Genomic DNA, 288,358 nt, shown 5'->3' with positions numbered 1-288,358 from the left:
ATCTCTCACCCACACTTTGTTCTTGATGAGTCCTTGAAGTCAGACCAGCTGACTTAGGATCCTTGCTGAACACTTTCGTCCCAGTGTAACCCTGGGCATACTTCACAGCCCTCCTGAGCTTTGTGCATTTGGAAAGCTTGCTGTTTCCGAAGGTTGTTTGTAAGTTGACTGGCATAAAGGCAAGGCACCTAGCACTGAGCTGGCTACTCTGGTTGGTGTTGGGGGGAGGCATGTGCCCTGGGCATTGTCCTGCTTCCACAAAGGCGAGGGTCTTGCTCTGCAGGGGCTGAATACGTTGCTTACCCTTACTTCTCTTACTCTACTTCTTCTCCGGGCTGGGGACAGCATTTCTGTATGTTTCTCAGAAAGAGGGTTTTGGCTTTTGTTTACAGCTTTTGTCTTGTTTTTGTCGGTGACTGGTTACCTTCAGAGTAATTTTTGCTTGTTTATCCTAGTGACCAAGATTTGGGTGTATTAACTGCTTGCTGCTGATTGGTTTGTTTTTTCAGGTGAAGGAAGAGAAGCTTTTTCTCTTATTTTTCCACCTGTGCTGAATGCTATTCCTGCTTCCTGCCTTCATGACTGGGTTCTCAGCTGCCAGAGGCAGCTCCTCGCTCCTGTCTCCCATAGGCCCAGTACTGAGAAAGTCCGCTTGCTCAGTGATGATCTTGTTAGTCTCTTTGCCAGAAGCCAGATGAGGCCTTCCACTGTGCCAGGCTATGTGTTAAATGCTGATGGTTGATTGTCCAGTCCAGTCTTAAAAAGCCCGAAGTGGGAACAGGCAGTCTTGGTAGGCTGGTGCTACAGATGAACTTCCACACCTGCCAGATATCATGGCAGCTCCTGCAGCTATGCCTGCCGCTTGCCACTCCACTGTAGTCTTCTCACCTAGCTGTTTCTTGGGGGTGGGGGAGACTGTCCCAACTTGATAGCCTTTGAAATCTGTTATGGGTCCTGGCCCGAAGAGTTGCCTTTAGTGAGTGGAATGCCAGGTGGCAGAATATAAAAATAACCTGCGTTCCTGCACTGTGGTGGTATTATGCATAACACTAGATTATTCCATGCTCTGACAATAATACCATTCAGGGAGAGTTTCAGAGTTTCCACCTTTTACATACATTGTTTCAGTCAGAATTAATCAGTCTTCCATCTGTGTTCTCATAGCAATTACAGTAATTTAAGAATTATAAATGCTAAAGGATGCTCTGTGAGGTTCGGAAAGGAGAGAATGAGATGATGTGTGCACTGCAGCGGTCCCGGTTTCATCCCTTCCTTTGCAGTTGTAATGAAAGTATCTGCACCATAGGCCCGTGCTGGGCACGGTTGTGTGTGGTTCCCAGGCGGAGTGGGGGAGTTCTTGGCTATTTGTGCAGCATTCTGGTGGCCTGACTCATGGGGCGTTTTGGAAGAGAAAGCAATCTTTTGTCCCGAGCTGCTTTTCCTTCATCACCAGTAGCACTGGAGAGCCATCCGTGTGCAAGAGTATGCCAAGTGGGGTGCTTGGCAGAAGTACCCCACGTGTGCACGGTTCAGGGAGGTAGGAAATGGCCCGCATCACCCTCACAGAATGCAGTTGGCATAAGACGGATTAACAGGAGAGAGCGAGCGTGTTTATGTACACATGCACGGGGGCCCCACCAGATAAGGGAGTTGAGGAGGGGAGAGCTGACTGAAGCCCACACAGTACAGAAAAGCACAGGACTTCTGGAAGGTGGTGGAACAAGGCGTATGAGGGTAGAGAATTGTTGAGTGTATAAAACTTGCCTTGTTGCACAGGTGATAAAAGCTGTCCTGGAGCAGCCCTCTTCCCGATACAGACTTTTACTGATACTTCCCTCCTCTACTGCCACAAATTCCTCTTTTACCAAGGACGGCTTCCCAAAGCAGCTCCAGGGTGTACATTCACTTGGGATGACCAGCTCAGAATATACCAAACAGATGTGTTTTAGGGTGGTGTGTTCAGGTCTCCTACAGTCATATTTTACAGAAGTGTGTCCGGAACACCAACCACAGCGCCGCTGTAAACTGCTTAAAGGTTACATGAAAATCAGGTTGCTTGAATTTGGAAAAGCTCCTGAGTGGTTTGTGCACCGCACGCACTCGGAGTATCTGATGTACTACACACACCCAGAGTGTCTCGTGTGCCCTGTGTCACCCTGCAGGATCTCTGGAGTTCATTATACCTACTTGTCACTTTCCTGAGGAGTTTCCATTTTCTTACCTTTTTAACCTCGTGGTTTATAAGTCACAGAAGAGAATTGTTTTGTTTGTTTGTTTTAACTACGGAAGAAGAATCTGCAGGCTAGTGGCTGAGTGGGTGTTGAGGAAGGGGTGTATGAAGGACAGGAAGGGATCATTGAAGAGAATAGGACTCATATAGAATGCAAACTAGATGCCAGTCTGAGATCTTCGTGTTGCAGTAACTTGAGTTGTATTTTACCTTTGTATGTTTTCCAATTTGCAAGTTTGTAATCATTTTGATTTATTTCTGGGCATTGTTATATTCTGCTAAGTCATTAAATGCCAAACATTGCTGCATTGGAAAAAAAAATAAATAGTGTGTTACGTATTTATTGGCTATTGATTCCTAGCTGCAGTTACCTTGGCAGGGCCTGCCAAATGATTCTGTGGGCTGGGCTTTCTCTACCTCTGTCATAGAGAATACTGTTTCCAGTTATAAATATAAGTATACATTTTAGAAATAACTGAATTATGCTCACCCTTCTCATAAACGTTTTGAGTTATTTAAGTTCCCCTCTTACGGACTGAATGAGATGCATGTGGAGCTTCTACAAAGTCCCTGTGCTGCTGGCAGTTGGACAGCAATTGGCTTTCTAGTTAAGTAATAGGAGCAAATTAGGTGATGGATGTGGGACCTCTGGCAATCGGTGAAGAGCTGTGCAGACATTATGTGTCTGTATATAGCATGTATATAAAGTACAAATTTCCTCATAGAAATTGTGGTCATATTTGGCAAAATGCGGATAATACAGCTTTAGTTTGGAATGATTTTCAGCTTGTGATAGTTCTGACCTTTTAGTGGGTTATTTTCAAAGAAGCCATCTCCAAATAGTTGTTCCAGTTGGTTAGCCTGGTCAATACAAAGTACACCAAGGCCGAAAATTTCACTAGCATTTTCTTCAATGTTTATGGGGTATGAGATTAAAATAGTAGAGGAATGAAATTGTGAGGAAAAAATGACCTCCTTGTCTTCAAGAAAGAAAAATTTCAAAGAAGTGGTTTTCAGGTCAGATGCAGCTTGAGTGTCTGGAGAATGCGAAAGTTCATCTCTACAAAGGTTTATTCAGTTGCCAAGTTCTGCATTTTAACATCCTAAAATATATTTTAAATTTATAAATAGTTACAGATATGGTAGAATAAGGTAGGTATGTGTGTGATTTATAAAATTTTCTTGCTTCTAAATAATGATAGTTATATTTTTATTACCTTAAAGATTTAATGAAAAAGATTTCTAGTCAATAGAAATAACTGAAAAAAGATAATCTTTATTTTTGGATCATGAAAGCAGCAAATTAAAGACATGAATATCAAGGGAAAATTCCCTAAATAGAGTTTTGTGATTGTATATACTTGCTAACCATGCGCTGAACATTGGAATGTATGATATAAATGTTATTTTACATAGTTATCACTGTATCCTTGTGCGGTAGTGTAATCATGTCTTATAAATGTGAAAAGGCTAAAAAAATATAAATGTTATCAGACATACCTTCGACTGTCAGCTTTTCTTGCTCTGTCATCCCTGATTCTCTATTACTTTCATCTATGAATTCATGCTGTGCTCATTATCATAAATAATATCTTTCAAATCCCCGCAATTCTTTTGAGTCTTCCTTTTACTCTATTCCAACCAGATGACCCCAGTGGTGTGACTTATCTACACTGAAAAGATGCACTGCAGAAGAGAATGAGAAAGATTTAAATCGCTATAAACACTGTGTGCTTCTGTCCACATTGCTATCATTTCTGAGACACCTCATTGATTTACGTGTGAGACTGGGAAGGGAGTGGGAGAGTGCAGGCTCCCCGATTCACTCTTCCAGTGCTGGCACCTGCTGGGGATAGGACCTGGCGGCTTAACCCATGAGGATGACAGGAACCCAATGATTTGAGTATTCATCTGCAGCCTCTCAGGGTCCACATTAGCAGGAACTTGGAATCAGGAATTAAAGTTGGGTTTTTTACTACAATGCGGGAGACAGGCATTTTATCCATGTGTTAACTACTAGGCCAAATGCCTGACTTGAAATTTTATTATTTCTATTCGATTTGTGACCAACTGTCACAAATTTCTGATTAAAAATTGCACGAAATTATTAGTTCCCACGATCTATATGTGGACTGGGAGCTTGGACTCAGCATCTCCCAAAACCTGAAATCAGGGCCATTCAGATGCTGCCTTTGGTGTCTGCCACTGCAACTTTCATAAATGGGGTGCTATTCCTACGCTCATTTTCTTCAAAGGGAGGATACTTCATGTCCCCTTTTGTTTGTGTCACCAGTTGCAGATCTGACTGTTGAATCTCATTTTTGTGTCTGCTTGGCTCTAAGGAAGACCATATCAAGTAGTGTAGGCACAGAGTTCTTAGTTACCTTTAGCTTATTTAAGCCAAAAAGAATTTGGTAACTATTAGGCAGTGCTCAGAATCTTTAGAAAGATTGGAAGAACTGGCTGTGAATGCTGTATGGCCAGAAAATAAAATCAATGCTGTTTTGCATTGTAAAATTATTCTAGTGAGATGCCTTCAAAATGTCAATGTGTGTACTTCTGCCACCACGCTTATGAAAATACCTGAGCACTATGCAACTAGCATTTGCCTCGTTGTCATACATGAAAAGTTAACAGTAGAGAACCTAGACTGTACACCTGCCTAGTAGTTCCAAGAAAAGTAGGGGCAGTGTAATTTGTAGTTTTCTAGTTTCTAAAATAGAGGAAGACAATGAACCCATAAGCCTATTAAAATAGAAGTAGAGTAGCCACTCTACAGTGCTCAGCAAAGATGCAGTTAATACTTTAAGGTTTGCAGTGAAAAGTGTCTCTCACCCATACATATGAAGTACAGTATTTTCTAAAAACAGGGATAATTTTTATAGGCTAAAACCAAAATGCTAACTGGTCATCTCAGTCAAGGGAGTAAGGCATGCATCTAAGGTGTTCACTCGGAATACTTCTCAACCATAGGAAGGATGAAATCCTGCCTTTTACAGCAAACTGGAGGTAATTGAGACCCTTAAGCCTAGGCAAATGTGCAAGACCAAAAAAGGCAAATATGCTATATCTGTGATTTGTGTTTTTCTAACACAGAGAATTCAAAGCCAACGTAATGTGCATGAGCAAAATCAACATCATGTGATTTGATTTTTGTTTATAGTCCTTGTCTATATTCCTGAGGAACTATGGTCTTTCAACTTACTGTTTCTTGAATAGTTTATTTAGTGGGGTTAAACTTGTGATAATAATGTAAACTGAAAGTATGTGTTGGCAAAAATTAAAAATAGGGAAGGAAAGAGGAGGGAGGCTGGGAGCAAGAGAGGGAGCAAAGCAGGGTGGGTAATATGACTGTTTTAAAAATTTTATTTATAAAATATATGAAACCTTTTCCCTTTACTTAAATAACTTTCTAAAAGGAAGATGCACAAAAAATCAAAGTAATATTTGAAAGTTACACCGAAAAAGTTAATGAGTAGAAGGTCAGCATTTTAAACAATGGATTAATAATAGTGCCACTAAGAAGTGGTTAGTAATAGTTTTGTTGCATGAGCAGAGAAACTGAGCCACAACTTAACCTAGCACAGAGTACATATTTTTTCCTGCTTACTTCTCGTGTTAATATTGGAATTTATAATTTTAAAATATTTATTTGCTTGAAAGTCAGAAAGAGAGAGACGCTATCCATTTGCTGGTTCACCGCTCATCTGATGGCCACAATAGCTAAGGTTGGGCCAGACTTGAGCCACAACCCAGGAGCTTTGTCTGGGTCTCCCAGGTTGGGGAAAGGGACCCAAACATTTTGTACATTTTCTGCTAATTTCTCTATACCAGCAGCAGAGAGCTGGCTCAAAAGATGAAAAGCTGTGGCAGGAAGTGGATTCTATATGGGATGCTGGCATCACACATGATGGCTTTACTCACTATGTCACAATGCAGGCTCCTAATTTATAATTTTGACATTTGTTTATAAGTGTAAGGCTAAATATATTTTTGACATGTATATGCAAGGTGCAACTATCACATGAGGATAATTGACCTTTTATTTCCATAAATATCATTTGTATGAATGAGAACCTCCAGACTGTTTCTTTCACTTTAATAACTTTTTTTGCTATAGTTGTCCTCATGTGTTATTAGAATATTAGAACCAATTTCTTCCTATCTTTGTTATGGTACCCATTATCTGGTTTTCAAATATTCTACTTTTTCCTCCACAGTCTACCAACCTGCTTTCATCTGTTCTTTGACTCTCTCTATATATCCCTGATTTCAAGTTGGTCTCTCCAAATCCTGTTTCCTAAATCCTTTCCTGAAATGTCACCAACTCTTTCCTTACCCAGGGTTCCAGAACTCCCATTGAAGACAAGAAACATTTCACATCTTCAACCCTTTAGCACCCAATTTACCAATCCAGTGAGTCATATGTAGCTTTTATTGTGTGCTACATGACCTCATTCCTGCAGACACTGGTGAGATTCACTCCATTTGGAGAGCTCATGTCACACTGTAGTCTCCACTCAGAGCTTCTACAACCACTGGTTCATCTTGAGTTTTTATCATCGTTTTTGTGAAAATGCTTCTCTTTCAGTAGAAACTGTCTTAGGTGATTCAGTAGTCCCTTGCACTTATACCAGTTATAACACTTTCAAGCGTGTAATTTCCTGATATTTGTCTTCTCTCACTGTCTCCTGCAGACTCCTCTATACACACTGTATTCTCAGTGTTTCAGGACCTAGTGCTTTATAAATCTACAATGCATATCTAAACCAAGCAGTAAAATAAGACTTTTGAAATTACTGATCCTTGCCTCCAGATCCTTCATGGTCAGCTGCTAATGGAGAGGTAATTTCCTGTACACTTTTTCTGGAAAACAGGGTAATTATCTTCACAGATTCATTGCAAAAAATATTTATTTACTTTATGTTTGAGAGAAGAGGGAAGAGAGACAAGACAGAGAGACACACAGAAAGAAACATAGAGATATCCTCAATCAGTTGGTTTATTCCACAATTGTCCACAACAGCCAAAGCCGAGCCAGGCGGCAGCCAGATTCAAAGTTAAACTGCATCCTCTATGTAGGAGGCAGGAACTAAGCAATCAACCCATTAGTTGCTCCTCCCTAGAGTTCATATTAGCAGGAAAGTGAAATCAGAAGCAGAGCTGAGACTGTGAGATGGGACGCAGATATCCCAGTGCCCTATTTGCATACCACCCTCTAGTCTCATAGATTTTAAGCACAACACTAGACTAATAGACACTCCTGCCCGCTGTGGTAATGTAGTAAATGCCTATGTAATGTGGGTGGTTGTAAAGATGGGGAGGAAGAAAGTTGAGAAATGAAGATTTTTGAGACAGAATTTCAGGCACTTTGAAGAATAATTAAATGTAGGGAGGCCTAAGAAATGAAGAGTTGCTCAGTGCATTAAGGCTATGCATGCACCAACTTAATAAAGTATTGTAATAAATTTACATACTTCAACCTTTCATCAGAACACTGATATATTCTTGCAAAGCCTTCATTAACAGATTTTTTTTGTACTGCTGAATTCCTTCCAAAGACGTCCACTTTGGATTAAAATCTCTGTGAAAGTAATTGAAGATCTTTGAAAATACCATTTAACTAGCATTTTCCTAATGTTGTACTTCCTCATCCTATATCTTTTTCATAAAATATTATCAAATTTTAGTGTTACTCTAATATTGTTTCATTTAATTGAAATAATGTAATTAAATAATGTTTTTGTGAGCATGTTGATGCCAAAATATGCCTAGTTTTAATTTTATCCAGTAATTTAAACATTCTATTTCTTCACTTTTTTATATTTCTTTTTTACACTTATGTAGTGAGGAAAGGTTGCATGTATATATATCACATTAAGTTTGTATTAATCCTTTTAATCTCCCTCTTTCCCTGAGTCTTTCTGCCTTTAGTTCTGTTTTTCCATTTTTATTTTTGGGGTGACATATATTCAATTTACTTTATAATATCAGCCTTAATCCTCCAATACATAAAGTATTAGACAAGTAGGAAATACTCCTCTAGCCTGCAAGAATATCAAACAGTAATGAAATCTCAATATGCCAGTTTCACTTATATTTGTTATATTTTTTACTCAATTGATTAGATATCAAAACTCATGGAAAACATAGAGTATTTGATTTGAGGAGGGCCTGTCTGATTTCACTAAGCATAATTGGCTCCAGTTGCAGGATTTCATTTTTTTATGGCTGTGCAGTATTCTATCATGTATGTATGTCACTTACTCTTTATCTGGTCATCAGTTGGTGGACATCTGGGTGGATTCTCTATCTTACCTCTTGTTTATTGAGCTGCTTTAAGGATGAGAGTACAGATGAAATGTCTCTATGTTGATTTTATTTTGTTTGGGTAAATTCCCAGGAGTGTGAGAACTGGGTGAGGTGGTAGATGAATATTCATGTTTGTTTATTTGCATTGTAGTATTCAGACTGTCTTTGATAATCATCATCCTAGTTAACATTCCCACCAACAGTATATTTACATACTTTTTTCTCCACATGCTCACTAACATTTATTATTTTTGAGAAGTATAGATTCCCATTCCGAAAGTCATGAGGTATGTGGTGAGAATGGCAGAGTGACAGATCAGGCTAAATCTCCATTTGCAGTGCAAGAATTGCACGTGGGTTCTTGTTTGAGTTCTGGCTGCTAACTTTCCAAACTTGCTCCTTGCTTGTGCTCTGGGAAAGTAGCAGAAGCTGGTTGGGCCCCGGCATTCTCATGGGAGGCTCAAAGGCGGATGCTGGCTTTAACCTACTCAGTTCTCATCATTGCAGCCATTTGGGGAGTGAAACAGTGGATGGAAGCTCTCTCTTTTTCTCCATAATTTTGCCTTTACAATAATAAACAAACAAATAAATAAATAAGTCTTTCAAAAATTCAAGAAAGGGAACTGAGAATATTGAATGAAAAGAATCACATGAATGTTTTTTGGCCTGAAAATGTAATAATTGACATTATTTCTTAAAAGTGGCATGAAATTATCTGCTATCTGTTTTATAAGGAATGCCATTAAGTTAGTGTATTATTATTTTTGAATGTGTTCTCCTCCTAAATTGTCTGTGTTTACTTTGGAATAAGTAAGATGATCATGTTTTCATTGCCTATGTTTCAGAAAAAGAAGGGCATATCCAGCCTTCCTCCTTAACCTAGGGAGCCTGCAGTCAAGTATTTCAAGTGTTCTCCCCTCTGAACTCCTCATATTATCCTGGAGGCTGCTTATAGATTTGCAGTATGGGAATCTTAAACCACTAAAATATGTCAGAAAACCTTGAAAAATATTCTCATCCAAATATATAGTGGAATTTCTATGCTCTTAAAATCATTTTCATTCAAGCTGATACCTTGCTGGCAAGCAGAGAAGCTATATAAATATCCTCCCTAATACCATTAATCTTAAAAAGTAAACTCAGTGAATAGCATGCTATCAGTGCTATGTGCTGACAGATACCAGAGCTGGCCTATTACTTAAATTGTTTCTAACAAGTTATGAGCCCAGGGCACTTTTCTTGACTCTCCTAGAGCATCTCAGGATATGTGACTTTATAACCTGCAGTCTAATAAATACAAAAACCACAAGAATGAACAAATATCCCTTTCAAGTATTATGACTGCTGAAGGGTTGATACAGGTTTCCAAATTACTGCAGTTTCACTCCCTTTACCTTAATCTGGAGCAATGAAGATCAATATTGAAGACAGAGATACCTAACACATTAAAACGTCTCAGAATGCTTCACCTGTCATCGCTGTCCTTGGCTTAATGCTTAGTCCATGCTTATCAACTCAGTTAACCCTTCAGAGCAACATCATGCTCACAAGAGCCTGAAGAGTTAGGGATGGAGCAGCGTATGGTGCAGACCCTCATGCTGAGCTCTGTGGGATGATGTGTCTTCATGGTGAGCTCTAGGAGATGATCTGAGGAGGAGGAGGCTCCTGACAAGGAGAAAGTTCCATGACATGTTGCCTGAAGACAATACAAAGTATATTCCTATTCATCACAGCTCACCTCTTGGCAGAATGTCTTTGAAATCAGTGGTATCTTTCTTATCAAAAATGTCACTTGGAAATTGTAACTTTCCATTTTTAATAATAAATACTTTAAGTATACTCATATTTGTTATAGGTGCAAGCTGAATGACTTAAGACTTTGCACAGAGATTATTTAAAATGAGAAAGGGAAAAACAGAAAATGTGATAGTTCTGAGAAAACCATATATAAGCCTTCATGTACTAGCTCAGGTTCTATTCTAAATGATACATATGAAACATCTATAACATTGACAATCCCGTGAGGATGGATATATATCATGTAGTATAGGGAAAAAAATGATGGTTGAGGAGACAAAAGCATGCTCAAATAGTCAACAAATTGCAAACTCAGGGTTGAATCAGTGAAGTCTGACTTTTGTGCTAATGCCTCATTTTTTTGAACTAGCATATCAAAATTTCCTTTTAAGTCAAATATGTGAAAACTAGAATATCTAATTGGCTTCCTTAATTATTATGCTCTAGAGAAAATATACAATATATTTTTTACATTCCTTTCCCACAAACTACATTTTGTTGCTGCATACTGTATTTCATCTAATGGACTTTAGTCTTTTAAAACTCATGAGGTGTTTGAAACTTATGGTGCCTCTCTTCTGGTTCAAATACAAAAGAAAAAAAGAAGCAAAGTGTATTGAAAGTCATTCAAATACACTCAGTTCACAGATTCCATACAAATTACTGGATTCAAAGTGGGAAGAAAGATACCACAACTGAATATCATAGGTTATTAAAATTAATGCTATACAAGTCTTCCTTGGCATTGAATATTTTTCTGTGTCTTTCATAAAATTACTAGCAATATTAGTAAATTGACTGTCTCATATTCCATTCATATCCTAGCACTCTCCAAAGAATCCCATCCGTGATATGGGCAGTAATTGTAGCAACACCTGCATGGCTCACTTCTAGATCTACTATGAGTTCCATGAAGATCACTGCCTTTGCACTCTGTTTTAAGCTGAGAATCTGTGTATTAACATAAATCTCAGCTTGGCCAGCTAGTCCTTCTTTTTATTATGATTTTATTATGATTTCTTAAATTTTTAAGACATTTTCAAAAATTTATGTATTTTATTAGTTTATGATACAGTTTCATAGGCTCTGGGATTTCCCTTCCCCCCCTACCTCAATAGCCCTCCCCCACACACACTTATTTCCCCTATATCATTACAATAGTATAGTCTTTCATAAACATTTGTAAGTCCATCATACTGACATGGTAGGCAGAGAGTCCAGCATCCTATTGTCAAGATCTGTTTAACAATTTCACTGGGAGTCCATTTTTAATTTGAAATTAGAGATGCATACTGCATTGTATCTTCACATCTCTATGTGATAGTCTCTACTACACAGTTACTATATATCTCCTTCAGTGAAAAGCCATAAAATAAAATCAGCAACAGAAAGAAAAGCCGAAAATTTACAACAATATGAAGTTAAATAACATGCTACTGAATGTTTTGTCTCGTCTTTTCTATGCCTGAGAAGAATGTTGTTGGGATTTTGATGGGGATCACGTTGCATCTGTGTATTACTTTTGTTGGATCTTGATGATGTTGATCCTCCAGATCCAGGAACATGGGAAGTTGGGGAAATAGCATTAGGTTCTAATAACTCATGTCCTCTTCTAATCAACGTGATTTAACAATTACGAAACTTGCAACAAGGAGGTCCTGCCTCTAGTTTGTTCACAGGCCACAGCAGTCGGAACTGCTAGTGAGAGACAGTGACGGAGAAGATGACATAACACCAAGAAAAAGATAAGGTGAAACGCATTCAAAACTCATGATGTATCTGAAAATAAGATCATAAATCATTCAACTAATGGCTTACATAGAATACCGACATATAAAATAAATGTGTTTGAACGCAACATATTTATATATGTTACAAACATTCATAGAATAAATAATTAACTGTTCACATATTTATTTTTAAGTATGGCACCTTCTCATAGTATAAAGTCCCGTGTAATTTGTATATTCAAGAGAAATGTGCATTTGGTTTAAAAACAATGTGTCATGGTAAAATGAAAATATCTTCGGGAGATGGTGATGATCAGGAAATAAAACTTGAGTCTTTAAAAAGAATGTGACAGTTCTAAGTCTAGCCCAAACTATACAATGGAAATATAAAAGTAGTAATCTGAAGATATGTCATATTTCAAAGATAACCTGTCTCAAACAGAGCATGATTTTAAAAAAATGTGTCTTTTCAACTTTCCGCTACTCATATTTCCAAATAGTTCTTCCTGGTTTCAGGAAAAAAGTATTCATCTCATTACAAGAACCTGCTAATTTACAAACCGGGATATCTGTATGACAAAAGTTATCAAAATATTTACCCAGCAAAGTCAATTTTCCCAACAGAGTGACATGTTATTGAGTGTCTTTGAGACATTCCTTTCTGAAGTACTTCTTTGATGGTATAAAGTATGTAATAGACATCTATGGTAGGTGTTGATGCTGTGTGAAACTGAATTCTTCGACGTAGTGAAATAATCCCAGCATTATAAAATTAAAAATATTAGGGTCTCAATTTCTAGCTCTTGTGATTTTTTTGATTTTCATAAATAGCAATTACAGAGAGATGTAAACTGTGGGAATTTTCAAATAATACATGTAATAATGCATAATATTATAAAAGCCATACTCTGGCACACTAACGGACTATAGAATGAATACCAGCCTCACTAATTACTAGGGAGCCCTGGGCAAGCCTTCTGGTACGGGAACCTCAGTGTCATTATCTGTAGAATGGTAACAATACTACTTTTAACATATTGTGAATTTTTTTGAAAATCAAGATGTATAAAATCACTTTTGAGAATTATAAAGCCTAAGACTAATATTCAGGTTATTGTATTTTGTAGATGCAGTTCATAGACAAGGGTGAAAAACCAACAATAATCACAAATTCAAGAATTATAAAATCAGGAGGGAATTGTTGGCAGGCAAAATTCTCTTTTATCTGCACCTGGAAATATAATGAATTAAAAATAATCAGCCTTGAAAAACACTGGAAAAAGGGTCACCTTAGTACTTAGTTGATTTAATATGCTCGTACAGGCTGGTACAGGTATGAAATCTTCCTCTGAGAACTCAAAGGACAAAAATTCTGTCATAGGAAGAACATAGCAATAAAAAAAAAAGAGCCAGAATTCCCATTTCCTGTCAGAAGTGTCAGTTGTGTGGAGGAAAATACCCTAAAATTGTTATTGTTCACATTATTTTGTTGTAAGTTCTTCTGGTCGGTGTTCAGCTGAAGGATGGGAGACATATATAAAACAATAATAATAACAGAAATGTGAAATCAAGAAACTACAGTGTTTGGTAACTAAATGAACTGAGTAACACCAAGGTTCAGTAAGATGAAGAGAAACTCCGAACGTTTAATCATTACAAGAAATAAAGCAAGCTAAATTTAGGATATGTTACGTTTGTTCCTACTTACACATATTTTATGTATGCACTTTCCATAGTGCAAATTTTTTTTTCATAATGAATTTTGGCATACCAAAACAAGGACATTTTAGAAATTTAAACTTGTTTTCGTAATTATTACTGGTAGTATGTGGATATTAAGGTCACGTGTTCCAAAAAGAGATTCCTGTTTTTACTTTGTGATTTGTACTTTGTATTTTTTATCTTATAATAATCAAGCATTTTAACTATCAGAACAGTTATATATAATGAGAACATAAAAGGCTATCACTTTTCTAAGTGGGTTTCTTCCTGAATCTACTGTTTTTGATCCCCATGTTTGTAAAGAAAGTGACTTCAATGTCTGCATTTTATTTCACTATATAGATGCAGTCAATGTTTTTCTAGTCAACATTTTCTATCTGCAAGGCACTTTTTGCCCTGTTAATTTAATAAAACGTGGACCAAAATATGTATTTATGTGGGTATCGAGTTCATTTTCTTAGGGTGCTAAGTTCTTAGGAATTAACTTATTTTTATATTATTTTCAGCCTATTGGTATTGATAAAGAAGATCATGTCTCTTACGCAAGTCAGTAGATACTATGAAGAACAGATATGGAGTCATATGATAGAAGACATGATTAAATTGTTGAGTTAGCTAGAACAGAAAGACCGGAAAGACATTATTTGTAGTAGGGCAATATCTGGTGGAAGAAAGAAGACATAAAGAATTTTAAAATGTTTCCCTTCGCATTAGAAAAAAAACCAGAATTATGGACATGCAATTGATAAGCAAATTTCTAATAAAGATGGAAAACCTGTGTAAAGTTTATGGTGGGTGTGCTGCCTGTGTTGCCAGCATCCTATGTGGGTGCTTGCGTGTGTCCTAGCTGCTCTACTTCCAAACCAATTTCCTGCTGATAGCCAGGGAAAAGCAGAAGATGGTCAGTGTTTGTGTTCCTGCCAATCACGTGGAAGATCCGAATGAAACTCCTGGCTCCAGACTTTGATCTGGCCCAGCTCTGTCCATTAGGATTGTCTAGAGAGTGAATTGGCTGAATGAAGATCTCTTTATTTCTCTCTTCCGCTCTCTGTAATTTTGACCATAATAGTAGCAGGAAACATATGACACACTAAAAGTAGTTTATCCACATGGATTTTAACCACTTGATTGTTTTCACATGCTGAGCAAAACTAGGGAAATCGACAAGGGTTGAGTAAGTCCCAGGGCACTGGAAAGAGAACGTCCTACTCTAATTCAGAACATGAAGGTCCAGAGAGGAATCGGTGTCCCCAGTGTCCTATTCAGAACTATGGCTGTCAGAGTGCAGCAGTACTGTGAGGGTGGAACTGCTGCCGAGCTTGTGGAACATTGAAATAGGACTAGGAAAATATAAAAGAGGAAAAAGTAAGATCTCTTTTTCTGCTTGTTTCTTTCACTAGTAAAATGCAAAAGGAGGCTGGTGCACAGTTAATACTGTCTGTAGATTTGAGCTATCATGAGCACAGATCAGAAGGGAAAGAATTGGAAAGGGATCCCTTATGTAGGTGTTACCTCCAACTGGAGTCATGGGGCAGAATAGATTACATACAACTCATTCCATGTTCATGTTTCCAGGAATATGTTTTTGGATACAGTAACTGCTAACTATACCCTAGGAAGAAAGTTCCAAGGAACATGTTTAGAAAAAAAAGCTTAAAAAGCTGCAGGAGATACTTTTCTCAGCATTGTTGATAACTCACAGTTCACCATAGTCAGCAGAAGTTACATCAGATGAGTTGGGATATTCCATGATCCAAGAGTGAGCATCTCTTGTATACAAGAAAAGAAATTTCCAGATAGATTGAACTGAAGTCTGTATGTTGTCACCAACAGGCCTGTCTGAAATTTCTGACAGTACATTGAAGCAGGTAAAAAAACGTGGAGTAGTTGGCCTTATTTGATCAATATTAACTGATGGTTTTTGACAAATGTGCCATGGTTGTGTAAGATGTTATTATTAAGGAATCTGACAAAGGAGATTCTATAAATTGTCATTCTATACGTTTGAGGTTATTTCATAGTAACAATCTATGTAAGCTCTGTGTCAGTCAAGGAAAAAATGGAATGAAAGTGTTGTATGAGAGAAACACAGGTAAGTCTTCTATTTACAAAACAATGAAACTTAAAACTGGATTTGGAAGATCTATATATATACACACATACATGTGTATATATAAGATTGATTTATTTATTATTGGAAAGTCAGATTTACGGAGAGAAGGAGAGGCAGAGATAAAGACCCTTCATCCACTAGTTCACTCTCCAAATGGCCACAATGGCAGGAGTTGCACCAATTTGGAGATTCTTCCAGGTCTCCCATGTAGGTGTGCAGGATCCTAAGTCTTTGAGCCATCCTTGATTGCTTTTCCAGGCCACAACCAGGGAGCTGAATTAAAGTGGAGCAGCTGGGATACAAACTGGCACCCATATGAGATCATGCACATACAAGGTTAGGATTTCAGCCTCTAGGCTACACACCAGGCCACACATATACATATGTCATATACATATTTATATCTCAACTATATGTGTGTCTATTTGTATATACATATACGTGTGTGTGTGTGTGTGTGTGTGTGTGTGTGTGTATATATCACAATAATATAGCAAAGTGCACAGACTCTGAGGTCAGGTTGCCTGGGTGCAGTTGTTGTCAGATGGTAGCCAAGTCCAAATTCTGTGTCTCATTTTCCTCATTGAAGTAATGCAGACTATATTAGTGCTTTTTTTTAATGGCTATTTAAAGCATACCATAGAGTCTGATGGTAAGAGAATAATCTGTATTACCAATAGTATTGCTTTTATTATTACCCAATCATATTTTTTCTTGATCCCTGAGTCTCTTGATATGATTAAAATACTGTTAAATTTGGCATTATTGTCAGAATTTGACAAACGGGGCAGCTGAGGATGGGAAACATTGCATTTATTGTATGATCACCACTTGCACATTGAAAGAGTTTCCATATTACTTTAAGTTTTGATGCTGTTGCCATGGTCATGACATCACTTTTACAGAAAACCCACGCTATTTTAAAATACAATGTAAAAAAGAACTCATTCCCCATAACATTACTATCTAATATCTGCTTGGACTTCCCATTACTTCCAGAGATTATCTGCAAATGCTTCCCAGCTCTCTGGCTGCTACTTGGGACTGCAAAAAACACCACATCACACTCCCTTGTTAGAGCCTTCAGCAAACAAAAAAAAGCAACTTTGAGATAAAGGCTCTTTCAGTATTAAGAGGGAGAAGCTCTCCTCTCCACTATTCAATTAATACAGTGTGTGGATCAGAACACACTAAAGACCAATACCCCACTTCTCTTAGTTGTTGGATTCTAGCAGCTAGGGAAGATGTGTGGAGGGTTTTTGAGATTCAGTAATCCTGTCAGGTAATGTCAATCACACATCGCTGGCTAGCAGGAAAACTCAGAGCAGTGCAGATGGTGTGCTGTTCATCAGCTAGCAATGCTATTACTACTAAGTGAAGAACTGAGCATAGAGTGTGTTGACGCAATACTGTTTATAGTCCCTGGGAGTGTGGGAAGATCCCCAACCCTTCCTTCCACTCATCAGCCAAATGGTCTATTTATTATCCTTCATCTGGTCCCCTCACCCACCCCTGTTGCCAAGCATTTATCACTGTCACTTATAAATCTTTGATCATCCTCACAAAAAGCAATGTATTGATAGTCTTCGCTTTATGATGTGTGCTTTGTTACTTGTTGACTGTGAGATGTGGGCAGTTGCCTAGTAACCCAGGTATCAGTTCGCTCTCAGAGAAAGAGAAACTTGCTAATCAACCACTCTTTGGTACAGTATTACAAATAAGGTGGCAACTTCTTTACAGAAATTTCAGGTATTGGAATACTTTGAAATAGGACCCTTACCTTTTGAGTTAACAAAGAAATAAAATAGGAAATAAGGATATAATTAACTTCCCAGTGAGTGAGGTTTTAGTTTCAGCTCCCAGAGGCTATGATGCTGGAAGAGAGGGAAAAAACGATATTTAATGTGCTTAAGTCCCTATGCCTGAATCCATCACGCTAATGGATGCAGTCGGATCGCTTACACCCTGTGACTTCAGCTCCTCTTGGCCACTGCAGGAATCAATCAAGAACTACAAAGCACAATTTTGTGCTTATTGAATGTTTAGTATAGAATTGATATTTCAATTTCAAGTACTGGCCATCTGAGTTGTTTCCTGTGACCATGAACTGTCCTCGTAGGAACGTTTTGTACTTGCCTCTGATTTGCACTTTACACCTAGTGTCTGAATTAGTTTCTTGTTACAAATACATGCCGCAAACACTGCAGATACTAAAAATAAAAGGAATTATAAATTATTGGTAGTATGCACACATGCTCAACACAATCTTATGTTAATGCATTTAAATAAAAATGATAAATATACATATGACCACATATTATATATGATAATTATAAAATATATAATATTAAAATGGTAGAAAGGGGTGGTTTTGTTTTCTTAATTTACATTACAAAAAATCATAACATAGATGAATGCAACTCATTTTTAAATTGATTTTATAGCCTGTAATTTTTTTTATTAATTATTTTGCATTATGTGACAGTTTCATAGGCTCTGGGAATCCCCCCACCCCACCCCACGCCCCTCCCCCCTGGTGGATTCCTCCACCTCGATGCAGTATTACAGTCCAAATTCAATCAAGATTCTTTCTTTGCAAACATATACCAAGCATACAGTCCAGCTACTTATTGTCCAGATGGGTTGAACAGTTTCTTGGGGAGACTATTTCTGGTCTGAAGTTAGAGCTGGTAGAATATCATCCCAGTCAATTAAGAGTCCCAATATAACATCAACAACAATTTGCAACATTATGGAATTGACATGGTTTTGATTAACCAGTATGTTAAAAAAAGAAAAAATGCAAGTTCTTAACCACATCCTTTGATTAGCTCATTGACATTTCAATTTTAGTTTATATTACAGGACCAGCTGCTATATACCTTAAAATGTATAGCCTATAATTTTTACATTAATGTATTATTTCTTATTTCTGCACATGTAAGTGGTGTCTATAAGGTTTCCATAGAAAAGCATGTAATCTGAAAAAAAATTACATTTTTATCTGACTCCATTGATTTTTTTTGTCAGTTGGTCTGGTATGAACTGTAGTATGTTAAATAGAACTGGTGGCAGTGAACATTCTTTCTTTGTTCCAGATACTGGAAGAAAAGCTTTCAGTTTTTCATCACTGACTATAATGCTAGCTCTGGGCTTTCCCAAGATGGAATTTATGCCAAGGTAAGTTCTTTCTGTTCTTAATTTGTTGAGACCATTAATTAAGAAGGAGTGTTGTATAGTGTCTGAAGATTTTTCTCTATCAGTTAAAGATCAAGTGACTCCCATCCTTAATTCTGTTAATGTGTTACATCTTATTGACCAATGCACACCTGTTGAACCATGCCTGCCTACTAGGGTAAGTCCTGCTTGGACATACTTGGTCATGGGATATAATACTTCTCACGTGCTTTTCAGTTTTGTTTGCTAATATGTTAAAGATTTTTTTTTTTTACTCTGTGTTCTTCAGAAACATTAGCCTCGAGTTTTCATTTCTTGTGTTTCCTGGCTTTAGGATCATGGTGATGGTAGTCTTATAAAAAGTTCAGAAGTGTTTCCTTTTCCATTTTTTTGGTAGAGATTAAGAAGGATTGGTGCTGGTTTTTTTTTTTTTTTTTTTGTCAATGAAATCAAATTCATGTGCTTTTTGATTTCTCAGTATCTTTTTATCTTATTATTTTTAGACATGTAGCTTAACTTTTGATACATTATTGGTTTCTAAGATTTTAAATGTTGATGCTAAATAGCCTAGTTTGCTAGGATGTAATTGTTCTTCATGTCCATCGTATTTTTTTTCAAAATTTCAGTGACATTGATCATATGGTCTTTCTTCCATTTCTGATTTTACATGCTTCCATCATGTGTATTTTTTTACTAATTAATCTGGATAAGAATTGTTAATTTTTGTCTTTTCAATACATAAAATAATAGAATTGCTGATTTTTTCTGTTTAAAATTTCATGTTATTTATTTCTGTTTTAATATGTATTGTTTTCCTCCTTATGACTTGGGCTTAGTTCTTTTTATTTTTTCTGAGTTGAAACATCAGGTAGTGAGTGATTTTTATTGCTATAGGTTTCATTATTGGAGATGACTTCCAGGCCTCTGTGCGTGGCATGATTTTCTGATTCTTTATGCTGGTTATCTATATATTTATCATTTGTTTTGTTTTTATAAGAATATATAATTTATTAGAAATAGTGAGAGGGAGTAAGAAAGGAGGAAAAGAGATGTAAGGAGGAAGAGATAGAGACAGAGAGTTCATTGCCCAAATGACTGTAAAAGCTGGAGCTGGGTCAAAGGCACAAGCCAGGAACTCCATACAAGTTTCCCATGTGGCTGTTAGGGTTCCAGGCTCTTGGGTAGTATTCCATTGTCCCCTGTGTGTATCAGCAGGAAGCTGGATTCAAAGCAGAGCATCTGGGTCTTGAGGTGACATTCTGATAGGGTATACACTGTTACTGACAGAGGCTTAATCCACTGCACCACAACCTGGACAAATGTATAGTAATTGAAGTGATTGACTTCTTCACTTTTTCTGGTCTTTAAATATGGTAGAGTTGCTGATGCCTTCATAAATGTATAATATTTGGCTTCATTTTGTGTATGTCTTATTTTATATTTAGATTGTGTAATTTGCATAATAAATGCATAGATAAGTGACATAAAAAAGAGTGGTCATATAAAATGTTGTGGAAGAACCTCTGCAACTAGTCTAAAGATGATTGTTGATGATCTCTTAGGGAATTTTTAAGCCATTATTTCTGTTTACATGAAAGACTGTTGAGCATCTTGCTAGCTATATTGAAAAAGATACACTCCTTTCAACTTTGCACTTATGTTTAATAGAACATTAGTATATGGAAGAAGAGGATGAACAATATGAAAGACCTGTGGCCTCATGACTGAAAAATATACATATTAAATTAAAGAATCACCAGAGGTTGTTGTCAAATCACCATGAAGGGAGTTGGAATTGATAGGAGAGACTTTGATGAACACACAGTCTAAGAATTCACTAATTACACAGCGGTGGATTTTGACCCAGAGTATAATGGTATTTCTACTAGTAAATCATCTACATGTTGGCAGCAGATGTGTTTTACAGCTTTATTTATTTGTGCATTTACCCATTGTGCAAATGAACTGCAAACATAAGGTCACTGGATTCCGTGTACCCCCTGTGACTCCTAGTGGCTATAAAATTCTACCATCTGCGTCTTAAATAATCTACTCTGTATAATTATGAGAGTTTAATCCAGCCCTTAAATACAACTCTGAGATTATTTTCGAAAATAATTATAGTACCATATATCTAATCAGAGTAATCAGACACCAGCAAACCCTTGCCGACAATCTGAATCTTCTGTTTATAAAATAAGTGCCAAATGACATTTATATGATTAATTTATTTAGTGATTCAATAAGATCATTAAACCTAAGGTATACATTTGAAAATTTAGAGATTTCAAAATAGAACCAGTTCTACTTAATGATATGATCCCATAATTATTTCCAGTTTACTAAAAAACTCTATTTATGTCAGGTCTTATAAAATCATTGGAGGTGATATTTCAATGTACTTCATTTTTCATCATTAAAACATAAAAAACAGTGTAACATCCTACACAGTAGCAAGTTTAGAAAGTTGCCTTTATGGGGCCTTCCTTTCTTCATACAACTTCTACTTTTTAGTTTCTTCTGTCCTGTATCCAACATTTTCTTCCAGTAGCAGCCTATTTCAATTTCCTCAACTTACTTTGAAAGAACATACCTACCTTTAATTAACACAAATAATTTTCTTCTTAAGATATTGGTGTTTGCACTACCCATAAGTTAACAACTTAGAAATTCATTATTCTCAATGAAGACTGCTGTCAAAATTACAGACTTACATATTCAGCTGTGTATTTGATATTCTACTTAGAAATCATACATATAAGTATAGTGCTCTGAAATCCAGACTTACACTTTCCTTCATTATTCATGAAATGTGTGATAGATATGTAGATAAATTGTAGACCAACAAATACATAGATACAGAGAGAGAGAGGAGGGGGAGGGAGGAGCTGCATCTTACTAATGGGTAGGGAAACTGTACATTCCAGAAATAATAGTTGCATGTGTTATATCCTACTACAAACTGTCATCTAGTCCAAATGTTCTAAATTCCATTTCCAAGTTTGTTTGTTTTGTTTTGTTTTTTTCAAATCAAGGCCATTTATTTCTATGCCTCCTTCCACTGCCTCCCTCCATGTTTTAGGCATTATTATTTTAAATGGCCGCTAAGCCTTCTGACTCCTATTCCACCTGAGACCTACTACAGGGTTTTTGCTAAGCTCTACGTTTAGACAATGAATTCTTTTCCTTAAATGTTTCCCATTTACTAAACTGGATGATGAATGCATAGGAAGGATGGCCAGAGAAGTGATTCAGTGAAAGGAGCAGCAAACACATTTAGGCCCTTGAAAAGCATAGCTTTCATCCAAACAGGGAGGAAATTACTCAATTAATCACTTCTTGAAGTACAGAAAGTAGAACCAGTGCAATCAGATAGTGTCATGTTTTAAGAGACATCAGAAATCTGTATGCCATCTCCTGCTGTAAGCCAGTGAGGATGCTCAGATCTGCAGCAACCTTGTCAATGAAGTCCCTCAGAGGTCGTGCCTACTCCCACCAGTGCCACCCACAGGCTCCTTGCAAGCCCACACCCCTTTGTCTCCACGGGCATGCTCTGGGTAGCTCGTGGGCTTTGCCTGTATCATTGGTGACCCAGATCACTCCCTACCCATACCAGAGCTCAGGGGCCCTGCTTCCACCCTGCACACTAGCCAAAGACCCAGGCCAAATGGCTGGGTCCTTGCTGGGCCCCTTTCAGGCTTATGAGCCCAGCTCACACCATGCACGCAGGCCGAGGACCCAGGTCAGGTCCTAAAGTTCTATTTCAGTGCAAAATGTCTTCATATGTTTTTTAGAAATGTCATGGATTTTCTTATAAATTTCTTTTCAAGTTGTTATTTCTCATATTTTCTCATATATAGTATTAGATATGATTATTATATATATGCTATATGTACATTATTTTATATACATCATATGTGATATACACATTATTTTAATATACATTATATATTACATACATTACATATATTTACATGCTTATATCATTTAATATTATGTTATAGTCATTATATATAAGACATCATAGATATTTTCTCTTATCTATTATTTTCTCATATCTCACATATGCTATTCTCATAGTTATTTTCTCATAGATATTTCTCATATCTCATAGATATTTTTCCTTTCAAAATGTTTTCATGCTTTTGCAAATGTGAGGTTTATTTCTATATTATTGCCCTTAAAAACCTTTATTATTGATACTTCAACGAAAACTGTTTTCTACATTATCTTACACCCTCTCATTGTTTATGACATTCTTTCAGTTTCCTGTCCATTTGCACTTTACCTATTTTAACAATAACTTTCTACTCTTTTCATATATTTTCATATATTTTTTACCCATATTGTTTTCAGATATGATTTTGCAATGCTTTGTAATTTATTTAATATAATTGTTATACATGAGAATTTTAACTGTCAACAGAAGTAAAAAATATTATATTCGTATCTGTCAAAGCAATTTTTTTATCTTACTTCTTGCAGTAGTGTTGTTAGAAGTGAACCAGTGGTGTATTTTCATAAAAATTTAGGCGAAGTACAGCTGTAATGCCAGGACCTAGTCCCCATTGCAAAAGATGCTATGTGATAAAAAAGCCAGAAACTGATTAGTGGATGAGCTTGTTTAGTGGATGTGAGTCAAAAAGGTTCTTCAAACATGATGGAATTAAGACTAGAGACAGAGAGGAGTGGTAAGTGAGGTATCAAGGTTGAAGGAAGTGTGGCATTTTTCAGAATGGGTGGGCGCCTCTTGGAGACAAAGTCTGAAAGAGAAGGCCTGGTTTACCTTTAGATATTTCTTTTTGTTTTTAAAATTTTTTTTATTAATATTAGAAAGGCAGATTTACAGAGAGAAAGACAGAAAAATCTTCCATCTGCTGATTCACTCCCCAAATGGTTGTAATGACTGGAGCTGAGCCAGGAGCTTAGGTTTCTTCGTCCCCTCCTCCCTCTTCTGGACAAAGTATTTGCTAAGTGTGAATTGGCCAAAATTCCTCCCAAGGATTTACCATCTAATGTTATCAGACTGAGAACCTCCTGCACTGTAGGCAGAAGTATTTCTCCCAGGATGTGTTCCTTGTGAGAATGTTTTATAGTGGAATAAACTTTTGCCCAAAGAGATTCGCCTAGCCGACTTTCCTTTGGAAGAAGTCTGGGACTACTTGCAAAGCTATTAGCATTAGGACAGGACTTTATGGTGTGAAATATTGTGCTGTTTGTAAGGTGTACTTGCAAGGCCTTTTACATTCCTTATTTGAGAAGTTTTTGTTTCTTTCGTTTGGGTCTCTTGTGCACATATGTGCCAATATCAAACTTCTTACCTTGAAGTTCCAACTGTGCAAACACTCGCATGTCAGTTCTTGGAACTGGTCGGAATACAAGGATTTTACCAAGACCACGCTGCCTCCCCTTACCCTATCCTACCTGCCATGTTAGTCATTGTGCTATGTTTAGAATGTTCCTGCCACCCAGGTGCTCAAACAATGAGTAACTTGGGAAAGAAATTTCTGCTTAATAGGGATAAAGGAGTTCAATGTCTAAGGGTCAGGTCTGCTTGAACCCGCTGTTCACCACTCCTAAAACTGATATCAGAAAAGGCCTCAATTTCTGTTTCCTTTGTGTTTCTGAGTCCATAGTTTGGTAGGTAAGTGGTTTTAGATGGGCTTATTTCCTATACAAGCACACCTTACAAACAACACAGTTTTTCACACCACAAAGTCCTGTCTCAATAAGCGTCTAATCTGGACTGATACTTGTGCTATATTCCTCACAGTACTCACTGCTGTACTTTGCAATATTAGTCATTAAATAAATGCTGAATATAATCAGTTCATTAACAAATTCAAGATACATGGAGACAATTGATTTGAATGAGTGATTTGATTCCAAAAATGGAAGCAAAAAGATCTTGCCTGGTCGATGTAAGGCAACCTGATGGGGCCTTTTTCATATTAGAAAATATGGAACTAGTCTTTATGAGGAACATGTTGTAAATATTTTTTAAATGTTATTGTTTTGAAATTATGTTACAACTTTTGAATCAGTGATTTAATACGAGCTGTGAAAAAATATACATATTTAGAAGACAGAGCTGCTGGCTTTTGCAAATCTGTTTTAGCACTTTCAGATTTAGTATTTTTTGCTCCTCAATTTTATACAAAATAAGTGTAATTTTTCTAGCTCTCTGTATCCAAATCTAAGCAGGTTATTTACTTGTAAATATTCCCCATAATGGCATGGCTTCAAGAATTTTAAAACCCTCTGTAATTTGTTGAATAAAGTTGGCAAACTCAGCAACTTGAAAGCATAGTACCTTAAAGGTAAAGTACAACAGATTTGAAAAAAGCTTCGTAAATATGGCTTCTCAAATTTACCATAAAGTCAATAATGAAAGAGATGAGATGCTAATCATCTCAGTGAGATTGTATTTTATAAGGTCTATCAAAGTTTGGAAGTTTTGAAATCTTAGAGTATTAGAGTACACATCAAAATGAATCAGATTAAGAAAATTCTGCAAAATGGACTTTAAAATTGTCCTTTCCAGGGGAATGATGGAGATTCCTTCCTTCCCACAGAATGCATTGATGTGAGTACACCAGAAATACCTGGAGATATTGGTTAAATATGAAAATATTGTTTGTATTTGTGAAGCGGGTTTGGTTTCCTGCTCAGGATGGGTCTGTGAAATATGAGGAACCTTCCAAAAGTCATGAAATGCTTCTAAAAAAGTATATATAGATTTCAAAGTATTTTTGTGTGATAATACATTAATCTTTTTTTTTTCTTTAATGAGAGAGAGTTCTCATTCACTTTTCATTCCCCAAATGCTAACAGTGGCTTGGTTGAAGCAAACTCAATCCGGGTCTTCCACATGAGTGTCAGGGCCCTATTATTTGAATCCTTATCTGCTGCCTTCTAGGTTCTTGATGACAATGAAGCTGTGGTCAGGAGCCAGGCCTGGATACTGAACCAAGGTTCTCTAACACAGCACGGTGGAATCTTAATCAGCATCTTAACTGCTAGCTTTAATGCCAGCACCTAAAGTTATATTTAAATTCCATTTTTCCACAAATTTTTGAAGTGGAATATGTATATGTGTGTTTATCTATGTAGATATATCAAATGTGCATACACATACATGAACATACTTATATATTTGTGTAAAGACTAAACAAAAATTACTGCATTAAGGACATAATTATCTATAATTTTATGTGTTAGTAGCATGTGTATATGGTGTAGTTGCCTCTATGCTTGCTATATAAAATATGATCGTTGCTTTCAAGATATGTGAAGCATAATGGAAAGCAAGAAGTATGTACTAATTACAGAATAGGCCACTATAGCTGCCATTAAAATATATTTATAAGGTTACTTTTATCTTCAAATATTTTGTGTCATTTCATTATAGAATCATCAGAGAAGTTATCCAAAACTAAGTTACATTTTCAAGTACCCAAAAACATAAGGTAAAGAAGGAAATGCTCCAGACAGATGACGTTGAAGTGGAATACAGCAGATGTTTCAAATAGTTCAGTTTTACTAGGAGTGAATGGTGATTTGAAGGACTAGCATGAGATGCACTAGTTGGCTGATATTTACCTGCAAAAATTGAGTATGTGATGGAGAAATTGAACAGTATAATCATGTACAGTAGGCACTTGTTAGCCATTGAATTTTTTGCATCCTTTTTGGGACGATGCAAAATGGGAGTTTGTACTTTAAAAAAATCACCATTTTCAGTCAGTATGTAAGGCTTCAAGGAAGGAAAATGGGAGCTTTTACTCGAAAAGAAGACACGGAGTTGTCCAGATCTGAACTGACCAAATTGGACAGTGAATGTGCAGATATAAGGAAAAAGCAGGCTGTTAGATTGTGAAAAATCACATGGTTAGCATTGATATTGCAAGCTAGTGAGCACGATGTACTTCTGATCCTCATATTGTTTCTAATAGACTCGCACATTGTGCTCAGCATTGATTAGTGAAAAAGAAATCATTGCCAACACTAAAAACTGAGGGATGTATCATTTTAAAGGAAACCTATTGCCTTATGCTTCTTGGGGCCAAGATCGACATACCACATCTATGAACTTTCATCTAAAAATTTTTATTTGACTGAATTTGGAACTGCAGGTTCTCACCTTATTTTATTATTTAAAAAAATCATTTCTTATTTTCATCTTATTCAACTTCTTATTTTCATCTAATCGAAAGGCATGGCAACAGAGTGATAGCAATGGTTTCATTCACAAATTTATTTCTTGGTGTCCACAACAGCCAGGGAGAGCCCAGGCCCAGTCCTGAAGCACAAAAGTCAGTGTGACAGGGCCCCAAACATTGCAGTTCTGTTGACTGTCTATGAAGATACGTTAGCAGGAAGCCAAGATTGGAATGGGTTTTCAGTATGCACTGTGGGCATGCCATGTACCTCCTTGAGTACCCTACAAGTTCTCAATTTAGATAGATCATAAAATATTTTGCCTGAGTGTTTCTCAACTAGAGCTGCATAAAATAATTTTCTTGGACTATTTAAAATTCAGGCAGGTTTTGTAGATAACTGAGGATGCGAGTCAGGTTCCTATAATTTTAAAACTTGCCATGAATCCCTCTGTTAGGAAGGTAGAAGGCACATGCATCTGCCTATTCCTTGTGATGTGCAGCCTAAGCCTCTAGTTATCACATACAAAACAAAATACGAAAAAGCTTCTGAGAAGTAGAAAGAAGGAGGCACAGTAGTTACAGACCCTGAGATCCAAGCCATATAGGGAAGAAGCTCCGTTTGTTCTTGTTATTTTGTACTATCTCAGATTGTATGTTGAAAATGGCAATAACTTAGAAATACCAACAGACATGCACAACAAATGTTCTGTTAAAAATTCTCTAGCCTAAGGACAAAGAAAAGTGTAACCTTTCTAATACTAAATGAATGTTCAGACAATAGCCATTCTACTTTATCAATGTAGTGTAATATGAGTGTGGTGACATCAGTACATACTCTCTTAAAACACATGGGAGCCTACATATCTTCTCTTGGTAAGATGATTAAGAAGGCATCCAGAATCACTGTTGTTATTTATCAATGTTGTTATGGTGTCAGGGAAGTCCAAACAGATCTGGAACTTTATCTAGAATAGTAACAAATCTCCCTCTATTAACACAGGATCTGCGGAGCATTATAGTAGGTAACCTGGAGTTCAACTTTGGTAGTAATGGGATGGCCATTACCTTCTCCTTTCTTAGACTGCTGTCTTTATACTAAAGCATCAATCATTAAAGGAAAACTGTTAATTATATTTCATCAAAGCTAAATTTTCCCTTTGTAGATAATTACATAAAGAGGATGAAAAAGCAATCTACATTGTGGGATGAATTTACTAGTGACCTATGAGACCCAATACTAACATCTGGGACACATAAAAAAAAAAATTTCAAGACTCAGCAACAAAAAAAGCAAATACTCACTTCAGAAAATGAGCAAAATAATGAAAATATATTTTGCCAAAGTGGCAGCAAATAATCACATGGAAAGATGTTTCATTTTAGTCGCTAGGGATTATAAAATAAAATCCAAGTGACATATCACTCTAAAAGTAGCAAGCAGTTTTTAAAAACAAAAACAGACAACAGCAAACTGTAACAATTCCAACTGCCTGTAAGGATGTCAGTCAACTGGATCTTTGATATATTGCTAGTGAAAATATAAACTGTTTCAGCCCCTCCAGGAATTTTTCAGTACTTTCTTTAAGAATTAAACATGAAAATATTATTTGACCCAGAAATTACATACATGAACACTTCTTTCAAGTAAATTAAAACTCATAGTTCTGGGCCCGGCGTGGTAGGTTAGTGCCTAAAGTCCTCCCGTGCATGCACTGGCATCCCATGTGGGTGCCGGGTCATATCTCAGTGGCCATGCTTCTAATCCAGCTCCCTGCCTGTGGCCTGGAAAAAGCAGTTGAAGATGGCCCAGAGCCTTGGGATGCTGTACCCGCATTGGATATCCAGAAGAGGCTCCTGGTTCCTGGCTTTGGATCAGCTGAGCTCCGGCCTTTGAAGGCACTTAGGGAGTGAAATCAATGGGCAGAAGATCTTCCTCTTTGTCTCTCCTCCTCTCTCTATATCTGACTTTCCAATAAAAATAAATAAACCCTAAAAAAACTTACAGTTGCCAAAATTTCTATATACTTAGGCATATCCATCAATTCTACTTATGAAGCTCAAGCTGATACAATACAAATGTTCAACAGTGGGTGAAAGATTAATCAAGTTGTGTCTTTGCATATTATGGAATATAGTCTCTCTCTATATATATGCTACTGATTGATACAGAAATTATTAACTTTGATGAATCTACAGATAATCCTATAGGGGAAGGCAATTCTACAGTGTATAAAACTGAAGAAATGAAGAACAGATTCATGCTTTCTGTGAAGTGAAGAGAGGGTGGTAAACATATAAGCATAGTGCATATGATTCTATCAAGGACATGAGAAATATTCTCATGTGATAAATTTTGCCTGTGTTTTAGCTGTGTGGGTGTCAGCATCCTAGGGTGTTATTGGTCCACAGTTTGAAATATAATATTTTCTTTTGAAAAGGTAAAGTTTCTATGGGAATATGCTGTATTATTCTGTACATGCGCATACTTCTCACAATAAAAATGATTAGACATAATAAAACCTCCCTATAGAACTCCAATCAGAAGCCAAGGCAAAAAAATCAAAAAACAAAAACCAAAAAGCCCTACAAATTTGGCTTGCTCTCTCAGAATTCCAATTCTGTCCTCATCAGTGAGCAAACAGGGAGACAGTGCTGCCAGTCGCTATTGGTTATCAAACTGGAACTGATACTTAGAATAAAACTTTCAACACAGAAAGTGACCATATTCCACTTCCTCTAAAATAAATCTGGTCTTTGAATGCATTAAAATTTTAAAAGATGTATTTATTTGATAGTAGGAGTTGCAGGGAGAGAGATAGAAGCCTTGGAGTTGTTAGTTTACACCCTCCTACCCCAGATGGCTCCAGCAACCATGGCTGGTCTAACCGAAGCCAGGAACTTCTTTTAGGTCTGCTACATGGGTAGCAGGAGTCAAAGTACTTGTTTTGACATTCACTGCTTTCCAGACACAGTAAAAAGGAGGTGGATCAAAGGGGCACAGCCAGAACATGAACTGGCACCTTCATGGCATACTGGTTTTTGCAAGCAGTCGGTTAACATGCCACACGAAAAACAATGGCTCATAAAAATTTCAACTCTGATAAAAATCACTTGGTGTGTGTGTGTGTGTGTGTGTGTGTGAGAGAGAGAGAGAGAGAGAGAGAGAGAAAGATTTTTGAAGCAGACTACAAATGTTTGGAGAAAATGAATAGCTCTGAAGAATACTCCAGTTCTCCCATAAAACAGGTTAAAGTAACAAAACATTAATGTAATAAAAGAGAACACAGAGCATACAGTTTAAAGAAAACCTTTAGGCTTAGTAACCAGTGAATACATGTAAATGTTTTAATAGTGCATCATTTTTGAGGATTGTGACAAATATTATTAATCAGCATAAAGGAAAAATGCATGTGTGAATAAATATTTATAAAGCTTTAAAAGTTATGTAGAATTCATGATCATGTATGATATCTTGAGTAGTCATTCAAAATTTACATATGAAGTTAGAGCAAACTACTGACTTAATACTTGGACTAATTGTCTACAGACCTTTAATTAAGGAATGACAGATAATGTGTAAGTTGTTTGAGAATGATTTGGGGAATGACTAACTGTGAAATCAAACTTTGTGGAGTCAAAACTTTGAACTTTCCAAAACTTCACATTCTTCATCTTTCAATTAGAATATTAGGATCAATAGTGGTTTTCTCATGCAATTACTGTGATGATAGAATGAGGTAATTAATAAATATTGAGCACAATTCCCAGAATCTAATAAGCACAAGTGAACATTAGCATCCCTACCAACATTTATATCATTTGCATTGTTATCTTACATTATTTTTTGGCTTGTACAAGAAAGTTATATTTTAGACCTCTATAATTGCTTTTATTTTATCCTAGACGTGGATGAGGAATCGGAAGATAGTCTGGGAACATAGCCACTGAAATCCTAGCTTACTAGTTGGTCAGCAGCAGCTTACAGGAATAGCATCTGGAACAAGAACAGAGTGGGGCTTGCTTATGTAACAGGTAAAACTGAGGATCAGGTACAACATATCTAGACATATCCAAGAACTAGGGACATGTTTGACCTTACAACGAAGCCTCCACCTGGGCTGTCATTTGTCAGGTGAGGCTTGAGTGCGTGGCTCAGCTGTTCACTCTAGTTTCCTGCTAATGTGCAGCCTGAGAGGCGGCAAAAGATGATTCCAATGGTTGAGTTCCTGCTATCCTTGCAGAACTGGATTGGGTTTCTGACTCCTGACTTCAGCCTGGTCTGAACTCAGTTGTCTGCATACATTTCAGAAGAAAACCGACAAACGGCACATCTCTGCGCGAGTGGGCAGATCTTTTTCTTATGTTCATCTCTGTCTCCCTGTTTTTCAAATACATAGTATAAATACATTCATTTTTTTTTAAATAGGCACTTTACATTTTCATTTTATTCAGTTCCCACAGTCCCTCTGTCATAAGTAGCACCATCTTTAGGTGAAATATCTGAAGATGAGAAACATTTCCTTGGCCTCACTGTGTTAGTAACTGATGGAGGTCTGCATTTGAATCCAAGTCTCTCTAATTCAAAGTTTACTCTGTGCCACCCTTGGTTATTCAGCAGGCAGAGTATGTGCTTATATGTGATTATAACCTGAACTTTGGGAGCATTTGAACGTTGATTTTTTTTTTAACCTGGATAGTTCTAACAAAATGTGTTTTCTGTTCATTGAGAACTTCGATAGTAAATCAAACCAAAAAAAAAAAAATGACAAGATAGGCTCAAATATCTGCTTCCGTAGCATTCCATATGTATGACTAATATAGTATTTTTGTCACTGTGTGGCTACTACTATTTTTACAGCTTTGGACTGGTCTACAAGTTCTACTAGGAGAGGAATTTTGATTTATTAACTTCCTATCTCTCAGACACAACTTAATTCCTTTTACAAAAAAATGCAAAACAACTGTTATTTGCTGAATAGGTACACAAAGTCACCACGTTACTATATTTATCTAGCAAAATCAGGTTTATGGAGTTCCTCTGTGAACTCCAGAGTAGTCATTAAAAAGGCATCCCCATACTGCGCTGGCTGTTTTTGCAGATTTATTGGGATACCACCTACCTTGTTCATTTATTAACATTTTTGTATTTAATTACTATCACATTAAATTAGCAGAGTGGAAAAGCAACAAAAGACACCACTTGAATTGCAACATTGCAAGTAATTACTGTGTAAGTTTTTTCTTAGATAAAATTATGTCAACATCTGTATTAGGTGCTACTTGTTTAATGATGACAGGCTTGGTAACAGTCACTGCGTGTTGGGTAAAGCTGTGCATAGGCATGTTCTCTAACAGTGCAAGTCGAAGGCAACAACTCATTTCTGTAGAATGGCTGGAAAAGAGAGCATTTTTATTATTTCACAAATGTTTGTTCAGTGCTTATGAGGTTCTAATATCTATTTGAGTAGCCAAAGATTTTATTTACTATTTATTGAATACTTACCATGTTCAAACACCATGCTTGTTTTCTTAGAGCTCATGTGCATTATAATGAAGGGAAATGGATCTTTACAGGGAGAATTACTGAAATTGACAGTCCAGAGTGGGATTTGAAGCACTGGAAGAGTTAAAGCCATCCTACATAATTCTGTCAAATCATATAAACCATTAAACCATGATGAATTGCATCCTCATATGTGTGTGGGGCGGGGGGAGGGGGTGTGTGCATGCTCTCCAACATTTGGCCGTAAGCTCTCTGGGCACAGCTCATCTGCATGTTTGTCTTTGTTGCTCTAACTCTGGGACCATATTTGGCAAATAAGTCTTTATTCAAATGCAGTAGTGCTTTGGAAATTAGAGGGAAGCAATCATCTTTGCAGTAAAGTGTGTTTGGGATATTGATTTGGAGTAGTAAAGTAATACATCCAAAATCAAAATGCTTTCTGCATGAACGTAGAGAAGAGAAAATGATCTCTTATTTCTGATTCCCAGATATGCCCTCTGTCATTCCCATGTGTATTAACCTAGTGAGCAGTAGTGAACACAAATGCTTCTAAACACATGGAAAGTCATGTTGAATTCTCATGAGCCTAAATGATGTCATCATTAACACATGCTATTATGGGTATGGCTACAGCTTTCCTAATCCTATCATACTCCGTGCAGCCCAGTCCATCTGACCTAAATGGATCTGTCAGACTCTTGAATGGCTTGGCTTTGGTCAATGAGGGAAATAGCTGACAGTGAGGACTATCCTTGAGGAACCATCTTATTCAAAAATTATATGTGCTTCAACACTAAAATCAACATCATCACAACATACAACTTGTTAAAAGTAAGGCATCATTTCCAGTCCAGTTAATTTTTTCTGAATATCAATAGGATAACTGCTACAGCAGGATTTTTGGCCAATTAACATACATTTCTTCTGTTGGAATTCACACCATTTTTCTTAATTAATCCTGACCTTTCATCCTGCATTTTATAAGCTTCTTAAGAAGTTAGAAATAAATAATTCAGTCCACACACTTTCTGAAAAAGACAAGCTGTTTTACTCTTTCCTCAGAGAATAAATTAGATGGCTACTCAGATTAAACTCAAGAAAAATTGGATAAACAAATGCAAAAATCATAGATCTTCTGCAGGAAGCACATAGAGGGAGGATTTCCGCTCCTGAAGGAAGATGAACATTTTCCAGGGACTTTGGGAAGAGGCAGCAGGATGGGAGTTCTATTTTTATAAGAAAGAAACCCAGATTTTAGAATTTGTAAATGTTGAAGATAATAGACAGTGTTTGCAAGTTACATTGTGCCTTTGGGTTCTTTCAAAATTCTCTTTGCCACCCTTTACCTAGGAATTACAGAGGACAAGTGTCAATACATCCTTTGCTTTTTTAAAAAAATAAGGATTTTATTTTTATCGGAAAGTCACATATACAGAGAGAAGGAGAGAGAGAGGAAAATCTTCTATCCATTGATTCACTCCCCAAGTGACTCCAATGGCCCGAGTTGCGCTGATCCAAAGCCTAGAGCCTCTTCTGTGTCTCTCTTGCTAGTGCAGGGTCCCAAGGCATGGGCCGTCCTCAACTGCTTTCCTAGGCCACAGCAGGGTGGTGCATGGGAAGCGGGATGCCAGGATTAGAACTGGCGCCCATATGGGATCCTGGAGCATGCAGGATGAGGACTTTAGCCACTAGGCTATCATGCTGGGCCCAATCCTTTGCATTTTTTATTGTAGTCCTAAAATGACAGCCTTCCCCAATATGATTATACTGTTCTTTAACAATCTTTTCCAGCATCTTTTTGCTTTTAGATTAGTGTGTAAGATTCAAATTTGTCTTTGTATCATTCTAGTGATTGTAACTACTCAGTTTCCTATTGCCCTGAGGGATTCTTTCACATTTTGCTTTTTGTAACCTTATACCATAGCATCTTCCTCTCCACACTAATACATAAACACCTGCCACTTTCTATATTGCCTTACCCAAAGCGATTCCTTCTGGAAGGAATACTTTCCACAATGTACTGATCTTGCAAACATCTCTCATGCTATTCATTTTGTTAAGTCCAACTCCTTAACAAAATCACCTATAATTTCTTCAGCCAAAAGAACTCCCTTGTGGGGCAGCATTTGTCACATCGGTGAAGGTGCAGCCTTGTTTGGGACCATCCAGATTCCAACTTGGTTCCACTTCCAGATTCAGCTTCCTACTGCTGTGTAGGCAAGGAGGCAGCCTGTGTTTCTGCACCTTTCAAATAAACTTAAAATAAATACATACATAAATAAAAACTTTAAAAAAGCGTACCTTTGTGCATTATGCTTCTCAGTGACATTTGATCTGTGCTCTTACTTCATGCTTAGGCATATAAAATATACATAATATTTACTTAATGATTTGAAAGACCTTTTGAAGATCCGATTATGTTTCTCTCTAGTCAATTGCTTGTCATATTAATTGAGTTTAGTAAAAGTTTTTTCAGTGACTTATGAAATCTACTGCGCTTGCTAGAAAAGAAAAAGGAATTTTATTTATGTAAGAGATAGTATTTCAACACTTTATATAAACATTTTTCAGTAAATAAGAGAGAAAATGGAAAATGTGTATACCAGTTGCAGAGAAAAATAATAATATTTGGTCCTATATTAAATTTTTACTGTGGCTACATATTCTTCCCTTACTGTTTTGTTTCAGTAAATTTGTAATCAGAAGATTACAGAGTCACTTTAAATGACCACAAAATTCTTGTGGTGGAATTCATGTCTTTGAGGTTCTATGACTGTTGTGCCCAATAAAAATGCTAAAAGAGTTTTTTGGAGTCTGTAAGCTATTATAAGTTTTGTGACTTTGTTTGAACCTCATCTGTTTATGCTAGCAATGTAATTTGAGAATGTTTTGTATTTTTATGTAGCATCTTATAAGACTTATGAAATTATTCTTATTTTCTTTTTCTGATTTGTCTTGTACTTATCTTGGCTTACATCAACTTACATTTCATTGCACTTACAACGGAAATAATCCAATCATAAATCCTGCTTCCGTTTTTCAGATCCTATCACAGTGCCTTTTGGAATGACATTTATTTCCTATTTCCTCAAAAATTTATGATAGGAAATTGACATAAATAATCTTTCATTTAACTTTTACCTAATAAGATAGCAAATCACAGCTGTGATCTGGAAGTTGTTTAGCAATCTGAGCTCCATTTGATTTCTAGTCTTGTGTGTACATGTAGATTGATGAGATGAGCTCTGCTTAATCTCTCCACAAGTCTTAACATTAAGTGTTCTGCTCTCTAAAAATCCACCTCTTCCCTTACAGCATTGCAAATTAATTGTAGAGGTTACTTGGCAATCTCTGAATCAAAGAAAGTGGCATATGCCAGAGATATGAGTCAAAGTGCTCGAGTAATTAAAAGGCATTGGCCTAACTCCTCCTGTTCTTTTGAATACAACTCACATGTATCATACAATGCCCACAAATGTACAGATTGTTTTAGGTTGTGCTTTGTCTGGCTGGAGTGCTTGACGGAACATTTCATGGATAAGAAATCATTATTTTCCCTTTTGCGTGTGGTATCCCAAACTTTACTGTTTTCAAATCTGCTCTCTCCCAGGTACCATGTTGGTTGCCATTTGAAAGAAATGAGATCTGTTGCATTGGTTCATGCAACATCCATGTGCCTGTTCAACCATTAGATTTCTGTTACCTTGAGGACTTTAGAACAGAGATTCTCAGTTGGAACATGTTTCCGGTTCGTGAGGGATTTGGAATATATGGTACCACTGCAATAATCGGGATGTTCCTGCACTTAGAACATTTTCAATGCAAAGTAGTCATTAGTCAGCAAAATGAAGAATTTTTTTTTACGTTATGTAATACTTCTAAATGTCTCAATGACAACTCTTATAGATTGAAAACTTTTAATAACTATATGGGTCCCAATCCTACCTCATTTTACACACACATTCAAGGGGGTTTTGTCCTGATTTTTGTGTCTGATACATTTTTATGGCCTGCAACATTTGTGCAAGTGAAGGGAAGAGTGTGCTTAATTTGTATTTTTGAAAATTTATGCTATGGATTATTTTCCAGTTTGGATATTATATTTAGACTAGTGCATTTGTGAAATTCCAGTTATTAGTATCATGACTGATGACTGGCATATATATACACATATGTATTTATATATATCATGTATATGTGTGTATGCATATATATGTATATGCATACACACACAATAATCACATAAAGCATATGATTTATTTTCTGGTAGTCATATCCAAGTATTTAAACACAGCTGTTGGATGTTTAGTTGTAAATACATTTTGACTGTTCCTCTTTAGGTTGTTGTTTGAATTTTAGGTTGATTTTTATTAGAATTTATGTGTACTGGTAATCGGTTCATATTTTATGATTTTTATCCTAAAGTGATAGAAGTATTTTTAATTCTAGTGAATTTCGTTACAGAGAGCATTGGGTTTCATGAGGTTGTGAGACACTGCTTTCAAGGACTTTTCACATCTTCTTTCATGTTCATATGGCTCAGTGTAAGACTCAAACCTAAAAAAAAGACTTATTGTTTGTCTGGCTGTTGTTATTTTCTAAGGATTTATGCCTTTATTTGAAAGGCAGAATTACAGAGTGGGGAGACAGCCAGAGAGAAAGAGAGATAGAAACATTTGCTGGGTTCACTCCCCAAATGGCCATATGGGTTGGGGCTGGGCCAGACCAACACCAGAAACCAGGAGCTTCTTCCAAGGCTCCCACATGGATGCAGGGCCCCAAGCAGGTGGGCTGTGGGCTGTGCTCCACTGGTTTCCTGGACAATTATCAGAAAGTTGGATGGAAGGTGTAGCAGCCAGGACTCGATCCAGTAGCCATAGCAAATGTCGCAGTGGTACAAGCAGTGGCTTGCTATGCCACAACACTGGCTTCACCTCATTTTCTTTGAAGATAGTCTGTTATTTGTAATTGAACTGAATAAAATTTAGAGTCCATGGGCGCATTAACATGGCTCAGAGATCCCAAACTTTGTTCAATATAATTTTGGACTAACACCTAATTGCTTTCCTGTCATCAAGTGGAAATACATACTTTAACCTGCCTTGGTCAAGCTAAACTATACTTCAGGTGCCCCATGGCACTTCACCTATTCCAGATATGTGTGTGTACATGTCCGGGTGTTACTTAAACAAAATTGGCTTCTAGTGTTACAAAACAAACTGAGTGAACTACTAATATGTAAAAATCAGGAGAGGGGTCTGAGCTGCGGCACATAGGATTAGCCAGCTCTCTGGACACACTCAGCACGGTTTCTGTTCAAGTTTCCTGCTCTCGTGTCTAGGAAGGCAGCAGAATATGGCCCATACACTCAGACTGCTACTACCCACAGCGGAGACCAGGCTGGAACTCCTGGCTGCTGGGTCAGCCTGATGTAGCACTGACTGCTATAGTTACTTGTTGTTCGAACCAGCTGATAGATGATTTCTCTCTCTTTCATCCTCTCTTCCTATTGCTCTGTCTTTCAAAAAAAATAAGTGAATCTTCTTAAAAAAATAATAGGCTCACATATTAGTGGACTGCACACAGCCATCAGATGTGTGTACAATTTTAAAAGCCATGTCATGGGTTACTTTAAGGTCATAAAGTAATTATTAGATAATAGCAACATGATTTGATACAACGAGGAAAACCGAAACACAATCATAGGGTCTACAGCCATGGTCATAGTCCCATTGTTATGTATATCTCTTTGTGTTTGAGTATATAAGCATCATATTTTCTTAGTCTCCTTCTGTCCATCTTAGAAACTGAAATGGTGCAGCCTAGTGGACAGGTACACTGTTGGTGCCCTGCTCAGTTCCCTCCCAATCAGATTTTTTTTTCCTGTGTATTTTTTCTTTCTATAAATCTTTTCTAATTCTTTCCAGGTTCTGTGTACTATTGTTTCCAACAGCTAGAAAAAGATTAGCTTTGGGAGAGTGAAACATGTTTGTGCTCATAAATAGGAAGAAAGAGTTAGCTGAAAACTTGGAGCTGTGTTTCCCTTCGAGCTGCCTAGCCAGTGGCTGAAGGCAGGAGGAACATGAAAGCTGAGCGCCCTCATCTCGGGTCACTCAGTGTAGCATGACAGGCGCCCTAGACTTTCTGTGCAGACAAGACTAAAGCTGTGTGGTGTTCTTGTTTGGGGGCTGTATCAACCTCGCTTGCCCTCCTCTCCTTTCAAAACCTGGGATGGAGTCTTACTATTTTATTTTGTATACAAAACATCACCTCAGAGTGTGACTCTGGGAAAACTCAAATGAACTCTAACTACCCTTCTTAGGGTAAGCAAAAATATAGTGGATAAAAATGAAATTTTCAAAGCAGTATTTCCATGTTTCAACACAGGATTCTAACATTTTCCCCTGCCAAAAACTTGATGAAAGAACCAATGCACTAGAAAGTATTATGAAAACAAGCTATCCACATCTGTTCCATACCACCAAAGCAACGATTTGTGTTTGTGTGTTTGTGTGTGGTGTGCGTGTGTGACACTAACAGTTTTGTGATCAGTTCTGTTGGACCCTCTGTAAACAATGAGGAATGATGTGGCATTAAGGTTTCTTCTTGCTTTGCCTTCTCTTGTTTCTTATTTTTAAAAATGTATTTATTTTTACTGTGAAGTCAGATATACAAAGAGGAGGAGAGTCAGAGAGGAAGATCTTCCATTGTTGATTTACTCCCTAAAAGGCTGCAGTGGGCAGAGCTGAGCCAATCTGAAGCCAGGAGCCCAGAGCCTCTTCCGGGTATCCCACGCAGGTGCAGGGTCCCAAGGCTTTGGGCCGTCCTCGACTGCTTTCCTAGGCCATAAGCAGGGAGCTGGATCGGAAGCGGGGCTACCGGGATTAGAACTGGTGCTCATATGGAATCCCACCGCATGCCAGGAGAGGACTTTAGCCACTAGGCTATCACACCAGGCCCATTTTGGCTTTTCTTTTAATAAGCACTTTTTTCTCATATTTGTTCTGGAAACATTAACATAGCAACAGCACCAGAACTCTTAAATAGGCAATTATACCATCTTGTCCGTTCACTACATAGCCAATATTGTCTTTTTATCATATTCGTGCCATAAGTTTGCTTCATTACAAGGTTCAATCAATATCAAGGTTTGAATCTACTTGATTGGCAAAATTGTGAAACAAAACATTCAGTTCTCCAACAGATTCAAATTTAAATAGGCTGAAAAGACATGTTAGTTCTAAAACTAACATTTGCAACTATTTTGTTAATTTCATTGTTATCATGGTCAACCAGCATGTGTTTAATTTTTCAAAAACAAACAATTAAAATACAAAGCATTCAGTATATATCCTGTTTTTTGTGACACTAATTGATTTTTTTCAATCCACTGCATAAGTTGCACATTTTAGAAAGGTAATTTCAGTATAAAATTTTGGTTCAATAAATTTCCCTTCCTCTAGCTTGTCTACATCAAAAAAAAAAAAAGTAAAAAACTAAATAGTGTAGTCAGGATTAGAAATGTTTTCCTGTCACTCCTGAAGGCAATTGAATTAGCCCAAAATACCCATTTTCAATTATTTCAGAATCCAGTTTTGTCATAGATATATGTGAGAGCAACTTTCAATTATTCACATTCTTATGTAAAAACATCTTCATATTCATCTATGGAAAATTTATGTGTACAGTGATTTTGAAGTTATTGGTCATACAAACATACACTGAAAATATGAAGTTAGGACAGTCTATACATTAAGTTGTGCCATGCATTTAGATATTCAAACTAAAATTTACCAGATTTGAGGCATATGTTTATTATAAAACTAGTAAATTCTGTTCTTACCTGTATTATTTTTTAGCTGTGTGAAAATTTTGAATGCACTGTATGCAACTGTATTAAAAAAAAAACTAGGAAAGACAATATAGGCTGTATTAACTGTAAGAAGTATTTTGGATGTATTATCTATGATGAAGTATTAGATGTTTGAATGGATAAATATAGTTACTCTAATAGGATATAACCCAAGGTCTATCTGTAATAAAATATCAGGTAGTGCATAGTAAGTAGGTATAATTTGATGATTGTTAAACTGTGTGAAAAGTAATCTTTACATTTTATTAGCTTTAAACTTGCAAATATATTCAGAAATTATTGTAAGAACCATATAGCATTATTTACAACCAGAATAAAAATGAATTCACAACTAAAATGCAAGTATTTAAATCATAACTCCTGGTCTCCAGGGTGAGGTGTAGTGCTGGGCAAAGGAAAAACAAACTATAGGGCAGTGGTGCTGCAATACGCGGGATGCACTGAGAGCTGGCCTGGGAGTCAGCCATTCAGAGTTGGAATTGCAGAGGCTTTTAAAAGGGTGGCAGAAAGCATCGACGTGAAGATTTCAGGGGAGAACTTTCCCAAGACACAACAGCAGAAAATTAGAGAGGAACGTGTGTGTGTGTGTGTGTGCACGCTGGGAAGAAAGTCAGTGGAACACAAAAATGTATGAAGGATCTATTAGATAGTTATAAGAGAAAGTAGGAGGCAACTGTGTGGGTATCATTAGCCAGATCTTATTATAATCTATACTATTGTAACAACATGGGGAAAATCAGTCAGGGGGAATCTGGAGGGGGAGAATCCCAGACTCTATGGAATTGTACCATAAAATTTAAAAATTCAAAATAAATATTTAAAAAAAGCAATAGGGAGACTAGAGAATATTTTGAAGTCCTTAAGCAAGAGAGCTTACAAGGAGCGTAGACTCTAAACAGTCCCTTCTTCAGTAAGGGAGAAAAATGGCAAGTGTGACATGCGGTGGGGAATTAGAACACTTCGAATCAGCCATGAGATGATCTCATGAGTGCTAGTGGAGTGGTAGTAGTAATAGACGAGACGGAGAGTTAGGTAAGAAAAGGTGGGAGGACAAGTTGATGACTAGAATGGTGGGGATGGAAAGATACTGAGGTTTTCCATGCAAACAGACACAGGCTGAGGCTTAGCTTACTATACCACAACACCAACCCTGATCACATTTTTAAATACAAGTATTTTAAACCAAATGTCATTTTAGCATTTTGCGTGTTACTAGTATGGTTTCCTGTAAATGTACTTGTTATGTTTAAATAGGCCTTGGTAACAGAATGCAGGTTGCATTTGTATCCTGTGTGAATACTTCTAACTATGATTTCATATAAACTCTTTAACTTCTCAGAAACCACATGACTTTATCTGCTGATATCAGATAATACCAGCACATTTTTTGGAAATATTTTGAAGATTTGAAAAATTAATGTTTCTAAATGTTTAGATAAGAAAAGATTGGCACTAGCTAGTTAGCTATATTTCTACCCATCTATTCATTTATATATACCAGAATAATTGTCCCTAAGATGTTCACAACTGATTCCTCACACCTGGGTATGCTACCTTCCATGAAAAAGGAATTTTACAAATGTGATTGAAGTTTACGTCACTGAAATGGAAAGATCATTCTTGGATTTTCTGATTAGTCTCAGTGTAGTCACATAAGTCCTCAAAAGCACGGGGAATGTTCCTGTTGCAGCGAAGAGACAGATGCAGAGATAAAAGAAACATCACAGGGACCAGAGTTGTGGTGAAGTGGATTAAACCATGATCTTTGATGCCAGCATCCCACATGTGTGCCAGTCCAATTCCGGCTGTTCCACTTCCAGTCCAACTCCCTCCTGATGCACCTGGAAACACAATGAAGTTCAGTCCAGACGTTTGTGTCCCTGGAGCTATGTGGGAGACCAAGACGAAGTTCCTGGATTCTGAGTGGCCCAGCCCTGGTCATTGAATTAACTTGAGGAATGAAGCTGTATATGGAGGACTCGTTCTTTCTCCCTCTCTCCCTCTGACTCTGCCTTTAATCTTAAGGAGATTAATTAATCTTAAAAAGATATCAGAGAGAGGAAACTTTGTTGTCCTTGTAGAAAGGGGAAGGAGGCCTTAATCCCAAGAATCCGGATGGCTTCTGGAAACTGGATAAAACACTTGAGTTGAAGTCCTCAGAGAGAGTCACAGCTCTGCAAATACTCCGGTTTCCGCCCTGCTGTACAGACGTGTAAAGTAATAAATTGGTCAGTGTCTTAAGCCACTAAACTTATCACAGCAGATTGTTTTAGTAATAAAAAAGTTTATACTTATGATACGCTTTACTTATGTAAGTTATAGTTTTACACAGGCAAAAGTAAATAGCAAATTTTGAGCATAAGAAGTTATTTGGGTGTGATAGGATAAGAGACAAGAAACCACAGCTACATCAACCCTGGGATGAACTGTATGCATTCTTTGTATCTCAAGTGCTGTCTAGCCACACGTTGGTGAAAATCTGACTTTTAAGCCTTTGTAATTTGTGTTTTATGGTTATTTTCACAAGAGTGTAAAAAGACTTCTTGAGATGCTCTATATGATTCTTTGAGTTAGAAACAGTAACCTTGGTGTATGAATTCACACATAGAAAGTTTATGATAAAGCACAGTATGAAAATTCTTCACCTGTTTTTTTAACTGTTCCACACACAAACAATTTATGTTTAAGTTCCATTCCCCGTGAACTTTAAAAATACCTTCGTATGAATAGGAAGCAGCAACTGCCGTTCTTACTTGAGTAAAGGGCTGGTGAGGGGATGTGGCAGTGGTGGGTGGGGCTTAGAATGAGGTAAAAGAATGTCCAGAAGGAAATTGAGAGCTGCTCATTTGCTCCTTGCCCACTCGGTCACACCTGCCCTGTGTCTGTTGTACGTCTCCCCTTGTCACCTCTAGTCTCCGTACGGTGTCAGTCAGCCTAGCCGATTCTTTATATCTGAAAAGAGCACCGTGGAGCCAATACACACACCACCAAGTGATGGCGTACAAAGCGCTAAAAATAATTGTTGAACAAATGAATGTATAGGTTTCGCATATTTTAATTTAAAAGAGAGATCCATGAACCTAACCACTCCCCCAAAGAACAGATTTTGTTGTTAATTTTCTGAAATCACACTTCTTTTATTTGTAAGGAATCATTTTCTTCTTAGAAGGAAAAAACATAGCCAGGTTGATAATTTTTGTGATTTTAGAAATTTATTTGAAAGTGCAAAATGTTTGTGGCAGAAAAAAAGTACTGCTTTTAGGGTCTGAGACTCTAGAAAACATTGGGCATCATCTATTTCTTTTTCTCCATTAACGATCCCCATTGCTTTTCAAAAACAGCATCTTACAATCTTGATTGAAACACTGCTCAGGAGCTCTTTGAAGTCACATTAGGGTTGGGTTTCTAGTAGAACCATTATCTGCTTTATCACATCGTGGAAAATACTAATAATGGCATGTTCATAGTTTCCTGCAAGCCCATATTCTGCAATTCTTGCTTTTTTTGTTGTTTCTTGGTGACAAGTGACACTAATGCTAGTACTACATCCATTTATGAGCAAAAATATATCATTTTCTTGAAACTGATCAATGTTTGAAAAAAAGAACAATCACATTTAATAATCAACTTTCTCATAAAATTGAACTCTCCCTCCTAAATACTGCTGATAGCCTACTTTGATTCTGTCTAAAGAAAGAGGAATTTAGAAATTTGCTCTTCTATGAAATTTAGTTTGAGAATCTTAACCTTGCTTAGTAACATTATGGATTGTGATTACAGAGAAAATTATAATTTCCTGGAAAATATGACTAATGTAGAAGATAAGTTTGGTGCAAAACATCTTAAACCCCATGTGTAATTTTTTTACTCTATATTGTTAGTGAACTTTTTAAAAACCTCACAAATTTCAAATTTACATAGTCTAAGAATCAATTTGCCTGTTATTCATTATTTTTATCGTTTTTTATTATTATTCTACTTCACACTCATTTCTCTTTGTTTTTGTCATTAAGAAAAATGTTTGAGATGTGGTTCCATCCATGTATCCATCCCTGAATACCTGCACTGTATTTATATAGATGACCATTATCCTGAATTTAGTGTGTACTACTCCTGTGATGGTATTATGCAGTTTGTCCATAATCAATGAATAGAAATGTAATGAGTGTTCTCCCCATGAAATATAGAATTACTTGATGAAATTCATTCTGGAGCATACATCTTTTATTTTATTACATAATTGAAATTTACCCATGTTGAGAGATGCTTGTACAGTTCAATCATTTTCTGTTTATGTTGTAAAGCATGTAAGTTGGTACACATACCTGACTATCCATTCTTCTGGAATAAACTGTTTAGGTTTTTTTTTTTAATATTGCAATGATGTTGTTTTGCAAAATGTTCCCTTGTTTACATGTGTGAGAATTCAAAGCAGAGTGTTTATTCAAATGGAACTATGGAATAATGGGATATGCCCATCTTTAAATTGACAAGATGTCTGTAATTACTTTCCAGAGGAAGTGTGCGAATTTACACAATGACCAGCACTGCTTGAGAACTTTGATCCCTCCACAATCACATAGATTTGCTAAATTTAAATAGTTTTGAATAACATTTTATATAAAATTAAGAACTGACAGAAAGTTGACCAACTGCAGCTCAAGTCCCATTCTTGTATTTTTATAAACAGTAAACTCAGTACTGTCACTAAGATGATCAGCTACTCATCTACATTTTTGGATTTTGTTAGTGATAAAATTTAAGAAGTGAACAGAACTTTGCTGTGAATTCAGAGCTCAGCTGGAGTTTCCATTTATAGTAATCATATTTATTTGAGTGACTAATAAGGAGAAAAATACATCTATAAAAGAAAGAAGCCACTTTTAGGGATTTTACTTCAAATTTTTACTTGTGTTACTCTTCCCTCTATTCTTAGCACCTCATTAGGCAAAGAGATTTTTTAATAACAACTCAGGATTGTTATTAAAATAGATTTGACTTTATTTTTTAAAAAATGAGTGCCTGAATGTTAAATATTATTTTAATAATATATTTAAGATAATTGTCATTTTCCTGGAGCCAATCACATAAAAATATCTTACTTTTTATTTTGTAATTCATTTTATATAACATTGAACAATAGATGTCACTGTTTTGCCAATAAAAATAATGATGAAATTACTTTATTTGATTGATTTTTATATAAACAATTTTTTTTTGGCCTGAACAGATGAGTTACAAACCTCTGGATCTCATATGATGGTGGCATATTCTAAATATTAATGACTACCAGTGTTTTCTCTGAGTATCTAATTAATATACTCAATCCATTCCCTCCTAACTCATTTTAAAGAAACTAACTTAAAATTGCTAATTTTTTCCTTTATGTTAATGTTTTGACGATTAGATGTCATTTCAAGGAGAGTTAAAGTGAGATTATTTGAGAACGATGGGCCTCAGACAGTGTAAGTGCATTTTAGAGTGTAATTAATTACAGGTTTAAGTCCATGCAATGTCCAGTAGGCTGGCTTCATTGACAGAGAATCTATAAAAAATGCAAATCAGGAGTAGGAAAGCCAAGAAAAAAGAGGTTTTGCAAGTAATGTAATTGAGGTCTGCTCTCAGGAATGGTCAAGTATCAGATTGTATTCTGGAAGTCACGACTGAAGTCAAAGCCATATTCAAATGTATACCAGGATTGACAAAACAGATCAGAATTTGCCCCAAAGCTGAGATCAAGTTGTTAAGCTGTTGGAAGTAGGAAGATGACTTGAGAGAAACAAAGGTAATGCTTTATTCGGACGTTGTTCAATGGTCGTTCATTTTTAAACACTGGAGTGTGTGGTGGAGGAATGTGAGGATAAGGAACAACATTATTGTTAAGGAACATGTTTTTAAATCCTCCATTGATTATAAAATCAATGCTAAAGCCTTATCTGTGTGCTTGATGCAAAGAAAAATAATGAATTCATAAAGCTTATGGAATGAGCAGCAGCCAAACCCTGAATCTAACAAGATGTATATCCTTATTGTGTTTGTGGAGTCATTGAGATATATGAAGAACTTTAAACTTATTACACTGACTGCTTCAGATTCTTCAACCCATTTCAATCTGAAGTCCTGGACCAACTATTTCTTTCAGGCTGATGGCTCAAAGGTTGTTAATGACTTAAAAGTTTTCAAAACCACTGACCTGTTCCTGAATCTTTTTTTCTGTCTAATCACTGATTTGTCGTCTTTCTTCCAAACATGGCTTATTCCCTTTCCTTCAACTTCTCTTTCCCTTTACCTTTGGCAACCATTTTGCTTTCCAGTTTTCTCCTGTCTTTTCCTCTATATTTCTAACCTCTCCTTAATTTTTCAATCATCTTTTCTTATATAAAGAGAGCAGATTTGTTAGATACAATTTCAAGAACATGGTGGTACTTCCATCTCTCCCTTTTTTTCTCCCTCTCCCCAACCATCCCTCACTTGTATCTCCTTCCCTCCTTCCTTCCGTACTTTTCTTTAAATTTTTTGCACTGGGGCACATAAAAAGAAAGCTTTACTTTGCTTTTATTTGAGAAACAGAGTTATAGAAAGAAGAAGAAAGAGAGAGAGCAAACACCCTTCTATCCTCTGATTTGCTCCCCAAATAACCACAATGACCTGAAACAAGTTGATTGGAAGCCAGGGACCAGGAACCTCGTCCCAAACTCCTACATGGATACAGGGGTCCAAGGACTTGAGCTAGCCTCTGTTGCTTTCCCAAGCCATAAACAGGGAGCTGGATGGGAAATGGAGCAGCTGGGACATGAACCGACACCCATATGGGATGCCAGTGCTGAAGAGAGGAGCTAAGCTGGCTCAACCATAGCACCAGCCTCACAATGGCACACTTTCAATTTATTTTATAATCGCAAGCTTAACCCAAGACTAAATATGGAATTCAGAGAGTAGAAAGCGGAATCACTGCTGTCCTACAGCAGTGTAGGCAGGGTCAGTAAAAAATAATCAAAGCTCTAGATGTCAACTTCACTCTTAAATATCTTTTGTGCTCTCTATATTAGTTATCACAAATCAGAGAAAACATAATATTTGGATTTTTGGTAATGGCTTATTTTCCTAGGCTTAATGTTCTCCAACTTCATTCATTTTATTGTGAAAGACAGAATTCTGTTTTTGTTGGTGGCTGGAGAGTACTCCATGGTCTCCCCTTGTTAACCCCTTCATGGACTTTTTTTTTCCCAAATCCCATCTCTTCAGCATTTTTTCTTTTGTTCTAAGGTTTCTGCCCTCTTGACCTTTTTCTCTGAATACTCTTCAGATCATCTTTTGGTGAAGAGTGTTTGAGTCTACGTACAAGTCCTCATTCAACAAATACTCATTTTCTTCTATGTACCGAACACTCCTTCCTGTATGTGCTGAGGACACTAATGTCAGTAAGAATAGCATGATTCCATCTGTTGGTACATCAGCACTTAGGTGGGAAGGACTTGTGTGTGAATATATTGAATTATTGACTGATGTATTTACACATTTTCCTATGCTGTCCTCCCCATCAAACATAACATCTTGTGCTATTAATTCCTCCCCTAGAAGCTGTAAAATCATGTGATTATACCTTATAATACAAGACTGTGAATCTAGAAGCTAATGGGGGAAAATGGATGTGCTTTCTGTATTTTGATTGTTAGCATAGACGTTTGGAACTGACAATGGTGGCTACAGTCTTAGAGAAAAGGCTTTTAAAAATCCTAAACAATAAGTTATTGGTTCACTAAAGTAGTCTTCTGTAAGAATAATGCCAAAGGATTTATATTATTTGGATTTTCTTGCCTGACTACCAAAATAAGATTTCAAAGGTTACTGAATGTAAGAAAGTAAAAGACAGTTATTTGAAGGATATGTGTCACTTTCTGTCCTTTTCCCTTTGGGCCATGTACTAAGGTGATTGTAAAACCTTGCTTTGGTTTGCAAGTGTCCATGAAGTGAAGTCGCCTCTGCTTGGATCCTCTCCAGATGCAGAGAGCTGCATGCATGTGAGCAAAGGCTGAGGCCAAAACTACAGAGGACTAAACTATACGTGGCATGGCAGATGCTGACGGACAAGCAGGAGCCCGCAGTTAGGGCAAGGCTATCATGAACGAATTTACTGTATGAGTTTCTTGTTGGGGGTTGAGCTGGAAATCTGAGGCCAAGTGAGTGCCAGGGTAGACATAAAATCCTTTAAGACCAGCTTTATATTAGAGTAAGGAAATAGTGACAGTTGAATATCCACTTGTATCAAATGCCAACCTAACATTTTCCCTCTCTATGGCTGAAAGAATAATTCACCAAAATAGATACTTTTGTAACAAACTTATTCTTTCTCACCTGCTCGAGTTGGGTGGAATTGAAGAACATATATTGAACCCACAGTTGTTGGTTAGAACATTTATAAAATTGCAAGGATCTGTGCCAAACATTAGTATTATAAGCTAAGAACATGGTGGTTCTTTTCTTCAGGCAGCCTAAATTTTATTGAGCAAGTGACCCTGGAACCAGTCTCTGACTGGTTTTCTTGTTCTCACGTAAGGAACTCAGCTTGCTCCCTTCAATGTCCTTCCTCTCCTTTTCATTGAACAGATTTGTGCTTCACCGTTCTGGAGGTAAGGCTAGACTGTTTTGTGAAATCTCCCCCAACCTCTGCGACTGGGTTAACTGTTTTTTATTTTTCCATTATACTTTTTACATCAGAATAGCACTTTAAAAATTATTTATTTACATTTCAAAGTCAGATATACAGAGAGGAGGAGAGACAGAGAAAAAGATCTTCCGTCCGATGGTTCACTCCCCAAGTGACTGCAACGGCCGGTGCTGTGCTGATCCGAAGCCAGGAGCCAGGAACTTCCTCCAGGTCTCCCATGTAGGTGCAGGGTCCCAAGGCTTTGGGTGGTCCTCGACAGCTTTCCCAGGCTACAATCAGGGAGCTGGATGGGAAGTGAGGCTGCTGGGATTAGAACCGGCACCCATATGTGATCCCGGCACATTCAAGCTGAGAACTTTAGCCTCTAGGCCACCAGAATAGCAGTGATTGCAAGGCTTGGTCACCTCAGTTAGATTCTAAGGAACAATTATACAAGTGTTTCTGTGCTCTGTCTTTGCTACCTGGTGCATAGGAGATTATCAATCCTATCTTTTTCTCCAAAATGACTGACAGGTTACTCCCCAGAGTTACTTGCTATGCTAATCAGTTAGTATTTTTGGAATTGCTTTGACTGTCACCTACCCAGTGATAATATTCTTCGCTACCACCATTCAAATCCTCATGTTCTAGTTGTTGCTTGTAGACAGCTGCATTCATAGAATTCCTCAAACACAGAAATACAGCACACTGTCTCCGCTTGTCCTACTTTCATGTTCAATTATTGATTTGACTCCATATCTGGTCGAAGCTATTAAAATTTTTCGTCTTTTTTTTTTTTAGATCACATTAGTTTAAAATAGAAAAGGAAGTGCTTTGTAAAGGGAAAGAAATCACATTTTGGAGAAATGATGTGTTAAGGGCTGATATCAGCAAACACAAGAATAAAAAGAATTGCACAGATGCTTCATAAATGACAGGTTTGTTTTGAAGATAATATCCTACGATTTTGACTTTTTTTTCCTTAAGTGGTACAATGTTAGAAGCTGTATTTCTATTAGAATACTTTCAATCTCCAATCAGGTTTCAAACAAAAAATAAATCTTTCATTAATTTAACCAGCAAATAGTTATCAACGTCTCGCATACCATTACTGCTAAACGAATACTTTTCCTGAATCAGAAGTAATAAAACATACTTACCTATCACAGATTGTGGGTAGAAAAATTTGCAATTATGAAACTTGAAGTTTGGCTTTTTAAACGCAGTTTTACTAATTGCAAGTTCATGTAGCAACTTGAAATAAGTTTGTCCAATATAGGAATGGAGAAAATCTACTTTAATTAGTTGATAAGCATAGCATATAATTAGCATGTCAAGTTTTTGTGTGTGAAGACATGCTTTCAAAGTAGTGGAAGTATTTATTTTGCTAACTTTAGAAGCTCTGGCACTTTCTCTGCAACCTTGTTAAAGTACTAATTTACTTTGCCATCCTCTTTTTAACTTCAGGACATGTGTGCAAACTGTCAACTGTTATTTTTTTTTAGTGGACTCTAATTTGTTTTCTGAGTGTTTTAATTTATTGAGTATTTTATTTTCTGCTGTCCATATACATTTTGTGCTTTGTGTTTTTCACACCATTTGAAGGACCAATTATGGTCTCAAGAAAAATCTTAGCATCGTTGTAAATATTACACATGTACACAGGCAAAATTATAACTTAACAGAAGTAGAGATTTTAAGACTAGTTAGGAAGCAAGAAATACTGTAGTAAAGAGATAATTCAACCTATGTTCTATAGGCATAGATGCTAGAATGTTTTTGAAAACATATATGTATATACATCAGTTATGTAGATACCACATATAAACACACAGAACTAGGATTGTGCAGCTCTTTTGGAAAAAAAATTCTATAGGTGAATTTTCTTCAGCATTTTCCACCATTTTAAAATTTCTAACCTGTGAAAAACAAGTGAAAATATTTTTTAAATGACCATGAATAGCCAATACTTCTTAAAAAGTCAAATTGTATCTAGTCACGTGCTACTTCGTGATGAATATCAATAAACAATGGACTGAAAAATACAATGAGACATCCAAAAGATCATGGAAAATGGCATTGATACATATTTTATATTTCTGCATGTAAGCCTCATCTATTTTGTCCAACTCTAAAGAACCTGATGGACCCACAGAATCCTGGGAGTAGATCCTCATCAATACAGTCATTTTTCACATAATCAATTAAAGAAAAATGGAAGCCCTTTAAAGGAAATATTTCTTTTTATCTACGAACAACAAAAAAAAAATGTTGCAAGGAGATACATCAAGAGTAGCAGCTGGGTTTCTAATGATTTCCTGCTGGAAACTTTTACAAAGCTGTCACTTGTTGCGAAGCATGCGAATAGTTTTCCCAAGACATTTCTACCAAACCTTTGGCTAACCTGCTGAGAATGCTCTTAGAAAATAGACTGTGCCTCATCTCCTGTCCTGACTGGTTTGTTTTTGTGTGGGCTGGATCAGTTCGGCCTCTTGGTAACCATTGTTTCAGTTGTATTTTGTCTTCAGAAATATACAAGGACATGTTTTAAGCCATTGCAATTATTTGGGATCCTTTAGTTCCTCAAACTACTTACTGAAAATAGTCATTGAGAATCAATTGTTTTTTACAATGCATATGTGCAATAGTTTTGACACCCATCTGGTGAAAAGTTTGTTTGTTTTAGTTTTTCGATTATAGTTATTCAGATGAAACTATTAGAGAAGTACAAGGTATTAGTGATTGTTTTGATATGAAATACTGCTTTTCTTCGAGTAAGTTATGAGCAAAGGGGCTGGCAGGATGGTTCAACTGGCTGATAATCCTCCACCGGCAAGCACTGCCATTCCATGTGGGCACTTATTTTTGTCCCAGTTGTTTCATTTCCAATCCAGTTCCTGCTTGTGGCCTGAGAAACCAGTGGAAGATGGCCCAAAGCCTTGGGACCCTGTGCCTGTGTGGAAAAGACCTATGTTGGCTCCTGGCCTCAGATTGGCTCATCTCCAGCTGTTGCAGCCATTTGGGGATTGAATCAGGGGATGGAAGTTTGTCTGTCCTCTCTATAAATCTGCCTTTCCAATAAAAATAAATAGTTCTTTTAAAAAAGATATAAGCAAGACATTTTTCCCGACAAAGTGAAGAGCCTGTTGCTGCAGGCTTCATTTTCAGCATCAACTCATCCCTTTTTAAAATGGATTGCAAACTGTTTATTTACTTAGGGGCTGATTCCCATAATTTTTTCATAAATTAATTATTTTACCATTCTACCAGAGCTTTATGGTAAATTTAAAGGTTTTTTTTCTTATTGCCATTTTAGCAGGATTCCTCTTGTATCACCCCTTATACATCAAGAGTAAAAGTATAAGCCAAATGCATGTTATAAAATTATAAATTAAAAAAGGAGAAATCATAGATGATTTCTATAGAAAGAAGCAAGAAAGTTATGCAACTTTTATCTATTATATGATCCAAGTTATGTAAAAATAATGGATGCAAACTATATAATGATTTTACTCAGCATAGTACTTTTTTTTTTTTTTGATGCTTGCAATAATGACCAAATGAAGCAGGAATAAGGATTTGAGGACATTAGCTAAAATTCTGTAGCTTATACATGTGCTGGTTTCCTTGTAAATATTCAGGGAATTGTAAGGCTGCGATTTGTGCACTTCATTTTATACTCCAGTGAAATTTTAAATTAAAAATGTCTGGGGCACAGCTTGGTGGCCTAGTGGCTAAAGTTCTTACCTTGAACATGCCAGGATCCCATGTGGGAGCCTGTTCTAATCCCAGCAGTCTTGCTTCCCATCCAGCTCCTTGTTAGTGGCCTCAGAAAGCAGTTGAGGATGACCCAAGGCCTTGGGACCCTGCACCTGCATGGGAGACCCAGAAGAAGTTCCTGGCCCCTGGCTTCGGATCTGTGCAGGTCTGGCCATTGCAGCCGCTTGGGGAGTGAATCATTAGATGGAAGATCTTCCTCTCTCTCTCTCCTTCTCTCTGTATAAATGACTTTGCAATACAAAGAAATAAATCTTTTTTTTTTAAATCTAAAAATGCTCACAATGTAGAGATTGCAAGTAGAACCCAAAAAACACAGGTAGCAAAGATGATGGAAATTGCAGTAGAACAGTCAATTGCAATCACAAGATCAACTAAGGATGAATTAATTGCCATAAAACAGAAGACGGACATGTAGCTGTTTGTTCTAGAAGTTCAAATGGTACTTGGGAGGCGCACACCCCAGCTTACTGCCTGGATTCATGGTGTTCTGCTGTAATTGCTGCTGCTGATGGACATGTACCCGAACAGGAAGCTGAAGTAGCCACTTTTCTTGCTGCCCACATGTGACCAGCGTTCGGTTCCCAGCTTCCTGTTGACCCGGCTCAGACCTTGTTGGAAATTGGGATGCCAAGTGGGGAATAGGAGTGTTTCTGTCCCTCTCTTTCTCCCTCTCCCCTTCTCTCTCTTCTCCTACTACCCATTCACCTTCGAAAAACATATTAGACAAGAATGTTTTAAAAATGGGAGAGGAGGACAAAATAAAACCTTTGACATAGTTACAAATTATCCTTTCTCATAAACATCGCAGAGGTGACAATTACTGGGTTAAAATTACAAATTTCTATATAATGGGTACCAAAACTCAGGCTGTATTTTTAGCTCATACATTTTGTTTTCTCTAATGATTACAAAATATCAGTAGATATTTTTCTCTGCTGATTTACTGATTACAATTGCAATCAGTTAAGAAAAAAAGTCACATATGATTGATATCATCTTCTGCAAGAGGACTACGGATTTCTGAAGTTGTCTCAATAAAGATGTAGAATGTTGGCTGCATAGATCAGGCCACAGAGTGGGAGAAAGAAACTGAAGTATTGATTATTAAGTACTGATCAGGTATTCATGATGATCCCTGCAAAAGTCCAGTGAAGTCTTTCTTACAGGTAAATTTGAAACAATAGATCAAAACTTTTTAAATGATGATAGAATTTGGAAACTGCTTGTTTTCTGGGTTCCCACATTTACACATTCTATCATGTACTTTCTTTGGGAATCATTCCACTTGAATTCTTTGAGAATGAGTTTTGGATTGGTGATGTCTTCTGGGTCAGGCATTGTGGCACAGTGCGTTAAGCAATCCTTTGAAATGCTCACATTCCTTACAGGAGTGCTGATTCCAATTTTGGCGTCTCTGCCTTCTTTCTAGCTTCCTCTAAAACCCGCCTAGGGAGGAAGCAGGTGATGGTCAAATGCTTTTAGGCCCCTGTCACGGGCAGTGCTGATATTTCGGGTTTGGAATGGCCTTGCCTCAGCTGATATAAGCATTTTGGGAGCGAATCAGTGGATGATGAAAGATTTCATTTCTGTTTTTCTCTGCCTTTGCCTTTCCAATCAATAAATTTTTGTATGAAAGACCCATCTTTCTTTGTTGCAGCACTTAATAAGTATATTTGCTGTTAGGATAGTTGGCTACATTTGCTAGATTATATATTATAGTTATATTTGAATATCAAACTAATCTTTTTTGGGGGAAAGAACACACTTTGATCCCATAAACAGAATAATTTACTGTATACATCAATGATCTAAGATATTACACTTTCTCATTTGTTAAAAATACTTTATGGGATATTTTCCATTTTAGGGATAAAGTTTCTGCTGTTAATTTTGACTTATTCCTTGACCCGATTTGAAGTAGGAAGATTTGTGTGTGTGTGTGTGTGTGTGTGTGTGTGTGTGTGTGTGTGTGTGTGTGAGAATTGGTATAAAATGTGGTGTGAGGGGAAAACAAGTTTAAAGATTCCATACTCAACAAAACTCCTAGTTATGCAAAGCACACAGATACTTTATTAACTTACTCCCAAGTAACTAACAAGGGAGTTTGCAAGTTTAACTCAAGTATTGCGAAATAAGAGCCCTTTTAGTTCTAGGTGTTCACACATGGTCTCAGAGAAAATCCTTGTTTTTTTCTTCTCCCGGTGTAGGGGATCTTAGAAACCCTTTGAATCTCCGTAACAACACATCAGAGGAAGATTCATGTATGGGTATCAATATTGACTCTATCACATACTCCTTACAAAACACTGTGAATTAAAGGAACTGGTGTTTGCTTTCTCAGATGTAAAATTAGAGCATCTGGTTTCAGCATAACGTCTACAAACAGGTTTCCTAACATTAGTGCTATTGCTACTTCCTATACTTTGTGGTGTGAGGTTATCTCATTATTTAGTGGGTGCTTGGCAGCATCTCTATCTCTGTTCATTCATTATGCGTCAACATCCCCCCTCCACTTCCAGCTCTGACAACTGAAAAAGGCTTCCAGACATATTGCAACTGTCCCTAGGTAAGGGGAGTGGGGGAGGGGGCGTGAAAGGAAGGAAACAATCTCCTAGGTAAGAACCACTTTCCTAGAATGAAAACAAATCATAACAACACAAAGCAAGAATGAAGAGTCCGTTTCTAACGAGCACATTTCAAGATGTTTTAAGCATTCTAGGAGGATCTTTATATTTAGGTATTTTGGAATAGTTCCCTGTACAAAAGAAGTAGGCACTGCAGTAGGGTATCCATTGCTTCAGTCGCAGCATCTTCCTTTAACCTTCACTGGACTCTGTTCTTCTTTTGGAAGTCAGCACGTAGAAACTTCAGTTTCTTTTGAATCTCAGTCAGCACACCAATTTTCTGTTCCAAAATGGACAATGATTGGGCAATGCAGAAGTCAACGTCGTAATTGACGCCCTTAGCTGCCTCCTGGATGTTCTGCCACCACTCGCGAGATTCCTTCTGCGAAGGGGTTGCTCCTTTCACTAAGGTGGTGGGCAATGTTTCAGCGTCTTTACTCTGTTTATCCTCGTCGTTCTGCATGCAAGGCGTTTTCATAAATTCGTGCCTCTGGAGGGACATATCTGAATTCCTGGACTGTTTTTCCAACAACTGTGGAGCCTCGTGTCCCACGGGACAGAGGCTACGAGGACAACACCTCATATCCAAGGTGAGCGCTTTCACCCTATGTGCGTATCTCAGGGTGTTGAGGGTGTTCTCACAGGAGGTCATCCCTGGGGAGATGGTGGCGATCATGCAGGTAGAGGAGTTCTGCCCTATGAAGGAGTCCCTGAGCACCTGTGTGAGTTTGCTGGCTCTGAATGGGGTGTGAGGCTTGTTCTTCCCCAAAGCCCTGATGCACTCTTTGAGAGCTAGAAGGCTCTTATTAATCTCTGCCCCTTCCAGCTGTCTCTTCCGATTGGCCCTGGCTGTGTCTGCTCCCCTTTCATTCCCAGCCAAGTCAACCAGGGAAAACTTTCCATGCAGTTTCCCTCTTGACTTCAGGATGATCTGGAACACTGCGTGGCTCCTGGAGGACTGGGCATTGACTGAGGTCTGCCCTGAAGTCCGACAGCTGTTCCCCAGCTCCACCAGGCTCAATACTTCCTCCACGCAGCACACCTCCCGCTCCTGCAGCCCCACCACTTGGATTTGCTGATGGCCGTCTTCCAGGACCTGCAGCTTCTTCTTCCAGTTCAGCAGGTCATACACCTTGCCCCCGTAAATCTCAAAGAACGTCCCGTAGACTTTAAGGTCGAACTTCTCATAAGTCGGGTTTTTGAGCAAGAGAAAGACATCCTGTGCGACCAAGGCATAAATACCTTTGGAACAGTTCTGTGCCTTTCCAGAGAAAGCTCCTCCCATGGTGTGTGTTTTCCCACTACCTGTCTGCCCATAGGCAAAGCAGGTGGCCATGCCCTTGCGAAAGATGGACTCCACCAGCGGCTGCGCTGTGAACTGGTACACTAGTTCATTGGAGGCAGTGTCATCAAAGGCATGGTCAAAGCAGAATATCTGGTTCTCCAGGTAGCGCGTGAGGTCCACCTTTTGCTTGGACTCATGCACCATGACCACTTTGTCCGAGGGGATGGTGATGATATCCAAGTCTTTCATGGTGGTCTCCCGCTGGTTGAGGGGCCGCTTCCTCACGCAGACGCAGATTCGGTGGTCTTCTGGGGGCTCACAGCTGCACAGCACGTTTTTATCCAGGTGCCTGCGGTACTCCTCGATCATACACATGATCTCATGGTTCCGGTTTCCCCTGTTGATGTCCAGGGCACGCCTAGATCGGATTTCCAGATGGAGCTGCTGACGCTGCTCCCGCTGCTTCTGCAGTTTCTCAATTTCCCGTAAGCAGGGAGACTTTTTCTGCTTCATCAAGCAAGGGTGGCTAGGCACCCCTACAGCTGGGCTGTCCCCTGAGGGTGTTTCACTTTTCTTCGAGATCCTTGCGATCCACCGAGTGGCTGTGCGCTGGTCTCCAATGGCCGAAGAAGGCACCAGGGAAGAGAGGCTCAAGGGCGTGGGTGGTTTGGGGTGTTCTGCAGAGGCTAGAGTTGGGTTCAGAAGGAAGATGGTCTCCAGCTCAACTTTCTTGCCTTTCTTGACTCCTTTCTCCACCCACTCTACCGTGACCCATGAGTTGTCCTTGTTGATCTCAGTGACCACAGCCAGATGGATCCGCTTGTCGCTGCGCTGGATTGCGACTCGGAGGCCCACCTGGATCTCCTGAAGGTGTGACTTCAAGAGTTTCAAGGACGAGGGGTGCTGGGCAACAGGGAGGCAGAACTGGCTGGCCATGATGAGCGGTGGAGATTTCAGGGCTCGCCGCCAGGGGCCCTTAGGGTTGGAGGAGCAGGACCCGAGCCCCTCAGCCAGCTTGAGCGCAGGGAGCTTTGAGCGTGTTAGTGGTTTCCACCTGCCTTTGTGAGCTGAGCATGCTGGCACTCAGGCTACTGGCGTCACAAAAGGATGGGGCCAAGGCATGGTGGAGTCTAGGGCCACTATGTGAGAGGCAAGAAAACCTGTTGGCTGTGCTGGAGGAGGACGCAGTCAGTTGGAATAGAAACTGTTCTCTGGCAATGAAGGTGAGAAGTCGTGAGCAGCACTGGGTTGACATTTACAGAAGTCATCGGCATTGGGGCCTAAGGTTTGGAAATATTGCTTCTCCGCAGTCTTGATTGAATTGGACAGTCGCTAAGAAGTTCCCTGAAATTTCCACTTCAGCAGGAAAAGACTAGATAGAGTTGTTTACCAATCCTATGCCTCCCTATTAGAAATTCAACAGGACCCCCACAAAGTCTCCTTAAACCTGCTGTCTTTCTTTGTTCTCCCACTCTCTCGCAAACGTGTTTACCAGACACAGCTTAAAATTATTCCATCTTAATGGGATTTCTCATTACAAAATCTGAAGGAGTTGAAAAGTGGCAGGTCATCCTGTAATTTGCTAATGCAGAACTGCCTTGGTACAGCATGCGAGTTTGCAATCGCGAGGTGTTCATCTCTTTCCAAGAAGCTGTGCCAGGTATCAAGTGTGTGTTGTTGGTCTGCAGGTACCTTCAATTCTGAAATTGGTTCAGTAATTACTATCCCAAACTTCTTCAGTAATTACACTACAGCCTCATTATCCATCATTTGGAGAAGGAAGAGAGATATTTTGCTGAAAGAATTCATCTTGTATCCCCTCCCCACTCTAAAATGTGTGTGCGTGTGCACGTGTGTGCACTTGGAAAGTGGGGTGTCCCATAGAAGTATTTAAGGATGAGTTAGGGTGGGAAAGGATGAGACCATGAGAAGCAAAACTACATCTTGACAAAATTTCCACATTTTTCTATTTGATGATTTACTTGCAAGAACCAACCAAAGGAAAAACCAGTATCAACTTCAGATGGGCCAAGACAAGGATAAAATTGCCAACTTATATACAACTCTTTTTTTCCATGTCAAATATCATTTTGTCGTTTGGATTGTGAATATAATTATTTCATTTACAGCTTCAAAATAACTAGAACTAGTAAGGTGTCTTTTAAAATTTCCCTAGTGCCATGAAACGCTATGAACATTTTTTTTAAATAAATGAGCGTTTGATAGAAAAGCACCACTATACTTAGGAAGCCTTAATTTTGAAAAGTTAGAGGTGAAGAGATACTAGAGAAGCTTCAGAGGGATGCATGGTTCATCCCAGTTAGGATGTGGAGTACCTGTGGAGGGAGAGGGCTTTAGGCAATTGTATTTATGTGATTACCATTAAAAAATTGCCCAAATTAAGGTCAGTGCTGTGTTGTAGCAGGTATAGCCAGTATCATACATGGGCACATGTTCCTGTCTGAACTGCTCGACTTCCAATCCAGTTCACTCCCAGTGTGCCTGGGAAAGCAGCAAAGAATAACCTAAATCCTTGGGCCCCTGCATCCATGTGAGAGACACAGAAGAAATTCCAAACTCCTGGCTTCTGACTGGCCCAGCTCCAATCTTTGCAACCATTTGGGGAATGAACCATTGGACAGGATATTTATTTCTCTCTCTTACAATCTCTCTGTAACTCTACTTTTCTGATAAATTAATCAATCTTTTAAAATTTTTACTCAAATTATTAATATTTAAATTTATGCTTAAAATGTTTTTTAAAATCTATTTATTTTTATTGGAAAGTCAGATATACAGAGAGGAGGAGAGACAGAGAGGAAGATCTTCTTTCTAATGGTTCATTCCTCAAGCGGCCGCAATGGCTAGAGCTGAGCCAATCCGAAGCCAGGAGTCAGGAGCTTCTTCCGGGTCTCCCACGGGGGTGCAGGGTTCCAAAGCTTTGGACCATCCTCAACTGCTTTCCCATGCCACAGGCAGGGAGCTGGATGGGAAGCAGGGCCACTGTGATTAGAACAGGCACCCAATGTGGGATCTGGTGTGTTCAAGGTGTGGACTTTAGCAACTAGGCTATTGCGCCGGGCCCTACCCCCTTAGGTTTAAGTGCAATTATGACTTTCCCATCCATTTGTCATCAGGTTAGATTATGGATTTGGTTTTTTTGTTTGATTGTTTGCCTTTTAATATTTCATTCTGGAAGCTTTCCACTTGAAAAATCAGACACTTTGGGGTAGTAATAAAAAGAGATACCCCTTACTGCATTGCCTCTATTAGCATCTCTTATTACTGTCTGTCACAATTAATGAGCCATACCCAAATTCTGCTATTACTTGTTTATGCAAACATTTTTTTTATCCCTCTCATGCACCCTGGCCTCCACTAATCAGCAATCTGTGCTCTGTTGTGTTTCTTTCCCCCTAACTTTAGTTTGCACATATAAGGAAGAACATGCAGTGTTTGTATTTGTCTTCCTGTGTCTGGATTATCTCACATAATACAATTCCTCCAGCTTATCCATTTAGCTTCAAGTGACAGAATCTCATTCTTTTTTCAATAGCTTAATAGCATTTTATTGTGTGTATATATGTATACCATATATATATGAATAAATACATTTTTAGAGATTGTTTTTATTGCAAAGTCAGATATACAGAGAGGAGGAGAGATAGAGAAGAAGGTCTTCCTTCTGATGGTAAACTCTCTAAGTGGCCGCAACAGCTGGAGCTGAGCCAATCTGAAGCTAGGAGCCAGGAGCTTCTGTCTGTGTCCCCCGCGGTGCAGCGTCCAAGGCTTTGGGCCGTCCTCGACTGCTTTCCCAGGCCACAAGCAGGGAGCTGGATGGGAAGGAGGGCTACCTGGATTAGAACCTGAGACCATATGGGATCCTGGTGTGTGCAAGGCAAGGACTTTAATCACTACGCTCTCGTGCTGGGCCCAATAAATGCATTTTTAAAGTGTCTATTTAATGGTATTCCTTGGTTGACTCCATATTTTAGCTGTTGTAAACAGTATTGCTATAAGCGTGGTGGAGTAGGTATCTTGTAGATATTTGAGCACGTACCTTTTAGGCATATACCCAGTAGCATGACTGTTCTGTCATTAGACAATTCAATTTTAATTACTAGGTTTCTTTCTTGTTAAATGCATTCTCCATCTTCATATAATGGCTACACTAATTTACATTCCCACTCGCAATATGAAACAGTTCCCCTTTCTCCACATCCTTGCTGGCAGTTCCTGACTTCTACCATGTTGAAAAAAAAAATGAGATGAAGATGACACTGCTGTGTTTTTTTGCAACAATTTTGTATTTCTTGTTTTTGAAGATTTTTCCATTCAGATCCTTTGTCCCTTTCTTAGCTGCATTGAGTCGCTGTCACAGTCACTGGATATTAACCTTGGTTGGATAAAGAGCTTTCAAATCTTTTATTCCATCTAGCTCAGGCTTCTTCACTCTCTTGATTGTTTCCTGTGCTGTGCAGAAGATTCTAAGGATGCTATCGTACAACTTACATAGTTTTGCGTTTTCTGCTTGTGTTTCTTCTATGTTTTATTCTAGAAGTTTCATAGTTTTCAATCTTATATTCAAGTCTCTAATTGATTTTGAGTTTGTTGTTGTGTATGGTGGCAAGCAGAGAATTTATTTTTCTACATGAATACACTGGTTTTGCCAGCACTACTTATTGAAATGATTATCACCAAAGTATGTTCTTGCCACCTTTGTCAAAAAGCAGTTGTCTATATGTATAATATGTATATAGATTAATTTCTGTATCTTCTATTGTGTTCCAATGACCAATGTGCCAGTTTTTATGCTAGTACCATGCTGTTTTAATTACAATAGTTTGGATAATACACTTTGATATCAAATATTGTGATGCCTTCAGCTTGACTTTTTGCTTAGGATGATTTTGGCTATTCTGTGTCTTTTGTGATCCCATGTAGATTCTCAGATTGTTTCTCATTCTATAAAGAATGCCATTGGTAGTTCAACCAGAATTGCATTGAGTCTCTAGATTTATTTAGGTAATAGGACTATTTTAATGATTTTTTTCTTGATTCGTGAGTGAGAAATATTTTCCATTTTTTTTTTGTAATTTTGATGTTTTTTTCTTCCATGTTTTCTCATTCTCATTTTTTCACTCATTAGGATCTTTTTTTCACTTCTTTTGTTAAATGTATTCTGAAATACTATTTTTGTAGTTGTGAATGGCGCATTTCTTTTCTGACTTTTCTCTCAGCCAGATAATTGTTAACACTGCTTTTCTAAATGTTTTTTGTGCTTTTCTAATTGTTTACCTCTGAAAAAATTCAATATCTCACGAAATTATGCAATCCCTAGCTTTTCTAGGTAAACATGTCTTTTGCATTAAGAGAATGATTTTTGTGGGTAGACAATAGATATCCAGACCCATAATGTTGGGGAAAAGATTGGAAACTAAAATCTCCTTTGACTCATATTTTTGTCATCTTAGTATCCCTGCATGGATTTTTATACAGTATTTCAGGGATTTTTTTCAGATGCCTTTAATTCAGTTTTTGACCCCTACAGTTTATTTTCACATATTACTAACAAGATGGCTAAATGAAAGGATTGTTACTGACTACAATTCTGATGCCTCAAACAGAGTGTCAACTATGCCAAAACTGATTTATTTTCTACCTAAAATGACACTACTACATGCATTTTTAATTGCTTTCATGGGTTCAGCATCTGTACCTTGTCAGAAATGTCATGTAGATCTCTCTCAGTCAGTCCCTAACATAGAAAGTCCTTTACTGGCTCCCAGTATTCTTCTGTCACCATTATGACATTTCATCACCCAATCAAATATAATCCAATCAGAAAACTGGACCTTGGTTCTTTGTCTTCATGACTATTTCAACAAGTGCTTCCCTATTAATTATCTGTGCTTAAGTTATTTCCTCTCAGGCTGATAGAACTCAAAATCCACCATGAAGGCATATGTGGCATATGCTTATTATTTTTTATTATTAACATCGCCATTATCTGTTTTTTAGTCTATGGTTGAGCAATAAATACAAAAGTGTATTTAAACACATGATTGCTTTTCATATTTCCATTTATAGTTCAGATATTTTAATTTTTAAGGTACATAAAAATCACTAGCAGAGAGGTCAGAGCTGTGGTTAAACTACCACGTGCAGTACCAGCATCCCGCCTGGAACCAGTTCAAGTCTTGGCTGTTTCATTCCTGGTACAGCTTGCTAATGCATCAGGGGAAGCAGAAAAAGATGGTCTAAATGCTTGGGCCCGTGCACCCACCTGGGAGACCCAGATGCAGCTGTGGACTTCAGCTTGGTCCAGCCCTGTTTCCATGGCCATTTGTGGAGAGAAACAGTACTTGGAAAGTATTCTCTCCCTCTCTCTCCTTCAAATAAATAAGTAAATCTTTTTTTTTTTTAAGTCACTTGCTGAGCTTGTTAAAATATAGATTACTAGAACCCAGCCTACGGTTTCTGACTTGGATGGTGCTGGTGGTGTAGGATGAAACAGTGCTTGTAGATTTACTATTTTTGCTTCGGACCCGAATAGTCTCTTTTCTCGCCATTTTCTTGGCCTGTTTAATGCCTACCTCAAGTGTCATTACTCCTGTCCTAGTTTCTTTGAACTTATTGATCATGACCAGGCAAAATAGCATCAAGTGGAGGCATGCCTTAGGAGGAGGTGGTATCTGTTACTGGTTTAATTTGGTTGCTCAGAGTGACTCAAAACCTAACTGTGGTCTCATATTTGAAGGCAACCAGACTTGTTCTACAGAGATATTTGGGTGTTCCTCCAATTTTAAAAATCAGAAATTTTGTTTGCTGCCATGCTTCTTAATATCTACTAATAAGTATTCACAATTCAGAAAATATCTGCCTCTTTTGATTAATGAAATTTATTTATTTAATGGGCATGTCCACCTAAGAAAACACCATAAATCTTCACTATTGAGATAAATACAGCATTTGTTGAACGGCACATGCCTAGATACAAGTTAAGGTATCATCTTTGCCCATAATGTGGATAGCTATTTGGAAGACAAAAAATTCCTTCAGAGATCAAAGGCACCAACACACTTTCCTAATGAATGTAGCAAAGCAATAAGCAAATGCAAGTGTATGCATGATGCTTATCATGTGCTGGTTCCTATGTCAAAGGAATCCTGTACTGCAGGAGTTTACCAATTACCTATTTTGTTCTGTATAACTACTGAAAAAGTTCATGTCTTGGCAAATAACTGAGTGATAGTCCTTCCTTATTACAGATCTCTTTTTCCCAAATCCTAAGTAGTATGAGACACATAGCCATGAAGAAGAGAGTAGAAATAAGCATGGGAAATATGCTTAGTAATTTTCCCTTATTAAGTGCAGATTGTATCTGCAGTAGGAGCTTGGGAGTGTTGCTTCCTAGCAGAAAATGTGATTGGTAGTCTCATTTTAGAGACACATCCATCTGGAGAAATCCATCAAAAACTCACCTTTCTAGCACTGTGTCAATGGACACATAGTAGGTTGGCTTGTTTAATCCCTTTGGGAGTCTGCACGCCTCTGGTGCATGGCTGCACCCTGAGGTCCATCTAGTTCTTTTAGGCATCAGTAGATTTTCCCAAATCCTTTTAAAGAAATGGAATGTATCATCTCAAGTTAAAAACTTTTTTGAACAGTGGAGAGGTATCTTTTCAAGTGAATACCTTTAGAAAACAAGAGAAAATCAATTTAGAATGAAAATAACATTCTATCCAATAAGGCTGTTGTTATTGCATTAGGGCTGACAATATAGATGGAAATTTCGGAGGCTGAATTCAATCCAAACTAACAAGACCCTCATTCAGCAAAGGTTAATCATTGTCTAGTTAATAGCTACCTTCCTAAAACTTACAGTGTCATTTTCAGAAATAGTTATTAAGAGAATAATATGTCTATGTATACACAGAGAGATCCGTTCATAATCAGAGATGATATCCTAGCTCTCTGAGTGTCAGGATCCTTATTAGACACTAAACATCTGTTTGTTAAGGTGGTAAAGCACATAGGTACATTACAGGTTCAGAAGGTGGTCTAGGTTTGTGTTCCCGATCCTGGATAGATGTCTAAAATATATATATATATATATATATATATATATATATATATATATATATATATATATATATATAAAGTATGGGTTGCCAGAGTGTTTCTACACCTGCTGAATCAATCTCTAGGGGTAGATGTCTGGGAAATTATACCACGATATAAGCATCTGGGCTGGTTCTTAGGTTGCTAGGAAGCTGGAAGGTATTGGACTGGATGCCCTCCAGGTCTCTTTCAGCTCAGAGATTTTTATGATTCTGTAGCTCAGCAAATAAAAAGATGATCCTTTGATACACCTGGGGCTACTGAAATACCTATTTTTAGTGTTTTGAATGTTTGGAGATACTCCTGCTTCAACAAGTGAGATACAAAGCAATTTTCCTTGGAAAGTTGTTTGCACATTTTTTAAGAAGGTCTGTTTTAAATATAATCTTTTGTGTTATTGTCTAACAACACAAAATATGATTGCATGATATCTAGGCATTATGCCATGAAAAAACCTTTTTAATCACGGGAGTATATAATTTGTATGCTATGTAGGAGATATATCTCCTACCGTGCTTTCAAATAGCATGTCCCATATAACATGTATTTTATAAATGTTTATGTGATTGAACTGTTGGGTAGTATCAGATAAGTATATGCTCTTTCAAAGTACCTATATTTTTGGTTGATCTTGCTTATTTTCTTAATGTGTAAGATGAAAGTTACACCAACACTGAAAATTCTCAGCTTTATTATGTCTCAGTATGATCTCAGTTGGTAATATTATGCAAACTATTTATGATTGTCAGCATCTGATCTCTGCCTGTCAGAGTAACACAGACTTACTATTTTACTTCTATTTTTATGTTCTTACCTGGAAACATTTGAAGGAGGAAGGCTAAAATTCTAAAAAATAAGGCATGATGACGCAGTAACTAGTTTATTCTCAGAAGAAAAATTTGTTGATAACTAGATTAAACTAATGGAGATAAACAGTTGACTATTTTGTATTTTAGCTATGCTCACTTAGTATTGTACAAGCTCAGTGGTGGTGTCAGTGTGATAACTGGCATGATATTTAAAAGTACTTTCTGCTTACATAGTGTCATGTTTCATTTTGTTTAAAAGCTACCTTAAGAGTTTGGATCATGATATAAGTATGTAAAATTACATCTTCTTGTTTTATATACAATTTGATTGTATACTAAATAATTAGAATATTCTCCATTTTAAAACTTGTATAATCAGAATATGATATCCATTGTGTCAGATATTACAATCCTTGTACTTCAAGTATTATTATTTCTGCATTTTTAAATTTTTATTTATTTATTCTTCAATGTGAAATGTGAGAGATGAGATATATTCCTTTATTTCTAGCTTTTCTAAGTATTTTATTTGAAAGGCAGTTAGACATACACACACACACATACACACACATACACAGATTCTCCAGCTGCTGATTCACTCTCCAAATGGCTGCAATGGCCAGAGCTGGTAGGTGTGAAGCCAGAAGCCAGGAGTTCCTTCTGGGTCTCCCACAGGGGTACAGAGGCCCAACCATCTGGAGCATTTTTTATGGCCTTCCCGGGCATGTTACCATGGAGCTACATTGGGAGTGGACCAGCCAGGGACTTGAACCAGTGCCCTTGTGGGACACTGGAGCCTCAGGAGTGACCACAGCACAAACCCCTATTTCTGCCTCTTAAATTTTAGGCTCACTGTGTCTAGAGATTATTAATTTATGTTGGCTTACTGTAATGAGTTTAGTTGGCCTAAAAGTACATTAATGAAACTCTGTGGCACTCGAATATAAATGTGTGTGTGTGTGTGTGTGTGTGTGTGTGCAGCCACATCAGTTTACTCTCAGTTTTTCTGATTTTTTTTTTTTTGGACTGGGTCCTTACCATCCGGTGTATAGCTATATGTCTTGTCATTTTGTGGGTTGAATCCTGACCTTACTGTTTCCCAGTTTTGTGGACTCTTAACAAGCTACTCGGTCTTGCTGTGTTATGCTTTTCATGACTGAAACACACAAGCAGAATATAGCTCTTTGGAGTACATGAGAGATATGTTTCAAAATGTGTGAAACTACTTAGAATAGTGCCTGATACATAAGAAGCACTTGGTATATATTGCTTTTTATTGTCATATTTATTTGTTTTTATTTTATTTCTCTGCTTCTCCTGTTACGTAAACAGAAGAAAGATGCAAACATTTGGTACAGTGATTAAGACAATGTCAGCCTCTGTTTTTGCTCAGCTTTCTACTAGTGGGTATCCTGGAAGATAGTAGGTGATGGCTCAAGTATCTGCTTCTGTCATCCGTGTGAGAACCCTGCATTGTGCTCCAGGATGTGGTGGGCCTCTGGGGAGTGAACCAGCGGATGAAAGACCTCTCTGTAGCATTCTGCATGTCTTTTACATCCAACAGCTGAATAAAAGCAGCAATGTTACACACAGAGAAAAAAGGCTGAGGTTTATAACATTAACCAGTGATTTGCCTTTCATCTTTAGAAAGCAGTGTCACTTTTCTGAAATCTCTTCTTTTGCTGCGCACACACACACACACACACACACAAGATTTTACCAAGTCTCACAATTGTTGTCACTTAGGTATGAGTCTTTAATTAATAAAGAAGTTAAGCATCATAGGAAATGTGAAAGATTCTTGAAAAACAGATTTTGGTTTACCTGATGAGTATTAAAATTTTTGGTTGATTTATTAGGAAATTATGGTACAGGATTGACAAGACACATGGATTTAATGCATTATTAATAGATACTTACATATGGTTAAAGTTTCAAAGAAGCTTTGAGGATGACTTTGTGGTGTGGTAATACATAACCCTCCGACAAATGGGTAGTTTTTATTTCACTATGCATTTGGGTCTGTGATCTGTTTCTTATTCCTCCAGTATGAGAGTGTTGGATTTCTCTGTAAGATTGATGTTTCTTGAGTCTACATGTGCGGAAGTGGGTTTCATCCCTGTTTGTTGTAGTGCACAGTGTCAGTCTACCCTTGCAGTTTTCTTCTGTACACTGTGAGTAACACCTTGTGGTCTAAACTGCTAGACAAATGCTAGACACACATCATTAAACGTCTCAAGTAAATTACGTTTTCCATTTTGTTGAGCATTTTTCTCCTTGGAAAGAGAATACTCAGAAGTTGAAAATACATGGAACGGTGTGATACTGTCTTAAATATTTCTGTGTTGTAAAATGGGCACTTCAACTGACTTTGTTTTTTATTGCGTCAGTCAGTGGGATTATAAAAAAAGAGAAATTATAAAAAGAACTGTCTCAAATAGGAGAAAAAATTTCATTTTGTTCTGAGTTATAATTACCAGTCTCATTAATTTAATAGGTTAAATTATCAATCCAATAAAATTTATCCATTATACTAATTTACTCACACCTGAAAGTAGTATATTATCTATTTGATGCTTTCATGAGTTATAATTCATTTTTATTAATTCTATATGTAAAAATTAAATATTACAAGGCAAAAACCTGCATTTAACATTATCCCTATTAATTACTAATCATGCAGATTCTATTAATTCAGACTACAATTTACTGTTCACTTAATCTGTAAGGGATAACACTAGCATAGTTTCTTATATGTGTGATTATCTTTCTGCTGTTAATAGACCTCATACACGTAGCTATTATTTTTAATTTCTTCTCAATCCATTGAAATAAACAGTGTAGATATTAATGATCACATCTTACTAATAAAAAAACCTAAAACTAATAGGGAACATTTTTGACTAACATTCTAACCTATCAGTTATGTACATGCACAGAGAGAAAAACCTTTCATCCATGCGCTTCAAGAATCATAGCAGTGAAATAGGAACTTTGGACAAGTTACTGTCACTTTTATTGTATGATTATTTTATATATATAAAAATATGGATGGTTACTGATGTTTGCCATGTTGTGGCAAGGGCAATGCATAATCAGAGATATTGCAGTTTTATCCCAGGACTTGTCAAACACAATGCACATATCTTAAAAAGATAAAAGAAATGGGAGATGTTCCAGAGTAATAAAAAATGATCTTGACACAGGAGATGTGAGCTGTTGAGACATCTATAAACTTCAACTATAACATGTTTTGATAGGGTCTCATTTTCTGGATTCATCGTAAAAAAAAAAAAAAAAACAAAAACGGTCTGAAATCCCACACCGTTCTTACTAGTTCTCTTAGTAAAGTCAATGGAATTTTGACCTTAAGAAGACCTCCTAATTAATATTATTTATCATTTTATCATGCTTTGGAATATGCATCAGACAAATAGTGTGTCTATCAGATTTTGTCTTAGGTTTAAGATGGAGAATAAATGAAGTTTTGGAACTTCTCTGATTAGTGGAACTGAGGAGTGATTGTTCATCGGTATGCTTTGATGGAGTGTTTGTTACGTACCAATCACAATATCTGTCATACCTTGAAAGCTATAATCTTGCAAGTCACATGCATTTATTCTAAAAGATGTTTGCTTCATAGATGTGTTTTTAAATTATAATATCTCTTGTAAGTACAATGCATATAAACAAATAGACCTTGATTAACCCTGTCACTTCAGTGGTTGGTTTAAAGAATCTTTATGATCTGGGGTTGTGGAGAGGAGTGGGAAAGAATCACAATCTTGATTTAAATGTTTGTTTGATTATGTATTGACTCATGGAAGTAGAACCAATATTTACATTTGAGAAAGAGAGATGGGTTTGGAGGAGAGACCATATATTGAAAGGCTTTCTATATCTGTCAGAAAATTTCCTCAGGAACTCTTGCATATGTGTGTGTGTGTGTGTGTGTGTGTGTGTGTGAGAGAGAGAGAGAGAGAGAGAGAGAGAGAGAGATAGAGAGAGAGAGAGAGAGAGAGAGACTGTGGAATGCTCTATTTGAAAGGTGATAATTTATTCTTTACCTTTATGTAGAACTCCATATCTTCCTATCTCTGTTGCTAGGTTACTCCTTTTCTAGGTTTCATGTATTTATTAATTGACACAAATGGCATTTCATGTAAGAAATTTTACTTACCTCTTAAGATTGTTCAAAATAGGGCCCAGTGTGATGACACAGTGGATAAATCCTCGACTTGCACATGCCAGGATCCCATACAGGCACCGGTTTGTGTCCAGGCTGCTCCACTTCCCATCCAACTCACTGTTTGTGGTCTGGGAAGGCTGAAGAGGACAGCCCAAAGCCTTGGGTCTCCCTGTACCCACATGGGAGACCCGGAGGAGGCTCCTGACCCCTGGCTTCAGATGGGCTCAGCCCTGACTGTTCTGACTGCTTGAGGAGTGAAGCAGCAGACGGAGAATCTTTCTCTCTGTCTTTTCCTTCTCTGTAAATCTGCCTTTCCAATAATAATAAATCTTTAAAATAAACCATTCAAAATAATTTTTTTCTGTATTTTGCTTTTTATCCATTGTGGTGCTCTTCTGAATATGCCTCTTGTATGTTCCCTAACTTATACAATGAACCATTTGAACATAGTGAACACATCTGTATCTTAGTTCATCATACAGGGGACACTCAGCAATATTCATGAATGAATAATAAATAAATACATATTTGGATAGATGGTAGCAACACTGTTTATGGATAATCTATGTACCAATCTATGTAATAAACGCTCAGGCATCTTTCTTTCTGTGTCTATTTCTCCCTCTCTCTGTTTCTGTCTCTTCTCTAAACACACAAGTAATGTTAAAACAATATACATATTTTATATAAAATTGTATGTAATTCTGTATTATATGTGTATATGTATACACATATACTAGTTATACTAGATATTACATGCATCTTTAATTCTGTTTAAATGTTTACATATCTATAATTTTGTGAGACATTGCTGTCTTTATTTAGTTGATGGGATGTATGAGGATCAGAAATAGTAACTCTGGGGCTGGCATTGCGGTATAGCACTTTAAGCCTCCTCCCGCAATGTCATCAACCTCTATGGGTACCAATTCGAATCCCGATTGCTCCACTTCAGATCCAGTTCCCTGCTAATGTGTCTGGAAAAGCAGTAGAGCATGGTACGTGTGCTTGGGTCCCTGCACCACATTGGAGACCCAAAAGAAATTCCTGATTCCTGACTTTGCACTGAACCAGCTCTGTCCATGGCACCTGTTTAAATGTATAAGCTCTCTCTCTCTGCCTCTCTCTCTCTCTCTGCCTCTCTTTCTCTCTCTCTCTCCTAGTTTTCTGCCTCTCCCCCCTTCTCTCTAACTTTACCTGACTGTATTGTCACCAGTTTGTGGCCTAAATGCTGTCACGGTAAACTATTCTGCAATGAAAAAGTATGAGAGAAAGCAGAATATTGCATACCCTGAGATGATAATCTTACAACAGGACAATATTTCGCTGGGGTCACACAACTCTCCAAAACTGTCAGCAGCTAGCATTTCAGCATATTATAAATGAGAGAGAATTTATAAATGTGGGCTGAAACTGCGTTTTAGGTTCAAAAGTCCTGAGAAAAGATGAGACAGGACAATAGCTCTCCTTGACCTTTGTTTTCATGTATCCTTGGTGGGTCCCTATAGTTTTCAGCCTTTCTGTGTTGGTAGCTAATGTGTTTCATGCATGCATCCTCAGAGTATGTTTTGAAGATTCTGAGCAAAGCATAGCTGAAGAACGCATTCACTGGTCTCCGAAATGTGTTCTCTGTCTGTGCAACTGTTTCAGCTCTCGCAGCTTGTATCCAGCTCTCATTTTCAAGCTTGAAGTGTGACTCTGGATAGAGTTAAGGGTACAGAACATTCTCTGACGATGTCCGGATTTTGATTTTTCTCCCTCCTGAATTTGTAAACAAAACCTTCTCTCTTGGCTTAGAAATTCTTATAGTAAGTATCTGGCTAAAAGAAAATGATTCAAAGTGTTGGGGAAATGCTGGCCAGATTTGAGAGTGCTTTGGATTCGAAGTGGCAACCATGTGCCAAAACCAGAAAGAACAGGCACATTCCTTATGCTTCTGCTCATTTGCATGTGAATTACAGTTTGTGTGGCTGCAAGTCAAAGTTGTTTGGGAAAAGTAATGCCACTTTTGTTTAGCACTTTGTATAGTTGCTCACTTTGCCATGAGAAGATTTTATGTACATATGCATGTATGTATATATATAGCATATGGTAGTACATATGTTATAGATAATTTATAAATGTGATACACAATATGTAAAGATATATGACAGACTAAACTAATTTGTATATGCATTTTTATATGTATGTATATAATATACATAAAGAATTTCATGTTTTGTAGCTCAAGAGCCTATTTAAGAAGAGTCTACATAATTATCTCTACAGCTAGGTTAAATGGCAGCATTTCAGTTTTGACATAGCTTCTGTGCATTAATAAGATGAAATGATGAGTAGTTTGATGAAACAGTATTGAGAATCTAAAAACAATTCTACTAAGCAAAAATCATCCTATTAAACTTTTATGTTACAACCCAACAGTGCTTTTCTGTTTATGAAATACATTTACATGTATTAGCTCTATTTGAAGATTTGAATTCAACCACAGGTCAAGAGTCAGACAAAGCTCAGACAGATGTTTCCAAGCCAAACTCCATGTCAGAGCTGTTGAACCTAAAGCAGAGCTGTGCGAGGCCTGTCTATACCTCTGTTTAGTAATCATTGGGATACCTCAGTTAATCTTCACTACAGTTATGTACGGCAGCCTGTGTTATTTCTGGTTCTAAAGTGAAACCCAGGAAAATTAAATTTTATGACCAAGGTTACAGACAGCTAATCATTGTTACAGGCCTTGAACATCTTTTTATTCCAAATCTAATTCCCTAAGGTAGCATTTTACAGTTATTCTACAACTAGAGGTCACTCTCTTAGGAATTCATGCCTATCTTAGCTACAGTCAAATTATTTACTAACAGTGCAGAAAATAATCAGTCCTTAGGAGATCTAAGAATTTCTCAAAATAAACTGAGCAATTTTATTCCTAACGACTATATATTAAGCAATAAAAGAAATTACTTTCTTGTATTTCCCTCCTTTTTGTTGGTATACTTTCTCAGAAAAATCGTCTCATACATAATGTAGGGTAATAAACTACAGCTTGCAATGAATCAAGGCCTTGCCCATGTGGAAATAAGACTGGAAATCCATTACTAGTGTTGTACCCTTCAAATGCAATTCAAGTTTGACAAATATTAGACACTTTAGCCAGGTACCTGTGATCATTATTTCCTCTGAATGCTTTTTTGTTAGCTCATCATCATGTTATTATTTTAAAATACTAGGAAGAATTAATGATTTCCTTCTGGTAAATCGCTTTGGGTTGAAATGTCACACAGAAGTTAACCATTGCCTATATCTTGTGGGAAAGATGAAACTCTCTCTCTCCACAAATTGTTGTCTTTTAAATGCCAGTGCTTTTGAAATTTTATTTGCTTTGCGGCTTCCAAAAAATATGTTGCCATTTTATAAGAATCTCAAATAAAATTGATGTTTTCTCTGCAAAATAAGCAAATTCTCATTCACTTATGAAAACATGAATAGAATCCATCAGCAGTTCTGTTTCCTTTGGCTTATGCAACAAAATGGTTAGCAGTTGCCAAAGAATTAGAGATTTTGTTTACCCAGGAAATCTCACCTAAGCAAAGTTCCCTGTTTGCATGAACTGCTTCTTCATCATTATTATACACAAGCATACACTGGGAAAGTTAAACTTCTGGATTTAAATCGCATGGGGAAAGATATTCATGTTCCCCCACTGTCTAATCAAAATGAGCCACATTTTTTGACCTTTGAATAACACATAAATTAGAGGAATTAAACAAAAAACCACTTCCTCAAAAGCAACCCCTTCTTAACTACATTAAATCCTGTTTATAATAAAATGAATAAAAATAAAATATCAAGTATTTCTTCTCGAGTTTGCTTATGGACAACTGAAATAGCTCAAGGAATGGGAATTTCTATACTCTTCCTTTTAACTTATGATTCTAAAAATATATTAAATACTTCTTATTTTAATCTCAAGTATTTGTAGATATTTATGTAAGATAATGTTATTTGAAAACCACAACCATATGATTATTATGTTAACAAATTAACAGTATTTACCATCATTAATTAAGCAGTTGTTTAAATTTTGCTGTGTAGTTTAATGCTTTCTATTTGAGTTGTTCTAATTATTATGTAAAGTAATTACACATTACATTTCTCTAACATATCTATTAATATATTTTAATCTGTAGGTTGTCTTCTGTCTTTTATTTATCAACAACGTATTTTAAAGTAAAAAAAAAAGAGAGAGAGAGAAAATGACACAAAAATCCACTGCTCTAAATGCCTGTATGTTGTCTACATTCTACTCTGAGATAATCTCTATAAATTTAAGTCACTTTTGAAAAATTTGTTTCACTTTCCTTCATTTGCAAATTTTAATAGTGAGTAAATTTTCTAGCAGTCCACACCTGACTAGTCAAATTTTATTTTAAGTATTATTCACTCATGGGTTTTCATCCTTGTTAAAAGGAGTGGATATTATTTGCACTTCCCACAATTGCTGATATTATTCACTTAGATACTCATATTGACTACTTTTAACATATTATTCCTAGTTAAAACCGATATTAATAAATCTGAAACAGTAGGCCTGGGACCGTTCATTTTATTTTTCTAAAAGAGCTCCATCTTCTTTCTCTAAAACTTTAGAATCATGACTGTGGTTGAAGAAGGCAAGGGAATCACTGATATTAAAATATCTTAGTGAATTAAGTTAAAGACAGTAGTTGTTCAAACTTGGGAAATCAATGTTCTCGCTTAAGATTTAGAGGCCTTAAGAAGTTTGATTGGGAAGATATACATGAACTAAAGATGATATCCCAGTTAAGTGATTTCCTATGAATGACAAATAAAGGATTAACTTCTGTAAGGATTATCCCATTAACTCGGCATTTATAACCATTCAAGTTATTAGCTTTTTAATTAACACTGAGAGGTCTGAAAGCACATAATTGTATTGCATTCTAATTATATCAGCAGATTTTATACATGAAAATTAGAATTCAGATTTTTTCTAATATTCTCCTAAAGAATGTGCAAATAGAGTTGGTGTTTTCCTAATAAATGTCTCGCAACTGTTAAGTTTCTAAACAGAACAGGAAAAGTGCAAGTTAACAGTGTTCATTTAGGAATGTTGCATTCTTATTATAGAATTAAAACAGGATTTTAGAATTTAAACAGGATTTACATGAGGGTATTAGGGATACATTACATCCATTTCTTTAATTCATTATAATAGTAATCTGCTCATTGAATTATTTCACACATCTTTTTATCAAGAGCTTTGTCAGTGTATTTAAATTTGAATGTGAACAGTTTAGATTGTCAGATTTCTTTAAGACAAAATCCACTGGAAGAGCTATTTCAGTCTTTAGCAATAAAATAAAGGAAAGCACACACAAATTTGAGAGAGAGAGAGAAAAAAAAAAAGATCTGCTTCTGATTCCTTGATTGTTACTTAGACTCATCTTTAATGATGTTGGTTTAGGAAATCATAGTAAGTGAAGTCTCTAATTCTGATATTTCTCAATTCTTTCATTAAAACATCAAATAGCTTCCTTTTCCCACTGCATTTCACTTACATGTGCTGATAATATAATCTATTGGCTCTTTGTTATCATGATTAGAATATAGGGTCAACTCGGGTATATAAGAATTAGGGAAAACAGTAGGTGAGTAGGGTTGTCACTTCAGAACTGTGTGGTCCAACATTTGCCTGATTTGAAGAGGTGTGGCAGAAAGACAGGCAAGATGTTAATGATGTTTCTTTGCCTCCCCAGGCTTACAGTGTTCACTTTTTTTCATCTCCAACTGAGCCATGATATGGAGTCAGCACTAGAGTTGTACAGGACTAGGTAATCCATGAATAGCATTCAGAATCTTCATTCTGTTAAAAGATAAATGCCTTGGGATGATCATCACTGAGGAAGCCACAGTCTCGCCTGTTTTCACTTACCAATACCTCTTCAAAGCTAAGACAGGAAGTGGGACTGCAAAAATTTCATCATCCTGAATGTTCTTTAAGGAGTTATAAAAATTGTCATCAATTTTACCTTATTTTTGAGACAGAGAGATATCAATACCATTCCCAACAGATAATTAACTCACTGAATGCCCACGACTGCTGTGTTAGGCCAGGCTAAGGGCACAAGCCAGCAACTCTATCCTGGTCTCCCACATTGGTGGCAGGGACTCAACTACTTGACCCATCACTTGCTGCCACTCCACATATGCTCCAGGAGGAAGCTACAATTGGAAGCTACAATTGGGAGCAAAGCCAGAACTGAATTCCGGCTGAATGTGAATCTCCTCAACAGCATTTTGGGTATTAGGCCAGAAACTTGGATAATGTAAAATAGCAGTTTGAAAAGTTTTAAGTATCTGCTGCTTTACTACAATTCATTTATAAGCTAAACAACAAAATGTGACAACCAACTCATCATGTCTCATTATTTCTCAAGATTCTATGTGTTGAGTAGGTTTGGTTGGGTAGCTCTGTCTGCTGCATGTTGTACCTGCAGGTTCAACTGGATACGGTGTCCAGGGTGGTTCATTCACTTGACTGTTGCAGTTTTGAAAATAAGGCTGGGCCCAGATAGGCCAAGTCACTAGGATAGAAAAGTCTTCCTCCAACTCTTCTTACCCTGCATGTTCTCTTATACTTACTTTCACATGTTTTCTGGATTTCTACCATGGAAATACAAGACTTCCAAGAGGACAAGGGGAATAGCTCTCCAACCTTGTTAGGTGTTAGCTCTTAAACTGGAAAAATGAGAGTTTGACTGCATTCGGTGCAAAAATTCAGTTTTACAGGGGACGTCCATATGAGCACAGATGTGATGCACTGGGGCCAACTTTGAAAAGTAGATACCCAGAAGAAATAAATTTTCTTTAACTTTGGAAACTTAGAGAGTGTGCCGTACGGCTTTTCCTTGTCCTTTGAGGTGGTAGTTTCTAATTCTTTCCAGCAGTTCTATATACCCTGAGAATGAACAACATTGCTTCTGGGGTTTCCTGACAGGATCCTCAGGGTAGTCTGAGTTTTGCCTCAAAAGGAATCTGTGAGTGAGGAGAGGTTTGCTGTCTTATTGAAGAAAACTGAATGTTGCCCCTGGCTTAAAAAATTGTTGCAGGGAAGTTCTTTGTGCCTTTGTGGGAAACCAACAGATTATAAAGGTCCATAGAGAGAACCTGTGCTCCATCTCTGTGGAAATGGAAACAATGTTATCATTGGTATTTGAAAACTTGGTATTAGTTAACTTGATTTAGAAGGTAATAAGTGTCTAGGTAATAGCTTGTTTTCTATTTCCACATAGAAAATAAAGCAACTTCAAGAAGAAAATATAACCACTAAGGTGGTTTTCTATCAAACATTTATTTATTCAAAAATATGACAGATCTTTAAAGCATGTAATGCATGATATTAAAAAATTAAAACAGTGCAGAAAGTCTAGTGTATATGTGTGGGTAATATGCACAACATTATGGATAGGAGGGTGTGCTTTATAGAGAGGATGACAATAAATACTTACTAGGGAGGTGTGAGAGAGTCATGCATTCATCCAAAAGAAGAATATTTCAATTAGCAGAAACACATGCAAGGATGCTAAGGTGAGAACATATAGTTTATTTGTGGAATTGTAAGAAAAACCTTTAAAAAATTAGCAAGGAACAGAAAAATAGGAGATGATGAGGTGGAGAGAAGCGTAGTGAATAAGTGAAGATTCTGGCATCCATTCGCAGATCTAGGAAAGTCAAGTTTTAATAACAATAAAAAAATCTGAGTGCAGTGGTCAGGGTCCTCGCCTTGCACAAGCCGGGATCCCATGTGGTCTCAGTGGTCGCCGTTTCTGATCTCGCTGGCGCTGCTTCCCATCCAGCTCCCTGCTTGTGGCCTGGGGAAGCTGTCAAGGATGGCCCAAAGCCTTGGAACCCTGCACCCGCATGGGAGACCCAGGAGAGCTCCTAGCTCCTGGCTCCCTGTTCCTGGCTCCTGGCTTCGGATTGGCTCAGCTCTAGTCGTTGTGGTCACTTCGCGGGTGAACCATCGGATGGAAGATCTTCTTCTCTGTCTCTCCTCCTCTCTGTATATCTGCCTTTCCAATAAAAAATAAATAAATCTTTAAAAAATGGATCTGATAACTTGAGCCTAGTGTTTGACATATCATATCTGTGTTTGGGGTCAATTCCCAGGTCCAGTTTCTGATTCCAGCTGCTTACGCATTCAGACCCTGGGAAGCAGGGGAATGGCTCAAACAATCGGATGTCTGCCACCCACATGGAAAAGTGGATTTCATTCTCAGCTACTGATTCTGTTCCACCCCAACACTAGCTGTTAGAGAATGTGGGAGCTTCATGTCTGTCTATGCGTCTCTATCACTCTCTTTGTTTAATTGCCCATCAAAAACAATTTCAGTAGGTATTCTTGTCAGTTATACTGATAATACTGAATCTGTGTGCTCCACAATCATGGATTACACCATCCCAGGGTGAAAATATTTAGGGGAAAATAACATCTGAATATATGCAGATTATTATTCTTGCCATTATTCCCAGAATAATACATTATTGCAATTATTAATCCCTACCTTGCTTTCAGTATTACAGAGAATGTAGAAGTGGTTTATAAGACTGGACTATAAGATGTTGGACTCTATACTTGGCATATGCTTGCTAAGAGGGAATCTCAACTGAACTTGAACTATGGTTACGCAACAAGGTGGAGGAACCCACCATGGGGGGAGGGTGTGGGGAAGTGTGGGGAGAATCCCAGTTCCTATGCAATTACAACACAATGTAATTAATGAATAAATTTAATAAAAAAAGATAAAAAAGAGTACATGAGAATCCTTAAACCTGAAACTAACTGTGCAGATGACATAGGGAGTTCCCATGATTCCCTCTTCCAATTAACTCAGTTGCTAGAATGTTTCATATACCTTAAGTAAACATTTCCTGACATTTATTGGTTTATTGTAGATGATTCAGCTCAGGAAGAGCCAGATGGAAGAGATGCATTGAGCGAGGACTGGGGGAGTCTGGTGTGTCCATGGCTGTTCTGAGTGCCACGTTCCCAGTGCTGCAGTGAGTTCAGCTACCAGGAGCTCTCCAGATCCCCCTAAGGAAGAAAGGGTTTTCTAAACAGAGGATGGAATAATAATGTACTAGAATATCGGGTGCTAGTGATTAACTCAGTCTCTAGTCTTTCTCTCTCTGGAGGTTGGACAGTGGGGCCAGAATTCCAACTCTGTTTTAAAATGCTTGGGATTCATCTTGCAACCAGCTCTCTGTCTTTAGGGCCTTTCCAAAAGCCATCCCCTAACTTAAGTATGATTGAAAGAGGGGTATAAATAACAAAAGCTGATTCTTTTCCATCTTGGACATAGATAATTGCATGGGGTTTAGGAGCTCTGACCAGGAACTGGGGACCAAGATCAAACATGTATATATTACATCACAACTATCACACTTAACATGTCTTTTAGTAGGTTATTTTTTTTCTACATAATAAGTATCTTAAGACAATGCTGGTTACAACCTTTCCTTTCATAGAGTCCCATGATACATGATAATCCATTTGCCATACCGGGACAATTCAAAAGAGTTAACAGAATATGTTATTATCTTCAACCCGTTCATTCTAAAAGCAAGCTGAGCCACCAGCTAGCTAATTGATTTTGTCTTGCCATAAATTGCCATCAATTGCCCATTTTATTTCTCTCTTCTCCAGACAGAAATTTTTCAGTCGATTCCAAATGATGTTTGCTGAGTTCTTCTCCATCTTAAGTGCCTTCTAATTATTTCAGCAGCAATCACCTGCCAGGCCCATGATAACTTTTCTTCGTAAGGAAGGAGAAAACTTTTAAATTATTCACAGTGTATAGAGAAAAGTGTCCTCTGAATACACAGAATACTGAATACTTGTCTGTTTTTTACTTGGGGGGCGGTGTGGGGGCAGAGGGTGATTTTTGCCTGGCTTATGATTAAGTAGAAAGAATGTTGTACTTCTAAGCTTCTTACAATTTCTGAATATCCTTAAGGCTTGAGTCAGGTGATTTTCCCAAAGACTAGCTTATCAAAAGGAACTTCAACTATTCAATATATATCTTACTGGAATAGCATACACCTATAGAAATATAGAGAAATTGTATGTATATAGTTTGATGAGCTTTCACAAGTAAACACGATTATGTAGCCAGCACATACATCAAGTTATAGAACCTTAGCAAAACATTGAACCCCCCTCCATTTTCCCTCCTAGCCTTTAAAGCATTCCAATCCTTTCCCATAACAAGAACAAGGTTTTCCCATAACAAGAACTTTCCTTGTTTAATATGAAGACATATTCTTTTTACATCTAGCTGGTCAATAAGAAATCCAAGAGATGCATACAAGTTATTTCCTGGCAAAAAAAAATCACTTGTTTATTTGTATTGTTGTAAGATATACAATTGCAGAGATATACTGATGAGGGTTCTGGTTTAAGCTAATGACACCAGGGCCCGGCACAGTAGCCTAGTGACTAAAGTCCTTGCCTTGCATGCACTGGGATCCCATATGACCATCAGTTCGTGTCCTAGCTGCTCCACTTCCCATCCAGCTTCCTGTTTTTGTGCTGGGAAAACAGTAGAAGACGGTTCAAAACCTTGGAACTCTGAACTTGTGAGGGAGCTCCAGAAGAGACTCCAATCTCCTGGCTTCAGATTGGCTCAGCTCCAGTGCTGCAGCCACTTGAGGAGTGAATCAGCAGATGGAGGATCTTTAGCTCTGTCTCTCCCCTCTATAATTCTCACTTTCCAATAAAAATAAATATGTTTTTCAAAAATTTAAAAACTGGCACTGACTATGAACAGTGCACTTGATGTCAATGAATGAAAACAACGAGGAACTGATTCTTCATTGACATTTGCCTCCCCTAAAAGCAGCCTCTGATATGGCAATAGCAGTACAGATAACCCTAACCTACAATTTGAATTACAGTTCTTCAGCTTTGCAATGATGCAAAATGAAATTCAGCTGAAACCATGCTCCCAGTTTTGAAATCTGATCCTTTCCAAGGCTAGGAATATGCAACATGATACTCTCTTTCTATGCCAGGCAGCAGCAAACAGCTGCTTTGAGTAGCTATTTCCAAGGCTTAACAACTGATATCCTACTGTGTTTTATGTCACTAAACTGTGAAGTTGTGTCGGAGGATTTAGTATATTTTGACTAACAATACTTTCAGCTTACCATGATTTTATATGATGTAACACCATTGGAAGTTGAGGAACATCTCTATTGGGAGATTAATGGATTGTGTTGTTTCCCACAATACCTGTTGAGAGGAAGAAAAAGCAGCATGAAGCAGAGGAGAACTTGAGCCCAGATGCAGTCATGGCCTGGCCTCCACTAGCCCCACCTAGGATGGGTTTCCATCTACAGAACAATGCCTTCACATTGACCAGTCATTGGATTCATGATGCCCACAACTATATGTTTGATCTGAGCCCAGTGGCTCTCTACAACCCAAAACACACTATACTTCTTGTAAGATCTATATATATTTTAAAATTATGTTAAAAGGTTTATTTATTTTCAATGAAGGGCAGATCTTACAGAAAGAGAGAAGGACAGACAGAGAAAATGATCTTCTGTCTGCTGGTTCACTCTCCACATGGCCACAATGGTCAGAAATATGCTGATCCAAAGCCAGGAGCTAGGAGCTTCCACTGGGTCTCACACAGAGTTGCAGGGATCCGAGGCTTTGGGCCATTCTCTACTGCTTTCTCAGGCCACAAGCAGGGAGCTGGATGAGAAGTATAGCAGCTGGGACATGAGCTGGCACCCATATGGGATCCTGGTGCATGCAAGGCAAGCATTTAGCCACTAGGCAATCACACTGGTTCCAAAATATATTTTCTTAATCATCAACATTTTGCAGGTACCATCCTGTCTTTCCTAGGGTACCAGGTCTTCCAGTGATCCACTTTGGTAATGCCATAAAGCATGCAGACATGAGCAAATTTAGAGCTCTTCAAAGTGGAAAACAAACAAAAACCTTTAACCTAAGGGGGGAAAACCTCTTGAAAAAAATACCTTAAAAATAATCAATTTGTTGCTTGCTTTTGTGCCTCCTGTGTACTTTATGATCTGTACATTTTGATGGGGGAAAAAAGAACATTAAATCACCCTGCCTTCAATGCTTAGTATTATCCATCTGCCTGCCTTTTATGGTGGCAAGGGAGAATAAAGGAACAAAGAGGAAAGGCTAAGATAAATGAGAAGCAATATTTATTAACCACCTACTATACAAGACACTCTACATAAGTTGTCTCATTAAATCCTCATCACTGTGTAGAGTATCTATTATTATCCCCACTTACAGGAAGAGGGCAATTGAGTACTGGATCAACAGCTATTAAATGTTAAAACAAAATTAAAACTCAAGTTCATCTAATTCCACTTAATTTTTTTTTCAACCACAATGTACTTTCTCTCCGTAAGATGTGATGATACGAGCATAAAACATAGAAGCAGAATGCGTGGATATCATTACAACTCTGCATAATATAACCTAAAAGTCAGGAGTTCTTTACAGCACATCTTTCCCCACCCCCGCATTGACATTGATGCCATGTGCGATGAAGCACAACTAGTGCACCTGCCCACTAAAAGGTAGTTCCTATAATGGCAGGTCCTTGGCCAGTTCTGTATTCATAGTCTTTAATAGGTGAATAAAGAGAACTTAGTAAATATGTAGATCAAATGAATGGAAGGATCGGCCTTTACAGGTCTGTGGTCATTAAATATTAGTTTAATAAGCATCTGATTAAGAGAGTCAGTTGCTGATAGATGAAGCACCAAATTTGTTTACTTAAGAACAGGAAGTAACTAAAAATCTATTAATTATATTAATATTTTTAACCTATTGGATCTATTAATTTTATTAATTTATGCAAAACTAATAGGACCTCATCCAAAGGAATACACTTGTATGAATTCAACATTAAAAAAAATTCTCTTAAAGTTGATAATGACTCAAACTTTTCTCTCTTCCTTTTTCTTTCTCCTCCTTTTCCCTTCATTAATTTTATGAAAAGAATATGGTGGAAATAACTTGAGAAAGGAGAAAACACCATGGGTGTCAGAAACAGGCGATCTGAAGCTAAAGAGGAAAGCAGCTGCTGCGGTAATATTTTCAGAGTTGGCAGCAAAGAAGTTGTAGCAAGCAAAGAGTTTATTTATAGTTAAAGTAGACTGAACAAAAGGCTTCTTCTGAAGATGTTGGCTGTGAATTTTTGCTTTAAAGAAGTGGAATAAATAGTATATATATATATATGTATATATATACATGTATATACATGTATATATATACATATATATATATATATATATCCCATCCAGGACAGAACTGAACATCTCTTTGAAGACAGAAAAAAAAAGGTTGTGAATTTGCATTGCCTGATACTTTGCTATTGTGAGTTTCCTTTTCAGTGGATGAGTAATTGAATCCAAAGCTCTTGTCTCAACACTTTGGGATATCTACCAAGACCTCACAAATATTAAATTCATACGGCTGTAGGCACTGCCATGCACAAAAGAAAACCAATGTCACTGATTCTCCACTACCAAGTCATCAAAAAAGACAGAAAATCTGACCATTTCTAAAAAGGGTTTAATTTACTTTCCTTCTTTAAGGTTTAAGGCCAAGTTCAATGACTAGCTAGTCACTGTAGCTGCTACATTTTCTCATGCCTGGAAGCTAGCGATAACCTAGCTCATCACATTACTCCCACCAAGTGCCTCACCGGGTCAGAGTTGGAACTTGGTTGCCTTTTCAGACATCTCTTACTGCAGCTCTACCCTCTATTTATCTGAAATCCACTTTCTTGCAAGTAATTTGATTTATGGTTCTAGTTCTCTCTAGAAAATTTGTAAGAAGATTCAATTACATATTCATTTTAATTATTTGTGGCCATGCCCCCACAATCAGTTCTTCTGTAGTCAGGATGGCTAACTACTTCCGGGGCTTTAGTGATTGCAGGAATGACAGGGCTACTGTGTTGTAAAAAGGCACCTGTTGGCCGTTTTGAATGGTGAATTTCACATCTAAATACAGCTAGAGGATGAAGTTAAGGATAGGGAAAAGGAGATTGGCAAAAGTGTAGAATTTCAGTTACAAGGATCTGCCAGAAGGTCAACAAAGACTTTTACACAGCATGGTGGTGGCTAAAAATTATAATTCAAAATAACCAAAATAATGACTGACATTTGAATGTTGTCATCACAAAAAAATCATAAGTATTCAAGATGATGAGTACACAAGGTAGCCCGATTTGACCACTGTTTAGTGTATACATGTTTTGACACATCACATACTACTTCATATTGTTAATTAAAACAAAATGAAACAGAAACAATCGTAGTGTCAGAGTAGGTGTAAACAAGATGTCTACTTATTTTTGCTTGTAAACTATATAAACTCTTTTTAAGTTTTCTTCCCATATGCAAATTTATGGTTGAATATTATTGTATTTCACTCCCAACATAACCCTTATACTTGCTCTGTACATTTTTAAAAAAGATTTATTCATTTTTATTGGAAAGGCAGATGTACAGAGAGGAGGAGAGACAGCCATTGACTCACTACCCAAGTGGCTGCAATGGCTGGAGCTGAGCTGACCTGAAGCCAGGAGTCAGGAGCTTCTTCTGGGTCTTCCATGCTGGTGCAGGGTCCCAAGGCTTTGGGCTGTCCTTGACTGCTTTCCCAGGTCACAAGCAGGGAGCTAGCTGGATGGGAAGAAGCAAGGCTGCCGGGATTAGAACCGGCACCCATATGGGATCCTGGTGAGTGCAAGTCAAAGATTTTAGCTGGTAGGGTACCACGCCAGGCCCTGTTCTATAGATTTTTATCAAAGCTTGAAATAATATCTTTTTCTCATTTAGTTTGTGGAAAATATTCAGTATATGGGAAGTATTCACCATAGAAAAAGCTATACTTACACACTCAATTCTAGGATTAGGCAAAGCTAGCCCTACAGTTTGCCAGAAGTTTTCACATTTGCTTTTATTTCTTTATTGTTGTTATTGTTTTAACATGTTGGAAGAATTTCTTGAAGGAATATTTACCTGGATTTATTTTATTTCTCTTGGGTGCAAATTTCTTTCTAGTGTGTGTAGTCTTGAGATGCCATTTTATTTGGGGCATGGAGATTTCAAATCCCAGGGTCATGCCCCATGGTAAAGTTCTAGCTGGATGAAGAAATGATTTTCTACTCCAGAGTGTGTCTTATGTGTGGCATGCAGGATGGCTATGTGGAAAGTCCTTCAGATTTTGTGGTGAACAATTCTTTAGGGCATCTACTTGATTCAATGAAAGCATGAGTCCTCATGAAGAACAAAAGTTTATTTGTATTCCTACATGTATCATGTACAATATGGACAGTGATATTCAACTATCATAAAATTCATAGCAATTGATATTTCTGTGGCCAGCTGCGGCACATGCCTTCCTGATGCCAATGGGTCCTGGGAATATGTAAGTGACCATGTGTGCGCTTCATCTGAAGCACAGCAAACTGCCATGCAAGCTGCTTGGGAAAAAAGGTGCAGAAGTACATCTTCATCTGGGAGGCTATCAGTTCTTTATTTCTAGAACAACTTCTTATATCTCCATCTCTGTTTGAGATTGTTGGCAACTAGAATTGCTTTTGGAGGTAGGGGAGTAATGTACTCAAACAAAATGGTTCAGGGAAATGAACCCAGTGTTCTCCCATGTCTTTTCAGTCTAGTCCAGGCTCTGCCCAACATGTAAGTCAGTGTGGAGCCTGGGGAAGGGTGCCTTGGGGAATTGATGTTATGAGATACATCACCTGTTTGTCTCTCTCTAGTGCCAGGCACCTTTCTACGATTAGAGAAATGTGTGTAACAGGAAGGGTTCCAACAGGTGGCTTCACTGCTTTCCTTATTTAATGTCTTGTTTCTCCCACTTTACGACACATCAGACAGGCATTTCCCTAGTCGTCTCATCACATTTAAACCCCCTTATCCTGATGAACTATATCTAGCTGCTATTCAAATGAATATTTATTCCAACAACTGCTTAAACATATGTCTGATAGAATAGAAAAAGAACAATGATTTGCTGATTTGGCACTTGATGAACAACGGAAAAAGGAGTTCCATTGATGTTGTTTGGTTTAATAAAATCTCAACAGGTAAGATTCTAATCCTTCCTTACCCACCCCCCTGAAATCCAAAACTATTAATTTTTCTGATCTCTGGAGATTATAATTACTAAAACATATTTTTACTTTCTATTGGTACTTTATTTTCATTATTGTATCTGAAATAATTGAATAAAAGACCATACTCACATGAATTGTTGGTCTCTTCTAAAATTCAGTGTGGGTTGTGAAATGTGCCTTCTGCTGCCTTCTTCCTTCTCTCCATTTTGTCCTCCTTTTATTCTTCCTATAGCTCAACATTTAAGATTCAAGTACCTTTTCATTTAAGGAGCATTTCTCAAAACACCTCTTTAGACAAGTTTTATCAACCTCTCTTGACTTTTGAGGAATCCATCAGTGCACAGCATCCCTCCAGATCTTAAATATGTGAGCCAAACTCTGAGATTTAGCATAGAATTTTTTAGTCTGTGACACCTTTGACTAATATGATGGCAAAGCAATGTGCATGGCCTCATTTCATTCAAACTATGTAACCTTTTAAATGTCTCCTAGAATTCTTAAAGTTATAGGAATTGAATGGCTCAGCCTTATCTACTGAGGTGAATAAGATAAAGTTCACTTGACACACAAAATTTATGGTAATTTATATATTTTTTGAGTTCATTAAAATGTAGCAGTTTAAGTACACCACCAATGCAAATATGTGACATTTATATCGACTTTGTGGTTTACCTCTTGTTTTAGATTTTATAAGTTGATAGTAGCTATAGATTCTTCTTATGGTATAAAGGTATATAATGTTTACCACATATAGGATATGTTATATATATATAAATATGAATATATATACACATTACATATAAACACTTGTATAATATAACACTAAGTAAATTGTGCTAGATATGTTTTTAATAGGCTGAGTGAAACCAATTAATAGTGGCATAGGACAGTGAATGAAAGACTGGTTTCTGGAAACAGAAGTAATATGTTTCTGTACATTCCCTTCCGTGTTTCTACTATGAGTAAAGTTAAATAGTTCTGATAGTGAAGTATTTAGTTCGAGTATAAATTCTACTAACACTGGGCAACACGACTCTATTTTCAGTAAAAGGACAGAGAAATGGAGATCTTCTATTCTTTGGTTTGTTCTCCAAATGCCCATAGCAACTAAGGTTAGTCTGGACCAAAGGCAGTAGCTAGAACTCAGTTCAGGTCTCTGCTAGGGATGGCAAGAACCCACTTACTAAAGCCATTGTTGCTGCCTTGCAGTCTGTGTGTTAGGAGACAGAGACAGGAGCCAAAACCAGGTTTTAAACCCAGGGTACTCTGATATGAAATTCAAGAATCTGCACACAGGTATCTCAACTGATAAGCTAAATGTCCACATTTAGTTTCTTCATCTGTATGTCAATAAGCATCAAAATAGTTACTACATATATAGTATATATTAGATATAGTAGATAGTGTATATATGCTATACACACACCATATATACTATACAGTATATATACTGTACATATACTATATAAGCACTATATAGTATATATATGGTTATATAACACATATACACTATATACTATATAATACTATCTACACTATAGTGTATATATAATATATAGTAGATATAGTATATAGTGTATATATATACACAAATACACTATATATAATACATATCTATTATAAGTAGATATATAAAATATATACTATATACTACTATATACGAATACACTATATGTATGTTATGCAATAGATATATAGTATAATTAGAAGTATTGAATTAAATATATTACTAGCCTATGATAAACAGCAAAATGTTAGCTGTTTAGCAATTGAGAAGTTTCCTAGTATATAAGATACTCAATGTACTATGTAAACATTATGATCTGGCATTGATTCTTATTAGTTATAATGTTCTAAGTGTTTTACATGTAGTAACTGATTCAATTAATATTTTTATTATGTTACTAATCTGTCATTCCTGAAACCTCAGCAATTGAGCAGTGATTTTTCAAGAAAGCTACCAACTCCTGGAGTCCATAAATTTTTAAATCACTTTTGTCTCTATCCATTTTCCTTTTGTAAGAAAAAACGGAGGTGAAACAACCCAATTTTCAAGAAAGTTTTGCAAGCCTTATGGTGTGGAACATTCACTGATATAGATTGTTGGCTTCACAGCTTCTGCCAACTTTGTGAGATAACATCAATAAAGTTCAGAACATAGTTAACACATTTACACTAACATTATGACTTCTGCGAACAACACAACTTTTCACTGAAGATTTCTCTCTCAATGCTAGTAGGTTAGTATTTAACCAAGAGTTTATTTCCCACATCTACTTCTAGTGTCTGTAAACTGAGGGCTATTTTCAAAAAAGAACAAGAAATCTTCCCTTTTTCTTGCATGTGCATTGAAGATGAATATTTCATTAAATACTTTGATATATAAATTTTATGGATTATATAAAATGAAAAATTTTTGTGACCCTCACTTTAAGGAGCAGTTGGGGAAAGACCATGTTGACTGTTCATACTGGCTTATATCTCTGTAAATCTGAAAGTAGTTCCACAGAAGCTGGTTGAGAAATATTCATTAAATGAATGAATGTCATAAGGAGTTCTTAAAGTTCATCTCTGACTGCCAGCATGTATCATACCACGTGGGAAATAGGTCAAGGATTTGTATACTTCTGTGCTTTGTGTATTCTTGAAACTAGTCAATAGCACCTGATGTTAACTGGAATTGTCATCTTTCACTCTTTTATGCCATGTATAGTATTGGTCAGATATCTACATTGGAAACGTTGAGTGTCCTGATTTATACTTAGTGTACTCCAAATTAAAATGTTTATGTCGTTAATTTCTGATTATGACTGTTATAAATAAATGATCTGTGGAGATATTTTTTAAAGTAATACAAAAATCTGTTAAAGCCCAATGTTCCTGTTACAGCCCTAGTAATTTTTTTGTTATTAGTTGTAATTATATCTTAAACACAGAGAAGCTTAGCCCTTTAAGTATACAACTTGGTGTTTTTCTTTTTTTTTCAGTGCATTCATAAGAATAGGCAGCACTGATTTCTCTGTAATTCCACAACGTTTTCTTGGCATGCCCCACCCCCCATCCTACTTCCCAAATCCCTGTATACATTAGATGTCACTTTTCATCCCTAATACGCTCTCTTCCTCCAGACTCTTACAAACATTATATAACTTATTCATTCTGTGGATTTGCCCATTTTGGACATTTCACATAACTCAGATCTGACAGCATATGGCTTTTTGTGTTTTGCTTCTTTCTGATATAATAATGCTTGAAGGTACATCCATGTTGTATTAGTTTGTCCATACTGATAAATTTTTAAAATATTTACTTATTTATTTAAAATCAGAGTCACAGGAATGGAGAGAGGTGAGAGAGAGAGAGAGAGAGAGAGAGAGAGAGAGAGAGAGAGAGAGAGAGAGAGACTTTCCATTTGTTGCTTTACTTCCCAGATGGTTGGAATGGTCAGTATAGAGTCAAATAGAAGCCCAAAGCAAGGAGATTCATTCAAGTCTCCCACATGAATGGTAGATGTTCCAAGACTTAGACCATATTTCCCTACCTTTCCCAGGTAATTAGCAGGGATTCAGAGCGAAAGTAAAGCAGTCAGGACATCAGCCAGATGCCCACATGGGATACCAGTGTCTCAGGTGGCAGCCTAACCTGCTAGCCACAACACAGCCGCTTAAGTAATAAATTTAAAAGGAATGTCTCTAAGTTTAGATGTATTTTTTGTTTTAGAGAGACAGCTAGCAAGCAAAGTTGTGTAACTTTGCCCTTTGTTAGGCAAGACAAAACAAGATATCGTAAACATGAATTAATGAAATATCGTCTTTGACCATCTTATCCTGGCAACTCACAGAAGTGAAAAAGTGAATCCTGTTCATCAAAATGGAATATGTGGTGTACATGTTGGCAGATTTATCAAGTTGGTCTTTAAGATATTTTGGCTCATAAATCAAATTGTGTCTTTCCATAAGTAGTAGACTTACTTCTCAGACAAATATTTACGTTAAGCTGAGTTCATCAGATGACCCTGTAAAGATGTAATAAAAACACATACATTGAAGTGGGTAAAAAAGATGTTCAAAGTTCAGAAGCATTTTGGTCATGTCATTTTCTCATTCTCTCACTGTAGACACTATAAAATGAATTATGTTGAAATAGTCATTAAAGGCAATCAAATATTTTAATAACTTTAATAGCTTACTATGCTCATCTCACTAAAAATGTCTTGGGCTTTCATTAGTTCAGGCTGCTATAACGAATTATGACGTACCTGGCAGTTTGCTAAATGACACAGAGTTATTTATAATAGTTCTGAGTTCTAAGAATTCTAAGCTCAAAATGCCAACATGTCAGGTTCCTGGTGAGGGCTCCCTTCCTGGCTTATAAGTAGCCATGTTCTCATTGTGTTGTCTCATGGAAGAGAGCAGAGAGAGATTCCTTTACTTCTTCTCTTTTATGGGTATATATCCCAATATATCCCATTTATGAAGATCCATACTAACAACTTCATTACCACCCAACGTCCCTTAAATGTCCCATGGAACCAGACATGAATTTTTCCTGGGTAGAGGAGGACACAGACATTCAGCTTGTTACATTTACTGACCGAAGACCTATCCTGTCCTGGATACATCTACTACAGACAATAGCATCTTTATATTATTTCCTTTAAGGTAAACTAGTCTTCATTTTTTTTTTTGGAAAATATAATGAATGCAATCCATCAGATTATTGGGGAATCCCTTTCATAAGTTTTTTGTTTGTTTAAATTTTATTTGTATTTCTTTAACAGAGTATCATGTTTTAATTCTTGACAGGATCTCTGCCTATGGATTTCAAGTACTGTGTCTACAGCATATACCTCTGCTTAGAGAGGAATAACTCAAAACTTAAGCACAAAGTATATTTATTTCAATGACAATATTGCTGTGCGGCTGCTTGAAATAAAAAGCGCATGTCTTAGCAAAAGTGCAGAACACGTGGAAGAAGCACTTGCCGTGGTGCTGGTGCCACTGTTGCATTTAAACCTTATGAAAAAATTTCATTTTTCTCTGTAACTGTCCCAGAACAGAGTTGGCTGAGAGTATATTTTTAAAGCCTTTTATTTGTTTAAGAGGCAGAAAGAGAATAAGCAAGCTTCTATCCATTAGTTTACTCTCTACATGTTCATAATGGATAAGACCAAGATGAGCAAAATCCAGAAGTAGGAAATTCAATCCAGACTCACATATGAGTGAAATGAATCAAATGACATGAACCATTCCTGGATGCTTTCCAGTGTGTCCTTGCTGGTAACAAGCTAGTCAGTGTAATTTCCGTATGGTGTGTGGTTATCTTACCCGGTGTCTTAATCACCAGATCAAGCATCCATCCTTTTTAACTTGGTTTTTATGTGTATTTTTAATAATAGATGATAAATTAGTTAGGACCATCAAACTCCATCAAATCTTGCTTGCTATCATGGATTAGATTTCTTTTTTCTTGGATTAGATTTCTAATAAAACTTTGCTTACAGTAAAAAGAAAGGGAGAAAGTGGAGAGGGAGAGATATTTTCCCACCCGTGTTTTCTCTTACCAAATGGCTTCAACCAGCAAGCAGCCAGGACTGGGCCAGAAGACAGCCAGAAAGCAGGTTCTTCATCAGAGTCTCCCACCCAAGAGTCAGGACCTAGAGTAAATTGAAATCCTTTGCTGTTTTTTTCCCAGGCCTTTGTTAGGGACCTGGATTAGAAGCAGAGGAACAGGGAAATGAACTAAGTCTGATGATGCCAGCACAGCAGATGGAGGCTTTACATGCTGTGCTATAATGCCAGCCTTGATTGCCACCAGTCTTAAGTGCTGTGTTTGTGTTCCTAAAGTTGGCTTGCACACAGAGTAGCCAGTGTCGAATCACTGTCCCGGGTGAAGGATGTGGTTAGGTTCCTGAGCATTTTGGCCATGACATTTTCAACAATGCACTGATTTATATTCTTGTTTTGTGTGTTTCTGGTTAAGAATACTTTATTTAATATTACATTAATATACATTATAATATATAATACATAATATATTTTTTTCTTCTGACTGGAACTATGAAGCCACTCTCCAGGTTTCTGTTTACGAATAGCAGGCAGCTCTTAAGCACAATGCTTGTAGATTAGCTGAAACAGTGAGATCACAGGATATAAGAAAAAACTGAGAAAATATGGCAGTAAATTTCTAAGAGGATATTAGCTTACCATGTGGTTGATAAAAAACACAGCTTTTCCTCATGTGAGCCATGCTGGGAGCTTGAATCTCAGGTAGCATGAATGCTGTAGTTTTTCCATTTCATATGTCAGGGAACCAGCCTGTTGACATTAGGATCACAAATTTTGAAAAGCTGGAAATATCAAACTCCCAAATAATGAGGTTTGACTGGACTTAGACTCACAACCAGATATCTGTGAAAGGTTACATTGTGAATATTTTTTACTTTCTAAACCTATGTCAAGATGATAAATTTTAAGTAAATAAGTATTTTAATGTACATAATTTAAGTTGTGAATTTATAGGACTATATTGTAATTGAATATTTCTAAAAACCTATCCAAGGGGATTGTAAAAGGTTTGGAAAAGGTGGAATTCAAAGACAACTTTGCACTGGTACAATTTTTTTGGTAAATTATGCAGAAGTTTCTTTGATATGCTGACACAAATTATGCATGAATTGCCATACATTCTTATATCATATACTTGTGTGTGGCCACTAGATGGGAAGGAGTAAAATTCAAGAAAGTTAAATGGACCAAGTTTTCTGAGAAGAGGGGAGATTTGGAAGGGAGTGAGTAAAAGCTCCCGTAATTATAGAAATAATTCTATAAAAATTTAAATGCATCATTACTGGAATTCAGAAGGAAACACCTTCAGAAGCTCTACTCCAGTTGCAGGGATTTGTATTGATAGTGCCCTGTTTAGGGGTGTCGGAATGCAGAGCTTGTTTTTGTCAAATGCTGATGAATAATGATTGCTGTGAAACTTAACACTGCTTTTCAAAGTTGTGTAGTATAATACCTCTTTATCACATCTATTTAAGACAGTGGTGGACAAAATATAGAGAGAAACTATTTTAGAGGCAGAAAAACATACATACGCCTTTTAAGGGAGCTATGATAAAACTGACAGAAACAAAACGCAGCAGTAGGGTTGTGCGGGTAGATGCACCTGGCATCAGATCTGAAGAATGCCATTTACTAAGCAAAAAAAGTTTCTTTCTTTTCTTTTCTTTTCATTTTGGGGAGAGACACCAGAGAAAGTTTCCATCCTCCACTCCTTTCCTAAATGCCCATCAGTCAGGGTTTCATATCAGGTTTCCCATGTGGATAAGCCACTCAAATCATCTTGTGCTGCCTTTTAAGTGCTTACCTTAGCAAGATGTATGCGCAGAGATCCCACATAGGCACTGGTTTTAATCCTTGCAGCCCTGCTTCCCATCCAGCTCCCAGCTTGTGACCTGGGAAAGCAGTCGAGGACAGCCCAAAGCCTTGGCAGACCAGTGAAATTCTGTACCCTATAGAATATTGAACATTATTGTAAATGAAACAAAGAAATTTACCTTGGTGTCAACATCAAGCTACAGTGTTAGAGCCTGTGTTTGAAAATCTGAATGGTTGGAATCTTTGTAAGTCATTGAGTATGTAGGTAATTATATTAGCTTTGATTTTTGCCTATAAGTAGTCTTTCAACTCACAGGGGAGGAAAAAAAAAAGCATAAGGAATATTTATGTTACCAAGTATTCCTTTTTGGAATTTTCATTCAAAAGCTTCTAATATATAAAAATTACTTTTTAATATATTGTTTTTTGAAAAATACTTGTTTTTTTGTAATCGAAAGACATCTTTTGCAGAATAGAAAAGACATAGAGGTCTTCCACTTACTGGTTCTTTCCTTGAATGGACACAATAGCTAGAGCTGAGCCAATCTGAGCCAAAACCAGAGTCAGGAGCTTCTTCTGGGCCCCCTATACATAGACCCATGGTCCCAAGAACTTGATTCATTCACCACTGCTTTCCCAGGTCATTAGCAGGGAGCTGGGTTGGAAGTGGAGCAGCTGGGCTGCAAACCGGCACACATATGGGATGCTGGTATTTGCAGTTGAAGGATTTGCTTATTATACACTGTGCCAGTCCCTAGGTTTGTATGTTCTAAGTGACAAATTTATCATTTTTCTTTTGAAAGTTATAGACAGAATCTCTTGCCATTATTCCATGGAAGAAAGAGTTTATCATACACATAGACATTACTATTACTCATACACAGAAATTTCCCTTCCTGCATTTCATCAATATTCTTGACAGCTCATGGCTTAATCCATACTCACTTTAGTAAGAAGACATTATATACAGTTGGCTTTTAGTATGTATTAAAAATTACCTGTTTATTGCCTTTTTATTGTGTAGTTTCTAATTATGTATCATTAATTGTTCTTTAAATTCTTTACTAAAAATATAAGACTCATCCTGATGGTCAAAAGCATCCAATAGTATGTTGATGCTACTGTTTTCAGCCTAGGATTTTTATTCATAGAGTATTCCATTTGTTTTTAATTGGATGAAGCTAATTATTTTTGAAGAGACACAATAATAAAAGTTAAAAAAACTAAATTACTTCAAAGGTTAAAATGGGTGTTAAGTTTGGAAATGTTAATAAAAAGTTAATAAAATGTTTTTCTTTTTTGCAGTACTCTTTAGGATTATATTGGTCATTGTCAACATCATATGTTCAATGATGTAGGATAGGCTTCACTCCAATTTGTTTTCTCAGAGAAATATCTTTGGGGATCTGTTTTTCTACAGAACCCAGTTTGGCAAAGTGTTACTTGGCTCGTTATAACCATGATGATGGCATTACACTTTTCCTTTCTTTTTTTTTGTATTCATACAAAGAGAATAAATTTTATACATTCCATGGATGCAATTCCAACAAGACAGTCCTACAAACCTCACTCGCCTTTTGCCTTCTACTCTTCAACAATATTTGTACAGACATAATTTAAGGATAACACCATGTTCTTAAAGTAGTTTCTGTTAGCCTGGAAGACCTGGGGGCAGGTGGGAAATCCCTAGATGGAACCAAAAGTTCCCGCCCAGAACAGCTGCTGCCCCAGACCCATTTAATTAGAGCTGACCAATCAGAAGACAACACATACCTTTACATCTAGCCCTGCCATCACCACTTCTTAAGGAGTGCAGCTCAGTGCAGACAGGATTTCAGCAGCCAGTTGACCTTAGCTACCTTCCAGACCTATGATCCTTGCCCAGGAGCACATTTCAATAAACTTGGTTTTACCTTCATTCTGGTCTTGGTGGTCCCTCTGTTTTGGTGTGATTTTGTATCGAACAGTTTCAAAAAAAAAAAAAAAGCCATTGCTCAATTAATTACTATGAGCTTGGTGGATATAAATTATTAGATTTCTTTGCCATTTTGTATTATCTTTGCCATTTTTATAATTTAATAACATCCCTGTGAATAGTTGGGAGAATCAAGCTAACAGTTAACTTGGAGAAAGAATGTACATGACTGATGGGTGCTTGAGCATACGCAAAATGCCATCTTTTGTATAGCTATTCTGAACGCTTCAGGGGAGATACACTAAATGCCATGACTCTCCTACCTCAGCACTGCTTTATATTTGACAGTTTCAGACACTTCTAAGGATTTATAGCTCTTTCTACTTCCAGTATTTTTTTTTGCAACACAGCCACTTCACCAGACCCATCTAAATATTTTTCACAGTAGTTACTTAAGCTGACTTTTTCTATTTTCCTCTTAGTAGTTTCCAAGTACTTAGTGATACAGTCTTTAACTTATAAAATCCTTTCAAAAAGTAATAGGTTTCAAGAGAGCTAGTAGCCCATCAAATAGTGGTAAGAAACAGCTCTAGCGAATACAAACTACGTGAAATACAGAACGTGGGGATAACACTTCAGCAATTTTCTCAACTATAGTTTATGTTAGAAAAAGAAAGAAAAATACATTGTATGCACTTCAGGAAACGGGCAAACAAATGCTTATTGATTTCACTACTCTGATTCAATCACGGATACTGCTGTGTGATTTACTGTTTTTTTCACCCTGCTTATTTTATGAGTTCCTATCTAGTATTGTATTCTGATTTTTCACTTTGGAATGAATAAACCTTTTATCTGTGATGTTTAATAATCCACATGGCCACAATTTGAATATTTCAACAATTTATTTCAATACTCTTTATGAAGTATATTTATATTATTTTCTATTTTCTCTATAATTTTTAATGATAAACATATGGTATGCTATGTGATGCGTTTCTGAATTTTCAGCTTTTATTGACATTATTGAAATTAGGGGATGATTAAAATCTTAGTCAACATATCTCATAAATCCACCTGAAATCTCAATATTTAATTTCTAAGTTCAGCACATTCTTTTACATATAGTGGAATTATGCATGGTGTGGTACAGTTGAAATGCTTGGGGATCCCTATGGAGTCCACCCTCATTCTCTGTGTGCTGCTGGATGGGTTTGACAAGGTGTTTTATTATTTGGCATTCTCCCCAGTGGGAGATTGAGAGAATAGATTGGCATCTGGCCCAGTCACATTCCTTTTACATCACCTTGAACTAGGAGATTCAAAATGTTAGTGCAGGTTCACATTTTCTTTAGAGGTAAAAGTTTATGATGGTCATCTTTTAGTTCCCAGTATGCCAATGGCCAACAGAAAGAGTTTTCAAAAACAAAACAGTCAATAGACACATTGGGAAAGAGAGGATGAAGGATATTTCCATTCCTGTTGGCTTTCTCATCTCCAGATTCAGTCCGTGGTGTGATCAAGCTATTATTCCTATCCAGTATTTTATGACATACTCTGATATTGGTTTAATGAATTCCTATTTGCTTAAACCAGCTTGAGGTGTTCTCTTATGTGTGACAGAATGATCCTTGATTCAAGCAGGCAGATAATCAACTGTGAAATAGACAGTGTACTTCTGCCTCCTGCTGAATCACACACTCCCCCACAGGACTAGAACTGCTGCCAGCAGCCAATGACTAATGTGTGTTCCTACGCCTCCTGGGGTTACACATGTTGAGATGTAATATATGCCCATAGTTCCCCGGAGGTTCCTGCTGAGGCTGAAACTGTGAAATTCCATTCTTCCCTAGCTTATTTCTGCTTTCCATCCCACAGTCTGCTACTCCCTGACCAGTTTCTTCTACGGTTATTTATCTTGTAAACCTTAAACACTCACAGCCTTGGCTCCTGGTCTACATCTTGGATAATTCAACCTAAGACTGTTTTACAAAGGTTTCAGGCAGAGACGATACCTTTACCTAATAAAGTAAATGAACTGTGCATTACCATTCTGTGTAAATTGGAAACCAAATTTAATCTCATAAGGTTTTTGAATTATTTTTGAAATAGGTACCAATGTCTTTTCATGAGACATATATTTATTTTGATATTTCAAATAAGGTGACACATCTTATGCTCTGTTTTACCCTGTTTTATTCTCATTTTAATAGTATTTATAATCTGACTAGGAATATATATATATATATCCAATTTATATATAAATATATATTTATACATCCAATTTCTCTATATATTTATATTTAATTTTAATATATCCAATTATATATATATATATATCTGTGTGTGTATATATATATATATCTCCAAGTAACACAGATCCTACTAAGTTATTTAACCAGATATTAAACTATTCATAATCCAGTGGTATAATTTGGCTATACTTTTAAAAATATTCATCACAATTCTGTATTGTATTTTGCTTTTCTAGAGTCAGTGCTAACAAATGGTAGCCAGTAGGAGCTACATAGTTTGAATTCAAGCACCTAGGTTGGTTTTCTATGTTATAATACAAATTAATGAAAGATAGTCTATATTGTTATAGTTGTTGAACCAAAAAAAAAATGGATTCACCTTTTTTCGAAGATCTCAGGGTGAAAGTGATGTCAGAAGAAAAAGAGGACGTATTGCATATATTCAAACAACTTACACTGTAATAAACAAAAAATTCTTATTTTTGTTTTTCTGTATTTATACATTGATTTATAACCCCATGAATCATTCTTTGGTCAGCTTTTATTTTTAAGAAGTAACTATATAGTAGAAAGAATTAGTAAACATATTTTTGATTTGCCACTACTAAAATAATTGGTATTTGGTTTTTAAGGGTTACCACTCTCCTCCTTGATAACTAGACACAGTTGTATTTTGAGTATTTCATTCTGTCTTAATCTCATAAACAGTTATTGTAACACTATCACTAACCTCAGACACACTGACTAAACCTCGACTAAATACCTTTGCAATCTTGTATATACTCAGTCCAGAAAACTCCTTGAGAAATCAGAATTTTATTAAGTTTTCAAACTTTTTAGCTGAGTCCTTACTTTCCAAGCTTTAAGAACTGTGAATAAATGTACGGTTTCAGGAAAATTCTGCTCTGGTGAAAAGTGCCAGTCCTTACCCATGTTAAGAAATGATGATACTTAAGCCAACAACCCATTTCCTCTTCAAATCTCTCTCTGCTTTATTCTTTTAAATGCAGATGCAGCCTCCCTCTCAATGCATCTTCTTCTACTTAATCTCTATTCCACCTCTGGGCCATCATTTTGAAATATACACTACCTGGAAAAAAGGCCTCTAGAGAAGACATGATTTCTCAACATATTTTATGGGTGAGTGTACAGGAGAAAGAAATAAAATTTTTTAAAAGCTAAAGATTTAATGAAAATGGGAACAAATCATGGTGGAATGCAATTCCAAGTATGAGCTACAGGCACATTAAGAAACATTGAAGTTGAGTGTGTTTTATATTCATAATGTCTGGAGCACACCGTGATTTAAAATGGCCATTAAAGATTATGCAAAATGTGCAAAATTATTGTGAAATGATTCTCTCTGATGAATCTCCATTTATATTTTACTCTTCTCTTGCATTTGGCCTTTACTAATCTACCCTGTTAACCTGAGTTCAGAAATGGCAAAGTCCGCTTATTTGATATTTTCATGATTAAGTTTAATTTGCATGGCAAGGTGACAAGAGACATTTTGAAAACGTAGAGAAAGTAGGTCAAATTCTAACTTGCCACGTGCTATTTTTCCATATATAAATTGTCTGACTCTTATTTCCACTGGTCTTCATAGAAAAGCATGTATAATTTGTGGTTGCTTGATTGCAATTATTGTGAGGTTTACATAATGCATATAGAAGATAAAGAATACCTTACAAAATAACAAAAATACGTAGTACAAATGACCCTTTTAACAAAATCACAGAATTTTAAGCAATCTTTGTCCTTCAATTGCAGATAATAATAAGTGAAATGTTTAGTTTTGAAAATACATCCATAGTGAGAGATCTAAGTTCTGACACATAGAAAGGATATCATTAAGGTCTACCTCAATTCAGATGACGATTTAATCTCCAAGTTTTAACAAAGGGTTAAAATATACCATTTCCCAAAAGGCAGTAAAAAAAGAAATTATATCTGTGAGACCTGGTGTTGGACATCACATGTCAGCATTTTATATCTAAGTGTTAGCTATTTTGCATCTGGTCCAGCTCCCTGTTACTGCATGTGGAAAGGTAGCAAAGGATGTTTCAACTACTTGGACTTCTGACACCCATGTAGGAGGACAGGGTGGATTTCTCAAATTTGTCCTCAGCCTGGCCTAGCCTTGTCTATTCTGGCCAGTTGGAGAATGAGCCAGCAGATGCAAGATTTGTCCGTATTCATTTTTCTCTTCCCTTCTCTCTCTCTCACTCTTTGAAATTAAAAAAAAAAGAATATTTTGAAGGAGTTTTTTTTTCTTCAAAAGGCATCATTTGCAGAGAGGAAGAGACACATACATACATACAGAGAGAGAGAGAGAGAGAGAGAGAGAGAATCTTACATCTGCTGATTCACTTCCCGAAGGGCTACAAAGGCCAGAGTTGGGTCAGTCCAAAGCCAGGAGCTTCCTCCAGGTCTCCCAGGTGGGTGCAGGTTTCCAGAACTTGGGCCATCTCCTATGTAGAGAATCATGTCATCTGTAAACAGGGATAGTTTTAATACCTCTGTTCCAATGTGAATTTCTTTGTTTTTCTTGCCTAATAGCTCTGGCAAAGATTTCCAATACTGTATTGAATAGCAATAGTGGAAATTGACATGCTTGTCTAGTTACAGATCTTAGTGGAAAAACTTCCAGTCTTTCCCCTTTTAAGATGTTGGCATTGGGTTTTTCATATATTGTTTTGATTGTGTTATAGAATATTCTTTTTATGCCTATCTTGCCTATGATTTTTAGCATAAAACTGGCATTGGTTTTTATCAAATGCCTTCTCTGCATTTATTGAGATGATCATATTTTTTTCAATTTGTTGATGTGGTGAATCACATTTATTGACTTGTGAATGTTAAACCATCCCTGTATGAGAGGGATAAAACCCACTTGGTCTGGGTGAATAATCAGCCTGATGCACTGCTGAATTTTGTTGGCTTGTATTTTGTTGAGGATTTTTGCATCTAGTTCATCAGGGATATTGGTCTGTCCTCTTTTTCTGTTGTGCCTCTATCTGACTTTGGTATTAAGGTGATATTGGCTTCCTAGAAAGAGTTTGGAAGGATTGCCTCCCTTTCTGTTATTTGGAATAGTTTGTGGAGAATTGGGGTAAGTTGTTCTTGAAACATTAGGTAGAATTCTGCCATGAAGTTATCTGGTCCAGGACTCTTCTCAGTTGGGACTGATTTAATCACTGATTCAATCTCAGTCCTTATCATAGGTCTATTTAGATTATTAATTGCCTCAGGACTAAGTTTTGATAGATTGTATGTGTCCAAAAATGTATCTATTTCTTCTAAGCTTTCTAATCTGTTGGCATATAGTTGCTTCTAAAAGTTGCTAATACTACATACGTCCAAGGTATTTGTTGCTATATTTCCTTTTTCGTTTTGGGTGTTTTGACTTATTGGTCTTCAGTTTTACTCCATGATGGGTCTGAGAAGATGCTTGGTATAATCTTTATTTTAAAAAATTTGCTGAGGCTTGTTTTGTGGCCTGTAACATGGTCAATCTGGAAAATGTTCCATGTATTGTTGACAAAAATATGTGTTCTCACTCTGTATGATGAAAGGTTCTGTGGATATCAATTAAGTATTTGCTGTAGTGTCTGGGTGAGCTCTGTTGTTTCCTTGTTGAATATCTGTCCTGTCAATCTGTCCATTAATGTTAATGGGATATTAAGGTCCCTCACTATTCTTGTACTAGAGTCTGTTTCTCCCCTTAAAGTAATTAATATTTTTTGACATAGCTAGGTAACCTGGCATTTGGTAGGTGCATATACATTTATTATGGTGATCTCTTCTTGCTGAATAGATCCTTTGGTATTATGTGGTGTCCTTCTTCACTTATCTTAATTTTTTCACATTAAAATCTATATTATATAAAAATAGCTGTGCCAGCTCATTTTTCCTTTCCGTTAGCCTGGAATATCTTTTTACATCTTTTCACTTCCATTTTCTGTGTATCTATATGGGTGAGATGTGTCTCCTGTAAGTAACAGATAGATAAGTTTTATTTTTGTATCCGGTTTTCTAATCTCTGATATATGATTGATGAATTTAAGCCTTTTACATTCAGGGGTAATATGGATAGGTAGTAACTTGGTCCTGTCATTTTAGGAAAGGGTTGTTCATTGTTTGATTTAATCTTGTTTTGTTCTTGTACTGAGATGTTCTCCAGCTTTGCCTTCTTAGTTTTTGTTTTTTCTGTTTCTTTTAGTGTGTTTAATGCCTTTTCAGGGATGTACCATCTTTTATGAAGTGTCATGTCTGTTTCATGGATTTTTTTTTTATTTTCTGAACCAAATTAAAATGTGAGAATTACTTGGTGAATAAAGGGTGATTTCTGTCAGTTATTTTTTGTCATTTGCCACTTAATTAATGATTTAATATACATTTCTCTGTGTATCTTTTAGTATCCATGTGAAATTTTCCGTAAAATGAATTTCTGGAAATGCAATTGCTAGATTTAAGAGGATATGGTCTTTGTATTTTGGTAAGGAATTAATAATCATCCTTGGATTTTTTGATGTTTAAGAAAGATATTTTTATACTTTAAATTGAATTTGTAATTTTTTATGATAATGGAGAGGCATAGTAGCTTGGGTAATCCAAACGTGGTTAATTCACAAATAATTTACTTGGACTTGAGACATTTTTGGCTCAAATATATGGATGTGTCTGTTGCTTTGTAGCAGTTTAGTCAAAGATAAATCTTACTTCAGTGAATTCTCACTACAGGAAACATAGTCTTCTCCCAATTTTCTCCTCTGTAGTCATATGAAGTAGATAGGTAGATATGTTCCTACATAAAGATCCAACACCAGACTTAATCATGTTGTAAGCTGGCTGTTCTATGACAAAAATGAATCTTCATTCACTGGTTAATGGAATGGTTATCCCCAAACGGTCACTGTTGGGGGTTTTAAGCTCAAACTGGCATGGAAAACTATCCAATCAAGTAAACATTCGTATGTGTACAGAAGACTATCTGATCAACTAGACTCACATTGGCACGGTGTGACAAAAGGGAATTTTTCCTGCCAGGAATTCTTCTCAAGGCCAGGAAGGGTTGCTCTTGGAGGCTTAGCAGATTCATGGGAACACCACTCTCTGAATTGGCTGGTAAAGGAGGTGATAAAATACGCAAAAGGCCTGTACTTTGGCCTGGAAGGTCAGGGGAAACTTTGTAGCTGAGTGTTAGTCTGAAGATAAGAGACAGGTCTTCATCTGCAGGCGCCATTAGGAGAAACAGTAAGACTGTTCATTATGCTGCTGTGTCTCTGTAATCTCTCCTTCTCTGGGAAGCCTGTGTCAAACAGGGTGTGACTTACAAAGCCTATGCTAGACAAAAAGTAAGATCCCATCCTGGAAATGAGGTATTTTCTTGAGATATACATTAACCTTTGTAAACACCCTTCCCTGCCCCCAAATTTGAGGTCATGGCAAGGGTCAAGGTATGGACACGTCAGCATATTTAAGGGGCCGAGCTTGGCCATTGCCATTTTCTGTTGCTTGGGTTGCCACCCTCAGAGGGAAGATGCTTCATTTACTCACTTTTTTTTTTCTCTTAGATGTTGTTTAACCTCATAGCCAAGCCTATGGAATTTGGAGAGGCCAAAACTGAGATGGAATCTGGTTTTTATCAGGTGACAATGTGACCATAGATGTTACTGTATTGCCCTGAACTCAGCCTAGCTTGCTTCATCTTGAGGATAAGCATGCTATAGTTTATAGTTTTAATATAAGGAGTAATAGAAAATGTACGTATAGCATGGAAATGCTTGAAAAAGTTCATAGACGGTGAAGATATAATTCATTTTGATAACAAAAGGTTTTTAAACTGATGCATAGTTTATTCATAATATATATTTGTTTAAAGTGTTTAAAGTACCAATGTGTGGATATATATACACACATACACCTACCTGTATAGTGGCTGCTAGAAGCACTGAGTTTATGATCGGTGCTTAGGAAAGACTATTGGTTTTGAGCATTTACAGGTCTTTAATACACTACAATTAATAGTAATCCTGTGAGGATTTTATTTACATTTCTTGACTTCTGCTCCATCTCCTCATTCCTCACTGAATTTCACTGCATCCGTACCCGACTACTGACACAAGTAGGAAGAAATGTGCATGATCCAGGAATCCAAGCACCTGGGTTTTCCAGGCTCGGGGGAATTTCATCCCTGAATACTTTTTTTTAGAACTGCAATCTCCTCCTCCCAAACCACTCCCATTCTCCTTTCCTATTTTTTTATATCACTGATATTTATTTTGCTTATTAGTTATTTTTTAAACAAAATGCCCCATGAAACTAACTTTCAAGGAAATTAGGTTTATTTCAATTCATTGTTTTGGAGGTTCCAGTTTAAGCCTGAATGGCATCTCATTACTTTCCAAAAGCACATCCCTAAACATCATAATTGGATTCAGTTCTCACCCCGCCTAGTAACATTAACATAAGACTTTAGAAATCAAGCCCTTTAATACATCAATTTCGGTGGGATTCCCAAAGGAACATCCCAACTGTAGCTGTTACCTACTTATTTGCTGGTTGACCTAACCCTGCCAGAAGTTGAACTCCATATACGTCAAGGTTTTCTTGATTCTTCACCTCTGTAACAGCACCTTCAGCTTCCCTGCAAAACTCTTGTTTATTACGTCTTTGAATAAAATAACTCACTGGCTGTTCACCCCCTAGACACAGTCAGTCCCACGTGATAGCCCACTCTTCTCTGAAGCCATCCAGACACTCTCTGATGTGTCCCTGGAGTGGCCCCTGCATTCCTCACCAGGACTGTAACAAAGCTGTAGCTCTTTGGCTTCCTTCCCAGAACAGTCAACATTGTGGTCTCTGTTTTTCCTGTTAATCGAAAAACTGAAAAATCAAACTTCAAGTTTGCTCAGTGAGTCAATCTTAGGATTGGATCTCAGGCACAATATCTTAGTTGACTCTGAGCTGGCAGTTCCACAAGTCTAATTTTGCTTGTGGATTTTTCATTTTCTAGCAAGGTTCAAACGATATAGATTGGCTTGTGGTTGCCAACCACATTGAAAGTCAAAGGACACTTGATCAGAATTGAAGAACACCTGGTAATAGTCCGCAGATTTAATTGTCCATTAAAAGACAGTGTGTCAGACATTCTCATATTTGATATTATACATGTATATGGAAAGGCAAACAGTGATGCCGCTATTACTTTTCCTTATGGACTTAAAACTCATTTGCTTCTTCCCTGTCATAGATTTTTGTTTGTTTGCCTATGGATGAGATTTCCTAGTTTGAGGTCATGGGTCGCTGGAGAAGTAATATTGCCTGGGACACTGGTGGAGATCACCTTTACCGTCCAGACAACATCTTGGCTCACTCTGGTCTCTGTAGCATTTAACTGCACACTACTATACCTACTGAATGAGCCAGCAAGCAGTAATAGTTAAACAATTTTACAAATTATTGAAATACTTAATGAAGATAAAGCATCATCAAATGGTTTCAGTATAACTTGAGTCCTCTCCAAAGCCTGAGATTCCTCCATTAGCCTGCTTGACTCCTACTCTGGTTGGCTGGACGCTCCTTAGTGGCACTTGCAGCTCCTCTCAGTGGAATTTCTTTTCATGGGATAAAATGGTGAATGGAGGATGCATGTTATTAAAGTCCCCTCCTAAATCCCTCAGATATTATTTCCTTTAAGCAAGACTTGGAGGGGTCTCTAAGGTGTGTCCTTACTCAACATAGCACGAAGAAAGCGACTGATTCAGTGGGACTATTATATTTGTCTCATTTGATTTTTACAAATAATTTAGAAGATAGTCATTACCATTTCCTTTTTCTTTTCAGATTTCTGAGGTTTCCGAGAATTTGTAAATTTGAAAATGAAAGCAGTAGTAACGATAGGATTTAGTCACAGGTTTATCTAATTCCACATTTCTCACTCTCTATTATTGCAACCCTCTGCCTCCCAGAAAATATCCCAGAGACAACAATTTTACTTTTGTTTTGTCTCAGAATCTAATTTTTAGACTTTGATGCTTTGGGGTCCTTGCCATTTGTGTTGAGAAATAATAGTTGAGGATGAACTGTAATTCAGCACCTGGTTTGAGTTTGTGATTATAAAGGACTGAGGGCAGATGATGGCAAAAAGTGAAATTTGAAAAAAAAAAAAAACAGCACAGAGAGGAGGAGGGTGAATGGGAAGTAACATTTTGCAATCTTAAAATCATATATATAATATATATGAAGTACAAAATCTGTGGACAGCATGGGATAGGTAAGTTTGCAGTAGCAACTCCTCTGAAGATTTTAAAGACAAATGGACTTTCTTAATTGTCAGCATTAGGAATAATAAAGGGAGAAATAAAATAGAACGGGTAATTTATCTTTTCATTGAAAATTGTATTTAATGAGAAACCTTTGCATTCACTTAAAAATTATTTGATTCCTGTACTCTGGGAGAAATTTGCCCTCCAGTTCTTATGCTGGAAGCACTCTGTGGATGGAAATTTGATTCAACTGTGTTGAGGAGGTGGGGCTAGGAGGTGGTCCTTGTGTGACTGAAGACCCTCAGAGGGCAGGTCTCACAGGACCACTGTTTATATAAGCTAAGTTGCCTTGAGCGGCTCCCTCAGTTTCCTGGCTCAGCCCGTGGCTTCCACAGGGAAGTCTGGCGAGCAATACCCTCTTCCCTCAGCCGAGCGCCTGACATTGAGCTGTGAATCCGAATAACTGTGAGCCAAAACCAACCCTTGTTCCTCCTAAGTAGCTTTTGGTAAGCCTTGCAACAATCAAAGTTTCATTAAGACAGCTATCTTCTTTTTTTTTTTTGAAATGTAGACTTTCTAGTAAGAAGGACATGAATTGCAATTAAAAAACAACAAACAACAATGAGATGGAACCATAATGCTCCTTTCTTCCAGCAAGAATTAATTTCCCTTATACATATTATACCATATTTAATTGCTTATGTTTTCACTAATTATCCTAAATTAGCATATAGAGGAGTATATTTTCTCCCAACACAATGCAGAAATGCCAGTATGAACAATATTGGGAAGAAACATGAGTCTCTTGAAAAATTCCTTTGACAAGTTTTTGGCTCATAAATAATTGAATGGATTGTTTGCAGAGCCTTAACTCGTTCACCATGGATGCCTGATAAAGACCTAAGTTATTTAATGAAGCTGTATTCGAATCTTTTGAGGTAACCTTGAACTATTAGCCTTGTATTACCCTTTTCTGAAGAGTAAGAGGTTATCCTATTCTATATAGTTTCAAAGCTTGCTTTGAAAGAAGAATGAATTCTGTAGCCATAATCTGAAAACTAGTTTAAAAGAGTGAGTTAGGGGCCCGGTGCAATAGCATAATGGTTAAGGTCCTCACCTTGAACGCACCAGGATCCCATATGGTTGCCGGTTCTAATCCTTGCAGCCCTGCTTCCCATCCAGCTCTCTGCTTGTGGCCTGAGACGGCCCAAACCCTTAGGACTTTGTAAACGCGTGGGAGACCTGCAAGAGCTCCTGGCTTCTGGCTTTGGATTGGCTCAACTCCAGCCGTTGTGGTTACTTGGGGAGTGAACCATCGGATGGAAGATCTTCCTCTCTGTCTCTCCTGCTCTCTGTATATCTGCCTTTCCAATAAAATAAATAAATTTTAAAAAAAAGAATGAGTTAGTTATATGTTTAACTTGAAGATACATAGAGAAACTGGGCATCACTATGCATTTTTTTCTTTCTATCCTTATGTCTATTCTAAGATAGCCAAAATACAGAAAGTTAACGTACGGATTTTGAGCCTCTTAATACTGCGCCAACACTATGCAACCCAGGCCAGGTGCCTGTAATTTCAGTAACAACACCTTGAAACACATGCCTCAGAAAACTTCTCTGCAGCACACCAGAGATGCTTTAAAGTTGATTGCCTTCCCATTGCCTTCTGATGGATTATTTTTATCAGATCCTCAATTTTGATGGTGAGCTTTCCTTTTCATCTTTCCAAGGTTTTACGGTTAAACTCTGAATGCCCTCACTGCTTCAGAACTGTTTCTGTTGGGACATCAGCTTCAACCCCTTTCAGTGATGTGTTCCCCTAGCTGCTGTGCCACACTGAGCTCTTCACCCTTTAAAACAAGCTCTCAGATATCGACAATCAGGGAGAAGGACATTTTGACAATGTACATTTGACCTTGCAGTCCCTTATGTGTCTTTCACACCTGTAACCTGTGTCTGGGGACTAATCATTCCCCCCTTGACACTTTGTGGAGAGCCTGGAAAAGAAAAAATAGACCCTGATAATTACTGATAATGCACTTGTATGTTCCCAAGCATTAACTGATGCCATTTTTATAACAATTCTAACTAATACATAAATGAGCAGAATATGGGGTAAACAATGTATTTGTGATGTTGCGTAGTTAAGGTGTAGTAACTGGAATCACAGGCTACATAATTCTCATTCCCCAGGCCAAGAGCTGATGCATTCCTCTGCCAACACTACTTTTAGAAAAATGCTACTTTTTGAATATATGTGTGTTCTTCTCTACAAACAGTTAACAAATAGTTTAAAGTTTTGATAGTTGTATTTAATGTATTGATTCAACAAACACTATTTGATTATCATAGCAAGCCACTGTGATTGGTGGAGGAACTCAGTAGTGGACAAGATGCTAAAAATTTTAAATAGTGTGAACTATTGAAGATATACAGTGGAAACTGTTTTTTAAAAAGGCACAAAAGGGGGAAAATTCAGGTAAGGCAAAATGCTGTAAGATGAAATTTTCACTTGACTCAATGGGCAAAGAATGCTATTTTGAGGAAGTTATATTTAGGCTGTGAATCAAAGGAGTTGTAAATGCTTCTTAGGCTAAGGAAGGTGTGAAAGTTGGAGAGCATGGCAAGGTTTGGAGGAGGGCCTGTTGAAATATGAATATCAGCTTGTATCACTCCTTTTTGCCGTATGTCTAGGTTAATCAGTCCTTCCTGTGGACAGAGGCACTTCCATCCACATCAAACTAACAGCCATCTGTCAAAAGTGGAGAATGCAAGTCACCATCTGTTGAGGAACTGGACTAACTTTTAGATGTAAAGACGTGAACAGGTCAAAGAGTAGGGCATTACACCTCGAGGTACATACAGAATTCAAACTGGAATGCTAGGAATTGGACACTGGTCCGTAAACCTCAGGTGCAAATCCACAAAATGAGCAATATGACAAGTTAGTAAAGTGGGTCTGTGATTTTTTTTTCAAGAATTTGCTGCAGTCACATAAATGAATAAAGAATGATCTTCACTTGAAATCTCCAGTTCTACCAACAGAAATAGCCACTTAGTTTGGGAGCTTTTCTTTGAGAAGCAGTGCAAACAAAGCAAAGAAGGCAGGACAAGGAGACTGGAGCATGGAGGATAACGAATATTATTCAAGGAATGCAAAAAGCAGTATATGGGCAAAGTGAATATTTTAGGAATGGTCACCTTATGCATAAATTTGGAATTTAAGTTGGCCATGGGCTCAGGTGGTTGTGTGTGATACTGACCTGTACTGAAGAGATATTTGTAAACCCTGAGCTTCACATCAGAGAATAATGTCATCAGGTTCTCTTTGGCATCAACTAGACTTAAGGTTTCTGGAGTTTCAGATTTATACTGTACAGTTAGTTGTGTTACGTGCCTTAATCTCTTTTTGCCAGCATTGTGCTTTCCACTTAAATGATTGCAAGCAAGAGCTTTGTTCTGTTTTCATTCCCACATTCCCCTTACTTCTGAACTCAAATGATAAACACTTCTGCCACCCCAGATTTAACTTTTCATGCTTGGTAACTTAGCAGATAATGTTATTTCTTTGTAATAAATGAAAGATCATTTCTATGAGTTCAGTTCTCTGATACCAACCAGTTATTCCCAGATGAAATTCTGTACAGTACCTAAGACCAGGAATCCCCCATGGCTCTGCCTCTACAGATCCAACAAAGGGACCCACATCCCTTTTATTCAATGCCATGGGGACTTTCCCAGACTGACACATCTCTATTGAGGGCCAGGAATACAGTAACCACCTTCTCTGATGCTGTCGATCATGAACAGTGGAATTGGACAGCAAACCCCTTCTACAAGCAGAGTGAGCAGATCCTGTTCATGGATTTTGGCACGGTGTGTGACCACCAGAGTCACTAAATATGACAAAGCATCTGAGCTGTTTCAGTTAAAGGGAAGAAAAATCTACCCATGTGAATAACCCATGTTTCTCTCCTCTCAGCTGCAGAGAGTTTGCTAATTTCCTAAGCACAAAGCAAGTTTAATTAAAGCCAATGAAGCAAGGGAATGCCACAGACGAATGCATTTTAATGTGATTCACATAGTTGGAGTGAAGCAAAATATGAAATGTGATAGTATAAGCTTTGTTGGGTAAACAGTCTCATACCCTCCAGGCACTTCTCTCAATCCCTGGACACTTTAAAGTATTTACTGAGTAGTGCTCCAGCTCTTCCTCCTCTTTGTAGTCCCCAGTCTTTCTGATGAATTAGCAACAACACTCTGCTTCTGCGAAGCATAACGCAGAAGCGGAACACAACAGGAAAAATGCGTTTGCAGTTGCCGTTGGCGGGACTCTGGGCTACGCCTGTTCTAGCAGTGCCTGCTTTCTGGTTCCAGCATAGAGGTGATAGAAAAAAATTGATGTGGGGTTCCCAGCTCTATTTTAGTGCCTGAACTATATACTTGAATATTTTGAAAAGTCTCTGTCCTTTCTTGAATGTATTCTTTGGGAGAGAAAAATCTATTTAAACGTGAGGCTATAATAACTGCAATCCGTATTTACCTTTATAGAAATCCATATAAAATTAACTTGTAAAGAGGAAATGTAGTACTAATTTTCATTTGTCACTGTTTTATTACTATTCATTTCTACCTTTAAGCTCATTCATTTTCTATCTATTGTTCTATGTAAATTCAGACTCTTATTAGTAATCATTAAAAAGAATTGGGCCAGATGAGCAGGCAACTGGTATAGTGATGAAGATGCTGTATGAGATGCCCATATTTCATAACAAAGTGGTTGGTTTCCAGTCTGTTTGCTTCTAATTCCCATTTCTCATCAATGTACACGGATGGAGGCAGCAAGGAATCACTGAACTACTTAGGTCCCGGTCACCCATGTGGAAGGCTCAGGTGGACTTCTGCTTTTGGCCTTAACCAGCCATACTATTGTAGACCTTCAGTTTGGGAACCAGCAAATGAGACATCTTTGTCTTTTTGCCTTTCTAATATATGAGGAAGAGGGAGAACTCTGATCTTCTGGCTTACTCCCTTTTAATAGGAAGTCCAAAGTTGAGGACTAGAAGCTCAATGAACTTCTCTCTGAATGGCAGGAATCCAGTAACTTGAGTTATCTTTCTTGCTTCCCATGTAGCAGGAAGCTGGAGTCACTAACAAAATGGGGTATCAAACCTAGGTGTGATGATATGAGGAACGCTGATACCTTAACTGCTAGGAATGCTGATGCTTAACTACACATCAACAGTGTTTCTTTCACTGGATTTGAACATGAATGATTTTTCTCCAAAGAGGTAATATTCATAAAAACTTTTTGGACACTGATTAATTCTTAACAAATACTTTCTGAATGCTTACTATATACTATCTATGTGCAATGATAGACCCTTGAGACTCAGCAATTCAAGGATCTCATGATCCAACTAGATGCCTGTACTCCAGTTGCAGGAGACAAAAAAAAAAAGTCTTGTATATAGATAAAAAAATACGGGATGGTGACAGATGTGTTGGGCTCAAGGCATGCAATTTTAGGTATACTGGGAAATCAAATTCTTACTGGGAAGGTGGCATATTGATTAAGTTTTAGTAATGGGAAAGTAGAACCTTGGAGGCTTGAGGGACTATTGTTCATGTAAAAATCACCTGTGAGTTCTGGACCTGAGGCAGGGATGCTTTGGCTAGGCTTATGCTGCAGTATGTGTATGCAGAATGGCTGAAATGTGGCCCTCCCAAATTAATTCATTGATGCTATTGCTCACTACCTCTAAATGCCACTATATTTGGAGTTAAGATCTGCAAGGGGTGAGCCAATTAAAATGAGGTCATAATCCTTATGGCTACCCACCTGTGGTCCTTGTAAAAGGAAATTTAAACACAACTACAGAGCAAAGAATGACCACGTGATGGTGGGGAGTCAGTGGGCCTCTATAAGCCAGAGAGAGAGAGAGAGAGGCTGCTGTACAAATAGGCCCAGGGAAACTCAGACTGCAGGCTTTTAGCTCACAAAACTGCAAGAAGATAATTTTTTGTTGTTGAAGCTTCCCAACCTGTGCCTCTTTATTATAACACCCCAGCAGACTAATACAGTGGGGAAAGGGTTATGTGGCAGAAAGTGAAGTTAAAGAACAAAAATGATGGGTACTAGTTGGGCCCCAGGATGTGATTCGTTCTCTATCTGATATTTCTCAATAAGATGAGTCATACTGGAGTGTTGAGGTGGAGAAAGTATAATAGATAGATATCAGAATTTTACTGTGATATAAAAACTAGTGTGTGACTCCAATGTAAGCAACTGGTTAGCTTGCTTTGTAACACTGCTGGGGAGCGGGGCGGGGGGTGGGGGAAGCAGTCATTGGTGGTGGACATTGGGCCTAATTAATGCTGAATTTGTGTCGGTTTTACCAATGTGGCAGCATAGTTTCTTATTCATCGTTTTTAAGATAAGTGGGGAAGGTGGTGAACTCTGAGCCAGGACATGCCACCCAACCCAACCTTCAGGCTGGGGTGTTGCAGATTGCCCAGGGAAAGGGATATGGGGATGTATTGGAGTGGGAACAGCTGAGGGAATGATTTGCAGGGGAGGAATGACTTCTGGGGCCTTCTACAGACTGGACCACTGCACTTATAGGTAGGCAAGCGAGCTGAGACAGTGGTTTAGAGGTGGGGAAACTGGTGGGCATGTCTGGATCAGGACAAGGCACACGTCCACATGGAAGTCTTGGGCTGGGCTAAATAGAATCACCTGCTGCCTACTGATGCTCACAAACCTGGAGCTGAAGGCTTGCCTAGCTGGGCTAGACCACATTACTTGCCCAAGAGTATCAGAGTAGGGAGTGGACCACATCATGCTTAGCTCTAGAACCCACCAGAATGCAAGAGAATCAAATCTGGGGGCAGATTTTGTACAGGAATTATGGGCTTGCCTCTGGGCAACTGCAGCACCTGCTGGTTTAAGGGGAGAGCTGGTGGTGGTGATGGGCTGAACTGGATGGGATGAAGACACTCACCTGATTGGAACCCACCTGTTATTCGCAGGAGTGAGGGCTGGGAGAAGGCCAGGGGAGGCCAGGCTGCAGTAACCATAGAATTCTATAAGGTAGTGGCCTAGATACAAGATGAAAAAATGTGTAAAGTTGTCAAGAGGCCCAAGAGACAAAATTGGGGTCACTCCATACTAAAAGATCAGGAAGATAAAAAGAAAATTGACTGTGGAGACAGAAAATAAATAGCCAATGATGTAGTAAGCGAATAGGAGGAATGTGAGGTACAGAGGGCAGGAGAAGAAAATGTTGATCAATGTTATGGGAAATGAAGGCCTGTAATTGTCCTTGACGTTTTGCAAAGGGTGTCACAGGTGACCTTGACTAGGGCACTATCAGTGACTGGTTGGCACACCTCACTAGAGACTTTAAGAGATAATGACAGCAGGCACTTCAAGACATAGAATGAACACTAAATCGTCTATGCAGGAATTTTCTCCAAAGGGGAAGTGAAAAACAAGTTGACAGCTGCTGGGGAAGTACAGTTGAGGTGTCTGGTGTGTTATGGCATGTCCATACCCATGCTCAGGGGAGGAAGAAAAAAGGGTTGATGATTGAGAAGAGGAATCTTTCTGGAGGGATCACATTAGCACATGGAGACACACCAGCATTCTCTCCATGGCACCGAGGTGCTTCTCTAGAGAGGGAATCAAAGAAGTGCTTTCACTTAGATGAGCTGAGGCGAAGGAAGAGGGTGAACATCAGAGGCTTTGGACTCCTCTCAACGAACAAGCGTGCTTTGAAAGAAAGAAGCATAATGATTACAATAGCAAGAGTTCAACATGCATTTGTCAAAGTACATGAATTCACAGCTAGGATCATTGTTCAGCGATAGCTCAGTTAAAAAAAAATCCTAGCACTTTACCTTGTAATTTGACTTTAAGAAAGGTCTATACACTATGCCTCAGTTTTCATGCCTATCAAATGGAGAAAACTACCTTCTAGGTGAAAATCACTTAGAACAGAGATGGAGCCATAGAAAACTCTCTTTCATATTTTATTTTAGAAATTTCAAATTTGGGGGTAGGCCAGGTACGTGGATGAAAGTAGATGGAAGAATTCAAGGTGGCAGCTTAAGCCACAACTTAAAACAGTGGCACAGAGAAGGAATATTCTGAGTCAAATTCTGGCTTCTCAGGCCCCGAAGATATCCTTCTGAGGTCGAGAGCACTGATCCAGGTTTACTCAACTCTATTACTCCAGACTTAAATGTGTTGAATGGAAATAAGGACTGTAGTTGAAGCATGTTCATGAGGCAGAGCCCTGGGAAGATGATCCTTGACCTGCTGTGGAATCTCTCAAAACTTCCCTAGTTCTTGTACTCCCAAAAGGCAGCTCAGCTTTTGCTTGGGTCTTAGATTACCTCATTATCTTTTCATGAGGTATGATTTTCTTTAAATAAGCAAAGCCCATTTCTATTTACAATCAAAAGTCCTTCACTGACAAACTAAAAATAGCATGTTATGATATCTGGCCTGTGCTAAAATAAATGCTTAAGGACAATTCTAAATCTCATTTAATCCCAACTTAACCTTAAATGAGAGAAAGGTGCTAGCTTGGAGATATTCAAAAAGCTCATTGCTGAATTCATGAAGCTCTCCGGTATCATTTCCTATGTGAGAACTTTTTTGGAGTCTATTAAAACTGTGAACATGAATGGGATGTTGGTTTTAACAATCCTGCTCCAAGGATGGTGTTATGGTGCAGTTTTTCTCTAATATGATGTCTTTAAATAATTTTCCTGTTGACTTTAAAACACATTAAAATGCCATCATAGTAATGTTTGTGACACTTGGGAAAATAATTACAAATGAGTCCCAGTTCTTTCCCTTACTTTCTGCACTAACAAATTTATAAAATGTATGAAAGTGTAGCTTCTGCTGCATAAACACTTTCTAGTTTTATTTATATGCCATGATTATTTCAAACTTCTTCCAAAATACTGAAATGATACACTGAAAAATGGACACAAAAATGGCAGGTTTACTCATACACATTACATCTTTAGTACTCTTAATATTAGCACAATCAAAAAATCAGTTCATTTTTTGAGGGGCAGTTTATTTCACTAAACACACTATTATTTATTTCATTAAGCATACTATTGTTGATATATTGGATAATGGCAGATTCTACTCACAGTGATTTCTGCTTTCTGTATACTTCAATCTTCCATGAAGATGAGGTATGGAGAAGGCCACTGCTATTGGAGAATCGTACTGCTTACTCGTTATAATCATGAAAAAGCAGAAGCCACATGGCATAGCTGAGGCAAAATGAATTCTCCCTGAAATTCAGATAATATAGCGCCATTTGTTTTGTCCTAATCTCAAGTGCTATCATTCAGTTGAGGAGCTGTAAAGTGAGATGATGTTCCCAGATTTTTAAAAACAAAAGAGCTTTGATAAATGCTTATATTCCTTGGATCAAAGAGATGGAAAGAAAAGACTCATGTAATGTATGCCATTGTGATCATAGAACCAATTTATGAAAGAGAAATGAGCTGGGGAGAAGCGTGGGAATCTGGGCTGTGTTTTGCTGCCTTTCCAGGCTGTTCGCAGGGAGCTGTACCAGAAATGGAACAGCTGGGACTCAACCTGGCACCTGGATGGGATGGCAGAACCAAAGAGAGGCCAAACCTATGCCACAGCACTCATCCCATCCCAATGTTTCTGCAAATATACAAGACAATGCTGGTGATGCAGTGTATCTCTATAGGGATTGGGGTGATGGTGATGGAAGGCTTTTTGCTGCAACTTTCCTAGTAACATTGGAATGTTCAATCAATGTTTAAAAATAAAAGATCTCAGACTTTAATTTAGCTTATAAATAACCAATTCTGTAAAATAATTTTATGCAGTCAGTATTTTGCTAGCTACAACTTAAAAATATGTTAGGGCTACCATTATGAAGAGGACTTTGCATGAAGGAGTCTAAATTTAAGTGCCTGGTCTTTGGCCTCTGGTCCCTTTTCAGGTACATATAGAAAGCAATTGGTCCATTATTGTACTCTTAGTTGTGCTCTGCACATGGTCAGAGAGAACTGCAGAGCAGACCATGGATAGTACTAGTGGAGTAACTTCGCTGTTTTCTGAGACCTTCTTCATGATAGCCTATTTCTACACAATTACCTGACATTCGTCATGAATCAAACTGGATACGTTTGTCATTTTACTTTTTATAGGATTTGTGGTAGTTGAAAAAGCACTTCGATTTCCACCTACTACTTTTCTCCCTACTATGAAGTTGGTAATTCTGGCGGGAAAAAAGTGAAGCTCATAGACACTGATTCTACCGAAAAGCAGTAAGTGTCTTTAAACGCCTGCAGAAATTTCTCCAAGTCTCCATTTAACAGCCTCATACCATCTTAATCAGGAAGCGTGCATGCAAATCACTCTTTTTAAAGATAGTTAGAATTCCAAATTCATGCTGTGAAATAATCAGTCTCTAAAATTGTCTTGCCAAAATAAGACTTCAATAATTGAAAATAGTTGGACTGGTCAAAACAGTGAGAAAACAAGGAATACCATTGCAATCTGAATTGCAGAATTTGTGTAGTAGTTCCAGTAAGAGGAAAAGCTTGATATGAGACAGCCCTGGCCTCTTCGTTTAGTGACTGCTTGATTTTGTTGTTGTAGTACAAGGCTATGAGCATAGACATTTAAACATATAATATGCTTGTTTGATGCAACAGGAAGGGGGGGGATAGAACACAGTGTTAGGAAAAGGAGCTGCTTTTATTTTGCTGCTGCTCCACCTTCATTGGGTGAAGATTCTTATGACTGATAAAATTACTGGGGAATATGCTAACCCATATGTAGTATTAAAAAAAAAAAACTTTTTCAGAAGACTCTTAAAGTAACTTTTGCTTTATCCTTCCTTCAGTGGGCTATGTGATGACCACATCTTTCACTGTCCCAAGTTCCAAGTTCCCAAGTGTTGTTTATCTGCAAAAATGTGTTTTCTTCCCATCCCAATCACTTCTGTTCCATTGTGTCTCTTGAGCTATGAAACTCAGATTTGGATTTTTTTAAAGATGCATTTATTTTTATTGGGAAGTCAGATTTACAGAGAGAAGGAGAGTCAAAGATCTTCCATCTGCTGGTTCACTCCCCAGGTGGCTGCATTGGCTAGAGCTGAGCTGACCCAAAGCCAGGAGCCAGGAGTTTCTTCTGGGTCTCCGACGTGTGGGTACAGTGTTCCACACATGGCTTTGGGCCATCTTTTACTGCTTTCCCAGGCCACATGCAGGGAGCTGAATGGGAAATGGAGCACCCAGGATATGAACCATTGCCCATATGGGTTCCTGGGTTCCTGGCACGTGAGGTGAGGATTTTAGCCACTAGGTTATTGCGTCATGGGCTCAAAACTTGGATTTTTAAATCCACTTTTATTCCCATGCTGTATAGAATTAACAGTAAGTTAAAGGTAATACTAGTTCACATTTTGACTCACTTTGGTTAAAATCTCTGGATGTTTTTCTCACTGAATGGAGAACGACATTCAACTTTATGTAGTAGAAACTAATGAGAAGCCATCTGTCCATGCAGTGCCCCACCTACCCTGCTGTAGTAGGTCCTCTTTCTGTTACCTGTCTATACCGATTACTTACTGCATTAGAGTTCTTACTGTTAGAAGATTACCCCAGATCTTTTCAAAGGTGCCTCCTCTTGCCATAAAGGCTTCTACTTTTTTAAAAAAGAACTTGAGGAACGTCTCCATGGCTGCTGTGCCTGCAGCAGATCCTACACGCTTGATATTTTCTCTCCTTGTGTTTTTTTTTCTTTGCAATAATTGCTAGTGCCTGCTATCTTCTTTTTTATATATATGTTAGTTACATTCTGTCTTCCCCTGTTAGAAAGGATGTTTTAAGAGGGACGGACCATGTCTGTACTGCTCTCAGATGGATTATAAGAACCTTCAATGTTATCTGGCTTAGAGAAATCACTCAATGTATATCTATTGAACAGATAATTTAATGAATGAACACTTGAATGGCTTTTCAGTGCCAGAATAACTGGCACTAAGGACTGCTAAGTGACCATGACACCATCATAGATTTTTCTCCACTGCTGAGGCAAAAAACAGTTTTCGTAAAGTGCATTACTAATGTTCTTATATCTTGTAAATTTTGCATGTTTTAAAATTTGTTTTCAGGCATTGAAGCAAAGCCAAAAAAATGACTTTCTATTTCCCTGTAAGGCAAATATAAATGTATCCACCTGAAACTCATTTTATTATAGAGTTAATGAATTACATTGAAATTTTCCTGGTGGAACTGAGTAAAATTAGCTGTGTACTGCATGTCACACACACACACAATGAGTGAAATGGAGGGGAAACATACAGAATATAAGATATTGCACTTGCATGTTTGATATGAAAGAAAAACTAGAGTATGAAACACTAATGCTGTTAGAAAAAAATCAGACATTGTTTAACTATATTCTGACTTTAGACAACGATTTAGTTTCTTAAAAATTGTGCTCTAATTTTTGAGTCTGTTTCTTACTTACCAAAATAAACTGAAAGTGCGTTAGATACTTCTTTTGCTAAGCAACAGGGAGTTCTAGAATTCCTTTCACTGGCTTAAGGGATGCCAAATCCTCTTTAGTGTGTGCTTTCTTTCCTAGGCTCCCTTTCTTAGCCTGACCATTGTGCTTGTGGGCAGACTGGAACATGCAACCTACCATCTCAAAGTCTGACAACAAAATGCCATTCTGTCACACGAAATCCACTACAATCGTGCCTGGGCATTTTGAATTTCTGAAATGATTTTCAATGTAGAATTTAACTTGGTAAATTTACCAGTAAAATATTGGCAGTATTGCAAAAACAGAAACAGGATATCATAACTATTGAAAGGATAGCAGGGGAATTAAGGCTTTTCACAGAGTATCTCCAATTGATGATGCTGACCATGAATTTGGAACAGTATCTTCCCAAAGGAAGAAGCTTGACATGAAAATTGAAAGGATGACTAGTGTGTTGCTGAAGAAATGCAAAAGAAAAGAATCTTCTTGAAGAAAATGATGCTACTGCATGATCTATGAGTTATTGAAGAATTTAATGAGAAGAAAGTAGTTTAAAGAGATGAAACTAACAAAAAAATTAAAATCCATGTGATACAGTTTTCGCTGATCTTTGTTGGTAAAATGTGTCTCCTGTGGGCGAAAAACAGATGGGTTTTCAACTTCATGGTGCTGTTAATTTCTTTTTTTTTCTTCCTGTTGTTTTTGTTTTGTGGCTTTTTATTTAAGGGGATGTATAGTAACTGTGTAATGGAGACTATCCTATCCAGAGATGAGGATACACTGCAGTATACATCTCTACTTCCAGACAAAGATGGACTCCCAATGAAACTGTTTACTCTATGTTAACAACAGGATGCTGGACTCTGCCATTGTCCATACCCATGATGACGGACATATGACTCTGTATTGTTGTGCCGGATTTTGAAATCCCCAGATAATCATCAAGTCTGAAGTCGGTGCTAAGGCATAAAGGTGGTTTATTCAGCTTAACCTAGGTCTCCCAGTCACCTCCCCCAGCCCAGCATGACTGGGCAGGGAAGGGACAGCCGCAGGGAGAGCAAAAAGGAGCGTGTGAGCCAGAGAGAGCAAGCGCCCGTGCCCCCTAGTTCTTATACATTTCAGGCTACTAATTATACAGTCATGATTTAGCAGGCTTCTATTTGGTGGGTTTGAAACAAGCAACTTTCAAAAAGTACAAATCGATGAGCTATAGGGTGGTGAATCTTATCAAACACCAGGTACCTCCTCCTTCCTGAGGAGTGGTCTGCCTACGTGACCTGCCAGGTGTCCTGCCGGGTGTCACATAGACTATCAGGCCTGGAGTTCACACAGCCCCCAGCCAAGCCATTAGGGCAGGAATTATAAAAGGCAGAAAACACCTAGGTTCTTCAGTATAAAGAACTATACTATAGTAATGTAATAGGGGAACTCAGGGAGAGGGCAGGAAGTTGGGGAGAGAATAAGGGAAATGCCAGGAGCCTATGGAACTGTATCATAAAATAATAATAATAAACAGAAGTACAATTAAAAAAATAAAATCATGACTGAAATAAACCACACTTGTTTGGAAGCCCCTCCCCCCAAAAAATACTTTGCTTCTGTGTTCCAATAAAATAGGACTGAGCAGCCAGTCTCTGATGACTAGATGCACAGGCCGTCTCGATCTCTACTGTTTAGATTTTTATTTAGTGTTCCTTAAAAATGCTTAAAAATTTGACAGTCAGTCCCCCATCTCCATATTCCCTCACTCTTTTTGTATTCTTAATTTTTAAGCCTCTATTTTCTCTGTAAAATGTTACACATTCTTCAAGGTTCAATCTAATTTCTATTTGGATTCCTAAGTAAGGGATACGCTTAAATTTTCTCTATCAAAACTTTCCTGGTGTTTCTGGGTATGTATCAGTGGCTATCATTATTTGGCTTTACATTTCTGTACACAATTCATTCTTAACTAGCTTAGATTACTTGAAAAAAAGGACTCTGAACCCAGAACTGTATTGCTGCACTTAGCAGTGCCTTAATATTTCTTTATGTAGTATTACTATATATAATATAGATAAGCATAATTAATGTTATCATCACATTACTTTATAATGTATTATGTCTATACTATTAAAAATAATAATAATATAGTTCACTAATATATTATTATCTCAATGTACCATTACTATAACAAAACTTAAAAATTATCAAGGATGTATCAGGCAATATTACTATTGCCATTATTTCCTTGGCATACAGTAGGCATGACTTCTAAATAAATGGATTTTTTTAAAGAAAATTATCAAGGAGTGAAGGCAGAAAGAGATAAAGTAGAAAGAATAACTCAACAAATCAATTAAGAACAGGTTAGGTACTTGATAAGCTTGTTTTAGAATAAGCCCAGTGTTTTAAAAAAATAAACATAACATCTTTGGGTTTATGATTTGACTATTTAGAACAAACGTCTCATAAAAGAGTATGCCTGCCATAACTCCTCTTAGTTTCATTCTGTGGTATACATTACATTGCAAAATAGTCATGAAAATACCAAGGTCTTCATAAATACTAGTTATGGAACATCTGCAAGCTAATATACTTGCATCCAGTATATTTTTAACATGAGGTTGCCCTGTGGTCCTGTCAGTGAGAAATCATGAGAAATTGTGAAGTCTGTTTGAGGATAATAGGGAGCTGTTATGCTGACTGTGGAGCCAAAAAACTACCGAGACTCAGTGAAATCAGCCTGTAGTTAAGTCACTTGATCTTGGTGTTTGGTATCTGAGGTTAGTTCTGGCTGGAAAATATCAACTGACCACATCATCTCCTAACAGCAGGTTGAAGCAGCTCATAGCTGTCACTTCTGTCATGTCACTGAATGATTTTGCCTCAGAAAAAAAATACTCATAAATTAAATAAGTATGCCCTGATTCAGATTTGGAGAAATGAGTTAGATTAAGAAACAGCACAAAGACTTGTTCTACTTAACAAATTGGCCATCAGTAGGCTGGAGGGCAGAACATTTATCTCAATCATTTCCAACTCTATTAATTGCTTGAGTAGTGTTTTGGCTATGACCTATGAACCATCATTTCCAGGCAAGGGCTGAGCACCTGGTCTTTGTTTAAAGAGGCTTCATCACTTCATTCCTAATCATAATTCACATCTCTACACCCATATTATCAGGAAAAATTAGAAATAAGACTAATTTAAGGAAACGGTAGAAATCTACTGAGGAACTGTTCATGTTCCAGTGACCTAAATGTTTAAGGTTTTGTTGCCTTAAAAAAACCTAACCATCAAGATGTTTTTGTTGTTCTTTTGCTTTTTTTCTCAAGAATTTTAAAGTAACTTACCAAATCTGCAGCCAAGAAGCTCTTCACTGATTAGGTTAAATTTCAGCCTCTGATCTTTTAACAGTGACAATGAGAATTACATGAAGCTCCAGGTCCCTGGGCATTTTATTCTGTTATAGAAAATGATCTGATATCAGGTGGATGGTTGATTTATTACCCTCTCGGAAGTGTGAGATATATCTGGTACTTTGGAAAAGGTCTCTAAATTGAGGACGTTACCAAACATCATTAACTTCAAATGATCTGAATTCTCAGATATTTTAACTTAGTAGTGGTGCCTTAGAAAATGCCAGGATAAAAGTGGCTCTGTAACTTTTTTTTCTCAACATTACATGGATTGGGTTAATGCATGATAAACTGGTTTATAAAACAAGACTTGCACTTAGGCTTACCCAGCTGTCTTTATGTTGAGGCTGGGGGGAGGGTAGAGTGAATTTGAAGGGTAGATGCTGAATCTTAAGTGGTGATTGCAATGAAAACAAAATGAGCCTAAATTAAACAAAAATACTCTGCATGGAGCATTTTATAAAGAAAGGCACTAGGAGACAAAAATGGATGAGAGGTATCCAGAAAGGAGAGATGGAAAGGACATTTGACCAGACATTGGGATGTCACTTGTCATCCCAACACTTACAAGGCTGACTTGGTTTCTGCTTCCAAATCCCTCCTCTAACCCCCAGGAATGCCTGAAGTATTTGCTTCCCTGTAACTCATGAAGGAGATCAGGTTTAGTTACCACATCCTGACTTAAGCTTCTTTTTGATAAGATTAAAGAAGACACTTATTCATCACTTAGAATGTGCTAGGCATTGTGCTTGGTGCTAATAAAAATAATTGAATTTCTCTCTCAATACCACTACCGGACAGCCAGTGTCAAATTCTTTTTCAGATAAAGAATATGTAATCCATATAGATGAATGCTAAAGATCACATAGGAGTTCAATGTAAGAAAATGAAACAATCCCAATGATATCCTGAACCCTAAATCTGTAGCTGTTATTTCATCTTGTCCCCTTACTTGGCTATTAATACCACCATTTTTTTGAGGCAGACTTTTATCCCCATAATCTAGCCCTGAAGAAATGATGATAAAGTGCATCCATAAAAGACATTGACCTAGGGAACTATCTATTGTCTTTCACTCATCTTTTGGACAGCTGTGTGCCGCATGTTGGAGCTTCATCAGCAGCTTCTCTGCCTCGTGTTGAATAATGATCTCGTCTTGCCCCTTTTTAAAATGTTTAACCTTAAATTCTATTTGAAGCTTATCCTACTTGGTGCGTTTTCATTTATTCCCTCAACAGAGAAATAATTCACACAGGATTAATTTTGTAAGGATATTTAACATTATGTGCTAGTATCTATTCAGTTGATGTACTGTTTTAAATTTATTTCTCTCCTAAAAAAGGAGTAACTTCTTTGTCCCTCGGCCTTCGACATCTCTCCTGTCTCAGACACAAGTGATTGGCTTGAAAATCACAGTTCTGAAATAGAGCAGGCCTATCCATAACGCCCATTAATGTAGTGTCCTCCAGCCAGACAGCATCATTTATAACCTGAGAGTGAAGCTGGGACAGCTCCATAAGTGCAGCTTCAGCTCACCCATTTATGCAGCCAGAGCAAATGATTCTGGCAGTCAGAAATCTCCCAAGGAGCAGTAAACACACAAAAGGAAGAAATAGATGTGAATAGAGGTGTTCATATAAGGAAAATCAGACCAATGAGGGTACAGACAACTGGAAAAAAAAAACTAGATAAAACAATCAGGTCAAGTGATGAATTGATGTCTATAGAATCAGAGAGAAACAAGTGCCCCATATGGTTTAGATGACAGCATTCTAAAGTGGCTTAGACTCTCTCACACTGCTTGGAATTCATGGTGGACTTACTTCTAAACCAACAAGGGGTTTGTACCAAACAAGTGCTTGGTGAATTTTATGAATTAATGAAGGTGATGGATTGAGTCGTAGACAGGCTACTTACTAGTGAGTTTTGAGTAGGGAACCACACGGAAAGGAGAGTTTAGAATGAGAGAAGCTATCACTCATCTGACAAGGGAAAGAATCCTGTGGAAATGAAGAAACATAAAAACCAATGCTTTCTTTGGCTTCATGGTACAATACACTGGCACAAGCCAGAAAAGTCATGAGTAACTGCAGCATTTGCTAGAATGCAAAGTGAAGGGGAATGTTAAGGAGATTTTCACTACAAACAACTAGGTGTCTGCTAATGTTTTGAGGGAAAATGTTTAGATTTCTGGCCTCTTCAGATGATGCAGGCTCTTGGTGAAGGCTTCAGTTTTCATAGTAAATGCACCCACCTACTGAGCCCGAGCAAGAAAAGCAAAACAGATAAACATATGAAAATGTAATTAGGAGAAACCTTTGCATCTCAATTTTGCAATAAAGTTCCTGTGGAATTTCATTAGAAATGAATAAAAAGAAAAACATTTTACCTGCAGTGAAATGGGACATCCCAACTTTGCAATTTTATTCATGACATACAGTAAGTAAAAATACTGCAACGTCTGAAAAGATAAGGGGTGTTGGATATATATTGATACATTGTTTTACATTGACATTCATATTAGAGAAGAAAGTTAATATAGTTTTCAGACATGTAATGTGTTAAAAATTGATTTAGGAGGAAAAAAAATGTAATCCCAAAGGCAAGGAAGTTATTGTCAAAAACCAAATGACAGAGAGATTAATAGTCCTCAAGTTTTAAAAACAGAAAAAATTGGATAGTAAATGCAAATGGATTAAAGCTTTTGTCTTGTTTCAGAGTTCTGATAAGTTTGAAAAATGTGTTTATTTTCAATTTAAGAGAAACCAGCAGACATGGCAAAGATTATGTAATTTTCAAAATAGTAAAGAAAAATAATTGTTTTCAAACCAGTGAAATACTGAATTAGAAAGTTAAAGCAAAGTTGAATGGACAACCAAAAAATCATTAATCCCAGGAAACATACTCAGATTATATTTTTCCACAAAAATACTAGCTGAGTTTTGAATGACATATTTGCCAATAAGCACTGCAAAGAAAATTATGCAAAAATTTATGCAAGAAAAAAAAAAAAAGACAAAATCCCAGCAGGAAACAGTGTAAAAAAATTGAAGGAGTGGAGAAGAAAGACTTTGGAAGAAAATTCTATATATTCATTACTTTTTATAAGATTTGTTACTGTTTTTTTGAGCAGGATACCTATTATGATTGCATAATAGTTTGGATGCCTTCGCCCCTTCCCCAATGTTCATGTTCTGGATTCTTTGTATCCAAAGTAATGTGTTATTGCTTAATGTGTTTATGTTAATGGGATAAGGATGGATATTTGATTGATGTGTGTTATCCAGGAGGTTCACCCGATTCCTCAAGACAGCTGGGAATCTTGCCTTTGGAAGGTAGCTTTTTATACAAGCTTAGCTAGCTTGTTGTCTCTTTGCCACAGCCTCATCTTGTGTTTCTCCTTCTGCCGTTCTCTAGCCTCCCTGGATGCCTAAAACAATCAGCCAACAGAGCTTTCTGGACCTCCAAACTGTGAGTTGAAATTTACTCTTTTTTCTTTCTTAAAAAGGTCCTTTCAAATAGTTTAGTCATTGTGACAATACATTAACCAATACAGAAAACTGACACCAAAGAATTGAGTCATTACTTCCAACCATGTTTGCAGATGTGGAAAAGTCTGGAATGGGTAAAAAACAGGCTTAATATTAAAGGTTGGAAGAGTCTGGTGGGCCAAGCTAGATATAGCCTGGAAGACTATTAGAAAATTGTGTGAGTGGTTCTGAGGAGAACTCTCAAGATCCAAATGAGAGTATAAATGGACAGCAAAGATCATGCTGGTGAAGTTGTAAATGGCTCATTTTATTGTGAATAGGGTTGAAGGTCACCCCTGTTTACATGTGGTAAATAAAAACTGACTCTGTTTCTATTCCTGTGTTGAGTGTTTCTGAGAGGCTGGGATGGAATGTGTTGGACTGGTTTCATTCATGGTGGAAATGTCAGTACAGCAAAGCGTTCAGTTTGCACCATGGATGTGCAGTGGCTGTTTTCCCTAAGTGTTGCAGCAAACACCAGGAGGGGAAAACAAGTGCAGAGGGGAAATTGTGCAAAATTTACAGCCTAGCCTGGGAAAGAAGGAAGAGAAAGCTTCTTTGGGGAAAGAAAATGAGATTGAGAATTCAAAAAACAAGACCGTATGTTGATGAACAATGTAGTGGAGAAACATCCTGAGTGGCATTTCCGTGATCTTCAAAACTGCTCTTCCCATCAACACGCAGAAGCCTGCAAAGGCACAATCGTGTCCTGAGTCCACAGGGTGCTGTAAGTGAGCCAGCACGTGACCACTCAGGATTGCCTCTGAAATGCACTCTGTGGGTTTAAACAGGACCCAGCAAGGTCCCTGCTGGCAACAGTGCTTGGGGTGTTTCTGTGATGCTGGTGTGGCAGGTCTGTGTCATGTAGAAGCTTGGGAGTCATGAAATCTGGTCAGGAAAAGCCTGAACGGCCAGGCGGAGTTGAGCCACTGCATTGGAGCCTATATGTGAAGCCACAGGTGGGACAATGCCCCATAAATCTGTGGGAATGAAACCAGAATGGAAGCCCTAGAAAGGTAGTAATAGCAGCCACATGAGATACATTCTGAGGAAAACGGCAGATAGGAGGTCAGGAAAGCCGTAGAGACCAATGCAGAGTCCATAAACCAACAAAGACATGAGCTGATTCACCTAGATTTCAAAGAGTCTGTTGTTACTGAAGCTGTGCACATGAGTGACTGTGAGAAATGAAGCTTTAGCTGCAGCAGCAGGCTGTAGATACGGTTAGATATCAAAGCTTTGGGGTAGTCCAGTGCCTGACACAATGTACCCAGGATGCCATACTTAGATCTTTAGGGATGAATGTTTGCCTTTCTGTTTTTTGTTTGTTTGTTTGTTTTAGTCTGGCTTTGGCTTGCTTAGTTCTTTATTTTCTTACCTTCCCTGTTTGGAATGACAATGCGTTTTTTGTGGCAGTCCTGCTATTGTATCTTGGAAGAATGCCATTTGATTTCGATTGTCTTGATTGCCTTGACTCTAACATGAGACTTTGCACTTTTGAAAAATGCTGCAACATTAAGACATCGGGATTCTTGGAAATAGAAGGAAAGCATATTGCATTGTAAGAAGGACATGAATGTTTGGGTGCCATGAGGGAAATGTTATGGTTTGGATGATAATTGGATGCCTTCCAAAAGCCACGGATAGGTGATTAATTTCTAAAGTTAATGATTAACAGTGAAGGTGAACTGATTATAATATGCATGAGGTAGGCTTAGTGAGAGATTTTTAAGTCACTGGTGATGAGACTTTAGAAGGCACTTCTCATGAGAGCTTCAGACGGATAAGCAAATTCTGTCTAGTTTTGTGTCTCTATTTCCTGGATTTCTATTCAATCCTCCATTTACATACCTTTTACCATCACTCATTCAGTGATTGCTGTGAGAATTGTAATGAAATGATGCTCCGAATATAGGCTTTAAGCAGAAGGGAAAGGACCTCAGGACTGGCTGGCAGCTTGCAATGAGGAAGGGATCTAGGCAGTCTCCCAGGTTTCCAGTTCCGATGATCCAGAATAGAAAACAGTGAAGGGATCTAAGAGTGGTGATCGTATTTCTAGGTATGGCAGATGAGAGGTGCCTAGAGATGGTATAATGAGGCTCACGTTGGATTTGCTTAGTCAGTTCCATGTACATCTGGAAAGCAGTTGAGAGACTCAGGTAACAGCTTTTTAGGATGTTTTTGCCATAGGCAAAGTAATTGGAGCTCAGCCTTTACTGATACCCAAAGAGATCCTGAAGTCATGGACCCAGCTAAACTGCAATGGGACACAAACTTTGACATAATGCATGGTGCTTAAAATGTGGAAATTTGCCACACACAGAGGCTGACGAGTGCAAGGCAGTGAGATATTACAGAGAAATCAGGCAGTACAAAAATGGCGGGAAAGAGTGACATCCAAATGGATTATTGTAAAATGTCTGAAAATGTTGCAGGTGGTCCTTAAAACTGGTTTGCTATTGGTGTTTGGGGGCTATAGGAACTGAACTGCTACATGACCTGCAAGTATGAAACAGTCATACCTGGTAATTGTTCTGGGAAAAATGATAGCAGCACTCCAATGGGGAGACACAGAATGATGTCTTTGCTCAGGAGGGGTCCAGGACAGTGAATGGCAGGTGCATTGGGTGTGATTATAACAGCGATAGAGGGATGGGCCAGAAAGGTGCTGAAATTCATGGCTGGTATATTAAACTCCATAATATTAAAATTAAATTAAGAGTATATGACTGATAATGGATAGAATTTATTTCAGACAGCCTCCTCAGGCTAAGCCATTGTGGAGTAATATTGAAAGGACTAGGGCTATTTAAAGAGAAGGGGAAAAAGTAAAGAATAGGAATGACAAACTTCAATAAACATGATATTCTCTTTAATAGTAAAAATGTTTTGTCACCATTTAACATTTATAAGCTATGTGTTAGCCATTGTGCAATTTGTATGTCCACATTTGACCCATTTTTCTCTTTCATCTTAATTTTCTAAGGCACTGCTATTTTTGCCATATGAAAACCTTGGGATTATTTGCCATCTTTAATTTGCTGTGAGCACCTGAAATAAACATGTACTGATATTTTTGGCATTCTGCATACAATAGCACTGTATGAATCTTCAAACAGAAAGGTGAAGGCTGTCCATAACCTGTCCAGTACAGGATAATGCCTTCAAAGTGATGCGTCCTTTATGCTTGTTTAGACCTGATGAAAATGCTGTGCTAGCTGAAGCTGATAGCCAGGAAAATGGCCTGTGTTCTGAAGTAAAAATCTATATAGACATGAAGTCGAAAGCAGTTATGAAGGGATGACAGGTCAGTAATTAATATAGTTTGTTTCTTTTTCTTAAAAATATAGCTGCCTTCTCTTCCTCTCTTTGTAAAACATGTCAGTTTTAAAGAAACCTGCACTAAACAGGTTTTGATTCTGAGCTGTCACAATCAGATTGTTTGTGAATGTAAGCTATTGATCTCTGTGTAATAAAAAGGTCTTTTGCCAAGTAAAATAGCAACCCAAAGCAGGGTCTCTTGGTATTTACAGACATCACAGTTGGGCTGCTGAGCAGAAATTTCCCTCTTTGTCTTTTCCCAGCAGCAAACGTATCTGAACGCTAGATGGGATTTCTTGTAGTTGAGCCATAAAGATGCTGGTTGGCCCAAGTACAGTGAACTCTACTACAAAACACTGCATGACAAATGCTTTCTCTGATTCCTACAAGAGTTATCCCAATTATATGTAGCTGTACTGTAGGGAAGAGAAAGAAAGGATAAGGTCAGATTCTCATACCCGCAAGCAGAAACCTTTGCTCATAATTTACTCTTCAACTTCACTCACTATCTCAAAGATCTTGATTATTTTTATGAGAAAAAAATTCTTCCACGCATTCAAATTGACCACTAGATTGAAATGGCACGTGAAGAAGACCATGGAATTAAAGAACTGCAAAGCATATACTGGATGAAACAACATCTTACTGCCTTTGTAGTTGGTATTTTTTTTAATTTGGTAGTACATTTACCTAGTGACAAGAGATCCTAAAAGTACACAATTGAGTGATTGGTTAATAATGAGGCTGTTGACAATCTGATCATTCATTCTGCCATGTAACACTGAATTTTTTTTTCTGGGTTGACTTGGCTAATTACTGAATTGAAGAGTCAAACCAAGATGTCATTTACCTGATTTTTACATAGTCACAGACAATGCATTGTGACAGAGAACTTACTGTTGGGGGAGTCCACTGCAACTGAAAAATTTTAACTTTTAATGTCCTGAAGATTTTATTTGAATGGATTCTGTAGGGGTGAGGGTGGATAAAGCTAAGCCAGTAAAGATAATTGGTAAGTGTCAACAGGAGAAAGCATAGCTGAGAAGCAGGTATTGCAAATTAATTACGTGTATTTCTTCACCAAGATCAAGTGTCATGTTGAGAGGTTGATTTGAAAGGTGGCTGTTGGATATATGAAGGGAAATTGCTAAGCTTTTATCCTTTGACTCTGTGGAATTTTGTAGGCATATCTGCTAGCTTTCAGGAAGGTACTCATGTTTTGTGATGGCTCTTGTGGCTTATGATTGCACACTTTGTATGGCAATAATAATGATGGTAAAATGACTATGTAGTAAGCACTTTACATACAAGAACTCATCTAATTTTCCAAACCCTCTGAGGCAGGTTTTAGCATCACTCTCAGCAAAGATGCTGTTCTCTCAAGGTTGCATAGCTGTTTATGAAATAGATCAGCTAGTTTCTGGGACACTTACAATAAAAAAAGGAAAGATATAAGTAAATCCAATAAGAGGTTATAAACCAGAAGGATAATTGGGCTTTAGGGAATGGATGAAGTCAGTGAAGCCAAGAAGCAGAACCATAGCAATACAGCAATAAGTATGCAGAAAGAATGTCTCAAAAACAAACCAACCATTCTAGGCGCCGATGCCACTGTGCAATTATACAAGCCTCCATCTGAGGAGTTAAACATCATGCATTGGCATGGTTTCGTATTACAACTGCTCTGCTTCTGATCTAGCATCTTTGGTTTAAGAAGATGATGTTTAAATGTAAATGCATATGTCATATACTTGCATTTTTCCTAGAAAAAGCAGCTCTAATATGGTGGGGCATGAATGTGCGAACTTGGATGATAGACTATTAATAAGCAGGTAAAAGTGATTTATAATGCCAGATGTCGGCTGTCACAATGCCAAGATACTGTAGAACAGCAAGTCTGTTACTCTCAATTTTTCAATTCTTTCCTCAAAATCATATTACGCATGTTGTACTAAACACAATATAGCCTAGAGTATTATGTCTTCTCTCCTAATGCTATCGAAGTTAATTCCCTGAACATCTTGATTTTAATTACCTCTTCAATGCCTGCTGTTGAACTTTTTACTAAAGTAGGAAATCAGGGAAATTAGATTATAATTTTTATGAATTCCTTTTTTTTTTTCTATCTGAGTGTAGAGGTGACTCAAGCATCTTGCAGGGTAGAATTTTAAACCACTGAGAAGAAGGGTGCTTCTACCCCAACTATATGTCACTGAAACTCTTTCATACTCTCTATTTCTCATACTCTCTATTATAGCTCCACTATGTGGATTCTGTGCATATACAACAAGCAAAATACCCCTCTGCTGGCTGGTCATTCTTAATTTCAAAGCTCATATTTTCCTGAGTAGCCTTATCACACTTCCACTTGCAATTAAATTGGAAAAGACATGATATTTATTTGATGGTTCCAATCCAGAGACCACCAAATTTTAAGAAGTGTCATTAACAGTAAAACATGGGGAAAAGTGAAACTAGTTTGTGTTAAACTGTCCAGTTAAAGCAGCAATTTTGTAAGAATATGGGTTTTTATGTCTCCAGGAGGGGGTTAAATGGGAGATAAAACTAATCATATTGATGGATTAATGTGTAAATACGGAATTGTTAAAAAAGATAAGCACATGTTATTTATTTGAAGAAATAAATTGTTTTGCATTAAACAATTCTCCCATTACAAAATAAAGCTGTGGAATATGCCTTTGGCTACATGGTTGTAAGTTGTTGACATTACTAAGTATCCTTCTGCTACAGTCTTTTTCTTAAAACTCACCAACAGTTTTTTTTTTCCTAAGATTTATTTTCATTTGAAATGATGACTGACAGAATAGACAGAGAAGGATCTTACATTCACTGGTTCACTCTCCAAATGGTTCTAACGGCTAGAGCTGAGCCGATCCAAAGCTGGGAGCTGGGAGCTTCTTCTGGGTCTCCCACATCAGTGCAGGGGTCCAAGGACTCATGCCATCCTCTGCTACTGTCCAAGGCCATTACCAGGGAGCTGGATAGGAAGTGGAGCAGCTGGGACTCAAACCAGGACCAGTATGTGATATGGAATGCCAAGGCTTGAAGGTGGAGGATTAACCTGTGGGGCCACAGTGCCAGCCCCAACAGGGTTTAAGAGTTAGGATCAGATTATAATCATAATTCAGTTTTGCTTCCAGAATGACTGGGTACTTTTCCTACCCTAAACTATTTTCACTGACTCTCTTATGCTTACTGGGTTTTTTTTTCCCACCCTCATCACACTGTACCTTACACTGTTGTTTAGACTTATTTTAGCTTTTCAAATTGTTTCATTTGTGTAAGTCCTTTCACAAATTATCCTCCTTTTAAGTTTCATACTTATTTGTCTTCTAGTTCCTAAAATATAACAGCTTTTTTAAGTTAAAAAAAATTTAATGACTAAAACTGTCACCCCGTTTAGACTGTTTCTTAGCCCTCCACTTTAATTTTTCTACACTTTATTTAACTGTGCTTTTTCTTTTACTATTTTTTGATTATACTTTTAAAAATTATTTTTATGATTATGCTAATCTTAATGGTTTGCTTGTTTTGTGACACAGCAACAAACAGAATCCTTAGGACGTTTCTGGTCATGTTTTTCAGAAATCATTTCTGTCACTAACAGATTGCCTACCTATTCCAGTATCAATTCTTCAAAAACCTTTGTTGCATATCACTTTGCAGATATTCTAGCTAACTTCAGTCACACTGAGACATTTTTGTTGCCTATTTCAAGTCCCAAATTCAGGTTCACTTCCATGTTATGTATTAGGTTCCCTAGTTGCCTTCAGTACACGCTTCCATGGCCACTGACGTTTTCATAGTTGGACATTTACTAAATTACAAATACGTCTGTCTTGATTACTGAAGCAGTCACAGCATTTAGCACAGTCTCTGTGGGAAGCCGTGCAGTGGGAACTGATGGAGCAAGGGTGTGACTAGCACCACTCCTCAGGAAGGCTACGAGGGGTTTCTGGCTGCGTGGCAAAGCCCAGCAGAATGTCTCAGGTCACCTCATTGCTGCCTCACCCCATTGTATGGACGCTCAATCACCTCTTCGATGTTTCATAAAATTCTCCTCAGGGGAGTGTTGTTGTTTTTCTGCAAATGTAAGATGATTCCTGTAACTGAAATAACACCTCAAACTGATGAATCATGTTATGGTAAAAGCGTCTTTAGCAACGTAAGGCAATGACACACAGCTGAAAGCATACAATGGTACAATTGAGCCCACAATGTCTCCAAACATCCTGTTCTGTGTCCAGCTTTGTCCTTGAGCTTGCCCTAATATAAGTAATGTTTTCCTTAAGAAATGGCTTGATAATATCTTGGAACAGATGGCAATCAAAGAGGTACAAAGAGTTTGTTTACCATGCAGCCTCAAACTGTTACAACACATGAAATGACACATTTTGGTTTCTTACCACCGAAAGCAGAAAGTATAGGGGGAATCTTTTAAGGGAAACAAAATATTGTGACCCCCCCCAAAAAATGGCTTAAAACTTCTACCTTATATTGGTACTTTTATTTAGGGAAATAAAACAGTTTATAAAAACTTCTACCTTATATTGACACTCATATTTAGGGAAAGAGAACAGTTTATAAAGATAAAAAGAAGTTTCTTGCAAAGGCCCTCTGTTTGTAGAAAGGCTGAGTTGCCCTGATCCCTTGCACTGCCCTTTAACAAAAGAACAAAAAACAATTGAATCAGCACTAGGTGAAGGTGATGGTAATTAATGCATGATTGATTATAAGATTTAATAAAGAATCTATGACATATGCCTTTATAGATTCCTTTCATTTATGAGCTTTCCCTTTAATTCTGTACTCTTGAGAATTTAAGTAATGTTAGTTTATGTTTAGTGAAAATTGGTTTTGGGTATAAGTAAACCACTTGTCACTATGTAACTGCATGTACTGCCAACCGTGGAGTTCCTGGCTTCAGCCAGGTCACTGCAGGTTTGAATGAGTAATAACTTGCTGAAAATATTTTCTCTGAAGTAAAACAATAACAATGTTTTTTAGGATTGTTTTTGTAATCATTCTTTTATAATGAAGTGAAAATGAAACAATTGGATGTTGTGCAAAAGCTTGCGATGATTTGTGTATACATAAAAAAGACAACTTTTCTGAGTTGTCCATTATGAGCATCATGCCGTAGTGGTCCACGTCTTGTTGCTTTCCTTCTGATCTTCTCACCGAGCCATGTGTGCTTTGCAAGCTCTCGAGTCAGCCGCAGCTGGTCTCCAGCAGTCTCAGTTCATAGTAGAATGGTTAGTGACTTAAAAAAAAAAAAAAAGAGTGGGACAGACATACCTGATTAATTTGGATATTGCTGTTTCATTTCAAAGTATGATTTTCAGTTGTTACTTAAGGGACACAAGATTTTTAACATTTGTCACGGATTTGAAAATTGGATAACCATGCTGAGTATCAATGATTTCTGGTGAGAAAGAACTTTAGCTGTGTTCTGCTTGACACATGTACCAGAAATCGTGACTTCACACCTCTAGATAAGTTGCTGTTGCAGAGCAAGTGATTTAAACCTGTGCGCTGTTTCATTGTGACAAATAATAAGAAAAATAAGCAGCAAGAACCACCTTCTTAAAGATGAAGAAGCACTGAGATGCTCTGAAGATTAAAACAGCTCTTCCAGTGAACTGTAAATTGGCAGAATTTAATTTTGTAATTTTTTATGCATGATTAAAAACTATAACAGAATTAAGCTCTGTACTATATGTATGGAAAGTAGTGAATGACGGCCCGAGTATTTGATGTCTTGATGCCTCGGTGGGAGCTCAGAATGGAGTTCCAGAAGCTGGGCTGACCTGGCTCTGTTTGTTGGGGCCATTTCAAAATTTCATTCTTTAGCAGTATGCCTTTCAAACAAGAAGAAAAACAAAACCCTTAAATGTAAAAGAGCCCAGTAGCTGATTTCATGCTGGTATTTTATGATATGCTTAGAAGAGAATGGGTTTCAGAATATGTATTTCTCCATATCAATGACAGAAATAGACTGTCCATGAGAATTTGTTATTCAAAGAACATATGTGGATTATACTTTTTTTGGCTGTTTTGAAGTCATTATGAAGTATCCCACATTTCAATCCATAATACAAACTTTTCCCTCTTCTTGGCTCTGCTTTGCTATTTTGGAAAGCTATAGGACATTTGTGTTAACCCTTGAAACCAAAAGATCAAATATTCATTGCCTACTGAACCAGACAGCAAAGTATTTGACCAAAAGCGTAGAAATATCTTCAATTCTCCTCTTTCCGAGAACAAAGCTATCTAAAAATTCACCTAAGTCAGATTACTTGTTCAGTTGCAAGCATGTCTTTTTACAAATAAGTATCTCACACTAGGAGCAAATGGTTTGTGCTTAGCTTACAGATAATTGATAACTTCCTATAATGATGTTGATATGTTAAGAACAACATCATCGCTCTTGTAAACATTATACTCTTTTTAGTCATAGTTCCTAACTTTCGTAATACTGAACTCAGTAGACAGGAATAATTTAAAAGTGAAGTTGTCTGTAATAGAATAAAAGCCATCCAAAGTCTTGTAATGAGTAATAACATGGCCATTAAACTTTAACATGCTTTCTTTTAAATTTATTTTTACTAGAATTAATGTAAAAATTTTAGAGAAGATACTGTATGTATATTGCAAGTTTTGCATATTTCTTGAAAATTTTGTTTAATATAGAAAAATTATGTATGTTGGGACCAGTGCAGTGGATTGAGTGCTAATCATCTACCCGAGGTGCTGGCATTCCATATGGGTGTCAGTTGATGTCTTGGCTGCTCCATTTCCAGTCTGAAGATGGCCCAAGCCCTTGGACTGCTGTACCCACGTAGGGGACCTGGAAGAAGCTCCTGGATTCCAGTCAGCTCAGTTCTGGCTGTTGTGACCCTCTGGGAAGTAAATTAGCATATCAAAAATCCCTCTCTCTTTCCATAAATCTTTCAAATGAAGACACATCTTTTTTTTTTTTTTAAGATTTATTCGGTTTATTACAAAGTCAGATATACAGAGAGGAGGAGAGACAGAGAGGAAGATCTTCCGTCCGATGATTCACTCCCCAAGTGAGCCACAACGGCTGGTGAGCACCAATCCGAAGCCGGGAACCTGGAACCTCTTCCGGGTCTCCCACGCGGGTGCAGTGTCCCAATGCATTGGGCCGTCCTCAACTGCTTTCCCAGGCCACAAGCAGGGAGCTGGATGGGAAGTGGAGCTGCCGGGATTAGAACCGGCGCCCATATGGGATCCTGGGGCATTCAAGGCGAGGACTTTAGCCACTAGGCCATGCCGCCGGGCCCAAGACACATCTTTTTTAAAAGGATGCGTATAAATGAGGTATTGCATGATGTTTGTATACATGATATACTTTGTAATGTCTAGTTAAGGAAAACATGCATTTACTGAAACATTTAGTATTTCTGTTGAAACAATCAAAATACCTTTCTTCTAGTATTTTTGGAAAAGCTTACATTGCGTTAACAATATCAGCAGTGTTCCTGCTCTTTGTAGAGGCCAGAATTTCTTAACATCTAAATATAAATTAGTGCATATAAATTACATTTCCACTTTGCTCCTTTCCTCTCTTTCGTTTCTGATAAACACTGTAAATCTCTTCATTTTTATGAATTTAACTTTTTTTTTAAAAGAGAGGAATATATTTGAAGGGCAGAGTCACACAGAGAGACCCAGGGAAATAGGGAAAGAATGTTCGTCACCTGACTTCCCAAATGGTCCCAACTGCAAGACTGGTGCAGGCCAAAGCCGGGAGCTCAGTGAGATCTCCTATTCCAGTGACAGGGGCCATCAGACTGGAAAATCCAGAGGTTTTTTTTTAGGCACTTCATCAGGGAGCCGGATCAGAAGTGAGCAAACCAGAACGTGAACCAGCACCTGTATGGCATGCTGGTGTCTCTGGCAGTGGCTTAACTCTATGCCAAAATGCTGGCTGCAAGTCCAACTTACTCATATGTGTTGTGCCTATAAATGAGATCATTTATCATATCTGTGTGTCTGTGCTTGGCCTATTTCACTCACCACAGCGGCTTCAAATCCACCTGCTTTATCTTTTAAAATTGTGGATAGTGTTCCAGTGTGTGTGTGTGTGCTGGTGGGGGGAGTAACAACAATCTCTACTTTCTTCATAAATTCTTCATTGTGTGGACAATTAGCCTCCTGATTGTAAAGTGAATTGAAAGTTATCACAAAGCTAGAAAGCAAAAAATGTGAAATAAGTGTCATTTTCTTAGAATTGTATACATAAAATCTATTCTTTTTTTTTTAAATCTACTTATTTTTGTTGGAAAGTGAGATTTATATATAGAGAGGAAGATCTTCCATCCATGGGTTCACTTCCCAAGTGGCTACAATGGCTAGAGCTGAGCTAATCTGAAGCCAGGAGCCAGGAGCTCCTGGGTCTCCCACATGAGTGCAAGTCCCGAGGCTTTGGAGCATTTTCTACTACTTTCCCAGGCCATAAACAGGGAACTGGATGGGAAGTAGGGCAGCTGGGACACAAACTGACACCTATCTGGGATCCCATCATTTGCTAGGCGAGGACTTTAGCCACTAGGCTACCACATAGGGCCAGAAATCTATTCTTTTATGTGTATTATATACAATTTCTCTACCTACTCATCAATTGATTAGAAATCAGGTTATTTTGATCTTCTGGTTATATACTATTATGCCAAAATAACATGGAAGTACAGATGTTTTCTCAACAGGGTAATTTCATTTCCCTTACATAAATACCCATGAATGAATAACATGGGAGTTCTAGTCTTAGCTTTTCAAGGAATCTTAATGCTGTTTTCCTAAAGGGCTAGTAATAGTTTATACCACCACTAAAGCTGTGCAAGTCCTCTCCTGTCTCTGCATCCTACTGCCACTTGTGTCCTTTCATCTTTTTGTTGGTAGTCACTATAGGCTTATAGAAGCAGGTGACCATCCACTGGGCTTTGAGACTTTATTTTCTGATGATTGGTGAGGCCTGTGCTTGCTGACCTCTTTGTATCTTCCCTTCTAATCTATCATATTATTTTCTTATTTTAAAGGCAAAAGAATGAGACAGACAGATGTCCTATCTGCTGACTGAGTTCCCAAAAGTTTGCAATAGCCAGGATTTAACTACACTGAAGGCAGAAGCTGGAAACAACCTGAGTCTCCTGTGTGAGTGGCAGGGACTGAAAAATTTGAACGGTTACCTGCCATCAGTAGGAAACTGGAATCAGGAGCAAACTAGCTCTCAACACTAGGCACTTGGCGACGTGGATATAGTTCTTAATTGCTGTGCAAAATATCTGCCTTCCCTTATTTCCAAACTGAGGTTGGTTTGGTTTATTGTTGCTAAGTTGTTTGGTTTCCTTGTATAGTCCTAGTATTAACCTATTGTCTGAAACACAAATTGTAAATCTTACCTTCATTCTGTTTTCCACACCAGTCTCATCATTTTCCAATTCACCGAAGGTGTAAAAATTACAAATTCTCCATGTCTTTGTCTCTTGTTTCAAAATATGTGGGGTGTGTGTGTGTGCGTGTTGTCAATATCAACTGTGACAAGTGTTGAGCCATGGTCTTTTTGTGGTTTTGTTAATTTCTATGATAATTACCAATATTTCTACAAAAGCAAAACCAAGAATTCTTCTAAGATGAATAAGTTCTAAAAATTGGAAATTCATTTTTTGGTAAGAGACTGATCTTCAGGCTCAGGAATGTGATTGTCCCTCCTCCTGGAACTCAGGAGTCCACCTGACACCCTAGGCTCGTGGCCTTTGGGCCTTTGACTTGAGAAGCCCAGCTAGCCTGTAAACACTTTTGGGAATCACCCTTTTCTTCAAAACTCAATAACTCTCTTGGCTCCTTACTGCATGGAAAATCCTGTACATGAGATATGCCTCCTTAGCTCCTTTCTTACTCTGCTTCATGCCAAGATCAGGCATGTTGGCCGAGAAAGGTGATTGGATCCATACACCATCAGCCTACCGCACAGGCCTTGAAACTCATAAATTTCTCCTACTGATAAGGAGAATAACAGTGTCTGTCGCACTAATGAGTTGACTCATGGCTGACTCACTGAAGGCTTTACAGTGGGTACTGGTTACTAGAAAGAGTAAGCTTTGATCAGAGATTTGAAATTTTAAAGCCCTACTCTTCCACCTCCAGGGAGAGGACAGGAGTTGGAGATAGTTTATTTAGAAATGGCTACTATTATTCCTATGTACTAGCAACTCCATAAAGCCCTCAAACAAGGAAAATTGTGGTGTTTCTGAATTGGCCATCACATCCTTGAATGTTATGAGGGGCTTGGCTCACAGACCACAGGTTCCTGTGCTCAGGTTCCAATAAGATAAGGTCCTGTGGAGTTTTCCACCTGAAAGACCACTTGTAGCCTTTATAATGTAGCGTGAAACTAAGTGAGACTTTTTGTTTGTTTGTTTTGTGTCTTTCTAGAAAGGTAACTACATTGCTTTAGGGGGCTTGTGGAATCCCCATATTTGTGGCCCAAATGCATATGGGGACATGATGCTTTGGGGTGACATCCTATAGATCTGAACCCTTGAATCTGGGATATCTGAATGTAAATTATGGTGTTAGTGGAAGAATCAATTGATTTATAGCTTCCTCGTTGTTATTGGAGAATCAGAGAATTGGCTAGAAAAAGTGCATTTCATTATATGAGATGAAATATCAGGTTTACTTTTATTGCCTTTACCCTAAGCAATTACTTGAGATATCTTCGCACATTGCTAAAAAAGCATAGATTCTTTTTCTACTATTTGAAACACTGGTGATATGTTTTAAGCATATCATCTTCCAGATTTATGAAACAAAGTCGCCGCCAATACATGAGCATATGAGGCCTACATGTAAAAATGGGATAAAAAGTAAAACTTTCCATCAGATACTTATTTGTAAGGCTATTATGATGGAAAATCAGTTGTAAAATATATAGTCTCATTTATTCATGCAAACTGTTGTCCTTTAAACAAACTTATCCTCATGTATAACAGAATGAGCAGAAGCAAATGCCAGAGACTATTTTAGAGAGGCTAATTGAAAAAATGTTGAGAGTTACAGTGTGTCCATATCAAACCAGCATTCGGAGCATCCAAGGAGGACATGATGAGCTCTTATAAGGGAACAAAATGAACTTGTGTTTAGGTGCATTCTGTTTTCCTGACAGGTCATAACTGTCACATTCAGGGCAAGTGAGCCCTGTCAACCAGCTTCTTTAGGGGGGTTTCTCAGACTGCTCATCATCAAAGGTTAACTTAAAAACTGCCTGATGTCTAAATGTTTATCACGGCAACATCTTAAAGTCAGGGTATGGACACAGATGCATGATGCTGGCTCAGACACAGGTATGAGTAACCTGGAGAATCTCACTGTAGATGAGCTTAGCTTAGCCATTTCGTATGCCTTGGGTCTAGTCCACAGCAGTTACCACATGTCTGTTTATAAGGAGGTCTAAACTTTACTCTTGCATAATTGCACCCATGCTGGTGCAATCTTGAATCTAGGGCCAGCAGGGTATTTAGGATCTTGCCTTCATAGGTAGCCGGTATGCCTCAGACCAGGTTGCATTGTAGTCCTAACACAAGGTATAGTTCCTGGGAGATACTGGAGAATTGTGGCTGTTGTTAGAGTTATCAACATGAAATAATTCTTGTTATACAAAATACAAATGACTGCAAAGATCTCAATTCCAGACCTGAACAATGTAGGAGTGGTAATAGTGTGATAATTTTTGATTTAACTACTAGAGTACTTGCTGATTTTCGTCTCTAAAGGTTTTTTTTTTCCATGCATGCATCCATATAATATTGGAAGGGAATCATGAAAGTATTGTTGGGTTTTTAGAAGTTTAATACTAAAGTGCTTTCTATACTTAGAATTAATTGGTAATAATATAGAGAAAGTTTGAAGCTAGTTTATAATGAAAATAGAGCGTATAAAAGTATGTTAATTAAACATTACAAATCCCATATAGCCCACTTTTGATCATCTGTAATACTAGAAATACAACTAAGTATAATATCATTTCCATTTGATTTCATAAGGCAAAGGATAAAATGTAAAAATCGCTATTTAATGTCTCTATTGATTGAAGCCTTGGCACTCCTGAAATCCCAAAGCAGGAGAAAAAGCAAAGTGCCACATTGGTTTTTAAAATAGAAATAAATATTAATGGTTAAAGTAATAAGTTCAATGTTAAAACGAAAAGAATGACAGCATGGGAATATTCAAATACACCACAGCAATTTGATTTTTCAATCAATTGTCTCTAGAGAAGCAATACAAATTATCCTATACAAGTGTATTTAAGAATTGTCTTTGAACAAAATCTGATAATGATACATTTATATTACCGTTTTCTCATAGTACATGTTTTTGAAACTATTGTTAGTTTCATCTCAGGTGTAAGAACATAGTCTCATTAAAAAGCCTACATAGGGCCCAGCACAGTAGCCTAGCGGCTTAAGTCCTCAGCTTGCAGCACCAGGATCCCATATAGGCACCAGTTCTAATCCCGGCAGACCCGCTTCTCATCCAGCTCCCTGCTTGTGGCCTGGGAAAGCAGTCGAGGACAGCCCAAAGCCTTGGGACCCTGCACCCGCATGGGAGATCCGGAAGAGGCTCCTGGCTCCTGGCTTTGGATGAGCACAGCTCTGACTGATCTGGCTGCTTGGGGAGTGAATCACCCTCTTCTCTGTCTCTCTTCCTCTCTGTATATCTCACCTTCCAATAAAAATAAAATAAATAAATAAACCTTCTTTAAAAAGACAGCCTAATAACAGTCTATTTTCAGATACACATTTCGTAGAAATTATAACAACGATGAAGAAGCTGTCATCTTTCTATTTTTAAAAAATATTTCTTGTTTGAGTGGCAGAAATGTGGAAGAGCATTCTCATTTGCTGGTTCATTCGCCAGGTGCCCATATTGGCTGGATCTGGGGCTGCCAGGTCAAAGCTTGTAAACAGAAACAGAAACCCAGCTAGCCAAGCCATCACTCCCTGCCTCCCAGGTCCTCAGGACCCGGTAGACTGCATCAGGCGTAGGAGCCGGTTAATGAGCCTGGTGCCCCAGGGGGAGCCCTGGTTGTCCTCCTCGGGACAAACTTTTGCTCCAGACTGCATCGGCTCTGACAGAAAGACAACAAAGTTCTAGAAACACTGATGTCTTTCGATTAAGTCTTCCAGAGTGTGTCTAGTATGTCCCTAAGCTGTATGGTTTTGTTTCTCATTTCTGAGAAACGAAAGAAAGAAACCATGCTAATATTTACTGATCATTCTTATTGTAAGGCAGGTATAGCAATTCATAAATGTAACTAACATGTATAACTCTACAGAATAAGCACTGCTTGCATTCCAGGAATTTACAAACTCTAGATAGAAATGTTTATGTTTGCATCCTATTTTTGGCTCTCTTATTTTCCTGAAATATGTAAAGGTTGGAATCCATGTTCTCATTTCACTATTCTTATTGCTTGTCAATAAATGACAGTGTTTCTAGTCTCCACAAATACACTTTAACTTCATAAATTCCATCATCTTTAAGTCCATGGCCTGTATTTAAGGAAGATGTCTCATTAGCTGCTTTACTAAAATGTGATTTAAATAGCAAAGTGTACCTCCCTACAAAATGATATAATTTTTGCTTTTATCTTTGGGAGATTTAGGATTATACAGCAAATTTTATCTTCTTTATGAAAGTTTCTTTTGTATTTTATGTATCACAATAATCCAGCATTATTTCCAGAGAAAGCCATCAATCTCATTACAGAAGCTTTCAGAAACCAAAACGCAACCAAAGAAGCTGATTTATTGGTTGCCTTTTCTTACACCATTTGTAATTCTTACAGGAATTTTCTATAAAATGCATGCCTCGCTTTTATACCATTTTTCAGAATTATATTCCCTCATTGGATTTACCCTATTTTGCATTTTTATCCATTTTTTATGGAGAGAGGTTGTTGAAATGTAGCGTTCAAGAAAGGTTTCCAATTTAAATTCTTCACCAAAGTACTAAATATCACTGAGTTTGATATTTTTATGAATTTCTCTGCTAGAATTTGAGCAAAAGTCGTACATTTAAGTGATTAGCATCTCTTTATGTAGGGAAAGGATGGCTCATTCATCCATGTGAGACTGATTATAACAGTCAGACCTTTTCCCCATCCTTAGAACTCTCTGCTCTGCCAGGCTACTCTTCTGAAATGGCAAAGTGTCTTTGAGGAATGAGCATTCCTTTCTAAAAATGTGTCTTACAAATCCAGTAGAGATATCAGTGGAAAAAGCAAATTTCATCCGATTAATTTGATTTAAAGAGGGGACTTACACTACGTGATTATAGTTACACTATGTCGCATCTTGTAATAGAGTGTGAACATGGTGTATTTGAGTACCAGAGAGTTGAAGATATCCCAGATTTCAGTGCAGTGTGTCATTTTAATCTTAGAACAGACTTTTAACAGGTGTTTTCAATCTTATTTAAATTTAAAAAATATTGCAGTTTATTGTTAGTGAAGAATAAATCTATTAAAGAGAATAGGAGAAAATGGGTGAGGTCTGTGGAAATTTCAGTGCAAAGTTTGAAAATCTCTGCCAGCCCCTGGGTGCTTTAGAGCGCATGTTGTATGGTAAAAGAATCCCAAGGTAAAAGAAAATATTAGGGCAGAACAACTTGCTTAGAAATTAGCTGGCAGATGGCTCTGTGGTAGCTTTCCCTCAGCTACCACTGGCAGGTGGTTGATCCCAAGAGTATGAACGTAGATGTAAAGCTAAGACAGACCCCCCCAAAACTCACAGTAATGGCTCCCTTGTAACTGCTTTCCTCTCATTGGGCAGTAAATCTTTCTTTGAGGGGACTTTTGAGGAGTTCTATAATTACTACTGTACACAAACAAAAGGAGAGGTGAAAGTTTCTTTTTTTATTTTTAAAGATATATATATATTTATTTATTTATATTGGAAATTCAGATCTACAGAGAGGAGGAGAGACAGAGAGGAAGATCTTCCATCCGGTGATTCACTCCCCAAGTGGCCACAATGGCCAGTGCTATGCCGATCCAAAGCCAGGAATCAGGAACCTCTTCCAGGTCTCCCACGTGGGTGCAGGGTCCCAAGGCTTTGGGCCGTCCTCAGCTTCTTTCCCAGGCCACAAGCAGGGAGCTGGATGGGAAGCAGTGCTGCCAGGATTAGAACTGGTGCCCATATGGGATCCCGGCGCGTGCAAGCTGAGAACTTTAGCCGCTAGGCTATTGTGCCTAGCCCAGGAAAGGTGAAAGTTTTCCACTAACCACCCCCCCATCATTCTAGTTAATTCGGTAAATATATTAATGAAAACGTTGTCTGGTATAATGTGAACTATCCTTTATTTGATTAGCCTTAACTAGTCAGTGTTTGTGGATTTGTCTGTTTGAGATTAACTTGTTTTCAGTAATACACTGATTTTATTGTGCATTTTCAAAAAGCAGATTAATTCACCTTGAGTCCAGACAAGAAATAAGATATAGAAATGGAGGTAATTTGAATTCTACTGAAAAAATAAGAAAACTGTGTTAGGGCCTTTGCCAACAAGATGACAATATCTCTACCAGTTAGCTGATTTTTTTTTTGATTGGTGAACTCCTATGGTATCCTTCCCTTACCCTTGACTGGTTGCAGTTAGATGGTGCAATAAGAGCTGTGTAATGTATGTGGTCCTTTCTTCATTTTCATTTTTTCATGTTTTATGAGAGCCAATGATTCACCTTCTGACGTCCAATATTTTGGAAAGCACTGTTTTGAAAAAGTTTCAATTGTACTTCTTTTGAGAATTTTCTGAATCACAGAATGTGACTAGAATGATCAAAATTGTGAGTTGATAATACTGTAATTCAGGTGGGGTATAAATCAAACACAAATATATGGCAAGCTACTTTAATTTTAAATTTTGCCCTTGATTAGATTGATTAAACTTGGATTGCTAAATTTTAAATTCCTCAGAATTCAAAACACAAATTGTGTGCCCATGTGTCCCATTTCTGCAGCAACATTCTGTAGAATGTTCCCCTGGTTGGACTGTGGAGATCAACTTTCAAATTTGGAGCTTGTCTCACCAAATTTATTCTGCCTCATCTGAATTTCCTACATCCAATAGAAACTGAAAGCTACTTTTCAGAATTATTCTCCAATGTCCAGATGGATAAAAATGATGGCAAGAATAATTTATAATTTTTTCCAATCCCTTTGTACCCATTTCCTTCTTAAAATTTGTCCATGAGACATCTGGGGTTAGTAACATGTGAACTTCATAAAACAGTCTGCTTTCCTGAAAGCTTCCTATTTGTTTGTACATGAAATGCTGTATAGATGTGGCTCTCAAAATATATGCAGGCACGAAAAGTCTTAAATTGAAGAAACATTACCATCACTTTCCCTTCCTAATTACTCTTATATTTTTACCTTAGCTCTCAAGACGAGTCTGAAATCTGCTTGGTATTGACAGACATTGCAGCTGATTGTTATATGGATGTTCATGTTTGCTTAAATGTATCGTACTGCTTTAGGTGATTGAACGTTTACCCACGCAATTAGGGACTTTCCCCTCCTGCTCTGCGTTTCTGTCTTCTTCTTCTGCATCTTGTTTTCTTAATTGTTCTCTTTCCTTCTAGACAGTCTTATTAATACCTTTTGGAAGCCAAGTGGCATGTAGTTTGACATTCACTCTCATCTCTGAATCTTTCCTTTGAATGTTGCCAAGACTTTCCCAAGTGCTTTGGGTCCAGGTATGGTTGCTAGGATACATGTTATTAATCTTCTAATGAAAAGTACAGAGGTCAGTGTATGAAGAAGAGTAGATTAGCAGTAGATTTTGTCTTGGATTTGGAGACATTCATGTAGTTGGAAAATATTTTAAATTTTTAAGTTTGTCTTATTTATGTAATAAGATATCTCAACTTAAAATGACAATGTTGCTTATTTTTGTAAGTTGCAGGATACCATTTTTAAATAATGCATTTTATACAATAGCAATTGGTATCATATGATAGGCTTATTCAGAAAAATTGACATGACTTTAATAAACCATGTGATGAAATGCCAAATGACCATATTAATACATTTTAAATTTAAAAAATTGATTATGAAAAATCAGGCCACAGTACTGGCCTCGGTCTGGTCTAGACCCCAGGCCGTTGCAGACTTTTGGGGAGTAACTTGCTGAGGACTACATAGCTTGTATTTTTAGTAATTATTTTCAGTACTTTGCATTGTTTATTCACACAATTTTTAGAGTTGATTACTAGTTGGGAAAAGAGGAATGGGAGAATCATACATCTTTTGTAGTCTGTGGTCCGTCAAAGAAATAAGAAATGTTAATGAGCATATGTACTGCGTCCCCACTTGTGAAATCTTTTATAATGTGACCATACAAAGAATCTTTTGCATTTTAAAGATTTAGGTAAGTATGTAATTGTGTGAAAGCACATATGTGTGGTCAGGGACTTGCTTCTCTGTGCCTATACTTGACAGCTAATAAGATAGTTGAAATGACTGCTAAAGATCTCTACAGAATGATAAATATTACCCAGCCAATATAAAATTGCATTATTTTCTGCAACCACTGACCGCGCCCTTACATTAAAATTACACCTCACTGCCCACCATCATGTGATTTTCATGCACATCATGGATGCATTCCCAGCTCCCTGCCTTTGGTTTGGTTATAGGACACATTGTGATCAGTGGAAGCTGCTATGCTGTCGTCTTTACGAGTGTAGGCTCTTCCCATTCTTGACCACTGGCACAAAAGCAACACATTCATTAGGCAGGAGCTTTTCAGTGAAAAAATGCATGCAGCTTTATCAAGTAGAGGCAAATAGAGCCGTAGTTCATGAAAAAGAAATATTTGTTGTTGTCAACCACGGGTTAGTGGTATTTCTTTCTGCAGAAAGGAGTCTGAAGTGACTAGTGTGTGCTGCTTACATTTATTAATTAGGATGCAGTGATAATCATGTATAATTATAATGCTGAAATCCAGGGTGCAGTGCAGAGAAAACCCACATACTTTTTTCGGCCTTAAGTTGTACAGACTTACCATATGAGGGGGAGGAGGTAAAAGAGAAAGCAAACTCTAAAGGAACTCAGCAAAGTGTTTCATCCTCCTGGGTTGTTCAGGCTTCTTCCCTAGCAGGAGCAGATGAGAGAAATGGAGACAAGAACGAGTCTTTCTGTCTGCCTTGATGCTGGCACAGCAGCATTTTCAGCTTGAAGGAACCCCGTGGACTAGGATAATACATAGTGCTTTAACGATGACCAAGAGGATTCAATTATATTATGAAAACTGAGGTCAAAATATGTACATTTTTATGAGGCAAATAACCTTTCTTGAAGTAAAACATATCCTACCTATTATATGAAAGCCTATTTTTAAACTTTTGTTTTCTTAAACAAATTTTGTGCCATGTTTTTGAAAACAGGAAATTATGTGGAACGTTTGTGATGGATGATATTTATAGGTATTCATACTTTCTAAGTAATTTTCACATGTATGATTGCGTTTCTCACAATATCCTTGAAAATATGTATGTTCCAATGACAATAATTATGGTTTTAAATGTGAAGAAAGGAGAGTTAGGGACGGAAGAGGGTACAACGTGTATTGTGAAGCGAAAAGTTTCTGAGTGACATCTATAATTTCCCTACATTTTGTGTCTTATTCAGTGTTTCCTGTGTATTGGCCTTTATTCTACTGCTTTAAAGGTCTCATACAAATCTCATCTGCACTCCAACCACCTAAATGCAAAAGAAATAGTGCACATTTCTGAGAAGTAGAATATTGATCATGTTGCATTATGGTTTTTCCCTGGGTTTTCAAAGAGATTCTCTAATATTTTTTCAGACTACCAACTACGCTCTATTCTTTTGTAGTCATTTGCCCCAGTACAGATCCTTATTCTACCTTTTAAATCAACTACTATAAAGTAGACATATTAATAAATGTAAGATATTTTAGGTGCCAGTGCAGTGGCAGAGCCGGTAAAGCTGTTGCCAGTGACAGTGCGTCTCCCATGGTTTTCATTCATGCTCAAGCTCCCTGTAAATGGCCTAGGAAAAGCTCTGAGAGACGTCCCACGTGTTGGTGCGTCTACCATTTATGTGTAAGGCTTGAATATGAAGTTGCTGTCTCCTAACTTCAGTCTGCCCTTGTCCCGGCCAATGTGGCAACCTGGATTGTGAAGAACACATGGCATTTTTTTTTCTGTGTGTCTCTGTGTCTCTTTCTCAGACTTTCGAATAAATAAATTCTTAAAAAAGTATTTTAATGATTTCAATGTAGCATTCTTCTTGGAGGATAAGAGTGAAGTTCAAATTGGTGATAGTGTATTGCAACCCATGGGTGAAAATGATTGTGGACTTGTCTCATACAGTCTTCACACATTGTAGCCCCAACAGTTGACAAAGTGAGTCTTGTTTAGGTGTACTAACCTACTTTGGATACTTTATCTGCAGTAGGTACCCTGAATACTTACACTCCCCTTTCTATACTACTTGATTGCATCACTTTATTATACTGCTTAAGAATGTAAAAGCAATATTAAGGATGTAGAATCATTTTTAACCTTGGCTACAATTAAAATCACCAGAAGAATTTTCACATGGCAATGTCATAAGTGTTCCGTGTTAATCTTGGCTGAGACTGGGGCATCAAGTGAAAGTCAAACATGCTTGACCTTTAATATATAGCTAGATTTTGCAATCTGAGCCTCTAAAAATTACACTTTCCCAGAAGATAGTAAGTTTTGTTTTTTAAAGATTTATTTATTTTATTACAAAGTCAGATATACAGAGAGGAGGAGAGACAGAGAGGAAGATCTTCCGTCCGATGATTCACTCCCCAAGTGAGCCGCAACGGCCGGTGTGCGCCAATCCCAAGCCGGGAACCAGGAACCTCTTGCAGGTCTCCCACACGGGTGCAGTGTCCCAATGCATTGGGCCGTCCTCGACTGCTTTCCCAGGCCACAAGCAGGGAACTGGATGGGAAGTAGAGCTGCCGGGATTAGAACAGGCGCCCATATGGGATCCTGGGGCGTTCAAGGCGAGGACTTTAGCCGCTAGGCCACGCCGCCGGGCCCCGATAGTAAGTTTTAAACTCCCAAATTGGAACAGGAAAGCCACTGGGTGGTAGCACTGCAGTGCTGATTCTCATTTGAGAACTGCCTACATTGGTATAAGTAAAGGTGGTGGTGGTGGGGACAGTGTGCAGCTGCAGCATTGTGTCACTGATCAGTGTACCAAGAAGAGAAAAAAATCTGGGTTCCTGTTAAATTTCACTGTCACTCAAAAGTTAGTCATAAATAAATTTTAGCTCACACTGACTCTTCTGTATTAGTTTTTTTTTTTCTGCATATATGTTATATATCTGGGCTGTTCTCCTCCAGCCCATACAATTTCCACTTTAACAAGGATTACGTATTGGGAGGTCATAAGGCAGTTACTGTGATCCTATATGGGAGGACACAGAAGTACAGCAGGTGTTGTAGTCAGAGGCATGTCCAGCGGCTCAGAGGGTATTGTAAGGAAAGGGAAGTTCATGGGAATTCCAAAGGAGAGTAAGTATGAGAATTAGGGAGGCTGACTTCACATCAATGAATCTCATCAACAGAACAATGATTTTAAAAAAAAGCTGTGGAAAGGAGAAATTATTTGTTTTGTCAGTGAACGCTGTTTCCTGGTTTCTCACCACAGTGCAACTGACTCTATAATTCTTCCTTTCAAGTTAACCTTTGAAACTGGCAATTTTCTTTTGTGCAGAAATTATTTGAACAGATAATTACAAATATTTGATTCCATTCTAGTTAAAAATATACTACCTATTGAAAATTAACAGGTAAGGAAGAAAATGCTTTCTTTTAAGTAATTGAAGAAAAAGAAAAGCAATATTGAAAGCACACAGACTGAAGAGGTATATAGTTACAAAGTAGAACAATGAAAGCATAAAAAGAAACAAGTCATGTGGTATCAGATGCAGAAAGGCTCAACCTAAGAATAATCTTAAATAATAGAAACTGTTGCTCAGTAAGAAACATTGAAGAAAATAAGTAACCCATTGACTACTGCAGGAGGAAAGCAAGAAGGCAATCGATTAAAAAAGATCAAGAAATTTTCACTTATAAATAAAAGGGAAGATGGGGGGAGGAAGTGAACATGGAAATAAAATTGGATAACGCAGTGTATGTCATTAATTAGATTAAAACAGTAGCAGTGAACATTCTGAGTGCAAATTTTGCATTGTACACTGACAAAAGACAAGCTAACATATCGTAATGATTAACATATTTCTTTGTCCTTAAAGAAGGCACTTCATGTCTGAACAATATTGAGAGCTGTTTACGTTATATCAGGTATTGGTCTTCACCTTTCTACTTTAATATGCTTTTCCTTGGACACAATTTTTTTCCCAGAAAACTGAATATGATTATCTGAATACATAATCTCTATATAAACAAAAGAATAAATACCACAATAAGATCAAAGAAAAAGATTGTATTGGCACTGCATGACAAAATGTGCTTAATCGTAAATGACTAAGAGACTAGCATTATGAAGAAAGTGGCAAGGGAAACAGAGGGAAGGTAATGAATTAACACCTTAATTAGGCTACCTGACAACAGTCTTACTTAATATTTACAGAAAACAGAAGCAAATGTGTTATAATACAGTCTCAATTATTAGAAATGCTGAACTCAAATGTCTCTTTTAGGAAGTGATAAATTATCTTTCCAACCCTGTGAATACCTTCTCCAATTAGTTGCAATCAATTAAAAGGTAGATTTTTGTGTATCTTTAGCCTTGTTAGTTATAACTCCTCTGAAGTAAGAATTGAGCTTACCCCAAACATGAATTGTATCTATTTGCTCATAAATTAAACACCCTAATGTGATACATAAAATAATAATGGTTGGTTGATAAGTTGAGTAATAAAATTAGAAAACAAATACATTGTAAACAGTAGAAATATTGAATTCTAGAAAATTCTGTCACCTTTAAATGTACCCAATGTTAAATGATCCACTTCATACCCACAGGAACACTTGTATGAAATTTATGTAATTACATCATCCAGACATCTATGGTTTAATTATTCACAGAAGAGTAGAAAGGAAAAACATTGCCATGAATAGCAGACCCTGTGAATTAAAATAGAATAAGTGCGTTTAGGCATATCTTTCTGAGATCTTAACTTTGATGAAAAATGTAAAATTTCTAAATCAGGCATACAGATACGAACCATGGGGTTTAATATAGAGAAAAGATGTGTTGTCATCAGGTTATGCAGAGTATATATATTTTAAAAGTGGTACTGATGCCTATTAGCCTATTAGGAGAGAGACAGAACAGAGAGGGGGAAGAGATGAGATAGGAATTTACAGCCAAATCAAATTTCTTAGAAATAAATCTGAAGAGGGTGGTCAAATGCTGGCATGTAGCTGGAGGAAACAAACGGCAGTGGTCCAGTCTTTCAGAAAATTTGGCCTTTTATAGCTTTGTGTCTTGAGGTGTTTGGAGTGGGGGAGGTTGGGAGAGATGGGTAAGTGAGCATTTCAAAACTCAGTGGGTCGGCCCATCACATAAGCCAGTTCACATTCCAGCAGAGACTGGGGACTAGCTGGGTTGGGCTAGGATGTAGCACTCACCAGCATGAGCTGGAACTAGGACAAACCAGACCAGCCTATAGCACCTGCCAGCAAATGCCAACATGAGGTCGTCCATGCCACACTGGATTGTAGTACCAGCACACATGAGACCTGGGTGGGCGAGTATGCAAAACCAGTGGGTGGGTTGTGGGGATCTCACCTGCTGAGCCACTGCTCCCACTGGCAGCATGAGAACTGTGACAGGGTGGATCAAGGTGAGCAGGGCTACTACACTAGTTGCCAGGCATGTGAACTGGGTTATGGGGAGAGCTAGATTTGGTAGACCAACTATACCATCTGGTGTTTGCATGAGCCAGAGTAAGCTCAGGCTGGTTGAGCTTTGCTGCAGCATCAGCTGGAGAGGGCTGAGACTAGGGGACAAATCTTGTCAAGTTAGACTGCAGAACCACCTAGAGAGTGGAAGATCTGGAGTAGAAGTGGATCCAGTAGGGAAACTGTGGGCACCTATCTGATGGGTTGCAACTTCCAATGGTTAGCATGAGAACCAGGGCTGCAGGCAGGCTTGGCTAGACAGGTGGTGGCACCTGCTGGCATGAGTCTGGGCTGGATAGTGAGGTCAGTTGGGTTAAGTGAGGATCCAACACAAATTGACATGTACAAGAGCTGACTGAGATGTGGGACGGATTGGACCAGTCTGCTGCTCATACTGGCAAACACAGGAACCAGGACTGGGGACAGGCCAGATGGGAGTTATTAGGGGGTTGCTCCAATTAGGCTTCAATTCCCACAAGTGTATAATGGTATGGGTTGGTCTGAACTGCAGCATCCATTTGTTTGCATAAGAGGTGTAGCTGGAGACAGAACTGACCTAGCAATTGCAGCTACCTGTGTGTGTGTGTAGGCTGATGTGGGTCAAAAACACCTGAACCCCGTACTGACAAGCACACATAAAAGAGTCAAGTTTGGGATCACCTCAGATGAGGTTTCTTTGGAGACCCCTAACTGACCCCTAACAGAACTCCAACCATGGGAGAATTGCAGGATTAGTGTACTGACCATGGAGTACATGTGTCAGAATCCAGCCTCTTCAGTGGAAAAGACAAAGCAGTGGACCTTATGGACAGGTGTACATGGAGGGAAAGGCAGTCCATTGGAGCCTGTAGCGGACATCTGGTACCATAGAAGAGGAAGGAAGGCAGAATAAATTGGTCAACTATCCCAGCCAAGTGTATCACAGCAAATATCTGGATGAATGGTCGACAGTCAGCCAATGAACCTTGGAAGGATTTCCCCATCCTTGGATCGGCAAGATTGTTAGCATTTCAGAACTATTGAAACCTCTTGAGCAGACCTCTCAGAGCATGCTCCACGTCGGGAACCCTGGGATGACACTGGGTGGCTTTCCCCATCCCTGGTACTTAGGCAGTTGGAAGGCTGGATGTGGCTTCTCCCCTTAACTACCCCCTTTGCCTGATACAGGAAGGAGGAAAAGAAAATTTGGGGACAATGGTCTCACCCACTTTCCCCTAATCCTTGACACTTTCCATCCTAATCAATTAAGCACAAATCATCAAAAATAAAATTACAAAAATAATACAATACAGTACAATCACAAAAGGAAAAATGTTCATTATTCACGGGACATGCCAAATAAGGTGGGGATGGTAAAAAAAAAAAAGTATACCTGATGACTGACGGGCAGTGCAGTTATGCATTATCACTGGAACACTTTTGGGCAATATGAGCAGACTACGACAGGTGCAGGGAATATAGAAATAAAGTGAATTTACTTGGTTGCAAAACTATTTTTTAACCTGTGGATAGTGGATATCCATCTAAAAGCTAGTGGAGCAACTACTCGCTGCTCAAATGAAAGAAGGTTTCAACTCCCTGCATTCTGTCCTGGAGGCCCTGCTCCTGTTACCTCTCTATGCCTTACACCCATCTGTCCTCCCTAAACTAAAGCTTTCTCTTTAGCCATTAGGTCTTCTCTCTTTCTTTGAACCCTAGAATTCTAAAACCAAGCACATAAGCCTAAAACCCTCCCTATAGTTTCCATATTGCTATGATAAGCATATTTTGCCTTTTTAAAAAAATGGTTCTTTACAAAATATCATAAAATGTTAATTCACCTAATTTTTACCCACAAGAAAAAAAAGTGAAAGACTGAGACTAAGTAATGAGTACTTGAAGACTTTAAGATTGGAAATATTGATTCAAATTATATAACCATATTATAAGCAATTAATTACATGCTTTCAAATCTTATCGTTTTCAGTTAAATCATTTGGTTGCTTCTAATTTATTGTATATTTTCTATTACATTTTTGTGTCTATTTTAAAAAGATTTATAGAGAGATTTCAGATTATTTCTTACATTGGAAATGTACAAGAAGTAATGTGAAAAAAGCTTCATGAAAATTATAGTATGTATTGGTCATACATGTAACTTGTGTCCTTTGAAACATAAGAGAAAGAGAAAAATTATGTCTATTTTCCAATGGAAAACCTAAAGAGTTAGAAATGTGTTGAATGAGGTATTTTGGTGGCAAAGCAAAGATAGGTAGATGCAGAGGTTACCCTCCTAGAATTAACAGGGACAGAGAATGTGTGTTTGTGTGAACAGATTGCAGCCACACTCACGCACAGGGTTGTCTTGGCTCCTATCCAAATAGATCACCCTTGGAGGAGGTAAAAGATAATGAGCAGAGATCAAATGAAGTGAAATATCCGATTGAAAGGACAGTGTGGGGAGGCATTTGGTGTGGCACTTAAGATAGTGCTTGAGGTACACTGCCATCTTAGAGCTTGGGCACATCCCAGTTCTGCTCCTGAGTCTGGTTTCCTGGTAGCATACACCTGGGAGACAGATTTGGGCTCATGTATTGTATCTTGTTGCCCACCTGTGGGAACCTGGATTGACTTCCTTGTTGCTGGGCATTTAGGACTGCATCAGCTGATGAGGTCCCATTGCGCATCTGTCTCATTCTCTCAGTCTCTCCCCCTTTCATCTGTTTGTGTATGTGTTTTTCTGCTTTCACATAAATAAAATTAAGAAAAAAAATACAAAAATAAAATTATTTTAGGATCACATGCTTAGCTGGTACTTCCTCAGGATAAACATTGTTAGTGGGCAGGGAATAGAGTTGTGACATAAAATGCAGAAACTCCAGCTAAATTTATGTTTCATATAAACAGTGTAATTTTTATGTATGACTGAATATTTCACAGGATATTAGTATGTTAAAATAGTTAATGTTTACCTGAGACTCAAGATTATATTTGCTATATCCTGCAGTGCTTTGTTGTGATACTTGATGCATTTTAGATTGTAGATATTGCTTGTTGTCAGAAGTGTAATCCTTACATTTCATTGCATTTTTCTGGTACATATTCTCATCTTCTTTGTTTTGGTATTTTGTATCCTAAATCACAGATTTTTAGATGTGATGAAGAATTAACTTTTGGTTCCTTGTCATGAATCAGTCTCCAGTGAGTTAAATCCATTTGGACTTGCAATATGGCTTATGTTTTTGGTATCAATTCAGACAAATCATGTGATTATTTATTCTATGATGTGACAAAATTATTCCATGCTGTTTGTCAGCTTGCTGTTTTTTCTCTTTTTATTGAAGCTTACATTTTTATCCTGTAAGACCACATGCTGCTTGTACCGTGGCGCTCTTCCTGAGGGGTTGCTGTGGGCTTTCTGCTGCTCTTAGTAACATCAGGAGCCACTCGGTGTGTTTGTCAGGTTTGGTAACTGGTGCTTTATTCCAAGCCTAGAGTTACAAGCCTTCTTCTCCTATTAGCATTACCTTCACAATCCACACACTCCCTCACAAGCTCTATATCAATAAGTAATCCCTTTCATAATGTTCCTAATTATATTAGATCTGAGAATATAGTTCACTTCCCGAACCCCTCTCCTGATGGTATGCTTAGTCTTTGATGATCAGAAACGTTAAAAAAGTGATCATAAGTGAATGTCAACAATGGCATAGAATATTGAATAAAGATAATTCTGACAGGGTTTTCTAAAATCATAAAACACTATATATTTCTTTTTAAAAAGGTAAAGTAGATGGTTTACTTGTGCATTGAGATCTATGAAATATATAATCTGTTTTCTAAAGAAGAAGAAATATATATTTAAATATATCAAAAAATATATAAATGCTACCAGACAAATAGTCGGGCTTTTGCAGCTTACCCCTTCAGAGTCAATTCACCGGAAATGAATCCTGTTAGGAGCAATTTATTCCAAAAAGTTTGCAACTTAGGAAAAGACATTTTTTGATCCAAAATGTACTCTTGCTGACTTCACAGGCAATCAGGAGGGGGATTTAAAAGACTGGGGTAGCATTAGAGGGAGGTTGGAAAACAAAGTGATAATTATGCATATGTTCAGGGTTTGTCCTGCCAAGGGTCTATATTAGGCTGGTCCCTGTCCATGGTATCAGCCAAGTAGAGACCTCTTTTTAAGGAAGCTCAATATCATCGTTGGGGTCTGCACCAAAAGTCTACCATTCTAAAGCTTGTCCCCTTGGTAGTCTCCTTAGATATTTTTTTAAATAATTATTTTCCATGATCTATTTTGATAGGTATAGAGATCCCCCCCATTGTCTTCCTTTTGGTGCCTCTCTATTTCTCCTCCCATTATTTCACCCTATATTATTACAGTAGAATTGTCCTTTAACAGCAGCTATGAGTTTAATATTCTTCCATTTAAATACATCATGGAATTGTAGGTATAGACAATGATAGAAAATCCAGTATCATACTGTCAAGATACATTCAACTCTTTCACTGCCAGTCCTCCTTTTATTCAGGAGGAGAAATGGCTCCTGTGAAATGTGTCACCTTCATAGGGTCCTTCAATTCTTATGTATCACAGTGGACACACAGTATCAGTGATTGGCTTTGTTATATAAAGTATCAAAAGAAGGGAAAGGAAAGGAAGATGGCTTTTCTGGGGTTACAGAAAGGAAATAATCATGTAGAAAAAAATAACCTGAAAAATCAAACGGATGATTGTGATTCAGTAAAAATATCCAGATCTTTCTGTAAGTGTGACTTGGAAATAATCAGAAGGCATGAGAGAGACAGTAACATGGGACTGTTTCCTAAAGGGCTAACATCAATCTCAAGGTAATTGTAGAGATGACCAGCATTAGCAGTTCGTTAGATTTAGAAGTCTGGATGACATCTGCTTGTTATTCCAGAATTTAACATAAAATTTAAGACTTGAAAAATCAAAAACAAAATTTCTTCAAGCATTGAAAAGATGGTAGCTATCTAAAATGGTAGAATCTGGGACCCAAAGATCTGTATACTTGATGGCCTAGTCATCTTTGAAGACTGTTCTGGCTGCTAGCATGAGCATCCAGGGATTCTCAATGAAGGGACACAAGCACTAAATATTCCTCAGCTTTTAACTAATTACCCCTGAGCTTTATAGAAACATTCTAAAAAAATCATTAAAATGTACAGCCATACAAACAGAAATGTTTTAGAGTAATGATGAGTGTCAGCTCCTAGGATTATGGTGTGATGTGGTAGTCACTGATTAGTAAGAAAAAAACACATTTTTAAGAGAATAGCTGGTGGTAAGCATGAATTTCAAGGAAACCATATTTAATAGATTAAAAAAAGAGGCCTCATGAATAAAGTATGGTAGACTGGTATAGTAGATAAATGTGAGGTCATTAAAATAATATTTTCAAAGGCTATTTAGTGGCTTATGAAAAATGTAAAGTGTGATGCTAAATGACAGTAGAGAATATCATCATCATAATAATGATAATAATAATAATAAACAGGGTAAATATTCAGATTCTATGCAATCTGCAGACATCACTTAACATTTCAGCAATTCCAAATTACTCAAGGTTTTACATTTTAACATGCCAAAAAAAATCCATCCTGTATTTGATGGAATCTTAGAATCATTTCTATATACAATTATTATATTTGTTCATTGAAGATTGGTACAAGGTGCAATCAAAAGAAATAATGAAGAGAGTCCAGCTGACAGACCACACAAGCATCCCAACAAAGAACTGGCAACTTAGTCTGCAAGAAGTTTAGATTGATATGTGGGCCCTCCACTTTCCTGGGTCTGAGATTCTTGAAATTCCTTCCATAGTGTAATAATGGGTTGATATGACAACTTGGTGTAGAGTGGGAAAGATTCCCCTCTCAGCTTCATAAAGGGCTAGGGACACTCACCATACCAGGTTGTTGAGCAATGTCAAGACACTTGGTATGGAACCCTGGCTTGCTTCTGCCACTCTCGCCTCATTCAGCCATGCACACACAAAAACCCACCTTGGCATTTTTATACAAAGCTACATTTTAAAAACTGATTTAAAATCTGGAGTATTGTTACACTACAATGTTTTAGAAAATGTTATATGTTATTTAAATATGTAAATCATTAGAATCCTTGAGAGGAATGAGAATAGGGAAATTGTAGGTTAAGGAAGGTATTCTCAGATAATGGTCTTTTCATTGGACTTCTATGTATTTGTAGTATATGGATATTGAAATTTGCCACCAGCACCGTAAGTAATTTCTGTAATAAATAAAACAATATGTATGCTTGATGGCATTTGGATTAGTTTATGGAAAATGAAACTGGAAGAGTTTATTTTGGTTCAATACATTTTTTAAATCTGACACTGTTTTCCATATATATTGCATGTAATTTTTAAAGACTTTTTGATTTTTAAGATGAAAGAAAAAAATTCACATTGCATTGAAAAACCTGAAAGAATGCATAAAAATATAATTATCTCTAAACCGTATTAGGGGGATTTTCAACTTCAAGACCTTGTCTAAACTTTCTTGAGAACAATATTGATATAACCTGTGTTGCTGCTTTACCCAGTTATGGTGGAGGTTTGGAAGATATATTGATACTGAAATATTGTAATGTTATGGTAATTTCGTATGAAGTACTTACAATTGATCGAAAGAAAAGATTCTTGGGTTTTAGCATATTAGGTATATATTTGGGGAGAAAAATATTGCCATTTTGTGGAATTCAAAATAGGGCAGATAGGATTTTTTATCTTCATTTTATAGAACTAGAATCGATAATAGCCTATGTAAATTAAGTCAATTCTGTAGCAAAAGCCATAATCAAGGTGACATTTATGCGCTTCTTAGAGTTCCAGTTTCCAAATTTTCTCACTATGCATAATGTTCTTATCAACAAATGAGAGTTCTGTACATTTCATTGATTAGGTTGCATTATAAGGAAATAGAACATTTCATACTGTCAATTGTTCTAATGTAACTTAAAACGACTATACTGAATATTTTCCATGATCAGTAATTATTTTAAACTCTGTATTATGAATCTCCAACACAAGCTTTATGAGTTGGTCTGCTCATATACCTTGATGATTCAGGTAGTAACTAAAGCTGTTATGAATGGAACTGATAATATTCTCTGAAAAACATTACTTCTGCCTTTTACATCAACTGGGCAACACACAAGGCAGTTAAAACTGTATTCAGTTTACTTATTATCCCATTACTTACTAATTTACATAATTTAATAGATTTATACATCTCCCCCAGCTCATTATAATAAAGACAACATTTGACTATCTATTGGGTAATTAAACTTACTGTAGATAGCTCAGCTTGTGAATTGTTATCTTTATGATAAGGACTGAAAAAGCTTGTAATTAGGTTGGAGGGGGACAATTTTTGCTCAAAATTATGAAAATATAATTATTATAAAAGATGGAAAAATTGGCTATGTAGTTTTGACTAGATACTTTGGGGGGCAGTTTCTTGGAGGAATAATTGTATAAATGAGATGACGTTTTAAGAAGGGAAAAACAGGATTGCACTGCCAATGAAAAACACATGTTTGAGAAATAGAAAGAGGCTGAATCTTCCATCTTATAAAGGAGCCAGTATCAGAGAGACGAGACTGCTACTGACAAGTCAGATTTCTCTAGAGGGTAAGACTTGGTATTATTTTTATGAGCAAAGACAAGGTAATATAACCCTCTATACTGGTGAAGCGTTTCTAGAAAATCTCTTGGGTACATACTGCTTCCCCATGATTAAGTTGAGCACAGTGGGTTATGTGAATAATTCTCTACCATCCTTCTCAAGTATCTAACCCGGGGTAGGTTTTTGGCATGTTAAGACGTCATTCAGTGTCTTAGTGTGTGGGTTCAAGTGCCACCTATATTCCTGACTCCAGATACCTGCAGATACACACTCTGGCAGGCAACAGGGGTAGTTCAGCTCTCTGTCCCTGCTCCTCATGGGAGAAAATTGAATTGAGGTTCTGGATTCTGGCTTCTATCCAGCCTAGCCTTAGTTGTTAATGACATTTTGGAGATTTAACTAAAGAATATGGAATGCAAGCTGATTGTCTCTAAGCCTTTCAAATAAAAAAATAAAATTTAAAATATTTCCAACAACATAGTTATCTAAAGATCAGTCAAGTGACCAGGAAATTGTCAGTATAACCAACAGAGTTAAAAATAAATGCCAGGTACAGAACATCAAGGAAGATGTGAGAAATCCTGGGGAGAGCAGATTGGTGGTGTCACATCATTTAAGGTAATAAGGCAGCAGTTATCCTAAAGGAGGGAATGAATACAAAGCAGAAATTTTGTGTAAATTTTCTGTGGTTGTTAGAAAGACTTTACAAAACAAAGCATAAAACTGATTATTCCAAGTTTTATTGCTATGCTCAAAGAAGTAAAGTATTAGTCCCCTCATTCAGATCTTGTTTGCCAGGCTATCAATCTATGTATATGTCTATCTATTATCTATCTATCATCTATCTATCTATCTATCTATCTATCTATCTATTCCATTCTCCACACTTGCTCACACTTTTAAGTGAATTAATCTAACCATAGCATATATAGTATGTCATATTTTTGATACTTACTAAATAAGCGCTTCTGGTATCACTCAGATTGAATATACCTGTCACTTATTTCAACGTCCGAAGTGAAGTTTCACATAATAATCAGTAGTCATTTAATGCTGACTTGCACTATAATATGTATTAAGGTCTTGATAATTTAAATTAATATTTCCCATTAAAAACCATTATAGACAAAAAACAATCATTCTTCTCTTTTCAGTTCTAACATGCATAAGTGTAAAATAAATACCACAAGACAACTATTAGATGTGGATTAGATTATTTTAGATGTAACTGAAGTGCTGAAGAAACATTTGATCTTGTAATTCCTTCAATTTCATGGCTCACAGAATGTTTTCATCATGTGTAGCCAGTCACAATTTATATTTCCAAGTAATTATTTTCTAGTTGTAGTTCTAATCCTTCCCAAGTACGGAAAGTTAGAATTATGGCTATGAATATTCACATGTGAAAATGAAAGTTCTCTTTTATTATGTGTGTTCATTAAGTCTGATGAGCTAGGAACATATGGAAGTTTAGTTGAATGAAGAATTTCCCAGTATTTCTGGCTTAAAGAAAAAAAAATTTGCTTTAGTTACCAAGCAGGTGATATAATTTTATATTGTTTATAAAAAAACTCAATGATTATTTTCTCTGTAATGTCTTATTACTCTGTGCATCCTTGTACAATGCTATTTATCCGTTAAAATGCCTATAGATATTACATCTGTTGGTAATATGAATTTGAAGGCAAGATTATTATTATAAATACTTTTTCTATAAATGAAGAACGTAGACTTAGGAGACAAGAAAACAGATGTGGACAAATGTGATCTAAAAACAGAAGAGATAAGAAAGAAACCTTGTATGGAAATGAAATTTGCAGCTTGCCAGCTGAATCAATGGTGACAATACTTACCAGAACAGGGACATGCTACATTGAATGGAGAGAAGAGCCTTTGTGGTAGAAATGTAGTGAGTTGTTAGGAATTTGGGCTCAGAAAAGAGAACATATTAACAATGAAAATATGGTAATCTTACATTTGGAGCTAGACCGGAAGCGGAGCAACCTGGAGTAGCCCATATGAGAAGCAGAGGCCTTGAGTGATGTCAATAGGTTGGTAGTTCACAGGAAAGGAGAAAAGACTAATACAGGTTGTAATTAACCTTGCAAGCATAAATAACTACAGTGTGGCAGAAACTATATTGGAGAGAAACTTCTAAATGTGTATAACAGATAATATGAAATCATTCTTCGCTAACACATAAAATTATTACTTAAACATTGTAAATATTATTTAAAATCTAAATAATGAATTTCAAGAAAATTTAGCACAGTAAGTATTCTAAGAAGCCTGGTGGCAGAATAGGTCTGTGTGTGGGTGTGTGTGTGGTTGGAAGGGATTGTGGCTAACCACAGAGTTTTGAGTTTTGGTGTAGGAATTAAGAGCTCTCATAGATAGCCAGAAATGATCTTTCAACAGCAAAGAGAGTAACTTCTTATACCTTTGTCTCAGGAGAGTTACTGCACCCACAGGCCTAAGCTCTGAAAACTCTGTATTTCAAATTCACTAGCATACATTCCAGTAACAAAAAGAACATGAATTTAGTGACTAAATTTTAACTCGGTTAAGATAAATAAGTTTATAAAAAACTACCAATGACAAAACTATAGCTAACAACTGTAACAGAAAATAGAGAAAGATAACACAAGAGAATGTTGGGAGAATAGTAGAACAATAAAATGGAAAAAATTTTTAAAATTAAATAGAGTGCATAATAAATCAGGAATGAGAAAAGAAAGATAAAAACACAAGACTAAGGTAACTACACAATAGATGCTAATTAAAAAGCCTAAATTCTCAAGCTATATTAAAACAAACAAGATCTAATGCATGCTGCTTGGAATAGATCATTTTAAAACTTACAGAAATGAAAAATGAAATAGGTAAATAGATAGCAAAATAATAAAAATAAACCCAGTGCTAGCTGCTTAAAAATTAAATAATCTTCATTCCTAATTTGTAATTTAAGTACTTATTTTACTAAATGAAATATATTACATTGGCAAGAATTTTAAAAGATTGAGTGAATTTGAATCCTATGATAATGAATCCAAATAGTTAAATACCATCTGACGATACTGTAACAGGTATCAAGAGCTGAAGGTATTCAAGGTATTCAACAGCTGAAGTCCATGCCTTCAAGAGAAGCTCAGGTGGAGGTGTTTGATCCTGGCCTCAGGCTGGTTCAGTCACGAGTCTTATGGCTTGTGTGGAGTTGTTGAGTAGATGAACGACCCCTCTTGGCATGTCTATGTGTGTGAGGTTTGTATGCACATGTTTGTGTACATGTATATATACATATATTTGCTCTGCATAATTCTTTGCTTTACAAATGAAAATAAAAGGCTCGGAAGATACGAGATTAAATATTTATAACTGAACAATCTGAGATACTCATGTATTAGGAAGATGTGGTACATGTAGAGAAATTTTTAACTGATATAATGGAAAGACTGAGAGGTGGAAATTTTATAATGAGCTTACTCCTTAATAAGAAAATTAGAGAAAATCAGAGGTAAATTAGAAATAGTGGAGCAAATATTGGATATTCAGAAAATGGAATGAATGAAATTATATTGTCGAGTAAAGCAAAATCTGATTATTTAAATAGATATAAAATAGCCAAATATCTGTTAAGATTGTTAAGGAATACAGCCCAGTGCGAGAGCGTAACGGCTAAGGATCTTGCCTTGAATGCACTGGGATTCTTTATGGACGCTGGTTCTAATCCTAGCAGCCCTCTCCCCCATCTAGCTCCCTGCCTGTGGCCTGGGAAAGCAGTCAAGGATGGCCCAAAGCCTTGGGACCCTGCATCCACATGGGAGACCCTGACAGTGTTAAATTACAGACTTACTAATTAGCAGGATAGCGATAAGAAATTGACTTTGCATAGTGGTTCACATCCATGGAGGAGAATAAAGAAGGGCAAGCCCCTCTCTCTTCTGGAAGGAATATGACAATCAGAGGAATTAGTAGACTTTGGGAAAAGTTGCTACTAACTTGCCTTTCAGTAGCCATTTGTCCAGGCAGGCATCCGCAGAGTACAGTTGTCTGACTCTGTAAGGCTCCGTGTGGTCTTGTCTCAAGAACATTGTTGTATCAGTGTTGAGGCTTGTGATACAATCGGATACTCCAAAATCCAAGAACTAGAGTCGTACTCAACTAGAGTTGTATTCAGCTTTAAAAAGGTTATATTACATAGAGTTTACTCTTTAATAAAAGCTTAAACAATTACTGTCACAAAATTTATTATGTGATTTTCTTTTCTTAGTATATGAAAGATTTAAATTTTCTAGGATATGTGATCACATTGACTAAGACTAGTCTGCAACTCTAGGCTTTGAAGAATTGTAATATGACACAAAATTGTAATGTTGATATAAAGTGAGTAGAATTAAGTCCTGACACGCACAAGTAAAAGCTAACAATAGCACGTATGTTTTTGGATTAAATGAAATTTATGGCTACCTAAAGATTAAACTGGGGATTAATGTGACCAAAAAAAAAAAAAGTTAACACAGGTACAAAGTAGGGAACTTAAATTATACTGTAGAGAGTGAAGTATCGTGGCATATTTATAAATGAGTTGCTTGTGTTGAGTGGTAATAATCAAACCACAAGGGGCTGTTAAGCTTGGAAGAAAAATCAATTCTTAGCATCTGTGAAAAGTCATTGAGTAGATCTGTTATAGAAGGAATTCAAGTGACCTGAGAGTATCCTGTTTCAGTAAGCGAAAGGAAACCCTATCAATGCTTTTCATTTAGACTACATATTTATACTGATATGAAATGGGTTTATGGTATATTTAATAAAATTCTAAGTGACATTTGTTCCATTTAGAAAAGTTAGCATTAAAAGCAAGCATCTGCCATGACCCATTTCTGTGATGCTTAGGAACAATAATGTCCTGTGTGACTTTTTTCCCTTAAAGAGGAATGTCCAGCAATGTCTATTTTATCATCCTCTGAAATAATATCTGAAACACTGGTTTTAAAATCCTGTAGTCTACATAATATTATGATTTAAAAAAAACCCTAAAAATGTTAGGTCTGATTACACATCATTAACCCCCAATTATATTATTTAATACAAAATGGCTCAATTGTCAAACAAACGCAGAAGAGTCCACAAAGATCTAGTATGTCTTAGTTCAGAACATTTATGTATTTGTGTGAAATAGTAAATATCTGAGTATTTTCAAAATGTAGGTTTCCTTAATTTCACATTAAATGATCCGGCTAAGGCAATAAAGCAAATTATTAAGCAGCTAATTTATCAACATCCTCTGGAAATTGTTTACATTATAGTAAGAGACTTAAATTCATTATTTTCTTGGTATATATTATATGTTAATATATATTGGGGTCTGGGTTTGTGAGTCCCAGGGACAGCGGTTCACCTGCATGATGGGGGCCGGGTTCCTGAACCCTTGGGATGGGGTAGCCAGTGGGGCTTGGGTCACCTGGCCCAGATCCTGGCCTGCACCCTGTATGTAGTATCTTAACCTGAAACCATTAATGACATCTAGATGTGTTTGTAACACATTGTTCAAAAGTTCATACTTGCCTCTCAACTTTATCTTTTTCACCTGGAAGGTTTTAATAGTTATATCCTGCTTTTACTATTTCATTCTAACATACTTGTATAGAAAGCACATATAAGTAAACCTAAGCACATAAAGGGATACGAAAAGCGAAATTTCTCTGTTGGAATTTAGACTTAGAAGTGAGGGAGCGTGATACTAACAAGAGAGGGATGTGAAACAGGGTATCCAGACAGATGTTAGTCTTCAGTTTTAGCTAGAGACGAAAGAAACATCTACAGCTGAAGAACAGTTCACTCTTTAATGCATGGGAGAAGCTTCACCTCTGCATGTTCAAGGGCTGTGGGCCTGGATCTCAGAAATTCAGGGTGCAAAATATGTAAGGAAGCAGACTAACACTGCCCACATTCTATCAAGAAAGTTCCTGCTTATTCTAATGACAATACTGATATTTTCTCTTCTGAAGGCATTGTAACCCTGTAATTGAAGGCAAATGACTTAGATCCCTATGTCTTTATCCTGTTGGATGTTGCGGAGTGCAAGAGAGATCACATTGGACCCAAACGTAGGATGTTAGGAGGAGTCTATTTTCCAAGCTTGGTGACAACAGCTCCTGCTACACTCCAAGAGCCACTGCACAGAGTTGTGAAAAGGCAGGGGGTTTTAAACTCTCATCCTCCAATCAGATTGAGAGCCACACAGTACAAAGCTTCAGGTAGGCAGGGAGTTACCAGAGCCCAAAGTTTTCCTATAGTTAACTAACTTAATGTAACACAACAGGAGGCGGGAGGGAACAGATGCACAGAACTTAGCCCTTTTAGCAACTGTCCCTTTAGGAAAACCTTTTGTATATGGTTTAAGTATGATTAACAGCCACAGGATAGATAAATAACCCAGAAATGGAGGTAAGAGTTTTCCATGCAAATGACTAATACATTTGATCTGAGAATGGCCAAAGGTTGAAAGTTCTATCATTGGAAATTTTAGAATCCTAATAAATAAAGCCATTTTCCCCTGTAAATTTTAAAGTAGACGAGAGACTTGATGTAAGATCATTGTTTTGTTGATTTGTCTGATTCCATGAAAGAAAATAATGTGCATGCCAGGAATTTTAACAGCTTTTGGTCATACTCAGCTGTCGTACTTTTGTCAAGAAATGTGAAGGTGTAAACATGTGCCTTTGAAAAACAGATCTTAATTTGGATTTTACAAGATGAGCAGACATCAGAGTTAGGTGCCCATTGATTACATAGATGCTGTAAAGTGCTGATACGGCCTTTTTAATCAGGCGAAGGAGTCAGTTGAAGAAGACACTGGGGAATTGTTCCCTGAAATGAAGTCACAAAAGTGATGCATTTTAAAGATACCATGCATTGAAGTTCATTTTTAATCCAGTATTCATGAATATTGCTGGTAGTTCTTGAACAAGTAACTGGGGGCATGTGTGGAAAGAGGGAGCCATTGTTTCCTGAACAGCGATTCACCGATTCTCATTTCAATGCATAAGTAATCATGCCAGTGTCAGTTAAGTAAATCATCTCAGTGCCAAAGAAGTTACTTGGTGAACATGGGAGAAGGCATCCATCAAAGTGAGCAGTGAAGGATTGTTCTGTTGTTGCAATATATTCGTTATTTAGACATTTTTTTAAAAAAAATGTTTCAAATAGTGAATGCTACCTGATATACAAGCTATGTCACAGGATGACAATATTGAGAAGGAGCCACCAGCTTCAGTGCATCCTAAGATGTGTGGTGAAACACCATTAAATTTTTGAGCTGGTGTAGGGTTTTACTTTCGTTTCTCAAGTCTGTTGTCACGGTTAAGGTGTGATTGTCTAAAAGGACAAGCATCGTCATGTAAGGAAAAGATGAGAGGACTGGAAGGTGGAAGATTTTTTTTCTGTACCATTGCTTCTAATTTTTATGATCATCTTCATTATATTTACTGTACAATGTGATATTAAGTCTAAGATGCCTCTTGATTTTATGCTTTTGCTTCACTCCATAAGGTTCGAACCTAAAAATGATCACATTGTGTTATCAAAACATAAGCTATTTCAAATGTATGGCAGAATTTCAGTGATCATGAAATGAAAATAACTACCCGTCACCATTCTTTTCTATAACTCTTGCTATGCCTTCAGGAGACTTGTCTGTTTTGCATTTGAGTGGCAGAGATAGACATGCTGTAGCTCCAGTCCACAACTTCATCACCAAATAACTGCGTCATCCTAGATCAGACTTGGCTGAAGCCAAGAACAGAAATGAATCCAGGTCTTCCAGTGGGTGTCAGGGGCACAATCACTTATACCCATCAGTACTATTTCCTTTGGTCTACCTTGATGGGAAGCTAGAATTTGGAGCTAGGTTTGTGTATCAGACCCAAACACTTGGATATGGAATGCAGGTGTCTTCACTGTTTCACCAAACACCTGCTCCAGGACAAGAGTAACTGGGTTTTTCAAAATTATGGTTTATGTAGCTACATATATGAATAAGTATGTGTATATATATATATACATACATATATAGGCACATATATTAAGTCCAGTATGTATATACATATATGTACATATATGCACACATCGACATATATATGTGTATGCATTCTATAAAATACTTATTTTCTTCTGTGGTCAGTCTAATTGTTTTTTCCCTTGCATTTTTCACAGGTTTCTTCTGTTTGTCTTTTGCCTCCATAGGGAGTTTATCTGTTTTAATCTGTTTTGATAAGTGTGTCTTTTCCTCTGTAAGAACACTTGATAATATTCCTCATGTTTTGGATGGTATTTAGTAGGAGATGTTACTATTGTCCATAATTATTTGCTACTGCTTGTAGAGCAGCTTTATTTCTTCTCCTACAAAGAGCTGATTTAAAATGATCTCCTGTTGGAGGGGAACATGCTGCTTTTCTTCCACTGGCCAGAAATTTTCCATGAGATTTCCTTCAGCAGTAGCCCATGGCTCTTGAATTTTTAAAGGCATCATTTCTCCTAAATTAAATTCCCACATTCCCTTTTCCCCTCACTTCCCAATTCTCTTCTCCCATGGTTATGAGAGATTGTGTAAGTGAAATTTTCTAACTTGTGTATTGAGTTTTGTTTCAGATTTTTTCTATCTGCAAGCATTTTGCCTGTAGCACAAGCTTGCTAGTCACAGTTGCAAGAACTGAGTAAAGAGTAATTCTGGGATTCTCAATAATATGATCTACTTCACTCAGATGCCATTTCAGTTTTGTATTTGGATCATCTGCTATTCTTGTTTTGCTACAGTAGAGAGATGCGTTGTTCCACACTCTGAAGAAAATTACCCCGGGTGATATCCAACATGATACATTGTGTATTCAATTACTTTGCTACATTCTCTACTGAGTCAATTATACTCTATTGTTTTCTCAATTTAAAGGTATGATTTTGTTTTTCATCATCTTGCAACTGATTTACAGTGCAATATTTGTATGCAGCAGTGGAAAGCGGTAAAGGTAAAGGGTTAGATCTGCCATTGAAAACTAACTTGTTTAGTTGAAGTAATTACAACACAATGTAATTAGTGAATAAATTTAATAAAAAAAAAAGGAAAAAAAACTAACTTGTTGCCCTCAATATTTTAACACATACACTTCATTTAGGTTATCCTCAAAAATAGAGGCTGAGAAAACAGCCTTGTAAAGGAAGTCTACGGAAAAGAGAGTCAAAATATCAACATTTGTTAAAGGAATTATGGAGAAGGAAGGAGATATCAGTGTTGGGACACTAGAGGTTTCCATAGCAATATACTGGAGTGATGGAGACACATTCATGTTACTTTTGTCAAATCCCATAGAGTATACCATTAGAACAAGGAACCCTGAAGCAAGCTACGCCCTTTAGTAGCCAATCCTAACAATTTTGACTCATTGATTATGCAAAGTATTATACACCCATGCAGTTGTCAATAACTAGGGAAACTGTGTCTCTAGAAGAGGTCATCCTGAGGCATATATGAGAACTCTGTGTAACTTCCTATTCATTTTTCCTTTAAAAATTTCTGGAAAATGCAGTTGATCAGTTGATAAAGAACATAGGTCTATATTCTGACAACTTGCTACATAACTCGTAGATCATTTTAGATCTTTGGAGACTTGTTCTCTCCCTTGTGTTAAGACTGACAGCTATTGCTCTGGTCCGGGGCCTTTCAATGGTCTCCATGGAATGCGGCAGGTTTTTCCTGGATCTTCCCATCTGGTTGTTGAGAAATAGAAGCTTCAGCTGTATCCAAAACTGTGGTAGCTATTTCACTGACAGCTTACTGATAGATATTTCCTGTGTAATATACATCATCTGGTGTCATTGAGTCTGAATATGCTCATATATAATATGTAGCCAAACTATTTCTAAAGCTCTGTTTCTTGCCATTACTTTTCACAAATCATGTCATCTGAGCTTCTTTACACATTTCTCAGGACCTCTGTCTTTTTTTTCCTGTCTGGTTAGTTACCCCTTCTTGTGGTATAAAATAATAATAATAATGAAATAAGTGTCTTTTGGTGGCAATGCAGAAAATTCACATGCTTATTTTCCATCTCTAATACTAACTTCAGTGGTTTTTGTTGAAGTATGTCCCGTGTGACTTTTCCTTGTTTGTATGTGATATCAAGAAGTTTTGCATGACATGCCTATTGAAGATTTTTTAAGTCAAGTCCCAAAATGTGAGTTAAATTTAAGAATCCCATTGTGGTTTTAATTTCTGGTATTGAAGATACATTTTGTTTGTTATCCACCACTTTTTTAATTACTCCTTTATTTTGTAATTAACTTTCATTCCACTTAAAATTGTATTCATTGATTTTTTGAGTGTGCTAAACACTTGCTATCATTTCACTTTATCACATTAAATAGATTGAAATAGTCTGCTTGTCCACCAGTTTTCTAACTATCAGTGTGTTCACGAGTTTTGATTTTCAGTCTTCGTATTTTGACGTGATTGTGTTTCTCATTGAGCTTTTAATGTAAGTAATGTTTATTTTCCCCTTTGTGATTTGTTCCTGTACTTGGTGTGTTTATGATCTTGCACTCTCTTCACCAACACACATCTGCTGCCTCAAACTAGCTGTGTGAAGTTGCTTGCCCCATACAGATTTTGTTTGACTTGATTGAAGGGGAATGTTGGCACAGTGAAAGACAGACTAAAGATTTCAGCAATTTAGTCATTACGTTTTGGGGCATTTTGTTTCATTCCTTCAGTAAAGGCTATGCTTGCTTCTTCTTGCTTAACAAAGAAAGGAGTGTTTTTCTGTGTCTGTCTGTCACAAATGGGAAGGTCAGATCTCAGCTCCTCTTAACCGGCTTCTTCCAAAAGTTAAATTATGTCCATTTTATTCTCTAGTAGTCAAACTTTGAATCATTTTTTTCTGCTAAAAGCGTAAAAGACTTGGAGCACAGCTCTACTTTTTTTTTCCTTCCTGTTTAGCTTCTTTTTTCTGTTCCACATATAGTTGCAGAAGTCTTGGTTTATTTACTGTATCATCTACCTTGTCCTTACAACATGAATGTACAGAGCCATCTTGGGGAAATTTCAGTTTTCCTTAATATTTGAAGACCATTTTATCTTGCAAGAATAAACCCAGAGCTTCAGTTATGTTTAAATTTAGCTGTTTGCCAACAAGAGTTCAGTGTCATCAAAGGCAGTCCTATGTGATATGCACCTTAACTCCTGACATAGTGACTTAAACTGTCCTTTTGCAACTGTTAGCCCTCACAGATTAAGATTTACTAATCTCTATTTAATCTGTTTTATATATTGTATTGACTTGTTTCATCTGTATCCACTTAGTGTTCATGAATAATCGACAAGAAACTATTCATCCTTTCAAGAGGCCTTTCTCAGGGAGTTGATTCTTTGCTAGCCAGGATGAGTGTTACAAGAACTGAACTATGCTTAAGAAAAAAAAAAAACACCAAAAAATAATCTATGAGACTCAACACAAAGAAACATACTTAAGCCACAAAGTTACAATAATGTCAAGAGTATCATTATTGTTGGTAGAAATATCATGCTATCAGTCATTATTTTCTGAGTTCACCTCCCTTACTGAGGAAAATAAAGTAAATCTGTTTGACTTGACAGTTGCATGTTTGGCTAGGAGTTCTCCATGATAAAGCCAAACATTTAATTTAATTAATCCAAGGCTTGTAAGTAAGTCATCAATTACACATTGTACTTATTTTTCCACAAGCAAATATAGCATAGATATAGAAAGGACAGATTTAATTTGCATTCTAAAGATATTCAGTTAGTGGTATGTACTCATAAGTGTACATACCATTCAGAAGACTTCTCAATAAAACAGATTTAATCAGGCAACAAGAAAAAGGGAGTGGACAGAAATTATGCCATGTTCTTTCAGAAAAGATCAGTTAAGGAAGTTACATTCTGGACATAAAGAAGTTGAGGGAAAGAGTATTTGTGTGTCATAATTTCAGTTAAACATTGTGCTTCTCATTTATGCTTGGTCATCTAAGAACACCTCAGGTTTCCTTGGTGTATTATCAAAATTAATCATTGCTTTCATTCTAACCTAAGGACCAAATAAAATTTCATTGCTTGAATATTATGTTTCTGTAATATGCTATATTTGTATTTGCATATGTAATATTTGCATGTCATTGCTGCTCCCTACTTAAGATATAATCCCTCCCAAACACTTTTGAGAAATAATGTACAAATGTCTTTTTCTTCATGTTTGCCATAGGCTGCAACACAGCTCAGTCATATGGGATCTCAATCCACAGTACAAGTATAAGGGCTGTTAGGAATGGCTAGCTACCATACAGTTAGAAGTAGATTATTTAAATATATACATTTGAAAATACCTCTATATATTTGAATATTAGATCAAAACATTTTAGAATGTTAAGTAAATCGCAAGATGTGTTTTTCAGTTTCATGCATCAAATTTGTTCTAAAGAGACATTTGTTTGTGTTTTACTTATCACAGAGCACAGGAATTACCATTTTTAGACTCCCTTTATGATAATGTGTTTCTAAAGATTTATTTGTTTGAAACGCAGTGTTACAAATAGAGAAATATTTTCCATCTATTTGTCCATTCCTCAAAAAGCAGCAATGGGTAGGTAGAGCCAGTCTGAAGCCATAGCTTCTCCGAGGTCTCTCGTGTAGGTGCAGGGGCCTAAGTCCTTGGGTAATTCCTCACTGCTTTCCTCGGTGCGTTAGCAGGGTGTTGAATTGAATTTGAAACAGCCGGAACTTGAACTAGAGTTCATATGGGCTCTGCTGTTACAAATGTTGATTTAATTCAAGGCACCACAGCGCCATTCCATGTAAGAGTCTAAGGAATGTATTTTGATTAACTCCTCAAGTGTATAAATGGACATAAGTTTTGTGCTTCCTCATGGTAAAATTACAGAAACAGAATTGATATAGGGTTTATGATTGAGGTTAGATATTAAAAGGAGATGGAGAAGTTAAATAATACAAGGTATCAACAGCTTTCACGAAGTACTCATAGATTTGTTGGTATAAAATTTTTGTTTTAGATTTATTTATTATTTTTATTACGAAGTCAGATATACAGAGAGGAGGAGAGATCCTCCGTCTGAGAGGAAGATCTTCCGTCCGATGATTCACTCCCTAAGTGACCGCAATGGCTGGAGCTGAGCCAATCCGAAGGCAGGAGCCAGGAACCTCCTCCAGGTCTCCCACACGGGTGCAGGGTCCCAAGGCTTTGGGCCGTCCTCAACTGCTTTCCCAGGCCACAAGCAGGGAGCTGGATGGGAAGTGGAGCTACCGGGATTAGAACCAGCACCCATATGGGATCCTGGCACGTTCAAGGCGAGGACTTTAGCCACTAGGCCACGCCGCCGGGCTGTTGGTATAAAATTTTATGGAGATATGTATTTTGTGGATTTTAATTTCCTTTTAAAGACCTTCTTACCAGATTTGAACACATGTGTAGTATTAGTTCCTACAGAGAAATAAAAATCATTATAGACCACACAAATTATATCATTTTATAGTAGCCTGGTATGTTGGTATCCTATCATTCTTTTGCCTAATTCTGCCTTTAAAGAAAGCAAATTATCTTGCCTGCTGAAGTATTTGATCAAGGCTAAATTTGTTCTGGCTCCATAAACTATGTGATATGTAACCATGGCCAGAGCCAAATGTGTGTGCATTGGAACTGAAAACAGCAGATCAAAAATATTTAGATGAAGGAATATGACAAGCTTTTTAGAGATGTGTTGTCAATTCAGTGAACACTTCAGAGTTGTTAGGTCTATCACAGAATGAAAATAACTTGCCATCAGAATGACTTTGATCTGTCACTGATACGAAGCCTTTGAATCATGACACAACATTCAGCTGCTTTTAGAATGTCCTTAGAGCTAAAAATATCAAGTAAGAATGTCTCACAAAACACCCATTCTAATCACTATTTTATGAAGCAAATATTACCATGTTTCTAATATGAATGCATCAATGGCATTTTATTAGCAGCATTCAGTATAAAAGAAAAAGAACAGACCAACCCCTGATCATTTTCTTTATTCATTATTTCAATATTCATTCATTCTAGGATCCTGGAGTTAAAAGCTTTAAAATATTTATAAATTATTTTTTATTATTAAATATTAGAAATAGTTTTGAACTACAAGAAAACTAACGAGCCCCTATCACGTGAGGCATGAATAAGAGATACCTCTGGGCCATTTAATTTTTCAAGATGCGTATTTACTTAAACCATTTAAATTGGCCAGAATTTAATTTTTGCCTTAGACACAGTAGATTGATATGGAATACTTCTTTTTATATAAATAATATAGGCTCTGAAATTACAGGTTGTAATGTAAAAGGAAGTATAAATTGTCTATATACAATGATTTACTCTACGAGTTTGCTGAATGATTATAATGATTTCTAAGTTGAGGATAAGAGCCACTCCTAGTCATATGATTACTGATGCTAAAATGGATGAGATCCCAATTAATCTGTTGTGCATCACATTTCTGTTGGTAACTGTTCATGATAGTCCACCCCAGATCACAAGAGACATTTCTGAATCCATTACACTGCCAGTGCCTATGAATAATACAGGCTTACAGGTATTTGAGATCGAAAATGTACAGATCCACCTAATATTTTGCACTTACAGAATAAACCAAATAATTCATAGAATTTTTATAGAAAAGTGTGCCTTCTGAACTCAATAAAACATAGAATTTGGTTTGAATGAAAAGCCTTATGGTATGCAGTAAATCAAGAAAGTAATTGTACTAGTTGTTGTATAGATTTCCAAGTGTTTTAGGTTTTGTAGAGAGAAATTTCCATATATATATTTATAGCATGTCTGTATATATATGTGTATGTGTATATAAAGCACATAAGATATACATATGTGTATCTCTCTGTGTGTAAACATATTTCTAAGCATAAAACCTGAACTGTTTAAACATATTTTGTTCATGTTTAGGGATCATAGTAGGGGATTCTGATTTCCTGGGCCCACTAACTGGTTACAGATTTTGAGAATTCTAGCCCTTTTCTATTCCTCCTCAAATGGTTTTAGCATTGAAGTTGAAAGGTTCCAGCCATGTCTGCTATTGGTAGTATCTGTGGGCTGACATTTCCCAAACCTAGAACATAGAGAAAAGTCATTGTTCCCCAATTGGAATTTGCAAGGCTGTATTTCTTGCCACCTAAGTTTACTCTGACTTTGTGAGAAAATCCTTAATTGCATCCGTGAACAATTGCTAAGAGGCTGAAGTTTTTGGATACTTTTAGATTAAACAATTTCTTTTTTTTTCCCTCGATGTTTATTCTACTCCTGTTTTTGATGTTTTTTTAATGCTTAGATAAAAGTTTGCTTTTACATGTCATCAGTGGATCCTGGTTTATATCCTGGCTTGGTATGACTTAGGGCAATGGGTTCTGCCTCCAGGAGATCAAGGTCCTTTATGTAAAAGAAACCCAGGAACGTCAGAATGAGACTAGTTTAATTGTTTCATATTTTGGTCTTTAATGTTTTAGTCAATGAAGTTCTGTTATTTCCATTTCGCCTTATACACATGTTGTTTTCCAGCTCTCAAGAAAATAAGACACATGTCAAATACACAGTTTTAAACTTACCTCAGCAATGTCTATACAACATGCAATTAATGAATCATTTTAGTAAATGCACTTGATTCAACCTGACAAAGATGTATTTTCTAAATATTTCTATACTTTTACAGCTTTTACTTTAGAGAAAGTTTTCACTGCCTTTTTTTACATCTACTGTTTTTATCTTTTTGAGTCATTGACAAAATGTGTCCCCTCTCTCATCAAGAACTGATAGCAAGAACTGAAGCAAATATAACAGAGTTTGGTATTCACCTTTGAGCTGGAGTTCTCCTCGTATTTTATTACTCTCATATAATATGTTAGATAGTATATAATGTAGTGGTATGAAATATGTCTACTGCTTATGACAAAACAGTAATTAGGAATGCATCTTTATTGAAATTTGCTTACTTAAAACACGATCAAAACTGTTGGACGTGTGTAGACAATGGGATGATGGACTGTCTGACATTGTCTGTACCAACAATGTCGGGGTACACTTACGTAAGAGACTGACAGAATTATGATTCCTTATGAAGGACTACACTATTGTAACAAAATGGGAAAAATCTGACAGGTGGGGGAATCCCAGCCTATACAAAATTGTACAACGTAATTCAAAATTCAAAATGAAAATATATTGTTATTAAAAAAAGAACACAGTCTCTTGTATCTGATGTGTCTGGTGATGTTTAAATACAGCATATTCATTAGCATTTTCATTAGTTTTCTAACAGCACTTAACATGTTTTCTAAATAAGCATTAATTACAAATTCTCACCGATTGTGAGATAGCCTAGTTTTGCCAATGTTAAGGAGATTTAGAAAGGTTTAGCATGATGAAAAGGAGAACACTTCAAAACCTGCAAAGTCTAAAAATGAGTTCAGCAGTATCTTTATATACACAGGGTTGTCATCATTTATACATTTTATTAAAATGCGCTACAATGCTTATTTGAAACCTTCATATAGAATTAAAATACATCAAGTTTATTTGAAGATTAATCTAGCAGGGAATATTGTCATTGTGAAAGATGAGTAGAACTAAGACCTGTTTTAATGTTTTATGAAAACATTATTAAAAAATCCATCATTAGTTGCATTCTCCCTCAAGTCGCTAAACTCAGCTAAAATACATTAAGCTTACTTTAAAATCAATAAAGTATTTTAAAAGGTTTTTTTTCCCTGATACAAACCAAAAGTAGGATATATTTATTTTAAACCCCCATAACATCAATGCCTAATCTATCATTCAGATTCATGTACTCCCCCTAAATATTATCTTGTTGAATAAAGCAACTTTTCAAAGTATGTTTCAATGTTCTTTTGGATCAGTGTTACTTGTTTTTTATTTATATATTGTTAATTTATTTTTCAAGAGTGATCATTTATTCCTTTCCATCTTATAAGAATCCACATGGACCCACATTGAATCAGACATAGCAAAATAAAAGCGTTCAAGAAATGTGGAGGGACAAAAAGTACAGATACTATACAGTTGCACTCATAGAAAACGTCTGAACAGAATTACAGAGTTGGGATGCTGGTGCAGTGGCATTGGAAGATAATTCTTTACCTGCAAGCAACAGCATCTCACATGGACACCAATTTGTGTCCTGGCTGATCCGCTTCCAATCCAGCTCCCTGCCTATGTCCTGGAAAAGCAGTAGAGGATGGCTCAAGTCCTTGGGACTGTGCACCCATGCAGGAAACCCAGAAACAGCTCCTGACTTGTAGCTTGAACTCAACTCAGCTCTGGCCGTTGTGGCCATTTGGGAGGGTGAACCAGTGGCTGCTCGAGAAAAAGAAAGAGTGGAAAGGCCACCATCAAGGACTAGGACAGATGAAGGAGGGACGAATTAGTGCCTAGTAGATGTAGGGTGTCAGTAGTGCAAGTTGTGCAATACAACAGTACAACAGTGTTTGTTCAGATAACAGAACTGAAATAAGCATTTAAAAGCAGTTCATATAGTAAATGTGGTGTGTATTTAGCAATAGCCTTTAACATAAGAAAAAACTGTAGTGATCAATTATTTACAATTAGGCTTTTTTTTTTTTTTGCACAGATCTCATATTTTCTTGTTGTTGATGTTTTCTTTCCTCCAGTCTGTTGACTTATCCTTGGTTTACTCTGTAGGTGTTGTGTTTGCTTCATGGTGTTTATACCTTCATTGCTTTGATTTATAACAAATGCTCATAATCCCAAGTCTTTCCTTAAAAAAATATTTAATATCAAAGTAAATCAATCTTAAGGAGAGTTAGAGATCTTCGATTCTGTGGTTTACTCTCTAACTGGCCACAGAAATCAGCCTGAAAGCCGAAGACAGGAGTTGGGGAACTTCATCTGGGTCTCCCCTGTTGGTGACCGGAGTCCAAACTCATGAATAGTTTTCCACTGCTTTTCCCAGAAGGGAGATGAACCAGAAGTATAGCAACAGAGACATGAACTGATGACCATATAGTAGACTAACATTTCAGATGGCATTTTATTCTGTTACATTTTTATTTTGAATTCAATTTTATGGTACAGTTGTGTAGAGACTGGGATTCCCCCACCCATGAACTCCTACCTGCTGACAGAGTTTCCCCATGCTGCTACAATAGTTTAGTCCTTCATAAGGAGTTGCGATTCCATCAGTCTTTTAGGTGTGCCCCAACATTGCTGGTACGGACAATATCAGATGGTCCAGCATCCCATTGTCTACTCATTTCCACCAGTTTCATTGGAAATCCATCTTTGATTTGGGAGCAGGGCTGCATATTGCACTGTATCCCCACATCTAGATATGGTAGTCTCTATTACTCCATCAGTATACATTCCATAAATGAGAATCCACAAACAACACCAGTCCCCAAGCCTGGCTCTTTTCTGTTTGCTATCTTTTTTGGAGTTTTCAGTTCTCTTACTAGGATTTTTTTTTCTGTTTTGTTCATTATTACTCTAGAGAGGGAATAGTGTCTGAACTCATTGTTCACTATGGGTGTGTATCAGGTATGGTTACTTCAAGAAGTTTATGGGCAAAAGAAACATAATCTTATTTCAGGTAAAATTGTTTCAAAGCATATGCACAGGTTTTGATTATATGCAACCTTCATGATCTTGTGCAAAATTTTAGCTTTTGGAGTAACTAAACTTGACTCAGATGTCAAAGTAGAACTCACTGAGGATATTCAGATGAAAAGATTTTAGTAATCACTGAATGGTTGCCTGGTAAGCAGGGAACAGCAGTGTTTCTTTTGCAGGACATGGTGGTTACAATGGATTTTATTGTTGATAAAACAAGTCCACCTGATTTTGTCTCCTTGTTTTTTGGAGTATCCCTTCTCATTGTGCTGCATTTGTTTTAATCTTGTACTAATAATTTTTTATGACCTGGCACTTCTCATAAATACTCTCCTGTTCAACCATCCATTATTATACTTGCAAAGGAGGATTATATATATTCCATAGCTTCCAAATTTGTCAAGATGGCTTCTGGATTTTACTCATTGTATTTTGACAGAAGAATTCACAAAAGAGCTGTGATAAGCTGGCTTGCGTATTTCATATGTCACAACGGATACTCTTGGTTGTTTCATCATGAATTCATAATTCTCCTTTAAATATGTCTTTCATTTCCATTGTTAAGGATTTTTGCCCAATCTTTTAATCTCTTGAGGATTGGTGAACTGTTTGTGACTTCTCTCTTTTGTTTTATTTAATCTCTATGGGATCGAAAAGTCCTTTTTAGAAACAAAGAGTGTACTTTTTTTGCGAATAAGGATTAACAACATAAATATACCCACCTGTAGTTTTGAAGTCTATTTTTGCTAATCAAGGAAAATGAGAAAATTTTCTACCATCATTTTAGCCTTAAAGCCAGTTTGCTAGCGTTCATGCTCTTCTTAATTAGGCAAATAGTCTTTTTGTGTGGATCTCCTAGTTAAATCTCATATAAATTTATTCTTTCTGAACTTATACAAGTATTGCCAAAGTTTAATCAATCAATCAAGAAAAAGCTGATTGTAGTATTTCTACCATAGTCAGATACATTACCACTAGCAGAGCAATTAACTTCTTTGTATCATTTCATTTGTTTTTAAAAATTGATCTGATTCATTTTTTTCCAGTAAAAGAAAAGACTGAAAACCAGTTCTGATTGCAGATTATGAATTTCTCAACACCTCATAAAATCATTGATTTTCAATCTTGGTCTAAAGAGTGATATAGATAGATAGATTAGATAGGTCAACATCTGTATCTATCTAAATGAATGATATGCAATTAAGTAGAAAATATTAGGAAATTCAACTAAGTCCTTTATTATTTTGTATATGTTCATACTAACATAAGCTTCAAACTTATAGACCAAAAACCAATCTTCTTTAAGATTTAATCCAAATCGGGTCCAGCAGCGTGGTCTAGCGGCTGAAGTTCTCTCCTTGAACGCCCCGGGATCCCATATGGGCGCCGGTTCTAATCCCGGCAGCTCCACTTCCCATCCAGCTCCCTGCTTGTGATGTGGGAAAGCAGTCGAGGATGGCCCAAAGCTTTGGGACCCTGCACCCGCGTGGGAGACCTGGAAGAGGTTCCAGGTTCCCGGCTTCGGATCGGCGCGCACCGGCCGGTTGCGGCTCACTTGGGGAGTGAATCATCGGACGGAAGATCTTCCTCTCTGTCTCTCCTCCTCTCTGTATACCCGGCTTTCCAATAATAATAAAATCTTTAAAAAAAAAAGATTTAATCCAAATCACCTCCTCGGGGAAGTGGATCCTGAGAATCTAACTGTGTACTACTCAACACGCATGGATTGGACAGGATGTCCAGTCGGTTTTCTGTTAGGTATTAATTGTTCACTTAACAGACTTACCTTGCTTTAAATGTCTTCAACACACTTCCTCTTTCAAGAGACTGATTCCTTACACAAATAAAGCAAACACTAAGAAGCATAATAAAATATATGCTTTGCTTACTAACAGACTCTTGCAATTGAGTAAGTGCATTTACCTGGAGGAGCTAAATGCATTTTTTAAGTTCTGTGACAACCTGTCATTCTAAATAGTGTGTTTTGGTGGCTCTCATCCATAGTGCTTCCTCGCTTTCTCTCTAAATGAGGTTCACATTTCAATGTGATCTCAAAAGCAATTTCACAGGTTTTTTTTGCAGACCCCCAAGCTGCAAACATTATTAAGATTTTTTCATATACATTATAAAACCCCTCTGAAGCACAACAGTGAATCATCATAATTTTGTTATGGCAATTCCACAGGTGATAGAAACAATAAAAGTGAAACCAAGAAAAGGCTCACAATGCATTTTAGTAAATGATTTCTGACCAGTTTGACAACTCTATCAAGCTTTAAGAAATGTGCACAGTCTCTCCTCAAATGCTTTTACCATTACCTTTAATCTAAGCTAGTGAGTGAATAAGTCACCTAAACCCCTATGAACATTCTATACATATACATGGCAACCTTATCAATTATAGAGCAAAATTTTAAAAGCGCTTGCAAATAGGAGCTGAGATTTGCACATGACACCACGGTCCTAACACAGCCAGTATCTATATTTTATACCTCCCTTGTAGACCTTTTTCTTAGATCACTATTAAGACACAATCATACATAGCCATGTTTACTTGTGGCTTCTCTACTCAAGATAGCATTGCATATATACTTGCTATATGATATTCAGCAATGTATTTTATAATCATTTTTTACTGTCTTTGCTTGTATCTTAGACATAGTCCCTATGATCAAAGCAGATGACTTAAATGATGGCTTTTGAAATGGATTTAAATTTTACTTTATAAAGTTATACAAGTTTGTGTTGCTTGTTAAACTGTATGACAACACTAAATTCATATAATCAGTCTATAAGGAATAATTGGATTTTTTAGAATAAATAGGAATAAATTTTGTGTCTTTGATTTTAAAAAGCTAATGGTGTATAGATACAATGTAAGGGTGTTGAAACTACTCTTATCACTGAATGTAGCCTTTTTTGTTCTAAATCACTTATTAATATTCTATGAAGTTTAAGATGGTTAAAATATTTTCAATTAGGGCCAGAGTTCTTGAAACACCTTTTTGAGACTATTGTTAGCTTTATTTGTCTGTTATCATAGTAATATTTTATGTGACGTAGTCAGTTGTTTGAAATAATATGTGACTTTTAGAAACATTTTGTCTATTTTTGTTAAATCTAACAAACTTTAAGACTAATAGCAAAGACGAAGGGAATCTCAATTTTTTAATCAATAGGTTTTAATGGCTAAGATATATGTTGCAGTTAATGATTCAAGTTATTCCTTTAATTTCTTCCTGTTTGGAACTACTATTTGATGATAGTACTTTAGATGTGGTTCACTGAAGACATTATTACTTTCTTACTCTGATTCAACAAGTAATTTATATAAACCGATATTTGCATGAGCTTGTGCTAATTAAAATTGTTGCTTTAAACCAGGTTTCCGCCTAATGAGTGCCACTGTTTGCGACAGCATTTGTATCTTCACAGTAAACCTACATAGAAAAACTTATGTCATTACAAAATGGTATACATTTCTGTTTTTTTTTAAATACCTGTCCAAAAGTCAGGCTTTGTGTCTTAAAATCCTTTTCTTATTGATAAATATTTCAAAACTAAAACACCAAGTTCTGGTCTAAATCCTCTTGGAAGAATTTTTAGGGAAGAGCATGTCATGATTTTTTTTTAATTGGAAGGAAGTTATTTTTCAATTTATTTTGATAACAGGGCAATATCCTAATGAATTAGAATCTTCAGAATGGAGGTCAAGTCCTGCTTGTTTTAAACAATGATATTTAGGAGATCTTGATGGGAAGTTCTGGTAAAGAAAATTGATGACAGAATAAAGTAAGATGAGATTACTGATTAGAACTGTAATTATTTGCTGGACTCCCATACGTCTGTGACTCAGTCTGTCTCTGTACTCACCTAGAAGGTGATGCTATATTGTACCATTTGAAGCTTTTTTTTTTCTTTTTGGTGGAAAAGGGTATCAGGGACAGAGGAAAGGAGAGGCAGAGGTACAATGGCCCTTGGCTAGGCTGACACAGAGTGTCCCTGGTTCGGTCCTGAATGGAGGACTCAGCTGCTTGGAGCCATCAATTGTGAAGTTCTGAGATGGCAGGAATTTGGAGTCAGGAGCTTGAACCCCAGCTACAAATTGAACTCAGATTTCTGATGTGACTTAGGCACCTTGGCTGTTAGAGGTTTCAGATCTGAGGGTGAGAATTTTGGTATTGTTCAAGTAGCCAGAATCCGTGTGTGTGTGTGTGTGTGTGTGTGTGTTTATCAAGTCATCAATCTGTTGAGGATGAGGTTAATGTTAGCACATTTGAATTACCTAAATTTCTGTGGCTTGCTTAATATATTAAAGCTAAAAGCTGTCTTAAACATCTGTGGTTTTTTTGTCTGAATAAATAAAGGAGAAGTAAATGACTTTTCCAAGGTTACATTTGAAATTGAGCCTAGCTTTTTGGATTCCTGGTCCATCCAGTTCTCTATATCTTTTATTTTTAGTTAACTTTTCCTTGCCTTAATTTTAACTACCTTTATTTTCTTTAAATGTAATAAAAATAACAATGTATGTTATTGAAACTATGAAAAATATAAGCAATAAAAATCAACTAAAATTTTTATTTTCTCAACAGAGAGAAATGGTAACAATTTTCTGATCACGTTTAGTTGGAGATTAAAAGCTTAAAGCAATAGCCTCAGTAGATTTTTCAGTCATAAGAAGGACAATTTCTCTCATGTTCTAGAAATTGTGTGTAAGCCTGATTTATTTTTCCCCTAGAGTAAGACATTGTGTTATGTTTACATGTAGCTATTTTAAAACCATATGACAAATATTTTTTTTATTTAAGAGGTAATTATATAAATTCAAGGAGAACTGAGAGAGATATGATGTATCAACCTTTGTTTCTCTTGGTTAGTTCAGGCTAGTCTTTTTTATTTTCTCTTTTAAAAGAAGGTAGGACACCTTCAGACCAGAGATGATCTCCCCAAGAAACCGTTGAACTTGTCTGGACAATAAGATGCTGGACTTTATGCTTGGGAGATGCTTGCAATGAAAGAATCTCAACTGAATTTGAACTGTGGTAATGCAACAAGGTGGAGGAATCCACCATGGGAGGAGGGTTTAGGGAGGGGAGGGGGGAATCCCAGTGCCTATAAAACTGTGTCACATAATGCAGTGTAATCAATTAAAAAACACACACACATTAAAAAATATATATGTAAAGGGAACAAATTTTACTTATTTTAAATATAGAGGTTTTTTCCTTTGTTAAAAAAAAAAGATAGGACAAGTGCCACTCTAATAGGATGGAAGAAAGGTAATTAACTCTTTGATTTATCTGAAAAAATGAATATTCATTGTTTTTATTATGTTTATATATGGAAAATAGCTGTAAGCAAATTGCTTTGAAGTTGAAAAATGCTATCATTTAAAACTTAAAACCATTCATGGGTTTATTCACATCTAGAAGAGAATATAAATAAGCATACCCTCCCCTCCTTCAATTTATGAAGCCTGGAAGAATGTTATTAATTCTAGCACTGCAGATGTCAGACATCTGTGTGGAAATTATTCTGCTTTAGGTTAGTATTCACAGGTATTAGAGACTTGCCTGCAAGCAATTGTGAGTTTCACTGTTTACAGATAAGCTGTATTGTCATCAGAATGATTTTTAATATGCATTGATTAGTTTTTGGCTTTAAATTTAGCTGTTTTAAACATTTTGCCACATAGGTCATATGCACACATTGTGTATATATTCATACATACTCATACATACTAGTTTTTTCTTGAAAAGCAGTATTAATATAACAAAGTGCAGGGCTTAAGACCATGGTCATAATGTGGGATAGAATCACTGGTTATCATGTACATAGTGTGACTCAGTACTTACAACCACATATCAAATGATATGATATGCTAAATATTTTTATACTCTAATTGACAAAAAAAATTTGGTATTTGTTTCTCTGAGTCGGCTTTACTTAGCATAATATTCTTTCCATTTTTGTCACATGTTGGATTGCATTCCTACTCAGGACTCAGTACTATTCCATCATGTATGTACACCACACTACATACACAGCACACAGCAAGACATGCAGAGAAGTGTACAGAGAAGCCATTGTTCTCCGATCACATTCATAACCAACACCCAAATGAAGAACAAAATATAACTGGCGCCCCAGGTGCCTTCTCTATTCTCCTATTTCTTGTTTTAAAAGTGTAAAACAGAAGGACGTATTGTCATTCCAGTGAAGCAGTACTTAGTTACTGAGTGCTAGGGAATCTACACCGTTTTGCTATTCTCTCCGTATATAACTATCAGAATTAAACACAACATGCAATACCTGTATGCTGGAGTCTGCTTTATTTCCTTTAGTATAAGGATCTCTAGTTGTATCGATTTTGCTGTGAATGTTGGAATCTAATGTTTCCTTATCCAGTCATCACACCATGGACATCTGAATTTGATCCCACTTTTGTGTCATGTGCCAGCATGCAAAAATCCTGCAAGGTATAAAGCTGAGAGAGGGGCACTGGAAGAATTCATTAGAAACAGGAAGAATTAAGAATGAATAACACAAACTAAAGAAACAGCGGGGAATTAGGGTTGACTCTTGGCCAATGAGCCCATCACTAAAGCCCAGAGCAACTCATTGAATCTGTTTTTATTCTATGTGTATATATTAAACATTCCGTAAATCTGAGGATGTGAGATTACTTGCAGCTTACAATGATTATTAGTGGACACATTAATTAATCATTCTAGTTGCTGTTTTCCTAGATGCCAGGAAGCCTGGTGCTAGAGAACGACCCTCGTTAACACAGACCTGTGATCCCCTATCTCATAGTCTTTGTGGCAATCAGGCCTATCTGAAGGCATTCCAAATATCTGTCCGCACCCATGGCAGAGGCCTAACCAGAGGGAAGCATGATCCAAGGATGAACTTGTTCCCAAAAGTGACCATAAGAGAGTATAAGACTTGGACTCTGTCAATAAGGTGTGGTCACCTACTGGGATGCCAGTGCTGGAGAGAGACTTTACTCACTATGCCACAGAGAAGGCCCAGAAAATAGACATTCTACAGAGAGAGGTGGTACCTCATTGCCTTTTTTTTTTTTTTTTTTTTTGTAATTTTATTGGAAAGGCGGATATAGGGAGAGGAGGAGAGGCAGAGAGGAAGATCTTTCGTCCAATGGTTCACACCCCAAGTGGCCGCAATGGCTGGAGCTCAGCCAAATCTGAAGCCAGGAGCCAGGAGCCAGGAGCTCTTCTGGGTCTCCCACGCAGGTGCAGAGTCCCAAGACTTTGGGCCATCTTTGACTGCTTTCCCAGGTCACAAGCAGGGAGCTGGATGGGAAGTGGGGCTGCCGGGATTAGAACCGTGATCCATTTGGGATCCCGGTGTTCGTGCAAGGCGAGGACTTTAACCATTATACCATTTATCGTGCTGGGCCCACTTCATTGCTTTTATTTAAATTTTACTGATGGCTAGTAATTCCAAGTTGGGTTTTTTTGTTTGTTTTTCTTGTATCTTTGGTTATTTGTATTTCTTCCTTTGGAAAAAAAAAAGAAATGCCTATTTATATCCTCTATTTCTTAACACAGTTGTTTATTTTCTCACACAGGTTCTTGAGTGCTTTATATGTTTTGGATATTAATCATTTATTAAATTATTACTTTGCAAATATTTTCTATTTTGTCACTTCACTTTTTAATTATTTCCTGTCCAGTGCAGACGCTTCTTAGCTAGATATATCCCAGTTATCTGTTTTTGCTTCTGTTGCCTGAGTTTTGGGGTTTTGCCCAAGAAGTCTGTAATGGGCAATGGCTTGCTCCATATCCCCTAGCAGTTATGGTTTCATGTCTAATGTTTAGATTATTGATCCATCTTGATTTTTTTTGTATAGGGTATATGTAAGATAGAGGTCATGTTTCAAACTTCTGCATGTAGATATTCAGTTTTCTCATTGACATGTATTGAAGAGAGGCATCCCTCTCCAGGGAGGGATTTGAGCTCATTTGTCAAAGATTTAGTTGTTATAAATGTGTGGATCAATTTTTGGAGTCTCTACTTCATTCCAATGATCTGCATTTTCATATTTATTCTAGTACCAGACAGATTTACGTAAGTCATGTGTTGAATTTGGGTATTATAATTCCTCCAGCTTTGTTTTTATTGTTTATAGTCATTTCCATATGAATTTTAGGATTATTTTTAGTTTTTTAAGGATGTCTTTGGAATTTTGTTTTGGGTCACATTGATCTGTAAAGTGCTTTGATATACTGTAGGCATTTTGATGATATGGTTAGGATCCAGGAACATGGAATATTTGTTCATTTCTTATATCTTTTTTCTTTCATTATTGCTTTTAATTTCAGTGTATAGATCTTTCACATCCATGTTCATTTTTTTCCAAGGCATTTCACTCTTTGTAGTTACTTTGAATGCAACTAATACGTTCTTTCTCAAGCAGAACATTGCAGGTATGTACGAAAGATACGGATTTTTGTGTGTTGAATTTATGTTCTGAAACATTTCTAAACTGTCCCATCCATTCTACTGGTGTCTTCCTGGAGTTTTTTTCATTGTTCCTACAAAAAATCAGGTTATTTGTAAACAGGAATAATTTGACTTCCTGTTTTTCAAAATTTATCCTCTGCTTTTCTTTTCTTGCTTTTTTCCCCTCTGCTTTAGCTTCAAAACTATATTGAAATGCAGTGTTAACAATGGACATCCTTTTCTGTTTTTGAATCTTGAAAAAATGCTTCTAGCTCTTCTCCACTTAGTATGAGACTGCTTGTAGGTTTGTAATGTATTACCTTTGTTGTGTTCAAGTATGTTATCATGAAAGATAAAAATTTTATCATGAAAGAATGCAGTGTCTTGTCAAACCTTTTTCCTGCATCTAAAACACAAACACATGGCTCTTGGTCTTTATTGTGTTCATGTGCTGTATCAACAATAATTGATGTTATTGTTCTGTGTATATTGAAACAACCTTGTGTGACTTTGATAAATCTTTTCGATCTTTGGATTTTCTTTGCTAGTGTTTCTGCTGAGAGCCTCTGCACTTATGTGCATCAGAGTTACTGATCTAAGGTCGTCCTTTTTAGTTGTCTTACGTGATTTTAGAATAGGGGCAGTGCATTTTCTTTCTTCCACCTGCTGTGTATAGTTTGAGAAGAATGGATGTGTGTTGTTCCTTAAAAGTTTGGTATAATTTGGCAATGAGTTCATCTTGTCCATGGCTTTTCTTTGCTGGGAGACACTTTATCACTGATCAACTTTGGTTTTGATGTATTAAGAGTTTCTCTGTTTGTGCCTCAATTTTGGCAAATTATGTGTCAGGAATATATCCAAATTAGATTTTGCAATGTGTTTACATGAAGTTGTTCATAGTAATTACTAATGATTGCACTTCTATGCTCTCAACTGTAACACCATTTTCGGCTCTGATTTTATTGAGCCTTCTGACTTTATTTTGATTTAACTGGATCAGTCAATGGTTTGTCAATTTGGCTTATATTTCTTTTTTATATTTTATTTTTTTAATTAATTGATTACATTGTATTATGTGATACAGTTTCATTGGAAATGGGAATCACCCCACCCCTCCTCCCGCCCTCCCCCCATGTGGAATATTCCACCTTGTTGCATATCCACCGATCAAGTACAGTTGAGATTCCCTCTTTGCAAGCATAAACTAAACATAGAGTCCAACATCTTATAGTCCAATCTAGTTCCTCAGCTTCCTGGGGAGACCCTGTCCGGTCCAAGGGCAGAACCATCCGATTATCAACCCGATCAATTAAAGGCTCCAACATACCCTCAGCAACAATTAACTTCGTTATGTAACTAATAGTTATACTATTGAGTAACCAGTATGTTAAAAACAATTGCAATTTCTTAACCATCTACTGTGATCACCTCATTGTCAATTCAGTTTTAGTTTATACACAACATATAACATAATATACATAAAATAACATGTTTTACATACCATCATATCCTCTTAAATTAACGCAAGCATGTGGTATCTGACCTTTTGGGATTGGCTCATTTCCCTTAGCATTATGGTTTCCAGTTTGGCCCATTTGGCCACAAAGAACTGCATTTTGTTTTTTTAATAGCTGAGTAGTATTCCATGGAGTAGATGAACCATAGCTTTCTTATCCAATCCTCTGCTGATGGGCATTTCGGTTGCTTCCATGGTTTTGCAATTACTGATTGTGCTGCTATGAACATTGGGGTGCATGTTGGCTTCTCATAAAACAGGTGTTTTGGGTATATTCCTAGGAGTGCTATTGCTGGATCATACGGTATGTCGATTTTGAGTTGTTTGAATGTTCTCCATACTGATTTCCATAGAGGCTGTACCAACCTGCAGCCCCACCAGCAGTGGAGTAGGGATCCCTTTTCCCCGCAGCCTCGCCAACAAGTGTTGTTGGTGCTTTTATTCATGTGGGCCAGTCTTACTGGCGTTAGGTGGTACCTCATTGATGTTTTAATTTGGATTTCCCTTATTGCCAGGGAACTTGAGCATTTTTTCATATGTTTATTTGCCATTTGGGTTTGTTCTTTTGTGAAGTGTTTGCCCATTTCCCATGCCCATTTCTTGAGTGGCTTGTTTGTTTTGACCTTTTGGTTGTTTTGTAGCTCTTTGTATATTCTGGAGATCAGCCCTCTGTCACCTATGTCATGCACGAAGATCTTCTCTCACTCTTGATTTTGCTTATGATTTATGTAGGTTTCCAAAAACAAAAAATTCTCTCTTGCTTGGTTTTTCACTAATTTTTGTTGTGTTTGTCCTTATACTTTGCTTTTTTTTAATATATATACTTTGCTTTTTTAGGCGCTTGTTCAATTGCCTGCTTGGCACATTTCCACTCTTTAGTTTTATTTTTGAGGTAGAAATTTCCTGCTTGCCTCTTAACATCCTTTGCTGTATCGCAGGATTTGATACATTGTGTTCTCAAATTTTTAAGGAATTTGTAAATATTTCTTTTGAATTATTTCATGACTCACCGTTCATTCAGGAGCATGTTGTTTGCTCTTTAGTTGTTTGCATAATTTCTGGCATGTTTTAGCAAAATTCCAGCTTTGTGTTTAAAAAAACCAAGATTTTGGTTTTTTTTTTAATTAAGCATTTGCTTTTATTGGAAAGGCAGATTTACAGAAAGAAGGAAAGACAGAAAAATCTTCTGTCTGCGGGTTTACTCCCCAAGTGGCTGTAACAGTTGGAACTGAGTAGATCAGAAGACAGGAGCCAGAAGCTACTTCTGAGTCTCCCGCATGGGTGCAGGGTCCCATGGTTTTGGACCATCCTCCACTGCTTTCCCAGGCCACAAGCAAGGAGGTGGCTGGGAGGTGGAGCTGCCACAACACAAACAGGCAACACTATGGGATCCTGGTGCCAGCAGAGAGAGGGTTTTAGCCCCTGAGCCATCGTGTCAAGCTCTCCAGCCATCTCTTGAAGGCAGGACAGGTGTGATGACTCTCGAAGGAGCTGATAGCAAGCCTTACTTGTGTTGTGCAGGAGCCTGGAACAAGACTCTCACCAAGTATGGGAAACAAGGGCTGGAGTTTGTGAACAGTATTGATTGTAGGAGCTTGGTGGGCTTACAGACTCCTGGCTTTGCCCCAGAGTTTCAAGAATTCGTTACTGCTTGTTAGAGCAAAAGGGACTCACAGAAGCTGTCTGAAAGAGTCGCTGGCTACAGCAGAATGACTTAGGCTACATAATAGCAGGGTAAGCTGTCATGTGCTACTCTTTGTTGCGCTGGTTCAGGATTCCAAGGCCCTGGGCCATCCTCTGCTACTTTCTCATGCACAAACTAATGCCTATATAGTTTCCCCAGCATGAGCAAGGTGAGGTTTAGGCCACTGAGCCTTCACACTGGGCCAACAACCTATACTTTTTAAGTGGCTGGGAAAGGTGATGCAGTGCACAAGAGTTTTGCTTTGAAATCTTACATGGTAGTGCTTGTTTTATTCACACACTGAGAGCTGCCTATCCCAGCTACACTGTCCCCATTGTCCACTTTGCCATAGCCACAGGGGTATGGGCATCAACTTTAGGACTGCTACATCTAGCAGCACCTATGTGGTTCAGTCAATCATGCTGGAAGACTGGGTGTGTTTCCAGGTGGGACTTCAAGCCAGCCATGACTGAGGAATTTTCCTGCATCCAGATCTGCTTGGAGTCACAGTACCTGCTTCCCTTTGTTTGCTTCTTCCTGGTAAGATGTTGGTCCTGGCCAGGAGCAGGTGAGGTAAGATCTATTGTTGCTGGTGCCAGAGGACATGGTAGCATGTCTGTCCTAGTCTTCCACTGGTTTATGACATTTATGAGCTCTTCACTCACTACTGGCTTCCTTAGTTCTTGGAAAGGTGGCTTGGTGTATTAATAGTCATTCTAACCCATGTCTCCAGAAAGACAGTCCCTGGAACATTCTCAGCTGCCATCCTGCTGTGCCACCCCACCCCCAAATCATTATTATTAAGGGTAGCTTGTTGGTCTCAATGCATTTGAAGGAAAGGTGAAGTTCAAACTCTGCATGATATGACTGTGACTTAAATTGACTTTCTAGAGCTGATTTCTCACTCTCTCACACATCTATAGCTTCTACAGTGTTTGACTTACTAAAGTAACAGGTCCTGAGGATCTTTGCAATCTCCAATCTTTTCATGATTAACATGTTCTCACTCATTATTTCATAAAAATGACATTTTTTGAGATACTTTATGCTACTCAATCTGAAACAGACACTCAGGAATTCATCTATGTAACATCTTTAAACCCCTAGATATTTTCATGAGTATGTATTTGTTGAGTTTGTTAATTTGTTCCTATCCCCATGGCCCACCAACTATAACTGAGTTATTTTGAGAATAGAGACTTTTTTTGGCATCATTCATGCAATTTCTGTCTAACACTAAAAGTGTCTGTCATGTAATAAACTATAAAATCGTATATTGAAACTATGCTTCAGTAACACCTAACACTAGAAAACACCAGCAGAACATATGAGATTAGCAGCCACAGAATGAGAAAGCTGGAAGGACCTGCTGAATTCATAGTGTGACTTGTACATCCAGGGAGAAAAGAACCCTGAAAAGTTAGGCTACTGCTTGAGGTTACACACCCTACAGGCAGAAAGCAATAGTATCTTACCACTCAATTGCTCTTGCTGCCCACTCTTCCAGCATGGCTGCTGGTCAACTCCTGCCCTGGACAAATTGTATGCCTACTTTTATGGATTGGAAAAGACTTGGCTCCTCAAACTCACACAGATGTTTAAACCCAAAAATCTCATGTTAACTAACAGGCAATGGATTCATACTAGTGACTGTTGAATTGGGATGGAGACATGATGTGACTGTGCTGGCTGGGAGGGGAGCCCAGAGGGAGACCATAGATTGTCCTTTGTTGGAGCTCCAGCAAGATTGTGGTTTACTTAGGCTCAGTTGGGTCTGCTTTCTCTCTTGACTTCCTAGGTCTTAACATGTTTGTTGCACCAATATTGCCAGCCTTCACAAGGCAACCGACTAAGGCGGCTCCCTCAGTTATTGAACTGGCAACTTCTAAAATGTAGGCTAAATAAGTTTTTTTTTTGTTTTTTTTTTTTTTTTTTTTACCTTCTGAAGAAACTCACTTAGGTATTTTAGTTAAAGAAAGAAAAGTCTGGCTAGTTTCATTGACTAGAAAAGTGGACAAGAATTTAGAAGTTCATCAAATGAATTCATTATGTTTTTTTACTGAGAGGAAGGATTTGAAAATTACTGGGAGGGTTACTTAACGTTTTTCAGGATGATTATAGCTGTGATAAGAATGAGTCCATGGGAAAAGTCCTTTAGACAAGCAATAAGAAACAGTGTCAACCAAAGCTGACTCAGGCATTTTGAAAGTGTATATTTCCATTGCTTAAATTTAATCTGATATTGGGAGAATTGAGGGGAACTAAAATGCTAGCTATTTGTTGAGATGATAGTGTCATTGAAGCAAAAGCAGTTGTATCCTTTCATTGTGTTGCAGTGCTTCTCCAACTGTTGTGGGGCCTTACAACTTAGTCGTGGGCATCCACATAGATATAACCACTTGAGTCTCTAGTGAGTACAGCAGGAATTTAGAAAAGCTTCTCAGGCAGATTTTGATAACCTCTTAACCTTTCCTGCATTTAAAAAATGTCTGTATCAAATGTGTTTTCCTTCAAGCACATGAAGTCACATTTTACTAGTTGCTACTATTGTTAGCATTAACACAGTGTGCACCATGCTTACGTTATTTAATTTAAAAAGAGGTTAGGTATTCAAAAAAAAAAATAAAACTTTTTAAACAAGTTAAAAACCTGAACAGAGATGTTTGTTAATGCTTTCTTATTTTGTGAAAACAAAGTTAAGCTCAATGTTGAAAAATATTCACGTGTGTTTGGAGATACTAATGATGAAGTTCACCTTACAATTGTTACAGATAATCAGGTGTGGTTCAGATGAAGAATAACAATATGCATAAAAGAAAAAGTTAAATTTCTCTTTCATTCTTGCCTTTGGTCTTATGGGTAGTTTTTCTCATAGTAATACATCCTATCTAGGTAATAGTTTTTGCAAAATATCTTACCACTCTGTTGCTCTTGCTGCTCTTGTTATATGTAAATATAACCACCCATAGTAGATTTCTTAATACATCTCATAAAAATCAACAATGCAAAGTGTTTTCTGCTAATTATCAAAGTCTTTCTTCTGATGTGTTTTTAGATGGATGTTTTTCATTGTGTCCTTATGGTCTTTAGAAGCGGCAGGAAAAAATTGCTAACATTGAAATGTATTCAACAAGAAGAAATATAAACTATACAACTTCTTACAGCAGTCATTACCTGAATAACCTAGTTGTGGTAACATATCCCACATTCACCCCTTACCATTGTGCCACGCAAACATGAGAGAGGGAGAGGAAAGTGTGATCTTTTCGGCTCGGGTGACAGCAGCCCTCTGCAGCATGGCAGCTTGCGGAGAGTACTTGAGCCAGGTAAGACCCAATGCTTGGGACTCGGCCCATGGACACCGTCACCACATGGTGAGTGAGTCTTGGCTGTTGGGCCAGGAGCAAGCTCTAGGATGTTTTGGATATGTAATTGCTGCTAAAGACATCAATGGATAAAGCCAATGTAAGTGTAGGTGAGGGATGAATCCTGTGTGACTCCCAATGACGGGGTCACCGAACTTGCTGGCAAGCGTGGGGACTAAGACCTGGTTATTCGGAGGGGAGAGTCAGTATGATCTGTTTGGGTCAGATTGACTCATGAGCCCACTTAGGAGTCCTGAGATGGGCTTTTAGCATAGAGCATCACTGACTGCCGCACACCAATCCACACAAAAGCTATAGCTGAGGGCCTGTCTGGCAGGGTTGGATCCCAGTACCTGACTCAGTTGTCGGAACAGGGGTGAGTCACATTAGGAAGGGTCATGACACCAACCAGCACATGAGAGAACCAGGGCCAGTGGGTAGATTCTGTGGAGGATAAATGGCCCAACCCTGTGGAAATACAAGTCCCGCTGATTAGCTTAAGAGTCAGGGTGGTGTTGGGCTGAGCTAGGAATGACTACGAAACCTATCAACACTCATGGGTGCTGGGGCTCGTGACAGAATGGGCAGGTCCAGGCTGCAGCACCTGCACGTGCATCCTACCGCAGAATGTGAGGTTGGCCAGGACACTATATCCTCCAGCTCATACAAAAGCTAAGATGGAGTAACAGGCTATGCTGGGCAAGGACCTAGCACCTGCTGGAGCATGTGAGCTCTGGGTTGGGGAGTAGACTGAATCGGGAAACCTGGGAACTCAGAGAATCTATTGGGGCCACACCTCCCACTGGTGAACATGTGTTTTAGGCCTGGGTGTTGGGCAGTCCAAGCAGGATATCTCCAACTGTTGGCTAATGTGTGGGCTGGCTTTGGAGTGGGATGACCAGGCAGGGCTGAGCCAACCTTGCCTCACTGGCAACGACAGAAACCAGGCTGTAACACAGGTCAAGTTCAACTAGGCTGTCACACATACCAGATTGCATGAGACTGGTAGGGGAGCAGATGTAGCAGGGTCAGGTTCCAGCACCTGCCAGTGAGTGGTGGGTCTTGATTTAGATTGGGTCAGGACAGGATATAGCATCCAAATGCAAACGTAATGACAGGTGAAGGGCTAGGCCAAACTGGGTTGGAGCAACGATAGCCATGTGCAAGATTCATAGCTGGGAACACAACTAGTTGGGGAGCTAAGGGCATACCCTGGCTGGGTTGTGGTTCCCACTGGTAAGCATGGGACTGGAGTGGGAGCTCAAAAGACCCACCAATAGTAAACAAATTAGTCTGAGGTTTTAATACACAGTATTGTGAATGTATTTCACAGTGTTACATTGCATGCTTGAAATTTGCTAAGAGGGTAAATCTTGCATGTTCTTGTAAGAGAAAAAAATGGTAAATATGTGAAATATTTTATATGTTCATTGGATTCACAGTTATAATTACTCCATAATGTTTACCTATATTAGAGCCAAAGTTTTATGCCTTAAATATGTATATTTCTATTTGTCATTTGTAGTTATTTTTAGTATCTATATTACATTTTATCTCATGTAATAGCTAATATTTCACTACATAAATGTTTTGCTGAACTATTTTCATGAACTTTCTTACTGAAATTTGTATCTATTCCATGGAAAGCACATTTAGTGTCACCCATTTTTTCAGATACTTGTTTTCAAAGTTTGAATAGATGAATTATCCTACCAAATGATAACACTAAAGCACAGTTTCCAACAGCATAGCTAAATTCTTAATGAATACCACTTTGAGGCCAGTAGGGATGTTAAAAAGACATCAGCTATAGACATTCTTTGATCCTAGTTTTGATTTGCAGCATTCATTTTGAAAAGCAGCATGTCGTAATCATATCTCAGTGACTAAGTACAGCTATACTTCAGAAGAAAGACATGGAGAAGTTATTAGAGAAGTGACTAACTTGTCTACTTAAGACTAAAAATAGTGCTGTTACGTGTATCTAAGATTGAATTTTTTCTATGGTGTATTTTTGAAATATCAAACTATTTCATCACTTTAATCATCCTTCAACGTGGATAGCATGATATATCATTTATTTTAAATAGTTAAGATATTTAAATAATAAATAGTTCACCTTGGGTGCTTACTGTTGTTAAGTTTGTTCATTTATATTCTTTTAAGTTATTTTAACACAGTTGCACTCATGCTCATGACTTCTATAACTCTTTTACTCTTTGACAAAGTGGGAATGGTGCTCTTGAAGTTATAAATTTTGTTTGGAAGGTGATTTTTATAGAGCAACCATAACAAATCGGTGAACACCTATATTGTTTCTTGTGCTTCACTAATAAAACGGTTAACTCATTTAATTCTCCCAGTGATGTTATATATTTATCATTGATCGAAAAATTTTTTAAAGATTTAGTTTTATTTATTTGGAATGCTGAGTTAGATAACAGGAGAGACAGAGATCTTTCATCTAATAGTGCAGTTACTAAATGTTTGCAATGGGCTAGGGCTCGGTCAGGCCAAGGTCGGTGCATAAACCGGGTTTCTCATGTGTGTGACAAGGGTCCAGGCACTCTAGTCATCTTATGCTGTTTTCCCAGGCACATTAGCAGGGAGCTGAATCAAAACTGGAGGAACCATGACACAAACCGGCACCCATGTGGAATGCTGCTGCTATAGGTGGCAGCTTATATGCCTCACCTCAAGGTTGTCTTCATAGCCTAGAATTTGAAGAGAAATACCTTCATTGCCTGCAAACCCAATTCCTAAGATGTCTGCTTAATTTGGTAATTCACACGGAATAAATTTCTCCACATTAGGAATATAGTAGAAAAGGGAAAAATTCCACATCATGTTAACAACTATATTATATCATATTTGGAAATACTGCTAATTTTTTTTAATTTTAACAATCAAAAATTAAAATTTAAAAATGCAATAGCACTTTACCACCAACATTAATGAGAAGGACAGGCCTTATGATGCCTGTGATGATTCCCATTGAGTTAAAACATTGTTTGTTATAGTGCCTAGACTCCTAACTCTGGTGCTGATGCTGACTTCAGGCTATTACTCTTTCTGGAAGGCCAGAGAGGAAGATTCAAGTACTGAGTCCCTGTTACTCATGTAGTAGGTCCTGGCTGAATTCTGACCTTGCCCTTCACTCCATCCAAGGGTGAACTGTTAGGGCAACTGGCAACTGATTCAGATGCCAGGTATCTTCCTTTAGAGTAAGATTCAAAAATCAGTTAAAATGCAGAAAATAGAGGGTTAAAATATTAAGCAATAACAGATTGCTATTGTTAAAGATAAAAACATGATCCAACATTATATTGTTATAATGCTGTTATATATAGATGTGATATATCAAAATATAGAAGTGAAAGCAATTTGTAATAAAAAATTTAGTCTTTTGCTTGTGACATTAAATAGGATTTATTTTGCTTTTAAATTTTTCTTTAATGTACTTAATTAGAAAAAGATGAGCACTCCAATTGAAAAATAGGCAAAGGAAATGAAAAGCTAGTTCATAAAAGAATAAATTTAAATAACCAATTAGCAAGAATAAATAATACTTCAGGGAAAATTGCACTCAGCTCCTGATTAGGTTAAGCCACTATTCTATATACTTTTTAATGCTGTGCAGCAGTTACTATTTTTGTAATTATAACACCATTTGGTGCCATTTTCATCTTTAATTTTCTTGCTATATTAGATTATAAATTTCTAGGGAGTAGGCTTTATGTCTGTTCTGTCCCCTCATCACTGAATTTTAAGTTCTTAAGCAGCATCAGAAACATTGTAAGCCATATGTAATCGTTGGTTGAAAGAAATGATTAAAAATATGGCATTTAAATTAAGTGAATTAATTCAAATTAAAACAGTATATCACTTTTCCTCATCAATTACTTGATAAGAGCTGAATTTGTAATAGATTGATTTTCATTATTTGCATATAAATAAATTGGTGAAATTTTTTTAAAAATTGCAAAACATTACAAGAGCTTTCAGAAAGTTTGTTTCACTCAAAACATTTGTCCAAAGAAAATAATAAAATGTGTGCCCAAAATTCACTTGAGACTATTTATTACACAATACTTATAATTCATAGACTAGTCATTTTGTGGTAAAATTGTGCGTTGCATTTTTTTCCATGTGACTCCTCCTGATATACACTATTGCTACACTTTTTTCGTCAATCTGTGAGACATTTAACAGATTGAAGGTTGGTATTTTGGATCTGAGATTTTAGTATCACCGTATTCGTATTGATTTGGAGGCTATTACCAAAAACGGAGAATTGACAGCAAGCAATGAGTATAAATCTTCTCAGAGAGCTATGAGTTTGTTAGTTGCAGTGGCTCTTCAGAGTTGCAGGAGCTCAGAGGCGCATAGCCAGAACACTGCAGAGGATTTTATCAGAATTCAAAGGGAATCTTTCTTAAAAATAAAAAATGTTTTTACAAATACTTCATTTTACACAGAGAAGCAGTCACCTTCTGTCCTCTGATTCACTTCCCAAATGCACGCAGTAGCAGAAACTGAGCCAGGCTGAAGCTGGGGGATGGAAAATCAGCCAGGGTCTCTGACATGGGGGGCAGGAACCCAAGAACTTGGAGCATCCTCTGCTGCCTGTCAAAGTGCAGAGTTGCAACAGAGCAACATGAGAAGCAGAGCTCAGACTCCAGTGCTGCACTCTCACATGGTATGTGAGTATCCCCAGCAGTGGTTTCTTAATCATTGTACCCAACATAATCCCTCACAGGGAATATTAAAAACTTAGAGTACCCACTTGACACATGGGGATGGAATAAATAGGTTCAGAAGTCTCAAGAATAGTTGAGATTTAGGGGTGAATGCAGGGACACAGAATAAAAGCATTCCAAATTTACTCTTGCTTGGGCACAGGATAAGGAAAATAAACACAGAGGTCAACATTTGGAAAGAAAATGTGAAGGCTATTTGGGCTTTGTCCAAAAGAGAGGACATTATCTGAGAGAAGTTATCTTTTCTTAATGAGCAGTGGTCTTCAGAAATATAATATCCCAAAGTGTCTTTTATATATATGTTTGAAATGGAAACTAATGCTTACAGAACTTCTGACAGCTAAAAGGTACTTCATCCCAGAAGTCACTAAGGAATTAGTGCTTTCTCACAGACTGACAGAAGAGCTGTTAGCAAGTATTGGGATAGGACCAAGTCCGTGATTACCAGCCAAATGGAGGGTGAAAATCAAACCTAGGGTCGGGAAATGCAGCCCTCCTTGGTGGAGGCTTGCTCCTAGAAGAAAGATGCTATTGCTGTTGTTGCTTTGATTGTTGGAAAGTCAACAGGCTGTAGGTAAAACCATGGTGAGAGGACATTTAGGTAAAGCCAACCTGCACGGAAGTGTTGGCTGATATCAAAAAGAAGTAATATTTAAACCATAGGATTAATCTTGAAATCAATCTGTAATACATTAGATCGTTAAAAACACAGGCAGAAAATTGGGTCTCTTGACCATATTAGCATACCCATGCTATTCTAATTAATTTTAAGTGTATTTAGTCAGCAAGAGCTTTCTAAGATCAAAGTCTGAAATACTTTCAGTAACATATAAATGAAAAATAAATAAACATATACAAAGTTTCTACTTTTCATTTACTCTTACCAGCTTTTCTTGTACGAGGAAATCAACTTTGAGAAATTTTTAAATCTTTGCATCAAAGTGACAGGAGATATTTTAACTATCTAAAACATTATCTGGCACTACTACTCAGATAAGGTTACAACAAAGCTGTTACTTCCAATCCAGCGTCCACTGCAACATTTTCTTTATAGAGAATGTAGCCTAAACTATAAGCAGCACAGTCAATCTAAAAGACTAGTTAATATCACTATTTTATATATGAGGGGTGCTACATATCACAGATGCTAATATTCTGTAAACTACAAATAAAGTCACTTTAAATGAGGCATAAAAGTTAGAAGGAAGTGACTTGATGATTTGTGTGTTGGGAAGGGAATATTTAACACTCTCATATTTATTTCAGCGTACATCACCCATGGGACATTTAATGAGTACATAAGATATCAGCAAGTCAAGAAGTCACCTTTCTTGTATACATTAATATAAGAATAAAACAGGATGACGGCAGAGCACGATGTTAGGCAAATTCCTATTGCATATCTATGGAGACCCTTAGATATTACCACATGATGTTGGGGAGACCACCATGTGCAAATATGTCCTACTAATGCAATACTCCAGTCTGTCAAATGACTACCTTTACACTATGGAAAATGTTTCATTTTATTTGTTAATTTTGTTAAGAAGAAAATTATGAAGCTGTCATTTATGCTGGTAGATAATGTTGTGTTTCAGAACTCTGAAATGACTAATTCTTACTTTATTCAGACAGAACAAATTTAAGAAACAGAAGTCTTATTTTGGGAAGAAGGCCAAAGATAAACAAATGTCTATGTAAATTTTAGTGAAGTTCCAGATGAATCCTTTAGGATTGGATGAAAGCTATTTTGTTACATGATTTTTTAAACCTTCATATTTTCCTGTTTTTCTTTTCAAATTGGAAGTTTTGTCTCACTTTTATTTCGGTTGCTGCCTTTTGGGAAATCAAAATTGGTCCTTTCCATTTTTTGAGTAATCACATGCATTGCAGAATTTAAGTATATGAGGTTAGAGAAGACACAAAGATGAAACAGAGAAAGTGGAAATAACTTCCTCTGTTTCTGAATTGAGGGAAAATAACTTGGGCTAAGCAGAGGAAAGAAAAAAATGTCCTCATAACGTCAAATACTGAAGCCCTTCTAAATAATGAGTAAATGTCAAGAAACTGCGTGGTGCATCATGGAATGAACTCACAAAAGAGCTTGCTTTTATTCATAGGTATGAGATAAGAGAATTAGGGAGTAATTGAAAAACAAAGAATGCTGTATAAAAGGATAATTGGTGCCTCAATTATGTCCTCTATAGACATGGACTGTAAGAAAACTGTTCATGCCACTGAAATCTTGGTTCTCTATCTCCCAGAATATTTGTATGACTCTCGGCTAGGATTATGGAACAAAATCTCAGGAATAAACATTTCTTTCAGCCTAGATAGAAGACAATAGGACTTGATTTGAAACAAAGTTGTTTGAATTTGATTCATATTGAATTCAAAGAGCTATTTCTGCTCAAATGACTTTGTGGTTCCGGTTGGTATTTCCCTATGAAAGATCTAACAATAACCAGTAAAAAAGGAAACAATCTTTTAGTCAACTGTAATAAGCGTTTTTATTCATTAATGGGATAAATCCACTTTTTAAGAGTTTAAAATCTGAAGAGGGGAATGTCACTGTGTTCTTAGGACTGTATTGAATATCTTAAGCATACAAATTCATACAAGATAGGAACATTAAAAAAAATTGACCCCAAGTCTGTAAACAACTTCCTTTAATACATTTTGTGAACTCAACAAGCCAACACTAGACAGAAAGAAGCTCTTTGTAAAAAACCACATAGTGTTCCGTTCTGCGTACATACCACATTTTCTTCGTCATTCATCTGTTGACAGACGCTAATACTCATCCAGGTATTAGCTATTATTATCAGATGTAAAGTTCTTCCCAATCAGTGTCTTTAAGTAAACAACCATTTCTTGTCTACATATAAACATTTAAAAATTACTCATTTCATTGCTTCTCAGCCTTTTGGCTAAGATCAAGTGTAAAAATTACTCATTTCTTTCAATCTCTAAAGGCAATTGAAGGTCACATAACTACTTCCGGTATGCAAAGGTTATATGCATAGTGGTAGAATTCCATCCTTCAACATTTTCTCAGTCAGCTGCCTATGTTGTGCAATCATAAAAAAATGTTTTGAATTGGTTGCATAATTAAAACTATTTTAGTAATCCTGTAGATTCAAGAAATGCAAAGAATTCTAAGGTAATGAAGTTACAAAAGGCATATTCTACTAAAAGAAGTATTCTGCTAACAATCTAATTTGCTTTTTTACATCAATAGCTTTCGGAATTAATAATCAATAATATATTATCAGCTATTCATATCTGGTTTAGGTAAAGATTAATGGCAGGTTATACCCAGAAATGGAGTTAGACCTGTGAGTCGAAAGAGTCTAAGTCAAAGCTTTTTATCACCCTACCACTGTTATTTTCAGAAATTAGGGAATCACTTTCACCTCAATCTCAAACTACACTGGTCTCATACGAGGCATACAATACATTCTCTCTGAAGTGTGGGCCATTTTCACTGGAGCTAGGTGAAACATCAATGTGTTTTTATTTGAATTTCTCTAATAGGTAAGGAACCTGAGCATTCTTTCATAGATCAGCCATTTACATTTGTTCTTTTGTTGAAAAATACCTGCTAATTTCTTAGCAGGGCTATTTATTTTTGCTGTTGATGAGTTTCTGAAGCTCTTTGTAAATCCTGGGTATTAGCCCCCTGTCTGTTGTATAGTGTGCAAAGATTTTCTCCTGTTCTGTTGGTTTGTTGATCATTTCCTTTGCTGTACAGAAATATTTTAGATTTCTGTAGACCCATTTGTTCTGTTTGTGTTTGTTGACCTGTGCATTTGGTGATTTTTCGAAGAAGTCTTTGCCTAAGCAAAATATCTAGGTATCTTGTAGAATGCTTCCCATGTTTTCCTCTAATGGTTTTATGTTTATTGGGTTCAGATTTAGGTCCCTGATCCATTTAGGTCTGATTTATGTATATATTGAAAGGTATGTGTTGTATTTCTTAATTCTGCAAGTGGATATCCAGTTCCAACAGCATTGTATCATACTAGTTGAAAGACTGGAAGCTTTCCCACTAAGTTCTCCAACTATGCAAGGATGTCCACTTTCACCATTGCTATTCAGCATAGCATTGGAATTCCTAACTATAGCTATTAGCCAAAAACAATTAAAGGAATTCAAATTGGAAATGTGGGAGTCAAATATTTGTTTATGCAAATTGCATGATGTTATACATAGGAGAAGCAGCAGAATTGCCACTCATAAGCGAGTTTGGCAAGGTAGTAGGTACAAAATCAATTAAGATAAACCTTTGGCCTTATATCCAAACATCTCCATGGTTGATAAAGAACTTGTAAGAACAGTCAAACTAGTGGAAAAAATTCTTACATACCTTGGAATAAACCTAACCAAAGATGTGAAAGACCTCTATAATGAAAATTATTGAAACATTAAAAAAGACGTTAAATGATAGAGAAATTTACCATGTTTCAGGATCAGTAGAATCAACTTCATCAACATGACCATACTGCCGAAAGCAATCTACAGATTCAATACAATCCCAATCAAAATCCCAAAACTTTCTTTTCAGAGCTAGGAAAGATGACACAAGAGACTACTAATAGCCAAAGATATCTTGAAGAATAAAAATAAAGCTGAAGGACTCACAATTCCACATTTCAAGACAGGTCAATGATAAAGAAAACAGTCTGCCACTGGTACAAAAGTAAGAAGCTCAATGGAACAGAATAGAAACCCCAGAAATGAGCCCATGCAGGTACAGTCAACAGTATTTCAATAGAAGTACTGAAAATAACCCATAGCAAAAGATTGCTCTCTTCAACAAGTTGTATGTTTCCTATAGATACTTGGAACTTCTATTTTTTTTTTTTTTTTTTTTTTTTGCAAGGAGTCTTACTATTTGTTAATCACCAGGTGGTTTTTTTTTCCCTCCATTGGCTTTTATACACTGTTATCAAATTAAGCTGTTGTCGGCATTTTGGTTAACTTTTTGCATGAGCAACATACTTATGCAAAAAAAAATAATACATGTCTATTTTGTAGTGATAGTATGACTTACAAAATTATCATTGAAAGTGTGGTTGAGGGAGACTTGTTATAGTTCATATAAAATTTGTGGAGGTGTTTTGTTATTGGGTTGCCTGAAAGTTCATTTCATTTGATTTATTGCCAATTACTGTTTTTGCAGTAGTGATATCAGAATGACTATAAATTAGAAGAGGCCTAATAGTCACCAAAAATATGAAGGAAAATAGGGTTTTCTCCTCTTCTTTTTCTTATTTTAATTATAAAGCAGATTGTTTCTCTCCGTGAGTTCTCTTGAAAACCTGATAGGCCTTATGAGTTACACATGCGAGATCAATGTTGGCATTTAATAGACATTTGTCTACTAGATACATTTATTACTTATTGTAACATGCATTAAAACTTTCAAAGGTTTTGATGAAAGACAGGTAAAACATTATTAAATGCACAGATTTTTAAATTTATGGATACATGCATCCATTTTAAAAATTAGTTTTGTGGCCATCATGAAACATCATCAGTGTTACAGGAAACTGACTCTTGTTTAATAATGAAATTATGTTCAAGTATGAATATTTTAATTCAGCAGTTGCTTTTTGATTCTATTTAGCTTTTCTACTCTGTAACAGATAGAATGAGCATTTTTAGCTACGATTGTTCCACAGCTTTTGTATTATCTTCCTCAATGAACATTCTCATCGTAGGTCCCCTAAAATTGATTGGAAGGAAAGCAATTTTCATCCGGCTCATTCGGTTCTATTGAATGTGTCCCACACATGTCCGATGCTGTCCTGGAGACGGAGGGAACAATAGGGAGCAAAATCAGCAATACTGGAGGGAGGAAAAGTGAGGCAGCTTAGAGCAAACTATTGTACTCTGGAGAAAAGGCCACAACAGTGAAGTATTCTGACAAATGAACAATCGGAAAAGGAATTCCACAGATGACTGCCAAGGGAAGTGGCAAAGAACTTTGAATTCTGTTTGGAGGTCCGTGAGCCTAAAGGCATAGAGATATTGTGCTTACCTTTCATTCTGTCAAGATTCAAGAATCTGCCACCTGTATTAAAAGCAGTGTGGAGACTTTGCCTCAGGAGAAGAAAAGACTTGGAAGCATTTCTCAATATGTTTTAAATGATTAGAACTGTTTCAGATAGAATGAGATCTCTGAATATCTTGGTAAGAGTTTGTATACACAGTCTGAGAAAACAGTACATATAGAGTACAGTCTATGTTTTATAAAAGAAGAAATGTCATATAACTAAAATAGAATAGTAACATTTAGCAATGTGGAAGGATACTAGAACTGATGAATTGGGGACCTGCTGCATCAGCTGGAGCCGAGCTAGGCCTGAAAGAGAAAGTCTAGAACACAATCTTGGCCTCTTATATGTGTGACCCGAACACTCAAGCTGTGATGCTCTGTCTCCAAACCTGTGGCTGAGCTGGTTTGAGATTCTCTGCTATCGCTGCAGGCGTCACAGCAGCAACTTACCCTGGTGTCACACTCATCCCTGCATTCTGAAGGAAAGTTTCCACATATGGGTCTGGGCATAATCAAAGATTGTGTATTTGGAACGATACTGGTTGTAGCGATAGACATGGAAACCACAGCTAAGGGCAAGGAAGACGGGTGTGCGGAGAGGGAGAGAGGACTTTAGCACTACATCAGAACCTACACGATGTAAACCTATTGTTAACTCAGAGCCAGGGTAAGTAGGAGAATCCACCCTGGCAGTTGTCTGAATAAAGATACAAGTTTATAAGTAGAGCGGTACTGGTGTTACTTCTATGAAATTATGCTAAAAAGCAACACTTATCACTTTGTACATTTCAGATATTCTGTTGAATGCTATAAATAGGTTACCTCATTTAATATTATATAAATGATAGAGGAAGTGTTGTGCCCGGACCTACCGGGGCAGCGACCGGTAGCTGCCATTCACTGCCAGCTGCCGGAGAAGCAGCTCAGGAACACCTGCAACAACCCACCGCTGCCTCCGTGCGGCAGCTTAGTGGCGGCTTGTCGAAAACAGCTGCAAGCCATCACGGTGGAGACTGCTGGCCACGCAACCGGGCTTCTATGCATCCCGATTCTGTTGGGGCAGTGTCAGCCACCATGATAGTGTTATAGCCCTTTTCGCAGCTTGGCGGCAGGCCTGGAGCTCAATGGCAGGCTCAGCAGCAGGCTCCCGACAGCAGGCTCTCGTCTCTCAGGCTCCGGCCTTCCCCAAAGGAACTAGCAGGAGTCAGACTTTGATGCAAGCGCATAAGGGAGATTTATGCAAGCTTGGCATGTCCGAGCCTGGGCTTCCAACCGTCACTGATGCACCAGTTCCTGGTTGAGAGCCCCGAGGTAGAAAATCACAGGGTTCTTATTCAGTTCAGGGGGATTCCGCACAGTCACACTTATGATTGGTTAGCTATATTTCAGCCAATCAGAATTGCAACTGCCACTCCCTCATCTATATAAAGTCTTATCTCTATGAGGCATACACTTGGTCAGCTATCAATCCCTCATTTACATAAAGTCATCTCTATGAGCATACTATCGGTCAACTATCACTCCCTCATTTACATAGGGTCTTATCTCTAAAGGGGACTACTTGAAGAATGTCCTGTCATCATGACTCAGCACGTGTGCAACTTCAGATTAGAGTGATGGGAGTCACCTAGGCTAAAGTGGGAGTTGGTTAGGCTAAGCAAATGAAGTCACCTAAGCTAATTAGGATTCTGAGATCTTTCAGAAGCTTTTATTTTCCTCTGTTTAGAGAAACTCAAACACATGTTACTTTATGTAGATACCACAGAACCGGTTCTAGAGCCAGAAATAGAACTCAGGTAACCTGGTTTGAAAATCGTTGGTTCTCTCCTCTCCCTTCTCTCACCTCTTCTTTAGCCTCCACCTCATCACCACCATCTATCCTTTAAAACTAGTATCACTAGATCATAAAAATAATATCTGTGAAAAATCTTGGCCTTTGAGAAAAATTATGTTTATAAGAGAATCTCATCTTTGTATTATAACATTAGCATTTGGTGAATTCACTGAAGTGTTTAATCTGGCTATAAAGTAAAAGTTGTTTATGTTTCTGTAATCTTGAATGGCAAAAATAGACAATGTGATAGCAGTTAAAAAATGTGATAGCAGTAAGTTTTAAAAAAAAGTCCCATCATTGTATATTCCTGAGACGTTTCTTGGATTACCTGCAAAGCTACTTCTACATATGCTTTCCGCTTCCTTAAATATTTGTCTTGCAATTATAATCTACTAAAATAATATTTTTCAAAGACAGTGTTGTAGCATAGCATGTAAAGCTGCTTCACTTCCAGTCCTTCTCACTATTAATTAGCACCTGAGAAAACAGCAGCAGAAAGTGCCAGGGCCCCTTGTAAGCATCTGGGTGGCCAGGGAATCTCCTAGCTTCTGCCTTCCTTCTGGCCTACTCCTGAACATGTGATCATTTGAGAAATAAGGCAGTGGATGGAAGTCCCCCCCACTCCATCTCTTTCTCTGCCTCCCTCTCTATTTCTTTCCCTCACCCCTCTCTCTCCCCCACCAGCTCTCTTTTTCCTTCTCTCTCCTGCTCTGTAAGTATGTCATTCAAATAAATTGTTCCAAAAAATCCATCAGGATGGAACGGGGCTCTCAAAGGAGGCTATTGAATTGCAGTGTGGAATCTGAAGGGAGGTTAGTTGATCCCATTCTGGCCTTGGATAACTGAGGTGATTCAGTGGCTCGCAGTTGTGTTTGCCTGGATTCATTTTATTTCCAATTTGCAGACTTGTTCACAGCTCCTGGTAACCTCCATAGTACAGGATCCTCCCCCTCTTTCCCCTCAGCTCTTAGAGTGAAGAGCCGTTGCCTTCCTTTACTACACCTTATTAAGAACTTGTTTTGCTGGGAATACTATCTCAAAATATCGCATGCTGGATGTGTTAAGCAGCACACATGCATGTTCTCACAGTTTTGGAGATGTAGAGTTCATGATCAGAATGCCTATGGTTTCGATTTCTCTGAGGCAGTTGCTTCCTTGCTCTTGTTTCAGTGGCTTTTCCTGTGTGTTGGTAAATCCTGGTTATTCCCCTGTGTATCTGCATCTCTTCTTTCCATAGTCATCCATCAGCATTGGGTTACGGTAAGGTTTCATTCCTGTGTAATTACCGTGTTAAATGTATAGTCCAAATACGGCTGTATCTGAACATAGAGTGGTGATGATGATTTCAACCTATGAATTTGGGCAGGTATACTTCAGCTTGCTTCCACCTCAAATGTCATGTGTTGTAAGTCAATATTTATATAGGAAACACTTATAGTTTTGAAAAGTCATATAAACTTAAGTGTGTTATTTATGAAATGTCTGTTTCATTGAAGATATCTTCCCTTTTTGTTATTTGAAGACTAGAATGACGGAAAGGTGGGAGGAGGAGAGATATGTCTTCTATCTGCTGGGTCAGTCCCCAAATGAATGCAACAGCTGGGGTACAACCAAACCAATTGTGTGTCTCTCACCTGGGTGGCTGGGATACAACCAAACCAATTGGTATGTCTCTCACCTGGGTGGCAGGTACCAAATTACTTGTGCCATCTTTTGCTCCTTTCTCAGGCACGTTGGAAAGAACTGGATTGGAAGTGTGGCATTTCAAACTTGGACCAGTGCTCTAATGTGGGAAATGGGTATCTCGGGGTGGCTTACTCTACCATGCCACAACCCTGGCCCCAAGAACCTTGTGCATTCTAAAATATATATTATTTGAGAGAGAATGAGAATGGGACAAAGGACAGAGCTGGATATCTAACCCAGGCATTGTTTTCTGGAGTCCTAACCAGAATCTCACTCAAGGCTAAATGCTGACCCACATGAACATATAGTTTTAATTTATTTGAGACAAATGCAGAGATTTTATACTGAATATGGACACTCATAAACTATTCATAAAATTATTGTGGCTATCAAAGAAATTGTTAAAAAAAGTGAGTATCATGAAGGAAAAAAATGTGTAAATATTTTACAATGGCAACAACCTACAGCATAAATGTATACATACGTATGTATTTTTTAAGATAATAAGCATTCTGCCCACTCCACTTAGCCTCCACAGAGGAGTATCTGTGTTTTTGTGTACTGTTTTTAGCACAGGAATTTTTACATGTAAGACTTATGGGAGGTGGCATAGTGGGAAGCAGATTACAGTAAATCCTCTTGTGTTGTGTGCACTCTGGCTTTTAAGGTTACAAACGAATGGAGTTTGCCTTGTAAAAAATGTGTACTATAACCTAACCTATCCCAGAATTATGTGTTAGTTCCCTACTGTTCAGCCCTTAGCCTAATATGAGATGTGCAGAAAGTTCCATGGTGTTGCCAACTTCAACTGAGTAGCAGGTGCATCATATTAATAAATTGGAAGTGGAAATCTAGTGTTTGCACTTAATTCCCTTTGCCTGTCATTAGGTGGAAATAATGGAAGCATATGTTTCAAAGTTCATTGTTCAATATATTCATACAGTGAAGTTAAAATGTTTGGTTAAGAAATCAATATTGTTGGAGTAAACATCAAATACAGTAAACTAGAAGAATTGTAAGAAGCTGTGGACTTGGTGAAAATCAATGTGTATTCAAACCAGGGAGTAACAAAACTGTTAAAACCACAACTTTAAATAGTAACCTAGGGAGAGTTAACCAGCATCCCAGCTCTTGCTACTGCAATCAATGAAACATAGAAACAAATAATAAAAGCAATACAATATGTGAAGTAGCACTAGGATTCATCTGTAGTAAATTTGAGGACAATGAATACTATACAGTATTGACAACTATATTAAGAATCCTGTGTGCAATGAATACAATAAGAAACACAGAAAATAAATGAGAACATAAATTTGGAACTCTGCTTTGAAAGAGTAGTAGTATTTGAAAAAGCAGGAAAATATACTAGTTTATGTTGGAATGGCTTCTCTTAAAGTATCAGAAATAAGACATGTAAGAGTATCTTCCAACATTTGAAATTCAAAGTAAGCCACACCAGTGTTTGTAACATAAATAAACTAAACTACTTGAGTCTTAGTTTGGGCTTTAACCCAACATAATTTATTATAGGAATATGTTAGTTAGACGTAAAAATGTTAATCATGGTAAACAAGAAGTTAGAGAATACTCATCTGAACCCCATTGCTTGAACACAATGTAAGACTCGTCCAAATCCTTCGCACTGGGGAGAGATGCCCTCTATGAGTCAAATTAGCTAGGTTCAAATAATAATTCAGCCACCATTTAGTACTCTGGGATATTGGGAAATTACTGATCCTTATTGGTCATTAATACCTTCTGTTGTAGAGTTCCAGTGAGAATTGAATCATATTATCTGTGTGGTTATTATGGACTGTCATATTGATAGTCATTACAATTGGTATTGTCATTAGTGAAAAGATGATTTCCAGTTAAAAGTATTTGCAATGTTTTACCTTGTAATTTCCTTGGAGAGAATCTATACAACCAGACTCCAAATGGCCCCTTCAGATTTTTATATTCCTATTAGCCTGTTACCCAATTTCTTCAAAGCGTTTATTCAATTTCTCCTTTAGTTTATTTGTACTTCTCTTTGGGGGCACCAGGAGTACCTACCCCCTTTTCTTCCTCCACCTCTCCCTCTTTCTCCCAGTTCCCTCCCCCTTCCTTCTTCCTTTTCTGCTTGCCTTCCCTCTCACCATGAACTTTTTTACTTCTTTTCTTCCCCTCTTCTCTTCCTTTCTTCTTTCCTGTCCCATTTTTAGTTCTGTCTACCCTTTACCTCCTGTCCTAGAAAACAAATGCCTTAGGGGCTGCATTGTGGCACAATCACTTAGCATTCAGTTCGACACCCTGGCATCTCATATGAGCATTGGTTCGAATCCCGACTGTTCAATCTTCAGTTCAGCTCTATGTGCCTGGAGAACAGCATGAGATGATGCAAGTACCTGGGACTTTTCCACACAAATAGAAAACTCAGATGGAATGCAGGGCAGCTTTGGCCTGGCTCAGTCCTAGTAATGGGGAAACCCCAGCAGATAGAATCTGTTTATGATTCTGCCTTTCAACTGAATAATCTTTAAAAAACAAAACAAAAAATGTAGATATCAATAAAATGAGAATAATAAATGGGATGCATATGAAGCTTCTGGTTCCTTGCTTTGGATGGGCTTAGCTTTGGCTGTTGCAGCCAGTTGGGGAGTGGAACCATCTTGGCGTTCTCATGCAACCAGAGAGGAGTGAGGCAACGGTGTTCTTCAGCCACCGGGGCAGTCTGTTCGAGTGTGTCTGTTTATTGTGAAGACAGCCCAATTTATATAGACTAGGAAAGGGGAAGGCAGAAGGGGCAGTCCTTCCACCCAACAATGACATTGTATCTGGCTAGAAGACATGTCTATCTTCCTGGATCCTCAAACCAAGTCACAAGTCACATTCCTCATGCACGGCTGGAAGCTGTGCCTCAGGTCCCAGGCATGTAGACCTTATCACATTAGCACATAAACTGGAGGCTATACCGAGGGTTGTATTTACCATCTGCCCCTGGCAAATAGAATGTGGGTAAATTTGGCCTGTTAGAGTTGCTTATCAAGAAGTCCCAGCACAACTTGTCCAAGGACTGAGAAGAGAAGACTGGGGTGCAGTCCACCGCTCTCGTTGTATGTCCACAGGTCAGGTTGAAGTCTCAGTTAGCTGAAACTATTGTCAGGCAGTTCCCCTGGGGACACAATATGACTCCATGTGCCTATGACCTCCCACATAGGCAGTGATCCATGGGCAATCTCCCATAACCCAGCGGATCGAAGATCTTTCTGTCTCTCCTTCTTTCTGCATATCTGCCTTTCCAATAAAAGTAAAAATAAATCTTTTTAAGAAAGAGTCTTTCAGATCAGTAATCTGACACTGTAATGTAAGATTTTATTCATTCATTTAAAGAAATGGAGTACTGACAATGTTGTAAGCTGTTGTAGCGTGATCGGTGTAAAAACACCTTGTTTCTTGTCTCACACAAAAGAAGAATTTTCATGTGGACAAACTCTAGTTTGCAGAGTAAAATTTATTTAAGGAGAGGGAAAGAGGCTCCTGCCCCAGTGTTAGAAGGGGGCTCCAAAGGAGGAAAGACCCAAGGAAATGGTGAAGATGGGGTCTTTTATACACCATCTCAGGGAGGCAGCTCACATGAATCATCCCAAGGGCAGGAAAAAAAAACGTATACACAATGGACAGTAATTTCTACCCCCTTGCCCCAAAGCAAAAGGTGAGACTGGTGGCTTCCTTTCCCCATCTTGAAGATAAACTGAGGCACCATTTCTTTGACAGTGACCCAAGTGGGCCAGTCTCCTTGTGCTAAGGGATTGTTACGTTGATTCTGTCTCCTTGTTCCTTCTTCAAGTAACTAAACCAGAGACCCTAACTGTCTTCTCTCCATCTACCTCCTGCAATATCTGTTGCAGCATACAATGGACTTTAAAGGCAGAACCAAAGAGTTGAGGGCAAGTCTCTGTATTTCAAGATTCCATGCATGGGAAGCACCTGGAAGAAGGGAGTCTGTAGCCGGGGGCATGCTGGGGGTTGTCAGCAGCAGGAGAGAAGGCCAATGGAGATGGCTGCTTCACAGACACAAGGTTTTCTTGGGAACAGTGAAAATATTTTGGGCTTGAGAGAAGAATTCACAATCAATAACAGAAGGAAAAAGGTCTGCTTTGTAAGAGTCATACAGACCACTGTACGTCTTAAAAAGTGGTCAACTTTATGTCATACGAATTTCTCATGAGGAGATTCACCATAACAACTCAACAGTGAGTAAAGCTTATTTCTTAGGCTTAGTTTGTTGAATCTTGGCTTGCATCACACACACACACACACACACACACACACACACACACACACACACACACCCCACACCAGTACTTCACAGGAAATGGAATAAAACATTAAGTTTATTTTGGTAAAAATGTCTGAAGTGTGTGTATAGTTTTATGTAGCATGAATTTCCCCCATTTTGAAGACCCTTGCGTTTCTATTTCTTTTCTTCTCTTTATTTTTGTCTCTCTTATCCCTTTTCTTCACTCTACCACTCCTTTTCTCCCTCCACCACATTGAGCAGATCCCCAAACCAGATTATTTTGGAATACAATTTTTTAAACTGTTTTTGCTTCTGTTCAAGAAACATTTGGTGTTGTCCCTAAATGTTAATGATAAATGCTAAGTATGAATTCTAAATGCTATGGGTTTAATATTGTTCAGTGAATAGCTGTGATCTTAAACTCTCATACTGCTAGATACTTAGGTTATAATTGGGGATAGCTTTAAATTCAGGTTTAAATTTATTTCCTTGTGGAGTCCAGCGCAGTAGCCTAGCTGCTAAAGTTCTTGATTTGCACACACCAGGATCCCATATGGTTCCAGTTCTAATCCAGACAGCCGTGTTTCCCATCCAGCTCTCTGCTTGTGGCCTGGGAAAGTAGTCAAGAATGGCCCTAAGTCTTGAGACCACACACCTACATAGGAGACCTGGAAGAAGTTCCTGGTTCCTGGCTTCGGATTGGCTCAGCTCCAGCTGTTGTGGCCACTTGGGGAGTGAATCATTGGACAGGAGATCTTCCTCTCTGTCTCTCCTCCTCACTGTATATCTGACTTTGCAATAAAAAATATTAAAATATTTTCTGTGAAGGAAGATATAATATTCTGACACTGGAGTGTGTTCCAACCTCATTCTGTATATTTTTTCTGAAGTTTATGACTATAATGCTTGGTGTGTTTAAAAAAATTAAAATGTATTAATACATCATAGTTACTCATTTTGTATGAAACTGTGCCATCAATAATACATCTATAAGCTAATCAGATCAGACTTTTTTTTCCTTGATGTTTGGAACATATAAGTTCTCTAGTCTATATGATATATAATACATTATTGTGAACTGCTCTCACCACAAGACAACCAGAACCTATTATTTCTTAAGTATGCTTTAAGACTTATTACCTAGCTGCCCTCTGTCCCTGTCCCCACTCCACCACATCAGTTTGGCTTCTCAGCCACCAGTAATCACTGTTCTAAGTTCAGATCATGTTTTAAACTTACAAATGGCTAAGAACTCCAAAGATTATTTGCCTTTTGATGTCTAGCCATTTTATTTAATGTAACTTTAACAATTTTGAATACAAGTAAGAGAACAGAGATTACTAGAAACACAATAAATACCAACCTATACCTGTTGTTCCTAATTAGACTTAACATTTAAATCAGAGAGAAACTGTAATAATATATTTAAATATTAATATGTTTGAGAAACATTTTGAAGCATAATAAAACTTGGACATTTCTCTTAGATTTCTTTCTAGTTAGTTTGCGCAAAATAGAAATAGACACAGATTTGGAGGTAACAGAAATTAAAGCAACATAATTCCTTTCTTCTTTAAACAAGTAAAATGTTAGTCATATTAAATCTGCAGGAGTACAAAGTTAGCAAAATGTTTGGAAACTTACCCATAATATATATTTATATTTCTTAAAGCAAGCATATAAATGCACAAAGAAAACAAAGTAATTCATATTATATATGTCAGTGCCAAGAAATGAGCAAATATTTAGGGTTCCATATTCCTGTTACTGAAAAAGACCGAAGTGTGAGTTTTATTCTTATTTTTGGTATTTTGAGTTCAGTATATTTAAGTTGAAGGCAATAAAGAAATACTTTGTACTACTCTGCAATGAAGCTGAGGGGCAAGGAACCTCCTCCCAGTCTTCATGTAGGTACAGGGGCCCTGTGATCTCGACTGTCTCCTGCTGCCTTCTCAGGCACACCAGCAGAGAGTTGGATCAGAAGTGCAGTAGCCAGGACTGGAACTGGCACCTACATGGTTTGCTAACACTGTGGGCATAGCTCCAACTCACTACACCATGGCACTAGTTCCCCCCACTGATAACTTTTATGGTCCTTATGGAATTAGGAGTCTATTTGGTGCCATTTAAACTTCGCTTTCATGGCTTCCATGGTCTTGACTCAACCTCACAGACTCCACTACAATCTGTTTTTTAAAAGGCTTATATTATTTTTATTGATAAGGCAGCTCAGACTACCGGGGAGAAGGAGAAAGAAAAAGATCTTCCATCCACTGGTACACTCCCCAAGTGGCCAGAATGCCTGCAACTGAGCTAATCTGAAGGTAGGAGCCAGCATATTCTTCTGGGTCTCCCATATGGGTGCAGGGTACCAAGGCTTTGGGCCATCCTCTACTGTTTTCCCAGACCATAGGCAGGCAGGCAACTGGATGGGAAGTGGAGCAGCCGAGTCACTAACTGGCTCCCATATAGGATATGGGTGCTTGGAAGGTAAAGATTTAGCCAATTGAGCCATCATGCTGGTTCCTCCACTATAATGTTATAAAGAATTTTACAGGACTTCATTTTTTAAAGATATGTGTATGTTTATGTGAAAAACAGATTTTGCAGAGAGAGAAACAAAAATAGAGAGGGAAGGTCTTACATCTGCTGGCTTCCTTTCCAAACTACTACAATAGCCAGACTGAACTGATATGAAGCTGGATCCAGGTGCTTTCCCTGGGTCTCTCATGTGAATTCAGGGTCCCAAGGCCTTGTGCCATCCTCTGCTTGTTTCTCAGGTCATAGGAAGCTGCATATAAGATGCCAGTACCATAGGGTAGAAGATTAGCCTGATGTACCCCTGTGCTGGTCCCAGGACTCATTTTCTTTTTCTTTTTTTTTTTTAATTGGAAAATCAGATCAGATTTACAAAGAGAAGGAGAGACAGAAATATCTTCCATCCACTGGTTCATCACCCAAATGGCCACAATGGCTGGAGCTGAGCTGATACAAAGCCAAGGGCCTCTGGGTCTCCTAGGAAACTGCAGTGTCCCAAGGTTTGGGCCATCCTCCACTGATTTCTCAGGCCATAAGCAGGGAACTGGATGGCAAATGGAGCAGCCAGAACACTAACTGGCATCCACTTGGGATTTTGTAGCTTACAAGGTAGGGATTTAGCAATTGAGCCATTGTTCGGGGCCCTACAGGACTTCATTTTTAAGATGACAAAATATCCTCTCATTTTGCAGTCATGCTTCTAGACATTGATGATTTTGATCAATAAAATACAAAGCTAGGGGATGTTGCTCGTTCAGACTAGAACAAGTTTAATTAAAATTTTGAGACTGTTTTTGTACAAGTGACTGATGAATATATGAACTAAACACAGATTATACCACTTCCCTTACTTCATCCTGTTACAAGTGACTGTAATTCTATAACAGGAATTGTGTCATTTCAACACTAGTTTTATTCCAAAGATTGAGTGTAAGTTGGAAAAAATAAGCCTTATATTAAGAAATGATTGATTATTCATGACAAGGCTTCCAGATATGGTGAAAATTCTGTTCATTATTAACATATTGAAGAATTGATATCTGCTGGGCACTCAGCAAGGCACCACGGGTGTAATTAACCAGGGAAAACCTTAACACCCAGAACTTCAGTTCTACTGGAGTGAGAGGGATAGTGAATAAGTACGCACAACAGAAAGTACCTCGCCTGACAAATGAAGTATAAACAGTAATAGGGCAGCAAGCCATCTAGGAAAACACATGAGTTTACACGTAAAGACTCAAGACTAAAATGTGCAGTTGGATTAAATATGAGGCTTCCAATGAATATGCTAGAGAAGAGCTAACTCAGCTCATGAGGAATTTTGTGTCTGCCCCAGAACCGTTTCAAAATCCTGAAATGTACTCTTGGAATCCTGAAAGCCTGTTCATTTGTTTGTGTTACTCTATTTCTTTTGCACATCTCTGTGTTTTCTATATCTCTGTAAAACCACATAATGTTGGCTGTGTTCCTCATTAATATAATAACTGCTGGTCCACAGCCCAAGAGCTCAGTTTATTCCAATTTTTCATTTACTAATGCATTTGGATGTTCTATCATTTGTATTCTGTGCTTCATTAATCCTGATTTTCCTGTACTGTTTTTCATTGTTTAGGTCTGTATCTCTGTAATTTGTAATTATTCTATCTTTTTTTCTGCTGGTTATGGAGCATATATATATATATGTATGTATATATAGTCTCTTCTTTTAATATTGTTCTTAAAAATTTAATATGCATAGTTAAAAGTTTATTATCTTTTCCAGAAAAGAACTGAAACTATTTTATGTGTGATCCTTTTTCCTCTATTTTGGTTTATTACTGACTAGTGTTTTCATTCTATATTGATTTCATCTCTGTGAATCAAAGTCACATTAGTATAATATGGGTGCAACAAGTGTCCACTTGGATTTGCTGACATATTTGCCTGTATCTGCCTCCGTTATTCTTCTGGCACAGTTGTTTTTCCTCTGGGCTCTTTTTTGTTACCTTGGAGAAGCTTTTTAAAAATTATTTGAACCTTGCAGTAGTTAAAGACTCAGCTCGTTTGGCAGATAATGTCTTTACCTCTTTGACTTTTTGACAGAAATAGAAGTAGAGTTTCTGTTCGTTGATACATTCCTGAAGTTCACCACCACACAAATCCAGATTTCTAAACCACGATGCCAGGGACCCAACTACGTGGGCCATCAGCCAATGCCTCCACAACGTGGAATTAGCAGGAAGCTGGGCTTAAAACTCAGGCATTTGGTATGGGATGCATTTATCCCAAGGGGCTTCTTAAGCATTAGGCTGGAACTACCCCTCATCATCACTTAAAATGATTGTATAGTTGCTTGTGAAGAGGGAATGTGACAATTATTTTCTCCTAGTATTTTGAATATAGTATCGTGCTGTGCTCCGGCTTCTGTGAAAATCACTTACGAAACGATCTTCTCTTGTAGGTTGGATGTTTTCTGTAATGAATTTTGGTGTCTTATAATTGTTTTTGTCCCTAATAGCAACCCCTATTTGGATTTACTTCTTCTGCTTTAACGCCCTGGAATCAGAGGAGTGATCTCATTACTTACAGATATTCCCAGCCATTATCTTCTAAAATACAATTTCTCTCCTCTCACTCACTGTTTCTTTTGACTTCTGAAAAAAAATGATCATTTATCAGCTTCTCCTTTAGCTCATTTTTTCATTTTTGCTGCATTTCTTTCTTTAGAAGCTACATTCTTATTTTTTTTTAAAACTTTACTTACTATTTAATGATACAGTTCTATAGACTCTGGATTTCCCCCTCTCCCCTCCCTGACACAGGTTTTCCCTGTATTATTACAATAGTATAGTCCTTCCTGAACAGTCATAAGTCCATAATTCTGGTATTTAAGCATATCCTTACATTGTAGGCATGAACAATGCCAAAGAGTCTGTCACTGGGTGTCAAGCAATGCTTTGGAAGTAAAGATGCTTACTGCATTGTATCTTCACATGTAATTATGGTAATCACTATGATACAGTTACTGTACATCCCCTTGCATGAAAAGTCATACAACAAAATCAGCAACAGGAAGAAAAATAGAAAGTTTATGACAGCATGAAGTCAAATAGCATACTACTCAATGACCAATGTATTGCTGAAGAAATGAAAAAGAAAACAAAAACCTTCTTGAAAGAAACAATGCTACCGTATGATGTATGAGTAAGTGAAGAAATTAATCAAAACTATTTGCACGAAATGCAAATAAAACCAAAAATATCAAGACCCATGAGATGTAGCAAAAATGTAATTATGTTTTACATGCATCTTCCAATTCAGTAATTCTGTTTTAGCAATGTCTAATCTGCTAATTGAATAATTCACTGTTTCTTAATTCCACTGAGTTTATATTTCATGTTTAAATTTTTTATTTGCTTTTTCAGCTATTATAATTTTATAACGCTACACTCTATATTCTTAACGTGTACCTGATTGTATTACAATCCTTTTGATGCACTGTGTCAAGTTGTGTTATTGTTTCTGATGACATTTGTAAGGCAAGTAAAGGTATAATTTTTAGATTTCATGGATAAATTCTGTTTAATAGGGGATGACGTAGGAAGTCATCCTGTACCAATTTGTAGTTTTATGTAACTTATATCATCTGATTAGGACATTTTGTAGAGCAAGAAGATCCAAGGAAACCCCTACAAAAAGCAGGAGTGTTTTGCCAGGCACAATGGTTTGGAGCTGGATTGGGAGCTCAGCAGTTTGAACTCCATCCAGCACTCACACAGGGTGAGAGCTTTGTTAGTGACAGCTTAACCTGACATGTCACAGCACCAGAACCAGTGTCTGTTCAATCCTGGACATATAACCTTCAAAAACAATGAGCTTAATACACCTCTTTCCTTGCTTCATTTCTCATCCTCAGATATTTTGTTGCAGTAGCAGAATAAAGACTAAGTAAGATACAATGCCTGTGATTGTTCATCACAGAATTGTTAATCCAACCACCCAATCCTTGAATGAGGCAATGTACTAGAACTATGTAATGGTGATAAAATATAGTATGAAAATAGTCTTGGCCATTTCCTTTATTTTTCAGTGCTTTTTGAAAAATAGATACAAGTTAACAAATCATAAAAAATGATATATATTGAAAAAAAGTGATTGTTTTGATTACCTGCTATAAGAAATAGAAATCTAAGTATTTGTATTCTTTGCATCAGGGTATTAATACCAAAGGGAGACAACACAGTCATGTTTGAAGGGAATAATTCATTACTTACACCGCGTTGGGACGAGGTAAGGTCAGCTTTATTAGTGCACAGTGATTCTTTGAAGCAAGTGTATGTAACTGACACTCATGGGGCATCTGACTGCCCTGTGTAGGAGACAGATACAGTAGAGTTAGCCAGATTCTCCTGCTTATATAACACAAAGGGATATATATATGTAAGTAATGATGGCCCCATAATTGTCATAAACAAAGATATTAGATTTTCATTACTAAAATAGGAAAAATAAGCTGCTTAAGAAGACGGAAGCGAATTTTGGTTTGGAGGCTCAGAGTTCACAATTGAACAGTCCCATTGGTTTGGGATCCAGAATGGTCTTTCTTCTGGCAGAGTCTGAGGACAGCAAAATATCATGTGAAGTGAGAGCATGTTTGTGTACCACTGCCACCTCTTAAGAGACAACTAAGTTTAGATCATGGGAGCTTCACTCTAACAGCTTATTCCAACCTGTTACTTCTAAATGTCATCACTTCCAAACACCATAATTGAGTTAAGATCCTATTCTCTTAGCCCAATTAGCATAAACTTTAAGACGTGAACCTCGAGGGATTCCCAACCTATTATCTAAACCTTAGAGACTGGGCAATAATCCTGCCATGCTTTTGTGGAGAATCATTTTAACATGGCTTTAGAAACCGTACGCAGAGATGCATACAAAATGAAAAAGGGTTTATTGCATGCACAGTTCCTGGACATAGGAGGTATACCATGTAGGCTCACATAAAAAGGCAGAAGACAGAAGCAAGGGGAAAATTTAAGACCCTACTTTCACTGGGGTTTCCACAGGAAAGGCAAGCTAAGTGTTGGCTAGTATGAATATTTTGGTTTGCTTTGGGCTGTATGGATGGTTGGTATTTGCCTGATTTGTGCCGCTCACCATTAAGTCAGGGAATACTGTCTATTGGAATACATGGGCCAGGTGGAGGAGGTTTGATTCTGGACTGGTTAGTTTGTGTATCACAGCTTTACCCCAGGATAGACACTTTACTATCTTCAAGAATTAGCTAAATCTAAGAGTGACAGTGTTATCCCATTCAGAAAGTATTTAAGTTACACAGAAAATATAATATACAGAAAATGGACAGAACACTTGCAGTAAACTGTATGGGTAGTAAGTACAAAACAGAGTTATTTTTACTTCTTGTTAAGAAAATATACCAGGTCTATGTTTTATTCTTTTGTGGCAAAGATGTCCAAAAACTATATACATGAGATTACTTTTCTAAAAAATGAATAACTATAATTGTCATAAATAATACAGTGGTGAGGATTTTTCTGCCAAAATGATATTTTTTGAAAAGGAATTCGTAGAGAAGTTATGGCACTGTGGTTCAGTTTTTCTTATCTATAAAATGGGGCTGGTAGTAGTATTAACCATCTGGCATTGTCAACAACATTAGTTAAGGAAATACCAAGGAGTATTTGAATACCTCCAGGTACTCAGTAAATGCAGATCTAGTACTGAGTAGCAGCATGACTATAAGTATTGTTACTATTAGTATTATAATTCAAGGAAGGTTTCTTATTGATTATGTGTAGCTATGGAACATATGTAGTTGAATATTCTTTACTTTTATGTAATGATAAACATTTCACTTTTCAAAAAAACAACCAATCAGGAAATAAAAAAGAAAAAGCTTATCAGTACTGCTGCAAATGCAGTTTTGCAAAACTATGCTGTGTAGCTTTGTCAAGCCAGTGGTTAAGACTGTGAAGCTGTTACACACTGAATAATTTGTGGTTAATTTAAAACTTAGTTTATACAGGAGGAATGATCATTTTCAATTCAGTTTTTGTTTATGACCATGCATTCCCACTAAACTAGGGTCTTTCTCTTTTTTAGAAATTACTTGCTTAAGTATTGAGCCTCTTTGCTATAATGTAACCATAAGAGAAATCATCTAAAAATATAAGCACAGCAAGAAAAAGGAAGCTGGGAAAGCAAGAGGAAGAGGTAGGATGGCATATCGTTGTATTCACACACACACACACACACACACACACACACACATTTAATTTTTACTGATTTTTAAGGCAGTTCGAGGGAGAGGCAGGAGAGAGAACAAATCCATCTTCCGTACAATGGTTTGTGTCCCAGATGTCTGCATTAGGTAGGCTGGGCCAGGCCAAAGCAGGAGTCAGGAGCCAGGAACCTCATCAGTGTCCAAATAGTTGAACTATCTTCTGCTGCTTTCCTAGGTATATTAGTGAGGAGTTGCATTTGGAAGCTGAGTTGCTGGAACTCAAATTGGAATCAAGCTGGTTTGCTGGTGCTGCAGGCAGGGCAGGGCGCTTAGCTGTCTGTACCACAGTGTCAGCCCCTGTGTCGTTATGTTTTTGAATTGTATATACAAACTATGTTCAATCAGCTGAAACTATTTAAAATTTTTTTTAAAAATTGAAAAAAAAATGTTTTTCATAATTTTGCATGTCAACGAATCTTACCTGTGGAGTTCGTTCCACTTGATTTTTGGGGATGATTGTATTTAAATTGCATTCAGCTGTGATTGTGGTTAGCTGGTCTGAGGAGCCTTCAGTCATCAGGTTTATTCATGTAACTTCTCTCATGCTGAGATTTTATCATTCAGTAAAATATCCTATGCTTTTCATTTATTTATTTATTTTTTAACACAGTGATGGTTAGTTACTTGAAAGAACATACCAAAAAAGACACTGTAGGGTTAGCATTTGACATAGTGGTTGAAATGTGATTTGGAATGCCTGGATTTGAATCTGAGCTCTGCTTCCAATTTCATTTTCTGCTGTTGCACACACTGGGAAGCCACAGTGATGGCTCCCATACTTGGGTCCCTGTGATGCATAGACTCAGAGTAACCTTTCTTTCTCTCTGTCTCTCTGTCTCTCTCTCTCTCTCTCTCTTTTAAATTAATTGCATTGCATTATGTGACACAGTTTTATAGTCAATGGGATTCCCCCCACCCCTCCCCAAACCCTCCCCTCATGGTGGATTCCTCCACTTTGTTGCATTACCACAGCTCAAATTCAGTTGAGATTTTTTTCATTGCAAGCATATACTAAGCATAAAGTCCAGCATCTTATTGTTCAGATAAGTTCAACAGTTTCTTGGGGAGACCATCTCTGGTCTGAAGGTAGAGCCGGCAGAGTATCGTCCCAATCAATTAAAAGCCCCGACATAACATCAGCAACAATTTATAACGTTATGGAATTAATTGACATGTTATTGAGTAACCAGTATGTTAAAAAAAAAAGTAAGTTCTTAACCACATCCTGTGACTTCTTCATTGACATTTCAATTTTAGTTTATGTACAGCTGGGTTCTATATGCCTTAAAATGGCTATAGATCACTATTCAGCTGTCTCGTGTCTATTTCCATTTTAGTGTTTAGCAGCTATAGTGTTAAAGCATGATTTTGCTGAACCTGGCTGTTTTTCGAGTAGTCTAAACTGGCTTATAACTCTAATAAGACATGTCAACAGTTTAGGTGTAGAACAGTTTTAGGAGGGGTGTGCAGAGAAATCTTCAATACCCTAGTGAGGAGTAACTAATCTTTTTGTCCCACCTAGTGAGGTATAAGTGAATCCATGCTGACCATTTCCTGCCTGATTCTAAGCTCTCCTTGTTGTTTTCTGTCTATTCTAGAATTTTGTTTGTTTGTTTGTTTTGAGATCATGTGCATGGAGGGGGGGGACCCCAGAGTGGAGCGGGGGGACAGGAGGAGGCTTGTATCCCAACCCTGAAGACTCCCAGATCCTCACCAAGGGCTATCAGTACGGGCACCAAGGACTACATCCCAACTGCCAAGGAGACCACGGGGAATTGGAGTGCCTTCGGAGGCCGAGAACTCTGAGGTCACCCAACCCCATCTGGGTCTACCACATGGGATGGAACAAGTCCAAATCCTGCTTTGCAGGATCCAAGGTTATTGGAACAACAGCCAGGAGCCCTGAGCGGTCCACAGAAACAAAACAGTAAACTTCCTTCGGGACTAAGGAGGGGAGCTTTCTCTGGTCCTTGCTTGGTCCCCACCCTCTCTTGCAGTGACCATCAGGATCGCTCCAGAAACCCCTCAAAAACAAACAAGCAAAGTAAACTTTCAATTCATGCTTTAACCTGGTCCAGCCATGACGTTTGAGAGCATTTGGGGATTTAGCCAGCAGAAGGATGATCTGTCTCTTGTTTCTCTACCATTCAAATTGAAAAAAGAAGGAAATAAATAAAGTATAATCATTAATGAGAAAGTACTATGCAATAGCCTGCCAGGCCTTATGATTTTATTGTCCCATTGTCCAAAGCAAATGTAGGGATTCTAAGTTCAACATGTGGAGGGGCTACTCATACATATGATTTTCTGTATTATGATTTTTAAGAGACCATAATGTAAATATCTACTACAGTGAAGCTTGTGAAAGAATGTTTTAGGTACTTAGAAACTCATGTACTAGGAATAAGATAGCATAAAGGTCTATGTATATGAAAATAGCCAACATAGTATTTGAAAAAATTCAGACTATGCATTTTATACATTGAAGCCATAAAATTAAGAAGGAGGTAGATTATGCAAAACCCAAAGCACATGAAAGAAATTTGTCTTCATGCTGAAACTGATGGGAAATAACTGCTGTTTCTGTGACAAAACATTGTATTCTCTGTCATGTTTAACAGACTGATGGAAGACAAGAGTGGAAGCAGACTGACTTGTTTATAAGCTGTTGCGATGCCTTAGGCAGGAGTTATAGTTGGCCCGATAGAGAGGCATAAATCTGAGATAAATATAAAAGTAACATTGACTTTTATTCAAAACACACAAGTAACTTTCACAGCTCAGCAATAACACAACAACCCAATTAAAAAATGAACTGGAAATTTAAAAAGAGACCCTTTAAGCATTGGAGATATACAGATTAGTTACAAAAAGACACTTAGCATGATACACCAAAAGATAAATGAAAAATGAGCCACCAAGCATATCCTGTACGTACTAGAATGCCTTAAATCTAGATCATTGATACAGCAAATGCTGGTGAGAATGTAACACACCAGCTACTCTAATTCACTGCTGAGATCAATCACAAATAGCACAGCTATTTTGAAGACAGTTTATGTGTTTCTACAAAACTATATGTACTCATACTATATGATCCAGCTATCTGTTTTTTAAGACATTTTCTCAACAGAGTTGAACGCTTACTTTCATATTAAAGTCTGCGCATGCATGTTTATAATACTTTGACTCATTAGGCCAAATGCTGAAAGCAACTAATATTTTCTGTAAGTAAGTGAATGAATGAATGAATGAATCTATTGGAACATCCTGGCAGCGAGAAATGAGCAAGGAACCCACAAAATAATACAGCAGACACTGAATAAGGCCAACTTTTAAGTTTATACATGGTATAATTAGAACTGTGTGAAATTCCAGAAAAGTTAAAACTTCTGATATTATAAATAATTTTGATTTCCAGAGATTAGTAGGGAGGGAGGAGTAAAGAGGAGAAACACGCAGTATTTAAGGTAGAAAAGCTATTTTGCATGATACTTAACAAACTGTGGACTTAAGGTCGTGATGATGAGCCAAACAAGGTCATGAGTTAACAAATGTACTGCTTTCATGTGGAATGTTAATCATATGAGTGGTTATGTGTGTATGAAAGAAAAGCAACATGTGGGAATTTTCAGCAGCCTCCTCTAAATTTTGCAATAAACCAAAAACTTTTAAAAACCAAAATTCACAAATTGAGAGGAAAAAGATTTTCAGAAAAACAAAGATCTAGTAATGATTCCGAAGTTTCTGTTTGAAATAACTAGATGTTCAATGCTACCTTTCAATAAAATAATAAATTTTTGGAACAGACCAAGTTTTGCATATAGCAATATGGTTTAAGGTACTGTGAAAACATTTGTGTAAAGATGCTAAATAATGTTTAAACTGTAGAGAAGTCTAAATATGTTAAACAGCTCTGAATAATTTGCATATAGATATTCAAAATAAAGAGGATCTAGGTAAAACAGAAGAGGCCAACATCATAGCATAGTGGATTAAACGTCATTTTCTTTGCATTTTCACCAAATTCCATGTCTCTCAGTAAGCTATATCTAACACTCTATTATGTCATAACCACTGCTCATCTTTATTTACCCATATTTAGCATTAACATGTCATACTTATGTCTTCTTTATTCCATGTTTCCCTTTTTATTTATGAACATAAACTTTTGTCTGCTTTGCTCACATTTTGTTATCCACAACAATGGTGTGGATCGAGCTGCTATCTCTCAAGTATTTCTTGAGTAATTCATTATGAGTATACTGAATGCTATGAAGGAAATTTTTTTATCATCCTAGAACTACAGTTATTGTATCTGTGTGTTTTTCCTTGTTCTTATTTTAGCATTCTCAGAGACAAATTTAGCCCAGGTACTGTGAAGTATTCTCATATTTGTTATAACTTAATAATTTCTTTCAATACATTGCTGACAGTTTCTAATTTTTTTCTAGTGAATGTCTTCTCAGATCTCTTGAGTTCTGTTAGTACTTTATTGGTTGATTGATTGATTATATACAAGAGGATTTTTGATAAGGCATATTCCCAGAGCTAAGCAGGGGAATTTTATAAGGAAAGGTGTGTCAATTCACGCAGAAAGTGTAACAGTTACAAACATATATGCACCAAATAATTGTACAAAACCCGTTGCAGCAAAAGCAATCAGAACTAGAGGTAGAAACAGCATGTACCAGGAAGAGTGGGAGCTGTCAGCACCCCACTCTGCATAATGGATGGAAGATGGGGGTGGAACATCCATAGACGATGGCAAACATCATGGGGAAGCTGCACCGGCAACCTGCTGAGCCTGCAGACAGCCAAGAATGAGCAGCCCGCACGTTCTTAGTGCACATGACTCAATTTAGTACTCAGATAAGGCATATAGGAAAGTAATTATTGTGTTTGCTAGTAAGGATGATATGCAACTTACCATTTTTTTTGATAGTGCAAAATCAATAATCATTGAATATAAAGGATACTTCAAAAATGCAAAAGACACAATTTTCATTTTTGCATGTAACAATCATTTAGCTGGAAAATTCATTCACAGCTTACTTTTTACTAAGTTATTGATCATGATTGTCATGTAAAAATGAAACTCTTTATGACATAAAAAATGCCACACATTCATTTCTAGGTTATTCAACTTTATCCCAGCTAGCTCAAGTGGGCTTTCCCTTCTTCATGAGAGATAATTCTAGCTTTCTCATCATAATAAATGTTCTACAGTGGCACGCCATTTCTTTATTTCAAAATATTTTGAGCCACTGATGTAATTTCTATACTCTCATTGTCTCGCATAGTCTTGTGGTGGTTTTTCTCCTGTATTCTTATGATTGACATGTAGTCACCCAGCAACAGACTTTTCTACCATATTGAGTATATGGGTTTCAATCATTCTGGCACTTTCATTTATTCAAATTGCGTACCCAAGGGTAATTGACTTCCTCTTCCCTTCATTTACTCTGAGTTAAAAGTTTCTTTAAAATACAGATTTTACGATATATCTCCACCTCCTTGTTACATTTTCTAATACACGAAGGCCCCAAGATACAGCTAAATAATTTGAGCAGAAGCTGAAGAGTCCCCTTGTGTGAGGCTTACATGAAGTTCTGTGAAGCATTTTAAGCTGAGCGTTCCTGAAAGCATCTCCCTTGGCTTTAATTTCAGTGGTATTATTAAGAAAGAAATAAGAATTAATTACTTCTGGTTGTTGTTTTTTTATTAAGCGATAATCTGAAGAGAGAAAATGGTGCTGATTTTTAACATCTCTTTGAAATGCTTTTCATGAAAATGGATAGAAAATACAAGTTAAACTTTTTGATAACAAAAATAGTATGTTAAGGCAAGAGACAATGAAATGAAATTGTTTTAGAACTGTGTAAAGCTGTGTTTGAATGTCTGTATATAATCTTGGTTCATTTTTTTAATGTCTGAGATTCAATGATACGTGTGTGTGCCAGGAGGGATGGGGTTGTGTGTATGTGTCTGTGTGCATGGTGTGAGGGGACTCATAGTAAATTGTGAGCCGGCTCCAAAACTTTCAGTTATCTTGCTGCAGTTGCAACATCCATGTGAATGCCTTCTTCCTAAAGCATTTCTTGTTAGTCCATTCTGTTGGTAGCACTACTAGTTTGGGGCTTGGTGCGTGAAGATTCCTCAAATATTTGTCTATCTGCTTTTTTTTCCCTGACATGTTTACTATTGATTCACTATGTTAGTTTATCTCCAAGACAGTTGCTACAAATACACTGAGCAAGGTATTATATAAAAGTTAGATTCGGTACCTCTTTGAGATAGATCCCCTCAGGAAACTGTATCACCTCAGTGTAAAAGAAATAAAGATAATAAAAAACGGCTCCTATTTGAACTCCTTCTCTGTACTGAGTATTCATGTTATCTTATTTGGCAAGAAAAATATACAGCTCTTATTGTTTACAACACTTAACGCTAATACTTTGGTTGTTATTTAAAAGCGTTCAGGACACAGGCTGTAACACAATTTCAACGAACCAAATGCTACTGAACTGTACACTAAAAATGATTAATATGTTAAATTTTATGTTATGCAGATTTATTTCAACTAAACATAGGAAAAACTCAGAAACTGTTAAGTATTCACCTCAACTTCACAACTTAATATTGTGAAAAAAATCCTGGTTTAAAACTTAGCTCATATTTGTGTCCATTTCCACTGTACTTTATGACTGAATGAGATTATTGCTATGAAAGGGATATTGGCAACCTTCTTAGAGGGCTCAAATAAATAATGAATAACATGCTTCCTGTAATTCTACTCCTAGAATCACCACTTCCTGTTGAAATTATCACTGATCTCTTCAAAACAATTTTTTGTTATTTTGGTTGATTTCATTCTTCAAAACACTTTCTTCTGATTAAATTCTCCAATGATTCATAGATCATACAGAAGCATCATTTTTTTTCAAGAAGGTTCTTTATTTTCTTTTTCATTTTTTCAACAACACATTAGTCATTCGGTAGCATGTTATTTAACTTCATGGTTTGTTAATTTCTTTTTTTTTTTCCTTACTGTTGTTGATTTTGTTTTGTGGCTTTTCAATTAAGGGTATGTATAGTAACTGTGTAATGGAGACTATCATATCCAGATGTGAGAATACAATGCAGTATGCATCTCTACTTCCAGACAAAGATGGGCTCCCAATGAAACTGTTTACTATGTCTTGACAATAGGATGGTGGACTCTCTGCCATTGTCCATGCCCGCATGAAGGACATATGACTGTGTATGAAGAACTATATTGTAGTAATGATATAGGGGAACTAGGTTGGGGGGAGGGAAATCCCAGGGCATATGGAACTGTATTGTAAAATGATAATGATGGGCCCGGCGGTGTGGCCTAGCGGCTAAAGTCCTCGCCTTGGAAGCCCCGGGATCCCATATGGGCGCCGGTTCTAATCCTGGCAGCTCCACTTCCCATCCAGCTCCCTGCTTGTGGCCTGGGAAAGCAGTTGAGGACGGCCCAATGCATTGGGACACTGCACCCGCGTGGGAGACCTGGAAGAGGTTCCAGGTTCCCGGCATCGGATCGGCGCGCATCGGCCCGTTGCGGCTCACTTGGGGAGTGAATCATCGGACGGAAGATCTTCCTCTCTGTCTCTCCTCCTCTCTGTATATCTGTCTGTAATAAAATGAATAAATCTTTTAAAAAAATGATAATGATAAAAATAAATGAAAAAACATAAGTAACTATTACATAAGAAATAGACACTGTCATATCTCAATCCTTTAAAATCTTATACTCCATACTTGATAATCGAGGAAAACATACTGACCCGAATCTTTGTTCATTCTGATAGCTTTGTGCGTCAAAGTTGCTGAACGTGAAGACTCCATTGGATACCTGCATGTGTGGATATAAGATCCTAAACAGAACAATGCATTCTAAATTATCTCTTGGTTCTTAGCTTTGTAATCATACCTGTCTTTTCTTGCCTGGGTAATATTTGTTTCTCAGTTTCATGTTGCTGTGGGAATCCATGCATATCATCCACCGCATGTTCAAGACTGAGGTATGTAGTCATGATACAGGGATAACAGAACTGGTTACATCTCTATCTCCCTCAATGCTGGTAGATGAAACATAAACAGACACTGTGATGTGTTAGTAACGTGATAGAACAGTGACCATTCTCAAGGTGCGATTGAGGCTCTGCATTCCTTCCAAGAGTGTGATTTAATCTGGCTCTTCTCACTTCACTGCTTCAATGCTCAGAAACTGGTTTCATCATTTCTTTGCAAATGTGTAATACCTTATCTCACATCAGTTATTTTCTAATAAAACTATAACTATAAAAGCATTAAAATGATCTGAATGATAAGATTTGGACTGTAATTAATGAGATAAATTCAATCCATATTGGATTGTATATGAAAGGCTTATAGGGAAGTGTGGAAATTCAGATAGAATTTAAATGAAATACTGAGAGAATTTTGAGAAACTAGGGAGACCAAATGGATTTTACATGAACAAACTATCAAGTTGCTGATGAGGGTATCTCATAGACACTGTGGCAGGTATTTGCTGCTCAATTAATACCCACACATTCTGCTACACAATTTAGCTGTCATTTAGTCACATAGAGACAAGAAGCTAGTCCTGACTAGAGGTCTATGGACAGAAGTGACAGGTGTCATTTATGTCAATTTCCTATTGCCTATGTTATTTTGCTGCAAGTCCCAAAGAAACAATGTTTCTAAATCTACCACAGCTGTGTCAGCGAAGGACTGATTTACCCTTGATGACCAAGTGACTGATCAGCAGAGCCAAGAACTGACCTCTATGAACACAGTACAGTAAATGTAAAACACATGATGAGATGTTCATAGAGTTAGCTACTGAACTTCAAAGTTGTTATCTCAGTACAGTATAACCTAATCGGGTCGGAGAACAAACTGTCGCAGAAAGTAGAAAAATGCAATAACAAAGTCTGAAATTTACAACACGGGCCTGGTGAAATAATTTATCTTAAAGGCTGAAAAATAATTATCATTTATGTCACCAGAACAGAACGATAGGTGAAGCTCTGCCTGTGGTGACCTGGAAGGTAGGAAATGCTTTTTCTACTAATAAGATTGAAGAATGGGCCCAGCGCAGTAGCCTAGCAGCTAAAGTCCTCGCCTTGCCTGCTCCAGGATCCCACATGGGTGCCAGTTCTAGTCCTGGCGATCCCACTACACACCCAGCTCTCTGCTTGTGGCCTGGGGAAGCAGTCGAGGACGACCCAAAGCCTTGGGTTCCTGTACCTACGTGGGAGATCCGGAGGAGGCTCTTGGCTCTTGGTTTCGAATCTTCTCAGCCCCGGCTGTTGCAGAAACATGGGGAGTGAATCATCAGATGTAAGATCTTCCTCTCTGTCTCTCCTCCTCTCTGCACATCTGCCTTTCCAATAAAAATTAAATAAATATTTTTGAAAAAAAAAGATTGAAGGCTGAAAAACCAAACCTTAGAAATATGAGGTGTTTGGTATTAGCTATCCTTATTAAAGCATTTACACAAAAGAGGTAAACAAATAACCAAAAATGAGATACGCTTGGTGATGATGGCCAAGGGGCATGCGGAAATTCAAAGAAACACTTGAGCCTACAATTCAGACCCCTGGATTGCTGGGCAAAGCAAGTGTTTTCAGGACTGAAAGGGTGAAATACTGTCTTGGGGAAAAAACTTCTTTAGGAGTGTGATAATCCCAATTGATTGCCATGGCATTGAGAGGGCAGCTTGTGGGGGGAAAGCAAACCTATGAACTGTAGCATGAAAGGAACATAACATATAATTAGTAGCATCCAAAAATAGCTGAATAAAGTTAATAGGTCGATGACTAAGATTTTGAAAGTGATAGCTGTTACTGAAACAAATTCATAGGAAAAGGGAAGAAGTTTATCATGAACTGCTTTCAAAGGTTTTGATCACCGGAACAGCACCAACTGAATGTGTCTATCATTGGAAATCATACTTCTAATTGCTCTCTTCAAAGGAAGTCAAGTCAGTACCTGAAGTGAATAACTATGAGATGGTATGAGATAGATGTTATGATTATTTGAAACATGAAAAAATCATAAAAAGAACATCACTTACTTAAGTATGCATGTGATCACTTTATTATCTGTCATCTGACTCAAACCCTTTCTATAACACACACAATAACATATGGTTGGACAGAAAAAGAATTGAAAGCATGTTAATGCTTGCTTCAGGTTAGTCACACAAGTATTCGATTAGTTTTATAAAGTGAAGCCATTCGGCTTGAAGTTCAGTCTTTTGTAGCTCATCTTTGCAAATGAAGAGGGAAGTGAGAAAAGTTGGAAGCCAATTCTAGTGATATGGTAGAAGATTCAAATGACTTACCAATTTATTTTCACTTTCTTTTTATATAATTATGCAAATTATGTTGAGTAAATGATGCAAAGGCTTGCTGATGAATTAATGCTTAGTGTGATTTTTTTGAAAATTTACATTATTAGAACTTAACATTTATTAATTTTTTATTGAAAAGTTAGATAAGGTGTTTGGAGAGAAGGAGAGAGAGAAAGATCTTCCATCCACTGATCCACTCCCAAAAGGCTGCAATGGCTAGAGTTGAACCAATCAGAACCTGAGCGCCAGGAACTTCTGGTTTTCCCACTCGGATGCTGGGTCCCAGGGCTTTGGGCCATCCTCAGCTGCTTTCCCAGGCCACAGGCAGGGAGCTGGAGGGGAGGAGGAGTAGCTGGGACATGAGCCAGCACTCAAATGGAATCCTAGCACTTGCAAGGCAAGGATATGGCCATTAAGCCATCGACTGGGACCAGACTGATATTTTCTGAATAGAAAAAAAAAAATCCTTAAAAGTTTAAAAGATACGGGAAAAATTGAAGCTTTTAACAAAATTAATGTTTCTGCCATTTCACAAGGACATTTTTTTCTTCTATTCTCTTCAAATTAAACACAATATGATACCTTGTTATAAGGTGACATACCTCATAACTTGAAGTTACCAGTGACATAGAACTCATGGTTTCTTTTTTTTTTTTTTTTTTTTTTTTTTTTTTTTTAAAGATTTATTTTATTTCCATTACAAAGTCAGATATACTGAGAGGAGGAGAGATGGAGAGAGGAGGAGAGATGGAGAGATAGAGAGGAAGTGGAGCTGCCGGGATTAGAACCAGCAGCCATATGGGATCAAGGCGAGGACCTTAGCCACTAGGCCACGCTGCCAAGCCCGAACTCATGGTTTCTTATAATCATGTATTTTGTACAGCACTCAAAATAGCACTGCTCAGCAAATGTTCTCACTCCAAGCTGTTGTTTGCACTCTCAGAAACTGCTGCCAGACTCTGAGAGCTGTCATATGTCTCCAGTAACTGGTTAGATCGTTAAGACCGTCAGCCACTGTACGTATGGCTGTCACAGAAACAAAGCTCTCAAAATGGAATTTCTTCCCTGAGTAAGCCTCATACTTTCTCTTTTAGCATTAGATCTAAGATGCTTGAAGATTTCCCTGAACTTAGCTCTAGATTTCAGAGAAACTCCACTTTGTCCCAAAGTCACTGGGTTCAGGACTTTAGTTATCTTCACAGGGAAAACGACTTTAGCCACTTGTGGAATTCCTAAGTGTGCTTTAATGGCCTCCATTTTAGAGTAACAATACTGGTATATAACATGTGTTAATACAAACCTCCATGTGAATACTATATGAGCAATAACTCTGTGTTGAGAGGAAAAAACTAAGACTCAGAGACACTGTGTTGAAGTATTACTTCAAAATTTTTTATTCATAAGTTCCAGAGCTGGGATTTAACTTGGAGCTTGTTCTCTGAGATATACAAGCATCCATGTTGACTTCTATAGTGTATGCACAACTGTATATTTTATCTGCTGAGAGTTAATCTTCTATGGCAAATTAAGAGCTGTATCAGTTCAGAAATTAACTACACAGATGTTTAAAGAAGGAGGATGATTTTCTTCTATCTTTCTTCATTTTTCATTCTATCAAGTTTTTTGCTCTTACATGATTTCTGTTAGTTCCAGTCACAGAAAACATTGCAAATGTATGTTCAACATTTATGTTCTCATTTACTGGAAGTGACAAGTATTTGCCCTTCAAAAATCATGCCAGATTCTTTTCTTCTTTTTTTTTCTTCTCGCTTTCTTTTTTTAATCCCTCCCCCTTCTTCTCCCCACTGTTTTCCCCTGTATTATAACAGTTTAGTCCTTCAGCAACAATCACAAGTTCATCATTCTCTTATGTATTGGGGTGGTGGGGAGGTACTCTGATAACTGACACATTGTCAAAAACCCTTGGTTTGATCTCTCATAAGAGCAACTAGTGAAATGCTTTTTGCACTTTTTCAAAGAGCACAGCTTTTTTTTCAAGTTGAAGTTAATTTAAAATGATTGTGATGTAAATAATCAAAATACTATGATGTTAGTATTTTAAGATTTACTCCAGTCCTGTCTTATTTTTTTTTTCATTCTGTTGAACTTTGCTCACAGTTCTCTAGAGTAATCATTTTTAGCTACATGTAAACATTCATTTTTCCTTTGTGTACATAATAAGGGAAAGATGCCTATATTTGAATTTTCTCTCCTTATGTACACAAAGGCAGAAAACTACATATTGTTTCTCATTAATATAATTCTTACGCTTATTTTACCTGCATTTGAATTACTTGTGATTCTTCCTGAATTTCTACATTTGGTTGTATCTTAACAAGATATCATTTGGGATACCCCCCCATCCCATTTCAGAGTACCAGAATTTAATACCTGCCTGGGCTCCTGACTCTAGCTCATGTAGACTTTGGAGGCGGCAAGTGGTAGATAGAGAAGTTAGTTCCTGTCACCCACATGAGAGATTTACATTGGGTTCTGGAGTCCTAGCTTTGGCCTGGCCCAGCCTAGGTTGTTGTAGTTTAGAGGGGAAAAAAAAGAACAGGTTGGAGGCTGTCTTTTTATTTGTGTTTGTGTCTTGCTGTCTCTACTTCTATTTCTCAAATAAGTAAAAACAAGAAAAGATGAATTAAAAACAACTATAAAACTTCATTGCGAGTCAATAGTATGAAGATCTTAATATGCACCATTCCATGAACATATGGCATAAATTATGGCATTATGAACTGATCAATCTGCCCAAGAACTGGTGCTGTTTGAAACAGTTTAGAGAAGCATGTGCTGTCTCAGGACAATGTGTAGGCTCCAGGCTGGTCTTGTGGTATAGCGGTGTAAACCTCTGCTTGTAATCCTGTGTCATTGCTGGTTAGAATCTTAGCTGTTTCACTCCCAGTTCCTTGATGATGTGCCTGAGTAGGCAGCAGGTGATGCTCCGAGTGCTCAGGTCCCTGCAAGCCACCTGGGAGACCAAGATATGGAGTTCAGAGCCCAGCTTTCACCTGGCTGTGTCCCAGGCATTGTGGTCGTTTGGTGAGTGAACCAGCAGACGGAAGATCTCTGTTTCCCTTTATCCATGTAACTCTGTTTTTCAAATAAACAAGTATTTAAAATACATCTAGAAGTCTAAAAAAAAGGATGATCTCAGGATAACAAGCAGTCATGAATCTATTTAAAATCCCACAATACCTGTCAATATTTCAGGCTCTGTGCATCACCACATGGTGACTTCAGTTGCTGATTGGCGTCTAGGGAGAAACAATCTCAGGGGAATGTCCCTTCCTCAATGGATTTTCTGAAAAAATCTGAACTTAGAAAATCCAAAGTATCATCATGATAAGAGATTATCACAGACACATTAATGTTGTATCATTAACAAATTGCAATTAATTGAGGGACTACGGACTCCCCCTACTTAGCAAAACCCTATCATAGCAAAAGTGACTAGCTACACAACCTATCTATCGGCAACAGTCAAAAATCTAGGATATAAATTCTGCCACTGAAGATTAAAAAGTCTTAAAAGTCTTAAAAGTCTTTTATAGTACTCCAATTAAGGAAGCCACCTTAGAAGACAGAAACGTCAGAGCTAGTAGCTGAGTTTTATAAAGGATTTTTGTCTTTGTGTAGCATGTTAGGAGATTAATTTTAAATGTGGAAATGCTTTGTTGGAAAATTGATTTTTAAAAGTGAGGCAAATCCCTGTTGATTTTTAGAAAATTTGACATTTCCAAGTATAAATTTCAAATGATTCATTTATGTTTGTCTTGATAGTCAAGGATGAGATTACAGATAAGTAAAGCAAGGTCCATGCAAAATCTCACTTTTAAAAAACCATCCTAATAATGGAAGTGACATTTCTTTGGCCCTGTCTAGAATTGCACCTATATTTAATCCTCTCTTAAGCCCACTGGGCTATTTAAAGATGGCTTTTCTGTCTTTGAGAAAGAATTCAAGTGCTTTGTTTATGCCTTTGTGCTGGTTATATGACTTTCCCATCTCATCCTGCACAGTGAGAATCCCTGTGTCTCAAGCTCTCTTCGTTGTTCTTTCATAAAGCCTTTCTTTAAGAAAAAAAATTCTATTTATTTAAAAGGCAGAGGGAAAGGGAGAATTTCCATCTGTGTGTTCACTCCACAGATGGCCACATGGCTATGGCTGGGCCACGCTGGAGTTGGAAGCCAGGAGATTCTTCGAGGGGCCCACACATCTGCTGCTTCTCTGGGTGCATTGGCAGGGCCAGTGTGGGGAGTGAAGCAGCCAGGACTCACAGCAGCCTTTGTGGGATTCTGGCAGTGCAGGTGCTGCTTTAACTCCCAACACCAGCCCCATAAAGGCTTTCTTAATGTCTTCTGAACGAACGTAATTCCTAACTCTTCTGAATTACCAGAGAACTGTATCTGCATACCTCTTAGGACATTGGGTGTACTCTAATGTGTATTTTTTTCTGTCTCCCTCTGTTAGCTGTGCCATTCAGTTTTGTATATAGCTTTGCACTCAACATAATAACTTACAGCTCTGAGGAGTGCACAAAGGGGCCAGTGCATCAGTTGACTTGGGCATCATTCAACACAGATGCGGCCAAGATAAGGCGGATGCTTTCTGTCTGTCAGTCTTGCATACTACACAATTGGTAATAAAACCCAATGTTCCTTTACATGATTCACTTTCCATTATAGGTGTGTGTGTGTGTGTGTGTGTGTGCATTTAACACACTAAATAAGAGAATTGGTGATTAGTTCAATACTTCTTAAAATAAGTAACAATTAATAAAAAAGATGCATAAATTTCTAACTGTGTCATTAAAGTGAACAGCATTGGGGAAAATTCTGACCTACCTGACCACCTTCTGTTGATGAAATTTATCATGGGTGACTGAACATAGGACGTTCGGCCAAGTTTATTGAATATATGCCTTATGCTCAGCTTGTTCTAGTTGAAGGAAATACTTTAAGTCCATATATCTAGAAACACTGTCACTTTTAGGTAGATATATAAATATCCCAAATCCAGGATCTGTGATACAAAGTAATAATAATAATAATAATAATAATAATAATAATAGATGAGGTTTAACAAGGCTCTGCTTTTAAGGTACAGGAAGATGTGAAAGTACCTGCAGTGCTATTCGTCTCACTTTCTTACCTCAGCTCTACAATGCCATTATCTTCCTATAATCTATTTTCCTTGTTTTATGTTTATGGACATCTTATATGACTTGTGTGTGATTTCATTTTTTCTTTCATAAAGCAGATTCATTTCTGTCATAATGACTATGACTGAATGGAGCTACTCATGTAGGAAAAAACTGATATTATATGCAACAGAAGATTCTTCTGATAAACTTTATTGCTATCCCTCACATATTGAAACTATAAAGTTTTGGATCAGGCACAGATTGCTTTATGTTCATCTGTATAAAGAAATATTTTTGAAAGTGTTAGTGATCTCATAATGATCAGCTGACAATAGAAAACAATGCCATCTTTATTGCATCAGAGGAAAGCTAAAAAAGCAATGGCCTCATTATTTTTGTACTGTTCTTGTTGAGATTAAGTCAAATGTTACATGCAGTAGAAGAATCAGCTTTTATTGCTGTTGCACAGTAAGATATGTTGCACGTGTTTTCCACAAAGTCAAAACCAGATATGTGTTTTTCTTGTCTGCTATTTTAATGTGCCAGTCATATTAGCATTTTAACAAAAAATACGTTTTGGTACAATTGGTTTACCTGTTCATGAGATTCTGGAAATGATGGATTCCTGCTACTTCTATTCCATTCCTAAGTGCTTTAAGATTTTGATTGCCATTAGAAATAAAACTAAGTCCCAAGGAAGAGTATGCTATGCCTGTGATGCAGGGCTCGGAAGTCTAACAGCAAAAATCTAGTAAGTGACCACATAGCATCACTGTTATGACAGTTGAAGCAGCGATAATCATGTTGTGTCATATAGATACTTGATTCCACAAAACAAAGAGTACACACTCAATTTTAAATTATCACTCTGCTTTCTACGATGGAGTCAGTAATTGCAAGGCTTGGCCCTCAGTTCTACACATGATGTAGTGAGGTATGACAAATTAGATGCAAAATTGAGTTCGAGTTTTCAGATTAAGGATCATTCTCATACTGCAATGCGATAATAATTTTTGCTCAGTTGGTTTTATTTTCCTTTTCATGGAGTAGTTCGAATTCAGTATCATTAATCCTTGTGGTAAGGAGCATAACGAAAGTGATATAAATTTTAATCTTTATACATTGACATGATGACTTTATTATGGATAGATGGTTTAGGAAGGTACCTTTGAGAGAAATGCTTCTGAATAAAGAGAGAAAACAAATCAAGTGAAATTCTTTTTGAAGGAGTATTTCCTACCAAAAGAAATGGGAGGTCAGGCCACAAAGCAAGATATATTTAGCCTGTGCATCCACTGCAAAGACTCCAAAGAGCTCATGGAGAGCTCAGTGATCTTGGGGGAAGTGATTTGAGATAATGTCAGAGATCATGGGAATACGTTTACACTTCATTGTGACTACGTTCAAGCACGTAGATGCCTGTTGGTACTTTTCTGGGGGGTGGAAAGCACAGAATGAATATCAGTTAATTTTGGGCACAGAGTACATTAGACATGTATATATTTAAGAGCGAACAGAGATCAAGTATTCGTGCAATTAGGAAGGCACTCCTTTGAATGTGCACGTCCTGTGTTGACCTTGTCGGAGCCCTAACTCTGCTTCCAGTTCAAGGTTTCTGCCAGTGTACATCCCGATAGATCGAGGTGATTGCCCCAAGAGTTAAGTCCTAGCCATTCACATGTGAAAACTGTACTGACTGTGGCCAGACTCAGCCCTGACTATTGCACATGCTTGGGCTTCGGGACAGAATCATCAATAGGAAATATTTCTCCGTGCATAAGTCTTTCTGTTTTTCCCTCTAAATGCTTTGACTGTGTTTCTCTGCATTTTAACTGAAGTAAAAGAAAATCTATTGCTTTAAAAGGATCTGCCAGAGAATATACTATATATCTAGTTTTTTTTCTTAAATATCATATTCATTTATTCATAGGGCAAGATTACAGAGAGTGAGACAGAGAGATATTCATCCCCAAATGACTGCGACACCAAGTGTTGGGCAGGGTGAAAGCTAGAAACCAGGAGCTTTTCTGAGTCTCCTACATGGTGATAGGTGCCGAAATGCTTAAGCCATCTTCCCCTGAGAACATTAGCAGGTTACTTGAATAAAAGTAAAGCAGCCTCAGCATGAACTAGTATCCATATGGGATGCTGGCTTCCCAGTTTGTGCTTAACCCACTATGCCACAATGCAAACCCCTATAATTAGTTTTTAAAGTCATGTGAATGAACGAAATAATCTAAAGAATAAAACATGAAGATACAGATGAGATTTGAGGGCAGAATTTTATGGGAATGCATCATGAAGAGTCAAGTACATAAAGACCCTGGAAAGGAACTGGCTCAAGAAGATAGATGAAGGGACCGGCATGATGCGGTAGTGATGCCTATGGTGCAGTATCCCATATGGGCTCTGGTTCATCTTCCTGCTGCTCTGTTTCCAGTCCAGCTCCCTGTCTACGGCCTGGGAAAGCAATGGATTTAGCTCAAGTCCTAGGGCCCTTGCACCCATATAGTAAACCTGGAAAAAGCCCTTGTGGTCAGATCACTTGTGATCTTTTGAGGTATGAATCAATGGGTGGAAAATCCCTCTCTGAGGCCTGTCTCCTTTTTCCTGTTATTCTGCCTTTCACATAAAAATAAGATCTTTTTAAAAAGAAGATGAAAGAACAACCAGGAAATTCTTTTGTCCAATAATCCAGGAAACAATGATTTTAAGAACAATAAAATGTAATCCTAAGCATATCATAGATTATTGAACGAATAATATGATAAATTGCTGATCTTCAGAGGAACATTTAGGTGGAATGTGATTAGCATGTTAACTTGGTTAGCACAGATTCAGGAGGGCATGGAGTGGCAAGAAAAGGAAGGAGAGACAAGGAGAGAAAGGGGGAGTAATATATAAGCCATTTTCTGATATATTTATGGAAAGAAGAACTACAGTAGAGTAGTATTGAGAGGAGGTAAGAAATCATGGGATGTGTATATCTTAGATGTAGTACATACAGAATGAATTATTTACAGGGTAGCACAGACAGGAAATAATTTAGAAGCAAGTTCAATCAGATGAACACAGACTGCAATGCATAGATTGGGAATTTGAACTTAGATAAGAACAGAGAGATGTCTGCATTTAGGAGAAATAGAGGGTAGAAACATAAGTGCAGATGAAGTTTACTATTGGTTAGTGAAACAAGAGACAGTCATGCTTTTTGATTGTTTCAGCATTTTATTTAAACTATTCATAGGAATTAGTCTGATGTTCAAAACTGGGGTGCAGGGGGCGTGAGGAGTGCTGAGGCTCGAAGGCAGATTATGTGAATAACATGAAGTCTCACAGAATGAAAATGAGATTCCTCCAGAACAAGTTGGTAGCATGGATCAGCAGGGGCAGGAGTCTGAGATTTGCAGTTATACATTTCATGTGATACCTTTCAGAATAGCTCTGTGTGTTACTCCCATCCTGCTTTGAAGCATATATTGAGATAGTGTGAATACAGGCAATTGAGTCCAATCAGGACAAACATTATAGTGGGCAAGTTAAAGTAGGAAGGGAATTGAGAGTGTATACAAGAAAGTGATCATAACGTTAAAACTCACATTTATTTTTAACATATTGGTTACTCATTACTATGTCAATTAATTCCATAATGATGTAAATTTTTGCTGATGGTATGTTGGAGCTTTTGATTGATCGGGATGATACTCTGCTGGCTCTGTCTTCAAACCAGAGAGCGTCTACCTAAGAAGCCGTTGAACTTGACTGGACAATAAGATGCTGCACTCTATGTTTGGTATATGCTTGCAATGAGGGAACCACAACTGAATTTGAACTGTGATTATGCAACAAGGTGGAGGAATACACCATAGGGGGAGGGTTTGGGGAGGGGTGGGGAGAATCCCAGTACCTATGAAACTGTGTCACATAATACAATGTAATTAATGAATAAATTTTAAAAAAAGATTTATAATTAAAAGGAAAAAATAAAATGTACATAGTAAACTGGGTGGAGGGATGCAGAAATTACAGTGAAATTAGTACAAGAGCAATTATATACTTGAAATTGGAATGGTTTACATTTGAAAAGGATATCATATTGTGTAACAAAAAGTCTAGTTATGTTGAGAAAAACAGTTGGAACTGACAAGGTTAAAGGACTTAGATTTCAAAGTGTTAAATACTGAAGTCAAAAAGCAGTGTTAGTAAGATCATGTAGAGTCTATGATGTGAATGTTGTTAACTTCAATCTAACAGGAAATTTTAAAAGGGAAAACTGTTTCCCTAAAGATCATGTTTCCAACTTCATCGTAAAAGGTGTAGTGTCTTCCTTGTGCCCCTGTAATTACACTTTCCATCTTTCCCTGCCTTGGGTGGCTGCTTGGTGTGAGCTTTACTCCTTGTTGGGTTTAGCCAAATAGCAAGAATGAGAGTAGTTTTATGTTCGTTAATCTTCTTCCATGATGTTTTACATGGCTTGTTGTATCCATTAAATGAAAAGCACTGAGTTTGGTATAAAATGTTCTACACACATCTTGAGTATTATCCCTTTTGTATTATTTTCTCCTTTGTTCTAACGAATCCAAAATTGGCTGTTATGATCCACTATTTCTTTTTATGGGACACAGTATTCTACATTGTGGCTTCCCTGCACCCTACGCACATCTTTGCAAATGCCTCTCTCAAATGACTTACTTTGACTGTGGTGTTTACTGGTAGAATGATGAGTAATAGAGCATCTTTTTTGGGGTTTCTTCTTCTTCTTCTTCTTCTTCTTCTTCTTCTTCTTCTTCTTCTTCTTCTTCTTCTTTGTAACAGGATACCATAGGATGAATAGTTTCTAACAAGAAAATATTTTATTTTTCATGACCCTAAATACTAGCAGGTTCAGGATCAGGGACTGGCATGTGGCAAAGCTCTTTGTTCTGTATTGTTCCATGAAAACTGCTGAAAGAGTCCATACCACGGAGAAAGATGGGGCAATGGAGAGGTAAAGGAGATGGAGAGGAAGAAGCAATAAGAGCTGGCCAAACTCACCTTTGAAGCTGAACCCACTCCCCCAAAACAACACTAATCCATCATTAAGGGCTATGTCCACATTACTCTTAAGTCCCAACGTATGTCCTTGCTCCCAACATGACCATATTAGGCATCAAATTTCTGGAAGTGAATGTTGAAGAACTCACTGAACCATAGAATACAGCTGATGATATTTGGGATGACTCCTGGAAACAAATCCTTCATGGTCTTCTGAGGATGATTGCTCATATATTTGGGAAATGCACAGATAACATTTTTGTTATGGAAAAATGAGAGAATAATAACGCAAGTGGCAGGAACGATGCGGGCAGCAAGCATGTGACATGCAGTGAGGTCAGGAGGAAGAAAGTAGAGACAAACGCTTATGAGATTTGTTCCTAGAGCCACACGAGCCGTTATCATGGTGGCATTTGCTTGCCTGCTAGGTGGGCTGCACAGAAAAGCTGACCTCTGGTGTATCGATGGTATGTTATTAAACGGTCAATAAGGCTTGTCGAGATAATTACTAAGACATAATTGTAATTACATAGTAATCACTATCACTGATTCTGGTATGTGTACATTGCTTTGGGTGAGATAAAGGTTTGATGTTTAACTCTTCTTCTGTGTTCTGGAAACTCAAGTTCATTAAGTTACAATACTTAAAGTTACAGGAATTTATATAAACAAAAATGTAAAATTATTCCAGCAATAAATTTTAAAACGTGGCATTGCTATACTATGGTCAGTATTGAGCAACCTATAAAATTACTAGCTTTGGCAGATAATGGCACTTATGGCTTTGTTGAAAAGAAATAACCTATTCCTTTTTTAAAAAGATTTCCTTATTTTTATTACAAAGTCAGATATACAGAAAGGAGGAGATACAGAGAGGAAGATCTTCCATCCGATGATTCACTCCCCAAGTGACCGCAATGGCCGGTGCTGCGCCATTCTGAAGCCGGGTACCAACAACTTCTTTCCAGGTCTCCCACACAGGTGCAGGGTCCCAAAGTATTGGGCCGTCCTCGACTGCTTTCCCAGGCCACAAGCAGGGAACTGGATGGGAAGTGGAGCTGCCGCGATTAGAACTGGCACCCACATGGGATCCCGGGGCTTTCAAGGCGAGGACTTTAGCCACTAGGCCATGCCGCCAGGCCCAGAAATAACCTATTCTTTCATGTACCGTTTCTCTGATTTCTGTTTCTGCCTTCTTCCAAGTCCCAGAAAACTTGAAGATTGTGTAGTATTGTAGTATAATCTCAATACTGCTTTAGTCGTGTGGCTTTTTTTCTTTTTTTTTTTTAAAGATTTATTCATTTTATTACAGCCAGATATACACAGAGGAGGAGAGACAGAGAGGAAGATCTTCCGTCCGATGATTCACTCCCCAAGTGAGCCGTAACGGGCCGATGCACGCCGATCCGAAGCCAGGAACCTGGAGCCTCTTTCTGGTCTCCCACATGGGTGCAGTGTCCCAATGCATTGGGCTGCCTCAACTGCCTTCCCAGGCCACAAGCAGGGAGCTGGATGGGAAGTGGAGCTGCCGGGATTAGAACCGGTGCCCATATGGGATCCCGGGGCTTTCAAGGCGAGGACTTTAGCCACTAGGCCACGCCGCCGGGCCCAAGTCGTGTGGCTTTCTAACTTACTACATACAATTCATATGTTCCTCATGTAAAAAAAAAAACTCATTTACAAAATGTGGCTTTTAAATGCTCTTGTAAGAATAAACAGGGTAAGGGATGTGACTAGCATAGTTCTCAGGCCATTGTCATTGCACAGTAACAGGTCCTCTGCTAGTTTCCTTTGTGAAATACATCCAACACAAATAATTGATAATGTGTAACATATTCTATTACACTAGAACACATAGAACTAGAACACATATAAACTGGAACACATAGGTTTGGTAATGATAAGTTGAGAAAGAGAAAATAAGTGTATAATCACATGAACATACACAAAATTTTATATGCTTTACCCAATACCTGTTTAACAGTGGGAGTTACTGTTTTAGTCAGAATATTCTGAAATTACCAAAAATATCACTTTGGTTTTATTATAGATTCTATTTCTTGGTAAAACAAACAAACAAAAACTATGTATTTTATTTCTTAGCACCTAACACTGTGTTCTTATTTGACACATGACTATTGCAGATGTAGCTGATTAAGAGATAGATGGTAGTGCTTGATGGACATGATGAATGTCATGTAGCAGAGTCCCCTGGAGATGGGAGGAACACTGATGATTCGGGCAGAGATGTGAGTGATGCAGTTACAAGCCAAAGGATAGGAAAGACTGCAAACCACAAGAAGGTAAGAACAGACGGAGAGGGCTTCCCGATGTAGGCTTGAGAATGAGCTGACACCTTCATTTTGAACTCTCAGCCTCCAGATGTGAACCAATGTCTGCTTGTTAAACTACTCAGTTTGTAGTTCTTTGTTATAGCAGTCCTAGGAAAGGAACACAGACCTACAGGTTAGATACCAATTGTAGAAATCAGTGGGAAATAGCTTTCTGTGCTCCGCTTGGCTGCACAGACATCACTCAAAAAGTTGGTTCCCAGTCCTTTAATGACTTGACAATTGCAAACATGAAATGCAGTCTGCACAGAGTGGAGACCTTAATACTTAATACTTCCTTATAGAAGCTCAGGAAATGGGTTAGTGTTGAATATCTTTTCCTTTATTTACTGTCTAGTGTTTTTCTCATTACTTACCCAAGCAGATGATGTTTTCAGATATCTTTAATTTTTTGCAAGCTCGTTATCACTTAGAATGATGGTTCTGGCAGGCTCATAACGTTCAGTTATTGACACCACAAAGATAATGGCTTGCTTAAATCCTGATCTTGGGACCTCACAACTTTCCTGTCGGGTGACTCAATGACTCTGAGCACCTACATGAGTAGTAGGTAGAGTGTTTATGAAAGTTGAATGTTACCTTCATAAAGTTATACTGTTATACTGAAATTCTTTTTTGTGTGTAGTTATTCCCCTAAACAGAAAAACAATCATAAAGGAAAGGAAATGTGCATTACTTTCTTTATAAAATATTTTTTAAAGTGGGAAAATCTCACTGTTCTGTATGCGTACTATTGGGTCAGAAAACACTGAAGAGGAAATACTTGGAGTAACTATTCAGCTTTCCTTTCATTAAGTGAAAGATATTTCTAAAAATACCTGTGACTATTTCCTATAGTGAGTACGCTGATACTAGAGTGTTTTCTCAAGTACTTTTTTTTTTAAACAAGGACTCCCAGATAAGTGCACTATAAAGAAGATGTGGTAATGGCAAAATTGCTAAATTATTAAAGATTGAATACATTTTCCATAGGAGAGACCCAGTAGGATATTCCTAGAAAGATAATTTGGGGAGATAATCAGGCCATACAGAAAGATCAGCAGAAAGGAAAATCAGATGTAAAATGGGAGCCATAGGAATCTGAATTATTTATGTATGGTTTATTTATTTACAAATGGACTGAACAAAATGTCTCATTAAATAGAAAGTAGTTTTCCAAGAGTAAGATTAAGTATCCACGATTCAGAACAAAAACAAAGATAACAAATGTCAAACATTCAGCTACAACTGTGAAATTAGTTGCTTCAGACTAATGGAGAGCAAACGGCAGCTTTCATTCTCTGTGTTTTAGTTATCAAGCACATTCCTCAGGGAATAATTTATTTCCACAAAATCTTTGAATGACTATTTTGTGTTAGGTTTACTTCAAAAGAAAGACACAATTCTAAATTCCGTAATTTTAATTCAATAAAAGCATGTGGTCTTTTATGAACATGAATAATAAAGCAATCTTTTGCAATATTTTACAAGGCATTGCAAACACAGAATGTGATCTGCAGACACGGCTGCTCTGCAAGTTATTTGTTACTAGAAGTCAGTAAGTACAAAAGCCATCAATTTAAAAAGTACTTTCCAGTCATTTGACATTCCTGTGATAAGTAAGCCCATAGCCAGTAGACTCTTCATTCCTGAACAAATGAAGAGACCAGCATCAGTGTTGCTAAATCTAGATGATGAGTTTAATCCAGCATCAGCTAAGACTGATGATGTATGCTTAAACTGTGTGTTGATCTGTAACATGAAAAAAAGAAATGTCCTTTATAAAGATAGTTTGAGAAACATTGGTATATGGGAATACCTAATGTTGGGGCTCAAGAAACTCATTTCTTATGTTATCTCCCACTGTTGCTTAAATTTAAAAAAAAATAGTGGTTGTTTTTATCCAAGAGGCTCATTGAGGTTCTGTGAGCATCACGGATGGATTACCTTGACCATAAATAATAGTCTTCATTAGTTGGTTCACTCAATGATCCTCATCTTCTGTACCCTTTCCTACGAAAGAGGTAAAACCACTCTACTCCCCGTGGCCACATTGGTCTTACTAATGAAACACAAAACCTAGTGGAAACTATGAAGTGGAACAATCATAACTGTTGCCTGAAATTCTCTCAATAAAATAGAAAAAGTCCCGCATAAAGGTTTATCATTTCATTGCATTTTTCCAGAGTATAATGAATTCAATGCCAACCAGATTTTCTTGAATACATCCTGAGTTTCAAGCTTCATTTTTCCTCTAAGTAGATCTCTAGGCATAATGTTAGATCTTGGGTTTTAATCCACTACTTATTTCGTATGAGAACTTGGCTACAATTCAAACCTATCCATATTGAAGTTTAATAGGATTGTCCATGTTTTCTAATGCTTTTCAAGGTACCTCTGAGTACATACCAAGTGTTCATATGTTTAATTTTATATTCTGTGCTGCTCCTTGCTTGCACCTTTTGGACACACATGTAAAATCAATTTATTATAATCAGTACATAAGATGACAGTCTATGTTCATTAAAGTTCACGTAAAAAATTACAAACTATAATGAGGACTTAAAAGTTCATGGAAATGAAATTAAAAGATATTTATTTTGTTGCAAAAATAAATGGGGTCTTGAGAAATTTGAAGAAAAGCTATGTTATGTAAAGTCAGTTTGCAAGAACTAACTAAACCTTTTTGTTGCTAAACATGGCTTAAAAAGGTATTTGACACTAACTCCTTATGCTTAGATAGTTCTCTCCTGACATGGGACTGGATCAACAAGCGGGTCAAATCCAACCAGATGGCCTGGTGCTGTAGCCTAGCAGCTAAAGTCTTCGGCTTGCACACACCGGGATCCCATATGAGCACCAGTTTATGTCCTGGAGGCCCTGGTTCCTATCCAGGTCCTTGCTTGTGGCCTGGGAAGCAGTCAAGATGGCCTAAAGCCTTGGGACCCTGTATCCATGTGGAAGATCCAGAAGAAGCTCCTGGCTCCTGGATTCGGATCAGCTCACCTCTGGTTGTTGTTGCAGTCCTTCAGTAGGTAATGAGACAAACTGCAGCATACTCAGACATCAGGATGTTATGATTCAGTGCTAGAAAGAAATGAGCCACCAAGCCGTGAAAGCCATGGGAGAAACCTCAATGCCTACTGTAAAGTTAAGGAATTCCATCAGAAAAGACTCTATAGAGTGTGATTATATGACATTGTATTTAGCTATGGAGATAGCAGTGGGCTTTTGGCCTGGTTGTGAAGATGCCCACATTTCATGTCATTGCTTGAGTGAAGTTCTCAGCTTCAGCTCCAACTCCTGTGGATTCTGGGAGGCAATAGGGGGTGGCTCAAGATAACTGGGTCCTGCCAACCATACACGAGAATCTGGAGTTTCTTGTCCCTGACTTTGAACCTGTTCACTGCTGGTCACTGCAGGCAACTGGGGAGTGAGCCAGCAAGTGGGAGTATTCTTTTTTATTATTATTATTCATTGATTACATTGTATTATGTGGTACAGTTTCGTTGGAAATGGGAATCATCCCACCCCTCCCCCCGCCCTCCCCCCATGTGGAATATTCCACCTTGTTGCATATCCACTGATCAAGTACAGTTGAGAGTCCCTCTTTGCAAGCATAAACTAAACATAGAGTCCAACATCTTATAGTCCAATCTAGTTTCTCAGCTTCCAGGGGAGACCCTGTCCGGTCCGAGGGCAGAACCATCCGATTATCAACCCGATCAATTAAAGGCTCCAACATACCCTCAGCAACAATTAACTTCGTTGTGTAACTAATAGTTATAGTATTGAGTAACCAGTATGTTAAAAACAATTGCAATTTCTTAACCATCTTCTGTGATCACCTCATTGTCAATTCAGTTTTAGTTTATACACAACATATAACATAATATACATAAAATAGCATGTTTTACATACCATCATATCCTCTTAAATTAACGCAAGCATGTGGTATCTGACCTTTTGGGATTGGCTCATTTCCCTTAGCATTATGGTTTCCAGTTTGGCCCATTTGGCCACAAAGAACTGCATTTTGTTTTTTTTAATAGCTGAGTAGTATTCTTACTTTGCATTTCACTTCTTCTCTCTTTCTCTCATAAACACAAAAACTAAAACAAATTGCTATGATACTGAAGGATCATCGGTTGCCAGAGATTAGGTGTGGGGTTGTGAGTGGGAGCGTGATGGGGCTGGAAGGGATGAATTGGGAGAATGAAGGATTCTTCAGACAGTGAAACCATTCTTAGGACATTTTAATGGGAGACACCTTTGTTTATACACTTCTCCAGATCCACAGGGAGCGCACCATCAAGAGTGCACCCTACACCCTAAGGTGACCTGTGGACTTTGATAGAAAATAATGTGTCTGTAGCTTCACTGATGGTGACATTACAAACCTCTGGCTTTGTCTGTGTTGGAGTATTGAGAATGTGGGGATTTTCTATATTTTTCTCTCAATTTCGTTGTGACCCTAAAACTGCTATTAAAGGTAGAGTAGTAAGAGAAACCAGTATAACATCAAGCTTGCCAGGCAGTGAGACGCCTGCTCGGAGATAAAGACCTGGAAGCAAAACACAGCCTTGTCCTCCCATGCTCTGTTCTCCTGAGGAAAGCAGCTAAGTGGGTTCCCAAGGTGCCCAGTTTGTAGGTTTGCGGAAGGCCAGGCTGGAGTACATACTACTCGAGGACAAGCTCAGAAGAGGGTGTTTCAAAGTTTTGTTTTGTGTTGTGTTTTCTGTTTCCTTTTGTGTTTTATTTTTCACAATTAAAAAACTATCTGGCAGTCAGACAGTATTATTTCATTCAAAGATTTATGAAATGGCCCATTTTCAGACTGGAACTGTAGATCTAGCATCTGAAAGTATCATGGATGGTCAATCAGAAAGTAAGATAAAATAAGAGGGCAACTTTGCCTGATTAATTATTGGCAGTGTGCATTTTCAGATGCTAAATCTGTCTCCCACCATATGGGACTATGAGTACAATCACCCAGCTTAGGAACCTATCTTGAATGAAGGCCCTTTTCAGTGGGTCACCTTTTGGCAGAAAGCATGCTCACAGCAGAACATGATAACACAAGAAGCTTAAAGGGACCTTTAAAAATGAATCCCCTGTCAGAGTGAATTAGAACTCTCATAATTACGACTTGAAACACTGGATCCTAATTTTTCTTTCATTAGAGAGGCTGTTTTCTGGTCCATTGATATCAGAAGATCCTTCGTTATATAGCCTTGAGACCCCCAAATTCAGGAGAAATTAAAAGGTAGAAGGCCATCTTTGGTTCATTTCTAAGATGGCCACAAATAAACCAGGATCCCAGAACTTCATTCAGGTCTGCCACAGGGGTGACTGGGTCACATTTTTTTATGGGCCATTCTCTGCTGCTTTCCCAGTCACATTTGCAAGTTGCTGGATTAAAAGTGGAACAGTTGGAACTAAAACAGATGCTCTTATAGGATGACAGCATTGGTGCAGTGGCTTAACACACTGTGCTAGAGTGCTGACTCTGAGAAATGACAACGACAACAACAAAGAATTTGAGGCCGATGTTGTGGCATGATGTGTTAAATTGCCACTTGCAGTGTTGTTGTGGCTGCTTCCCTTCCATCCCATGGGATGCTCCAACCAGGAACGCAAACTACTCTGCCACATGCCTGCCCCATAAGTCAAATTATTTTCACAAGTTAAAGGAACATTCTTGCTCAAATCTGAGAAGCATATGAAGAATTCCATGGTATAATCATAGCATATTTGTTGCCTATCAAGGCCTTTAGAATATTCATAGTCATTCAGCATATTGCAAAAACAATTGGTTTGATACAGTGTTAGGAGTACGTGCAACAATCCTGCAGAAATTCAATTATATGCGGACTTGGTTTTGCATGATTCTTTTTTCTACAGAGAATGAGCTGAGTTCTCCCTATGATTTATGTTCAGCTCCTACATATACCTTAAGTATTCAAAAACTGTTTTATTTAAGCTTAGAAGTTTACTTAGGAAAATAATGCAATCCCATTTATCACTCAAAATGTTTCCGGGGGACAGACTGATTTTCAAAATGAAATTCATATTTTTATTGTAAAAGGAAGTGTCTAAAGGGTGCCTCACTAATGTATCTGAAGAATATTACATTGTACTTTAAGTTGCAAAACAGTTAGTTTTAATGTCCATATATGTGTGCATATACATATATGTGTGTATGTATATATTTATATATATTCTGTGCTCAGTTTTTCATATAGAATGCATTTCAGTTATTACTTTCTTTAAAAAAGATAAAAACCAAGACAGCAAACAAACAAAAATCTATGGGTTGGGCATTTACCCTAGTAGTTAACATGCTGGTTGAGATGTCCATATTCCAGTGCCTAGGTTCAGTGCCCGGCTCTGGTCCTGAATCCAGCTGCCTGCTAATCCAGACCTTGGGAGGTAGAGGTGAGACCTTGGGTAGTTGGGTTCCTACCGCCTACATGGGAGACCTGGATTGAGCTTGTGGCTTTTGGCTTTGACGGGCCTCATGTCAGCCACTGTGGGCATGTGGGAAATGAACCAGTGGGTGGGAGCTCTCTCTGCCTCTCACATAAATAGTATCTTAAATTTTTTAAAAAAGAAAACAATTTAGAAATCATTACTATGTGCTAAGTCACATGCTTGGCATTGGGAAGAAGATGAAGCCCCTTCCTGGAGTTTCTGTGCTGAGGGATGTGCTAGACAAGAAACAAATAATGTGTTCCATTATAGGAAGGACTCTCAAGGAATTCAGCAGGTTCTGGTTAACTAGAATTTCAAGAAACTTATTCAACTTGCTGACTTTAGCATCCCAAATGTCTTCTATGAGTAGTGTGTCTTCTATGGGTAGTGTGGCACTTTTTATAGAGTGGGATGGGTCAAGTGTTCCTAAGCCAATTTAAAAGGCAAGTCATATAGACTTGAGCTCTCTCCCCGACATTGCCTACTCATCCCAAATCCCTCCTACAGATATCTTGGGAGTCATCCCTGATTTCATGGTAGTTTCTACCAAATAGAGTGAAGGAATGATCAAACTTGGATAAAAGGATACTGAGACTGCAGAGGACTGAATGCATTTAAGCCATAATAAGCATTCTGCCCCTTCCGTGGTTCCTCGAACAGAAAGTTAGCATCACCAGTCACCTCTGGAGAGTTGGAATCCAAGGTCAACCACATTTGTCTCCCCTCCTAACCTGGAGAAGGATCTGGCTCAACATCAAAAACTTGCCCAGCTGGTAGTTGGGACTTCAGAACAACTCACAAAGATTCTGTTTCCTGATCAGAATTTTCTGGATGGATATGTTGTCTATCCTGATGGCTTACCTCTGGAATTTGAGGAGCACCCAGGAAAGCTCCTAGAAAGAGCCCTTTCAGGCAGCAGAACCGTCTCAATTCCAGCTAGAGGATTTGCTTCAAAACCTTGAGATTTTTGAAGAGGGCTAGCACTCACTCTACAGCCCTTCAAGGAGGCTACACCTTTTTCAATCTTCCAGGGGGCTCCAACTCAACAGATATCTGCTGCTGAAGAAGCTGTCCGTCAGCTAATGCAGAATGAGATCTGTGCCCCCACATTCACCACTCACCTGGCCTCACAGGTAGATGCACACCAGAGCTAGGCAGTGAGACTCAAACTATCGTTGAGCCAGCTGCAGTCCCCAGCTCAGCCTCCAAGGTTCCTGGAGGTGGAACCTAACTCAATCCCACACAAGAGGCTCCAGCTCTGACTCGAGGCCCTTCTGTGGATGCAGAGCCTTTTCCCAGTGAGCAGGAGCAGCCTCCTCAGTATGTTGAGCTTTTGGTGAAGCAGAACCTCCTCCAGGCCAGCAGGTGGCATCAGCTCAGACTTCAAGAGCATCTGTGGAAACAATTTTTTTCTAAGCCAGCAGATGGCCTCTACTCAGGCTGCTCACCCCTTTGTAGAGGTTAAACCTTCTCCTAGCAAACAGGAGTAGCTGGCTCTGTATGCACATTTCAGTGGAGGTGGAACCTCCTCCAGACCAGCAGGTGACTCCAGCTCAGAATCTAGGCACTTCTGTGGAGGTAGAACCTTCTGCCAGTGAGCAGGAGCAGTTAGCTCAGCCGTCTGAGGCTTTTGGACTGGCCGAATCTTCTGACAGCTCAACCTTCAGAGAACCAGGAGGGAACAACTTTCCCCTTCAGCTCAGCATCACTCTCAACAACATTTGGGCTTGCCCAAAATGACTCCTAAACTTCCAGATCTGCAGGTTACCGTGACACTGCAACCAAGTGCAGAAGAGGGCTGTCCAGTCAGTCAATCATGAGGCAATAGCCCAGGCTGTAGTCCCAGTGAATCTCAGCCTCAGAACCCAGCTCAGATTCCAGCAGCTTTTGAAGAGGTTAAGCCTGTGAATTATCTGGAAGAACCTCAGGAAGAAGAACCCTCACCTGAGGAAGTCAGATTGTCTCCAGCCCAGCCGGAAGCCCCAGCTCCGGCATCCTCAATTACGATTCTCATCGAACCCCAGTGCCTCAGGAAGTGAGTGAAACCTCCTCCTCCACCTGCAGAATTTCATGAGGTGACAGTTTCTCACTGAGGTGCTCCTGAAGGTCAGTCTCCAGTATTGCCAAGTGTGTCTGTTAAACCTGCAGAGACCAGAACTGAGGGTAGAACTTCAACCCATCAGGAAACTCCAGTTCAATCCTCCAGGAACCCCAAATTGTCCGAGCTCCTGAAGGATCATGGGATAGTCACAGCCCAGCCACCAGCCACCCATGAGAAGGATGAGTCTCCAGCAGTTGAGGCCAAGCTCACCTTGAAGAAACTAAAGAACCTTCTCGAATCCAGGAGGAAAATTCAGTTTTCACTCAAAAGCCCACTGTGGGCATTCAAGTACAAGGACTTCTTGAGCCCCTGCCACAGAACTTGATGATGCTTTCACCTCCTGACCTGTCAGTGCTGTTCAGAGGTCAACATTTCACACTGCCCACCACCACAGAGAATTGGTGGAGCTTGAGGTCACCGTTAAATTTTGAAACATACAACTGAGAAGCCTGAAGGCAAAGTGCAATGGATTATACTAGTGTTATAACATTTGTTAGAATAAGCAACAAGCTTATTTTCCCCACAGTAGAATTTACTATTTTTTGGTTTTTGTATTTTTTATTGTGGTTACTATTTTCCATGAAATGGATGTGTAGGCCTAGGGATTTCCCCCTTCTCCTCCACTTTCCTCTCTCCCCATTTCTCCCTCCCACCATTTTTTCCCATGTTATTGTAGCATAGTCCTTTAGTAACAATTACAAATTCAGCATTCTGCTGCCGAGGTGTATCATGGCATTATAGGACTAGGCAATGGTAGAAAAGCAAATATCACATAGTCAAGATGTATTTGATTGTTTCAATGGAAGTCCTTCTTTTACTTGGAAGTAGAGGTGCATATTTCATTGTATCTTCACTTACCAATATACTAGTCTGCATTATAAAGTATTAGATTTGCCGACCACCGGGAAAAAATAACTCAGCCAAATATTTAAACATAATTTAGATGGCCTTTATTTCAGGGAGCCAGGGTCATGGCCTTTTCTTTCCCATGCAGCAGACATGAAGTTGAAGGCTGCAGAGGAAGAAGAGCATGGAAGAACTGGGGGAGAGCCTTTTTAAAGGAGGAGGTTAGGGGAAGGGAAAACAACCTCAGAACGGCTGCACCTGTGGATAATTCTGCCACCTGTTCCAGGTTTGGTTGGAAGCAAATTCTGCCCTCCTCTGGCCCCCGTGGCAGCCATCACATTACATCTATGAGAGTATAAGTATATACATGTTTTTCTGTATATCTGTTTGTTTTTGCATTTTGCGTGAAAGTTGTCTTCTACAGAGAGAACATATGCTTTTTTTCCTTTTAGGACTAACTGACTGACTGCACTGAGCATAATGGTCTCCATTTATTCATTCCTCGTTTGATGGGCATCTGGGTTATTTCCATGTCTTCACTATGTGTGGATTGTGAATAAATGTTAGGATTGCAGGTCACTTTTTCATATGCAGGTTTCACTTCCTTTGCATATATTCTTGGGAGCAGTATAGCTAGGTTACGCAACAGATCAATTTTCAGTTAGCTGGGCACTCTCCATATTGACTTCCAAAGTGGCTGCATCAGCCTATACCCAAAGTGAGGTAGGGTAGGGTATATTTCTCCTCACACAAGTCAGCAGGTGTTGTTAGTAGAGTTCTGTTTGCAGAATATTCTCACTGAAGTTAAGTGAAGCCTCAATGTGGTTTTTATTTACGTTTCCCTAATAGCTAGGGAGCCTGAGTATCTTTTCATATGCCTACTAGCCATTTGAATTTGTTCTTTTGAAAAATGCCTGCTGATTTCCTTCATTTAGTCACAGGGTTATTTGTTTTGGTTCATTGAGTTTCTGAAGCTCTTTGCAAATCCTGGAGATTAGTTGCCCATCTATTGTGTAGTGTGTAAAGATTTTTTCCAATTCTGTTTGTTACCTGTTCACTTTGTTGATTGTTTCCTTTACTGTATAGAAGGTTCTTAGTTTCATGTCATCCCATTTGTTTGTTTTGTTTTTGATGGCCTGTAAATTTGGTGGCTTTTCTAAGAGGTCTTTACAATGCTTATATTGCTTATATATTGTAGAGTGTTCCTGTATTTTCATCGAATAGTTTGATGATTAAAAGTCAGTATCTGGGCCCAGCGCTATAGCCTAGTGGCTAAACATTTGCCTTATATTCTCAAGGATCCTGTATGGGCAGTGGTTTGCATCCTGGCTGCTCCAGTTTCCATCAGACTCCCTGCTTGTGCCATGGGAAAGCAGTAGAGGTTGGCCCAAAGTCTTGGGACCCTGCACCTGTGTGAGAGATCCAGAGAAAGCTCCAGGTTCCTAACTTCAGGCTTGCTCAGCTCTGCCCATTGCAACCACTTGGGGAGTGAAGCAGCAGACGGAAGATCTCTCTGCTGTTCCTTCTCTTTGTATATCTGCATTTCCAATAGATAGATAGATAGATAGATAGATAGATATAGATAGATAGGTATTTTAAAACAGCATCCATTTTGAAAAGGGACTATCTATAAAATAAATTACAATAATTGATTAAACACATGAAACCTGTTCATTAGTATTCATTCTCAAGAAGTACATTTAAAATGGTAGATGAGCTTCTCACATTTCAGGCAGTCATTGTTGACAGTGACTTGGAAAGCCAAGATTTTTATTTTGTTTACAGGAGCAGTGGATTGAATGTCTGTGTGTCCAAACCTTGTTGTGAGGTATGTGTAGGTGGACCCTGTGTTATGTGACTTGATCCAAGAGCTGAGCCCTTGTGAATGGAATTAGTGCTCTCATAAATGAGATTCTAGAGATTTCTTCTGGTGAAACACAGCAAGAACTTCGTCACCTATGAATATATTTAATCTCGGGGGTTCTTAACCTTCAGCCTCCAGAAATGTGAGAAATAAATATTTTTCATGCCATCCACACCCAGGTGTTTTTGTTACACCTTTCCAAAGTAAGACAATAGGGATATTAATTGACTCAGTTACAAAGAATAAAATCAAAATCAGTATCTACCAAGTTTAGGGAGACATGGGTTCATTGATAGAAAAATTCTATCATGAATTTACTACCGAATAAATTTGTAGGAACTTGGGAAAATATACCTTTGGGTTCATGCCATCACTGCTTATGAGAAAAAAATGGAGTATTCATCAGGATGAGACAAGAGAAACAAGGTATGTCATAAAAGTATGAGTAGTATGGACCATCCCATTTCAGTGAAATAACATTTGACTTAGTTTTGGAGAATTCTCCATTTAAATCCAATCAGGAAGCAGATAGGACATTCAACTTAGAACAGATTGAAAAATGGTTGATAAAAATAAAAAAAATATTTCACATATATTTGTACATATTTATGAAGAACTCAGCTCAACAGTAAAAACTTTAATAACAATTGAGATAAAATGAGCACACGATCAACACAGTGATTTCAGAAGGTAAGACATTGAATTGATCAGCAAGTACATGAATATTCAATATCATTAATCATCAAGAAAATGTAGATCAAAAAAATTAAATACTATCTCACCTCAGTTGGAATGTGTATTATCAAAATTACATTAATAAATTCTAGTAAAAATGTGTAAACAAAGGAGCTGTTGTTCACTTAATAGGAACGACAATTAGCAAAAACATGTTGATGAAAAGACTATGCAAAGAATGAAAGCAGACTGAAGAGAAGCAAGGAACGGTCTGTAGTGCTGAGCACGGGGATGTGGAGCCCTTTCAACACATAGGGCTCATGGGAGGCAACGAGCGGCAGTTCTCAGACTCTGCAAGTTCATGGACTTGACTTGGCAGAGATATCCCGAGAGAGGGTTTATGGAGCACAACCTGGCTGATTCAAGCAAGGCATCAGGGAAGGAATTACAGGAAAAAGTATGGGGACTTCAGGCTCAGACTTCATTCCAAGTTGCTTTTAAAGCTTCCTATTGTTTCCATCCAAATGGTATTTTTTTAAAAAGATTTATTTATTTTTACTGCAAAGCCAGATATATAGAAAGAAGAGGAGACACAGAGAGGAAGATCTTCCATTCGCTGGTTCACTCTCCAAGTGACTGCAATGGCCAGTGCTGAGCTGATTCGAAGCCAAGAGCCAGAAACTTCCTCCAAGTCTTTCACGTGGGTACAGGATCCCAAGGCTTTGGGCCGTCCTCCACTGCTTTCCCAGGCCATAAGCAGGGAGCTGGATGGGAAGTGGGGCCGCTGGGATTAAAATCAGCGCCCATATGGGATCCTGGCATGCTCAAGGTGAGGACTTTAGTCGCTAGGCTACTGCGCCGGGCCCCCAAATGGTATCTTAACCCAGGAGGCTAAACACACAGTCACAAAGAAGATAATCATTATAGTATGTTCACACATGTGTGCACACACATCCACATATATGGGATAAAGACAGACCTGTCTCCATATCCATAAAAATACTAAATGTGGAAGTATGAAAACCTAGCAAAGTGAGACTTATAATTTTTAGTTTTTTCTTGTAAGAGTAGATATTTTTTGTTGTTGTTGCGCAGTATAGTTCCCTAAATTTAGAAACAGAAATTAGAGTCTTTTCTTTGTGAAAACAACAAAATCAGCTTGCTTATGGTACACAAGAAAAAGACATGTGAAGGAAGACATAATTGAAATCTGGGAATAGGTTTTCTTCAACTCCACTTAAACCCAGTAGACTGTCAGCAGCTCATGCAATCTCTAGTACTTTGTAGCTAAAGAAATCAAACAAAGGAAAGGCTTAGAGTTAAGAAGCGTATTGTGAGAAACCTCCCCAAATGCTGCAGAAGCAGAAAGGATGAGAATTAAGGACTAAAGCCATTTCCACTTAACCTCAAGTCGTGAGTCAGAATATAGAGTACATCAGAACTCTGTTTTCTCAAATAGGTAGAGATGATTCACCACCACGATTTATAGAAAGGTCATGAATCCCAGGACAAAACAGAGCCAGTGATTGGGTCAAAGCAAGCTGCATTCCTATTAGCAATACTTTGAGTTGCATTTAAATAGAGGCTTGTATGAATTCCTGATTTGTTTTACAGGTAAATCTTTTTTTGTTTGTGTCCATAATGATGGTAGAGCAGAGCTATGAAGTGGTTCAATTCCACTTCAAACATCTGCTTACATCTGTGACATAGAACATCCATCACATATCTATAGTCCAGTACAGCCCAGCATAAGAAAGAGAATGAAGCAAGCTGAATTATAAAGACCGGAAATTTTGCAGAAGATGAGGTGTCTGATTTTATTCATGTGCCTTAGTGATTGTTGACATGATTTCGTGTAGCATGACTTCCAGAGTATCTCATTGTTCCTGTGACTTGGCCCTAGTCCTTCTCCATGAATAAAGGGTGATTAGAACAATAGTTACCTTCTTCCAAATGTTTTCAAATTGTGTATCTGCTTAAATTTTAGCAAACTGAATGCCTACAGTCTGTTCCAGTTATAGTCCCAATGCTCACTGTTGGCATATTCATCATACTTATTGCTATCAACTTTTTGTGGTTCCTAGTGGGACAAGACATTGTAAGAGATATTTGGCCTGTATTATGTAGTCAACATGTATGTGCCTGTGACTTTCAATATAAATATCTCATTGGCTTATAGTTACTGTTTTCACTATGATTCTTTTTAATATTTTCAGTTTGAGGAATGTCTCCATTCTGCCTGGCCGTGGCAAGTTTTGTGATCAAAACATTCCTCTGGAGTCAGCACTTCTGAATTTCTTTTCACTGTGTTCACTGATCAAGAGCCTTTTAAGTGGAACAGTTGGCATAATCATTCTCACAAAAAAGCACATTTCTGGTAATAAGTGGCCCTAAAAGAAATCAAAGAGAACCACATGAAGGAAAAGACAATTTAATGCAGCTTTTCATATAATCAAATAGAAACAGTTCTATGATTATTGCCTGCCTATCCTCAGGCTTCTAGAACTTTGGGCTAAAAATATGGCCGTTGAGAGACAAATTTTGACTTCACATGCCCTTAAAGATCGATTTCCTAAAAACCTTCTAGTCTTCTTCCTGTTAATGGAATCACCATTGACAGTCCCATGAAAGTCATCGTTGTGAATCATTTTTGACTACCCTTACATAGCAAGATCAGGGAGCTCTTATTGAGTGAGCTAGTTTCTGCCATTGTTATGTTCAAACATCTAGTAGATGCTTAACTTCCTACTGCGCTGGATATACACAAAATGATATTTTCCCATTACACACTGCTTCCTAGGGTTGCCATAATGAAACATAATAAAACCCTGGGTGCCTTGAAAAGCAGAAACCTGCTATATTGTAATTCGGAGTCTGAAGTGAAGGCAGAGACAGTGTTGTTCTCTGAGGGGACTCTAGAGTCTACAAAGCTCCTCATAGCTGTCACCAAATTTTGGCATTCCTGCATTTACGGGCATGTCACTGCAATTGCGTCCTCCCCCACCCGCCGCTCTGTTGTCACGTGGTATTTTTCTTGTGTTTATGCATCTTTGTCCAGATCTGCTCCTAATGAGATCACTGTTCAGTGGATGTTTCTGTATTAACCAAGTATGAATTCATTTTAACTTGAGCATATCTGAGCTTGAATTTGTCTTTTGGAAGGAAACATGTAGTCTCTAGTAAAGGTAATATGAAACATTAAACAAGTGCTTCCTGAGACAGCTTTGTGCCTGGCACTTTGACCGCCATATTGGGCATTGCCATTACCAATCCTGTTTCCATTTATTCCTGATGTTCAAACAGCACGGCCCCTGACCATCACATTTGGTAGCAGCTAGGACACAAATAAGTGGTACCTTTCAGACTCCAGGACTGCACATATTCTGAGGGCAAAAGGACAGAATTACGTCTTCCTCTTTGACAGTTGGTTCTATAAAGGAAAAACAAACAAACAAACAAAGAAAAAACCTAAACTGCATTATTGCGCCTGTGAGTCTTACAAAATTTATCGTAACATGTTTACTTCCTTTTTTGGCCTCTAATATTCTTCATACATGGACGTAAATGGAATTGAATAGGATTAGCTAAAGAGAAAGCTAAATGAAAACCTGCTATATATTCAGGGTGAAAAACAACCAACCATATGAAACACACTTTGACCCTGCTAAAACTGGCTCCATGTTCTCTTTGTGGAATATTTTTATAGAAATGCTTTTAGAGAGCTTGGCAAAATGATTCGATCAGCTAACCCTCCACCTACACAAGTGCCAGCTTCCCATATGGGCACCAGTTTGTGTCCCATCTACTCCATTTCCCGTCTAGCTCCACACTTGCGCCCTGGGAAAACAGATGCTGCAGCCGTTTGGGAAGTGAACCAGTGGCTGGAAGATTTATCTCTCTGTCTTTCCTTCTCTCTGTAAATCTTCTTTTCTAGTAAAAATAAAGAAATCTTAAGACATGTTTCTAGAAGTCTCAGGATCCATTTATTTGTCTTTTTAAGAATGACTCCTGAAACATTCATAAAACTGAGCTAGGCAAAGCTGTGACTAGAGCAGGGCGTCTGTATGGTTGAGTGGATCACTGCTGATGTTGTCACAACCTCTTACCTCCCCAGGTTTGTATTGGTACAAAGCTGGAGTGAGGAGACAGAACATGGAATGGTGGCACCCTAATAGGTAGGATAATCTGTTATCCATGCTGTTTTTCCAGTTGGCTGTCAGCTGTGCTGTTACCATAGCCTGTTGGTCACACAACAGTTATGCAGTTAGAGATATTCAGGCTCAGAGACAGTTGACATCATCTCAAACTACCAGCACTCTGAATTTTTTTAAATGCTAGTGGAAATCAATGTTGAGGAAACAATTAAAATGTTTTGAAAATGAAAGGCTGGTTTCAGATAGGATTGAGATCTTACATTAGTTTATTGGAAAAATAAAAATAAAATAATGATTTTTCATAGCTTGCAATTAAGTGTCATAATCATTTATTCAGAAACTTTATCTGAAAAGATCGCATAAAAGTATTTGTATGTATGTGTGTATGTTTAGTATTATCTGTATTGTACAGAATAGCAAATCAGTACAACGGCCATGAAAAAGTTCAATATGTAGCCTAAGGTCATATACCCAAGTCTCTGGCCCATCCTGGTAGTTTTTAACAATGTTTGCTTTTGATTTTGCCATTATCATTCACACAGCACAATCTGTAGACTTCTTAAAACTATATACAATAAATATCTTATATGGTCTTTATTCTTTGAACTTGATTAACTGTCAGTAAATAAAATCTGGATTTAATTTCTTAAGCAGCTTTATGTGGTAATAAAGAAGACTTATGGGAACTAATGCTGGCATACAGCAGGGATCCCATATTCATGTTTACTGCTGAATTTAAAGGTACATTACCCTAGAATGTGTCATTTTGATAATCAGTTGTTGAATTGCTTTAAACACACAAATTGCATCTCTGCTATAACGTGGACACATGGTTATCCTTGCAGCTAAGTTTCATTCTCTGAAGAGTTCTCCACTTGGGCCTATATGCAACTAGATCTACATATGTAAACATGCATTTCTCTAACTTGGACCCAATTTATTGGTATTTTTATGTACTTTCACCCTCCGAAATGCTGAGAGCTACAATTTATTTTGGATACTTTGTAAAAACAGAATTAGATGTAGATTCAGAGCTTGGGATTTCTCTGTAGGACAATGTATTCTTTCATTTTGCCTCTTCTTTTGTCTTATTTAATTTTTGTAAATGGGTCAAGTGAGGCTAAAACATAACACCGGGCATCTTTGTTTGATATAATTACTAATTGGGGAGCAGTCTCTTTTATTTATGACTAGTGACTTTTCTTATTATTGTTTTCCTTGCCATTTTGAGCTAAGATCATTAGTCTCAGGCAACAGCTAGAAGAAAACGTATGCCTGTAGTTTGCAAATTAATGCTCCTCCATACGAGTTTGCTCTTGTTTGAGGAACCGTGCCTTGCACAAATAGTTCCTGTAACAGTGATCGCTAGTGGTTCCTTGGAAACATATTCTTGACCACACACTCAGCACACTCAGCCCTGGGCACTGTGTGTTAAGATAAATATTAGGTGATGTTCACATCATTCAAAACTAATAGGATCAGCTAGCTTTCCACATCTGCTTGTGTATTGAGGCTTGAAGTCCACCAGACTAGAGACCTCTCTGGCCTTGAGGCAGTGTTGGCTCCTGCCTGTGATGATTTGACAGTGGAGGAGTCTTTATACCCTCTTCTCCTCTGGCACCCATTTTCTTTGTAAGATATGACTGAGGCAGAATCTCTGAAACCTGATCCCATTGCTGCAGAATTCTTTGAGTCTAATTACTAGTTAGATTAATCACTCTATGATCATAGCAATCTGCTTGTTTTTACAAGTTCCTGTGAAAAACTATTTTTTTAGCTTTTGAAAGAAAATCTTCAGATTCTTGAGCATTGGGACAATTCTAAATAGTATTGATGTCTACAAAACCGAGAAAGCAGCCGTTTCTGTAATAATCCATTCTATAGATGAAGAAACATTTAACATTTCCCCAATCCCTGTGGTTTTTCAAAAAAGCTGTAGTTTATTTTGATTATTGCAAATTCTTACAAAAGTATTTTTTGCTGTACAGATATCTCTGTCTTGTTTCCTAGTGTGTGTGTGTGTGTGTGTATGTATATATATGCACATATATATGTTTTTCAATAGGAAAGCATTTTTGATAGTACAGTGAATATTTATTGTTATTGAAGAATGGATAAAGACTGTTTAAATACAAACCTTTACTATAATGAGTATGAATCTATCAGAGGTTGTATTCCTGTAATTACAGTTTTGAACATATGATATTATGGTTCCCCAACAGCCATTTTTAATGGTTTTTGGCTTGTTTTGATATGTCTCTGAAAGTTCTTTGGCATCTACCCAGATTTTGCCATTGGGTGTGGAGTATGCAAGAGGAAACACAATCTGTCAGAGATCAGCATGAAGTAAGACTTCCCACCAGGTTCCAGGGAGGTCTGGAATATAGTTAAAGGGGTAACAAACACAATACGGAAAGATAATCAGGATCAATTTTGTGACTGCCGCTGAAAGAATCTGCACAAACAGAATATTTCTCAATTCAGAAGCAGAAAATTGACAGGAAATATATTGGGGGAAAAGCTTGCATTTTGAACTTATTTGCACACCTATTGATTTTGGCTGACTGGGTTGACGAGAAGTCAGGGAAGCACCATTTATGCAACAGTGGTTTCTAGGAAAACAATTTACAATGAAAATAAATGAGGGCGTGTGTCCAAGCCAAGAGAAACATTTGCTCAGCTGGAAAATCAGCCAAGTGCAATAAGAGCCTGCTCACCTCAGAATGCTGTCCTCTTGTCATACTGCATTTAATTATTGGATAACACTTGAGATGTTAATGCTTATGGAACTGCGATAGAACCTGAGGAATTTTCAGTAGTTCTCTGAAGTTAGAAGATTCTCCTTCTTTTGATAAGCACTCTTTTTATTTGGCGGCAGTGTTACTGTTTTGTATTTTGATGTTTCAGCTTCCTGTCCTTTCATTATCACCCATGACTAAGATGCAGATGTAAAGTATACAGGCAGACATTTACTTTCAGGGAGCTAATATTGGCAGAAGGAAAGTATAATGAGGATCACAAAAGAGTGGAAAACTCCTCAGTATTCACTCCCTAGGCTTTGCTTCTGGTCAGAGAATATGCTTTCGGTTCTATATTTTGAGGTTGCTTAGATATGGTTTTCAATGCAAATGCATGTTTCTCTCTCTGTCACATACACGCACTCTCTCTCTCTCTCTCTCTCTCTCTCTCTCTCTCTCTCTCTCTCATACCTTTGCCTGTGAAAATTTGTGAGCAACATTCCTGAAAACCCAATGAAAAGATGAGTATAAATCAGTTCCCCTAAAATAATCCCTAGCACATTGCTTGTAGTAGTCACCTTCCACTAGTCCAAGGAAGCTATTCACTTTAAACATGTAGTATAATCCTCAGTCTACTTCAATATGCTGCAGTATTTATAAGCTGCTAGCTTCCTTCTTGAAATACTTTTTCTCCAAGCCTTTAGCTATTAGTCCATTGCATTTCTTTTCTTACCTATAAGGAAATTCCTCATCTTTTCTTTCTTCCCAAAAGCATACCAGCAGAATCTATAATAGTGAAGACAAGGAAACAAGCCAGATGCCTGTTGAAAGAGGAGTGGGTAAAGAAACTGCAGTACATCTACTCTATGGAATACTATTCAGCTATTAGAAAAAATGAAATTTTACCATTTGCAACCAAATCATCCCAACTAGGGACCATTATCCTCAGTGAAATAAGCCAATCCCCAAAGGACAAATATCATATGTTATCTCTGATATAAGGTAACCTTCATGCAAAATACAAGCTCATTAGATACATAGATAAGCATTTATAACATGTATTTGTTGAGAGGATTTTTATAACAGAGCCAAGTATGCCATGAAGTAGGGGTACATTGCAAAATGCTTCTCTACTTCTGAAAAAAATGTGGGCTTCCAATAAAACTCTTAAATATATCTAGTCACTGGAATGCTGGAGTTATACCATTTTGTATACCTACAATGTCAGGATGCATTTACATAGCAAAATAGTGGACTTGTGACTGTTGCTGTGGGATTAAACTATATAGTGGTGGGAGAGAGTTGAAGGGGAAACCCCTGAGCCTAAGGAACTGTATCATGAAATGTGATTATAGTCCATAATTGCAAGTTTCAGAAGAGTAAAAGATTTCTCAAAATTCATCCCTCAAACTTGTCCTCATTTTATGTTTTCATTTAACACCATGACCTCAACGTAAAGATTTACACCAACAGTTATTTTTTTACAGCAATAGTTATAAAGTCTAAGGCTCTAATTGTGTCCTTTTACTTTCTGAAATTGTACTCATGTACTTGTTGCACACGAGCATATGAATATTTCCTTGTTTCGTCTGAGTCACACTGTTAGAAAGTGGATGCGGGGATCAGCGTCTGGCACAACAGGTTAGATCACTGCCTGTCATACAGACATCCCACGTGGCTGATATTTCAAGTGTTCGCATTCCCACTTTGGATCCAGTTTCTTGCTAATGTAGCTAGGAAAGCAACAAAAAGTAGCCCAAGTTCTTGAGCCTGCCCTGCACCCCGTGGGAGACTGTGATGGAGTTCCAGGTTCTTGACTTCTCCACCTGCTGCAGCAAACTGGAAGTGAACTAGTGGATGGAAGATAACTCTCACTGTCTATTGCTTCCTCACTGGCTCCTTCCCCAAGTCTCTAACTCTGCCTTTTATATAAATAAAAAATTCAAAAGGGAAAATAAAGTATTCATACTTATTTTCCAAGATTGTTGCAACAATCATATGCGGTGATTACTGTACTCCCCAAGAACTGTGCTAAGCAAGCACCTGCAGTAAGTGACCCATCACTATGATTACTGATGATTAAGCAATTCTTCACTGGTTATTTTTTATTTATGTCCAGTTATCTATCCTCCAAAGAATAATTGCAAATACGAAGCTGTCTTTGCTTTTGTTTAACTCTACCTTGAGTATCCTTATTTTGAGAGAATTGGTCACCATGTGCACTATAAGCTACACTCCGAGCCACTCTTGGGTGCTGACATTAATATGAAGTGGAGTCTTTAACATCTCAACAAAAGCCCTGTTTGCTGAGAGCTTTTAATTATCCCCATTTGTCACCAAATACTTGCTGCTAAGTGTAGTTTACAATTTACTATGGCATGTCATCTCACAATTAATGAATCAGAAAGAAGTTTTACATGCCAATAATCAATGTAAGATCAAAACTGCTGGCTAATTACTGTCCATCAAGCTAGTGTTTTATACTCTGTTTGCCTGTTTTCCCTATGTCCACCAAAGCTACTCAATCTTTTTTTTCTTGATCTTAATATATTTCTCTACCTCAATTCCTTCTGGCTACTGACCTTTTGTAATTATCAGGTTAAATGGATGATAATGGTTTGCACACACACATGCACACAAATAAATTCTATCTTGTAATTATTAATCAACTTATTCCAACACACCCTCTCTATTGTTTTCACTGGTTACATTGTTTTGAAATTGTTAGTGTTCTTGCAGATTCCTCTGCTCCATGGCTTTCTAAATTTAGTGTGAAATGGAACATTTTTTGATTCCATCACACCATTTCTTCCCCAGAGTCGTTGTCTGAGATCCCTGCTCTTCCTCTCTCTTCCAGACTCACAATGTTTCACATGTTCTCACAATTTCTGTTCAATTGTTTATAACTACCAAAGTTACCAGTTAACAATACGTAGAGAATTTATGATTAGTTGTGTCACAGGTATTGGGAGGCAGAAAGGTTATTATCTTAGATGATATTTAGCAATAGAGCCATCTCACATGGAACTGTGGTCTCCCACAGACTTCACTGTTCCTCATCTCCCTAGCAACAAACACCGCCACCTGTAAAGTTACATCTTTAAACATAAGTATCTCAGTAATATTTAATACATGTACTCATTCTATTCCATGTGCTTACAGTGTTCTTCACCATGTCCCAGTTATCCTTTCATCTTGACTATAGAAAAACCCTTTCTTCCTGCAGCATTTCGTGAATAGAACCAGACAGGGCCCCATGCGATAGCCTAGAAGCTAAAGTTCTTACCTTATGTGTGCTGGGGTCCCATATGGGCACTGGTTCTAATTCCGGCGACTCTGCTTCCCATCCAGCTCCCTCCCTGCTTGTGGCCTGGGAGAGCAGTCTAGATGGCCCAAATTCTTGGGACCCTGCAATGGTGTGGGAGACCCAGAAGAGGCTGCTGGCTCCTGGCTTTGGATTGGTTCAGCTCAGACTGTTGCAGCCTCTTGGGGAGTGAATCAGCAGATGGAAGATTTTCCACTCTTTCTGTCCTTCTTTCTGTATGTCTAACTTTCCAATACAAATAAAGAATTTATATCTTAATCTGTTCACCCAGTATTTTCCTTACAATTCTATGATGACAATTTTGTACAGTAATGCATGAAAATGCATAACTATTTACCTGCATTGAGGCTGAGTGAAGTGTTGCATCCTTGGTAATACTTAGAGCAGTATTTGTACATTAAAATATGTAGGAAAGACCTGCAGACATCATGAAATCACATTTTTTATATGGTGCTGTTTGAAATGATATTAGTAAAAATTCCACATGACACTGACTAATTCTGTACACACTAGGGATTTCTCTTTGTGTAGTAGCAGTATGTAACTTCTCTCACTTGTTCTCTCACTCACAATCATTGCTTTACTCTCATCTAAAATAAAGGGATATATTGACCTGGTCTTGGTAGACTTCTTGTAAGATTTATTAAGTCAATCCTTATAAAATATGCATATCTTATGTATATCATCCTATTTATTGCTTGAGATTAATATATCATTAATCACACTATAATTTAACTATAGAATAAACTATTTATAATATCAATTGTTTTCTAACTTCCATATGAGATGTAAGTATATCAAATAAAGTTAGCAACTCAACAAAGTCAGTATAGATTGTAATGCTTGGCAAACATTTCAATAAACATATAATGACAATAACAGCAAAAATAAAAATAGCAAAGATTCGGAGCAGGTTTTTCATTGTTTACAAAACAAACTTTAATAAAAGTGCTGTTACCATCATATCCATTTTGCAGAAGAGAGTTAATGATTGATCTAAGATTGCAGAGCTAGTAAATTTGAAATTGGATATTGGATCTTAATCTGTCCAGCTCAACCAGGCATCACTTTAATTACATATGTTTCTACATAGTGCTACAATTTATATTTTATGTCTTTCCTGTTACTACTAATGCTAATTGAAACTTGCTGTATGAAACCTCCCATAGCCCTACAGAAAAAAAAATATTCCTTTTTCATTTTAGAAATGTGGTGTTAGTTTACCACATTTATTTTAAACATTTATTTTTTTAAATATTAATTTTGCTTGCCCATGATCTACAACTTGATTAAGAAAACTAAAATACATAATGCTGGAACATTTAAAAAAATTTGATCTGCTTGATTTGCTCCTCAAGTGGCCACAATGACCAAGTCTGAACCAGGAGAAACACAGAGGACCGGTGCTTCATTCACGTCTCCTACTTTGTTGGCAGAGCTCCATATTCTACTTTCCACAGTATATTAGCAGGAATCTAGATGACAAATGGAGCAGCTGTGACATAAATGTGCACCCATCTGGGATGTTGGCATTGCAGGCAACAATTTACCCACTATACCATGATACCACCTGCCAAATTGGAACTTGTGAGGATATTTAGTACATTGTCTTCCACATAGTAGGTGCAAGATATTTAAATTTTATTTTTTTCTTGTGTCTTAAACAAAGTCACACTTTTCAATATTTAATTTTTGAGGTGAAGATAAAAGGAATATTCTCAGAAGTTACATTATAAAATAGTGTATATATTGAATTAACTACATAATTAATTTTTTTGAAGAGAGTTAAGAACTAAAAAGGTTTGCAATTAATCCTGTATTCTTTTGATGTGTCTGACTATATGAGCTGAATGGTAAGTACTAAGAAATCTTGTGAAATTGAATTTCCAGAAATTCTGTCAGGAGAGTTTACTGTTATAAATGTCAACATATGAGCTTCCATTTCTGATGGGTATAGTACAATTTTCCTGTTGTAGAACTTTATACATTGTTACTACATCTCAGAGGGCAGTTATTAAATGATATATTCTATTATTGGCCTGATTTTCTGGACTAATGCTTCTCAGACACACACTATTAAGCCAACAGATTGAATCAGCAAACTCAAGGAGTGTAAATGAACACCTGGTGTTGTACTCTGCATCCATCGGTCTCCCACATTTGTAAATTGCAAGGTGTAAGTAGTTGGTTTGACACCTTTCTTCATATATCTAAGTGACTTCCTGAGTAGAACAAACCTGTAAAGTGACTTGCTATATGCCTAAGTACAAGATGACCACAACACTGAAGCCTGCTCTTCAGCACTGGTTCCTAAGGAACAGAAACTGCTCTCCGGAATCTTCTTCATGTTTCGATGTTTTACAATAGCGAGACATGAAATCATTTGTAGTGATTTTGCATAGAAAGCCAGAGGCAGTTATTTTCTTTTCTTTTAAGATTTATTAATTTGTTTAGGAGACTCAGTTACAGAGAGAAGGTGAGAGAGGAGACAGAACATGTTGGAGTAAGCCACCATCCTCTGGTTCACTCCCTAGAGGACCAGCGTGGCCAGAGTGGGCCAAGCTCAAGCTAGAAACCTCAAGCTTCCTCTGGTCTCCCATGAGGCTTGTGAGGCCTCCAACACTTGGACTCTCTTCTGCTGTTCCTCCCAGGCCATCAGCAGGGAGTTGGGTTGGGAGTGGAGGAGCTGGAATATGAACTGTTGCCTGTAGGGGGAACTGGTTTTGCAAGCGGCAGTTTAGCCATCTGCACCACCATGTCAATGGAAGAAGTATTTTTTGTTTTTGTTTTTTTTTTTTAAATCACATGTTTCTTGTAAGAAAGTAATCCATTTTGAAATTGGGTAAATTTCTTAACTTGTACAATTTAAATAAATGTAAGGAAATAACTCCACTGTAAATGTGATGTCCTTGTGCAAAGTTTGTTTCTTTTCTGTGCTATTCATTATACTCCATATTTTATCTTCTCCTTTTACATTTTCATTTATGTGAAAGTTACAATGAGAAAAAGAGAAAGAAAGAAAGAAAAGAGAGAGAGAGAAAGAAAGAAAGAAAGAAAGAAAGAAAGAAAGAAAGAAAGAAAGAAAGAAAGAAAGAAAGAAAGAAAGAAATCTTTCATCTACTGGTTCATTCTCTAGATGACTGCAGTTGTCAGGCTGGACCAAGCCAAACCCTGGAGCCTAGAACACCATGTCATCTTCAGGGTTTCTGGGGGCTAAGTGAATCTTTTCTTTTCACATTCCTCCTCTTTCTTTAAAAGTGCTTGCCTAAACCAAATGTCTTGAGCTTAATGACATACATTATTAAAGAGAAATAAGCGCTCTTGGAAAAATATGAGACTAACATAAATAGTATCTCCCTCCTGATGATAGCAATATCAGTTATTAAATTTATAATATCATTTACATTGCAACATGCTTAAATTAAAAAGAACTAATGGTTTTGGTTAGCAAACACTTTATTGTAAATTGTAATGTTGTCAGTGAGCATGGTTAGCATAGTTGCAAATTAGTCTCCATTCTGAAAAGGGGGACAAGTAATTAAAGTCCATATTTAGTTTAGGATGGTTTCTGAAATCATCATGTGCACAACTTTAGACACTGCAGAAGTATAAGAAGACAGTTTTTCCAGTAGTACTGCTAAACATGTATTGTAGGTTCTGTCTCCGTGTATCTAAATAACAACATTTGAGAAAATTTTCATGCTTAAAAAAATTTTTTTTCTGAAACTGTAACAAAGAGGAGAGAGAGAAACAGAGTCCTCTTCTTTCTGCTGATACACCTAAGGCGGCTGCAATGCCCAGTGATGGACAAAGACAAAGCTAGACATTTGATCTGTGTCGCTTACATGGTTGGCATGATTCAAAACCCTTGGCCAGTCTCCTGCTGCTTTAGGAGGAAAGTGGATCAGACATCATCACAGTGGAGCATCACAGGTGACCATCTCATCCACTGTGTTGTAACACAGGCCGCAGTGTGTCTCAGCTCTGGTTGCTGTGAATGTTTGCGAGTGAAGCCCTGGATGGAAGACGTTCCATCTCTCCCTTCTCCCTCTCTCTGTTTCTGTTCCTCTCTTTCTATCCCCTCCTTCCCTCTTCTGCCCTCTGGCCCTCCCTACTTTACGTCCCTTTCTCTGCAGTTTTTGTAGATGCAAACAAGCAAAGCAATGAATGAGTTCCTGCAAAACATTATTTTAAACTAAAGAAGATATTAAAAGAAGTAACTGATTCAAGGCTTAAATTAGTATTGCTTAACAATTAGGACTTCATACATATTAAAGTTTAGATGTAAGCAAAATTGCAGGCAGTTTTTAAGGAGCTTCGGGAATCATTTGATGAATAGAAAAAATAATTTTTGTTGGAAGAATTTTCCTCTAGGTAAATAGTGATTATTTGAGATTTTAGGAATCATTAGTTAATAAGCAATAATTCAGTTATATTAAGGTTGAAACATTTAGCTGATCCCTTTATTTCTTCATTTGAGTGTATTCTCTTTGCAGAGTTGTCTCTATTACTCTGTAGAACTCAAGGTGAAGAAAGGTTAATGCTTTGCAGGGCTTGTGATGTGGAGCATATCACATAGAAATCATGGGTTCACTGCTCTCTAACCGATGTGAAGTCCAGAAGGATTTATATCTGACTAATTGTCAAGCATCCACTAATACATGGCTTCAAATATGGATTTTTACATCCCACTATTTTCATAAAGTATATATGAATTAGCTTTAATTAATTGCAAGGTTGCTAACAAATCTACGTTGGAGTGTTGATTTACGGCCGTTCAACTTAATAATGTAGTTATACTTAAATTAAATGAATGGTGCATCAGGTCTAGGTCTCCCAAGTAGAAACATTATGAATGCTAGTACTTCTGTTTTTCTCATCAAGTAAACATGTGGTTTTCTTTTCACTAAATTTAATAGATTTAATATGCATCCTAAAGAAACATAACCCTAAGCTCTAAAGTTATTCCCTTGTCTAGCGAGTGTGTTAGACATAGAACTCTTACCCTCAGATTTGCTCTTATAAATCTACTGGAATATGGAATCTTTCAGACTGTATTTCTGTCTCACACCATACTGATCTAGCTGCATGCTAAATTACCTCAATAACTTTCTCCCTACTACTGTCTGCCTATACAAGCCCCTTCATCTCCAGTGTTTGAATGCTTCTGAGAAGTACTTAAACATTGACCAATCTAAACATCTCTCTATTTCATGGGCCAGGAAGTGTGGCTGGAGAAAGTTTTAGACTTTTTTATAATTGCATGCATTATGTTTTTATGATTTATGACTTTACTTAAGCCTTAAAGCAGCTTAGGATGATGATGATGATGATGATTTTAGGTTTCTTTCTGGGTCCCTTGCCTTTCTTTATGTATTAGCTGTAGCAAAAAAAAGTTAAAATAGCTTAAAACCTTCAGTGGTATCGTTAGTTAAGCTGGTTAATCCTCACTCTCTGCTTGCAATGCAATCTATCTCACTGTGAAATTATTGACTAAAAATAATTGGAGTTGGGTTACATCAGGATGGAATATAGACTAACAACACAATTTAACTGCAGTACAAATATATGAAACAAGCTCATTGAAGGAGGTATGGATTCGGATAACTTCAGAAATCGATAGAGTCTGGGGCCTAATAATAGACTACATAGCCTCTCTGCATTCTACTTGATAAAATAGTTTCTCAAAGATGTGTTGACAGGTGTATGTATATGTGTGTATATATATATATATATATATAATATGAGTATATAGAGAGAATACTAGAAAGTACACATATTATATATATGTGCATTTTCTTTACCTCATATTAATATACTTGACCCCTGATATGGTTAAAACTTTAAGAGGAATGAAAATAAGGGAGTCGTATTTCCAGATATAAAGAAAGCCGCAGTGTTGAATATTGATAGCACTACCTTTATGTTCTCATAAACCCATCACAATCTGATTTCTAGAAACATTTCTAATAAATATTGTTTCAATGTTACCAATTTTTATTCATTAACAAATTCTGTGACTGACTTTTGGTGCAAAATATATTATTTGGTCTCTTTTCACTTGGCAGTATTAATCATCCGTGTGTGTGTAAGTCATGGTTTATCCCTTCTTGAAAATTTTAGTTCTCTTTGTTTGCTGCAGATGAGGAACCTTTGAAATGTTCTTCAAGGGATATGTTCTCTTTGAACAATACCATTTCATCATCCACCTTTGCTATCACCTTGTCTACCCTGTGTAGGCTTGGTAAGCTGCTGTTGAAGAGGATGGTTTTTTGATTTCTCCAATGTTTTCACATGAGTTTCGAAGGGAGAGGGCTTCCAGAAGTTGCTTTGCAGTGTGCAAAGTATCATCTGAGTTTCATTGATGTGAACAAAGAGTGGGACTGGGGGGCTTTCGTTGAGCTAATCAACTTAAAGTTGTTTAATCCATGATCACGGCTCTGTGACAAATCTTGCTTAGAAGTAAAGTACATTGTTGAAACTTGTGTCCTGACATTGTGGATTATTTAGAAGTCCTAATTCTGCACATCTTCATACACTGCGTTTGAAACAGAGGCTACCAACTTAACTCTCTTTTCTGACCCTTCTTTGATTAGTTAGAAAGGCAGAGGGAGCTAGTCTGAGAACCTTCCCAAAACCTGAATTAAACAGTTCATGGATCTACGATGAAAATCAAAGAAGTGTTGCAGTTACTATATCATAAAAGTTTTGAATATATCCTTTGAAGTTTTATTGCAAAGAGCATATTTGTTGGATGTATTCAAGTTCTTTCCGCTATTCCTATCATAGTGACAATGGCATGCCTATCTATTACTGTTTATTCATCACAATGTTTACATAATAAAAAATAACCTATCTTATTATTTATATATGGCTTATTATACAGTTACGCTCTGGACAAGAGAAAGAAATCTATTGTCTGCTAGAAAAATTGATTCCTGTAATTCTGGATTCTGTTCAGTTGTGATAGCTCAGTATGCACATATTGGCTTCATTCTATCTTCAGGGATATGCTTCAACTGCATAACATTGGACATGATCAAACTGGTTACACCAAAGAAATCAGCAAAGGCAATGACTCAGGTTTTTCCTTTCCCCAGCCCAGCAAACTGGTTGTGAAAGCATTTCCTGACACCCACATGCCATAACATACCATGGGTAGCAGAAGCCACAAGGACCACCACTGGTGGGAGAGAGGCTGAGAGTAGATCTCTTGGCTCAGTGTTAGTTTGTAAGACTGCAGAGCTACCATCAGCCAGAAATTCAAGGCAATAAGGATAAATGGTCTGGATGGCAGTTTTAGTTTGACCTTGCGGAGACATGAATGTGTCTGCCGTTTGGCAATATGGTTGAAATAACCATCTTGTGCAAGATGGAAAGGCCCTTGCAAACACCGCCTTGAGTATGTGCCCAACTTGTAGTATCTGCTGACTTCACACATGGATGTATAATAGTTTCTTGTTTTCTTGTGAATAGGTGTGGTGAGACAAACTTCGGGCAACATCTGTCCTTATGTCATTCAGTACTCCCAAAACCACTTGGTGTTCTTGTCTTTCCCCCTTTCCTGCTTGTTATCCAGAAGCAGAGTATCTGAAAGGGAAAGCCAGGGCCCAAGAGAATGAGGGAACTGTGAGATTAAAATAATCTAAGCTCCTGAAAGATTAAGCAGAGGGCTGCTGCTTTAATTCTGGAGGTTCTATTGGAGTAAATTTTAAAATGCACATTAATTGTGTTAGGCCGCTGAGATTTAAAGCTATGCTTGTGTCGGTGGAAAACATTGTTCACATTAACCTATATAAGTCCTAAAAGCATTTCAAGATAGCTATTGTTCTTAATTGATGTTTAAATACTCGATTCTCTACATTGCAGCTTTGCGTTTATTTCTAAACCCCACCTTATTTCCAAAGATATTTGAGGATTCACCATAGGACAATTTAAGAACAGGGAAATGTCCAAACTCATTAGTATGTTAATAAGCTCTATAAAGCCCCATTTCATCTTTTCCATACTTCATCCTTTTATTGAAATAACTGCCACCCACTTAGGAGAAGGAAAAAAAAGACTCATCATTCTGATCAATTCATGGCTCATGTTTTTGGATTTCCACTTACTTTATTACTTTCCTTTGGTATAATTATAATTTTTAGAAATTCATTCCTGCAGACACTTTTCATGGTTTTGGCCTCTCAAGTTCTATTTTTTTTTCTTCCAGCAATTGTTTTTGTAATACCAGATGAACACATCAAGACTACTTTATTTATAACATTAGTTTAGTATTTATTGTTATCAATTACACATTAACATGGTGTACTGTACAAATTTTATAAGAACTTTATCTTCCCTGCTGAAGTTGTGTCTTATTTTGATTCCCACAGGCTTTCTGTAGTAAATATTTTCAATTTGATGAAATTAATTTCCTGTAATAACTTAATAATCATGATTCTTAAGATAAAAATATCACATTCTTTCCTTAACAATGGGCATTAAGACTAAAAATGTTACATGATGCTGGCACCTAACAGGTTGTAGGGGAGAAGTTGAAGAACATTGTTTATTAGAAATCACAATTATAAGCAGCATTACTTTATTAACTGTACTAAATGCAAAGTATAATCATCCACTTATTAAAGCAAATTCAAAACGTGATTATAATATAGTTACCATAATCAGATTTATTATTGGTGGATACTATCATTTGTTTTATAACTTAAAAATCTCATAAATTCAACTTTGCTTTTTCCTCACTGTCTCAATGCATCCTAGACAGATAATCCAATAAGCTAAACACAATTTTAATTTAGTGCGAGGAATTTGAAATGTAAATAAACCAAAAGATTTAGAAAAAAATATGAACATCTTAAAACCTCAAACGAATATATAATAAAATTTCAATAGATATAGGACTGACAGAATGCCAAACATCTTTATTTCATTTAGCGTAACTACAGGACATTTTCCCCCCTCTCCATTTTTTTCTCTTTTTAGATTGATTTTTCAAAAGGTGGAGTTACAGTGATGGAGACAGAGAGAAACAGAGCTAGGACTGGATCAAGTAGAAGCCAGGATCCTGGGGCTCCACCTGGGGTTCCGTCGTGGGACCCCAAGCACCGCAGATGTCATCTGCTGCTCTCTCAGGCACATACCTAGGAGCTGGATTACAAGTAGAACATCTGTGGTTCGAATATGGTGGTTGTCACCTGGGGGGCTGGCTTTGCACACAGAGACTCAACACGCTGTTTCACAGTGTGACTGTATTTTCTTTTCTTTCACAGCTGTTCCATCTACTAGAATGGTTTTCTTTAAATATTTATCCATTTTTATTGGAAAGTCAGATATACAGAGAGAAGGAGAAACAGAGAGGAAGATCTTCTGTTCAATCATTCACTGCCCAAGTGATCCCAATGGCCTGAGCTGGGTCGATCTGAAACAAGGAGCCTGGAGCCTCTTCCCGGTCTCCCAAGCAGGTGCAGAGTCCTAAGGCCTTTGGCTGTCCTTGATTGCTTTCCCAGGTTACAATCAGGGAGCTGGATAGGAACCAGGGCCTCCAGGATTAGAACTGGTGCTCATATGGGATCCTGGTTTGTGCAAGGCAGAGATGTTAGCCACTAGGCTATCACACCGGGCCCTCTTTGCTAGAATTTTTAAAACTACACACAATGTGTAAAAAAATCCATAAGTTAGTACACAGAATCCTGTACGTGGGTTGATTGAGCACACTTTCTTGGAGACTTCTGTAAATTTTAATACAAGCACAAGCGTTGATCTTTATTATCAAATACCATAGCCTAGATGATTTCTTTTAAATCTGCAAAAATGTGTGCTGTCACAAAGCAGCTGCATGTCACACTCCGGTCCCCTGTGGCTTCCATTCTGCTGAAGGCAAGCTAAGAATGTATGGATGACTACTCTGCCACACCAAACACTTTTTTCCTAAAACTTGGAAACATTCTACTGAAGATACTAAGTTACTTTCTACAGAAGAATGTGTCATTCTAGATAACAGCCTGAGCAAAAGTTACCTGGCCGTCTTTGTTGAGCTGGCTGAGGATGTGTAATGCATTTGCCGAGGAGCATAGTGGCATTTGCCTGCCGCTCAGAAATGAAACACGCTCTAAATGACATCACATAGTATTAGGATTACAGAAAGATATAAAGATAGAAGAGAGAAGATGTAATGAGATTCGGGAAGTCACAGCTATTAAAACACTGAAAATATAACAAACTTTTTGGAGATATTAGTATACACTTATGCAAATGAATGTGCATTAGTGTAAAAGAATTGAAAAGAAGCTGTGTGTGTGTTACGGTTTTAGACTTTTAGCGTAATGATAGACAGCTGTTTTTCACTATGGATAACTTGAGAATCCATTGTGATATCTGTTCATATAATTGGAATAGAAGAGGTTGTGAATGCTTTTTACGATTATTTTGATAAACTGTGTATTTTTTAGGAGTCTTTGGTTTCTTTTGCCTTTATGTGCCAGGTAGGTGCCAAATAGATATTGCAATGCAACAGAGGTATATTAATTTTTTCTACTGACACAGAAACATGTAAATGCACTAGGACGTTAAGGGAAGAATAGTCACAGCATACAGTTATGAATTCTACAGATTTTCACCCGTTTGTGGTAGTGGAAGACACCCAGAAGTATGTAAGTTAACTCGTTATATTTTATCAAAAGTTTATACATATTACTCTATAGTATTATACAAAGAATGATTTAATAGCAGTTATAGGTTGTCTCTTTCACCTCTGAATACAATATGAATATAATCTGAGATTAAGAAAATTGCATTATAAATTTTTAAGAAACATTAATATACTGACTCTGAAATACTTATGGCTATAATTTTATGACATTCAGTCCCATTTAAAGCCATGAGAAAGAATGGCACATATATGTAAATAAAAACATGTACCTACAGTAAAATATTGACTGATTAAGGTAAACCAAATAATATATGAACAATGGTACATGGTCAGCAATATGCAAGATTCAAGTTTGGATTTTAAAGGACCACCTGAATAAGAAATCATTCATAAATTCTTTATTCTTAAAATGCAAGACAGCCTGATCTTAATCATCAAACCAATCAAAGTTAATAAAAACATTTGTTTAAGTAAGAGTAAGATCTCTGGAATGTGGGAGCCTTGATGTTAAACACACTGATGCAAGAGCAGCCAGAGAAAAAACTTAAAGCTTTGGTTTCTACACTGCTGTGTTTTCTCTACAAGTTCTCACACATCAGCTTCCTTCCTTGGAATTCCATCCCTCATTTATTTATTCAAAAAAGCTTAAGGTGAATGGATACAATTTTTTTTAAAGATTTATTTTATTTTCATTACAAAGTCAGATATGCAGAGAGGAGGAGAGACAGAGAGGAAGATCTTCCATCTGATGATTTACTCCCCAAGTGACCACAACGGCCGGTGCTGTGCCATTCCGAAGCCGGGAGTCAGGAACCTCTTCCGGGTCTCCCACTCGGGTGCAGGGTCCCAAAGCCTTGGGCCGTCCTCGACTGCTTTCCCAGGCCACAAGCAGGGAGCTGGATGGGAAGTGGAGCTGTCAGGATTAGAACCGGCGCCCATATAGGATCCCGATGCGTTCAAGGCAAGGACTTTAGCCACTAGGCCACGCCGCCGGGCCTGAATTTTAAATCTCAGGTACAAAGTTTTAAATTCTTTATTTCACTTAATACGATTTTCTAAGTGTTAAGTTACTTTTTTGTTCTTCTCTTCTAGGATACTTGTCTTAGGTTAAATCTTTAGGAAAATGTATAAAGTAATGTTGTGATGTCTGTTTTGACTCACCAGTATCAGATAGTAGATTTATGTCAAAATCTTAGAAAAAAGATAGACCTTCCACAAGTTTTCTTAGGTTACATAGTCCCTCTTGTGCATTTTTTATGCTTTAAACATCTGTTGGCAATTTTTTTGGGGGGGTAGGCAATAATATATAAGAGTATAATTTTGGAAAAGAGTATAGTGGTTTCATCACACAGATACTCATGGAACATACTGTCTACTCTTTGTACTTCTGCATATATAGTTGAAAAAAGTGAAAATATGTGTCTATACAAAGAAGTTAAATGGATTTGCATAGGAGATTCACTTGCAATAGCTCCAACTTAGAAGCAACCCAAATAGTCAGTCAAATGCAACCTATGTTATACATACAGTGGTGCTACTCAACAGCAATTAACAAAGTGAACTCGACACACACCTTAATGTGGACAATTCCCACAATAACTATGCTGAGCAGATGAAGTCAGACCAAAAATAGTTCCTATTACATGTTTACACTTACAGCATACTGTAGAGATTTCAAAATAACCTTGAGTGACAGGGCCATTGGTGATCAAGTGTAGACACGTAGGAATAATCAGGGCGAATTGCATTGGGGCGAGAAATAACTTCAGAGTGATGAATATGCTATGATATTCCTTCTGGTGATGGTTTCATGACCCCACTTCTCTGTTGACAGCCTATCAATGTCACATACACATACAAATATACATACTGTAAATGTATAGCATATACATCATTCATAACTTATCAAATGACATAAAATATATAATTACATATCAAGCATGCCTCAGTAAATCAGCAACTAAAAATTAAACCTTGACCCTAGAGCAAGTACAAACATTAATGCTAAATCCGAACAACGGGTAGAGGTGTAGGTGACCAGGCATCTAGAAGAAAATTTTCCTGAGAATTATATTTACTTTGACAGTCTGGTTCCATGAGCCAGATTCAAGCATAACTCCTAAGCAATAATTAATTTTCTTGTTGCTACAGCTCTAATGGAAACCAAATTAATCTAGGTAGGAAGGCTTTTATCATTGAAGAGACACCGTTTTACTAAATGGTCTTGTGATTTGGAGCTCAAGACACCTGATCATGGAGCTTTTTCACTAATTGAACTTGACACACACGGAACAAAATTATCCCCTATTTCAAAAGATATTATCCGGCTGACATGACACAGTAAGTTGAAAGGGCCTGTGTTCCTAACTGTGTACTGACAGCTAACCCAAATCAGCTGTTGAGCAGAGCACTGAATCTGTGTGGTGCTCAGGTGACTGACAGTGGTAGAAGCCACTATATTATTGTTTACCACAGTGTGTAGCAAAATGGTGATTTGTGGATCCAACTTTGTCACCCCCCAAGGACTCAGAAATACTTGAAGCAGAGAATTTCATGAATTTTGAGCATTTTTATGAGTATCCATGTTCTGCATTCTTGAGTTCCAGTGCTCACACTGACATGCCTTGCCCCATTCTACTCTGCCTCGTCTGACTTCAAGGGGATGGTGCGTGGTGATGTTTTCACAATGGCTTGAAATCGTTTATTCATATGTATACATCATATTCTATGAGGTTCATAGAATTGTTAATTATAGATAAAATATCTGCAAAGTTTATGTTTTAGCAAAAAAAGTGTATGTACCTATCTAGTGTTAAAGGAGTAAAGTATTTAATGTGGTATTGGTGTTGTGCTGAGACTGATTAGCTTGCTGATGGTGACATTGATGACCCATGTTGGACTGCTCCTCTGAGTTCTGGCTCCCCTCATTCCAGTCCAGGTCACTGTTGATGTTCCTTGCAAGGCAGTGCAGGATGGCCTGACATCTTGGGCCCGTGATATCCATGCGGGAGACCAGGATGGAGTTCCTTGGTCCCAGGTTAGCTTGTCCCAGCTCTAGCTTTGCATCCATTTGGAGTATGAACCAGCAGGTGTAAGATGTCTCTGTCTCTCTCTCTCTCCCTTCTTCTTTCTCTCTCATGCATGCACATGCTGCTGTTGCTTTTTCGTCTAGGAAATAAATCACAAAAATCTATTATTGGAATTTTGTATGATGATAGCCATTAAAATATCAGTTGTAAAAATAAACCAAAAAAGCAAGTTGTAAATTATTTCTATATATTTTCAATTATGTGCAAATCATCAAAAATAGAATCAATGGAGTCACACCAAAGTATTTTGAAGACATAGAGTTGTGTTTTGTTTTCATTCTGCTTTTTTGCTTATCAAATTAACTGTTTTAACAATAAAGTAGTTTGATAGCTGAAATGAAATATTTAGACAAAATTGGAAAGTTCATAAACAAGCATACAGATAATATAGCAGCAAAATTCTATATTGGTGTGCTGTGTTGTTTAGTAAAAAAACACAATTTTATCACTGACCCTTAGTAAAGAGGGTTGAACCTCAAGGTCACCAGATTGTGTGCTTATTTGCAGAAAAAGTGTTCTTCTGTTTCTAGAGGCTTCTGTCATTTTACCCTTTTTAATTCTCTTTATCCCCAGTGGCTTTCCTAGCTTGAAATTTAGGAACTAAAGTCATATTGAAGGAAGGAGGAAGAGATTTCAGAATTGCTACAGCTGTTTCAATGGCTTAGGTGATTGTTCAGCCTAATACATCATGGCTCTTCCCTCTCAACCCTACGTGATTTTTAAAAGAAATCATTTAGGTGAAATAATATTTATTCAGACCACCTCAGTGCTGTTTTTATCTCTAAAATTACAGTGGAAAGTGTCCAAAATGGAAGGAGGCAGAAAACAAGACTCTCAAAATTAGAAGATATTTCCTGTCACCAGGAGGAAACAAACAAAAAGCTGTAAGCAGAGCTAGATCAGGCCAAAATAAGTATTCAGGAATTGAAAGACACTATTCAAAAACCAAATAAAAGAGTTATGGGAGTCCCAGAAGGTGCAGAAAGAGAGGCTGGATTTACAAATATATTTAAATTTCCCTACTCTAGAGAAAAAAAATGGGGAACAACATTCAGGAGGGGCACAGAATTTCCTACAGAGTTGTTACAAAATGTCTTGTCAGCAAGGAGAAGCACGTAAAGCAGGCATTCAAGGAGTTCAAGGAATATGTCACACTGGAAATCAAATGAAAACTGATACATCAGAAATGAACATGCTGGGATCCCATATGGGCACCAGTTATAATCCCGGTGGCCCTGCTTCCCATCCAGCTCCCTGCTTGTGGCCTGAGAAAGCAATCTAGGATGGTCCAAAGCTTGGGGACCCTAAACCCGCATGGAAGACCTGGAAGAGGCTCTGGGCTTCTGCCTTCATATTGGCTCAGCTCCAGCTGTTGCAGCCGCTTGTGGAGTGAGTGAACCATCGGGCGGAAGATGTTCCTCACTCACTCCTCCTCTCTGTATATCCACTTCTCCAATAAATATAAATAAATTTTTTATTATATTAAAAAGAATACTTTGAAAATAAATATAGATGCATGCAAAATTTCATTTCAAAATTCTTTTAAAAATGTGCATTATTCCTAGTGAAATGTTCCAACTTTCTGGGGGAAGCTGGGATCATGCAAACATCTTGGAAGGTAGATGCCTGAGATTCACAGTGTTATAAATGGCTTTTCCAAGGTGTCTCAGATAGTTTTACATTTATATGAATTGAATAGAATAAAATATTCTCCAAGGGCCCTAATGCAAAGTTCCAGTCATAGACTAGACTTCATTTAAAAAGTTGAGTGGTTTTTGAACCATTCATGGGCATATTTTTTGGAAATAATCTTAGTTTTAACCAGTCTTTATGGTTAAGCAGTAGGTACCCTCTGGTTTCCTTGTGGAAATTGATGTTTTAGGTACTGTTTCTGGGTGTCAGGTAAGGAATCAATGAAAAAATGATTTAAGAAAATGTAAGTGCTTTGAAAGGCTATTGTTAACAGAAAGATTGGGAAGTTGCATACAATTTTGCAAAGGAAGTGAATAGAAATGTACCAATTTAGAAGATATTTGTCTGGCATTTAGGTTTAGAAATAAAATTGATGTGAGGAAATATGGAGAAATATATCAGAATGGTTTTCCAAATAGCTGGTTATTACTCTTATTTGAAGTTAGAGGAAATAGGCCACATTTTTTTAATGACATTTTTTTCTCTTCGTATGAAGGTGGGCTGTTTGTCAAAATGTAATGTATAGGTGAATCCAATTCAGCATGCTATTCACATGCAGACATGCTTTATATATGATATGCTAGCCTTTAATATCGTATTTTGACATTTGGATAAATAGTATGTAAGCCTTTACTAAAATGAATGAAATATATTTTAATTGTTTCTGTACTACTAAACAAAAAGTGACTCTTAAGAAAAGCATGAATGTGTAGAGATTTGTAGAGTTAGTACTAGAGGGACATGTTAGGACAACTGTTTACACACATATCATTGAGATAGAGCCAAAAAATTAATCCATTGCTTATTTTTGTTACAAATAATTAATATTGCCTTGAGACTTTTATCAATCAAGCTTTGACATATGTGTATGTTGAATTCAGTCAATATGTTTGAAATGAAATTTACAAATAAAAAATACTTATTGTAATTTTAGTGTTTCTTACCAAAGATAAAAATAGTGTGTATTTTTCTTTAATGTGAACTATTGTAAATCACAGTGCTAAGCAGAAAGAAGACTTTATAGGAAAACATTAGAGAAGATCAGTTCTTTGCTGGAAAACTGTGGATGCTGAGTAGTTCACTGTCAATAAAACATAACTACATCTCAACAGATTTTCTTTGCTTATCTTAATCCACAAATTGATGTGAAAATTTTCGCAGAGAAGGAGACCTGATTGCTATGATTCAGTGTCACCTACCTAGGAGATCTGTAAATTGTTTTTACTCTAATTGCTCTACAAAATAATAGAGAGTATTGGGTTTAACTTTAACTCCTGTAACTGGGATTTCTTCTGTTATTTTGAGTCTGTAATGCATATCACGCCATGTGGACAAATATATACAAGAATGAGGACTTTGCAAATCTAATATCAAGCCTTCATTTTATTTCCATCCTCACTCTTTATTGCTGCTGTGGATTCATGTTCTAAAGGAAATATTCACGTGAAAGAGATGCATGTTGGTTCTCCTCCAATCTGGGCTGGGAAGGTTGAGCTTGTTTAAATACGTGATAGAAGAGACAAAGAAATACAAGCAACTGGTATTAGGGAAGAATTTAAACCGAAAGCAGAATGTGCTGTCTGACCGTAGAACACCATGACTCTGTATCCTTGCACGGAATAACAGGGAGTTGGAAAGAAGGGGATGAAAGGTTAGACACAGTGCCAAGAAACTTAAGTAGAGCCACTCTGAGGGATTTTAGCTGTAAAGCATGTCTTTAACAACATGTGATATCTCATGAACTCGTGTTGCTCAAAAGGAAAATGAAGAATGAATGCACAAAGACAGTTAAGATCATGTCAAGTATAGTGAAAATATTAATGAAAGGATGTTTCAAATGTCTTTATTATTGCTAATATTCACATAGCCTCTGTTGCAAGTATACATTTGAGAAAATTAACTTAAGTAATTCCATGAGAGGATAAAAGTATTGTGAACTAACTAAAATATTGTAATCCTCATAATTCTGATTAGGTTAATCTGAAACACAAAAGTCACTTGCATCTAGCGTCTTTCTCTCTTCATCTCTGGTCTGCCCTCCCATTTTTTTTTGTTGTTGTTGTTTTTGGCTCTTGGTACCATTTTGCTATAAACTTGTTTCCCTAAATTTGAATGATTACAAACAGGATGAGAGAAGGATATGAAGTTGGGAAATTTCAGAATTACTCATTTATAACAAGCCGAGACATTACCTAAGGTTTGCATGCAAGACACTACCTAAGTACTGAATTTTTAACACTGTGTGTTAATTGTTCCTAGCTCAGTTTTTCTAGTGAGAGACTTATGGCTTAAAAGGGTTATATAAATCTCCCAAACTTAAACAATGAATGTATGGCACAACACGAGCCAAATTCTAATACATCTGATTATAGAAAGGAATTCTTTAACCCTTGCTGCATATGTGCATTGAGAAAATGTCCTCACTCCTCTGTTAGGAGTCATAAGATATTTGTGCTATACATTAATTGCATATAAGTAATGATAAAATGCTATTGTTGGGGTAATAGAAGCAATAGACTGTCAGATTACAAATCACTCTGAATTTTTAAAAATTTCTGTATTCTTAATTCATCATGCCATATAAACAATCTGAATTTTCTTCCTTGCATTTTCCTTTAAATCTTTTATGTTGTTTAACCCAACTGTTCTATTTTCATAGTTAATGTTTCAGAGCCATATTTTGTATCAAAAGTATGCTGCAAGCTCTTGCTAAAATTTAAAATATTTTATCTTCATTTATGATATGAAATATTTTGATACTACAGAAAATGTCAATCCTGCCTGTAATTTTTTCTAAGGGAAATTATTCTTTTTTAAAGATTTTATTGTTTTCAGAGACGGAAATACAGAGAGAAAGATTTTGCATCTGTGAGTTTACTCCCCAAATGGCTGCAAAGGCCAGAACTGAGCTGACCCGAAACCAACAGTCTCTTCCAGCTTTCCCACACAGGTACAGAGTCCCAAGTTTGGTACATCCTCCGCTGTTTTCCTAGCCCATAAACAGGGAGCTGGATGGGAAGTGGAGCAATTAAGACATGAACCAGCACCCATATAGGATCATAGTGCTTTAAGGGGAAGGATTAGCCAATTGAATCATTATGCTGCTAGGTCATGCTGCCAGGCCCTGGGCCTGACGGGATTTTTTTATTAATATGTAATTATTTGTAGGGGAGAGATAGAGCTACCCACCTTGTGTCCTCGTGTTTGCTTTCCAAAAGGACACGAGGTTCAGGTCAACCTAAAACCAGGAAGCAGAGAGTCCATTCTGGTCTCACACATTGCATGGGCCCAGCCTCTCATGTGCATCAACAGGAAGCTGAGTAGAAGCCAAACTGTGGGGCATCAAACTGATATTCTAGCATGGAGTGTTGGTATTGCAGTTGGCGACTTGTCCTGTTATACAGTACTGTGATGATTGAATTACAATGTATTAAATATTACCAAATACAAATCAGTTGATGTTTGACTTAATTTGCCTATAAGAATCGAAAGATTTCTCTTTCATCAGTTGTGTACAATTATACTGCTGTTCCACATCCCAAATATCACATAGAAGGATAAATTCTGAATTTCCTGGTGAATTCAATGTTTGTGTGAGTAAGAAAAGGCAAGGCAATAGACTGTACTTGCTTCCAACAAGTAAATTCTATGAAACATCTTTTCCAAGGCCTAGTATTTAGTGTTATAAATCTTTAGTCAGCTTCTTTAGCAAAATAGCAAGCCTGATTTCTTTTCCCTGTATATTTGCTTTCTGTGTTATGATGACTAAAACAGTACATAGTAATTTGGAAACAAGTGTGATGCAAGACAGATCTTCTTATTAGAAAGCAGAATCTCAAAGAGAATATTTCTTTTCCCCTGGCAACTAAAATGTGTTGAATGAATTGCACAAAACATACTTTATCTGAGCCCATCAGGAAGTTCTAGAGGTAAATATGTTTGATTTAAACTGTAGATTGTTTAAATGTTGTAGGAAAGCATTTGGACATTATCTCTAGCAAAATGATGAAAGGATGAAGGATGTGTTATTAATAGGAGTTGGAAGAAAAGAATTAAAACATTAAAATTACTAACTCACTTATAAACAGCATATGGATGCTGGAGCAGGTCTTTGGACCAGTCGTTAGGACATAGATTGAAATGTATCTTATCTTGGGATGCCTGAATTCAAATTCTGTCTCTGATTTCAATCCAGCATGCTGCTATTTTGCAAGTTGGGTGGTGTGGGTGATCTTCCAAGTTATTGCATCCTTGCCACCTATGCAGGTGACCTGGATTGAATGTGGTTTAATTTTAAGCGAGACTCAGCCTGGGATTTTCATGGGAATTTGGGAACTAGGCCAGCAGTTACAAGATCTTTCTGTGTCTCCATCTTTTATTTTTGCTTTCAAAACAATAATTAAAAAATTGACTAAGAAGTTGCAAGTGGCAGTTTAGCATTCTGTGCCATTATACCCACCCCAGTGATGCGATTTCTTAATTATTTCCTTGCTACGCTGTCTAGCTTCTCAGATTTAGAACTAAATCTGCTTTGAATGTTTGGTGAATTTATTTCTTGTCCCTCTGTAGTAATTTCTTTTTATCTATGTTTGATCTACATTCCTTTGGTTTCTGGTCACTGTTTCTGCTCTGTCCAGTATTTTAAGCCAGTAATCAAACTGTTAATCAGTGTCAGACGTAGAGAAAACCACCTGAGGAACTGCAAGCTAATGAAAAGCATTGTTTATACTGAAAATTGCAGGACCTGGTGGTAGTTTCCCAGAAGAGTTAAGGACCAGTACATGCAGTGTGTCTGCCATTTATACTTCTGGCAACCATGGATGTTTATTTCTGGTACTGTACCATTCTATTCCACACTGTATGTTGCATGGTCAGGGAATAGGGTGGTTGATTTGACTCTTTATAGTTTCCCATATCAAGGAGCTCTGTATTCACAATTAATGAGACCACAAATTTCAGCTTTGAGCCTATAGCATGATCGGATCTGGAGAAAATTAAGGTATTTGAGTGCAAGAATAATATTAATAGCTGGCACTAGAGGGAAGAATGGTAACTGATTGTTGTACCACTATGAATTCATGACACCCTCCTTTCTCCAGCATGGGCTCTGTAGTTTTGCATCTTTTTCTGTATTCTGACCCTGGGATGGACTTTCTGATTGTTTTGGCAATGCAACATGGCACAAGTGACTATGTGCAATTCTGAGCACAGACACCAAAGCCTGTACCTTCTTAGCATATTTTCTTCACATATTTTCTTCCTGGCACCAATGTGATAGGTGAGACTGCTGTAAAGACATTAGATTTAGAAGTAAAACCATGTAAGAACCTAGGTAACCTAGGGGAGAGCCAACCACCACCCACAAAAAGACATTTGTATGTGACTCACAGTAGATTCAAGGATTCTTGAGGGAACTGAGCCATTCAAATAGACACCTAAGTTGCTGACTGAAGAATCATAAGCTGAAACTTTGACATTTTCGGTAAGTGTTCAGTGTGGGTGGTTGGTTACTTGGCAAACCTTAATCAAGATCACTTAAAATTTCACTTGATTATGTTTTACCCTTGGTGGCCAATAACTGTATTTCACTGGCATAGTCACGTTATGTCCATATTTCAAATAACTGGCAAAATTCTAATTGACCTCCTTTGGTCCCTGGACTAGTTCATCTTGATTTAGATGTGTAGCTTTGAAAATGTAATATATGCAAAAGGAGGTGCTCACAGTAGCTAATAATACAACCCTGCCTCTGAAACTATGGGGAGATTATGGTCCACAGATGAACAACTCATAAAGGGGAATGAATTACTAATTTTTCTTTATCCTACAATATTGTATTTCTCTACCAAAAAATATTAGTAGTCTAAAAATACTTAATAATTTTATCATCTGGGCACAATGCAAGCTAAACAATAAGCTATAGCATAATAATGTCTATGTTAAAATATTTATTTACGTAAAGTATAATCAAAGCTGCTGTATACCTTATTTTCAACACACAAAATTAAGCCAAAATAAAGTACTCTGATTAGGGAGATTTGTGGCATATGGATCATTTTCCATAGGTACCTGTTAGTATCATTTTTTTAGAACAATCGAGTTAAAATACTCTTATAGGGAATATCAGTCGGGGATGGGAATTTGCTGGTGGTGGTAGGGGAATCCCAGATGCTATGATATTGTACCATGAAATTCAAAATTTAAAAAGGTACTATACTCAATTTAAAAAGATTAAAACAACAACAATAACTGAGTCCAGCACGGTAGCCTAGCAGCTGAAGTTCTTGCCTTGTACATGTCAGGATCCCATAAGGGCAACGATTCTAATCCTGGCAGCCCTGCTTCCCATTAAGCTTTCTGCTTGTGGCCTGGAAAATCAGTTGAGGTTGGGCCAAAGCCTTGGGATCCTGCACCCATGTGGGAGCCCCAGAGGAAGCCCCTGGCTCCTGGCTTTGGATCGGCTCAACTCCGGTTGTTGCAGTCACTTTGGGAGTGAATCTGCAGACAGAAGATAGATGTTCCTCTCTGTCTTCTCTCTATATATCTGCCTTTGCAATAAAAATAAATAAATCTTTAAAAACTTAAAAAAAAACTAAATTCCCAATTCAACAATAATAAATATATGGAAATTATGAAAATGTGAAATAACCAAGAAATTAACAAAACACAAAATGGTGTGATATGACAGGTCACAAGGTGGCAGAAAATGTAAAAATACAAGACCTGGAATATTGCAGTATAACATTTTTTTTTCAAATATATTTAAAAAGGAATGGAAAAATAAAAAGTCTTAAAAATATGAATACTCAATAAGACTAAAATAAATATTAAATAAACTACTAAATTTTGTATTCACGTGTTCAGATATAAATGTCAGAATAAATGCTTACTTCCAAATCTGAAAGGAAAAAGGAAATTTAAAAAAAAATTGAAATTTCCTATACAGTGATAATAAAACTCACTTGAAAACAAGATCCACACAGAGCCTGAGGGAGACTTTCAGAAACATTTTCCTGGCAACTGGGTCATATTCCACAGGAGAATTTGTGAGTGAC

General features: G+C 37.4%; 1 protein-coding gene and 1 long non-coding RNA gene across 2 annotated transcripts; one reads left to right on the top strand and one right to left on the bottom strand.

Annotated features, from left to right (window-relative positions):
- Positions 1 to 55,736: 55,736 nt before the first annotated feature.
- Positions 55,737 to 58,010, bottom strand: KIF2B (kinesin family member 2B). The gene has a single exon (XM_004591009.3). It carries the CDS (start codon positions 57,889 to 57,891, stop codon positions 55,870 to 55,872), a length of 2,022 nt encoding a protein of 673 aa, XP_004591066.2. The 5' UTR covers positions 57,892 to 58,010; the 3' UTR covers positions 55,737 to 55,869.
- Positions 58,011 to 58,111: 101 nt separating this feature from the next.
- LOC105942145 (uncharacterized) lies at positions 58,112 to 286,456 on the top strand. Its single transcript, XR_009246962.1, has 3 exons — positions 58,112 to 58,178; positions 125,515 to 125,568; positions 286,403 to 286,456. It is a non-coding gene; the product is annotated as an uncharacterized LOC105942145 (long non-coding RNA).
- Positions 286,457 to 288,358: the final 1,902 nt, after the last annotated feature.

The sequence above is a fragment of the Ochotona princeps genome, chromosome 17 (assembly GCF_030435755.1).
Source record: "Ochotona princeps isolate mOchPri1 chromosome 17, mOchPri1.hap1, whole genome shotgun sequence".
Lineage (NCBI taxonomy): Eukaryota > Metazoa > Chordata > Mammalia > Lagomorpha > Ochotonidae > Ochotona > Ochotona princeps.
The sequence above is the reverse complement of the archived record's forward strand: the minus strand, read 5'-3'. Positions and strand labels throughout refer to the sequence as shown.

What these genes read in the sequence shown, in the direction of transcription:
- KIF2B (XM_004591009.3), bottom strand. Translation starts at nt 57,891, where the DNA reads ATGGCCAGCCAGTTCTGCCTCCCTGTTGCCCAGCACCCCTCGTCCTTG.